This window comes from Camelus dromedarius, chromosome 3 (assembly GCF_036321535.1).
Source record: "Camelus dromedarius isolate mCamDro1 chromosome 3, mCamDro1.pat, whole genome shotgun sequence".
In the NCBI taxonomy this organism is placed as follows: domain Eukaryota; kingdom Metazoa; phylum Chordata; class Mammalia; order Artiodactyla; family Camelidae; genus Camelus; species Camelus dromedarius.
Genome location: NC_087438.1, coordinates 49,289,451 through 49,566,503, shown reverse-complemented (window position 1 = coordinate 49,566,503; position 277,053 = coordinate 49,289,451). Strand labels below are relative to the sequence as shown.

General features: G+C 38.9%; 4 protein-coding genes and 1 non-coding gene across 15 annotated transcripts; 2 read left to right on the top strand and 3 right to left on the bottom strand.

Annotated features, from left to right (window-relative positions):
* The first annotated feature begins 108,082 nt into the window (after positions 1 to 108,082).
* Positions 108,083 to 170,511, top strand: FAM169A (family with sequence similarity 169 member A). Of its 5 annotated transcripts, none has more exons than XM_031446770.2 (13): positions 108,083 to 108,240; positions 129,183 to 129,317; positions 130,388 to 130,487; positions 130,794 to 130,879; positions 132,948 to 133,119; positions 146,532 to 146,711; positions 152,735 to 152,863; positions 153,507 to 153,619; positions 156,688 to 156,727; positions 157,243 to 157,393; positions 161,954 to 162,110; positions 164,645 to 164,848; positions 166,198 to 170,511. In XM_031446770.2, the coding sequence occupies exons 2-13, from the start codon at positions 129,186 to 129,188 to the stop codon at positions 166,744 to 166,746; spliced, it is 2,013 nt and encodes a 670-aa protein (XP_031302630.1). In that variant the 5' UTR covers positions 108,083 to 108,240; positions 129,183 to 129,185; the 3' UTR covers positions 166,747 to 170,511. The 5 variants fall into 5 exon arrangements, with proteins under 5 accessions (XP_031302630.1, XP_064337613.1, XP_031302634.1 ...); XM_064481543.1 differs by lacking the exon at positions 108,083 to 108,240 and adding an exon at positions 108,693 to 108,768; XM_031446774.2 differs by lacking the exon at positions 108,083 to 108,240 and adding an exon at positions 108,995 to 109,296.
* Positions 170,512 to 171,523: 1,012 nt separating this feature from the next.
* NSA2 (NSA2 ribosome biogenesis factor) lies at positions 171,524 to 178,702 on the bottom strand. The gene is made up of 6 exons (XM_010975000.3): positions 178,564 to 178,702; positions 176,719 to 176,906; positions 176,476 to 176,626; positions 174,635 to 174,814; positions 172,640 to 172,832; positions 171,524 to 171,752 (listed from the first exon to the last, which is right to left on the bottom strand). The coding sequence occupies exons 1-6, from the start codon at positions 178,564 to 178,566 to the stop codon at positions 171,685 to 171,687; spliced, it is 783 nt and encodes a 260-aa protein (XP_010973302.1). The 5' UTR covers positions 178,567 to 178,702; the 3' UTR covers positions 171,524 to 171,684.
* Positions 178,703 to 178,790: 88 nt separating this feature from the next.
* Positions 178,791 to 230,400, top strand: GFM2 (GTP dependent ribosome recycling factor mitochondrial 2). 7 transcript variants are annotated; one of them, XR_010378667.1, is made up of 23 exons: positions 178,792 to 179,039; positions 184,155 to 184,238; positions 185,516 to 185,600; positions 187,524 to 187,581; positions 188,027 to 188,124; positions 191,444 to 191,569; positions 192,256 to 192,344; positions 195,583 to 195,671; positions 197,342 to 197,402; positions 197,658 to 197,837; positions 201,068 to 201,148; positions 202,487 to 202,635; positions 204,426 to 204,566; positions 204,650 to 204,749; positions 205,608 to 205,797; positions 207,878 to 207,954; positions 209,944 to 210,082; positions 215,932 to 216,111; positions 217,406 to 217,521; positions 220,851 to 221,033; positions 221,699 to 221,926; positions 224,543 to 224,723; positions 229,383 to 230,400. XR_010378667.1 is itself a non-coding variant. In XM_031446744.2 (22 exons), the coding sequence occupies exons 2-21, from the start codon at positions 184,179 to 184,181 to the stop codon at positions 221,825 to 221,827; spliced, it is 2,331 nt and encodes a 776-aa protein (XP_031302604.2). In that variant the 5' UTR covers positions 178,791 to 179,039; positions 184,155 to 184,178; the 3' UTR covers positions 221,828 to 221,869; positions 224,543 to 228,742. The 7 variants fall into 7 exon arrangements, 2 of the variants coding, with proteins under 2 accessions (XP_031302604.2, XP_010973299.2); XR_010378666.1 differs by lacking the exon at positions 229,383 to 230,400 and adding an exon at positions 228,006 to 228,742; XM_031446744.2 differs by lacking the exon at positions 229,383 to 230,400 and having other exon boundaries at positions 178,791 to 179,039; positions 221,699 to 221,869; positions 224,543 to 228,742.
* On the bottom strand, positions 204,951 to 205,024 carry TRNAV-GAC (transfer RNA valine (anticodon GAC)). Its single transcript has one exon. It is a non-coding gene; the product is annotated as a tRNA-Val (tRNA).
* HEXB (hexosaminidase subunit beta) lies at positions 222,060 to 252,412 on the bottom strand. Its single transcript, XM_010974999.3, has 14 exons — positions 252,090 to 252,412; positions 248,391 to 248,536; positions 244,265 to 244,330; positions 238,834 to 238,880; positions 238,462 to 238,572; positions 230,542 to 230,643; positions 228,193 to 228,322; positions 226,629 to 226,809; positions 225,995 to 226,078; positions 224,836 to 224,908; positions 223,881 to 224,055; positions 222,843 to 222,933; positions 222,611 to 222,715; positions 222,060 to 222,242 (listed from the first exon to the last, which is right to left on the bottom strand). Exons 1-14 carry the CDS (start codon positions 252,308 to 252,310, stop codon positions 222,176 to 222,178), a joined length of 1,599 nt encoding a protein of 532 aa, XP_010973301.1. The 5' UTR covers positions 252,311 to 252,412; the 3' UTR covers positions 222,060 to 222,175.
* Positions 252,413 to 277,053: the final 24,641 nt, after the last annotated feature.

Sequence of the window (277,053 nt, the reverse complement as noted above, 5' to 3'; positions counted from 1 at the left end):
ATCTGCCTAAGGGAAATGTGTTTCCATTTTTTAGAGTACTTTTAATTATTTTGTTTTAAATAGCAACATGGAACAGGGAAGTTTCTTCGTAGTTTTTTCACCCATTATTTAATGTAGTCCTAATGGTCACTGATTATCAGGGTCATTATTAATCCAGTTTTACAGGTAGTTTCGTGAACTGTTGGTGAGAAGACCACTTGTACAGGAAAAGGGAATCCAACGTGGAAAGAGTGAAAGGGATCCCCAGGGTGCTGGTGAAGGGCCATCCCAGGATGCCAGCTGGGTGCCAACAGGGCCATGGCCGGCTCAGACTGGAGTCGGTCAGGCAGGCCAGAGAGCTTTAGATATTTTTTTAAGATGATCAGTGTGTGGAATACCTCATAAATCTGAATGCATGATTTAGAGGCAAATTAGACCATTGGAGAATTAGGGACTGAATGGATGTCTATGGGAAAAAAACTGTGAACTCAAAGGAGAACAAAGAGTTGTACAGCTGTGGCTCAGCCGGAGATGCTGTTTACATAGTCATAACCATAATGTTAACCATGTTATATTTAACCAGGTAAATGTTAACTGTTGACCTAATCAGCAGGGTGCTGATAAAACTTACTGGGAACTTGGGGAGACAGAAAGGGTGGTGAGGGTGGGTGTGTGTGACAGCATCACAGTCCCCTTCCGTGATGGGACTCCACAGACGATGCCTAGAACTGAAACAGCAGGCATAGCAGCGTAAGGCCGTCATTCAAACACGGGCCAGTGAAGCCAAAAGGACCGGTTCAGAGGGTTGAAACCAGTTTCTTCTGAGCAAAGGAAATGGGGGAGGAGATGGAAACTGCTGTTTGTTTTCAGCAACCCTTGCAGCTTCATAAACTTTAAATAAAAATGGGAGAAGTGGGTGGTGGTGGGGAGACACTGGGAAGGAAGAAGACACCATCTGTGGTCAAAGAGTGATTGCAATCTAACAGTGTGTGCAAATAACCAGAAACCTTATAAGGGTAGCTATTGTTTCTGTCTGCCCAGCCCCCCCCCCCCCCCCCCCCGCTCCCCACCGAGTCTTCAGAAAGCAGCCCTCCTGGTAACAGAGGTGGTCATTATGGGCCCTCACAGCCACAGTGATTGGCCTAAGCAGGGGGCACATGACCTAAGATAGGCCAGTCAGGGTTCCTGGAACTTTCCAAATTCCTGCCCGGGCACAACAACCTCTTGTTCCTCTCTGATCACAAAACCCAAGGATATGGTCCCAGTTGCCCTGCACCTGGACAGGTTTGTACCAGCCAATGAAGTGAATGTGCCAAAAGGAACAGAGAAGAAGTCGGGAAGGACAAAGAGGGTCCTCAAGGTATTCAAGGCAGTGAATCCAATCTTTGCTGAGACCAGCCCTGCCCTCTCACCAGTTACACAGTCCAGTTAAAGCCCTCAAAGATTGAATCCACAGTAGTCATAAATACTAATATACAGTTGAAAACCACCAAACAAAACTTTAAAAAAATTTTATTATGGAAAGTTTCAAACAAACACAAAAGTAGAGGGAATGGCATCATGAATTCCCACCTTCCATCGCCCAGACTCACAACTATTAACATTTTGACAGTTTTGTTTCATCTGTTTATCCCTCCACCCTTTTTTTCCTTAGAAATATTTTCAAAGAAAATCCCAGACTTTATATTATTTTACTTAGCCCCCGCACCCTACCTGTGCTTTATGTGCTGGTCCTGGTGAGAAGTCAGGTGCCAGATAAAAGATTGTTTTGTTCATATTTAAGCCAAATGGAATGCTGTTTTTATAGGTCAAAAGTGGCCAAATATTGGCAATATTAGATGGCTAATGCTTCAATATGAATCTACTCTAATAGCTAAGGATTCTTTTTTTTTTTTTTGATAAAACCATCAGCCATTATCACACTCAGCACAATTAACAATTAATTCCTTCATACCTAACACTGAGTTAATTTTCACATTTTCCCAATTGTATCAAATATGTTTTTGTATCCGCCATTTGTTTCAAGCAGGATCCAAACAAGGTCTGCACATTGATTTGGTTAAAATAAGTTTTTGAAGTGTTCTCACTGTCAGTTGGCACTCTTGTAGGAGCCTAGAGAGGTGCCATGGAATGGTGAGCAATCCTCAAACAGAAAAAGTCCAAAGAATCAGGTCCCAGCTCCTTGTGTCTGTTATTAGTATACACACCCATTAAATAATGTACCATATATACACGTGCACATGCATATGTGTACATATCTCACTGTGCCAGGCATGGTGCTCTCTGCTTCACATCCTTTCTGCTTTTATCCTCATGAAGTGGTTGCCAGTATCATTCTTGTTTTGTAGGTGAGGAGGGACTCCATGGAGGTCGGCTGACTTGCCCCCATCACCAGCTAATAAGTGGCAGAGCTGTGGTTGGAATTCAGGTGTGTGGCTCCGAAGTCCAAGCTCTCAGCTGCCGCACCCGCCCTGTGCTTTATGCTCCAGCCCTGGTGACCAGTCAAGTGCTAGACGCATGGCTGCTGTTATTTTATTCCACAAAATACTGAGATCTTGTAGGGAAGAAGGGACCCAGAGCTTGTGGAGGTAAACAGTAAGCCAGGGTTGAAGGACCGCATCCATGTGACTCGGGGGGGTCGGGGATCTGGGACCATCCATTGCATCTCCCCTCTCCCTAATTGTCCTCGCCCAGGCATTCCTGTTGGAGCCCACCAGCTTCATTTTCGTGCCCCCCCCACCCCGAACTGATGACCTCCAGTCTTCTTGCCCTCACTTCCTTACCCCCAGGAGTTATTCCTTTTGGTCTCGTGTTTTATCTGCTTTTCTGCTCAAGTCTCTTTTGCCTGCTTCCAACCCCTGCCTCCAAGCTAACCCCAAATCTTCAATTATAACATATTCAATTATAGTGATTTGACTAATGGTGGACCCTGAAGCTAACGAATCCAGTATGGGTGTTTCAGATTAAAGGACCCAAGCTCCTCCCCCTGCTGGGCGATCTAAGTCTCTCCGTTCCCAGTGCATTACCCTTGGGGGATCACAGCAGGCACACCCTCTATGCTGGCCACTTTGGACTGCTCCGCTGCCATGATGTGGTCAACAGGATGCCCGGCTCACATAGCACTTCCCAGGGAGCTGTCTGCCTCACAAGGACACCAGAAGGGGGGTTTTGGGGGGAACGTCCCACCGGTGCTTCTCCGACTTTAATAAGCATACGAATCACATGTGGATCTTGTTAAAATGCAAAATCTTATGGTCTAGGGTGGGGCCAAGATGCTGCCTTTCTAACAAGCTAACAGGTGGTGCCAATGCTGCTGGTCCGTGGGCCACCCTTTGAGCAGCAAGAATCTAGAGCACTGATTCTCAACAGCTGTTGCACTTTAGAACCTTCTAAGATGCTTCTCATTAAGGGAGACCTAGGTGCAGGGAGTTATAAAAAGCTCCCCAGCAGATTCTAATGAACAATCAGAGTTGAAAACCCCCACTTTGGAGGCTGAAGCAGGAGCAGGAGTTGGGTGGCCAGTTGAATGAATCACTGGCCAAGTGGAAGAAGTAGGGGTGGGCGCAGGAAGGAGGGGCTCCTGGCTTGTAAGCGTCTTCATTCCTTGTGCTTCCTGCCTCTCCTCGCTGTCCCTTACCTTTTCTCTCTCTTTTATTTCCTCCCTACCAGTCCGTCCACTTCCTAAATCCTCATCTCAATGAGAAAAAAGCTGAACAAACAGAAAATCAACAGCTCTTCTTAGATCACTCCGAGAACTGAGGAGACAAGGCTACCATCACCCTGAAAACTAGAGAGAAGATACAGAGAACGAGAGCTTACCAAGGGGCACGCGTCCACCATTGGAGCCAGTGGGATGACTTCAGCTGTAAGTGACGAATTGCTGGAGGTTCAGGGAGGACAAGCTTGAGAATTAAAAATTCCAAGGGTGGGGGTGGGGGTGGAGGTGCTTCTAGGGAACCTCTGCTCTGTTTATTTCCTGAAGCCCCATCAGATTCTCAGGGTGCAGACTGAGGAAATGTCCCTTCACACTTCCAGAAAGGAGAGGGGAAAAGATGTGGCTTCTAGGAAATAAATCTTTCTGAAAAAGCTGCTGGAATTAGAAAATAACCTGAAAAGCGAGCAAACGGCAATAGCATACAGTGCTCGGTGCTGGGGACTGAGGATGAATAAGACTGGCTCTCTCGTTTCCAGGAGCTCATGGTCTAGTGGGAAATGCATCTGTACATACAACAGTGCTTGCCTGAGACTGAGAGTTACTGCCCATCACATTTTATCTCCTCTTCTTCCATAGTAATCGAACTCTCCTTTTTAGCTGAGCACGTGCTCCCCAGAATAAAGATTACATTTCCCAGCCTCCCTGGCAAGGCAGGTGTAGTCATATGACCAAGTACTGGCCAGTGGGATGTGGTGTCCTGACACTGAGCAGACATCCAAGCCCTCACCACCGCAACTATGAATATGACCTCATTTGGAGAAAGGGCTTTTGCAGAGGTAATTAAGTTATGAATCTGGTGGTGAGATCACCCTGGAAATGAGGGGCAGCAGCTCTCCATTTCCCCTTTTCTCTTTTCTACTGGCTGGAAAGCAGGTGTAATAGTGGGACCAAAGTAGACATCTTAAACCTAAGAAGGAAGCCTCGACCGAGGACCTGGGTTTCTGATGACTGCAGAGTCACCCTAGCAGCTGACATTTATGTAAACTGAGAGAGAAATAGATTTCTAATTTGGTTAAGACTTCGTGATTTTTGGATTTCTGTCTCTTATAAGAACCTTTTACTAACATGTGTACCAATTAACCACGATAAATCTGTTTCTTTTTCGGCCTCTCATAAATATTCAAAATCCAAAACAATGTATTAGGTAAGTTTATTTCACTTGGAATAACATATAAACTCCTTTAAACAGTCAGGAAGGCCCTGCGTGATCTGACCCCTGTCTCACTTGTCCAGTCTCACCTCAGCCCTCTTCTCCCGCGTGTCGTGGGTGTACTGCAGCCTTATGCCTGCGTTTTTTTTTCATTCCACAGATACCTTGTGAGGACCTGAGTAGGCACTGGGCACACAGGAGCAAGGAGCAGGGGCAAAACCCACCCTTACAGGGGCCCCTGCTGTTCCCTCAGTCTGGGGCGGGGTTGTCCAACAGAGCTTCCTGCAGGGATAGAAATGTCCTGTGTCTTTGCTGCCCAGTATGGTAGCCACTAGCCGCATGTCGCTATTGAGTGCTTGAAATGTGGCCAGTATGTCTGAGAAACTGAATTATTAATTTCACTTGATTTGAAATCAGTTTACATTTAAATAGCTACATGTGACTAGCCACTGCTGTCAGGATGGATGGACAAAGCTTGGCCACACTGCTCCCTGGCACACATGGCTAATTCCTTGGGGTGGTTTAAGGACAGGGTCACGGATTCTTTGGCACACCTCTGACTGAGAGATGGGGTGTACATCCCCTCTTCTTGAATCGGGTCGGCCTTGTACCTGTATGATGGAAGTGATTTTAATGTGACTTTTGAGGCTATGGAAGAAGCCTTGCGGCTTCTGCCCTGGCCTCTCAAAGGCCATGCTCCTGGGACACTTGCCACCCAGAAGCCCCATCGCAGAACCTGGCCCCACGCTGTGAGAAGCCGAGGCCACGTAAAGCAGCCATGTGCAGCTGCCTCATCCTTTGTGTCATCCCAGCCTAGGCACGGTGGTAGTTTCGTGTGGCTGCCGTGATGAATTACCACTGACTTGGTGGCTTAAAACAACAGAAATTCATTCCCTTGCAGTTCTGAAATGTGCCAGAAGTCTGAAATCACAGTGTCAGCAGGTGTTGGCTCCGTCCGGGTCTCTCTGCCATTCCTCCCTCTAGTGTCTGATGGTAGGGGCAATCCCCGACATTCCCTGGCTGGTAGACACATCACCCCAGTCTCTGCCTCCATCTTCACATCACTTTCCCCCACGTTTCTCCTCCTCTCGACTCTCCCTCTCCTTTCTTTTATAAGGACACCAGTTATTTGCTTTCGGGCCCACCCTAAATCCAGGATGATCTCATTTTAAGATCGCTGACTATGATCACATCTGCAAAAATCCTTTATTCCAAATAAGGTCATGTTCACAAGTCCTGGAGTTTAAGACTTGACGTATCTCTTTGGAGCCGCTGTTCAGCCCAGTACAGCCCCAGCCACGGGCGTGCAGAGGCCCAGAGGTGATTCCAGCCCCCAGCTGTTTCAGTTACTCCCAGACACTCACGTTTTCCTGGCTCAGACCCTAAACACTGTGGAGCAGAAATAAGCCATGATCACCGTGCCTTGTCTGAAATCCTGACCTACAGAACGTTGAGCATGATAAGATGCTACTCTGTGCCACTGAGGTTTATCATGCAGTGATAGATGCCTGGAAGTTCCTATCGATCTTTTCAGTCCCAGATTAAATAACAGCATTTCTTCAGCCTCTCCACTTCGATACCTCCTCCATGTCTAAATTACATTCCCATCTCTTCCCTTTTCCTTTCTGGCATATACCACAATTTATAATTGTATATGTAGTTAGGTGTTTTTCTTGTTTAAATGTCTGTCTGCATCACTAGACTTAAGTTCCGTGAGGGCAGGAACCATTCAGCGCTATGTCCTCTGTGTGTACCAGCCACACAGTGAACACCCAGTAAATAGTTGCCAAGTGAATGAGATTCTGAGCGTTTTGTTTCTCTGTCAACTGAACTGATGCAGCTCTAGGAAGGAAGGCATTGTTCATTTTGCCTTCGTGCTCTCAGCAGATTAAATAAGCTAGAACGCAGCAAGTGGGAAGCAAAATGTTCATTTTCCAGGATTCAAACAGGAGTTCGTACCGTTTTAGTTCTTTGCACTTGAATAATTGCTGTGGTTTTTAGTTGCGGTGAAAACAAATGAAGAAAGTGAACACAAGACAGAGCTGGTCAGACAGCCAGACTGAGAGAGACCTGCTTAATTTTTTAAAAAACATCTGTAAGTTCACAGAATGAACCTTAAGTTGTCCTGGTATGTGAGTGTGAATCTCACAAAACTCTTCCATGAAATGAAAGCTTAATGACAAATCAAAACGAACAGGCTCTCCCTGACATCTTTGACATCATCCGTCTTGTTCTAGAAAGTCCCTGGGTGCAAATTCTGAGGATATTTTTCTTGGAACAGAAACAAAAATAGGACTGGAAGGAAAATCAAAACATGCTAAATAATACCAGGCATTGTCAGATCGGACCTGCAAACCAGCTGCACAAATGAGCATGGGGATAGAAAGTGAAAGAAATCAGGAGGCCTAGGAACCTTAAAAGCTGAGTACGAGCGCTTGGCACTCACCATCCTTGCTGTCACGCTTATCACTGTGGTCAGTGGAAGGACTCCTGATGCTCCCGGATGCATCCAGCTTTCCCACTGTAGGAATTTTAACATGATCTGCAAGACCCTACGTGGGCAGGTTCCAACTATGTTTTCTCACACTCTTCGTCTGTCTGGCATCCAGCTCTCACAGTGCCAAACTAATGCCCAGAGTTGTTTCCACTGTGCTGTGATCTGGAGCCCACACTCTGAACCACCCCCTTGTCCAGCTGTCACACACCAAGCCAGTGCTTCCCCTGCCCTAAATCACCCCAGGCCAGTAACCAAACAGCTAGGGACCACCTCTAGAGCCAAAGCCCAGTGACATATTCCAAGTAGCCACATCCCCACTGTTTCTTCTGCCCTGCCTCGCCTTTCCTGGGGAAGCTCCGATCGAAGCTCTGACCTTGACTTTCCCCTCACCCCACTTCTGCTGCGTGACCAAACCTGGTTCTTCCCCTGTGGCCTTGTGTGGCCAGACACGCACTATCCTCCCAGGAACTGTAAGCAATAAATTCTTCTCTCACCACGTTGGCATTTCCACATCATCACTCAGTCCCCTTCGTAAGTTAAAATCCTGTGGGTACAACTCTGATCGGCCCTGGGGACTTTGCAGTCACTGTTCCCTCTACTAGCAGCACTCTTCCCCCTGTTTCTACGTGGCTCCTCTCTCCGTTAAAATCTCTGGTCAAACATCACCACATCCAGGCAGGCTTCCCTGAGCACCTCATCTAACTCACATACTTACCCCTCCCAACTCTGGAAGTCTCCATCACTTTATCCTGCTTTATTTTTCTTAATAGCTCTCACCACCACCTGACTCATTAGATATTTGTTTCTTTTGTGTATTCTCTTACTCAACGCTGCATGTAACTCAGGTTCCACTGGAGCAAGGCACAGATTTTTGTTTTGTTAACAGCGAAGTTCCCAGCACTTAGCACAATGCCTGGCACACAGTGGGTGTCAAATATTTCTTAAATGATTCAGTTTTATTTTTCCAGAGCACCTGGCCTGTTAATGAGTACACAAATGGTCAAAATCTCCTTCAAATTTATAACTCTCCTTGAGCCCAGAGATCCGTGAGAAGCCAGTCCTCTGGATCAATAAGACATGAATTTCTAAAAGGGAGTTAAGTGGTTCAGAAACATACCCTGGATAATCCCAGGGTAAAATCCTAGGCAAGCAGGTTTGTGGAATCAACACTGAGGGTAGGACAAGTGAGCAATTACCATTCTGGGATTATCTGGTCCTCTGCCATTTCTTGGAAAACTTGCCTGGCTTCGGGTTTTGGGCTCTGTGACTCTGAGGGGATCAGAAAAATATTTTCCTTTCTCATATAGGAACAGCATCGTGCCCTCTCTTGAGCTTGAAGCAGGGTCTAGGAAGCATTTTAGCAAGGGTTGGCCTAGACACCCTGCGTCGTGTGCCGGGTGCTTCCCTACAGACAAAGCTTAACTCACTTATCTCTGCGAAAACAGTTCGCCGGTTACACATCCAGCTCCACACCAGTGCACACTTGATACTGGCAGCCTTTTCCACCAAGGAGCACAAACATGCAAACACATTCCAGTGGAAGGCTGTGTATCACAAGGTGCTTACAATGATGCATCTCAAAAAGATCTGTATCCCATGTAGTTAAAGACAAAGAAAGTCTAGCAATGATGGCCAAAACTACAGAGGCTTAAAAAAGGGAGGGGAGGGGACGAACGAAGGGAGGGAGAAAGGAAGGAAGGAGGGAAAGAAGGAGGTATTGCTCTCTCTCAAAGACATGAGACGTGCCCTCCCTCATTGGTCTGCCCTATTGCCTCTGTAAAAAAATCGCCCAAGTAACTTTCATGCAGGCTGATTTGGAGGCTGACACACTGTTGACCTTAAGTGTTTCCCTTCACCTAACCCAGATGCTATCATGTAGAACTAAACTTAGATCAATTTTCTCCAGTCTCAGATTTAAAAGACATTATAAAAGATTATTGAAACGAGGAAAGTTAGAGAAAGGAGAACCTGAGAACAAGAATTTTTCTGTCTCTTACCCTGTCAGGGACAGAGCTCGGGTAGGCAGGGCTAACCAAGCCCTGGTCTGTGTAGATCCAGGTAAAGTTCTGCTGGAACACAGCCACACCGTGTGTTTACATCCCATCTGGGTGGCTCTGGAACCGCTGCGTTGACTGGTTGCAGCAGAGATGGCCTGCAAAGCTGAAAACACTGACTATCTGGCGCTTGACGGGAAAACTTCGCTGATCTTTGTTAGCTATTAAAGAAGCAGGGTGACTCACCAGCCTATTGTGGTTTGCCTACAGTGTTTCTGAGGACTGTATAATGCCCTTCACTTTCTCTCTTTATCAAGAAACCTTCTGAATGTAATTAGATTCCTGAAGTATGTTTTTCTACTAAAGAAAGAGAATGTTCAGACTTGCTACACAAATTTCTGTGCATCCTGGACAGTTGTATTTCTTACCGTAAATAACTAAAGTGGCCTCCTGTACAGTCTCTTATAAATTCATATGGTACGCCAGTTTTCAGGGGCTCTAACATCCCTTTATATTAGGTCCAGACCTGCAGGGTGGGAGGACCGTGCTCTGGACCTGAGCTGACCCCTTGGAGTCCGAGCCCAAAGTTCTGGCCGCACACGGCAGTCCACCCACATCCCTTGGGGGATCAGGGAAGAATTTGTGCCAGGAATGGGCTTGGTATTTGTGAACTTTGATTTCCAGGTCTCTTTCCCTTTAACTATTGTTATTTTTCTTTATTGAAGTAAAGTTTTAAAAATCAAATAGAAATACAGAGTTAAAATAAAAGTAACAGTCACTTCCCCAAAGTCCTTGTGCTCTCCAGTTCCTACTACTCACAAGCAGTTTTTCAGGTCTCCTTGTTACATTTTTTCACATTCGCCTTCATAAATTGAAATAGCTTGCTAAATCATGCTCTTTGCAGTACAGTCATGTGAAATAAATAATGAGATCCCTCCCCCCTCTTTTTTTTTTCCTTTTGCACAGTCCTTTGGAGCTGTCCTACTCCATGACTTGCAGTGACTGTTCTCCGGGCTGCTGCCCAGCTGTAACCTGGGAGCCTCCCTTCAGCATCGTTTTGGGGCTTCCGACTTTCTCCTGTTTGGGATTCCTCATTTTCTAGGCCCTGTATCTTTTCACTCTGAGTTGATGGAGCACACTCTTCTGTTGCTTCATGAAAAAGAATGAATAGAAGCTAAAGTTTTCATTGCCCCTTTGTTTTAGTCTCTGCTTTATACTGGAGGCTCCCTCAGTCTGGTAACCCATTGCTGGAAACTCAAACTTTAAGAGTGAGGTAACTAATTGTTCTTATCTTTTGATAATAAAGTAAGGTGATCCAGAAGTACCTTCCCACCATAAACAACTGGAAAACTGGGCAAAAAAAGTAGGAGAAAACTGCTTCTAGACATTGGACAACAGGCAGCACAGAACTGTGATCCCAGTGGAAAGGGGAACCAGCGGGGCAAGTCTTACCACACCTCGGCTTTTTACCTGGAAGCAAGGCCCGGACAATTGCACAAGAAGGAGAAACCTAAACAGAGGTCAGAGTTTAGAGAGGTTAGGGTGGCTAACATTTTCAGGGCAGAGTACTTAAAAGGCAGAAACCACAAAGACCTACAAAAATCTGCATAGGGTCTCTCTTGATAGTTAGGCTGAACACCAGTCTGCTTATGCATATGGTGAAATTCCACTGGACAGCAACAGCTGGGGAAAGAATAATTGAAATGGAGCCATGAGATAAATCTCAGATCTCACAGGGCTGAAATCCTTTCAAGTTCCCACCAGAGTGGAGAGATCTCATTGAATACCTACTTGAGGCATTCACTAGAGACCACAGAAGGACCATGATTTAAAAGTGGGGTGAAATTGGCTTTAGTGTAATGGATACCCTAAAACTGCCTTAAAAGAGCTAAAAAACAAGCTTTAAATTATCAAACTAATCTACAAGTAACTTAAACTGCCTGCCAGAAAAAGTTCAACACACTTTAAAGGAAAATAAAATCCAGCACTTGGTGCCATAAAATTCAAAATGTTTGGCATCCTGTCAAAAATCACTAGCTGCATGAAAAAGCATGAAAATGGGGCCCATAACTAAGAGAAAAATCAGTCATCAAAAATAGACTAACAAATGATAGAGGTGATGGAAATTGCAGCAAGGACACTAAAACAGCTGTTATAAATATGTTCCATATGCTCAAGGATGTAATAGAAAATCCAGACATGATGAGAAGAGAAATGAGAGGTAGAAAAAGATCAAATGGAGGTTTTTAGAAATGAAAAATACCTGAAATGAAAAATGTACTGGCCGAGATTAACTGATTAGATACTGCAGAAGAAAAGATCAGTGAACTTGAGGATGTAGCAATAGAAACTACTCACACTGAAACACAGAGAGACAAAAAGAAAATATTGAACAGAGCCTCAGTGAGCTGCAGGACAATATCAAGTGGTCTAACATACTTGCAATGGGGGAAGGGGTTACAAGACAAATATCTGAGGAAAGAATTTCTAAAAAAGCTTCAAATCTGGGTAAAACTATAAACACACTAATCCAAGAATCCCAATGAAATCTAAGTAGAAGAAACAAAGAAAGTCACAATCAAATTGCCAAAAATCAGTAAGGGATAATCTTCAAAGCAGCCAGGAGGAAAAAACAAACTGCACAAACAGAACAAAGATCACAATTAATGGAGACTCATCATTAGAAATTGCACAAAGCACAAGACACTGAAGTGACATCTTCAAAGCCCTGAAAGAAAAAAATGATCAACCTAGAATCTTACATCTATCAGAAATATCTTTTTAAAATAAAGGGTTTTCAAACAACCAAAAAGCTGAGAGAATTCATTGCTACCAGACCTGCAGTATAAAAGAATGTTAAAGGAAGATCTTCAAGCAGAAGTAAATTGATACCAAATGAAAATTTAGAGTTACATGAAAGAATGAAGACTGCTGGAAACTGTAAATATGTAGATAATCATAGAAGACTTTTTTACTTATTTTAAAATTTTCTTTATAATTATTTAAATTTTAAAAAATTGAAATGTGAAGTTTAAAACATCATTGAATAGAATTTGTGACAACAATAAAATGAAAAATGGGTGGTTTTCTGGAGAATGGAACTATTCTAGTGTAAATTTCTTAAAATATACTTTTATTTGAATGAAGACTGTTAAAGGTTAAAGGGATACTGCTAACCCTAGGGCAAATATTTAAAAATTAAAAACAACAAAGAGGTATAACTAATAAACCAATAGTGGAGATTAAATGAATCATAGAACATACTAACTTAATTTGAAAGGAGGTAAGGAAATAGGGAAAAGGGATCAAATAACAATGTAGAAAACAAATGACAAGATAATAGATTTAAACCTAACCATAATAATAAACCAATTACATGGAAATTAGCTAAACACTTCAATTAAATGTAGACATTTGATTATTAATTATCACACTTGATTGGGGAACAAAAAAGAAAAACCCATGTTACATAGCTTTTTTTTTTTTTTTAACACTGTCTTGACCCAATCTTGAGGCCCTGGCTAGAGGCCAGTCAGTTCCCCTACTTGAGCAGCTGATTAAATCCATACCCCAATCACTTCCCTTTTCAGGGCTTTCACACTCCTAGCTTCCAGGCACCAGCCATAACTGACCAGCAGCCGGGTACCAGACAACTTGGGACAGCCCCTACGCCCAGAGCCTTTCAAAGTATTTCAAGAACTCACAGCAAAAAAAAAAAAAAAAAAAAAGTGACAGTGAATATATGTATGTTCATGTATAACTGGAAAATCGTGCTCTACACTGGAATTTGACACAACATTGTAAACTGACTATAACTCAACAAAGTACTTCAAGAAGCCAATCCACTGGGAACCTGATAAACCTGGCTGACACCACCCCACTTACCACACATAAACTGCCTTCTACAGCTCCGGTCTGTTCTTTCCCCAGGTGCCGACCCCAGTGTGGCCCTGCCTGGCAGCCTGCTCTCCTTTGGAGCTGTAATTAGCAGAGTTATGCCTCTCAGCTCTCTGAGTGTCTTTGTGTTGTGTCTTGCCATCAAAAGAATCTTTAAACCTTATAAAACAATCCATCTATATGCTGCTTATAGGAAACCTACTTAAAATATAAGAACAAATAGGTTACAAGTAAAATAATGGAAAAAGATAATGCTGTGCAATGACTAATCAAAAGAAAGCTGGGGTGGCTATATTAGATTGTATTCAGATAAAGTAATATATTTTGAATGAAGAATATTGCCAGGAATAACAAGAGATATTTTGTAATGATAAAGGGAACAATTCATCAAGAAGGCGTAACAATCCCAAGTGTGTAGACGCACAATAACGTGGCTTCAAATACATGAAACAAAAAGTTTTGGAACTTCAAGGAGAAAGAAGTAGATAGAGCTAAAATTATTGTTGAGGATTTTAATATTTCTTTCCCAATAATGAATAGGTGAAGTAGACCAAAAATGAGTCAGCCTATGGACAAGTTTATAACACTCTCAAATGATTTGACCTAATTGCCACTGATGGAACATTCCACCTAACAACAGAATGCACATTCTTTCCAAATGAACATAGAACATTCATCAAAGTAGAACATATTCTGGGCCATAAAACAAACAAGTCTCAGTGAATTTAAAAGGATCAAAATTTCACAAAGCATATTCTCTGTGCAATAGAATTAAACGTATAATCAGTAACAGAATGATATCTGGGGGAAAAAGCCAAATACTTGAAATACTAAACAACATACTTGTAAATAAGAAGTCAGTCAAAGAAGAAATCACAAGAGAAATTAGGAAATATTTTGAACAGAATGAAAATGAAAACCCCACATACCAACATTTGTGGGACACAGCGAGAGCAGTGCTGTAAGGGACATTGATAGCATTAAGTGCTTCTCTGAGGAAAAAACAAGGGTCTAAAAGCTGTGCTCTACAATTTCTACATTAAGAAACCAGGAACTAAGATGGGCAAATTAAACCCAAAATAATAAGAAGAAAGAAAATAAGGTGGGAAATCAATGAAATAAATAGGAAATGGGCAAAGAATAGAGAAAATCAATAAAATTAAAAGTTCTTTGAAAAGACCAGGAATGAGGCATGTAGAAGAGGCTGTTGACAGGTGGGTTTCACTGGCATTCTTTAGTCTTGACCGTGCATTAAAATTACCCGGGGAACTTAAAAAAGCCCTGATGCTGGGCAGCACTTCTGACCAATTCCACTAGCTCTCTGGAGGTGGAACCTAGGCTCCGGTAGATCTTAGAGCTTCCCGGGTGATTCCACTGTGCAGCCAAGTTTAAGAGCCACTGTTGAGAGATCAGGCAGGCCCCACTCCCCACACACTTGTCCATATCCATCTTGGGCTGGTTAGAGTCTCTGGAGCAGAAGCCTCTAATCTCTGCATGCATTTTATGTGTCTGGCTGCTGGTGTTCTAAGAGTGAAGCAGGGGAAGGAGGCTGCGCTCTCCCCATTTTGTCTGCAGACCTTCACCCATTTTCAATATGGTGTCTCAGCCCTAATTGGGTTACTTAAGCCAGGTCCTCTCTGATTTGGTTTCTCCACACAGTCAGTCTCTAGTTTCCTTCCAGGTTGAGGAGAGGCAGTCATCTGTCTATGATGGAGGGAGTCTAGGAGCCTCATTGGTCTCATATATTATATTCAACCAATCTTCCAGTTCTCAGCCTTATTCTGCACCCCTGCTTTCAGATTCCTAAGGCTTCTCAGGGTTCTGAGCAAATGAACTTCTTTCTTGCTGGTTTTCCCCACTGCAGGCTTTGGTTTCGGTTTTCTTGGGTCTGGTAAGTCAGTTAACATACATTCTTTTCTTTCCAGCTCCCCCAAACTTTTTTCTTCTGATTTATCTTGTCTTAGTTATCTGTACTTTTATTCTCTTGGAACTTGTAATTTATGGTTTTAGTTTTTCCTCCTCTACTATCATTTTAGTGGGATTTCAGAAGACAGTGGAGATAAAAGCCAGTCTTTAATCTGCTAAGTTTAACCAGAAATTTTCCAGAGTCTTTTTTAAAAAGCAGGCCATAATTATGGTAATCACTTTCAATTCAGTGATCTTGGCAGGAATGTAGAATGTGGGCTTTAAGGGTACCGGTGCAGTGTATGATAATGGTCTTCCTGCTCGTCTTTCACAATGTATAATTCCTCTTAAGTCTCTGTATCACATGAAATTGGATTGTGGAACTCAAAATCCAATACGTTAGAACGGATTGCAAAAATGATCATGTTTTGCTGGTAACAGTTAAATCTTCCTCATTCGTACTCTGGTGTATTCTGTTCTCCCATAAAGCGCCTGACGGAACTATTCAAATAGGCTGTATTGACCAGAATAAAAATAGAATATTGAAGTTATTCTCTTCTCATTGGGAAGTCATAATAAGCATCAGAGACTATCAGAGAGCATGTCTATACCCCTCTACTGTCCTTTAGTTTTTAATCTTAGGTTCAGACGAGAGAAGAGGATTCTGGTCACTGCAGCCACGCCTCATGCTGCAAGTCTGCCAGCAGAGCAGTGGGCTGAGTACCCAAGCAGGACGGACACCGCGTGGGTTCCAGCCTGCTCTCTGCCACTCTCTAACCTGATGACCCTGACCTACCTCTCTGCCTCCCTGGGCTTCTGGGTTTTGTAAAATAGAGGCGTGGAGCAGATAGCTTTCTAGCTCTACAATTACTAAATCTATACCAAGGCCACTGAAGGGAAATATCCCCAGAGGGACGTAGAAATATAATCTGCTTCTATGGGGAAGTGACTGTGGAAGTCTGGGCCTGACCCCGTCCCAGCTGCCGCTCTCACTGGCTTCCTGAGGGCTGTGATCACTTTCAGAAGCAATGAAATGCCTGCAGGGTTGGTACAAACATTGGCTCCCTCTTCTCAGGTATCCCAGCCAAGGGCGGGAAAGTGGGACTTTGTGCCCTGATGCCAGCTTCCAGTCCCTGGCATTTATGGCCTGTGGGTGGTTTTATTTAGATCCTCAAACCAAACCAAACAAAGCATGATGACTGTATTTGAACTTGGGGTGATTTTGAGTTCTGGGTACTCCCTCCTCTGATAGTGAAGGCAAATTCTGGAGCTGGAGGAAGTAAAGAGCCCCGTAGGCTGATCACGGGAAGCTGCATAGTCTGCGGTCTGCTGGGTCCAGTTGCTTGTGACATACTGGGCAAGCCCTGTATGAAATGGGCCACTTGCAAGTATTTGAATTGTGTCTCCAAAAAATATGTTTAGGCCCTAAGTCCCAGTTCCTCTGAAGATGACCTTATGTGGAAATAGGGTCTTTGCAGATGCAATTAGTTAAGATGAGGTCATACTGGAATAGGGTGGGCCCTTAATGCAATATGATGGATGTCCTTATTAGAAGACAGTGAGAAAATATGAGGGGAGAACACTGTGCAAAGATGGAGGCAGAGAGTGGAGTTATGCAGCTCCAAACTACATAAGGAAACCGACACAGAGAGTCTGCCTGTAAGGAGAGGCGGCGGAGGTAAAATCGCCCTTGGCCATTACTGGCTCTCTTCTAATGAAAACAACATCAAAAAAAAAAAAAAAAGCTTTAGCCTGTTTGAATGTAATTGAATGAGCATCAATAATTTAAATGCTCAAGATAACCCATTGAGTGAAATGGAAAAGTTCATAATCTAGAGGAATCCCTGCTATCAACCCATCTGTATTTAAAATGTTAAAGTTTGTCTCTTGGGTCTCGTTGATAATCTGTCAACAAAATTATCAGTTATCTGATGTGTGCTGAGAACTGCCTAGGTGCTGGAGGCACAGAGATGAGTAGGGAACTTCTGGACCCCAGTTCTTCCATCATAAGAGTTCACACTATTCTGAGAAACACAGGCATTAAACACACTATTCATTTCAAACAAAGTAAAAGATTGCTAGCATGGAAAGGACCACAACAGAAAAGTTCAGGGAGCCATGTGAGCATGTCATGGGAGATCTGCCTGGTGAGGTGTGCTAGTAAGTGTTAACACCTGCTTTCCAAACAAACAAAAAAACTGATTCGTAACCTTTACTCAAGTACTCCTACTGTGATGAATTTCAAGCAATCCTTGCCACCACAGGCAGAGTTGGGACAGGATGCACAGCAGCAGACTATTACATTTTATTTCCATGCCTATGTAATAGTAAATGTAATAAAAAAAAAGATTAGGATGTATGAGTTCCAAGTGATTATATTTGTTTTTAATATAAATTATTTAATTGTGTTTATTTAATTCAGTTTCTAATCATGGCTGTTTTACACCCAGCTTGCATAACTTCCTCTCTCACAAGCTAGAACAAGTTTGGGGCCAGAGGTTAAGGAAGGCTTTCCTAAGGAGGTGACACTTAACCTGAAGGATGAATTGGAATTAGCGAAGTTAGCTGTACGGAGGAGCTGAAGACAGGTGCTCCAGGCAGGAGCATTGGCATGGAAGAAAGTCCTGGCATTAGAGAGAGTCTGGCATACCTGAGAAACAGAAGGCGAAGAAAGTGAGGGAAAATGTGGAAAAATGAGATTAAAAAGAAAGACAGGGACCCAATTAGGCAGAGTCTTGTAGTCCATGGAGAGGATGTTGGACTTTATCCTAAGTGCAATGGGAAATTGTTGAAGGTGTCAAGCAGGGAGTGGCAATCAGATTTAAGCAGTTAAGACATTAGTCTTCTCTGTGCTTGGGTTAGAGAACTCAAAAGTGGATGAAAGACATGAAAAGCACAAGCAACCAAAGAAAAACAGATAAATTGATCTTCATCAAAATGAACAACTACGATACATCAAAGGATGCGGCCAGGAGAGTGAAAAGACAACCTGCAGGATGGAGAAAATCGTATATTAGGAATCATACGTCTCATAAAGCCTAATATCCAGAATATACAAAGGACTCTTACAGCTCAACAACAAGAAATCTGAAAGCCAATGGAAAAATGGGCAAATGGCCTGAATAGACATTTCCCCAGAGAAGGTATACAAATGGGCAGGAAGCCTTTGAAAAGATGCTGTGTAATCAGTCACTAGAGGGGGGGAAAAAGTATATATATATAAAACAAATATAAAAATCAAAACTAAAGTTTTCACGATCTTTAGGATGGCTATAATTAAAATAGAACACAACAGAAAATAACTTGTGTGATGAGGATGTGGAGAAACGAACCCTGCAGTTTCTGGTGGGAATGTAAAATTGTACAGCCCCTACTGAAAAATTTTGGCAGTTTCTCAGTAGGCTAAAACATAGATTACCATATGACCTGGCAATTCCACACTTAGGAAGCTGTGCCCCCCCCCCAAAAAATTGAAAGCAGGTGTTAAAAACTGGTTCACAAATGTTTATAGCAGCTTTCTTCACAATAGCCACAAGGTAGAAACAACCCAAATGTCCCACAGCCAGTGAATGGATAAACACAATGTGATCTGTGCACACACTCCAATTTATTTGGCCATGAAAGGGAATAAAGAACTGATACCTGCTACAAGATCGATGGACCTTGAGAACGTGATGCTGAGTGAAAGAAGCCAGATGCAAAAAGCCACATACTATGTGATTTCATTTATGTGAAATACGCAGAACAGACAAATTCATAGGGACAAAGTGGATTAGTGGTTGCCAGGAGCCAGGTGTAGGGGAGAATAAGAATTATTGCTTAATGAGTTCAGGGTTTTTTCGGGGGCGGGGAGGGTGATGAAAACATTCTAGAATTAAATAACGGTGATGTTTGCACAACATTGTGAATGTATTGATGTTTCCAGTAGATGTAACTGGTTTCCAGGTTCTTGACCCGTCCCAGAAAGAATTCAGAGACAAGACACAGAGGTTAAGTAAAGTGAGGATTTATTAAGGGATGGATAATACATTCTCAAGGGGAGAGCATGAAGGCTCAGGTGAGAGGCTGCCCTAAGTTTCTTTGGCAAATTGGTTACATAGAGTGTAAAAATGAATGGACAGAATATTCATTAGAGAGTGAAGGGTCTGGGGTCATATTCCCAGATTTTCATCCCAACTCCATCTTTCCTAAAAGAGGAGAGATTTTTGTCATTTATTCTGGATTGGAAGTGTCATGGTGTCGGTGCATGATGAGTACTTCTAATCTGCACCACTAATTTTATTGAAATGAAGGCATACTGAGCAAAAGGTTACATTCAGACACTGGAGATTCCTGCCTTTTCCCACCTTTCTTTGTCGGCCTCCAGGCTGCTCATCACCCCAGGAACCTCTGGGCTAAATGGTCACCTATCAGCCCAGCCCAGAGGTTCCTGCTTTTCATTCTCTGCCCAGGGACCCCTGGTGCTTACCTGATGTATGGTTTCCTGCATTTGGCCCGTGTCCCTTCTTTTTGTCCAATTCTTGCCATTTGGCCTGTGTCCCCCTTTCTCTGCTCGTATCTAGCTATCTGCCTGCTCTAAAATTAATGCCACCAAATTTACACTTTAAAGTGATAAATTTTATGCTACATGTATTTTGCCACAAGGAGAAAAACAATGGACAGCAAAGACCTCCATTAGGAAATATGTGATTGGTAGAACTGAGGGAACTTGGGCGTGAGAGGAGTGGGTCAAGGATAATGTCCAAGTTTTTGACAACCATAATAGCAGGGATGGTGACACTGCTTACCAAAACGGGAAATCCTAAAGGTCGAAATGAAAGATCATGAGTTCCCTTTTGGGCATGTTGAGACTGAGATGCCAGAGAAACAGCTTAGCAGAATTTTAGGAGGTCAGTCGGCTTCCTGGTATGTCTTCTTTCTGCTTGTTACTTCTATCTCCTCCTTGCTGACCTCCAGGCTTCCTGTCCCTGGGTCAGAAAAGAAGGTGTGGCGGAGGGAGTGCAAGAGGGTGGGGGAAAAGCCTTCCCAGGAACTCTTAGCTCGTGTCTCATTGGTCAGATGAGGGTCACGTGGCTACCCTTTGCTGCAAGGGAATGTGGAAGACTAATTTTGCTGGGTGCATTGCCACACCGACACAAAATTGTGATTCAATTTAAGAGGAAGAAACTGAAATGGATATCAAGTTGGCAAATATCAGTGTCCACCATAGGGTGTAATTAATGTCATGAGCAATTCCAGCAGAATTTGGAAAGGAAGCCTGGGAAATAATACTGAGTAGAGATTATTCCATATCCTCTTAACTTGTCATTGAGGCTGGTTGATTTCAATTCCTCATAGTTCATTCATATTTCTCAAAAATTAATCATTTTAATACCTTTTCCCAAGTCACTTTGACTTTCCAACATCCCCTGTGAGCCCAGATTTGAAGGCGTTCATCTCATAAAGGAAGAATAGTAAGCGGAAAGCAGCCTCCCTCAGCTGGGAAGTTCTGTCAGGTTAGGTGCATTGGTGCTGTGCTCAAGGAAAATAAAGTGAACTGCACGGATGAAAGCTAAGTTCCTAACTTTCGTTTGACAAATAGGCTATTGATAACATATGAAGCCAGGAAGGTTCTCAGTCACCCATGATTTGGTGAAATATTCATTCTCTTAACTCTACCTCAGTTACAATTTTCATTGTTTTGGCTTTTGCTCAAAGATGGGAACATTTAAGAAAGAAAACATTCAGCTCTTCATGAATAAGCCTAATCTAAGACAAATTTAGTTTTTTAAGTTACGAAAAAAAAAAGACATGCCATTTTTAAAATGTCAGCTAACATAAAATGACTGGAGTTTTACACTCCACTTTTGACACGTGAATACCCTTGGAAATATCAGGACTGAAGTGTCTAGTGCTGTTCCAGTCACGCACACTCAGAAGGGCAGTTAACAGAGGCAGACGCTGACTCCTGGATGTAAGCCTACACTGGAGACTTGCTGTTTCGGGCAAGTGGTGTCATTTTCCTTTACTTGCCTCAAGAGACCAATGTTTAATGTTTGCTCTGTGACTCTAGGAGAAGGTATTACCTTTCTCTCCTGTACCACGAGGCTCTGCTGCCTCATTTATAAAACATACGATCGTTCCTTTAGGTAATTCCACTTGTAAGCATTAAATTTCACTCTGCATTTTTTTCTCTTTGTTGTTTTACAGAAATAAAATTTAAAAATTAAAAAAGTGGCAGACTGTAGCATAACAACCTGGAAAGAGCCCCACGCTAGGAGTCAGGATACTGTGGTTCTTGTCCTGAAACTCCTAACAGATCTGGGTGAGTCCCTCCACTTGTCTGGGTATCTGTTTCCCTCATCTGTTTAAAAAAAAAAAAAGGACGGAAAAAAAAAAAAAAGGTAGGGGGAAGGGTTGGAGGGAAGACTTCAATGGCTATTCCACAAGGCTCCTTCAAGCTTTAAATGCAAATGTGTGAAAAATTTCTTACTATGGCTTAATTATTTGGATTTTTTTTCAAAGTCAAAGATTTGGAGATGAACAGCTAGTCCACTGGTTAAATGGCTTACCAACATCAGAGACAGCATCTTTTTTTCAGCTTTCTCGAGGTATAATTGACATAGAATAAACCACATAATTATGAAATGTGCAATTTTTTTTTTAATTTTGGGGGGAGGTAATTAGGTTTATTTATTTATTTATTTATTTATTTTGATGAAGGTACTAGGGATTGAACACAGGACCTTGTGCATGCTAGGCATGCACTCTGCCACTGAGCTCTACCCTCCCCTCTATGAAATGTACAATTTGATGAATTTTTACATTTGTATATATCCATGAAACCATCAGGACATTCATAAGAGTGAACATGTCCATCACCCTCAAAAGTTTCTTCATCCCCTACTCCGTTGCTTGCTGTCTCTCCCGACACTCCTCAAACAGCCTTTAATCTGCTTTCTGTCACTATAGCTTGTATTTTCTAGAATTTTATGTAAATAGAATCAACAGTGTGTACTCTTCTAATCTGACTTCTCTCACTCAGTATTTTTGAGATTCATCCATGTTGTAGCATCATATCTATAGTCCATTTCTTTTGTTTCTGAGCAACATTCCATTGTATGGATATCTCACAGATTGTTTATCCACTTACTTATTGAAGGGCATTTGGTTTGTTTCCAGTTTTTGACTATTACAAATAAAGTTGCTGTGACTCTGTGAAAAAATCTCTGTATGGACATTTATTTCTTTTTCTCTTGGGTAAATACCTGGAAATAGATCTGCTAGATCATATGGAGATTAAATGTTTGATTTTTTTTTTTTTTGAAGGAAGCTGCCAAACTATTTCCAGCATGGTTCCACCATTTTACATTCCACCAGTAGAGTATGAGAGTTCCAATTCTTCATCCTTCATCCAACACTTGGTATGACTGTTTTTTGTTTTTTGTTTTTTTTTTAACTTTAGCCATCCTACTACACATATGGTGGTATCACATTGTGGTTTTAATTTGCATTTCCCGAACAGTGTTCTCTTTATGTGCTTATTTACATATATTTTCTTGGTGAAGTTTCTGTCCAAAACATTGCCCATTTTTTAAATTGGATTTTTGTTTTCTTATTATCAAATTTTGAAAGTCCTTTCTGTACGCAGGAAACAAGTCTTTTATCAGCTATGTGATTTGCAAATATCGTCTCCCAGTATGTGACTTTTCTATTCATTCGCTTGCCTGTGTCTTTCAAAAAGTGGAAATTTTTTATTTTGAGGAGATTCAATTTATAAATTATTTATTTTATGAATGATGCTTTTAGTTTTGGGTTAGAAATCTTTGTGTAGGGGAGGGTATAGCTCGAGTGGTAGAGCACATGCTTAGCATGCATGAGGTTCTGGGTTCAATCCCCAGTACCTCCACTGAAAAACTAAATAAATAAAACTAATTACCTCCCCTCTGCAAAAAAAAAAAAAAAAAAAAAAAAAAAAACCAAAAAACAAAAAAGACTGCATGGAAAAGAAATCTTTGTGTAACCCAGTCACAAAGATTTCCTTCATTTTCTTCTAGAAATTTTGTTTTTAATGTAGTTTCACATTTTACATTTAAGTCTAAAATCCATTTTGAGTTAATTTTGTATATAGTGTGAGGTATGGCTCAGATTTGACATTTTTCTTTTTGCGTATGGATATTCAATTGTTGCAGCATCATTTGTTGAAAAGATGATCCTTCTTTGTTGTCCAGTATATATGTGAGCTTATTTCTGGTCTCTCCATTCAATTTCATTGATCTCTTTGTCTAGCTGTGTCAAAATCACCCTGTCTTGATTACTATAGCTTTATAATGTCTTGAAATTTGGTAATTTAAGTCCTACAATTTTTTTTTCAAAGATGGTTGGCTATTTTTGGTCCTTTGCAGCACAATATGAATTTTAGAATTAATTTGTCAATTTCTACAAAAAAAGCTTCCTGGGATTTTGGTTGAGATTCATCTAATCTATATATTGGGTATATATTGGGGAGGAATGGCATAACTGAGTCTTTAGACCCATGAACAGAGTTTATCTATCCATTCATTTGTATCTTTTAAATTTTCTTTCATTAATGTTTGTAGTATACAGATGTTGAACATTTTTGTTAGATTTATGCTTAAGTATTTCATATATTTTATGCTATTGTAATTGGTAATGTTTTTAAAATTTTCAATGTTTGATTTTCTATTGCTAGTATATAGAAATACAATTGATTTTTATAGGTTGTGCATGTATCTTGCACCCTTGCCAAACTCACTAATTTATTTTAGCAGGTTTTTGTATATTACACTGAGTTTTCTACAGATTATGTTGTATATAAATAGTTTTCTTTCTTTCTTTCCAATCTGGATGCTTTTTCTTTTCTTTTTTATTCATTTATTTATTTTTGCCTGATTGCACTGCCCTCAAGGGCAATGTTGAATAGAAGTGTTGAGAGTGGTCATCTTTGTCCTGTTCCTGATCTTAGGAGGAAATATGGTGTTAGCTGTACATTTTTTTAAATGTCTTTTAGCAGGTTAAGGAAAACTTCTATTCCCTGTTTGCTAAGAGCTTATGCCAGAAATGGATGCTGAACTTTGTTAAATGTTTTCTGCTGCATTTATTGAGATGATCATAAAAAGTTGTTTGGTTTTTAGTTTGTTTATATGGTGAATTACATTGAGAGATTTTTCAGATGTTAAACCAATCTTGCATTTCTACTATCTGTTTAGAATTTTTACATCTATATTCATGGGAGATATTAGACTGTAGTTTTTTCTTTTAATGTCTTTATCTGGTTTTAGTGTCAGGGTCATGTGGCTTCATAAAATGAATTAGGAAGTATTTTTCTTATCTTCAGTTTTTGGGGAAGAGTTTCTGTAGGATTAATCTTCCTTAAATGTTTGGTAGAATTTATGAGCTAAGCCATCTGGACCATGTTAAATGGTCAATTCTATTTCTTCAGTAGATATAGGGTTATTCAGGTTATCTATTTCTTTTTGAGTGAGCTTTTCTATGTGTCTCTCAAAGAATTTTTCCATTCCGGCTAAGCTACCAAATTTATTGGCATAGACTGACAAAGATTTAATTTCTAGAATATACAAACAGCTCATACAACTTAATAACCAAAAAACAAACAACTGAATCCAAAAATGAGCAGAAGACTTAAACAAGCAATTCTCCAGTGAAGACATACAAATGGCTAATAGGCACATGAAAAAATGCTCAATATCGCTAATTATCAGAGAATGCAAATTAAAACTACAATGAGCTATCACCTCACACCAGTCAGAATAGCCATCATTAAAAAGTCCACAAACAATAAATGCTGGAAAGGGTGTGGAGGAAAAGGAACCCTCCTATACTGTTGGTGGGAATGTAGTTTGGTGCAACCATTAGGGAAAACAGTATGGTGATTTCTCAAAAAACTGAAAATAGACTTACCCTATGATCCATCAATCCCACTCCTGGGCATATACCTGGAAGGAACTCTAATTCAAAAAGATACATGCACCCCAGTGTTCATAGCAGTGCTATATACAATAGCCAAGACATGGATACAACCTAAACATCCATTGACAGATGACTGGATAAAGAAGTTGTGGTATATTTATGCAATGGACTATTATTCAGCCATAAAAATGAATAAATAATGCCATTTGTAGCAACATGGATGGACCTGGAGATTGTCATTCTAAGTGAAGTTTAAGCCAGAAAGAGTAAGAAAAATACCATACAATATCACTCATGTGGAATCTAAAAAAGAAAAAAAAGACACTAATGAACTCATCTACAAAACAGAAACAGACTCACAGACATAGTAAACAATCTTATGGTTACTGGTGGGAAGGGATAAATTGGGAGTTCAAGATTTACAAATAATAACTACTATATATAAAAATAGATAAAAAACAAATTTCTTCTGCATAGCACAGGGAACTATATTCAATATCTTATAATAACCTTTAATGAAAAAGAATATGAAAATGAATATATATATGTATATGCATGACTGGGACATTGTGCTGTACACCAGAGATTGACTCATTATAACTGACTATATGTCAATTAAAAGAAAAAAGTATATATTAAAAAAGATTTATTGGCATAAATTATTCATAATATTCTATTATTATCCTTTTAATATCTGTAGAATCTGTGGTGACATCCCTTTTATTATTCTGGACATTGGTAACTTTTGTCTTCTTTCTTTTTTTCCTGATAAGATTTATCAATTACATGTATTGATTTTCCCGTAGAACTGGCTTTTGGTTTCATTGATCTCTGTATTTTTCTGTTTTCTATTTCATTGATTCCTGCTTTGCTATTTATTATTCCCTTTTTTTCTGCTTATTTTGGGTCTCATTGGCTCTTTTTCTGGGTTTTTTTTCCTTAAGATGGGAGCTTAGACTATTTAAAAATCTTTCTTCTTTGCTGATACAGACAGTATGATTTCCCCTCTAAGTACTATTTTGGTGGCATCCCATAAAGTTTGATGCATTGTTTTTCTTTTTTCAATTCAAACTACTTTCTAATTTTTTTTTTATTTCTTTGATTATAATTATTTAGGGAAGTGTTTGGTTTCCAAATATTTGGGGATTTTTTCTGGAGATCTTTCTGTTGTTAATTTCTAATTTAATTTCATGTGGTCAGGCAACATACCACAATCCATTTGGGTTTTTTCCCCAGCCTTAGGTAATTTTCTTACATGCAAGTGCTGATCAGCACTTGGCTGAAACTCAAGGAGAACCCTCTGTAGACCTCTGGATTTCTCTCTTTGTATGCTTTCTTTTCTCTGATGCTTTGTCCTGCAAAACTATCTGCCATGCTTAGCTCAGTCTTAGCTCAGATTCTTAGCTCTGTCACCTCAATTCAGGAAGTCCCCTGGGCTCTACCTGAATTCCAATCCCCTTACCCCACCACAGCCTCGAAACTCTTGTTAAGGCAGGAATCTGGGGGCAAACATAGGGCTCACATTTTTTCCCCAGCCTCTTATGTAACACTGTTTTTCACTGCCTGATGTCCTAGTGTCTTGAAATCTGTCCTTTCATATATTTTGTCCTCTTTCATGTTCATTTCAGGTAGAAGAGTAAATTTGTTCCCTGTTCCTCCATCTTAGCCAGGAGCAGAAGTCCTTGGGGAGGGCTAGCTAGCATCTTAATTTTTCTCTTGAAACTTTCTCTTATGCTTGGAGCCTGATGATCACCAAATGACTACTATATCACTAAACATTATCTTTACATTTAAGGCAGGATCTAATGACAACCGTGCTTCTCCATTTCATTATAAATGCAAATATTTTTTCAAAAGTTCCTAGCAAACTTACCCTTATGTTTCATTGGCCATAATGAGACCATTCTTATCTGTGAGTCTGATAAAGCAGTGTTATTCCAATTGACTCAAGTTAAGTATGATTTATTACTGGACATTTTGTCACTTGGAAGAACTAGAGAAGGAAAGGGAGGGGAACATAGGATATTGGTTAGATAACTAATAGGTTTTGATACTGAGGCAACCACCAGTTTCTTCTACACAAAGTAAAATCAGCGTCATTGCCCTGCACAGAGTCCACAGAGACGTTTCTGACAGTTGGCTGCTTTCCAACCTTTCTATAGCTGATATTAAGTTCCTGTGTCCCGAGGACCAGAGATAATACTCTAATGCTCTCTGAGGACTGCTTCTTACCTTCGTGGAGGTCTTTGAAACTCTAAAATATCAAACCAAGGAGAAATCATCAATTAAATTGCTAATTGTTCAAGCCTCTCTAGTGAGATTTTCTGCTGTTTGCTTCTGAGTAAGTTAAAACAGCAAGTGGACATACCATCCGAGTGATAATTACTTCATTAACTCAGAAGGTTTCTTACGGCGCACCTAAGGAGCCGTTGTCTTGTTTATCCTGTTTGGCTCGGCTCAGAGATGATCAGGGAGAATGGAGTGCCGTTTAATTCCTAGCGTTCTTCCCAGCAGTCGTGGCGTGGGGCTGCCAAGTTCCAGACAGACTGATGGCGTGGTTCACAAGCCTGCAAGCCCGAGTCCTAGGCCAAGGAGGCATTTCATTTGGCCAGGGAGGCACCCCTCTGTGCATGTATTTGGGCTTTCAGAGTTGGGTCACTGGCGGAGCCTCTGGGTGCTTAGGTGTTAACTTTACAGAAAAAGAAAAAGCAATTATTTTTACACCAACATTTTAAGTCCTAAGATTGACTTACAAGTGTCAGGAAAAAGGGAAAGTAGTTCTTATCATCACCTCGTAAAGATAGACTTGACCTACTTTACAATTTAGTCGAGTAGAGATACCTATGAAGTGAAGAGAGTCAAATATTCTCTTCCCTGGACACTCAAACTCATTCTCCATGGGGCTTACAAATTTTTGTTTCCTGAAACAATTGGATGAGTTTTAAGCAGAATTTCCTGCTTAGGTCAATCTGACTGAGAAAGATGCGTGGGTCTTCAGTGTTAAGCACGGGTGGTTGGGTGGTTAAGCGTGAACTCTACAACTGAGCAAGGTCTGAGGATGGTTTGGTTGTGAGAGGCCTGGGGAAATAACTGGCTTGGGAGAAGACCGGAGGAGAGAGGTCTAGCTTGGAAGAGTACCTGGTTGGAGGAGGGGAAAGAGGGGATCCAAGGAGAATTAACAGACACTCCATTGAATATTACTTCTTATATTAGTAAGGATGGGCTAAGTTATGCTACAGTGACAAAAAGCCCCAAAATCTCAAAGGCTTAATACAGAAAAAGTTTATTTCTCTCTCAAACAAATTCCTTTGTAACCCAGGCAACTCTCTAGGGCAGCTGTCCTCTGCATGGTGACTGAGTTGTCCAGGCTTCAATCTTTTGGACCTTACATCTCAGCTTAAGGCCTTCTCCATGATTGCCTCAGTGGGGCAAGAAAGAACCTGGAGAATCACTCATGGGCATTTCATTGTCTCAGCCTGGAAATGATGTGTGCCATTATATTGATCATCACAACTAGTCACGTGGCTCTGTTCAACTTCAAGGACTACAAAAACTGAGAAGTGCAGTCTTCAATATGTCTAGACTAGGAAAGGAGCCATTGGAATGTCAAATATACTACTCTAATTTGTAAAACTTCTCTTAAGGAAGAATTTGATGCCAAATTGTCCCCTAGTTCAGAATTTCTTTCCAGAAGGGGTTCAGGGGCAGCCTTATGATTGGAAGAAGTGTTAAGGGACTTACTGTGAAACTGCATTTACATAGCAAGAAACAACTATATAGACTGAATATTTATTTCCGGCAACTTTGGAGGAGGATGGTGGAGGCTGTGAGTGAACAAAATCCCCCAGTTCCACGTTTTGCCCTCTCCCCTGCCTTGTCACTTACAGGGCCTGAGCTTCAAGTGTTTTAATGTGATTCAGTGAGCACGGGTGCACTTGGTACTAGCCAAAATCCAAAAAGGCGGGCCACCTATGGGCCCCCATGGGCAGGGAGGCCTGGGGAAGTGGTTCAGTCACCCATGAGACACTGGGTCCCACAACAGGGCACCTTTGTCTGTGTTGGTATCTTATTTCAACCTCTGTTTCCTACAAACTTCAGGAATTCCACACGTTGCCATCCCAATAATGCATCTTCTCAGAAAAGGCCACAGGAAAAGTGCAATCAACAGATTAGATTACTGCTGTGAGCCTTGGAGCTCATCTCCGGTTAGGAGTGGGTCTGTGCCTTTGTGTCTGAAAGAGCAGGAGAGCAGAGAGGAGCACTTACGCGGTTTTCTCAGCGGGAATGTGATGGCTAAGTACTCAACCCAATCAATGAACTGGGAGGAGGGCAGGCAGGAAGACATCCAGCCAAATGATTCCCAGCTTCTCCAGACTGGCTCTTGACAGTCTAGTGATTCAAATCAAATCACAGAGGGGCTGATGACAGTAGAGTTTTATCATCTGAAATGGCCACGTTGGCCCTCTAGGCAGCATCGTCAACCACTTTCCAACCTGCCAAATACAGTAACCAGATACTGGTGTTGTGCCAGATCTTCTCAAGGCTCAGTCGGCCTGATATCAAAACTGTGATATCTTACGGGCTTGCCTAAGGTAAATTAAGAGCAAATAAATTTGTCATTTGTGTTCCTTTTGTGCTAGTCCCCAGATAAGTGGACCATCCCTCCTCCTCTGTGCTAACTCACCCAGGACGACCCTCTCTGATTGTGATGCCCAGTCTTGAAAATTTCTGTTTAGATGTTCCTGTCTTGGTTTCATTGCCTCAGCAGAATCTCTGTTATCTGGAAAACTATTCTGTCAAGTGGCTAGTAATTAACAAGTTTTCTGCCTTATCAGTTAATAAATCATTCAAATCAATTAATTAATTTTAATTCTTCAAATATATTGATCTATCCATTTATCTATGTTCCCTTCTCTATTCAATAAAAAAAATTTTTTAGACAAAGTACTATATGTAAAGTATTCTGTTGGTACCATGGGGGACTGTGGAAAAAAGCTTGATAAAATGGAGCTAGTAAAAGGTATCTAAGGGTTTCTGGGGAGGACACCAACAATGACTGTGCTAGGTGACATTTAAGCTGCCATTGGAATGATAAGGAAAAGCTAGTCGTGCCAAATACAGAGAAAGGTGAGCTTGACGAGTCTAGGTCCTAGGCAGAAGGTCAGTGGGCCAGGACTGTAGGATGTGAAGGGTGGTTTTGGAGAGGTCAGATCATGCAGAACTTTGTCAGCTGGGAATGGCATTCAGAAGACATCGGTTGTTTTAAGCAGGGAGCACATGGTTGAATATTCTGGGTTTTTCTGACGTGAGCCCATCTCTGGCCTGCAGTTGCCTTCCATTTATAGTGTGGCACTACTTTTGCCATTTAAGATAATATAAAGTTGCCTTTTAAAATAAATGTATTTAAGGAAATAGAGGAGAGCCTTAACAAAATATCAAGTAGATAATATAGAAGTAGCAAAAACCAGAAACGTGGTCCCTGAATGATTAAAGTTAGGGAAACACTGCCCTTAGGCAGCACAGAATGGAACAATGTATTTGCATACCAACCTGCTTAGGAGACTGGATGAGGACTTTGCCAAGGATTTGAGAAGACAACAGGCTAGAAAAAGAGGCGGGCGTGGCTCTGCTCCCTGTTGTTCTAAAAGCCCTGAGTGTCCATATAAAGGTAGCACAGAATGTCCCTCATCTCCTGGATCACGTGACTGGTGTGGTGGCCAGAAAGCATCTAGGCTCCTGGCCCCTCCCACACACCATTCACATGCCAGTCATTGCCTCCTCAAGACACTGCACTTTAATTGAACTTCTAAGTCACTCTCTCTCTCTTTTTTTTTTTTTTTTTTTGCTATTTTATTTTGGAAGTGAGGGGAAGGGAGGTAATTAGGTTTATTTATTTATTTACTTTTTAGAGGAGATACTGGGGATTGAACCCAGGACCTCATGCATGCTAAGCATGCGCTTTAAGTTGCTCTTGATAATTATTTTAAACAGAGTTTCCCAGCACAAAATAGTAAGAGATAGAGGAGACTTAACTGTAATTTCTCCTAAACATTATGTGCTGTGAAGAATGCCCTCCAATTACAGAAACATAATTCTGACAATCAAATATCTGCTGGCACATAGAAATAAAACGACAAGAATTACATTACAAAGATACCAAGTTTTCTTGATTTTCAGATCTATTTAAAAATCTGGATTTCTGAAAATAGCGATATTTCTGAAACTAGACTGTAGAATCACAATTGATGTTTGAAAAAAAAATCTTAGGGTATCTAGAGCCTTGATTTTTTTTATAAGCCTTGAAATTATAATGTAAATTTAAATGTGGCAAAACTGTCCATCTCATTGTTAAGATGAGTTGTAAGCATTTATTATTTCTATTATATATGTGATAGAAAAGTGCTAATAATCCTCTTCTAATCTGACAGGGTGATCTTACAAGTATTTGTACAGTTAAGGGCACAGAGATGTTAATACAACATTAGTACCAAGGCAGCAAATAATCAAGTAAGACAACCAATTTGTAGGTTTCTTTTGGTGCTTATTTTTCATGGCACATGCAAAATTTTCTGAAGACTTTAGGAAAAGTTCTTTATTCAAATTATATCTCCAAGGATGATTGGTTATATTTACGTATTTTCATATAAGCCTCTGTGTTGCATAAAAAAAACAGAGAAATGTTCTTGTGTATTTTAATGCCACAATTTCATTAATTAACTCTCAAAACAATAATCAAGCCAAAAGGTCCATTTTAATGACCAAAAATAGAGAAAGGGATGAAAAAAACTATCTAAAGGCAATTAAATAGGAGCATAGACACAAATGACAAATGCTGGAGAGGCTGTGGAGAAAGGGGAACCCTCCTACACTGCTGGTGGGAATGCAGTTTGGTGCAGCCACTATGGAAAACAGTGTGGAGATTCCTCAAAAGACTAGGAATAGACTTACCATGTGACCCAGGAATCCCACTCCTGGGCTTGTATCCAGAAGGAAATCTACTTCAGGATGACACCTGCACCCCAGTGTTCATAGCAGCACTATTTACAATAGCCAAAACATGGAAACAGCCTAAATGTCCATCAACAGGTGACTGGATAAAGAAGAGGTGGTATATTTATACAATGGAATACTACTCAGCCATAAAAACTGACAACATAATGCCATTTGCAGCAACATGGATGCTCCTGGAGAATGTCATTCTAAGTGAAGTAAGCCAGAAAGAGAAAGAAAAATACCATATGAGATCGCTCATATGTGGAATCTAAAAAACAAAAACAAAAACAAACAAACAAATAAAAACAAAGCGTAAATAAGGGACAGAAATAGACTCACAGACAGAGAATACAGACTTGTGGTTACCAGGGGGGTGGAGGGTGGGAAGGGATAGACTGGGATTTCAAAATTGTAGAATAGACTACACTGTATAGCACAGGGAAATATACACAAAATGTTATGATAACTCACAGAGAAAAAAATGTGACAATGAGTGTGTATATGTCCATGAATAACTGAAAAATTGTGCTGAACACTGGAATTTGACACAACATTGTAAAATGATTATAAATCAATAAAAAATGTTAAAAAAAAAAATAGGAGCATAGAGTGTTAACTGTTCATGGTACTAGTGACAAATGTGCAGAAGACTCCAAAACACAAAAACCAGTTTGTTAAAGTAGGAAGTCCATGTGCTGTATAACAAAAGTAATTCACAAGAATTTTTAGACCAAGTGTGAAGAAGATTTAAACTCAAACTTTGATTATGGTACCAAAGAAAAAAGTAGTGCATATATGTATGCTGTTAATATTTACTAAGAAAAATAGGGTTTGTTCACCTTGCTTTTCTTTTATTGTAAAAACTGTTACAAACTGGTGATGCCTCTTCTATTGATGGCCTCTCAAAGTTGAGGGAATATGGCATTTTTGTCATCAAGTTCTGACGCATGAACATAACGGTCCTGGCTCTAAAAATGTGTTGCTATTTCTCAAGGTGGGCAAGGGAAAATAAATCAATCTGGCCTGAGAAATTTTTGCAGATAGAAGTATTTACCATAAACACGAAGCTAAATCACTAATTTTAATAAAATTATCTCACGGCAAGGTATAGACTTTCTGATAATTAAAAAAACAAATACTCTTCAAGTAAATTGGAGCACTGTGGAATCTTTTTGAGTCTAAAGACCTGAGGAGGGTTCTCTTCCTAATTCTGGTATCGCTTCCATAAAGCCCCTGAATGTTGTCATAAAGTCTACATAGATACTGGCTGCCTCTAAGTTTCTTAGTCAAATATGTAGAGCAAGTTTCATTTCAGTTCAGAAAAAAATAATAAGGCTCAAATTCTCTTCATCCATTCATCATAGCTATTCAAACTTGAGCATGAATCCATGAATCACAGAAACCTAAAACAACACCAGTTTAACGAAGGCAGACTCTTATTTCCATGTTATTCTCACTGTTTGGCTCCACAAAATCCTGAGAGACCCAGGTACCTTCCATTTTTTCCCTGTAACCCAAGTTGGTGGCTAGAGCTCCAGCCATCACATCTACATTCCAGGTAGTAGGAAGACAGGCAAAGAAGAAATGAGCAAAGGGCACATGGTAACTTTTGCTTAAAGAACATTCCCAGAAGCTCCCCCCAAATATTTCAATATAAATCTATTGGCCAGCATTTAGTCACATGGTTATGCTGAGCTTCAAGGGATAAAGAGAAATAGTTTTATTCTGGGGGGCTAGAAGAGCACAACTAAAAATAGAAACTCTTCATATGAAAGAAGGGAAATATAGATAATGACAGGGAAACAGCATTCTCCCCAAACCTCTTAGCCAACACTATTAAACCTGGTGGTGGTTTGGTAATTGAAAAAAGTTATTTCAAATAGGGACTCAGACAGATACTTGCACATTAACAGTATCTACCTTAAATGTTCCTTTCGACTTTTACCGTATCAAAGTATGTTCATTCATCACTTTCTTTGAGTGAGAGGCTGCTGATTACAGTCAGTCTTGCATTTGCTAAGTGGTTATCACTTTAGCTTCTTTGAAGAAAAGCCGAAGCTTCCAGGTTGGTGAGCATGTGGAGGTTCAGGGAGAGTGGTGTGCTTAGAGAGAAGCTCCATGCCCTTTCCCCACGCCTTGTCCTGTGCATCTCCTCCATCTGGCTGCTCTTGAGTTACATCCTTTTATAATAAATATGCAATCTAAATTTTTACAACTGATTCATGTAGCTGGAAAAAAACACCACAAACATCTTCAGTACCTCTGGTTGCATAAAAGCAGAAGGTACATCTCAAATATAGCTGAGGGGTTTAAGCCTCATTTCATTTGTCTGACTGCAAAACTGTGCTATAGGAATAAAGATGATCAGGACCCAGGTAAATGATCTGGCCAGAAGTCCCTTGATCCCGGACAGCTCCAGCGTCAATAACATTAACCTCTTTCTGACCCAGTGGGTGGTTCATGCCCTCAGAAACCTTTCAGAAGACAATAGCCAAAACCAAGATCTGATTGCAAAGCTGGAGGAGCAGAAACTGGCAGATGAGTCCCTACTTAAAAAAAAAAAAATGGATTTTGAAGTTGAAAAGAGGAGTGACAAGTTGAATCAAGGGGTGACTAGTATATTCTGAAATCTACCAGTGACACAGCTCACCTGAGAATGAACTCTCCATCCAAATATGTGAATTTTCGGAATCTGTTTCATGGATTGTTCATCTGTAGTATGCGAAACTGCAAGTGTTTGAAGATTCATAAATACGGATCAAGGAATATGTGAATCTTTTAGATAACAGAGTTAAATGAATATAAGCTGAAAAGTGAAAGTACAGTATTCTCTAGTTTCTTTGCTTTTAAAGTATAAGTGTCTGGTTTGCCTTCATGGATACAAAGTAGGTTGAAGTAATATATTGTGGCAGGGAATAACAGATTCTTCTCTTTGGGGGAAAAAATGAGGGAGAGAGAAGTAGGAACTTAAGGATCTTGAACGGTCTAAGGATGAAACCCCAGGGATCTCTGTAATCCTCCCGATCCATAGTTATCTTATCCACGCCTGATTTTACAGGGTCTTTTAAATGATTTGAGTTTCTGAATTTTTGTTTTTTTGGTTTTCTTATGTTGTTATTTGTTGTTTTGCCTTTCCTAACCATTTAACTTAGTGTTCACAGAAGCAACTCCCTCTTATACTTGCATTTTCCCCATTTAAGTGAGAAGTCTAAGGAGAATGTCAAAATGAAACATTTCCATTGTCTAATTTTGGCTGAGGCCCCAAAACTGAGAGCAAAGGTTATTAAGTGTCCACACATTCTTTTTTTTTTTAATTAATTAATTTTTATTGAAGTATACTTGAATTACAATGTTGTGGTAGTTTTAGGTGTACAGCAAAATGAATCAATTATACATATACACATATGTATTCTTTTTTAGTCTTTTTCATTATAGGTTATTAAAGATAGTGACTATAGTTCCCTGTGCTGTATAGTAGGTCCTTGTTGTTTATTTATTTTATATGTAGTAGTGTGTATATTTTAATCTCAAACTCCTAATTTATTCCTCCCCTTGATCCCTTTCCCCCGGCAATCATAGTTTGTTTTCTTCTTCTCTAAAGAGAAGACTCAGATCACTTTTGTAGGATTTGCTAAGCTGTGTGGCCAAACCTTCCCACCATAATTTGGCTCAACCCCAACTTCTAGGCGGCACAAGAGAAGGGGAGAGCTATTGAAGAAGGCTGATAGAAGTTCCTTGTAGTTGGGATAAGGAAGATTTTCAAGTGAACTTCTAGGACAGCATGATGTGGATCCTTGGAGCTGAGGATCACCAAGACAGGAAGCTGGACTTGTGCCCAGAAAAGTTTAAAGGCAAGAAGCTACCCCTGCTGCAGGAGGAGAAGAGAGTGGTACCGTGAGAACAACTGGACTTCCAAAATCATGTGCTTCCTCCAATGTCAGACAAGCACGTTTCCCATTGGCCAGAGTGGACAACACTGAAGGTAACTGAAACTGATCATCTTGGAAGGGCCTTGTCCAAGACATCTGTCCACGAGGGCAAAGTACTCATCCGAAGTTAAAAGCTGAGTGGAGAGTCCTAAATGGCCCACAGAGAAGTGTTGCCTGTATCACTGGGAACGGTGAGGTGGTGAGTCCATGCAGTGCTGGTGATGGTAGAATCCACAAAAGTGTCCCAGAGAGAAAGTGCAAACATCTGGGCATCTGCCACTCAGGGGCACTGGTGCCAGATTATAGTCATTGGTTGTACACATTCCTTTCCCCTTCTCTGCCTGTTTTCAACCCTTGTATCCAGATGCAGCACCATGAGTAGGGGAGGAGGCATGGAGGAGTAAGACGGAGAAATAATGAGAAGCCAGCCACATCCTTGATGGGATTTTGAGACTCAGTCAGGCCCCACTGGAGGAGGGGAAGAAGCTTTGATGTTAAACTGATGTGCATTTTTTAATAAAAAGTGAGGTTTTTTTTTTTTAATGGGATTTGCTAGGGAGACCATTCAGTGTCAGGGAGAAAAATTCAACACAGTCTATCTGAGAAAGAAAATGTTGGATTTTTTCAGTTTGCATATTCTGAATTCTTCCTCAATACATTGGGTACATATTTCATGCAGTTACATAATTTTATTACTTAGTGCAACATTCACAGGCAGTTTTGGAAACAGTCACAACTGACTGTTGGTAAGCACACAATGAAATTAGTGGGAGTGGAAGGCCTTAAGTGCTGTGGAGGGAAGCCGGGACATTCAGCTCAAATTGTTTTACAGAGTGCACCGTGAATGGGGAGTGGTTTACGTGGAGAGTGTGAACTTTACCAACCCCACTTTTTCTTTTCTTTTTTTGATTGATGTATAGTTGCTGTACAATAGTATACAAGTTACAGGTGTACAATATAGTGATTCACAGTTTTTGAAGGTTATGCTCCACTTACAGATATTATAACATATTGGCTATATTCCCCACATTGTACAATATTTCCTCATAGCTCATTTTATGCCTAATAGTTTGTACCTCTCACTACCCTAGCCCTATATTGCCCCCCTCCCCCCTCCCTTCTCCCCACTGGTAACCACTAGTTTGATTTCTGTACCTGTGACTCTGTTTCTTTTGTTATATTCACTAGATTGTTGTATTTTTTAGGTACCATATATAAGCGACATCATACAGTACTTGTCTTTCCCTGTCTGAGTTATCTCACTTAGCATAATGCCCTCCAAGTCCATCCAGTTGCTATAAATGGCAAAATTTCATTCTTTTCATGGCTGAGTAGTATTCCATTGTCTATATAAACCACATCTTCTTTATCCATTGATCTGTTGATGGACACAGGTTGCTTCCATATTTTGGCGTCAGAACCAGCAGGGGAGTTTGATGAAAATGTGGGTTTCTGGGACCCTTCCCCAGATGACTCTGTCAGAATCTCCAGGGAATCTGTATTTTCAACAGGCTCTGAAGATAATTCCAAGATTCACTTGTATTTGGGAATTACTTCACTATAGTAACATATGTATTGTTAAATGACCAGTAAGTTGATTGAAAACCCATTAATAGGTTCTCATCAATGTATTGGTTATCTCATACTACATGTATTAGTGAGAATTTGTTTAGACATCATTGCTACTTTGATTTATTGTATTCGTTGTTTGTCAAAATAAACAGCCTGCTTGTGATTGCAAATCCTGAAGACCAGAAAAGGACGCCGGTGGCTGGTGCTCCTTTGGTTGGAAGGTTGGTGACATGGCTGTGACTGCTTGGCAATATTTACTCTTCATCCAGTTATTCTTAGCAAGGGAATAAAGCAATGACTAATGTTTCATCACCACCTCTGCAGAGCTGCTGACTCCACATCTGAATCACGAGCTTTGTCACTTAGCACAACTCCCTGTAAATCTGAGCAAATGTCCCTGAGCCACAGAGGTTTTCATGTGCCAGAATCATCTTTCCCTTTCTCCAATATTTAGACCCTTCAGTGAAGGACAAGCTTATAGCACACATGCCCATCCTACACAGACATCCAGAGACCATAAATTCCACACCTAAAAAGTTTAAGGCTTCCAAAAAAGTGCAAGTGCTCAGGAAGACTGAGATCAGAACCATGTGGGCAAACTAAAGAGAATCGGTGAGCTAAAGGGGAGGCCTACACGGATGGTCTGTGCTCTCTGGTTGACAGCAAACGTCCCCAGACATGTTTGGCATGTTGTGGGCTCTCGACGCAGATGGTTGATCTCAGCCAAACTGAATGACCAGTGAGGTGCTTCAGAAAAACTCTAGGTCTCCTGGGCATGATGAAGATCCCTGCAACTTCCTTTCTCAGTGTCACATCGCTGTCCTCACACCTAGAAGACTAGGCTGTCCGTGAAATAAAAGCTGGGATCTGGAGGAAGCCAGTCTGCCAACAGATAGTTAAGTCAATCAACTCAACAGTAGACTACAAAGGGCATGAGGGCATGAAAATATTCTATATCTTGATTGATGAGATGGTTACACAGCCACATCCATTTGTCAAAATACATTGAACTGTACACTTAAAAAGACTAAATTTTATTGTGAATATAAATTGTACCTCACTAAAACTGACTTTAAAATAATACAAGAATTAACAATTAGATATAATAAGAATGATAAATAATTAAGTGCTTATAAGATTAGAAAGTACATAGGATATAAAGAAGGTTAAGATAGAAGCAAAGAGTAATAAAAAGATTGCATTTTCTTTTAAACTATATGGAGCGCCTTCAACATATTTTGAATGATTCCAGTATCAGAAGGATATAGTAATCTAGAGATTTGTCATAACTTATATTTGTTTTCTTACTTTCTTGTTTGTCTGTCTTGCTCACTAACTTTTCAGCTCCATTAGGATGAGGACCAGTGGTTTTTTCACTGAAATATCATCAATCACTTTTTTATGTTTACATACTACCTGAGGCACATTCAGACTTCAATACATATTGGATGGTACCATATGAAACTACAGCCTTCATAGATCAAAAATAGTTGAAGATTTGCAATTTCATCTGGCTCAGTCTAATATTTGTTGAAGGGATGAAACATCTCCCTATAAGATATTGATTTCTAAAAAAGTCATAGAAACACACTCTCAATATTATAAAATTGTTGCTCCCAATATTATAAAACTTGCTTTTAAACATTTCTGGCTCATTTCACCCAGAATTTTCATTGACTGTCAGAGACCTCCAAGAATTTACTTCTTGTTTATCATTTACACCAGTGTCTCATGTTACTGGAATCTTAGGAGTTTATCCCAACACAAATTCCACTGTCTCTAGTGGCAACATAAGTCTATTTTTTCTGACTCCGTCATGCCTGAAATTGCAAAGCTGGCCATGACTCTATACTTTGTACTGAATTTATCAAGGAAGTATTTGACATCTATCATAAGCCAGGACTGTGTTAAGAGTTATCAGGTACATAAAGATGAATAAGGCACAATATTTACTATACAGGGGCTCACAGTCCAGCAGGAAGTTAATATTTGACACAAATTTATCTTTCCAGGCAGAAGGAGAAAGAAGATGTTAAGTTCCATAACTGAGGCATGAAATATTGCAGGACATCCTTATAGGAGAACATAATTAGATCCCTACATCACAGACAGTATGAAATCCATACGTAATAAAGACACATGTGTGTTTAAATATGCCCATGCACACTTTGGGAGAAAACAGAATGTGTTAATAATTTGGGGTCAGAGTAGGTCTTCCCAAGGAAGACATAACAAAATCCGTAAGTGTTATATAGAAGAAAAACATAAAAACCTAACATTTCTTTACAATGAAAGACATAACAAAATTCAGAGACAAGTGACAATCCTTTGACCCCGCAATTTCGTTTCTAGGAATGTATCCTATAGTTATACTGCACAGATATATGTAAAATGTTGTTCTTTTCAGTGCTGTTTATAATTGTAAAATAACTAGAAACTACCCAAATGTCCAGCAGAAACTGGAATATCCACACAATAGAGCACCGGGCGCCTGGGAAACAGAACGAGGGAGACTCCACGGTACTGATATGCACTGATCACCAGGAGACCCGCAGTGTATAGTACATGAAATATTAAATGAAAAAAACAAGGTCTGAACATTTCTTATAGTTCGCAACAGTTTATGGAAGAAAAGGAGAAAAAAGACTCTGTAGACATTTTGCTTATGTTTACAAAGTGAAGAACAGGAAAACTGGTTTCCAGTAGGAGATGGGAAGGAATAAAATCGAGGAATAGAGGCGGAAATGAGACTTTTCTGTGTAGTTTTGACTTTTGAATCTTATAAAATATAGTATTTATTAATTTTTAAAATTAAATTAGAAAGATAAATGATGTTCTAGGGAAATGACATAAAGGATTAATAGGCATGTTATAGACTGAATGTTTGTGTCAAGAATGTTATGGATTGTATGTTTTTGTCCCCCAAGACTCATATATTGAAATTCTAGCCCTCAATGTGATGTTATTAGGAAGAAGGGCCTTTGGGAGGTAATTAGGTCACGAGGGTGGAGCCCTTATGGTGGGGTTAGTGCCCTTATAAGAAGAGACACCAGAGCTTGTGCATTCTCTCTCTCTCTCTCTCTCTCTCTCTCTCTTTCTCTTTCTCTCTCTCTACCATATGAGGACACGGTGAAAAGACAGTTGTCTGCAAACCAGGGAGCAGACTTCACCAGACACCAGATCTGCTGGCACCTTGATCTTGGACTTTCTGGCCTCCAGAGGTGTGAGAAATAAATAATTGTTGTTGAAGCCACCCTGTCTTATAGCAGCTCGAACTGACTAAGACAAGCCATAATAAGTAAAAGGCTCACACAAATCAGTAAGAAATTTCAAATGTAACAGAAAAATGAGCAAAGGAGACTCATAGAAAAACATACTTCTGATTATTTCCTCTACTCTCAGTATTCTACTCTGGCATTTCAGAACATCAGTTATGTGGTAGTTTTTTCTACACCACGAAATATACTGCAGTGCTGTTTATTACAGCAGTTTTGGAGTAATAAAAATTGGAAACAGCCCAAATATCCAGTATATTATGATACAGCCATACAGTGGAACACTAGGTGGTGGTTATAAGGATGGGATAGCTCTGTATGTACTGACTTAGACCTTTAAGATATATTAGCAAGTACACAAAACAAATTGCAGTAAATTATGGTCATATTTTTATGACCAGAAGGGCTAATGATTTTATTATATAATGTATATGTATGTATATATGTATATATTTATATGTACGCACACACATAGATGGCAAAATCTGGTATAATAGACACCAAACATTAATAATAGTTATTTCTGGGGGTATACAGACTATAATTCTATATTATTCAAAAAGTTTTACACCAAACCTATATTCCTTTCAAACCATAAAAAGATGTTTCTAAAACTCCAGTTGGAAAGGTTAGAGTTGACCTCATGGAAGAGCTGACATTTCATGTCATCAGAAACTCTGAGCTGAAGAAAACCTTAAAAGTCATCTAATTTTGTGGTTTCCAAATGCAAGTTGTGTTATAATTGCATCAGAAGCACCAGGGAAACTTTTTATAAGAACTTTTTTTTAAAATGGGGACAGATTTCTGGTCTCCGTTTTCCAGAGGTTGTGATTCAGAATTTTTGAGGTGAGGCCAAGAAACTTAAATTTTTGAAACAGTCTTCAGGTGACTCTGGTACCAAGCCAGGCCTAAGAACCATTTATTTCAACCTCCTACACGATGCAGTAACCCTCCTCTGGGAGCCTTGATGCAGATCCCTTCAGAGATTAGACATTTAATTACCCATGAGAACTTTCTAAAAAGAAGGGTCCATGTTTCATCAATCAGATGTAGGTGGAACTTCCTTGCCCCTGCAAGATCTGCATAAAATTGGTAACAATTTCATAGCATGTTGAAGTTCAAAGTTTTCACCAAGATACTTGCAAGTTTCAGAGAGGGGGCAGGTACCTTACATTATGATGGGGGTTGGGACTCCATCTCAGGCTCTGGGCTCACGTATCTTCACAAACTGCCTCAGTCTTGTACAAACTCCACGTCTGCACGCATTGTGTTTAGGGGATGAGGCAATGGGCAGCATTCACAAGACAGCTGACAATGGAAAAGCCACCAACTCCCCTACCATCACTTCCCCTCCCTCCTACCCTCTGCTCCAGTCCCCTAGACTTCACAGTCTTTCCCCCCAAAGTTTTCCCCACAGATACTCCCAAGGCTCAACCACTCACTTCATTCAGTTTCCTCCTTAAATGTCATCTTCTCAGAAAGGCCTTCCCCGACCACTCTGTTCACCCAACTTGCTTTTCTCGGCTTTGTTTTTTCTCATGGCAATTCCTGTGGCCTGACATATTGTATATTTATTTGTGTTGGTCTCTGGTCATCTCTCCGCTAGAATGAGCACCCCAACAGAGCAGGTTCCATCTGTCTGCTGCCCGGTCCCCAGTGATTGTGATAACACCTAGCACAGAGTTTGGGGCACTGAAAAATATATATTGATTGATTAATGAGGGAGGGAAGGAAGGAAGGAAAGAAAGAAGAGGGGGGGGGAGGAAGGAAGGTAGGTTGATTTCGGTTCTCCCAAATCCGTTCTGTCCTACCAGATCTGCCTCTGTGCCTTTCTCCTAGCTTCCCACTTCTTGCTGGCTTTCCTCTCCCCCTCCCCTTTTTTTTACTCACTCCTCCCTCTCAGGAACACAACAAATTCCTCTTCTTGCTTCTCCCTTTTTAAAAAATAAACTTTGTTCCTTAGAGCAGTTTTAGGTTCCCAGCAAAATTGAGCTGAAGTTGCAGAGATTCCCCGCACACCCCCTGCCCCTACATGCGTTATATCCCCCATCACCAACATCCCCCTCTGCTTGCCTCTTGATAGGATTTTCTCTCCCCTCCTCTAATCTTTTAAAATCTGACAACATTTCTGCTCCAGCAATATCTCCAACACAAATTAGTTGTATCAAGGCATTTTCCCTCATCATTGGAATTTTCTCCATGAGAGAAATTCTGTGCCAGAGATAAATGACATTTATGTTTATTCAAAATCCCTTTCTCTGTAACTGCTGCTCAATGACCTCAGTTCCCACTCCAGAGCAGAAGAGAGCATGTCTGTGATCTGTCTCGTCCATATGGCCACCCCGGCTGAAGATGCTGCTTCTGCCTCAGTTCTGTGGTTCCCCGTTCCTGGTTCTATATTATATGGTTCTTTGTGTAACTTGGTATCCATAACTTTTCTCCATTTTTCTGATGCTCTTTACCTGGAATCCTCTGGCATCCAATGCCCTTCTTAGAATGTAGCACACAAACCTGAACACACGCCAGGTATGGCTTAAGCTGATCCAAAGAACAGTGGCATTATTAATTTCAAAGATGTGGCTATGATACTCCTTTAATGCATGAGCTGGGAGCCAAAAACGTGCCTCTCCTTTTCCTGACCTGAGTTCCAGATGGTTAGGATTTTATTAACATGCATATTTTTGTCAGAGATTAAACAATGATTCAGATAAAGGTGTGGAAATCTTTCTTTCTTCTCCCTCTGATTACTGTAGCCCAGTTCTGGTATCAGTGCCCAGATACGGCCCTCTGGGAAATTCAGGCTTTATTTTCTAAGTCAAGCAGTCATCTGTCCCTCTAGTAATGGTGCTTTCAGAGGAAGGCCCAATCCCCAAAGAATCCTCCACCTGATTAAACTCCCCCAAATGAAATGTCTACTAAGAACACACAACAAATGTGCTAGCAGTTGTTACGAATAATTTAATTGGGTAAATATACTACTCTTCTCCGAAAATAACTGCTTTCTGAGTCAGGCTCCCTTTACCGTTTCTTCCTTGAGGCAATTTGGAGATGCCTAGCATATATTAACTTTGTCTAGACTCCATTGTCGTCAACTGGTATAGCTCATTTAAATGGACATCTGTGAAGACCATTAGAAGCAAAAATCTTTCTGGAAGATGGTCTTTAGAGTGGAGGTGGCTCCTGGCTCAGCACCTTCACAGCTACCCCCTCAACCTGAGCCGGTTGAGATGGTGACCCAGATTGCGCTGATCAAAGGGGATTTGACTGGAATACACTAGGCAAGTGGAATTGAGGCATCTTACGTCAGTGCCGTGGAAGAGTCCAGGAGCTCCTACTGCAGCCTCCCCTAGTCCTGCCCTCCCCTAGTTCTCCTCTTTCTGCTATTCAGAATCCTTCCTCTAAATCTGGTTTTTATCACATTGGCCAGAGTTGAACATTAATCAGGATTCAATTGGAGAGGGGTCTGTCTCTAAGGTATCGTCATAGAAATCTAGCACTAGCCTTGTGTTCCTTGTCATTTAATCAGAGCCTTAGACCAAACCTTAAGGTGCCTGAGCTCTACATTTCTTTTTCTTTTTTTAAACAACTTTATTGTGGTATAATTTCTGTACAATAAACCACATATTTCAGATGTACAATTTGATAAATTTTATAGATGTGTGCACCTATGAAACAACCACCACAATCAAGATACCTAACATTTCCATCCTTCCCCAAGAGGTGCAAATTTCAAACTCCCAATTTATCCTTTCCCACCCTCTTTACACCCTGGTAACTGTAAGTTTGTTCTCTATGTCTGTGAGTCTGTTTCTGTTTTGTAAATAAGTTCATTTGTGTCTTTTTTTTTTTTTTTTTAAGATTCCATATATAAGTGATATCATATGGCATTTTTCTTTCTCTTTCTGGCTTACTTCACTTAGAATGATAATCTCCAGGTCCAACCATGTTGCTGCAAATGGCATTATTTTATTATTTTTTATGGCTGAGTAGTATTCCATTATATGTATGTATGTATATATACACATACATACATACATACATACACACACATACACATATACACACCACAACTTTATACAGTCATCTGTTGATGGATATTTAGATTCTTTCCATGTCTTGGCTATTGTAAATAGTGCTGCTATGAACATAGGGGTGTATGTGTTTTTTTGGAATTATATATTTCTCTGGGTATATGCCCAGGAGTGGGATTGCTGGATCATATGGTAAGTATATTTTTAGTTTTTAAAGGAACCTCCATACTGTCCTTCATAGTGGCTGCACTAATTCACATTCCCACTAGCAGTGCAGGAAGGTTCCTTTTTCTCCACACCCTTTCCAGCGTTTATCATTTGTGAATTTTTAATGATAGCCATTCTGACTGGTGTGAGGTGATACCTCACTGTAATTTTGATTTGCAATTTTCTCTAACAATTAGCGACGTTGAGCATCTTTTCACGTCCTTGTTGGCCATCTGGATGACTTCTTTTGGAGAGATGTCTATTTAGGTCTTCTGCCGATTTTTAGTTTGGGTTGCTTATTTTTTTTTGATATTAAGCTGTATGAGCTGTTTGTATATTTTGGAAATTAGTCTCTTGTCAGTCACATCATTTGCAAATATTTTCTCTCATTCTTTTTGTTTTGTTGATGGCATCCTTAGCTGTGCAAAAGCTTTTACGTTTAATTAGGCCCCATTTGTTTATTTTTGCTTTTATTTCCATTACTCTAGAAGCTGGTTCAAAAAAACATTGCTGTGATTTTTCTTTTTTCTTTTTTATTGAAATATAGTTGATTTACATGTTGTGTTAGCTTCTGGTGTACAGCAAAGTGATTTAGATATATATATATATATTCTTTTTCGTATTCTTTTCTATTATGGTTTATTCCAGGATATTGAATATAGTTCCCTGAGCTATACAGTAAGACCTTATGTTTATTTTATATATAGTCATTTGTATCTGCTAATCCCAACACTCTCAAGGGATCATCCTCACAACCCATGAGGTGTGTGCTCTTATTCTTACAATTTTAGAAATGAGTCAAGTAAGGCCTGTGGGTGCCCAGGGTCATACAGCTACTGAGAGGTGGAGACCAGGTGGAACCCAAGATGTCAGACTCCAGAGCCCTGCTCTTAACCAACACACAGCAGTCTCTCCGAGTATTCAGGCCTAACCTGGAGGACGGCATGTTTCTGTTTCTCTTACTTTTTCTCCTGCCCCATCCTTTAATACTGAAATAGAGAAAATGAGGAATCTTCACAGAGAAATGTGGGACTTAGAAGGTGAGAATGGAAGTGGTTCATTGGTCAAGGCTTCCCATAACTCTAACACACTCTTTGGGGCGGGAGGTGGGGGAGGTATGAACCAACTCTCCCACTGTATTAGTCAGGCTTCTCCAGAGAAACGGAACCTAAGGATGTGTATATATAGAGAGGAAATTTATTATAAGCAGTTGGCTTCCATGATTACAGTGGCTGCAAGTCTCAAGATCTGTAGTTGGCAAGCTGGAGACTCAGCGGTGTGGTGAAGGCGGGCGGGTTTAAGACCCAAGAAGAATCAGTGTTTCAGTTTGAGTCTGAGGTCAAGAGAAAACCCCATGTCCCTGCTTGAAGGCAATCAGGCAGGAGGAATTCCCTCTTATTCTGGGGAGGGTCAGCCTTGTTCTCTTCAAGGCTTCAACAGATTGGTTTGTGCCTATCCTTAAAAGGGAGGGGAATCCGCTTGACTCAGTCTACTGATTTAAATGTTAAACTCATCCAAAGAGAAAATAATGTTTAATATCTGGACACCCATTCACCCAGCCAAATAGACATAAAATTCACCATCTCCCCCACTTTCTCCAGAGGATCTTCCTGACTGACACCCCCTGTCCCCAGGCATGGGCTGAGATAGCAGATTTTACCTGGAGCAGACCTCACTTGACACAGGCTATAGACTGGGTTCTCCCCATCCCAACTTTGTGCAAGGGCAAAACCAAGTAAGCTTTCAATCCAGAAACGCAGATCCCTCAGTCAAGGATGACTTTGGGTTTGCTTCTTTAGACTTAAAGGGATTATGTAAAAGGCCTCTAGCTGACACTTTCAGCTTTGAAGTCTAAAAATGAATGTTTCTGGGAAAAAAAGTGTCAGTCTTTTGGAAATTATTTTGATGACACCCAGCTCTGCATCGTCATAAGGAGCTTTGAGTCTGTGGAAGGGGACTGTACGTGCCCACGTCGGAACCATTCACTTGAGGCAACTTGAAAGACAGATTGAAATAAAAGTGTAAATAAACAATAAATAAACAAGTAAGTAGCACCTGCCTCTCCCCTCCTCAAAAAAAAACCCTTTCAGAAAAGTGAGCTTTCTTAAATGGCATTGGAAACGACATCTGAAAGCAAAAGGAAAATTACATCTAGGAAGGCAGAGAAGTTGTTTTATAGTATATCTTTATTGCTAACAAAGTTTAGTGAATAACGTTAAAGTAACAAGAGTAATAAATGAGTCACCATAATCATCACTCTTTTATGCTTGTGGAGTGCCAGAGGGAGCTTTTTACCAGAGAACTACATGTAGTTGCGTTTCTCAAGGAGATAATTCATGGTGTTATCTGGGAGAACAAGGCAGAGATAGAGGGTACAATCTGTGGAATTCTGTGAACTGAGTGTATTAAAATAACTCCTTATTGTGGGCAATTTGCTTGCAAAGAGGTACAGGTAGTCTTCTGTAAGTATTTTCTCTGCCTTGTGACCCTTTGTCTTCCTGGAATTGTCATTACCTACCAGGTCAAAGGACGCGAGTTTACAAGCAGGGCAAGAAGGTGCCAGGGTCCGGGTCTCCCTATTCCCAAGTTGCCCATCATCACAACTTAATTCTAGGGATGCTGATGCTGTGAAGATCTGCCTCCTTGATGCTCCGTGGGTACTATGGGAGAGAGGGGAGAGAGGGGAGAGACACAGATGCTGGCTGTAGGGGCACAGATGCTGGCTGTAGGGGCACTGCTGGCGCTGAACAACTTTTCAAGAATGGAGTCCAGACTTGAGATTCAGTGGCCTCCCACTGCCCTTATGAGCAAAACCAAGTCCTTAACAGGGCCAAGCCTCCTCCAGCCACTGGTCAATTTCCAGTTCCAGGATGTGCAACCCTCCCTTCCTGTCACAGAGCCTCCTCCCATGCTGTTCTTCCCACCGGTGTAATTTCCCCTCCCCTCTTTCTTTAGCTATCACCTCTTTTGTCGCTGAGTCACAGAAGCCTTCCCTGACCTCCCTAACCAGTGTGCTTCCTTCTTGACACAGTCTCACAGCACCTCATTTGGTTGCTGTGTAGCTCTTGTCCTGGCTGCAATTTTACATTTGTGTGTGACTGTCTGTGTTGGTGTCCCATGGAAACCGTAGGTTCCATGAAAGCAGGGCCCCATCAGGGATTGATCATCTCTGTATCCCCAGGGCCTTGTTCCAGGTGTGGCACATTGTCGGTGCTCAAGTACAAATAATCGTTGAATAAATGACTGAAAGGATAAATGGCGAGTGGGGAGAAGGTTGTGACCTCAGGGAACTAAGGAAGGATATGCTCGCCATGAGCTCCAAACTGTACAGTTTGGCTCTGTGTACATATACTGTCTCAGTCTGTTCAGGCTGCTATAACAAAACACCATGGACTGGGTGGCTTATGAACAGCAGAAACATATTGCTCACAGTTCTGGAGGCTGGAAGTCCAAGATCAGGGTGCCAGCATGGTCTGGTTCCAGTGAGGGCCTCTTCCTGGTTGCAGACTGTCCACTTCTCATTGTGTCCTCACATGGCAGAAGGGGAGCTCTTTGGGGTCTCTTTGGAATGCCAACACGTGAATCCCAATCATGAGGGCGCCACCTTCCTGACCTAATCACCTCTCAAATGCCCAACCCCCTAATACCATCACCTTGGAAATTAGGGTTTCAGTATATGAATTAGAGGGATGCAAACATTCAGACCATAACATATACAGAAAGTCTCCAATTTACAATGGTTTGACTTACAATTTTTCAACTTTATGATATTGTGAGGTGGTACACCTTCAGAAGAAACTGTACATCGAATTTTGAATTTTAATCTTTTCTTGGGCTAGTGATATGTGTTATGAAATGACCAGTAAAGTTAAACGTATCCTGTATAATACAACCATTCTGTTTTTTCCTTTAGTACAGTATTTCATAAATTATATGAGTTATTTAACTCTTAATCATAAAATAGGATTTATAATAATTGATCTTGTCCAACTGTAGGCTAATGTTAAGTGTTCTGAGAACACTATGATGTCCAGTAGTTTAGGTGTATTAAATGCATTTTTGATTTATAATATTTTCAACTTACGATGAGTTTGTTGGGATGTAACCCCATTGTAAGTCAAGGAAGATCTGTACTGACTATGGAAGTGGTGGAAAAAGAGGAGCAGTATACATACACTACAGGGGAGAAGCTCAGCCCTCAGGTCAGACAATCCTGGTTTGAAATGTAGTTTTGCCACCTGCTAACTATTCAACCTTGGGCAAGTGACTTCAACATTGCTTCCTTGGTTTTCTGATATGTAAAATGGGATTGATGCTGATACCTAATTCTATCACCGGTGAGACTACATGAGATAATACAGAAATATGTTTCCTTTTTCTTGTCTGATTGCTGTGCCTAAGACTTTCAATAGTATGTTGAATAAAAGTGATGAAAGTGGACAAACTTTTCTTGTTCCTGATCTTAGAGGAAATGATTTCAGCTTTTACCTGTTGACTATGATGTTAACTGTGGGCTTATCTTATATGGCCTTTATTATATTAAGGAATATTCTCTCTCTACCCACTTTCTGGAGAGTTTTTCTTTTTATCATAAATGGATGTTGAATTTTGTCAAAAAGTCTTTTCTGCATCTATTGAGATAATCGATTTGTTGATCTATCACATTGATTCTCAGATATTGAACCATCCTTGTATCTCTGGGATAAATCCTACTTGATCATGGTATACGATCCTTTTAAAGTATTATTTGATTCGGTTTGCTAATATTTTGTTAAGGATTTTGCATCTGTGTTCATCAGTAATATTGGCTTGTAATTTCTTTTTTTGTGATTATCTTTGTTCTTGGTATGAGGGTGATGCTGCCCTCATAGAAGTTCAGAAGCATTTCTTCCTCTGAAATTTTCTGGAATAGTTTGAGAAGGATAAGTGTACACTCTTCTCTAAATGATAGAATTCACCTGTGAAGCCATCTGTTCCTGGACTTTGGTTTGTTGAGAGTTTTTGTTTTGTTTTGTTTTTTGTTTTTTATTTACTGATTCAATTTCATTACTGGTAATTGGTCTGCTCATATTGTCTATTTCTTCCTGATTCAGTCTTGGAAGATTGTACATTTGTAGAGATTTGTCCATTTCTTCTAGGTTGTCTATTTTATTGGAAATTTGTATTTATCTCTTATGTTCGTTTGTATTTCTGTGGTGACAGTTATCGTTTCTTTTTCATTTCTGATTTTATTGATTTAGGCCCTTTCTCTTGATGAATCTGCTTAAAGGTTTATCAATTTCATTTATCTTTTTGAAGAACCAGCTCTTAGTTTCATTGATCTTTTCATTTCATTGAAATAGTATCTATTTCATTTATTTCTATTCTGATCTTTATAGTTTTTTCCTTCTACTAACTTTGAGTTCTGTTTGTTCTTCTTTTTCTTGTTCAGATTTTTCTTATTTCCTGAGGTAAGCTTGTATTACTATAAATTTTCTTCTTAGAATCACTTTTGCTGCATCCATTAGATTTGGGATCATTGTGTTTTTGTTTTCATTTGTCTCCAGGTGTTTTTTAAAATTTCTGCTTTGATTTCTTTTTTAATTACTCTTTAAAAAATTTTTTTTCTTTCTTTCTTCTTCTTCTTCTTTTTTTTTTTTTTTTTTTGCAGAGGGACGTAATTAGGTTTACTTATTTATTTATTTATTTTTTTAATGGAGGTATTGTGGATTGAACCCAGGATCTTGTGCATGCTAAGCATGCACTCTACCCCTGAGCTATACACTCCCCACTTCTGCTTTGATTTTGTCAATGAACCATTGGTTGTTTGGTAGCATATTATTTAACCAGTGTGTCTTGGCATGGTACTCTTTAGGTTGATACTTTTTGGGACTCTCTGTGCTCCCTAGACTTGGATGCTTCCTTTCCCAGGTTAGGGAATTTTTCAGCTATCATGTTTTCAAGTATGTTCTGTGCCCTTTCTCTCTTCTCCTCTGGTGGGTAAAGTTGGGTCCTGAGGCTAATAAGGTAGAGGGAGGATTCCAAACTGGTGCTTGCCAGAACCCATGTTCACATGGTAGAACAAGCTCCCAGAAATGGCTGCTGTCAGTGTCTATGTCCCCAGGATGAGCTCCAATTGCCTTCCCTTTCTTGGAGGCTCTCCAAGATCAGCAAGTGGGTCTTACCCAGGCTCCCTTCAAATTACTGCTTCTGCCCTAAGTCCTGAAGCATGTGAAATTTTGTGTGTGCCTTTTAAGAGTGGAGTCTCTATTTCCCACAGCCCCCTGGGTCTCCCAGACATAAGCCTTGCTGGCCTTCAAAGCCAAATGTCCTAGGGGCTCGTCTTCCTAGCACAGGACCCCTGAACTGAGGAGCCCAGTGTGGGTCTCAGACCCCTTGTTCCTTGGGGAGAACCTCTGCATTTGTCTGTGGGTCGCCCACCTGGAATGTGGGTCATGACTATCCTGTGACTGCGCCCCTCCTACCTGTCTCAATGTGGTTTCTTTTTTATATCTTTAGTTGTAGAAGATCTTTTACGATTAGTTCTGGTCTGTTTCATCAGTAGGTGTTCTATAAGTTGTTGTAATTTTGGTGTGTCCATGAGAGGAGGTGAGCTTGTAGTCTTTTAGCTCTGCTATCTTAGCTGCACTCCCTAGAACTTCACTTGTTTTCCATTCTAAAGTTAGTACAAGCTGTTTAAGGAAAACAAATAAATGTATTAAAAAGTTGACTACATTCCCACCACTCTTAATGTGGGAATTTAGTATATTATCTTGCATTGTTTTTCTTTGAACACCCTTGATTTTCACTCAGTTGGTAATCATTTTGTATTTCAAATTGTACTACTCCTTTTTTCACATAATTTATCATAGTATGTTTCATCTTATTACCTGGGATTCATAACCAGTGACATGCCAGCTCTTGAGAGCTGATCGTAAACACTTCTCCCCAATTCTGTACTCTTGAAATCAGTCACGATGGAAATATTTAAACCATGGGAATCAGCAAACATTACATATCAGAGCTTTTTTACCCCAGGGAGCCAGCAGTTAAACATTTACCAGCACATCACAGTTTATAATCATCATTTTTAATGGTCACCAAATAGCCTTTTGAGTAGGTACATATTAGTGAACAATTATATGATACACGATTACATGCCAGGTACTAAGTACATTACTGACTTAGCCACTTAATCCTAGCAACGGAACCTATCAGGTTGGTGCTATTATCACCTGCATTTTGCAGATGAAGAAACTAAGACAGAACGTAGTGATATAAATTGCCCAGTGTCCTACTGGTAGTAAGTGGTTGCCAGCCCGAGAGCTGGGATTTGAACTCAGGAGTCTTACTGCGGCATCTCAGCCTCTGTGTACTCTGCTGCTTTGTATCTCTGCTCCAGCCAACAACTGGGCAGCCGCCCTCTGAGGCCAGCACTTCTGCTCCATGAATCGTTCAGCAAGGAGGCAGAACTGTGGAGCAGCATCCTTCATCTCCTTTCTGCAGCCTTAGCGCGTGCCTCAGAGAGCTCGCCCCCACCAGCAGTTTCGATTACCTTTCGGAACACCACCCTGAGCTCCAACAGAGCAGCAGGCACCACTCCCTTGGGTTGCTTTCAGAACTGAGCTGGGTTTGGGGGGATGCTGGCATGCCCTAAGTTGCAAGGGCCATTATGACCTCAGAGGCCAGGTGACCTTCTGTATTTTTTCGAGGACAGTGACTCCACGGTTGACTTCTTTCTCCTGCCCCTGGGATTTGCAGTGTTTTAAGCTCCTGCCCGGCAGTCAGGAACCCTGGGCAGGATTCTATTTCTAGTGTAGCTACTGTGTCATGGAGTGATATCAGGGCAAGTCATTTGACCTCGGCAATGATCCTGTTACAGAATAGAGGCATCATTAGACCCAAGTGTTTTGAGAGCACTCAGAAACTCTTGCAGGCAAGATGCTGTGCGTGCATTTTAACTGCCTATGGGCTCTCTCAGTACCCAGTATTCATATGCGTTGAAAGCCTCTGGGCTCCTGTATTCTCATACTCATATGATACGTGAGAGGTAGGACAATGGGTGGTCCTGAAGATTACCAGCCCAGCTTTGGAGAAGAGCTTGCATGAATCCAAGAAAAGATGATTTCACCAAGAAGTCAGAGAGAAGAAATACTGTCTCAGAAGATGTGGGGATTGATTATCATATGACTGAAGTCATCACTGAAACAGAAAATGTTGTGTTCCCTTTATGCAAAGCCTTGCAATACCACAGGGATTCAATCAATACTTACTGACTAAATATCATTGTCACTCTAAGACCAAGGGAGAGGGTCTTGTAAACATCTAGGTTCTCCCTGGTTTAGGATTTTCACTGCTCTTTCAAATCCTCTAACTCATCAACTACCAAATAGGGATCCAGCCAGAGTTAGAACAGTCAGCAGCAAACCTCTGTTTTTTTTCTGACAATGCTTCTGAGGATGGAATTCAGAACGTGTAAATAGTTGAGAGAAAAGCAGTAAAGGAAAGAAAGACGATGCGTAGAGGATTTGTTTATGTGTAGGATTCCCTTGCCTCTCCATACTCAGACTCTCTTGAGTGCCTTTGATCCAAGGAAAAGAAAGAACTGGGTGCTTCTGCGGTTCCAGGTTACTCCCCAGGACTGGAGACGCCGTGGAGAACTGAAACACAGACAGAAGTTGAGGAGAAACAGAAGATTTGGGGAGTGAGAGGCAGCTCACCTAGCCTCCCGTGCAGCAATCGTCAACCAATAGAAAGCAGATGTGGGTGGAAAACAGCTGTGCAAATGAAACCCATGTTGCATGACTTGATTTGGAGACACTTGAAATCATGTACGATTTCTCAGGCCAGAAACATTCTTTATTCTTTTCTATGCCTTGAAGCCTAATAATAAACATGGACACTTGTCGAGGCTTTTTTTTTCCCTTTCTGTGCTCTCACGTGAAGAGGGGAATTTACAAAGAAAGCAATTTTATGTTTGCCATTTCTTTTTCAATGAATGACTTCAAGACCAAACTTGAGCTCCCCTACAGTACAGTGATGAATTTCACATTTGTGTCTGTGAATTCTGCCATCTTGTACATCTCACATGAGCCCTGACACCTGGTCCTTTCAACGTGTCCACCAAATGATGCTCTCAGTCATTGTGACGGTGGACACGTGGCTCGCTTTCACTAGCGGACTCCAAGCAGAGTCCTGGGTCATCAATTAGTAGTAATTGGCAGGGCTGACATTTGACTGCAGCTAATGGCCCGAGGTCTCCAGGACTCGATGACTCATACTCACCCTGCCCTCTGCCCTCTGGCAAGCCTATTTTTGTGTTTGATGGCAGTATTTCTACAACTCATCTGGACAGCACATCAATCTGTTGCTCTGGGCATTTTAATAGCACACTGGGTTATGTTCCAAACCACTGGCAGTCTTCTCCCTCCACAGGATTGTAGTTCTTGCTGTGATTTAATTTAACTGAGAATCACTGGCTCTCGGCTTGGCCTAGGGTGTTGGCTCAGCCAACTCCTTAAGCCTAAGGGGGTTTTTAGTTAAGGCGTCAAGGCATAGACAAAGCCGGCAGACAAAGAATAATCTGTCAACTGACCTGGGAGTGAAGCATCAGGAGCATTCTGAAGGAGTGCAATTCTCTTATGAGAGGGACAGTGATGAGCCTCTGAAGTATTAATGATGCATCCGGCAGGTCAACAGGTCAGTCCCTCTCCATTAAGCGGACAGTATGAGTTTGGCATTAGAGCATAAGGTTTTCATTGATGCAATGATTTTCTCCTTTCTTTTCCCTCTTTGGTCTGGAGAGTATTATCATCTGGAGGTGAAATTCTTTCTCTACTTGCTCTTAGTTCTACTCTCTGAGGACTCAGTCTGTAAGATTTCCGTCTACTACTGTGACATTCATATATTTTTTCACTTCAACTCAGAATAGAAAGTACATTATTGGGAGGAGGGTATAGCTCAGTGGTAGAGCACGTGCTTAGTATGCATGAGGTCTGGGGTTCAGTCCTCAGTACCTCCATTAAAAAATTAATTAAATAAAAAAGAAAGTGCATTATTCATAGTAACTGAGCACGTGCACACACACTAGGACACACTTGAAACAAAAGTTTCAAAACTGCATAAGGATACTTCCAATTTTATTCGATTTCTTTTTCTCCTTTTCCTTTTTTGTTTTAATGCTGGTCAAGATGCATTAATTTTGTAACTGACAAATGGCTCACCACTCACATCTTAAAAGCACTGATTAACTGCACCCTTGGACTATCTACTTTCACTCATTCTCTGGGACGTTTTCATTGTCTTCGAGTTTTTACTATTTCTTCCGCAAATTCTTACATTTGTCAATTATTTGAAAATAATTTCACTTGTCAATATTTATATATACCTTTTAAAATTCCTCAAAAGACCCTCAAAATATCTTAATATTTGATGTCATCTCTGCTACTTCATTTCTTTCCTCTGCCCCAAAGCCATTACTATGTAAAAGACAGTCTGAAAAGATAGAGCCCAAAATGTTAACAGATTCTCTCTGGATGGTGAGATTACAAGTGACTTTTTAAGGTCTGTATTTTTTAATACATACATATTATTTGTATAAAAATATTGTAAATTTTTACGGTGATCATTGCTGTATTTAATGAAAAGGTTAACGACTAACGTTCTTTTAAATGCTGGTAAATTTTTCTCATGAGCTTACTAATTTTTCACTTTCTTAAGTCATTCAAAAAGAAGATTGCAAAGAGAGCCCCGTCAGCAGCCTTTGAAGGATTTCACTGTTTCATAGTGTTTGCTTCTTTTGGCATCATTTTATTCTATTCTTATATGTCTCTTTCAATTCCCTTAAAATATTTATGCATATGTATTTTTTATCAGTTTGCTAGTACCAGTCGTCAAGAATCATTTCTTCAGCTGGCCGACAAATAGTAGTAAACTCTTGCTCTTAAGTCTTGTATTAGAAAACAGATCATTCGGTCTTCCCTGAGGAATCATAATTCAGGAAAGTTGTCAAGCCTCAAAAGTAATAAATTACATTTGTGTTTAATCTTTGTCAAGCCAGAGTAATGTGCTGAACATTGGCAGTCATACCTTTTTAACTGGGTGCAATCTATGCACTTTGTGTTCTCCTTAACTATTACTCGTTTCAATTTTTAGATAACAGTTGGTTATTGTATACGTATTTCTTTATAGTATGAGGAAGTTACATTCACTCAGGACCTCTGTCAAAAGAAAGGCATGGACTACAGCCTCTGGAGTATTATTAGATCAAGTTAAATTGCCAACCTGCAAATGCACCCACTTTATGTCATCTCTGACCCAGCCTTGGAGGCCTCCAAGAGGAGCAAAGGAAGGAAGGAATATGTAGTTCAGGGTGGGCAGAGCTGGTGTTCTGCATCTTCTAACTTTCAATCCTGTGAAACTCTCTGTATGCGAGTCCAGGTTGCGAAGGCAGCTCCCTGAGCCTGCAAAGAGCCAACCAATCAGAATTATCTAATGCTCCATCTTTGCCAACCTCAGAATTTACCAGCTGAAATATTAATTAAACTAAATAATAAACTGTATCTGATTTTTTAATTTAGTGATGGAAGCAGAATGTAAATGAAGGCCTCCCCAAGGTGAATTTTTAAGTGGGCAGAATTTGCTTTCTTATTGGAACCTCTCCCCTTTGGCGCCGTTCCTCTCTGTGGCCAGGCACTCAGCAGCGTCCTGCTGTTTCCTGGGCCTCATCTCTGTGTATTTTTCTTTCCTCTAGTTCTCAAGTTTTCAGAGCCACTTCCCTCTTTCATATATGTTTACCTGTCCCATTTCTGTTTTGTCAGTATTCAGCTTATCTGAAGAAGATCTTGGGACCTGAGTGGACCACACTTATGAGCTATTAGTGTGATGTGGCAGCAATAAAAGTTCGGTAGTATACCGTGCTTGGGCTTATACAGCTGTCCTCCCCATGCACAGATTACTAATGCCAGATGGTCCTCCTCGCAGCTCAACTATGATTTTGGAGGAGGCCTGACAACAAAGCTGGATTGTATTAGGCGAGCACATGTGCCCAGAATAAGCAGGAGAAAGATTACAGTGACTGGCAAATTCTAAAGGCGTTCTCTCTGTCCATTTCCTAAATCCTCCAAACCATCCCATATCTTGAGGCCAGCCATATGCTGAGCCTTTCCACATGTGCACTGGGTCCTCTCTCTCCTCTCACTTAAGACATCACACCATAAATTCTCCCTTTTTTCTTCTATACCATCCATTTTTCTTCACTACTGAATAATCTTCATCAACATACAAACAGGCTGTCATAATTTTCATTTCTTCATCTCAATTTTCCTCCCAACCCTGCCCTGATTTTCTCCTTCTCACAAGAGAGCTCTTTAAAAGATGAAACCCACTGTCTCCAGTTTCTCCAGATCCCACTTCAGTCAGGTTTCATCCCCACCACTTCACTGAGATGCCTTTTCTCAGTCACCAGTGAGCTCTGCATTTCTAAATCCGATGGTTGTGTCTCAGTTTTCACCTTACCTGCCGCATCACCAGCATTTAGCACAGTTGATCACTTGATATCGCTTGCCTCTTTCAGCTGTTTTTCCTCCTGTGTCTCTTCTCAATCTCTTTTGCTAACTTCTTATTTCCCTGGTCTCTAAATGTTGGAGAGTCCAGGACTCTGACGCTGGTCCTCCCGTATCATGTCCACTCACTCCCTCGGTGATCTCAACTGGTCCCATTGCTTTAAGTACCCGCTGTATGAAAGAGTGAGTGGTGAAGTTTCAATGCTCTAATGGCCAGTAGAGGACCTCTTTTAGAAAAAAGACTCCCTCAATTACTACAGCATTTGTACTACCAGGAGCTTCTATACTTCATTGCCGTAGTTAATAAAACACATATTATGTACTTAAATTTCTGCAATTAAGCATTTCCATTTATTTTTTCAAACACCTATTGTGCGTGAACTACTGATTAGCGCCTGTTTTGTTTCTTCTGTTAGATACCCTAGGTGGCAAATCTTCATTAGTCTTGTTAGAGAGGCAGTGAGATATCATGGAAAAAAGATGCTTATTGTGGGGGATGGGATAGCTCAGTGGTAGAATGCATGCTTAGTATGCAGGAGGTCCTGGGTTCAATCCCCAGAACCTTCACTTAAATAAACAAACCGAATTACCTCCGCCCCAAAAGATGCTTACTAGATATATCATCTTCCCAAATTATTTCAAATCTCTCTGTTTTTGTTTCCTATGAAATAGGCATATGAAGGGTGGCTGGATATGCCTCCCCAAAATATGGCACATTGTCATAAGGATTATTTTGAGGTACAGGCACCTGAAAAAACAGCAGCTGCAAGAAGGGCATTCTAATCTCACCTTTTATTCCTGAAAACAGGAGATAAAAAGTCCCGTGTGAAAGAAGCCCTCCCTGTACCGAAAGGAAATTAACATTCTTATCATCCAGGACAGGACGTTGAGACCAAGAGAATTCTATTCAAAGAGACCTTGTTAACATAATTCTTCCCCTGCTTTGGCCTCCACACATAGTTAGTTCTCCACAATTGCCCCTCTTCATGCAACCTGATGTAAAAGTAGATGGGTATCGCCATTTCTTTGGGTCTTCATGTCCTTAGGAGAGCTCATGTGTCACACACAACTTCTACAAATGTGTGTGCTTTTCTCCTGCGAATCTGTCTTACGTCAGCTTAATTCTCAGGTTCAGCTGAAAACCTCTAAGAGGATAGAAAGGAAACTCTGCCTCCCTTCCACATCATAGCAGTGCCTCCCTCTTCAGGATAGAACTCACCCTTTAGCTTTGAGGCGTGCAGAAAGCTGACAACCTCCAGCTCTAGTGCCTTTGGGACCTGCCACATCATTGGAGTCAAGGCCAGATTCTTCTTGCATAGAGCCCAGCCAGTGACCCAAAGCAGCGGGGTCTTACAGGGTGACCATTTCTCCCCAACATGGAAGCCCCCGAGCCCACCCCAGCTGAGTTGGCATTGAATCTATCAGCTCTGTGTCATGGCCTGGGCCTCTTCCTGCCGGTTCATTCTACTTTATACCCTTCACATGTGTTATTCCCCAACAAACCAGCATCTGCTTCTCAGGAGACCCAAATGAGCACAGTTGTTCTGTAGATTAAAAGAGACCTCTAGTAAAGGGTCAGTCTACCCCAGACTTCAGTTTTCATTGAAGTTCATCTTGCAGGCTTTCTACTGATGAAACAGACATGTAAATAATCCCAAACTGTGAACAATCTGGGAAACTCCTGAGATTTAGGTCTAGGGTCCTAACTGCACACATTAGCACTAGGTGAGCTAGCATTCTCGAAGTCTGCCAGCACATTGGAGGGGAGCTCAGGGAATATGTTGAAAGGGAGATGGATTTCTAGCCCTGTCAGTAAAAGGGGAAAGCCAAAATCTCTCTCTCTCTCTTCCTCGGGTAATTTGGTCGAATAATTTGATGTTAATTCTGAAGTTCTGACAAGCATTAGCAAATCACTAGGATGATTGTTAGGGGACAGAGTGGGCTGGTGTCACTGGCAGTAAAAGAATTTACCAAAGACAAAGAAAAGTTTTAATAGATAAACTGCTGTAGACAACAGCGAGCCACACGAACGAGTGGTGCCTGTGTGAATCCTGAGGGCTGGTTCCTGAGGTCTTTTATTAGGGAGGGTTACATCAGATACTACACAAGTTTTTGACTGTTGCAGGAAAGGGAAGAAGTTTAGGGTCCATGAAAGAGGCAGTGGGGTTTATGACTCTGGGCTGAAACAAACCAACCTGAGCTATTATGAGTTTAGGCACTACCTAGGGCTATTCATTTGTTGGGACAAACATGCCCAGTAAAGAATGTACTTTATCTGTTGAGGGATCGCAGGCAGACATCTGAGAGCCCAGGAGTGGGGGTCGTTGGACTTTGAAGGACACCAGTTGCCCCACAATGATTTCCAATGCTTGAAGCAGGAATGCCTTATTCAGGATTTAGCAGTAATGTGGCCATTGCAGAAATACCCGTTAAGGAGAGATGCAACCTTTAAAAAGGAATGGGAGCCTTCCCCCTAGTGTGCAAGGAGGAGACAGCCCAGGGCAAGTGTGCGAGAATCCAGAAGTGGCCAGACACCAGGCACAGTAGCCACAAAGGGTTTATTGGGACCCAACGCTTCTGGACCCCAGAAGCGTTGGCCAGTTGCAGCCCTCCTGGAGGGATCGTTGGTTTAACCGTCGAGCGCTGGTTTGCTCTTTCAGTTTTCCACCGAGGAGGGGAGGAGCGGGCAGAAATCAGTTGCATTTGTCTTGTGGTGAAAATTTCCGCTGAGAAATGACTGCTTTGAGTTCCCACCAGCTGCATCAGGAAAGTTATTTGAATCATTACTCCTGATGGCTGGCATTTGAACATTAGATGTCTTGAATCAGCGAGGCGGTTTCTAAAATGTTTAGCTGGAAACCGAGTTAAGACCCTTCCATGGCAGGAGGGTATAGCTCAGTGGTAGAGTGCGTACTTAGCAGGCATGAAGTCCTGGGTTCCATCCTCAGTACCTCCATTTAAAAAAAAAGAAAAAGACCCTCCAATGGGGACTCAACCCAGGGCCATTAAGGTTCCACACCAGCAGATGCAATCAGCTTCCGAGGAACTTGCGTTAGCTGCACAATTTCCTTTGGAGCCTGATCAGGAGTCATGGGCTTTGTCACATTGGTTCCTATGGCATTGAAAGAGCTCTCCTGGTAATACCGGAATCAGGAAACCCAGGGGAGTTTCCCAGTGGTGATAAGGCATGCCTTGCTTTCCAGGAGCACAAGCAATAGGTGGACATTTGACATCTGTTTGTTACACTGCTGTCGATTTTATTTGTTATACCTCAGAGTAAATAAGGGGATATGCAGGGGCCTCTGGTGGTTGTCTCCACCAAAATGGTCTTGATCTATGGAGATGTCTCATCTCATCACCATGCAACAAGATTGTGTAAAGTCGTTTTTCCAAAAGCCTTTTATGAATAGAGGCTGTAACAAAAGGGTACACCAGACATACTATGCCGCGATGTCCCATTTGGTGAGAAAAGTGTCAATGGCAGGGTCACTAGCTGACACGGAGTTTCTGATCAGGAGGCTTAATGGCCAATTGGATAAACAATTAAGCAGAGGAAAGGTGGAGAGTATTCTACTGTCTCAGTTTCCTGTTGCTGCTGTAACAAATTCCGCAAACTGAGTGCCTCAAAGCAACACAAATTTATTATTGAAACTGAGTCCTCCTGAAACTGAGTTTCTCTTGCCTGAGTTTATGATTAACTTCTCTATCCAAACCTTTATTCTCTTTGTTGTCTGCCCCTATTCCCGCCAGGATTGAGGAGTATCAAAGAAAAGAGGAGATTGAAACTGAGCAGGACCCTCGGGGGGCCCTCCTGGGTACAAAAGCCCCTTCTTGTCCCCTGTTTCTTGTTTCTAGAAAAAGACTTTAGCCTCCTAGGCCTTTCCTGAGTTCCAAAGAGCAGACTCAAGCACTTACTAATTAGGGAAGTGAGGCAGTGCAGAAGCAAAGGAAAAGCAATCCAAGAAACAGTATTCAGCAATGAAGCAGGTACCCTAGTTCTTCCTCAAGGGATACACATAACAATCTAATGCATAGCTTTGAGTTCTGCAGAAACTAAGACCCCCTCCTTTTTTTTAAAGGATCTTCCATTTTAATACCATCTTTAAAAGTGAGGAGATATTTAATCAGCATGTGGACAATTTTCATTTGCTGTCGTTGACATATTTTCTCAACTTCCCCAATCCTGACAATGACCTTCACAAATACCTGTACACTTGGTTTTTATTATTAATTTTTCCTGTTTCTTCTTACCCCATCTTTTGCCCCCTGGACTACTGTGTCCCAGCATTACAGTACATTTTTGCACAAGAAATTATATTTTAAGAATGGTGACTACTGGCTGCCCATGAGCATGCAGAACCCAGACTGGTTGGAATCAGAAGGTTGATGACTAAGATTCCCAAAACAATACTACTCAGCCATAAAAACCGACAACATAACGCCATTTGCAGCAACATGGATGTTCCTGGAGAATGTCACTCTAAGTGAAGTAAGCCAGAAAGAGAAAGAAAAATACCATATGAGATCGCTCATATGTGGAATCTAAAAAAAAGAACATAAATACAAAACAGAAACAGACTCATAGACATAGAATACAAACTTGTGGTTGCCAAGGTAGGGGGAGTGGGAAGGGATAGACTGGGAGTTCAAAATTTGTAGATACTGACAGGCATATGTAGAGTAGATAAACAAGATTATACGGTATAACACAGGGAAATATATACAAGATCTTGTGGTAGCTCACAGCAAAAAAAAAATGTGACAATGAATATATGTATGTTCATGTATAACTGAAAAATTGTGCTTTATACTGGAATTTGACACAACATTGTAAAATGGCTATAACTCAATTTTTAAAATGTTTTAAAAAATTAAAAAAAAAAAAAGATTCCCAAAACATCACCCTGTCACCTCACCACCAACCAATCAGAAAGATGAAAGATGGCCACAAGCTGATCATACACCCTGCGACCCCTTCCCTTCCCTTGCCTTTAAAAACTCTTCCCTGAAAGCCATCAGGAAGTTCAGTGAGGTGCTCGTTCTCCTGGCTTGGCATCTGTACTTTCCATCACCACAACTTGGTGTCAGTAAATTGTCTTTGCTGTGCAGTGGGTGAGCAGACCCGAGTTCAATTTGGTAACATTATCTTATAGTTCTTGAGGTCAGAAGTCTGAAATGGGTCTCACATGGATAAAATCAAAGTGTTGGCAGAACTTTGCTGTTCCTGGGGGCTCTAGGGGAGTGTCTGTCTCCTTGCTTTTAATTAGCTTCTAGAGGTTTCCTGCATTCCTTGGTTTATGGCCTCCAGCAATGATTTCCCATCACCCCAACTGCTTCTGTTTCTCCTTCTCTGACTCTTCTGCCTTCCTTCCCTTGAAAGGACTCTTGTTACGTTGGCCCCACCAGATAATCCAGGATCATCTCCTGCATCTCAGGATCCTTATTTAACCACATCTGCAAAGTCTCTTTGCCATGTAAAGTCACATATTTGCAGGTCCCAGGGAAAAGGACATGGACATCTTTGGGGAAGCGTTTTTCTGCCCACCATGCCTATTAAGGGAATTGTTGCTTTTCTCCCTCAATATTAAAGTTGTTTCAAATTCCTTTTGCCATTGAAAGACAAGATAGCAGTGTAGATATGGTCCCTCAGAGACTCAGAATCCCGTCTTTCATTATCAAAGGCAATTTCAGGAAATGGCCATTTTAGAGGACCATAAAGATAATGGCACCCCCTGGTTGAGCAGATGGCCTCTCAGCACCACTCTGAGATGGGTACCGCATCAGTTTCATGGCTAGGAAGGTGGGGGAGGGAGCGTGGGCTGAGAGTGCCAGGTAGGATAGGGGTGTTAGAAAGGTAGAGTAGCCTCTGAGTAGGATTCTCAGCCTTAATGACTCCCACTTGGAAAACCCCACTAGGAAGGGGAGAAGTCAGCCAGCCTTGAAAAAAAAACACATCCTCTTCCTTAACTGGCCCTGCCCACCTTGAAAAGCTGAGATGGCGCAAGGGCTGAGAGAAAAGCAGCCCAACTGGAGGAGCATGGGCTTGGGAGTCAGGCAGAATGGCGTTCCAGTCTCCGCTCTGTGCAACTTGGAGCACATCTCTTAATCTTTCTGTAAAATGAAAATATCTGCCTCTTAGGGTTGATGTAAAGATCAGACACAGTGTATACAAAGCTTACAGTCTCCTGGTTGGCTCATGGAAGGTGCTTAATATAGTCAGTGACAGGTGCTCAAAATAGTGCCATTATTGTTTTATTGTTACGGAAACGACAGGCCAGTCAAGAAACAAGCACCACTCGGAGGGTTCGAGTACTCAGATGTATTACGCCGGCGGGCTCAGAGGGGCTTCTGCTCCAAAGCTCTGAGCCCCTCCAAGACGTGCGCATGAGGTTTTATAGGGTAAAGTACAAGCTTGGGGTATTCGGCCAATAGGCATGGAACAGCTTTAGCAGCATTATCATCACAAAAGTGGAGGTGGGGAGGCAGCAAACCAACATTCCAAAGCCAGATATGTATCTTTGAAAACCAAGCTGGCTAGCAAAAAAACATGAACAGCAAACCAACACTAATTAACCTAGACTTACAAGTTAGTCTAGCAGAACTCAGATCAGTATTCCAATACTTAGATTTGTGAGTTATCTTGTTAGACCAGCCCAGCCTCTCCTTCACATTCCTAGACTTGTGAGTTATCTTGTTAGACCAGCCCCGTTTTTCCTCCTCCTCCCCCTCCCCCTCCTCCTCCTCCTTCTCCTCCTCCTTCTCCTTATTATTATTAACAGGAAGTGGAAATTGGAGCCAGCAATTCTTTCAGGAAAATTTCTCACATTTTTACAACCACTAGGTGTTTGACTTAACTAGGTGAGAGAATTTGAGGGCAAGGATGATAAAGAAAAATGACCCTCTTTCCCACTCTCTCTGCCCTCTCTACCCAGACACTCCTCTAGAAGAAGTCCTATAAATACCTTCTTAGGCTCTAAAGGGAAAAAAAATTAAACCAGTACTGCCCTCAGTCTTGACGGTGCTAGAATTAAGCCAGCAGGGAAGCAATTGGTTCTTCAGATTACCGGCTGAATGACTCTAGTTGTCTTCTCTTCCTGCAAATTTTGAAGTTTGAAGAGGCTCCATCTTCCCCTCCAGTGTTCAGAGCTAGTGGATGTAGGAATCCTACAGATAGAGCTCAAAATATCACTGGCAATGCTGATGGGAGATCATGAGTCTAGATCTACAGCCATGTGGGTTTACCATCAGTTCACTCCAATGAGATGGACTTACCCATTCAGGTCCTGGCATAGCTGGACAAGTCAGAGACTCCCCAGAGTGCTGGCCCTTGACCCTGGTCTGGCCAAAAACAGATTAGGATGCCTGCATCCTGGAGACATGCTTGCTCCAAAATAAAATAACCCTGAAGAAGCTGACTGACCATGCCTAGTTCCTTCCACCAAATTCACCAATCAGAAGTTCCAACAGAAACAGACTCACAGACATAGAAAACAAACTTATGGTTACCAGGTGGGAAAGGAGCAGATGAAGGATAAACTGGGAGTTTGGAATTTGCAGATACTAAGTACTATATATAAAACACATAAAAAAACAAGGATCTACTGTATAGCACAGGGAACTATATTCGATATCTTATAATAATCTATAATGAAAAAGAATATTAAAAGAAATATTTAAAAGTATGTATGACTGAAACATTATGCTGTACATGAGAAACTGACACAACATTGTAAACTGACTATACGTCAATAAAAAAATTTAAAAAAAGAAATTCCACCTCTTCTCATGGGCAAGAATGCGTGAGAGGTGAGGAAATAGACCAGGAAAACTACTCTAGCAGGAACTCCTTTCTCTGCACCAAAACCTGGCACCTGGATTACTTGCTCAGGGGAAGCCAAGGTGAGGACCTGAGTGCTTATGGGTGAGGAACTGAGGCCTCCTGCCAATGACCAGCACTGACTTATCAGGCTTATGTGTGAACCACTTTGGATGTAGATCCTAGCCCCAGTCAAGCCTTCAAATCCTGGAACCTGCTGCGAATGATAGTCGTGTAAATATAAATTTGATTTCCTCTGCATCCGATCAGAACCGGTGCATGTAAATGACTTGACAAGTTCCTCCCTTCACAAAAGAGAAGAACAAAACCCTTGCTGCTGTCGACAAAAATATCAACAATCAATCGATAAGAAGAATATTAGACAGTTTTATCTGAGCCAAACCGAGGACTAGACCAGAAACCTGCTTCCCAGATTACTCTGAGAAGCTGCCCCAGAGAAGCATGGTTCCTAGAATGATTTTTCATCTTGTCAGAACAAAGATCATTAAACAAGTCAGGGATACACTTCTCCAAAGCTTAAAAAAAACTAGAGCAGCACATACACATGCAGCACATCTGTCACCTGGGAAGGGAGTCCTGTCATCCACAGAGAGCTAGCAGTGAAAGAGTAGAAACCTAACATACCTAACAAAACGGCTTCCCTGATGCTAAGGCTGTGTGCTGAGTCATTCTGACACATCTTGTTTTTCTTTTTGTTTACTTGCTCAACTGCTTTGCTAAATCCACTCCCAACCTTCCCTATACATTCTTTACCCAGAAGCTATGTTCCAGGAAGATTACGGGTTGATAGCCTCAGAAGAGCGGACAGACTGTAAGGAGTCTTTCAAAATGCTAGACCGACTTATCAAGGTTAAGAATACAGCGCCCACACACCACCCCTGATTGTTATCACTCTCGGTTCCATCCAGTTTTCCTATAGAACCTCACGACCCCAACCCCAAGATGGATTCACAGTCTCTGAGGCGTTAGCCTGCTCTGAGCCGCCTTTGCCTGGCAAAGCAGTAAAGCTGCTGTTCTGATGCTCCCAAAACTCTATCTCTGAGTCTTAATTCATTTTTGGGGGCACAGAGGCTGTTTTTTCTGGAACACCAGGAAGAGGAGCATTTAATCTTTGTTTTTAACATGGACATTCTTTACTTCTGGTCAGTGTGCCTTCTTCTTTAATAATTAAAGCAGATGTACAATATATGTTTGAGAAGCCATAAGCAGGCTATTTTAGTTAGCATAAAATTCAAGTGAATTCATGTGTAAGCCAGAATGACTTCCCTATATCTCAAGATGTGAAAATTTCTTTCATTGCTAATTTTCCTAGTTTGAGGCTGCCCCGAGTAGCTCTGATCACAGGCGGGGCTTCATGGAAACCACTCTCAACAATGTGTGAGCCCAGCAGGCCTTCCCGAACACCAGAACCCCTCTGTTCATGATGAGTTGGGGTTGTACTTTGTTACCAGAGGAAGGAAGCTGTTGGAGGGGGAGGGGGTGCCTTCTAGGACATGAATCTCCGCGCCCCACCTGGGTGGTGTACCTGTACACCCTTCAGGACAGGTGACTGATAGGTCTCTTGACCTCACAGACCGGAACCCTCACGCAGTGCAGGTTCTGGCCTGTGGGGGTCCCTACCTTTCACCTGGCTCCCAGTCCACCTCCTCAGATGGAGAAAGAGTAAGGGAACAGTTTCCTCCTTTCCCACCCACGCTGTCTCTCCCTTTCTCTCCTCCTTATCTCACACACACACACACACACACACACACACACGTTGTGATGCTGTGATATCATAAGAAATATGGATTTGGTCTTCATCTCAGTTCCCGGCACAAAGCATCTAAAACCCTTTTAACTTCCTGAGTGGCAGGGGTGAGAGGAATGTCTTTGGTTATTCATAATAAGCCCCTACTTGAGTTTCTGCTAGTGAGGTGACTTTTGGGGGATGGGGGCTGATTTCCAGAGGAACCAACCAATTGGTTCAAGAGTTGGAACTTTTAGCCCTATGCCCTGACCTCCAGGGAGGGGACAGGGGCTGAGGGTTGAGCTAATCACCTATAGCCAACGATTTAATCAGTCACTTCTACATGGTGGAATCTTCATAAAACCCCTAAATGACTGGATACAGGGAGCATCTGGTGGGTGGTAACTAGACTTACCATGGTGATCAGTTTGAAATGTATAGGAGTATTTGTTGACTGAAGACAAAATGTGAAACATTTAAGAGCTGTGAGTTGAGTTTCATTCAGTGTCTTCCCAAGGACTATAGCCTTGGAGACAGCCTCTCAGCAGCCAGGAACTACTCCAAAGAGGGAGGGGAGGAGCCAGGATGTAGATGAATTTTAGTGTCTGGGAAATACATGTAGTCAAGCAAACATCTTGGTAAAAGATTACTGCTAATCACACACACACAAAAAAAACCCCAGATACCTCAAGTTTATTATTTTAGTGCTTACCTATGTTTGGGAAGATGCAAGAATCTAGGGTCATTAAAATTCTTCCTCAGATATGCATCTTAACTATCTAGGGGCCCTTGTAACCACAACACAGAATGCTCTGTCCTGAATCCCTTTCAGGTGCACCGTAGGTCTTTGATTACAGCAGTTAGTGACTTGATCCTTGTAGAGCAGGAATGGCAGGCAACATCTGTTTATGCGTTGAAGCACTACGTGTAGCCGGAACTAGCACTGTGTCCTAGGTCAATTATACATCAAAGACAAACAAACAGACTCATAGAAAAGGAGATCAGATTTGCAGTTAACAGAGACAGGGGTGGAGGCAGGGAATTAGATGAAGGCAGTCAAAGGTGCAGACTTCCGGTTATAAGATAAATAAGTACTAGGGATGCAATGTACAACATGATAAATATAATTAACACTGTATATTGTATGTTATGTGTAAAAGCTGCCAGGAGAGTAAATACTAAGAGTTCTCATCACAAGGATAAAAAATTTTTTTTCTATTCCTTTAATTTTGTATCTGTATGAGATGATGGATGTTCACTAAACTTACTGTGGTCATCGGTTCATGATGTGTAGAAGTGCAGTCATGATGCCGTACACCTTAAACTTACACAGCTCTGTGTGTCAATTATATCTCAATTAAACTGGAGGGAAACAAGAGAGGGTGCATCTGGTGGGGAGGGAGGTATATTCTCCATGCATTCACATACCCTGCGTTTCATAGAGTAATAACACTTACATATTCATATAGTTGGGCCGTTTTTTTTTTTCTTAGCATTTCCTTTCCCCTGCATTTCTTGCTGTTCATTTTATGATTATGTATTTCTTCAGTTGAAAGTCAAGTCCCTATATTAAATTCCAACAAAACTCTGTGTCTCTAATTAGGATACTCAAAAACAGAACTTTTCTTTACTCCCCTTTCCCTGAACATCTACAAGAAAAAAATTCTAAATTCTGCAAGAGTGGGCGTGTTTGACTATTTTGTTTAGTGTTAGAGTCTGAGTACCTCCAACAGTGCTTGGCACATAGTTGGCACTCAACATGTATTCCTTGAGCAAATGAACGCATCTGAGAGTTGTCAAGCATTTACTTGCCATGACTCCAGTTGTTGCTAGTTTAATCTGGGGTTGTACGCTCACAGCATTTTCTTTTCACCACCAAAATCCTTTTCAAGAATTGCCTTAGCATTTGTATTTGTTACAAGTTCATTTTTTGAAAAACTTTAAATTTGAAAACAAATTTTAATGCAGCTATTGACATTCAATTTTGTGAGGTGAACTTGTTTCAATGTTCCACTTCTTTTTTCTTACTCTGACTTTTCCAGTCTTGAGTTCTTGATTTTAAGTATTTCTCTGGTGGCTGGAATTTGTATTTGAGTAAGTTTTTTCAGTAAGGTTTCATGAATGTGTTGACTGAAATAAAAATACACAATGTGAGAGCAATGAATTTCGATTTTATTGGGGGGACTTAATGAGGACTACAGCCCGGGAGACAGCCTCTTTCATGGCTATGAGGAACTGCTCCACAGAGGAAGGGGGGAGGTCAGTGTATCTGTGATCTGAGCCCAAAGGTCTGTGCACTCAAGCACACATCTCAAAGAAGGTTGCTGCTAGTTACAAAGAACGGATATCTCAGTTAATGATTTTAGTACTTTCCTAAGTATGGCAGATACAAGAATCTGGGTTCATGAAAAAATTTCTCCTGAAATATTTCTGTCTAAGGACCTGTTTTGACCTATTTTCGCAGAGCACAGAGTCCCTCATTCTGATCTTTACCTTGAATTCCTTTCAGAGTATATTATAGGTCAGCAACCGTAGTGGCGAGTGACTTGCTTCTTGTAGAACTGGGTGGTGGGCAACATTCTTTATTTTACAATTAGTAGATTTAAAAAGCTTTGACATATGTAAGATTTCTTTTCCAGTGGTTTTCAAATTATTTTGCTAGCATAATCTTGAAAAGAATTTTGTAAAACTGTGTCCCTCTCACACATTTTAAAATTGACATATGAAAGTTTACACCATAAGTTTAAATAGGAACAAAAGGTGTATTTTCCAACATATGGTATGTATTGAGTTTTTAAAATGAAACTATCCCTTGACTATTTTTAAAGTGGCCAATGGAGTCTGAATATCATAGCAATTTGATATCCACCGTTATCCACTTCAAAGATACATGAGCCAGCTCTTTGACAGTCAGAAGCTTTACATAGTCCCTTTTGTCTTTGAACTGATATTTCCATTCCACACAGAATTTGATCCTAATAAATCTTGTGCTTGAAAGTCTTGTATTGGTCATTTTATTTTTCCCTGCAATAAAAAATATATATCAATTGAATTTTATTAATTGACAATTGACTAAAACAAATAAATATATCATCAATTTTAATCAAATTCTGATGAAAAGTAAAATGATATTGGAAGTACATCTCTTGAAGAAGTGGTTGCTTTTTACTTCCCCCAGTTCATGACTTTGTGGAGGAATATGACTTATTACTAGAATAAGATAGTGTTCATTTCTATTCCTGTATTTTGTTTTTATAAATATAAGCACTGAGAAACCTCATTCACACAAATATGTTTTAAATGATGAAATGAGGCTTTTTTAGAGCAGCTAAAAACTCTGTGAATTCGTGAGTTTTATGCCAAAATGTGTTTAGTACGCTATCATTGAAAGTTACTGTAAATTATATCCGTCTATGCTGTTGAAAGTAAAAAAGAGACCACCAGGCTGACAAATGGATTTTTAAATCTGGTCATTATATTCGTTCGTTTTTTCAAAACGGACACAAATATTTCAAACTGCCCTTTTGTTTTCTAGCGCAGTACCACCCATGTCCCCCAGGTGACGCACCATAGAACAACTCTTCTTCTTTCATAAAGTAGGAGAAGAGGGGTTGAAAGAGGAGGGATTGGAGATCCTAACTCTCTCATGGGCAGGTTCTCAGGCAGGTGCGTCACAGGAAAGGTCTGGTGGAAACACTTCCATCCAAACACCTGTGCCCATGTAGCACTTGGAAATCTTCTCACACTCAGTTTAGAAGCTGGTGAGCCCTCAAAGTGTTTCTCAAATATATTAGTGGTCTGTTTGACGAAATGTTTAAACATTTTAAATAGTAATTTTTTATTTTAAAATAATTTATATAAGAGATACATCAACTAAAGATTTAAGTACTGGTTCAGATGGTACATATACATGACAAACTTATTAAGATGGTATGATATTTTGATATAATAAGAAATAGATATTTCGCTCTGGCTCCTGGCCAGAGCTCCTAAAGGCTTTGTAACTTCCTAAGTGGTAAAAATGCTAGGAACATCTTTTGTTCTAGTATTTGGTCTTTGACTCTGGTCCCTGATCAGAGCCCCTAAATCCCTTGGAATTTTCTGGGTGATAGGAGTGCCTTTTGTTCTAGTAAGGTGACTCTTGGTGGGCCTCTCCATAACTTCAGGATGGGGACTTGTCACCAGTAAGACCAAGCCATGATTAGAAGCTTGGGACTTTCAGCCCTACCCTCCATCCTTTGTGGAAGGGAGAGAGGCTGGAGATAGAGTTAATAATTGATCATGCCCATGCAATGAAGCCTCCATAAAAAGTCCCTAAACTATGGGGTTTGCAGAGCTGCCAAGGTGGTGTACACACCCAAGTGCTGGAGGACAATGTGTCTCATCTCTAGGGGGACGGAAGTTCGTGTGCTTGGGACTCTACAGGACCTCATCCTATCTACCCCTTCTTCTTACTGTTCATCTATAGCCTTTCTCATATTCTTTAACAAAGTTGGCAAATATAAGTGTTTCTTTGAGTTCTGTGAGCCATTCTAGCAAATGATCAAGCCTAAAGAGGAGGTTGTGGGAACCTTGATTTATAACCCATGCATCAGAAGTACAGGTGACAACTAGGACCTGCCACTGGTGCCTAAAGTAGGGGCAGTCTTGTGACTGAGCCCGTAACTGTGGGATCTGATGCTGACTCCAGGTAGATAGTGTCAGAACTAAATTGAATTGTAGGACCTCCAGCTGGTGTCAGAAAACTGGTCAGTGTGACAAAAAACCCCAACACATCTGATGTCAGAAGTATTCTGAGTGTGAGTAAAGCAGAAATGAGAATTCTTTTCTTTACACATGGTACCCAAACTATCAAGCTTGAGAAATGTTAACCTTTAAGATCCCACTCAGCCCAAATACTGTGATTCTCTGTTCTAGCAGTAAGAAGCGACCCCTTGGTGTCCTGGAGGTTTACTCCACCTTGCACCTAGGGGACAAGAAACCCTACTTCTTGGACAGGGTGCTCTCTGTGTCAGAACTAAGTGGACGTAGTGTCCCATTCAGCACTGATTGGCAAGTAGAATAGCCCATCAGCCTGGATGGCTATCGTTCGTCTGCACAACACCCCTCCCCCCCTCCCCTCTTCTAAGAATTGTACCCTCTTCCTTTGGGGTAACTGTTCTTCCCTCCACTTTCACTGTTGTAGTCTTAGTTTGGGGCTGTGTCTTAGTTTGGATCTGCCCAAAAAAGGAGATACTAAAGCAAGGATTTGGGTGTTAGCAGAGTATTTGAGACGGGATATCAGATAGCACAGTGCAGGAGTCAGGAAGTGGGACAGGAAGAGGGAAGAACCAATCAAGAGTACATTGTCTGGGGAGAGGGAGATAGCTCGTTGGTAGAGTGCATACTTAGCATGCATGAGGTCCTGAGTTCAATGCCCAGTACCTCCATTAAAAAAAAAAAAAAAGTACATCGTCAAATGGGTTACTGCTGTGAATATCTGGGCTTCAGTCCCACTGACGATCCTCTGAGAAACTGTAGAGCATACTTCAGAATTGTCCCACCAGGAGGTGAGGAGCAGGAGTATTTCTCTCCCAATGCCCAACTGTCCTTTGTCTAAGGATGCTCCACGTACTGCACTGGGGGTCTGCAGCACACGCAGGGTGAGTGTGCACCTGTACCACAGAGATGGAGGGAGCCACAGGTGAGTTCGGCAGCAATTTGCAGTGACTTTCCAGGGCAAGTTTGAAGGGACACTAGCACCTGCTAGAAAGTGCCAATCATAACGGTAGCGTCCTACTTTCTGCCAATGAATAATTGGTCCAGGTTAAGAGTGTAATAAGATCTGTGTCAATGCTAGTCATTCCCTTAAATCTTTTTCAATTTGCACTGAGAGACATAAGGCATACCCTCTCTGATGTTGAAGATGAGAGATGAGAGTCTGGGAGCTGCAGGCGGCTAGATTTCAGTCATACGGAAGAAGCTGACTTGACAGAATGAGGCCGAGGCAAAGAGGGAAGTAGAGATGAGAAATTAGAGGGAGTCCCAGCTGCATCCAAGGCTCTGATTCTGAGGGTCCTTGAGGATCATTTTCCCTAGACCTCCAGTTTACATCTTCAAGTCGACGAATTTCTTCCAGTACTAAGCAAATTCAAATTGGATTTCCATACCACTCAGCCATAAAAAAGAATAAAATAATGCCATTTACAGCAACATGTATGGACCTGGAGATCATCATTTGAAGTGAAGTAAGCCAGAAAGAAAGAAAAATACCATATGATATCACTCGTTTGTGGAATCTAAAAAAAAAGACACAAATGAACTTATTTACAAAACAGAAACAGGCGCACAGACATAGAGAGCAAACTTAGGGTTACTATGGTTACCAGGGGTAAAGAGGGTAGGAAGGGATAAGTTGGGAGTTCGAGATTTGCAGATACTAACTACCATATATAAAATAGATAAACAACAAGCTTATACTGTACAGCACAGGGGACTATATTCAATATTTTGTAATAACCTATAATGAAAAAGAATATGAAAAGGAATATATGTATGTATATGTATGACCGAAACATTATACTGTATACCAGAAATTGACACAACATTGTAAACTGACTATACTTCAATTTAAAAAAAATGGAGGGGGAGAGTATAGCTTAGTGGTGGAGTACGTGCTTAGCATGCATGAGGCCCTGGGTTCACTCCCTAGTACCTTCACTGAATAAATAAATAAATAAGGAAGCAAGCAAATCTAATTACCTCCCTCTGTAAAAAAAACGAAACAAAAACAAAAAACAAACAAAAAAATGGCTTTCCATTTCTACAATCAGAAAAGTCTTGACTACTTTTGAACCACCTCCTTTCCAAAAATATCTGTTCCTTCAATCTGCCATATTTCCTACAAGTCATCCAAAAGACAGCCACTCAGTTGAACTTCCAGGAATCCACAGCAATGTACAAATACTCCAATACATTTAATTTCAAAAACCAAGAGGGAAAAATCAGGCAAACTAACAATTTTAGAACAGCAAAACAAAATTCAGATGGACCACGTTTGAATTGACAGATGATTCTAAGGACATGAATTAAACCTCTAACCTAAGGCTTTTTATCATATCTTTCTGTGTGAAACTTTCAGACTTCTATAGAGATGGACACTGTTAATTTAAAACATAAGCCCTGAGGATGGAAAATAAAAGTTGGACAGTATAAAACTACTGTAGAATACAAAGAAACAGTTCTATGTGGACTGATAAGATCTCCAGGATATAGTGTGCTTGATTGTGTGTAAGAAAGAGGAATATGTATATATTTGCATAAATAAACTTTTAAAGGTCATACAAAAAATAAAAGTGACTAATAAAAGTGATTATATAGGGGAAATTGTGTGGACAGGACAGATGACGGTATACACAGCCTCGTAAATGCTTTGATTTGACGTGCATGTCTTACCTGCTCGAACTGAGATTTAAAATATAAATGGGGGAGAGTAATAGTTCAGCGGTAGAGTGCATGCTTAGCATGCATGAGGTCCTGGGTTCAATCCCCAGCACCTCCATTAAAAAAAATACATATATATGTGCATATGTGTATATATATATGTGTGTGTGTGTGTATGTATATATAAATAAATAAAAGAAAGTTGACCCACTTTTCCCGAGAGCTGATGTGAACAGCACAGAATTTCACAGGTGAATCACTGACAAACTGACGCAGATCCAGAGATGACAGCTGCATCCAAAAGCCTCAATAATAATCCACCTCCATCAAAGCCAAAAGGCTTAAAATCAATGGGTTTTTGAAACTGTGTCTCATTTCGAAAGTGAAGGAAAGGAACACATGATGTCAGGCACATGGGAACCTTAAACTGAGGCATGAGCTGACATAAACCTAGGAACACGCTGTGAAGAAGGAAAAGTATTTGCTTCTCCTCCTCAACATGGAAAGAGGAAAGAAATACAGAAAGAGGGAAATAGAGGAGTAAATAAGATAGACATGTGTGAAGTCCATACAGTGCAGGACTGAGTGTCTTTCTCAGGTGGGCGTTGATCAAGAAATCGTTTCTCACATTGATTCAGGCATGTCTTGATGAGTTTGACGCAAAATTCTATGAAGAGGGGTAATGATACAATCTGAGGAGTTTAATAAATTATTCTGATTTAGTATTCAATTCCAATTCCAGAAATCAATGGATGTTAGTTAATGTATATAAAAGTTTTTTGAAAAAAAAACAACACAAACTACTATAAAAAGATTACTTTTTAAATTTAAAAAGGGACTTCTCTTTTTAGATGAAGATTTTTAAAGATTAGAATGTTTCCTGGTTTATATACGAAGCATAGTAATATTATCTCATTCTTAGGATGTATATGAGGAGAGTTCATCAAAATGAAGATTTTTATAGTAATAAGAACTATTGTTTTCCTATTGTGGCAAAAGTGTGTTGTAAAATATTGTGCATTGCGATTATGTTGTTATTATGTGTTTTGGATAAATTTAAATGAAAACTGAGAGTTGAAATATAGAAAAATGTAAGCCAAGGTGTGATAGGATACAGGGGTAGTCAGTGAAAGGGTGTAAGGAAGAGCGTTAGGGGACAGAATTAACGGAGGTGTCCCAGTTCTAAGAGGTCTCAGCTCCAGTGCCCAGCGTTGGGAAAGGCAAGTGAGCAAGCCAGCCTGTGGCAGCAGTGGCAGCCCAGCCGGACATCACCTGATCCCTCCAAGGAGGGAACAGACTGTTCAACCCCAGCTCATTATCTGGGCTCATTATTCCAGGTCCTCTTTTTTTGTTTTTCCAAGAGAAGAAGGAAATCTGGATTTTGATGTGAACTCAACTATTTTTTGTATCGTGGCCGAAACCAAATCTGTCTATAAGCTGTAACTGACTCAGGCATCCAGTTTTGTGGGGGCGTTTAAAAATGATGGTGACTTATCATGTGAAATCAGCCTTTTCCCATAAATAACAGGAATCAGCAAACTCCAGCTCAGAGGAATCCAGTGTGTCCCCTTTCTATAAATAAGGTTTTTCAGGGACACAGCCACGTCCACTTGTTTGCATATTGTCTGTGCCGCTTCTGTGCTATAATGGAGTCTCAAATATTTACCATCTGGCCCCTTACGGAAAAAGTTTGCCAACCATGATAATGTTTTGACCTTTAGTCGATCTGAATCTATTGTGTTGAATTATGTTCTAAGAAGGTTCTACTAGATTTTAATGTTATATTATTTTAAGCTAAAGTTTTTTTCCCTCCAGAATATCTGTTAGACCATTTAAAATAATCATTTTGCATTAGAAATTTCACTCAATCGAATCTGATAGGAAATGGTGTTAAGAACATTTAGTAAAATTTCTTTTCCATATTTATTGATTTCTGTGGATCATAGATGTGTGTTAAGAAATAGACTAAGCAAAGAAAAAAAAAGAAAAAGAAATAGACTAAGCAAACTGTAATAAAGAAGGTTAGAAAGGCCCTTTATAAGCTTATGCAGAAAAAGTAAACCTAAAGTTACTACAAATCATCTCCTGTAACTAAACCTTGAAAAAGAGAAATTGCTTTTAGCTTGCACCATCTAGAGGCGAAAAATACAATTTCACACATAACCTTACCAGAGTAGAAAGGCAGTGAGTGCCCTGCCTCTGTCATTTGAGTTTGTGTCGTTTCTGTTAGGAAGCGATGAGGGGAGATTGGTGCTCACTGACCGCAGAACACTGGCTAGCACAGGGTTTTCTAGCAGTGGTCCTCATGGTGCTTAGATTTTTACCGCTTCTGTTATTATTAGTCACTTACTTTCTTATGTGATGTTCAGTAAAAATAAACTTTTTTTGAATTACTTTTTAAAAATTAATTAATTAATTAACTTTTTATTGAAGTACAGTCAACTACAATGTGTCAATCTCTGATGTACAGCACAATGTCCCAGCCATGCATATACATACGTATATTTGTTTTCATATTTTTTTCCATTAAGACTTGAATACCTCCTTTTGGCTCATCCTGAAAGAACTGAAGGGTGTATGTTTTGGACATCCTTGTGAATGTGTGTTTGAACATCTTTGTTTAATCTTAACAAGCACCTTCATTGTAGGTAAAGACTTGTTTGTAGAATTTTTATAATAACCCATTTGTGCATTCTCCAAGGTATTTTGTACTTGGATCCAACTATTAAAATATACCTATATCTGCACAAATAGGATGATCATTTGTATCATGAAACAGATCACCCATTTGTATAGGCTCGCTACAATCCCTCTGTGAGTTTTCGTTGGCTACCAAAAGAGAATTTTGAAAACTCTAACATCATTTTATTGTTTTAGGCTGGCTTCCCTATGTTGTACAACTGAAAAGCAAAGTTTTTAATATTGCTGTTGATCCCAAAATAGATGCGGTAAGAGTTGTCTTAATCTCCTTTGCCCAGCCCACAATGACCCAATTCTAGCCAACACTTAACTCTTCAGCTACCCTCTCTCCCACCTACACCTCTTCCCCTACTAAACCATAATCTTTCAACCCCTCTTCTCCAGGGGTGTATTTCCCTTTTTAAAACTCAACTCCGACAACCCCTGGGGAAGTCTAGGAAAATATGTGAACCCATTTATTCATTTATTTATGGTGGGAGGAGGTAATTAGGTTTACTTATTTATTTATTCTCAGAGGAAGTACTGAGGATTGAACCCAGGACCTCATGCATGCTAAGCGTGCACTCCACCACTTGAGCTATACCCTCTGATGTACAACATAACTGCTTCCTTTGTGTTAAAAATGCATATTCTCTACATCCTGGGCATTGAGCTTATATGAACTTGTTTGATTGTGTTCTTCAGATCCTCTGTACATTCATTGATTTTTTTTTCTACTTGATTTAAGAGTTATTGAGAGGTATATTAAAATCCTCCACTGTAAAAAAAAAAAGAAGTAAATTCAGTTTTATATTAATTATCCCAGTGCATCATAGAATTCTATTTAGGTGTTATGACTTTAGAAATTCATTACAGACACGATGGAACTACAAATGCAAAATGAATTTCAATATTATTCTTTAAAAAAAATCCTCCACTGTGATATGAGTTTTTCAATTAATCCTTATATTACTGTCAATTTCAGCTTTATACATATTTGGAGTCATATTTATAGGTGTAAATGAATCCAGAATCATTATGTCAGGTTCACCAACACACATGCCCACAGCAGCAGTTCTGTCCCTCGTCTCTGCTTTCTTGGAGCGCGGCCAACAACGAGCACACTTTCAGCTACATCAAGCCTGGTGGCATCTAGTGCAGCTGGGCAGGAGAGACCTTCAGGAGTTCTGAGCAGAAGAGATTCTGCCTTATGGCGGTGAATTTTCTTAAAGTATCTAAGGAACATTCGAAACAGCTTTACATTGACTGTAAAGACAGACTATCTGAAAGTCATGTACTCAGGACCAGTTGTGACGATTGGAAAAGACTGAATATGGCAAAGACAGGGTGGAGACTTTAGCATTTAAGTTGGCAGGAACATTATTTATGGCAATGGTTCTTTAAAAACGGTTATGAAACATTTTCATGGGGACTTTCCTTCCCTACAAATGGGAGTTTTCTCACTGTTCTTTTTGTGGGCCAGCTGTTGTCCTAGTTCACCCTTTCACTAAGAATGCTGCCTCTTATTCCCTGCTTCATATTCACTACTTTTATACAAATAGAATACTTCTAGAATAATACAGCATGCTAACAGTTACTCTGGGGAGAGAGCACAGAGGACTGGGGTCTGAGGTAAGAGGACATTTTCATATTGTTTGAATACTTTGCATGTGTGTTTAATTTTTAAAATCTACCTAATTTTTTTTGAGAGGGGCTCCTTCTTCTCATTTTCACTAAAAATGCATTAAATAATATATCTTTTGTTGCAGGTTGCAACCATACTGCTTTAGGTTCCTACAACCTTCTCCTTTAAGGAACTCATTTAATTGCCAACTCTAACCTTCCAGCTTCGGAAAGGAGCCTAGACAAGGCGCTGAGGGCTCATCCAAGTCACCGCAGAGATGGGCAGAAGCATCCTGCTCTCTAGTTCTTTATCTGCTCACCAGACAGTGCAGCTCTTCCTAAGATTTCATCTTAGAGTCTCATTAGAGAGGAAACAGCTGACCTCATCAAAGCTCTCACATCCTCTTTGGTGGAACTAGATATTTCCCCGGGAAGGATGTATCTGAAACTGAACTGATAGCAACAAATACGTTTTCAGCTTTAAATAATATCTTTTTCTGTAAATAAAAATGAATATTCATTGAAAGAATATGAACTATTAGTACTAACAGAGAAATATCTCCAAAACACGTAATGAAAAAAATAATTTTAGAACACTATACATAGTACTGCTATAAGTTTAAAAAAGTAAAGGCCAAACTAGTGTTTTATAATAAGAATATATCTGTATGACATATAACTCTTTGATATTATGTTCATTGTCTAGGTTATGGTAGATACAGAAAAGTTTAGGAAGGCAAATTGAAAATGAATCATAACACTTCCCAACAGAAATAATTCCTAGAACCAAACTGGTAGATTTCCTTCCAACTTACCTGTCTCTCTACCTCATTGTTTCTCCTTCTTTCTATTTTTCATCTGTCATATGTGCACTGGGATATAGATATATAAATATCACAGTTGTAATTCTAGTGGGGAGGGTATAGCTCAGTGGTAGAGTGCGTGCTTAGCATCCATGAGGTCCTAGGTTTAATCCCCAGTACCTCCATTAAAATAAATAAATAAACCTAATTACCTCCTCCCGCCCCAAATAAAATAAAATAATTGCTTAGTAAACTTTAAAAAAAATTACAGTTGTAATTCTGCTTTACTCTCTTTGCGTTATATTATAAGCATGCTTCCATGTCAACAAATATTACTTGAAAATACTGTGGAAATATCATTTACTTGGCCATATTCCTATTTTTGCACATTTCCTTTTTTTCTGCTGTATGACTAACTTCATTGAAATCCTAATATGACAAACTTATCTCTATCTTCAGTCATTTCCACTGGAAAATTTTCTAGGAGTAGAATTACTGGGTCAGGAAATGTGAACATTTGAAAGCAATTTTAAAGCCTAATTTACTAATTTTTGTGTCAGTACACACTCACATCAAGCCTACAGGAATGCCTAATGCCTATTTTCCTTATCCCAGCAGTGGGTATAACTTTCTTTAAAATTCAGTACTAAACACACACACACACACTCTTTAAATTTCTTTAATTACTAGAGATATTGAAAAAATTTTAATGTTTACTGACCATCTGTATTTCTGCATTTTTAGCATTCGATTTTGTACTTATTCTCCATATAATAACAATCATTTCGCTTCTGAGTATGTGTATGTGCGCGCGCATGTATGTTCTAGGTGCTGAGAGATGAAGTGTGCAGAGTTACCACAAGAGGCCCCTAGCACACCAGTTATATCACAACTGGAAGCCTATTGGGTTCAAGTTCCAGCAAGTCAGCCTCTTTAGGAGTGGGGACAGGTTCATTAATTCTAGTCTTAGAGCCTCCAAACAGTAAGAACAGACCTTCTGACACTGACAAAAGTTATTTAAAGAAACCAGGGACAGTAACTCAGGAATTCAGAAAGCTGGGTGTCAAACAGCTGAACTGTGCCCTCCTGCCTCCCTCCTTCACTTCCTGTCAAAATCTCCTATGACTTGATTCTTCTTATTAGATATAGTCATTCTCAGATTTCCAGAGAAATATAATCACTCTGAGTCTGAGATGCCCTTGGGTCATTCATTTGATTGTCCAGCAAATATTTCCTATTCTTTTCATACTTAACCAGAAGAATGATGGGCTTTTTCTTTTGACTCAACAAATATTCACTACCATGTGCCACTGTCCTAGGTACTGGGCGTATAATGATGAGCAAAGTGAGACCCTGACCCCAGCCTTGCAGAGCTCACACATGTGCCATCCATCCTAGGACCTCCACACAGACTTTCAGGAAATTCACCCCCACAGATGCTTTTGCCTTGATAGGAGACATTGTGTGCAGCCCACACGGGGAGTGTCTGCTGCTCCACAGTCCTGAACATTGTCTCTAAGACCTATGATTACATCCTGGTCTCTTCTGCATATCACACCATCTAGCTGTGACTTTTAAACAACTTTATAGAATGTAATATACCTACCCCATAAAGAGTTCAAATTATACTCAAATATAAGTAACAAAAATGAAAATGACTCATAGTCACAATCTTCACAGACAGCTATCTTTTAACTCTTTTATAGACAGATCATTACATACACACACATTTGACAAATACTTATCGACTGTTCACTAAGAAGAAGGTATGTTCCAAGAGCTGTGTCTTAGTCTGCTCGGGCTCTCATAACAAAACATCATAGACTGGGTGGCTAAAAGAGCAGAAATTAATTTTCTCACAGTTCCGGAGGCTACAAGGCCAGTCAACTGGTGTCTGGTGAGCGCTCTCTTCTTGGCTTGCAAAAGGCTACCCTCCCGCTCTGTTCTCACATGGCCTTCCTTGGCGCAAGTGTAGAGTGGAGTGGGGAGCTCCCTCGTGTCTCTTCTTAGGAGAACACTAGTTCTGTTCGTTCAGGGCCCACACTTACAACCTCTTTTAACCTTAATTGCTTCCTCACTCCAAATACAGTCATGCTCGGGGGGTTAAGGTTCAACATATGAACTGGGGAGAGGGGACATGAACATTCAGCCCATAACAGGCTGTGAAGTCCCCGCACGTGAATAAAGTACAATGTTTGCCCCCTTCCCACTAATGTAGGAACTCATGATGCAAACTCTCTTTCTGTCTCTTTGTGCTTGGTTTACATTATTATCTTTTGGCATTTCCAGCAAGGGTGGATATGCAAGGTAAAAAAAGGAAGCGAGATTCAAGAAAGTCTTGGAAAACTGTCTCTGGGAGAGGACGTTGGTTGAAGCTCTTGACTACTCCAGAGATCCACACTGAAGCATCTCTCATTTTCTGGCTTCTCCCCTAGGAAAGGAGGCTGTTAGATGTACGAGACATGACCCGCCCTTTACATCCACCTGCTCTACAGAGGAGCAACGATTCCAAATGGGGCTGGATTCATTCCTTCAGAACATGACTGCTGATGCATCACTAGACAGGGATGAGTGGAACAAGGTCTCTGTCCTTGAGCTTACGGCTCAGTGAACCAGTGCCGAGCAGATCATGTGAGAAGTGCCGTCTGAGATGGAGGTAAACTCGGGGAACTCTAGGAGAGAAAAGGAGACCCAGAAAGACTTCTGGGAAGAAATGACACCCCCCACCGAAGTCTGAAGAAGACTAGGATTGAGCTGGGGAGGAAAGGGGAAAGGCAATCCAGCTCAGGCTATTATAACGTGCAGCCCACCTGTGCAGAAATGAGCTGCGTTGGGACAGAATTCTGAAAAAAGCAGGTTGAATGTGCTCATGCAGGGCAACTGTCTAGACTGTCCCTGGATAGGATGATCCCTCAAAAGGTTATCTTGAGATTTATCAAGGTGACAAAAACCTTATTGTTAATTTTAAAATGTATGTTATATAATAGGATGGCAAATTCCATCCACAGAGGAGCCTGTGGGAATCCTCAGAGCCAGAGGAAAATGTACCTCTTCCAAATCTACCAGACCAGAAACAATAAACATTTGATTCTAAAAACTCCAACAAGAAAAGATAGAACAAACCTAACAGGAAAAAAAGGAACCCAATGAAAGTGAATAAGGACAGAAGGAAACAAAACCGATCAATAAATAGTATCTTTGGAAAAACAAGAGAAGATTTTGCATCCATAAAACAAGGATAGGGTAGCATGGAAAGATAAAGAACATTTGGAAATTCAAAAAATATAAAAACTGAAATAAAACATTGTGATAAAGAGTTGGAAAGTCAAGTCTATCATCCAGCAAGTGGAATAAAAAGACAAAAACATAGAGAATAGAACAGAAAGGGGCTGATGACATGAACAGAGCATCAATCCAGGAGATCAGACATCATTAAAAAAAAAAAAAAAAAGGAAGACAGAATGTTTCCCAAGGAAAAATACAAGAAAATGTCCCACATCTGAAGGACACAGAACCTCCAGACTGAAAGGGCCCTCATGAGAAGCAAAATATCCACAAGGAGGCGCATCCCTGACACTTCAGAGCGTCAGACATAAGGAGGCAATCTTAAAAGCTTCCAGAGAGACACAACAGGTTATACACAAAATAATGAGAATCTGAGTGTCATAAGACTTCTCAACCCCGCTGGATAATTGAAGATAATGGAGTAATGCCTTTAAAATCATCCAGCCAAACCATGAGTCACGTGTAGGGGTTGATTAAGGGACACTCTCCTTTCTTAGAGCCTGCTGGAAGCTGCCCTTCAGCTAACACAGAGAGCAAACCAAGGGAAAGATAATCGTTGAATCTAGGAAAAGAAAACCCAACAGAAGAGAAAGAGTTTGAGAGGGCAGGGAATTCTCAGCATGACCGCGGTGCGGTGGGGCTGGAGAGCAACTCGCCCAGACTGCATGGGTGGGTGGCGTGCTGTGGGAGAGAGGCCTCCATGAAAACCGTGGAAATGGATTATCAGTAGGCTTGAGCACTGTGGGAGAAAGAAAAACCTACTGAGAGTGCTTGACAGAGCAGATGAACCACTTTGGAAAACAGAAAACAGAATTTGAAAAATTGTTCATTCCAGGAAAGGTAAAACTTTATGCAAGATATAATATACAATGAATTGGATCATCACTAAACTACATTTACATAGCCATAATAATACATTGGCTACTGGTTTATCTAGACTTTTTTATCCTGGAGAAGAAAGGAAGTAGGAGGTGGCAATACAACAGACTAAATTATCATCTACCTAATAGGAAGTTAAGAGTTTTAAACTGATAAATCAAGAAATAGCAGTATAAATATATTACTTAGAAATATGAAGATAAATGCCAAGTTTAGGGGGGGAAAACTAAATTAGTTCAAAATAGTTGCCTCCAGGGACTAGAGGACAGATATTTTCATTAAGAACTTTCAGTATTATTTTGAGCACCTACTACATGCCAGACATACACCTCCTTCTCCTCGAGACCAGAGTCATCAGTCAGTCCACTCCCAAAGAGCCATATGGTGATCCCTTTCATTGCCTCCCCCAGGACCCTGCTCCAACCATATCTGCTTTTTTCATTTCCATCATCAGTCAGTCCTCTCCACTGGCTTGTCTCCCTGTGCTTATTGCTGTGTCCAAGAACTTCCAGCTTGGCAAACTGACTGGCCAATTTTGGCTTCATGCCCTGGATTCTGATCTCATTTCTTGGCACAGTGGATATCACTGGAATGATATCCACTACTAATGAGCCCCCATTGGGCCCAGCTCCCACGTGTGGGTGCTTGTCTGGCACAGAACGCCAGCCCTACCTGCCTCAACGGGCACTTAGAAGTACAGGAACTGTGGAAAAACAAGAAAGGAAGGATAAAGAAGAGTAAAGGGTGACATCAAAACATGACAGGGCCACTGTTGACATTTGGGACTCAAGAGCAGGACATTTGATGAGGGAGGTAAGGAATATGGTAAGTTTCGCTTAACTAAATTGAATTCGAAGCTTATAGAATTGGGTAGTAATCAGGGTAAAGTGGACAGTTAATCATGATCCAGAAACAGTGAAATAGAATGGGAAAGGTTTTGGAGTTAATATGTATCCGATTTATATTCTGGCTCTACCAGTTACTAACTGAATTGGCAAGTTAACTTCCCTGAGGTTCAATTTTCTTATCTACAAAATAGGGATTGTATCTTGATTAGGAAAGAGGCATGACAAATTTGAGATATCACCAGGGAAACAGAAAGTGATTCTTAGCGGCTGTGGTGTGAAGATAGATTGGAGCTGTCAGGACGGCAGGTGGGTATTCTGATTGCAGTGTGCAGAAGATCAAGGATGGTGGACTCAAGGGGTACTTGAGGGAGGGGGCAGCCAAGAGTAGAGAGAAACGGAACAATTGAGGAAATACCTGGGAGGCAGAACTAGTAGGATGTGGTGATCTCTTGGTTTGAAGCAGGGAGTTGGCAGATGATGTCAATGCTCCCCCTGTGTGCGCTTGGATCCCTTTACCAAGTTCATGCTGTGTTTTCACTTCCAATAGCCAACACCTGCAAGGAGAGCCAGACTATCTGGGATTCACATCGCCACGCGGAGAGACAGAGCAAATGGCTTCTGGCGCAGAAGTATAACTCCTCCAGCTTCCTTGACCCTGGTCCAGACTGCTCTCAGGTATGACTGTCTCCAGACTCTTTCATGGAGTTGAGCCTAAATCCCCCTCCAACGGACTTTGTTTGATATCAAATACTTGCTTCACTTCCTTCTCTCCCATGTTTCCCTTCCTCCCTCCCTTACTGTTTTTTCCTAGTGGCATTTCCTGAGTCAGTTTCACATGAATCCTCATCTCAGGTCTGCTTCTGAGGACTGCATCCTAAGACAGTGTGGTAGTCAGTAACACTGCTTACTAATGTTTCTGTTCTCTGCCTTCCGGGTGCGTGGTAGGGTTGTGCTTCTTGGCCTTCCATGGCTGGGTGATAGGGCCAAGTTATCACCTCTAGCAGGGGTGATGTGTGTAGCTTCGGGGCTGAGCATCAAATCGCCGGGATGGAACCCTTCAGAGCTCTTTTCCTTCTGTTATGCTGACCAAGAATGTCCCAGATAGTGGCTGCTCTCTCAGCCTGGGACCTGGGGGCTGTGAGAAAGTGGGGCAGAGCCCTCACTTGGACTCCATAGTCAGAAGGAGAAATAAACTTCCACTGTGTTAAGCCACTGAGAGTTGGGGGTTGTTTGCTTAACAGCAGTATAACCTAGCATGTCCTGACAACAACAGACGGTGAGAAAAGAGAGGAACCAAACATAACTAAGATTGCTTCTGCCTTAGGCTGCTGGATGGACGGGGCTGAGAAAAGCAAGCAGAAAGAGCTGGGTTTTGTTTGTTTTTTTTAGGTGGGGAATTCAATGCAGCTTTAGACATTTTTGAGTTTGAGATGCTTGTGGAAATCGAAACTGAGATGTTGAGAAGACAGTTGGTTCTGGATCTCTGGAAAGTGATCTAAGCTGGAGACAGATATTTAGAACATATGTAGTAATTTAGGAAAATAGGAATAGAAAATCAGGACCAAGGGAAAAATAAAATGCATAGGTACTAATAATAAACATTAACAAAGATGCTACGATTGCAGTTTAAATTGGGCATTAAACTTCCTGGCCAGGGAAACAAAGGACACGTATTCTAATATATGACTCTCGCTGTTGGAAAGAAATAAGTCTATCGGTTCCTTCTCTTGAACTAAATTTCTGAACGTCCCCCTCCCACTTCAACCAGAGTAACTTCTGAATAATACTGTCTTAGAAAAAGAATTTCATAACCCCCACCCCCACCACCAAAATGGAAAATTACAGCCGATCTTCCCTGAGTATCACTTTGGGCTAGATTTGTGATATAAACTGAACGGCAGAAAATTCAATATCTATTCTCTGAGGAGCTCCAAATGGTAGAGTCCCAGGGGTAGCTAGGCAAAGCTGACATTTCTCCAGAAAGCAGCTTTGGAACTTTCCCAGCATTTATTTTCACTATCAGGTTGTCCTGTGAAGTTCAATTTTGTGGCTGGTAGCTCATCTTGATCACGAGTTTGGACAGTGCTGCTCTGTATCCGCCAGCATCTCCACTGAATAGCGACTGCTACTGCTTTTGTAGGCACGGAACTTTCCCAACGAGTATTGTAATGTCTTCAATAGAGCAGAAGGGAATAGTCAACCACAAAGGGGCCTGGAAGTGATTTTAATCATGGAGAATGACATTGCAAGATGACTACAATACTTAGCTAATGTGATGTGTAGGATTTCCTTTCACAGAACCACAGATCAACTCAGTTCACTGAACAGACGTGGTCATTGGTAAAGCAATTCATGTATTTGTTGGCATCTGGTAAGTTTTGTGAGAATGAAAGACTAATTCTATCATATCTGTAAAATATCAGCATTTGAACAAAAAGCAACTGTAGGAAAGAAAACAAAAAAATCACAAAAAATAAAAAATTTAAATTTAAATACCATATAAGAACTACCAATATATGTTCAATAAGAAGCCATGGTAAAAGTCTTGTTTTATAGGGTTAATTAAGTCAACTAAAGCACACTTTTGGTATTCACAGTAAAGTCTAGAAGGAAAACCCACCGTTCTTTAAAACACAAAGGCAATGATTTAAGTGTTCTCTTTAAGCTTCCTCTTCTAATGGGTTCCATAGGGTTTTATGGGAAACCTTAACTGTAAAAACACTCATAGAATGGGCAAAACATAGAACAATTATAAAAAGCCAGTTGTAGGCACAAAAAGCACAAACCATGAAAGAAAAGATTAATACATTGAGACATTAAAACCACAATTTTCTATTCATCAAAAGATACTATAAAAATAATTAAAATTTCTTGCCATCAAAAGACACTGATGATAGTAATGTATGTTTATATAGTGCTTCCTAGATGCTAGGCACTGTTTTAAATACATTACATATTTGCTTAATAATACTCAGTACTTACTGGATGACACTTAATAATACGTACTTGCTTAGTAATGTTACTTCATTTTACAGATGAGAAAATTGAGGCACAGATGATTTTTTAAAAGTGAAACACAAGTCATGGACCAGAAGAATATATCCAAAACATACACGCACACACACACACACACACACACACACACAGAATTCCTGTGAAACAATAAATAGAATAAAAATTAGCCTATAGAAGAATGGGGGAAAGGGTATAAATAGAAGAGGAGACCCAGTGGTCTGTAAGTGTGAAAGATGTGCACAGTCTCAGTAGTAATAAGAGAAATGCATAGCAGAACAATGATGAGACCACATTCTCAGTGCAGCCCACCAGCAAACAAGACTAACAATAGTGAGTGTTGGTAAGAATACAGACCAGCTGAAACATTATTCCACTGGTGGCTGCAGCAGAAATGGGCACAACCACTTTGAAGAACAATTCGACCTTATCTAGTAAAGTTGAACAGACTCAGCACTTACGATCCAGTAATTCCACTCCTGAAAAGACACTGGAAAATTCAAGCTCATGAGTATAAAGAAACATGGGCAGAAATGCCCACTAAACTGTATTTATAACGGCTAGTTATCGGAACCATATTAATTTCTACCAATAGGAGACAAATTGTAGTTGATTCACGTGCTAGATTAATACACAGCAGTGAACATTAATGACGTGCACCTGCCAGCCTGTGTCTCTGTGAACGTCTCACTGTTCTCTCCGCTCTGCTTCCTGGGTTTACCAGATCTTTCTCTTCACATGATCTTACTGTGAACAAGGCAAATACAATCCATTGCCTTTCTGTTTATTAAATTACAGGGTTTTGCGGGGATTTTTCCCCTTTCTCTCTTTTTTGAAATCCAAGCATCTCTAAATTCTTCAGTCACATATTTATACACAATTGCTTGTCTTTGTCCTCCAGAGGGCTGATCACATACACGGTGTATGTGGTTTGCTTGATTTATTCTGTGGTAGTCTTATTTCTAAATCACTGGGTAAGAGACATCTCACTGTGGCCTCCAGAAAGAAAAAACACCCTTGTGTGTGCCAAGTTTTGAAAGATAATTAGAGTTTGCCTAGCAGCCTATGGCAAGTAAGGGCATTCCAGCTGGAGGAATGAAATTATGTAAAAGCACAGAGACGGGATACAGCTGGGCTTGTTCAAGGACCTATGAGCAGTTTATAAAGCTCTCATCGTGAGTGCAGCAGTGTCAAGGTCAGGCCCGAACACAGGGGTGTCAGATGGGAGAGGGAGGGCTTCATGTCTTGGGAGGGGCAAGGGAGCCCATAAGACAGGCATTTGACTTCTCTGCATGTTTATTAGTCTTGCTCTCACACTGCTTCCCCTTAGCTTTTGTTCACCATGGCCTTAACAAGTCATGTCAGCATATTGATCCTGAAAAATAATCACTGAAAGGACCCCAGTTTTGAAGAACGTGCTCAGGAGGAGCAGTGTTCCTTTTGCTCCCTACTGTAGATTCCTTGGAAAGGTGGCTGGAGGTGGAGATAGGCTGTGGCCTGATCGCGTGGGGCTTGGGACAGTGGGCTAAGAGCTGGGACTTAACCCAGCATGTGATGTGCCCAGCAAAAGGTTTTAGGCAAAGGAATAGTCCTCCAAAATCCACAGATGTGAGAGTAAACACACATTCCTACACACACGTGAACATTTATGTGCATGTATGGATAAATAGACACACTGTATTTAAAGGCATTAGATTCTCTATAAATGTATCAAATATGTATGTAAATATATATACAATTGCTTAGTTCACTGTACTTACACACATATGGTATGTTATATATATACACATACATGTATGTGTATACATATATAGTCTGGTAAGTATCTATATGTAAATAATATGATATGTATGTATGTACGTAATGTGTGTGTATATATATATCTAGATCTCTATACTGTATATAGGGAGAAAAAAGCAGTTGGAGAGAGTCAGAGAGATGGAGAAACTGGATGGATACCTACCCACACTATTAACAGTGGTTATACTTCAATAAAAAAAAACCTGGAAAAAATTTAGGGAACATTATGCAGATATAGGCTAATAGTGAACACACAATAAATGCCCAACATTCTATGGAAATAAGAGAGCAGTGGCAGTGGTGTGAGGCAGGGATGGGGGCCTGCAGAGGCTAGAGGAGGAACAGACTGGAGATCAGTCAGGAAGTCCTTGCAGCAGATCCAGGAGAAGATGAGGTGTGCAGTATATGCACTCTGTCACTGTGGAGGCTCTGTTCCTGCTCCTTGCCAAACTGGGAATCTGCCTCCAAGCCCAACTTCTCCACATACGGAGATTCTGCTCATCCTTCAAGGCTGAGTTCAAATCCTGGTTTCTTCATAAAGCCTCCCCAGTCCCAGTCTTCTTGCTGGAATCACCTCCTCAGTGTTCCCATGGATTTTTCTTTAATCTTGTTCCATCATTAGTTATTTATACCTCTCAACCAGACTATAACAGCTTTGAAGGTAACAGCCATTTCTCTCTCTAGCCATTAAAAAATAATCTCTTGATTCTAGCACAGGGCTTTGCATGTCATAGATTCTCAATAAATGCTCCTTGAATGAAAATCATTCAAAAGAACCGTATCTTGAGATAGAAACCATTTTAAAGCAACAATTTCCTTTCTTTTCCTGATGTCACTTATGATAAATAAACAAAACTTTTCCCTAATTTCATTACACTTCAATTTAAAAAACTGATTGTAATAACCATATATGCCCAAAAAGTTTATTTTCCTAAACAGTGAAATTTGAAGTTCTGTGTATCGGTGTCTGCTTTGTGGAATGTCAACCTTGTCTTCCCATAAGAATCACCTGGGGAAATATTATGCTCCCCATGTATTTTATTTTGAAAGTTGCTTGGACCTTAAAAGTAGATCTTAAAAGTTATCATCACAAGAAAAAAAAATTGTAGCTATATATAGTGATGGATGTTACCTAAACTTCTTGTGGTGATCATTTCTCAGTATGTACAAATACTGAATCAGTGTTGTACACCTGAAACTAATATAATGTTATATGTCAATTATACCGCAATTAGGAAAATACAGTTTCCAGAGTTACTTACAGAGATTTTGGTTCAATTGTTCGGGGGTGGAGCCGAGGCCTTTATTCTAAAAGCGCCTCAGGTGATCTTGGCGTGCAGCCAGGGCTGAGCGTTCCTGCTCTAGTTCCACCCCGGAGGAGTTGGACAGTAATTCAGTTCCTTTGAACTCCTTCACCAGAGGGAGCTCAAAGACATCACCTGGATTCACTTGAGATCAGTCTCACTTGGCCATCTGGCTGGCTCTCCAGGTCCTGCTCAATTCCACCAAAATTCTAACAATGTTGAAGCCCCGCCACCCTGTCCCCTCACCCCCTCAGCACACACACAGAGGTCACGAGCTTTATTCTTACTTCACTTTTTAAAAAAAATCATAAACACAGAGCACCTTATATTTCTTTGAAGGACACTGAAACGTCTCAAGGCACCATCAGTATGTTCTCCTTTGGTTACTGTGACAACCTGATGTGACAGAAAGGGACTTAATAATATTGCTGTGATTTCATGCTTGTATCTTCTTCTCCACCGACACCTGCTTTTGAGATATTCAGGCTGTGTCTAACACAGATGTTATGTTCAGAATCCCAGGCCTGGAGCGTGACCCGTCTGCCTCCCCTTCCAGCCGGTGTGTGTTATGAATGCTAAGTTAAGGCATTTGAAGGAGAGGATACATTTCCAACTAGACTCTCCCTGCTGTCACCTTCATGTGTCCCGTAGTTTTTTTTTTTTTTAATTTTGCTTTTCATTGAAGTGTGTTGACTTACAATCTTATTTCACTTTTTTAAAAACTCTACTCATGAGTTTGACAGATTATACTGAACTTTGCCATTTTCCATTTACAGTTCACTATAAATGTCTTTGAAATAATTCTTCCAACTTTATGGCTTCATATTTTTTAAAAATACACTATTCATATAAAAAGATACAGGTGTATGTGTGTTGCATATATGTAAGCACACGTACATATGTATGTCCCTGTATCTATTGTTCTGCACCTTGCTTTTTTTTTTTTCAACTTTTTCTGGGATCTTTCAAGCATACAGAAGAATATATATAAGAAGTAAATAGTCAATAAATGGAGGCATAAATCCAAATGACCAGTAGGCATATGAAAATATTCTCAATCTCATTGTAACTAGGAAAATGCACAAACTACAGTAAGAATATATTTTACATCTATCATCTTGTCAAAAGTTTAAAAGTCTGACAAGGGGAAGATGTGGAGCAATGGAATGCTAAGATACTGCTGATCTGAGTAGAAGTTATACAACTGCTTTGGAGAACAAGTTGGCAGTATTTCATGTATTAGTCAGCCATGCCACGATCATTCTGTGTTAAAACAACAATAAGAACAACAACTCCAAGTGAGCAAAGATTTCTTAAACAGGACACAAGAGAAAAATGAAAAGAAATGAAAACGTTGATAAGTGAACTTTATAATTTATTCATTAACACTATTAAAAGGGTGAAAAGAGAATCTAAAAACTAGGAAAGACATTTGGAATAATACATCCTACAAAGGACTTATATCCAGGACATATAATCCTACAGATCAATAAGAAAAAGAAAAAAAGGTAAAATGAAAAATAGGCAAAGTCTTGAAGAGACACGAAAGCTGATATTCAAGTGGCCAATGTGCACATAAAAAGATGCTGTTCATCAAAGAAATAAAAGGATGGAAAAATATACCATAGAAACAGCAAAAGAGAACTGGAGTGGCTATGCAAATGTCAAAGCAGACCTCAACACAAAAAAAGTTACCAGAGATAAAAAGTGACATTTTATCATGACAAAAGGATCAGGAAGATATAACAATTACACACATAATACTTACCTAAAATTGAGCCTGAAAATACATGAAGCAAACTTGACAGAATTGAGTGGAGAATTAGACAGTTCAATAATAATAGTTAGATTTGAACATCCAACTTTCAATAATGAATAGACTTAAAAGAAAACCAGCAAGGAAATAGAAGGCTTCAACTACACTTAACAGACATACACAGAATGGTTCACCCAACAACAGCAGAATACTCTTTTTTCTTTTTAAGTACACATGGGAAATTCTCCAAGATAAACTATACTTTAGCCCAGGAAACAAATATCAATAAATTTTATCTGTCTATCTATCTATCTACCTATCTACCTACCTATCTAGTGGAGGTTCTGGGGATTGAAGCCAGGACCTCATGTGTGCTAAGCAAACGCTCTAGCCTTCTCCCACTAAATTTTAAAAGATTGATATTGTACAAAGTGTATGTTTTCTGATCACAATGGAATGAAATTAGAAATTAATAATGTAAAAAATTTGGAAAATTCATGTATATGTGAAAATTAAACAGCATACTCCTATATAACCAATGGGTCAAAGAAGCAATCCCAATAGAAATTTTGTTTTTTTGGTTTGGTTTTGCAGGGGGAGATCATCCCAATAGAAATTTAAAAATACTTTGAGGTAAATAAAACAAAAATAGTGCTAAGTGGGAAATTTATACTTGTAAAAAAATAAAAAAGAAGAAAGATCTATCATCCAAAAAAACCACAAATAACAAGTGTTGGTGAGGAAGTGGAGAAAAGGGAACCCTTGTACACTGTTGGGGGGAACGTAAATTGGTGCAGCCACTCTGGAAAACAATATGGTGATTTCTCAAAAAACTAAAAATAGAACTACCAAATGACCCAGCTCCTGGTTATATATCTGGAAAAAACAAAACCACTAATTTGAAAAGATACATGCATCTCAATGTTCATAGCAGCATTATTTACAATTGCCAAGACATGGGAACAACCTAAGTATCCATCAACAGATGAATGGATAAAGAAGATGTGGTGTATGTATATAGAGTGGAATTTTACTCAGTCATAAAAAAAGAAAAAAATTGCCATTTGCAGCAACATGGATGGACTTGGAGAGTGTTATGTTAAGTGAAATAAGTAAAAAAGACAAATACAGTATTATATCACTTATACATAGAATCTAAAAAATACAGCAAACTAGTGAATATAACAAAAAAGAAGCAGACTCCTCACACTGCCAAAATATAGAAGAGAGAATACTTCATAACTCATTCTATCAGAGTTCAGTATTACTATGATAACAAAGCCAAAGATATCACAAGAAAACTGCAGACCAGTATCACCCATGATCATAGGTGCAAAAATCCTCTGCAAATATTGGAAAGCCAGATCCAGCATCACATAAAAAGTATTATACACCGTGACCGACTGGGATTTATCCCAAGAATGCAATGTAATACATGATATTCATAAACAAAAGGAAAACCACAGGATCATGTCAACAGTCAGAGAAAAAACATTTGACAAAATCTAACACCCTTTCATGATAAAAAAAAAAAAAAACATTCAATAAAATAGAGGGGAACTTCCTCTGCCTGATAAAGAGCATCCATGAAAAACCCACAGCTAACATCATCCTTAATGGTAAATGACTGAAAAGTTTTCCCCTAAGATCAGGAACAAGACAGAGAAGTCTGCTCTCATTACTTCTCAACATTGTGCTAGAGGTTCTAGCCAGGGAAATTAGGCAAGAAAGAGGAGGAAAAAAGGGGAATCAAAACTGGAAGGGAGGAAGTAAAACTATTTCTATTTGCAGATGACATGATCTTGCACATAGAAAAATCCTAAAAAAAAGTCAGGAAAAAAATGATTTGAGCTGATAAACAAGTTAATCAAAATTGCAGGTACAAGAGCAATATACAAAAATCAGTTTTATTTCTATATACTAGCAATGAACAGTCTGAGAACTGAATTAAGAAAACAGTTTTAGTACAATAGCATTTGGAAGAATAAAATAAAATAAATTTAACTAAGAAAGTACAGGACTTGCACATTGAAAACTATAGCAATGTTAAAATAAAAGACATTCTAAAGAAATGAAAAGATATCTGGTGTTCATATATTGGAAGACATAATATTGTTAAGATGACAGTAGTCCTTAAATTGATTTACAGATTCAGTGCAATCTGTATCAAGAGTTCAACCACCTTTTTTGCAGAAATGGACAAACTGCTTCTAAAATTTATATGTGTTTTGTTTGAGGGTGGTGGTAGCAAACTATATTCAGAGACTGAGATTATCTTTGCCAATATTTATTTATTTATTTTGACACAGGTTTACTGCAGGAATTATAATTTCACAAACCAATAGCATATAGGGTAATGTCTCTTAGTAAGTCAATAAAAAACATAGCTCAAACAAATGATTGATTCATGACACTATTGTTCCAGGCAAGGGGAGATAAAAGGAATAAAGTCCAAATTTAGTTCAAGGTATACCTTTACGCAAGTTGGTTTTGGGGAGAGGCAGCTTAATTAACCATCAGCTGACATCCAGCTGCCAGAAGAATAAAAATGAAAAGTCCCCTGTTGCTAGAACACGTTGCTAGGGAACCATGGCACTGGTGTTGGCGGGCAGATGATCTTCTTGGGGACGCTGCTGCATGGCTTTCAGCACTGCTGATCAAAGAGTTGCCTTTACCATGTCAGGTGCTAATGCCTTAAGGTCTTCAGAGAGCTATTTAGATCAGCAAAGGGTGGCCTTACCCAAACCGAACACTCTCAGGCTGTCCTCACAAACTCTCGGTATTTATAGTCTAAATGTCCCTTCGCCAGAATTTCTTCTTCATATGTTCTACAGCTGAGCTACTGAATGCTTAGCAGCAGCCACAGATGTGGATAATAACATCCTGACATATGATTTCAGTTTTATATCAAAACAATATCTTCATTCTTAAAAACAACTTCATTTTTATCATAAACAAGGAGATTTAAAATCCTATCAAATGACTCTGCAACAATTACGGAAATGCCAAACAATCTTGAAATGACTGAGTCCCTCAACCAGAGAAGGGGCAAATCCATCATGGCATTTTTATAAATGGAATATTACACAGAAATCAAGGAGAAACAGCTACTTCTACACTCAGCAACGTGGTGAGTCTCATGCACATAATGTTGAGCAAAAAAGTCAGACAAAGAAGTTCATACTGTATGATTCCATTTATATGACGTTCAGAAACATAATGTTGTCAGGTGTCAGAATTATGGTTATCTCTGGGGAGAGGTACTGACTGGGAGGGGGTTTGGGGGGACCCTGCTGACATGTTGAGAAATGTTCTCTATCTTGATTTGGGTGGTAGTTACTAGGCGTCTACACATTAAATATTCATTGAACTGTACAATTAATATTAGAGACCTTATGCACTTTCCTGCAAATGTGATGCCTTAGTTAAATTTCAGAAGTTTACATCCCTGCACTTTGTCTCATCTCAGTTTCTCTATTGTGTGAGTAATCTCACCATCTATACAGTTTTAATAAAGGGAGTACCTATGATGCTTACTCAAAATGCAGATTCTTTGGTCCCATTCTAGATGTCCTGGGTTGGAATCTTTGGAGGGAAGAGACTCAGGATTCAGTGTTCTTAACACTGAAGCTGGTGGGGAGCGCAGGGAGCCTGCACACTGAAGGCCAAGTTCCAGCCCAGCCCCCACCCCCGGCGGCGCTAATCAATTCCACTGTAGCGTTTGCAAACCAAGGCCAAACTGAAAATTGAGAGACATTGTGTATTGTTTCAGCCTTGTTGTGGGAGACACAGAAGACTGGCCCTCTTCTGCGCCTTGGCAGGACATGCCTTTCATAGCCGGATGTGCCTTTGTTTGGATTGAAAGTTCTTCTCTTTTTGCTCCTTTCCAATATAAAAGAAACTAAATGTTTTGCCTGATCTTTTTTTTTTCCTAGTCAACCTAGTGAAGCTGGAGGATTCAGAATTTCACAGGTTTTTGTTTGTTACTTTGATTGATTTTTTTAGTTTTGAAGCTGGGGAAACAGAGTCTTTGCTTTATGTTTTCTTGATTATAACATTGTTTCCACCTGCAAATTTTTCCTTTGAAAGCATTTTTAGTTCCAGTATTATCTGCAGGCCAGAATTATATAGTTGTTAATCACCCCTCCTTCCCATAACTAAGCTGACATGAAAAAAGCCAATTAGTAATGTCACCTTCTGCTTCGCAGTATTTTCAAAAATCAGTAAATGAACTTGGCAGTGGTGTTATCAAACCAAAACTTGGGCCTGCTCACCTGTGTGCAGTAAAGCCCATCCACTGACATGAAGTTGTGGTGAAGGGAAGTGCAGTGTTTACTGTGAGGTGCTGTACAAGGAGTCTGGACAGCGAGTGCTCAAGAGGTCTGAACTCCCCGAAGGGGTTCATCAAAGCGTTTTTAAAAGCAAGGTGAGGGAGGGGGAGTTGCTGGGTTTGTGAGCAGCTTGTGTACAATTCTCTGATTCACTGATGGTGAGGTAAACTAAAATGGCAATCGGTGGGGGTTTTAACATCTATAAAGTAACTCAGGAAATGTACGTCAGATATTATCTGGGTACTTCAGAGAGGAGCTAAAGCAGAGAATATGGGGAGGGGTCTGTCCTGGGAAGGCCCCATAGGGTCCTGCTTGCTTACAGTGGGGCTGGGCAGTGTTGGAGGTGTGGGTAGGAGGGTGAATGGCAGGTGTGGTATTGCAATTCCTCTTTATCTTTAGTAAGCACAAGTGTAAGTACTGTGTACATTTGGTTAGTCGAGTGTTTGCATAACAATGTGCTCAGAGTGTGGACTGTGCCACCAAAAAACAATATGCCAAAATTCATTTCCATTTAAAACGAGTTATGTCTTCTTATAAAGTCCCATAAAGGTTGATCCCAAATTATCTTGGATCTGCTTTCCAGCATCAAAGATCCTTCACTCAATATAGTTAGGATCACCTTAGTGTAGAAGAATACTTCGTTCTGTTTAAAAAAAAAAAAAAAAGGTTATTTTTTCCCAGGATAGACAGATTAGAAAAAGGTGCCCTGTCCTCTGGCTGATGGAGTTAGGGCGCTGGGCGTGGCCCACAAAGCACAGGTAGGTTGCAGCCTTTCCTTGTGCCTCCTCTGGTGTATGGCCTTGTGCACGGCCCAGCATGTGTGAAGACCATGGAACCAGGACATTCTGGTGTGTGTTCCCAGGCTCCCACTTCTTCCAGGGATTGCCTTTGCAGGTGAGTGGGCAAGGATTAAAGAGCAGGGGCTCATTTATTATGAGATTGGTGAGGCAATGGCCATTACCCAGTTGTGCGGGAAAAGAACCTATGCAGCCTCTCCTGGATCTGTCCCCTCTTCTTGATCTGGGACACGTGGGCCCCGAAAACTGCAAAAACTCTGGGTACAAATGACTCCATACAAACCCCAGCACTAGGAGACGTGGCCAGACTCTAGCCCGGCTTCCAGCAGCCTGAGGTGCTGGGGTAACCCAGCCTCCCTTAAGTTCCGGTCCGGAAAAGCTCTCAGTTGACAAAAGAATGACTATTTGTTCCAGCCAACACCTGATGACAGACCCTGGAATGCCCATTCTCAGAGCATTTATTGAAAAAAGTTACAGTTGTGAATCCTTCCTCTGTTCCTTTGGGATGTATGTGAACCTCCTACAACCCAAGAAGGTCTTTCTCAAGAGACCTGAGCTATAGCTTTGAAGTGCAATTATCAGGATGATAAGGTCTCTGTCTCCCAGGCTCTGTGGGATGTCGAAGCCTAACTTGGCTGAATTCCAGTTAGCAGACACACATGATCGAATCACACTGACATTAACCAACCCTCTTACCTGCTTTTGGTAACTTTTCCCTTTTCTAATTCTGCTCAATGGCCACCGCCCCCCTTGCTACCCCCTAATTCTCCTTTTGAAATGCCCAGTCATTTGGAAGTGGACAAATTGGAATTGAGCTCACCTCTGTTCCCTGCTGTGGGAGTTGCTGAATAAGATCTGTCTTTAACCCCTTTAACTAGTGTGTGGTTTTGTTTATCCTTGATAGTTCTTATCGAGCTTCTTTCTGTAAAAGTAACATAACTTGCCATAACAACATTCTAGCACATGTATTTTTCCATGTTGATGTCTAGTTTCCATAAATATAATATTTAATCATGGTGTATGATGGGTTATGTGCCATAAATTTCTTAATCAAAAACCCATTAAATCTGTTCTTATTATAAAAGGACTATACGTTCATCATGGAAAATGAGAAATATAGTATAAACAAAATACAAATTATCTATCCCGTAATCCCACTACCTAGTTTTGCCTCTTTTGAATCCATTTTCCAACTTCCAGTCTTAACAGTTCAATATATATCCTTATGGTTTATACGTTCTTTAAATATATCTGTATGATTCAGCATACTTTTAAAAGCAAAAGTGAGATCATATTTTTTAGACAGGTTCTTTTCTACTTAACAATTTCCCGTGTCAGTAAATATTCACAATGGCGATTTAAATGTTCAGAAAGGCGATTTAAATACTATCCCATGTTCCATTGTACGGATGTACCAACATTTCATTATCTTCACAACTATCGTGGTGGGCTTCCCCACCACCAGTATTTCCCCCTTATTAACAATATTGAAATCATCTTGCTGGCAAATCTTTGTGCTCACCCTTAAATATTTCATCGGATAAACTCTGAGAGGAGCGTTTAACTCCACTGATGACTCAACTGCCTCTTTCGTTGGGCTTCAGTGACGCCACATTCATTCCCCCTTTCCTCTCTGGCTGTGCTTCCCATGCAGCATCTTCTTCTGTCCCCATCAGATTCTGCCTGGGCCTGTGCTTTCCCCTCCCAGTCTCCTGCACGCTGTGAGCTCACTCATCCGATGGCTCCAACTTCCATCCCTACGCTGATGACTCCCCGTCTGTAGCTTCAGTCTAGATATCTCCCTTGTGGGGACACAGGGCAGGCGGCCTCAGAATAAGCCTCAATGGCATGTTGATGATTTCTTTTGTTTGTTTGTTTGTTTTTTAGGGGATGGTTGTTGTGGGGCAAGGCAGGCTGGTACCATAGGGGTGGTAAAAGAATTTATCAGAAACAAAAGTGAAAAGAAAAGTTTATTAAATACGCTGCTACAGGCAACAGGTGAGAGGTGTCTGTGTGCCCTGAAGCAGATTCTTAGAGTCTTTTATAAGGAAGGGCCTGACCATATACCTGCTTTAAGGAAGGTGGTTGTGTTGAAGGTTTCCAGACGTTAGTTGATCATTATCTAAGGGCTTAAGTTCATTATGTTTGGGGAAGTTACGGTTTATCTTTAGGAGGGGATTTGTTAGGTCATAATTCAGGGTTGTTAGTTGGGCTAAAACAATTACATGTTGGGAGAGGAATGTTCTTTGTGTTTTCTGGTTTCTCTCTTCATGACATGAGTGATTAGGGTGCAGGGAGACATCTTGTGATTGGAGCCCCCTTTGGCTCTCTATGGGGCCTCTTACTGGTCCTCGAACCCCACAGTAGGTAACTAGATGTATGCATGTACGTACATATGTATGTATGTATATATATATTTATAATGGCAGTACTGAGGACTGAACCCAGGACCTCGTGCATGCTAAGTATGAGCTCTACCACTGAGCTATACCTCCCCAATATACTGATGATTTTGAATGAAAGTTACTTAAGAAACAGCTGATGCAATATAGATACATTGACCCTCCTCTTGTTGCTAAACTAAAGTTCGTGTGCCCAATGCACATAGAGGCCAAACAACCCAAAACATTGGGGTTTGGAGCAGAAAAAGGTTTATTGTAGGGCCAAGCAAGGAGAACAGGTGGCCCATGCTTGAAAATCCCAAACTCCCAGATGGTTTTAAGGGAGGTTTTTTTTTTTTTTTTTAAAGGAAAAATCTGGGGTGGGGGCTGCCGGGTGTGTGACTTTCTTCTGATTGGCTGGTGCTGAGGTAAAAGAGCAGTGCTCCAGGAATCTTGTGCTCAGCCTGAAGTTACCATCCTCCACCTGGGTGGGGGCCTTGGTTCCTGCAGAAGAACTCACTGATATTTTGTTATGTGTATCCCTTGAGGAGGAACCAGGACCCTGCCCCAAGGCTGCACTGTTGTCTCTTGACAGTTCCTCCCTTGTCTCTGCATTCCCTCCCTTCCCTGATTAGTAACTGTTTGAATCTGCCCTTTGGAACTCAGGAAAGGTCAAAGAGGCTGAGTGAAGCCTATTTCCTACAAACAAGAAAGCGGTGACACGGAGAGGACCCCACAGGGTCTTGCTGTTTTACTCGCTGTCTCTCTGAAAGCAAGAAATAAATCTCCCACATGAAAGGTGCCCTCCCTGTACCGGGAGGTAGAAAGACATCCTTATCACCAGAGACAGGGAATTCAGGGCAAGAAGCTTGTGTAAATAAACCTTCTTACTAATTTACCACCCAAACCCAAACTTTGCTTAAATTCCTTATTAATTAAGCACCCAAATATAAGGTTCTTTGTCCTGTCAAATCCTCACAAATTTATTGTTTCTTTGTGTGGAAAGATATAAAAGCTGCCCACTTTTGATCACTCTTTGAGCATCATTTTATGATCTCCTATGTGCATGAAATTAAACTGGTTTTTCTCCTGTTAATTTATCTTGTATATTAGTCCAATCGCTGTTGCTGAACCAAACTTGGGTCCACTCACTTGTGTGCAATAAAGCCTATCTACTGACAGCGGTTTGAGGTGAAGGGAAGTGTAGCGTTTACAGCAGGGCACCAAGCAAGGAGTCCAGGGCAGCTGGGGCTCAGAACACCCAAACTCCCCGATGGGTTTCAAGGAAGCATTTTTAAAGGCAAGGTGTGGGAGAGGAGTCACAGGGGATGTGACCAGCTTGTGCACAATTCTCTGATTGATTGATGGTGAGGTAACAGGGTGATGGCACAGGGGTTAACATTATCAGTCCTCAGGTTTTAGCAGGTCTGGAGGCTGCATGCTCATGGTCACCTAGTAGTTAACTTCTTCCATTTGCTGGGGGTTTTAGCATCTGTAAAACAACTCAGGAAATGTGCATCAGATACTGTTATCTAGGTACTTCCAAGAGGAGCTAAAGCTGAGGACATGGGGGAAGGGATCTGTCCCAGAGAGGCCCCACAGGGTCCTGCTCAGTTATAAGACAAGCAGTCAAGAATCCAAGAGGAGTAGAGGGGGAAATCCACCACCACCCGACTCCCCATCCCCGACTGCCCGAGCTGAGCTCCAGTTCCTGAAGATCTCACTATTTCACAGGTCCCCACCTGGATGTCTCACAGCACATAAAACTCAACACAGCCAAAATGGAATTCATGATTTTCCTCCCAAATCCTCAACCTCCAGTGACGCCTATTGCAGTAAGCAGCACCGACATCCACCCTGTGGTTCAAGCCAGACACCTGGTGGTCTTGCTGTCTTCTCTATTATGTTGCATATTTTGCCAAGTCCTATTTGATCCCATTTCTCACCTTTGAGCTTCAGAATTCATTTACTTCTCTTCATCCTCACTGTGACCCCTAGACCAGACCGCCATCTCTCACCCAGATTACTCATTCTGTTCCATCGCTGGCTCCCTGCCTCCAGTTTTATTTTCCTCAATTCATTTTTCCCATTGCAACTGGAAAAAATTTGCTAACATGCACATGTGGTCGTGTCACTCTGAAACTTCAACTTTTCAAATGGCTCTCCCTTGCCTTTGGAGGGAATCCACACTTACCATGGCTGACCAGGGCTTTTCAAAGGAATAACTGGTCCTGCCTGTTTCTCTGGCCCCATTTCTTGACATTCTGCTCTCTACTAAAAGAGACCATGGTTGTCTTCCCAGTCTGCTAGTAAGCCATCGTTCCTCAGGTGCATCCACATTTCTCGTTGGCTCTGCCAGTCCCATATGTCACTTTATCACATCACACAGTCTACCCAACCCAGAGCCTGGCATGACAGACTTTTCAAAAGACACATGTCGAGTCAATAGATGTGTAACATTGGCTGAGAGGAGGTTGTTGTTATTATTTTTTGATGCTTGGATATATACTAATTAAGAAGCAGTGCAGTTAAGTCTATAGTCTAGTGTCTAAAGTCTAGAGTAATTCAGGACAGTGGGCAAAATCCTACTCTGCCACCTTGGATCAATTTCTTCACCTCCCTAAACCTCAGTTTCCTCATCTACCTCAAATAGATGGTATGAGGATTAAACAAGACGGCTTAAGTAAAATATTTAGTATAATGTCTGGCACATTAAGTGTTTAATAAATGTAACCCAGCAACAATGACAATGGTGATCATGATACTTTGCCTCCAGATGGGTGGTCCATTTTGCATGCCAACCTATTATAGAGTGAGTTGCTGTTTCAGTAAGCCTTGCGGTAGTTATTAGCAATTAAAAATAATACATTTTGTGGGGAGGGTATAGTTCAAGTGGTGGAGTGCATGCTTAGCATACACAGGTCCTGGGTTCAATCCCCAGTACCCTCTCTAAAAAAGTAAACAAGTAAGTAAACCCAATTACCTCCTCCCCCAGAAAAGTAAATTTAAAAAAATTTTTTTAAAAGAGTTAAAAAAAAAAATACCTTTTATTTCCGGCAATAAAATAGGCAAACTTTTTTGTATTTCTTTGATTGATAGCAATATACTGATTTAGACATTCATGGTATTATTTATACATTTTGGCTTTCTTGAAAAAAATGCTTCAGTGACATCTTCATGCACTTAGCTTTTTTTCCCCCCCAGTTTTGAAAATTTTACTTATTTTCTTGTCATTTAACTATTCAATAGCCACTTTTGGAAATACACTCAATAAAAAACATTAGACTGTAGTTAATTTTTCTTCTTCCTAAGAAATTCCTTCACATAAATTTCTAAGATTAGTATTAAGGGGAACACGTTCACTTTCATCAGTTTTGCCGAGTTGCTTTCTATAAAGTACAGACTACTCATTCTAATTTTAGGATCCCTCTCTGTGTCTTGATTCTTCTACTTGTGTGTGTGTGTGTGCTTTTTTAATTGAAGTATAGTCAGTTTACAGTGTGTCAATTTCTGGTGTACAGCACAATGCTTCAGTCGTACGTGAATATACATATATTCATTTTCATATTGTTTTTAATTAAGCATGAAAAGTGTAACTTACTTTTCTGTGTAGTCTTTCTGTACTTGGCACGGTGATTACTTTGGCCAGTAACTTGTTTCTAGACCACTATCTATGGTCACTTGTCCTTTCTCACAGTGATATTTGAGACTTAACTGAGGTCTGGTGTGAAATGTGTAAAATCAAATGCACTATATGATTAAGTATAAGATATTCTTTTTAATAGTCAGGAAGTAGTGTGTGTTCTTCACCAAATACTAGGTAGGTAAGTCACAGAGAGCACTGATTTCTGCAAAATGCAGTTACTTAAGACAGTAGCAAAATCCAAGAACAGCATCTACATAGTATAGAATATATGTTATAGGAGAGTGTTCTTTTTTCTATCTGTATCAAGGAGACAGTGGCTAACTTAGAATTTTAGTGAGGACTGCATTTGTTGGCAAGTAACAGAAAAGATTGGAGGTAGGCACTCTGGCATTGGTATGGGAGCTTCATAATGTTACCATTGTCCCATGTTCCCATCTCTTGGCTCTGGCATAGTAAAGTCACAGATTTCATCCTCATGGTCAGCTCTGGGTACAAGGTGGCTGCTCTGATCCCCAAGGTAAGTCCTTCTTCCAGACAAGAAGAAGAAAAAAGTACAAATGGCAAAGGGCAAAGGGATAGCTCAGGGTGTTTTTATCAGAAAACAAACGTTTCTTGGAAGCCACACCAAATAATCTTCTGCTTACATTTCATTGGTTGAATGATCATATAAGCTGCAAGAGGAGCCTGGGAAGGAAGATAGCTTTAGTTGGGCACATTGCCACCCTGAACAGAATTGGGTCCAGCAGAGAAAAGGGGAAAATGGATGTTGACTGGGCAACTTGCAGTATCTGCCATGGATGCCAATATGTTTGTAATTTTTCTTTGGTAATACGAAAAATATCACATCATCTTTCTCTTAAACAGAAACTAAACTTACCAAATACACTGTGCTTAAGCTTTTATCTCATTTTAGACCCAACCAGTCTAGAAGAACACATGTAACTCGTCTTCTCAAACCTGTTATTTCTCTTGTTCTTTAGTTTTGGGTTTTTTTTTCCTTCTCAGTTCAAAGTGTCACTCAGGAATTTGAAATCTGCAGATAGTTACAGTGTTTTGACAAAGAAAACCCAATTGAAATACTGCTTTTAATCCTGAAAGCATTTCTGTGACACACTTTATATACGTGAGGAAGGATTAAAGCCTTCTGTGATGTGCAGTCCTTTTTCTCCTGGTGGAGTAGGAAAGATTACCTTCTCACTTCCCCTTTGCTGTGGCTGACACTATTAGCTAACTAGTAAACTAACTGGCTAATCTTTTAGATCTAAAAGCCCCTGGACTACCTCAGTCATTAAAACCTTCACACTGTAATTTTATGAACATAAAACATATGTATTGTATGTGTTGGATCCTAATTCTACCCACTGAAGTTGAATGGGGTGTCAAAGATGGTGAGGAATCTTTTCCGAGGAACTGTGTTTCTTCCATTCAGTAAATAAATATATAAACAAAACTTATAACTCTGCTCTGGGACCTGAAAAAAAAAAAAAAGAACTTGGAGAACAATTACCCTTAAAAGATGTGAAAAAATTTTTTTTTGCTTTTCAAAAACTAACAGATCATACAATTTTGCTTAATATATATGTGAGGAAGTCTTCCAAGTTATCTTGCTAACTAAAGGTTTAATTCTCTCTTCACGTCTAGGAAGATACTACTAGATCGAAGAAATTATTTAAACATGAAGGTATTGGGTATTTGGTATGTTTTAGGGTTTCAAAAGCAAAATTCAATCATATGGTGTAGGATTTTTGTGCCCATGAAAGGCGGTATAGAACACCTGTTAAGGGAGTGTGCTCTTCAGCCAAACTGCCAGAATTATTAGCTGTGTGACCCTGGGCAAATTACTTAGCTTCTCTGTGCCTCAATTTCCTCTTAGGTAAACTAGGGATAACATTAATACGTATCTCGAAGGATGGTTATGAGAATTAAATGAGTTAATTTCTACAAAGAAGTTAGTAGAGTGCCTGGCAATTTGTTAACAATCAAAAATATTAGTCATTATTTTAGCCGTTAGGAATTCCTCTTTTCCAGTACAAATTAAGGGCTCTTTGCTGGGTCATTTGTATCAGCAACATCCGAAATCCAGTGTTGTGGCAAGATTCTCTTAACATGGTTCCACTCCCCTTTTGACATATACTAAAAATGCAATGAGAACTCTTAATATATTTCTTTCTGCTTATAACTTAACAAAGTAATAAAAGGAAGCATATACAACAATGAAACCAAAGCCATCATCCTCTTACTCTCTACAAAACTCTTTAGACAAAAGCCTCAAAGCATATTTCAAAATATTTTGATAGTGATTTACAGCATGTATTAATCTGATAAAAACTCATTTTTTTAGTTCTTTGTCCACTAAAAGCCTGTGAATGCAAAATATTGCCTGCCGTATCAGTAAACAAAGGACACTGCAGCCATCAAGTCATCAGCCACTACTGCAGCCTGCCCACGATGGAGGGTGGGAGGGAGCTCAGAATGGAGACAGACTGGCAGCCCGTCTTCTGACACCACCCTCAAAGTTACACCTTGAGTGAACTCAAGATGGGAAAGAATAGGATACTGGTCCTAGACAGCTGAGTGCATGCACATCAAGGGAATGATTTCACTGAGCCCAGACTTTTGCATCTTCCCATGTATAGAAATGTGCTAAATTCTTTAACTTGAGATAACTGGTTTTCTTTAATTAACAGTAATCTTTTGATGTCCAACTACCTGGTCTTTGTTGCAAAAACTCCTATGTATCCTGACTCCTCCCCTGCCTCTTTGGAGCAGTCTCTTAGAGTGATCGGAGAGGCAGCATCCTGGGCTTAAATCCTCAGAAATGTCCTAGGAATAGAATGTAACTCTCAGCTTTTAGGTTCTGCATTTTTTTCAGTCAACAAGTGCATGGATCCTCAGAGTGTGGGTAAAGATACAAGCAAGATTTTATGCATCTCAGCCAAAGAGAGAAGCAATTTTTTCCCCCTTGAAACATTCAAAGCCTTATCATGTTGCAAGTAAAGAGGATGAAGTCAGAGCCTCCTCACAGGACACTCGTCACAAGGTAGGAGACAGGACTTTTGTAGGTCTCAGCAGGAAAGACCTTGCCATAGGAAGAAAGCTGGGCTTAGCTGATTGAATGGGGGCCACTGGACCCTCTCTTTTATGGGACTGGGAGGGTGTAGTTCTTATTTCTAGCAAAGTGGCCAGACATTTGAGAGGCCTCCCAGGCACAAGTACTCATGCACTGAAATAATACCTAAAAGCCAATCACACTCATGCATTTCAAACATTACGAACAAGTTGTACTGGCTAGCTTTGCACTAGGGCCCAAGGCTTCAACACCTGCAGTCTGGTAGCCAAAAGAACATCTTCCCAAAGTGGCAGGAATTGTTTGGAATTGCCCCAGGGACTCCTACTTACATACAGCTCAGGAAATACAAATTCAAACGTTATATAACTTCATTCATTCACTCAAGATTTGCTGTGGATTAAAACAATTCAACAATTCAAAATTCCCACTCAATTAAATCTAGTTCAGTGTTGGGGTCCACTAAAAATGGTAACTATTTTTTGTATAACATTTAAGATTGCTGCTAATTAAATATTACAAATTAAATATAACAGTGAGGTTGATTCTTACGAGCAACTGGAAGCAGAAGTCTTTGATTAAAAAAACCCTGAATCAAGTATATCTCTAGCAACAAGTATTCTTTGAAATATTTATTGATTTTGTTGATCATCAGTAAATTCGTGAAAGGTTGGTACTGTGATTGCTAAATATTTCCGAGGAATTAAAGATGCAATTTCAAATGTTCTGGATGAGCTGAAAACAATGCCACTGCTCTTAGATGATGAGTTTATTTTTCAGAGCTTATTGATACAAGGAAGTCTTAAAATTACCCAAATACAAATACTATTCCTCAATACAATTATTAAACCTATTGAAACCATGGCATGCCTTACCTTAAAGAAATCTACCATGCTCTAAATACTTGAGAGCTTATCTTTCTTTCTTGGGAGTGTTATTAGCAACAGGGCCCTGGGCTCAGAGGCAGATGAAGTCAGTAGGGAGGGGAAGGGGAGGAAAGGTGGGTGGAGCTGCCGTCCTTCTGGGTCAGGGAGTGTTTGCTTGTGCTAGATTCTGAAAGCGAAGAGGTCAACGCAGGAATGTGGTGGTTCCTTATTATCTCAAGATGGAAGTCTGGGCGCTTGGGCTTGTCCAGATTGTGAAGGGGACTCTTGGCTTCCTTTTCCCTTGCATCCTCCTGGGAGGCAGTGAGGAGGGAGGTGGCGGGAGGGGTCCCTTCGTCTTCGCGGCGCCCTCCGCATCCCTGCCCCGAGGCCTCGCTGGCCTCGCCCACCGGGGGTAGATTCCCGGAGGTCCCGCCCCTCGATGGAGGAAAACTCCGTGGGGCGTGCAAACGGGATTCTGCGAATGTTGACATTAAAGGAATACGCAAATTGAGCGTCGTGGTCCCCGCAGCTTACCCGCACCTATTTTTATACCTAAGCCAAGGTCACTCTTTAATACCGGGCCCTTGCATGAGCTGGGGCGTCGCGCTCTGCCTAGCGACGGCGGCCGGGGCGGGGAGAGGGGGCGCGGGCAGCGGGGCGGGGGCCGCGTGGCGCCCCCCGGCCGGTCAAGCCAGTACCTGCCCGGCGCCCGCCTGAAGAGCGGGCCTGGCGGGAGGCAGGGCGGCGTCCCCGGCGCCGAGGAGGGGCCGCGCGGCGCGGGCGGGTGGACGGACGGGCGGGGGGATTCGCGGTGGGCGCGGGCGCCGCGCGGCTGCAAAGACTGGAGGCGCTGCAGCGCGAGTGCGTCACGCCGGCGGAGGGCACGGTGGGCTGCGGCCGACCCGCCGACCAGGAGCCGGGCGTCCCGGGCGAGGGGCAGGCGGCCGCACCCGCCCCGGCAGCCGCCAGCGGCGCGGCCCGGGCCCGGCCGGGGGTCGCCCGCGAGCAGCCGCCGGCTCCATTCATTCCCGCGGCTCCGCCTCCTTTCCCGGGCTTCGGCGGCTCCGGCGGCTCCGGCGGCGCGTCCGAGGTGAGTGCGCGGCCCGTCCCAGGTCGGGGCCGCCGGCCGAGGCCGAGACTGCCTGGTTCGGCCTCGCGCCCCGCAGGTCCCGGCCCCGCATTCTGCGTGCGGCGACGCGGGCCACACGCTGCGGGCCGCCCCGGGGACTCGGCCGCCGCGCAGGCCCACGCCGGCCGCTCAGGCCCGGGGCGCGCGTCCAGGTGCGGGCGGCCGGCCGGCTCCCCCGCGGGGCGTGTGGTGCGCCCCCAGGTGTGCCGGCCTCGGCGCCAGCGCCACCATTTTGTGTGAGGGAATGCCTCCTTCTCCTTCCTCCGCCCGCCGCGGCCGGCGTCCTGCTCCCCGGCTGCTGCCTGCCGAGCCCCCTCCCCTCCCGGCTCTCCCGCCTGGAGCCTGTCCTCTCGAGTCCATCGCCTTGGCGTGGGGAAAGCGGACCTGGTGGCGGGTGGAGCGGAAGCGTTGAGGTTCGGGTTCAGCCACTCAGGTGGCCTCCAAAGATGCTCTAACCACCTCCCTTACCTTTCACTACTTTTGGAATAGGTATTGTTTAAATTCTCTTACAGAATGCAGGTTACTGCAATTTTGTTTTAATTCTTAGGGCCCATTATGCAATTTCCCGAGGCCTGTGCCCCAGGAGATCGATGGGTGAAGCTCTGGATTGTTATGGCTCAGGGACCTGGATTACATTTACTCCCATTATAGCCCTTTGGGAGAGATGATGAAGTATCTCACTGGCTTTTCAGCATTTGGAAATTGGTATGGGTATTTTACCTGGAGTAGATTCTAAAATAACCACGACCCCGTTCCCCTTTGGGATAGCCTTTCAGACCCTCAGTTGAAATGCTCTCGAGTGAGGTTTTTTTGCGGGGAAAGAGACAGGTTGCTAAAAGACTCCCCAAAGGAAAACTTGTAACTGTGATTCAGAACTGTTACGTATTTTATCATTTTTTCAAGGTTTCTGACAATATGGTAATTCTTGTTCTGTCCCCTCGCAAATGTGCCTAGGTACCTAGGAGATTATACTCTGGCCATTTGTATTTTATCACTGCATCACAGACGGGGATTAAAGTCTGGAATGGTGGTTGTTGCATAATACACACATTTGGGCCCTGGAGGGAATTCACCAAACGGATCTGGGTTTGTGCAGTGTATCATCTGTTTGCAGGAATGTACGTAGGTACAAAAGATGTACAGGTTATCTTTGCAAACTGTATCTTATTTTCCTCCTACAAGAGGAGCGGTTTTTAGTGACTAATAGAAACAAGACTAAGTTTGTTTTGTTGTTGTTGTTGTTTTTAATCTTTTTGTTTGTTTGTTTTGGAGGGGGAGAGCGGAAGCGAGCACAGGTAATGTAGTGGTGAAAGGAACCTGGTAAAAGTCTATTTGTGGTAAGACTTCCGGTACAAAAGCAAAATATCACAGTCTTTCATGGAAAGCCTGTAGCTGTCATAGTGGTCTCTCTTTGAGTTTATGATGAGGATTGGTTTAGGGAACTTAGAAAAAGCTTACATCAGTAGCCACATTGGCCTGCTGCTTGAGTAATTATGACCTAAGATGCTTTACCTGTGGATTTAGGTTCTAACAAGTTTCAAATTAGTCTGACCTTTGAAATAGTTTTCAATTAATTACAAATGATATCCTTTCTCTAATAAAGATACAATATATATCAAACAAAAGGCTTAACTTTGATTTGGAGAAAAAATATATGATTAGATGCTTTTGACAGTCATTCTCTTTATTAAATTACTCTAAACTTTTTTTTTCTGATTGGTTGAAGAGCCACTTACTCTCTGTGCAAACAAATGATTCCATATCGTGTACCATCCCTCGCAGAAATGTCATGCCTCTTCTTAATGACACGTTCTGTGGAATTATGAAGGTGAAAGGGACCTTGGACATTGAAAGATCAGATGAGTCTTGTTTTAGAGAACTTATGTAGGTAGAGATTGCTAAGGACTGCATGTACCCTGACTGGACCTATCCTAGGTCCTTGGGGATTGAGTTCCGCAGGGTGTCAGACACAGTCCCTACACCTTTATATTGATTCTGTCGATACACGTGTCAAAGAGGTTCACTGAATTGGTAGTGTTGTATTTAATTAATGCGAGTCTGCAAGTGATCTTGATGTGCTTTTTATCTTGAACATAGCATGGGATTTTGAGCATTATTTTACCAGTGGTTGAAAACTTGAAAAGAACCTCTAACATTTTTCTCCTTAGCTCCTACCTAACTAACCCTTTTAAGCCGCCTCTGTGTATTCTGCGCAGCCATCTGACTAACAAGGCAAAAAGACTTACTTTTTAGAGGTAATTAGAATTTAAAAGGATTGAGTATTCAGATAGATGTTCAAAAATATTTATCAAGGATTCTGTAGCAAGGATTGTTGGTTGGTAGGACTTTAAAACCTTCATGTTTCTTCCCATTTCTAAGATTTCCTGATTCTAAATTGAAAAAAAGAATGGCATGACTATTGTGTTTACAGTGATTTTTCTCTTCACACACCACTAAGTTTTTGATCCTTTGTGTATTTAACCCTGAAATTAAAGTTCTAAATTTGGTATGCTTCATTGATAGTAGGGCTATTTCATGATTCTTTCCAACAACCACAACAAAATTACCCAAGGTTAAGTTTATTAAGGAAAGGTACGATGATTTAAAAATAATCAGGGAAGAGTGATACTTTATTGAAGACGTTATAAAATAATTATTAAGACTCATTGAATTTTAGAGCTGGTATATGAGACCTTAAGGTTTATCTGCTCTGTAGGAGGGATCTACTCACCTAACCCAACCTATTTTTTGGGCCAGAAAGTTTGTGACTTAACACATACTTTTAAAAAAAAGTGTTATTTTAGTTACAGCTCCTCCAATGAGATGTTTTAGGTTAACACCAAAAGTGGCTTTCATTTATTGAACAAACACTGAGTGTCTTTTTGTTACTGGGCAGAAAAACAAATAGATCCCACCTTCATGGTGTTAGTGAATTGTTGTGAATTGAAATGTTAAAAGTTCCGTAAAATCTGAATGCACAAAGATTTTTGCAAATATGAATTGGGAACAAATCAGTTTAGTAAGTTGTATCTTTTAAAAAAGTGGCAGATTGCATGTTGCAGGGACCCTTGGAGTCATGGGTTGTGCAAAGGAGCGGGTTCAGTTGCTGAAAGAAGCTGAGGAGGGAAAGAAACCAAGAAGTAGCATTGAGGGAGAGTGTCGTCCAAGGAAAGAGTGAGACTTTTAAGTAGCAGAAAGTAGTCAGTTGGGTCTCGTCTGTCATAAGGACAAGAGGGGTGAGAGTACAAATAATCCCTTGAATTTGGGAGTTGAGAGGCTACTGGAGGCCTGAGGAGGCGTATTGTCGGTACAACTGTAAGGGGAGAAGCCGATTTAGGAATGAGGAGACATGGAGGAAAGTCAATGACCTTGACTTTTTGTTGTATAATGATTGGTAAAGTAGTAAGTTGTACTGATAAGGAATTTTATCGTCGTCTAAAAGTCTTTTATGCATACATACCGGTGCTTTCAAGTTTGGATCAGCCCACCCTTAATATATCAGATGAACTCATTCTTAAGTTAACAGTAGTTATTATTCACAGGCAGTGTAAGGCCACATTTTAAGCCAAAGAGACATAGGTTTGAACCCTGGCTTCATAAAAGAGTAGTTACAACAGAGTTCATTCAAAACGTTGTTGGCAGAATTAAATGTGATAATATTCCTAAAGGTGAGCTAGTACTGATATCAATGAAATTAGGATATATTTATATTTGAGTATCTAGTTCAGTGTTCTTCATCTTTTTCTCCTTTTTAATATGGTTGTTGCCCCACAGCCACCCCTTGTACAGCACTTTTTTTGAGGTACATTTCAAAGCAGTGATTTACTTTTTTTTTACATTGTGATTTCTCTACCACTTGTCAATCAGAGCTTTTGCTCTTCATGAGATAAAATATACCAAATGAGTTGAGCTGGTAGAATTTTAGTTAAAATTATGGAAATCTTTGGGTTTTGTTAGTTCATGTATTAATGTAGGGGAAATACATGTTTTTTTTAAAACTTGAAAATAATTCCTGTAATCCCCTTTATAGCTTTTGTGGATCCCAAGCAAAGAATCTGTCTTCTAATTTTAGATTTGGTCCTGTTTTCTATTAATTATTTGTGTATATGAGTGGAAAATATAGATAAATTTAGCAAAAAGCGACCACATGTTAGAAGTCTTGGTATTTAGTTTTGTAATACAATGCAAATCTAAAAGTACTGGAAATTAATTTCAAGGCTGAGGAGATTTATTGATACTATTTTCTAAACCATGAAAAAAGAAATTGAAGTGATTCTGAATAACTTTTGTTTGGAGAATACTTTTATCTGAGTAGCTTCACAGAATGGCAACCACAAAAAAAAAAGACGTAATTTTCTTTTATAAAATGATTCATATGATTTTACAATTTCATATACAATAACCACTCAACTGAAGTCTGTGGACTTTTGGCTCTCCTTGCTAGAACTGGCTTGGATGGAGATGGAAGTTCTTGTGGCTTTATTTACAACGGAGCATAGAGATGTTACTCCAACCAGAGTTGGACTGGATCACCTGTAACTCTCCACACTCTTTGACCAGCTAATTCACTGGTCTGGGTTTTCATGCAGTGTGATACATTTGGGTCGAATTTATTGTTGGAAAGGCCTATTTCTTTTTTTTTTTTTTAATTAATTAATTATTTTTTTTGGTTGGGGAAGGAGGTAATTTGGTTTTTATTTATTTTTAGTGGAGGTACTGGGGATGGAACCCAGGACCTTGTGCTTGCTAGGCACACACTCTACCACTGAGCTACCCCTCCTCCCACCAATGCGTATTTCCTTTACTCTTTAGGGATATGTAGAATAAATCTTAAGTTTTCATCTACATATTGACACTTCAAATATTTGAAAGGTAACTTTCTTTCCTCTTTTCCAAGACTTGACCTCACTGATTTCTCCCAATTCCTGTTCCTCGTCTCCTGTACCATGGTTGCTAGATCCTTTACCATCCTGGTTTTTTCCCACTGGTGGCATTCCAGTTTTTTGGTGTGCTTTTTCTTAAAATGTGATCATCAGAATGGAATAAAAAACGATGGATGCTGTCTGACTCATGAAGAGGGCAGACATCTTTTTCTATCTCTGCATCTGGATAGTCAGAATCCTAATAATGAAGCCCTATTCTGGGGTCATTTTTGCCTTAACTGAAAATAAACAAACAAACCTTGCTCACTAGTTTGTGTTGAGTCTAGTATCATCTAAATCTCAAGGTCTTATTTATCTCTGTTCTTCAGTAATGGGTAATTAAGAAAAGACTATAATGCAACTTAGTGAATTTCATTTTTTCCCCTTATCTCTATTTTATAGTAGTTTGTTAAGGAAATATTTGATAGACATTTTACTTTGTCAGCTTTTGTTTCCCTTTCATTTTTTAAACTTTAAAACAGTTGGCTTTGGATTTATTGTGTAGTAAACATTTAAGCATTCTGAAGAAGATGGATCATAGTGATTAGAACAAGCATCTAAAGTCTGAAGAGAAGATATTGCAAGATTTAAAAAATCAAATGCCTAAGGAGTGATTGACCAGTATGCTTGATATGTTCTGTGATAGTTGTGTAATCCGTCAGTTACATCATGGGTTATATTGACCTTTTGTCTTGACCTGGCAGCCTGGCCACCAGGTGAAATCCCCCTGGAGACAGGCTGCCTAGGTTTGGAAACTGACTCTGACACTTACTTACTAGCTGTGTGAACTGGGCAGCTTACCTGACCTTCCACACCTGAGCCTCCTCTCTGGGAGAATGTGTGTACGAATACCTGCCTCATAGGGTCATTTTGAGGAATAAGTGGGATAGTATGTGTAGGGTGTTGAGCATAACGCCTTGTGCAAGGTAAGCAAGCAATAAACTATAGTTCTATTGTCATCCTCAGAAAGCATTCCGAGTTATAAAAAGAGATTATAAACGAATTTGACAATACCACCCCTCTGTAAATTTAAGACCTTTTTTCCTATCTTCTTCCTCCAAGTAATCACGTGTGGGCACCTAAGTTATTAGAAGGGACATCAGAGATCATTTGACCCATCCCTACTTTCTATATGTTTGGAAAAATAGATTATGCTTCTCTGGAGATCTGAGCCTGGTAGGTTAGATGAAGAAAGGTAAATCTCACTATCATGTGATAGATAAAGTATGTTAAAAGAAGTATGCTGAGTTACTTAAGAGGAACTCATAAGCGTTTCTCAACTTGTCTTCCTTAAATTCTACCTATTAATGCATCCCACACACAGCTGCTGGATAAGTTGTCTTACAGTATAGTATAGCCTTGGGTGTCTCTTTTCTGCTCAGGATCTTGAATTGCCTCCTACTGTGTGCCAAATAAAAGTCCAAACTCTAGTCTGGTGTGTTCCACCCTCATTTTATTTACCGATAATGTCTTTGTATGTACCTTAACTGTCTTAGTGAACCCAGCTATTTGCCATTCTCAGCATGCTTTCTGGCTTCCTCTTAGAGGGCCTTTCCTTCTCTCTCTGCCTGCTGAGGGACCATCTCTTCATCCAGCAGCAGAACTGTATATGTGTCTCATCTGGGGCAGCTCTTCCTCCTCGCACCAGCACATACTTTATTTATACACACTTTTGTTTAGTCATTTATTTACTCGTTTACTTAGTAAATCTGTATTGAAGCCAGATAGGAAGGTTACTACTGTCTTTTTTCCCCTAGGCCTGCTGCCAGTGAAAGGTAAGAAAACAGTTTCACTTGATCTGGGTAAGCAAACCCACCTGAGTTTGCAAGAGGATTGCCGGGCAGGTGTATGGTGCCGCGGCTTCGAGTGCAGAGTTGGGGAAACCTGGAAGGGAGAGAGGAATGGTTAGCCTGTGGTTCAGAGGCTGCTGTTTTTCCAAGTTGATGTGATGCTCTGCAGATAGTGGAAACCCTTGGTTACATTTTTAGTTGCGTAGTGAAAATATTAGGGGATGGTGGTGGGTGGTGATGGTGATTGTGACTCAGCAGAAGATTTCATCTGTTGAATGTCAAAATTAAGCACCAAGTTTTGTTTTTGCTTTTGTTTTGAGCTAGGCGTTTTTTTTTTTTTTTAATGAAAATTCAGTCTTCGTGATTCTAAATGAGACAAACCTCTGTGATATTTTATATTAAAGACATCCACAACAATATGCATATTATTTAGACTATTTTTTAAAATTGCCTGCTTCCTTGAGGTTTATGCCAAACCCCTGTTAACCTTACTAAAGCATAAGGAAGTCAGATCTTTCATATGGTAAAGAAGCCAGGTAAAAACAATAAAGAAATTGAGATTGTCTAATGTTGAAATGAAGGACAAGACTTTATGATACACTCATTTAAATAGTTCTTATTTTGTTTTCTTGACTTTTGTAAACTGCTTCTGTGAGATTGTTAACAGTGTTCAGGAATCTGGGTCCTGAGGGGCTGAGTGGCTGAGTGGCTGATGTGTTCTAGCGGCAAATGTCTTTTCTGCAGAACCGTATGTAGTCGGCCAAGTGGATGCTTCAGTTATAAGCACATTTTTATTTCTTCCTTTCAGATATCACCTGTTAATTTATTGCTAAGCTTTTGCATATGTATCTGAGGAGTGTCAGTAGCTCTCTCTGTATCTTGCTCCAAGTGCGTAGATAGTAAAGCAAAGATTTCACATCCATTCCTGGCTGTGGTCATTAGTGTTTATGTTCTGACTTGACTTTGCTTATGAGTCTCATTTTAGCCCTATGAGCCCTAATTTGCCTCCCCGCCTCCTCCCAAATCACATTCTGTCTCCCTTGGAGGTCAGATGCAGGCATGTAACCTAAATTTTGCCACTCAGATGCATCCAATAGAGACTTACTACAAAGTGAGTAGATTGAGGAAGGAGGCTCCATATGGAATCTCCTTTCTTCCCCACCTGTCCCCTCCCTTGAGTCCCTCCTTCTTCCTCCTTCACCAGGTTATTACTTCTGTTAACAATATAATGTAACCCCATCCAGATAATTTCCTCTACAATCATATAAGTGTATACTAATATTTTTTGTAAATTAATTTGTTTTAAAAATATTTGTGATTGGCTTTTTAAAAAAATAGGAGTTGAGCATTTTTTTTTGATATTTTTTAACTGAGGTATAGTCAGCTTACAATGTTATCAATTTCTGGTGTACAGCATAATGCTTCGGTCATACATGAACATACATATATTTGTTTTCATATTCTTTTTCACCATAAGTTACTACAAGATATTGAATGTAGTTCTGTGTGCTATATGTTTATTTTATATATAATAGTATCTGCAAATCTCATACTCCCAATTTATCCCTTCCCTCCCACTTTCCCCCTCTGGTAACCATAAGTTTGTTTACTATGTCTGTGAGTCTGTTTCTGTTTTGTAAATAACTTTGTCTTTTTTTTTTAGATTCCACATATAAGTGATATTGTATGGTATTTTTTCCTTTTTCCTTCTGGCTTACTTCATTTAGAATGACAATCTTCAGGCCCATCCATGTTGCTGCAAATGGCATTATTTTATTCTTTTTTTATAGCTGAGTAGTATTCCATTGTATAAATATACCACAGCTTCTTTATCCAGTCATCTGTTGATGGACATTTAGGTTGTTTCCATGACTTGGCTATTGTAGATAGGGTTGCTGTGAATGTTGGGGTGCATGTTTCTTTTTGAATTAAGCCTCCCTCTGGATATATGCTTAGGAGTGGGATTGCTGGATCATATGGTAGGTCTATTTTTAGTCTTTTGAGGAATCTCCATATTGTTCTCCATAATGGCTGCACCAGACTACATTCCCACCAGCAGTGTAGGAGGGTTCCCTTTTCTCCACAGCCTCTCCAGCATTAGGAGTTGAACATTTTTGATGTTTGTTTTTCCTTTTTTATGAATTATCTGTTTATGCCACTTGCTTATTTATTTGCATCTTAGTTTAAAAACCATTGTATTTGGAATGGAGGGTATAGCTCAGTGTAGAATTTGAGCTTAGCAGGCACAAGGTCCTGGGTTTAATCCTCAATACCTCCATTAAAAATAAATAAGTAAACCTAATTACCTCCTCCCCACCCCCAAAGTTGTATTTGTTTTAAGGATACTAGCTCGTATGTGTCATATTGGTGATAGTTTGTCTCTGAGTTTTTTGTTTTTTAGATGTAAAAATTTTAATATATGTTGAAAGTTACTGGTTTTTACCCTTGCAGTGTATTCCTTCCTCGGAGATCCTTTTCCTGTATCTGTTCAAGTAATTTGCCCATGGTCACGTGGAGATAGTCCTGGCAGTTTGGCTCAAGAGCACACTCCCTTAACTAGTATTCTACATATTCCCCTGTTAGGGGCCCCAAATTCTATGCCATATGATTAGATTTTGCTTTTGAAGCCCTAAGATATTCCAAATACCCAGTACCTTTGTGTTTAATGATTTCTTAGATCTAGGACCATTTCTTAGACATGAGGAGGGAGTTAAACCCTTAGAAAGAAAACTGGTAAGATTTCTCTTCATATGTGTAAGCAATCATATCATCTTAGTTAGGGTTCTAAGATGCTATGTTTTCAGACACAGCATGGTGACTGAAAGAATAGTCCTTAGAGCTAGACTGTCTGGGTTCAAGTCCTAGCTTTGCCGCGCACTATAGTGTGCCCTGGGGCAAGTTACTCTGCTGCTCTGTCTTGGTTTCCTCATCCCAAAATGAGATAATTAAATTACCCACTTCATGGGTTTGGGATAAAAGCTCTATCAGGGAATGCATGTGAAATGTGTTGGCTAGAAGTAGCCACATAGTCCCCTGTTGGCTCAGTGATTATTACTTCAAAAGATGATTTTGCTTTCTACGTGAAATAAAAAGAGGCACTAGGTATGAACCCCATTTAACTTCTGCCTCGTTACCTATAAACTTATAGGCAGTTCTCACCTGTACGTAATCAAATGTTTTTCCTTTCCCAGAGGACAGAAAAGGATGTCTGAGCAGTGTTGAGCCCACCTGAGATTGGATAGTTGGAGCAGCCTATTCAGTGGTTTCATTTTTGTCATACTCAAAAACTCAGCTCTAAGAGTGGAGAAGGATTAATCTAGGCTTTAGGGCTTTGTGTAGGGCGGGAGAGGTAGAAGAATAAAAGTGAGTACCGTAGACCAGTTGAGCTGATGTAGCACAGAGACTAGGTTAGTTAGGGAAGGACATGACGTTAGGGAGAAAACAGACAAGGGAAGAATCAAGGGAAGAATCATGAGAAGAATCATAATAAGGTCCAGAAACAGGCTTTTTGTGTAACAGGTTGCTGCTATGAACATTGGGGTGCAGATTATGCGGATTATGTTGCTTGGATACCTAACCTATTTTCGGTGTTGGGGAAACAGTCGGGAGTGGTAGGATCATGACTTGGTTGAGATTGTTACTCTTTCTTTAAGAACTCTTTCAGCTCTAAAATTTCCATTTTTTTTGGATCTTCTCCTTCAAAAGCCCCCAAATAATAGCAATAATCTATAAGAATCTTGAAATAATTTAGGAACTAAATTTAAAAAGTATATTTCCCCCTTTTAAGAGTATACTTGATATCTAGTGATTAACCTTAAATAGGGGAAAAATCACAATAATAGGAATTTGATTTTTAACTCTTTCTCATATTTTTTTTCTTGTTAAGAGCATTCAGTCTTTCAGATAGTTATATAATTTTTCAGGAAAAAGGGATGAATTACTAATAGATGGGTGTAAAATAGCTGGTGGGCATCTTGGAGTTCTTATGTAAGAGATGTGAGTTATTAAGTTTTTATACAGGTTAGCCAGGATTAATGAGCAAGCCATTTGCTTAATTTATAAATTAATTTGGACACTTTTTACACTTCGTTGTTCATTCTGCGTAAATTTTTTGATGAGTTACTTTGCTTAAGGCGATATTAAGCTTTCTCATTCATGTAGAATCTAGTTAGGCCTTTTGGTTTCTCCCATGGGCAGAGCATAAACTACTTGACACGATTTGATCTGACAGCTTTTCAGTTACATAACAGAACAGACGCTTAAAAACAACAAAAAAGAGGGAGAAGTGAGTGATGTATCACAGCAATCTCTATTTCCCTCTTCTTGACTCCCTAAACTAGCGGGACCAGCATAAGGCTAGTAAGTTGCACAGTGTTAAGTTAACCGCTATTTTTTTAAATAAACATTTATAAACTTTTAGAGGTGAAAAAGGTCTTTGGATTTATCCTGTCCTATCGCATCGCATTACAGATGAGAATACAGACGCCTAAAGAGGGTAAGTATCTTGCCTAGGGTTACAGAGCTAGTTAGTAGCAGAGGTGACCCAGGAGACAAGGCCACAGGCTTCTAATTCTAGTGCTTTCTGGTGTAATATGTGAATAGAATATTTAATAACAAAGTAACTGTTGCAGAATTTTACAAAAGGAAATTTCATATAGCCATGACAAATACCGTGATATTTGATTTTGCATATTGAGTGAAATAATTATATTGGAAGGTATATTTGATTGTCTGAATTCATATTCTTCTAGCTCCATAGTGGTATGACATTGATCAGGTCTTTTAATCTCTAAAGCTCCATTTCTTCATCTATAAAATGGGGCTGATAGAAGTACCTTATTGTATATTAAATGTAACAGTCTCTTTAAAATCTGGTATGTGGTCACTCCTCAGTAAGTGTTGCCTGCTGCTATTACTGATTTAATAATAATTTCTCGTTCTTTCATCTTCTTTAAATACTAATAAATAGGTGATTATTTAGCCAATAAAATTGAGCAGTGAGAGTGACTAGTAATAAAAGTAATGGATTTAAGAACAGCTACGAAAACACAAAAAAGATTTTAGAAGGGGTATGTGTGTGTGGGGCTGTGGAATTAGGGAAATATTTTCTATTTTTTCATATTAAAAACTATGATGCTATAGTTTTTAAACTGTATTCAGAATTCACAACTTTTTAAAAAAATTTATTTTATTGAGTTACAGTCAGTTTACAATGTTATGCCCATTTCCAGTGTAGAGCACAATTTTTCAGTTACACATGAACATATATATATTCATTGGTGCATACTTTTTCACCATGAGCTACCACAAGATCTTGTATATATTTCCCTGTGCTATATGGTATAATCTTGTTTGTCTATTCTATGTATACCTGTCAGTATCTACAAATTTTGAACTCCCAGTCTGTCCCTTCCCACCCCCTTCCTCTCTGGCAACCACAAATTTGTATTCTATGTCTATGAGTCTGTTTCTGTTTTGTATTTATGTTCATTTGTCTTTTTCTTTTTCTTTTTTTTTTAAGATTCCACATATGAGTGATCTCATATGGTATTTTTCTTTCTCTTTCTGGCTTATTTCACTTAGAATGACATTCTCCAGGGACATCGATGTTGCTGCAAATGGCATTATGTTGTCATTTTTTATGGCTGAATAGTATTCCATTGTATAAATATGCCACATCTTCCTTATCCAGGCATCTGTCGATGGACATTTAGGCTGTTTCCATGTCTTTGCTATTAAATAGTGCTGCTATGAACATTGGGGTGCAGGTGTCTTTTTGAGGTAGGATTCTTTCTGGATATATGACCAGGAGTGGGATTACTGGGTCATATGGTAAGTCTATTCCTAGTCTTTTGAGGAATCTCCATACTGTTTTCCACAGTGGCTGCACCAAACTGCATTCCTATCAGCAGTGTAGGAGGGTTCCCTTTTCTCTACAGCCTCTCCAGCATTTGTCATTTGTGGACTTTTGAATGATGGCCATTCTGACTGGTGCAGAATTCACAACTTTTAACTTCGTTGGGAGATGCCTTGGAGGTGAGATGAGAGAGAACACTGAAATAATTCCTTCTGTAGTGAAGAAGAAATACATTCATTTTTAAGCCAGTTTTGGATTTAAGGACTTACTCAGTTAATGCTTCCAAATCTCAAGAAAAGGTTAAAAGAATGCTTGAGATCAACAATATTAAAATCAAGTCAGATGTATCTGGAAATTGCCAGATTTCTGGAGGTCCAAGGCTAAAGTTTTTCACTGTAAGACATGCTCTTAAGGGTCCTCAAATGTGACACAGTACCCAGTGTTCTATGAGGAAGGGCTTGGGTGTCAGATCCATGTCTAGGTCTGGGGTTTGCCACTCATTCTCTGTGTGACTTTAGGGAAATGATGAACCTCTCCAAGGTGGTTTGCTTTCCTGTAAAATAAGAATAGTAATTGGGCCACCACATATCTTTGCTGTAAAGCTTGAATGAGAGTGAATGGTGTGCTTTTAGCACAGTTCTGACATATTCTGGCACTTAATAGAAGATAGCTGTTAAAAAAGAAATCCCAACTTACCAAGTGAGGTTTTTTTTTTTTTCCCTCCAATAATGTTCTTTATGCAAATTTCAGAGTATTTAAATGATTGGATTTCAGGAAAACAGGACTGTTTCATTTTGTGTGTGTAAAAACATAAATAAAGGAATAATCTTTGACTAATAATAGAAATAAGCCCAGAAGTGATTATTTTTCTATTTAAAAACCATAATCTAAAAAGGTTTAAGAATGAAGGATAATGAATTTCTCTTTTTATGCTTTAATTAGTTTAATAATTCTTGCCTTTGCTCTGCAGCAGTTTTCTGGTAAGCAGCCCCATACATACACAGTGCAGTGTTTTCTGGAGTATGCTGACGTATTGTCAGTGATTTAGGAGATGTTTTTAACTGGTATTCAGGTGAACATTTAAGTTACAATAAAACTTTGTATGATCTAATATATCAAGTTGGTGGTTTCATAGGTTTTATAGTGTAAGGTGAATAAAATGTTTCTAAAAAAGTAAGTTGAGATTCTGATGCATGCTACAACATGGGTGAACCTTTCATTATGCTAAATGAAGTAAGCCAGACGCAAAAGGATGATTACCGTATGATTCCACTTATTAGGCTCCTAGATAGACTAATTTATCGAGACAGAAAGTAGGATAGTGGTTACCAGAGGCTGGAGGGAAAAGGACTGGGGAATTATTATTTAATCAGTACATAGTTTCTCTGGGTTGATGAAAAACTTCTGGACCTGGAGAGTGGTGATGATTTTTAACAGTGTGAATGTACTTAACTGCCACTGAATTGTGAACTTAGAAATGGTTAAAATTGTACATTTTATATGTTTATTTTACCAAATTAAGAAAGGGGAGGAGAAGAAAAAATGAATTGAGAAAAACAGTAGTTAAGTAGTGTTAGAGGCACTTGATACACTGGAAAAAATGGTGGTGGTGGTATGCAAGTTATTGAAGTTTAATTAATGCCTGGAAAGGAAAAATCCGTGACTTAGGGAGGGGAACCTGGTCTGTGTTCAGTCTCATCCTGCTATGAACTTAGAGTGGACCCGTACACCACTCTGTAAAAAGCATTGGATGAGAATGCAAGACTTCTAAGACTACTTACTACCCTGAAGTTCTCTGATTCTGGGCTGTGCCTTTGGGTTCTTTATTCAGGTGACCTAGTTTGCCTATTTAATAGAATTTCCTTCTTTTCATTAATAAAACAACAAAAAAAAGAAGAAAATATTTTTTTTCCTTTTTTCAGTTTTATTGTGTAGAATTAATACAGTTTGCACATACACTTTATATTGCATGCAAATACATATATACAGTATATTGCACTTTTTTTTAGTTTACATATATGTACCAATTATTGTTTCTAAGAACAGATTAGATCTTTAGCTTTTTAAACTTACTTAGTTATCAAAGGAATAAAGCCAACTACAAAATAAGAATCAACAGAATATGGTAATCCAGTCATAAAGGACAGTCAAATGTGCTTACACATATTCAAGAAATCAAAATAATAATTAGTTCATTTGTGTCATTATTATTATTGTTATTAGTTTTTAGATTCTTCATGTAAGTGATGTCATGTTATTTTTCTTTCTCTTTCTGGCTCACTTCACTTAGAAGGACAATCTTCAGGTCCATCCATATTGCTGCAAATAGCATTATTTTATTCTTTTTTATGGCTGAGTAGTGTTCCATTGTATATATGTACCACATCTTCTTTATCCAGTCATCTGTTAATGAACATTTGGGTTGTTTCCATGTCTTGGCTATTGTAAATAGTGCTGCTATGAGCATTGGGGTGCATGTGTCTTTTTGAATTTTTTCTCTGGATATATGCCCAGGAGTGGGATGGCTGGATCACGTGGTAAGTCTGTTCTCAGTTTTTTAAGGAACCTCTATACTGTCCTCCATAGTGGCTGCACCAATCTACACTCCCACCAACAGTATAGGAGGGTTCTCTTATCTCCACGTCCTCTCTAGCATTTATCATTTGTTGACTTTTCAGTGATGGGCATTCTGGCTGGTATGAGGTGATATCTCATTGTAGTTTTGATCTGCATTTCTCTTAACAATTAGCAATGCTGAGCATTTTTTCATGTGCCTATTGGCCATTTGTGTGTCTTCATTGAAGAATTGCTTGTTTAGGTCTTCTGCCCGTTTTTGGATTGGATTGCTTGTTTCTTTGATATTAAGGTATATGAGCTGTTTGTGTATTTTGAAAATTAGTCCCTTGTCAGTCACATCATTTGCAAATATTTTCTCCCATTCTGTAGGTTGCCTTTTCATTTTATTGTTGGTATCCTTAGCTATACAAAAGAAGAAAATACATTTTGAACATAACATTAGCATTTAAAATCTTTTAAGAAAGTTAATTTAGTAATAGTAGATGAAAAAGAAAGAAAATCACCCGTAAACTTGCTGTTCTATCAGTCTCTTTTTCCTTATATGTCCATTTTGTATTTGTTGTCTAAAATATGATATTTTTATGTGATTGTAATCAACTGTGCTTTTGTGGACCAAGTTTTTGGCAGCAGTCTTCACATATTAATTTACATTTCATCCTTTTTAATCATGATTACTGTTTGCAAATGAAAAATTTAAATTTTTCATTCATACCTTGTTTTGGTAGCTAGAGTCTTTTGAGTTGGTTTAAGGGGAATACTGTGATAGTAACCCTTCCTGGGCTTCATCTAGTCAATGATATGGTACATTAAATGTCTTCAAATGTTTTACTTGGATGCACAACTGAGATCTTACGTAAGAGAGGAAAAACAGCTATTAAGAAGCTGTTTGTGCTTCTTTCATCCACTATTGACTATTTGTTTTGTGTTTTTAATCTTTGTTGCAATTGTTAGATTTGACCACAAAACGTAATGTTATTTTTACTTAGTTTTCTGTTGCATATTGACTTTGATAGAGATATAAAGATTTGCCACACTAACAAATAAGCTTCCTTTACTGTAGAGCTGCTGTTTTATTTTATGGTCCCTTTCTAACTATAACATCTTATTTAGATAAGCTAAATCCTGGTTAATCTCTCTTGAAATCCAGCTTTTCTCCTCCTTTTTGTAAGTTGGCTGGAAATCTTGTGATACTGCTTTCATAAATAGTTTCAAAATTTTTTCTTGCTCTCTCCTTTTATTTAAACATTTATATTTACTAACAGATGTACTGAATTTATGTGTTCTATTTCTAGGTTTTGATTTTTTAAAATAAAAAAATCAATTTGACTAAAAAAAAATACGTGTGTGTGTGTGTGTGTGTGTGTGTGTGTGTGTGTGTAAATTTACATACACAAATTAGGTTCCCAAACATGTATGTCAAGTTTTAAAGTCCTTGGGACCAAAATTTCAGATTATGGTAAAAAAAATAAGTTCCTCTCATGACCATATCTTCAAAATTTAGAAAAATATACACTTTTTAGAAAGAGTCATGTACGAGTCTTGTCTTTTATGTGTTTATCTCATATTTCCCTTAGATTTTCAGTTCCTTGTCTACTAATACTTTTGTTGTGATAAAATAGCTTTGAATATCACTTTAGAGAAAGTAACTTTTATATTCTCAGTTTATTTTCTTCTGCCTTTCCCTTTATAAATTTTTTTAAAAATTAGAATTGAAGTTATTGACAGGTATAGATAGCAGTGGGGCTCTGCACTTTTTATGTTGGATAATACAAGATAATATATACTAACTTTATTTATACCTCTTTTAAGAACCGATAGATCAGTATTTGACATAGATCATAAGTTTATTTTTTACTTATCTTTTTATGATGGGTATTTTCAAGAGTACAGAAATCAGGGTCATCTTCACAATGCATCTGATTGATGTCTCTTAAGTTTCTTTTAATTTACATTGGTTTCCACTCTTCAAACTCTGTGCCATATATTAATTGAAGAAACTGAGTTATTCTAAATTTGGCTGGCTGCATACTTTAAACGTCATTTCACATATTTGTCTAATGACTTCATTAGATTTGGCTCCAATTTTCTTGTTGCATTACATCTAGATACATACAGTATTTGGTTGTCTTGCTTTTAGTAAGACTGGTAAGTGTGAGTATGCAGACCCATCACAGATAAGTGTGTTTACCCACTGAAATATTTGTGCAGCAATGCTCCTGGCAGTCCAGATGCCCACCAGCAGTAGAATGGTAACGTGTGTATGTGTATGATGGAATACTCCTAGCAATAAAAGGGGACAAATTAAATGATAGATGCAGCACCACTTAGGTTTCTCACAGAAATGATGCTGAGTGAAAGGAATTGACCTATAGAGGGCATACTGTCTGATTTCATATATAAAAAGTTCAAAAATGGGCAAAATTAATTTCTCATTTAAACATTTTGTAAGACAGACCAGTGAAACAATAGTACCTATTAAAAAGTCCTCTTTCTCCCACTATTTGAGATAGCTCCTTAATCATGTATCAGTTTCCATAGGCATTAGGGTATACTTCTGTATCTGGTTCCATCGGTCTATTTGTATGTCTGGATCACGGAGAAGCTTTATAATGCCTGTATCGTAGAAGCTTTATAACATGTTCTCATACCTTAGAGGGCTAGAACCTTTCTCCAGTCATTGCTGTGCCTTTTTAGGATTTTTCTAGTTATTTTTCCAAATTAACTTTATAATCAGCTTGCGCTTCGGGAAAAATAACCCTAAAGATATTTTCATTAGGATTACATTAAATTAATAGGTTGTTTTAGGGGGAAATGCTACCTTTATGATGCCGAATCTTTCTTTTCAAGAACGTGGTTTTTCTTCCCTGTTGTTCACTTTGCTTCTTTCAGGCATGCTATTTTATAGTTTTCCTTATATAGGTTTACGTTTATTGTTGTTAAAATTTAAGTCTGTGTTTTTACCGTTGTAAACAGGGTCATCTTTTCTATTTATTATTTCTTCTTACTGGTTATTATTAGGTATGTGAGGGCTTGATTTGTGTATGTAGTCTTACAATCTGCCATTTTACAACATTTTCTTATTGTTTGGAATAGTGTTTCCATTGATTCTTTTGGGTTTTTCAATTAAATATATTGTTTGCAAATTGAAGTAGAGATAGTCTTCCCCTCCCACCAGCCCTTGCACCTATCCCCAGTTGTTATGCCTTGAGTGGTTTTCTCTTATCTAATTGCACTGGAAAGTATCTGTGTAATGTTACATATTAGTGAAGTCCTTATTTTTCTTGACTTTAGTGAAACAGTCTTTAGTGTTTCACTTCTAAGGTGCTGGCTTTTTTTAAGCAGCTGTACACATGAGAGGTAGAGCTTACATACTGTAATTTTTACCCATTCCAACTGTACAGTTCAGTGATTTTTTTTAGTAAATTTATAGGGTAATGCAACCATCACCACAATCTAGTTGTAGAACATTTCTGTTCTTCTAAAAAGTTCCCTTGTGTTGTTTTACAGTGACTTTTATGTTGACAGGTATATGAGGATATGTTTGTATGTGTGTTTATATGTGTATGTATATATCCTATACCTGTATAAATATTTATCAATTACGGAATTACCTGTTTTTTAAAATTGAAGTATAGTGGATTTATAGTATTAGTTTCAGGTGTACAACATAGTGATTCAATATTTTTATAGATTATACTCCATTTAAAGTTATAAAATAATGATTGTATTTCTCTGTGCTGCACAATATATCCTTGCAGCTTATTTTATACGTAGTAGTTTGTACTTCTTAGTCCCCTACCCCTATCTTGCCCCGTCCCCTTTTCTTCCCCCAGTGGTAACCACCAGTTTGTTCTCTGTATTGGTAAGTCCCTTTCTGGTTTGTTACATTCATTTGTTTTATTTTTTAAATGTCACATACAAGTAATAACATGCAATATTTGTCTTTCTCTAACTTACTTCACTAAGCATCATACCATCTAGGTCCATCCAAGTTGTTCTTTTTCTTTTATTCTTTAAAAGAAAAAAATTATTTTTTATAGCTGAGTAGTATTCCCCTGTATACCATGTCTTCTTCTTCCTTTCATCTGTTGATGGACACTTGGATTGCTTCCGTATCTTAGCTATTGTAAATAATGTTGCTATGAACATTGGAGTGGATGTATCTTTTTAAATTAGTGGTTTTGTTTTTCTTCAGATATATACCCAGCAGTGGAATTGCTGGGTCATATGGTAGTTCTATTTTCAGTTTTTTGAGGAACATCCATACTATTTTCCATAGTGGCTGCACAAATTTACATTCCCTCCAACAGTGTACTAGGGTTCCCTTTTCACCACATCCTCTCTAACATTTGTTATTTGTGGTCTTTTTTAATCATAGTCATTCTGACAGGTGTTGGGGCGATATCTCGTGATTTTGACTTGCATTTCTCTGATGATTAGCTGTGTTGAGCATCTTTTTATGTGTCTTTTGGGCATCTGTATGTCTTCTTTGGAAAAATGTCTATTTGGGTCTTCTGCCCATATTTTAATTTTTTTTTTTTTTTTACTAAGTTGTGTGAGCTGTTTATATAGTTTGCATATTAACCCTTTATTGGTCATATCGTTTGCAAATATTTTCCTCCTAGTAGGTTGTCCTTTCATTTTGTTGATGGTTTCCTTTGCTGGGCAAAAGCCTTTCAATTTAATTAGGTCCCACTTGTTTACTTTTGCTTTTGTTTCCTTTGTCTTAGGAGACAGATCCAAAAAATACTGCTGCGATTTATGTCAAAGAGTCTTCTGCCTATGTTTTCTTCCAGGAGTTTTATGGTTTTAGTTCTTACATTTAGGTCTTTAATCCATCTGGAGTTTATTTTTGTAAGTGGCATGAGAAAATGTTCTAATTTCATTCTTCTACATGTAGCTGCCTAGTTTTCCCAGCACCACTTATTGAAGAGACTGTCTTTTCTCCATTGTATATTCTTGCCTCCTTTGTCATATTAATTGACCATATGTGTGTGGGCATTAATTCTTATTTCATTGCTGGTTTTTAATACATATGAGTGCTTTAAAGTTTTCTTTTTGACATACATTTAAATCAGCAGGCTCAAGTTGGAGTCTACCTTGGCATAGTAAAAAAGAAGTCTCCTTACAATAAAATGCTGCACTAGTACAATAAAAAGTTTTTTCTGTGAGTTAAAGAAGATAGCATTTCATATTCTGAAACATTTTGTCCCCTGTTGTTTGTTAAAGAGGATGGCATTCCCTGTGGATATGCTGGATAATTGCAGTCACGAGGAATTGGAAAATTCTGCTGAAGATTACATGTCAGATCTAAGGTGTGGAGACCCTGAAAATCCTGAGTGTTTTTCTCTTCTCAATATTACGGTAAGGCGTTCTGCAGTGATTTTTATCAATCTTTTCAATTGAGTTTATACATGAAATCAATATAATTTTATTATCATTTTAAAGTGTTAGCTAATCACTTCTGAAATTTTTATCAGAAGACTTCAGTAGAGTGGATAATATTGATTAGTTGGTAAAAAAGCATGATCAAGTTTTAAAAAGACAAACTATAGGCTATTACTTATTATTTGTGTTGTGCCTTTAAAATTACATCTAAGTAGTTTACTGGTTTTGCTAAGACTGGTTACCATATTTAAGCTAACTCATTTACTTTAGATTTGGAATTTGTAGTTTTAGAAATTTTTTAATTAAAAAATTAAGCAAAACAGTAAATTACACATTTTTTTAATCACAAATCTTCCTTTTCCCAAAGTATTAAAATAAGCTGTAGTTAGTAAGCTGAAATGTATTTGATAGAAAGATCATTAGACTTGAAATTATTAGAATTCTAGTGTGAATTTGATGATAGACAAATTCTCTAACCTCTCTAAGCCTTTTCTTCTGGAGTTTTCTTCTGGAAAGTGATGTTTATTTTAAAGGATTCTTCAAAGTTTCTTCCAGCATCAATATTTTACAATTCCCTGAATTGTAATATTGTGTGTAAATAGGGAATTAGTGTCAGATTAATGAAGGCAGAAAAATTTTAAACTATTGCATATATCTCACTGGAAAAATGAATTTGTCCTGGTATCTTTTACTAGAAAATGGAGTTTTTCCTCCTCAAGTAGTCTAAATAACAGATAATAAAGTTGTTTGACAATGTTAGTGATCATATCATGCTTTTGTTGCTATTCAGATGCATAGCTAGAGCACAGGAGTATTTATTGAAATAGACTTTCTTTTTTTTTTTTTTTTTTGGCAAGATAATAAAATTCCTGCAGAAATGAAGTCTATCTAAATTACTCTTTTTTTTTTTGAGACTGCAAATATCGCCTATGAAATGAAATTATTTAGAGTTAATGTATGTTAAAAATTTTGGTAGAAGTGTGGTGTTTTTGTCTGATATTTTCTTTACTGACTCTTCACTAATCTTTAATCAATTGTCATTGCAGATTCCTATTAGCCTGTCAAATGTAGGCTTTGTACCTCTTTATGGTGGAGATCAAACCCAGAAAATTCTTGCTCTTTTTGCACCTGAGGACTCACTCACAGGTCTCTATTTTGCTTAATCTTTATACACTGACGAATTTTTCTTCAAACAATTAGAAATTTGTTACAAATAGGTACATGAAGGAATTAAAAAAAAAACCTTCTTCAAACTGTAAATTTAGGAAAATATAATGCTCATTTGCTTATAATTAAATGTTTAGTGAGTAAAATAAAATAAAAATGGTATAAATGGGGCCACATTGTATTGTAAAGTATAGGTATATTTCAGCGTATCTGTATAAACCTTACCAAATAGTAATATTGTTTACTTTAAGACTTAACTGTTAATAATCATGTATTCTCTTTTAGCTGTGGCCCTTTACCTTGCTGATCAGTGGTGGGCTATTGATGATATTGTGAAAACATCTGTCCCTTCTAGAGAGGGGCTTAAGCAGGTAACAAGATCGTGTAATTTTAGAAGTGTCTCTTATGAGGCTATTTCATGGTATGTTTCCCATAAACAGTGATAGTTTTTGAAGTTATTGAGCTCTTCTCCACTTCAGTGTTAGCAGGTGGTATTAGCCCTTAGAGTTTCATTGTTGTTGTGAAATCGGCACTCAGCTTGGGCTTCCTCAGTTTTATGTGGTTCTAAAAGTGTCTGAGAATGGGGGTGCGAGGTGGCGCGGAGAATGAGTACCTGTGGTTTAGCTGAGAGGTAGTTACTCACATCAGCGTCAGTTGCTGAGTTTCCTTTTGGGTGGGAGAAAGCTCATTCTCTCGGTGTGGTTGCTTCGGTTCTCCATCTCTAGGAGAGACCAGGAAACTTGCTTATAAGTAGGGCCATTTTGGATAGTCTATTCAGTTGTTTCAAACAGTGGAATGGGAGAGAGGTCCTCAACAGCATGCTGTGAAACAGTCTTTTGTCCTGTCCCAGTCACCATTTTATCAGTTACTTAGAGGAAGACATAGGTGGCGTGCTTATCAATTCTGCGTGCCACAGTGCTGAATGGGAGAACTAATCTGCAAAGGCAGATTTAGGAAGCAAAGAGAAAGAACTAACATGATGAAAATAAGTGACTAGGTGAAGTCAGATCCTTGGGTTCAAAAAACTAGCTGTATGTGTACAGCATGAGGACCAAACTAAAACAGCAGCACACATGAAAAAGGCTGGGCTTAGTTAATTAGAAATAAAATCAAGGTAAGCAAGAAAGCTAATAAAAACCTTAACATTTACGCAGAAAAGCCCCATTAGCTTTCAGTCTCTTCAGTGCTTATATTTGTAATATCTGTGTGCCCAGCCTGAAGAGAGATGTTACAGCTATGGGGTAATTTCAGGGGAGAGGACTGGAAAGGCAGGAGCACCCCAGATCGTTTTGGATTAGTCTTTTCCTGTGTTTAGCTTTGATATGAAATTTAGAGGAATATCATGTCTGTCTTCAAATATCTGTAGACTGTGGCTCCAGAATATCAAAGTATAGTCTTTGGGAATGAGATTTCAGCTCAATATGAGTTGTTTTATCCTGGTCAGAGCCATTCAAGGAAGGCATGGGCTGCCTTGTAAGCTAGCGAGCTTTGTCATTTCATGTGGTGTTTGGTATTACAGATCCCCTCTCAGGGAGGTTTTTGAGGAGTTGTGTATGCTTTTTCTCTCCCTTTACCTACTTAAAGAAGACTCTTGTTTTTCTGTTAGGAGACTTGGGAGAAAAATAGATTTCACGGATAGACTCTTATTTTCAGCAGTGAAAGGTGTCTGTGCAGAAAACCCCACTGTTCAATGTCAGATAGTTGGTGACGGGGTCCCCTGTAGGACTGCATGTAGGAAGTGAGGCTCTGTTTCCATTCTGTGATTGCCTCAAGTCACCAGACATCCTGATGTCACTGTCATTGCTCATCTGGTCTGGCAGAGGGCTATGTGTGTATGTGTGTTGCGGGTAGACGGGTATTCCTTATAGTTAGACAGCAGAGACATAATTGATAAATAAACATTTTACCTGGAAAAGATGAGACCGATTCCTTTCCCAAGAGCATAATTATGGCTTTGCTCATCAAATGAGATAATTGTTATTAAAGTCTTTAGGGGATAACACAAAGGGTCCCCCCTTCCTTCCTTTCTTTCTTTTTTTTAATGTTTAGGCTGGAATGGGGTGAAAAAGAGTTGAAGCACTAGAGATGGTGGGGTCAGCAGTTAGAGACTATGATCTGGGCAGCTGGAAGCAGAAAGAAAACACCGAGTGTTAAAGAGGAGATGCTGGGGCTTGGTATATTGGAAGCCTGTTTTGCCTGTTTTAGAATTTGCTGAGAGGCATTATTCCATGCATAATTTGTGTCTATAGAAATGAATTGTTATTGGTATGAATGACTCGTCTCATTTTGTGATCATAAAATGGTTTACAAATCATTTTGAATGTATTCAAAGTGCTGTGAACGTCAGTATGAGGTATGGAAGCAGGGAGCAAGGTAGACTGCATCTCTGAATTGCTGCGTATTGTAACTGTTGTGCCTGGTGTCTGACTCTCTTTGTAGGTGAGAACTCTCGGGGAGAGAGTGGTTCTCTATGTTCTGAATCGAATTATTTATAGAAAGCAGGAAATGGAGAGGAATGAGATCCCATTCCTGTGTCATAGCAGTACTGATTATGCTAAGATTCTGTGGAAGAAAGGAGAGGCCATTGGGTTTTATTCAGTTAAGCCTACAGGTGAGTCTTTAAAAGTTATTTAAAATATGTATTACGGAAACTCACTTTTTGGACCCCAACTGTGTCACTGCCCCTTTTAAATGAATCTCTAGAGTACAAATTGAGATGATTGTACTTAGTATTTCTTGGGAGTACTGTGATTCTATATAAGTGAGGATTGTTAGGAAAGTCTTTTGAAAAGAAAATTAAAATAAACCTTTCACAGAGGGGAAGATTTTTCCACATACATGGAAAGAGAATTGTATGTTGAGCCTCAGATTTGTCTGTCTTCTTTCCTTCTGACGTCTTTCCCTTTATTTAGAAGTCCTTGTTTTACTTTGATTCCTGCCGCTATCTGTTAGTGGCTTCTTTTAAATCCCCTGTCTACCTGTGGACCAAATGCCTAGCCTTTTTCTTTCAGTGCAGCTGACTCAGCCTGACATATTAAAGGCAGCTTTGCTAATTACCATGAAAAACAAAGTACTTTAATATGTTTAGAGAATCTAAACAGCTTTTTTGAAATAGTTAATCCTGTAAAGTTTGAATTTCTGATCCTGAAACTCAACTGTACCCTGTTCCTAAAAGACTAGTGCAGCTGCATCTCCCTTTACCAATTTTCCTGTCCATTCAGCTCCCTAGAGCTACTGGAGCCAGAAAGAGGAAACCTGCTTACTCCGTGCACACGCATACCCCCCCGCCTTACAACCACCATGTAACAAAGTCAGCCTTGGTCTGTACCTTGACCAAAAGACCTTTCACATTATTTTTCAGTCTTTTTTTACATTTCAAACCTTTCAAATGAAGCTCTTCTGGTCAGAACCAGTCTAAGATCATACCAGATTCACTGCTATATTGAAGGACATTTGTAACTAATACCTTAATTACATAATTAGTACACATTTATGATGAGAATTAGTACATAGAGTCAATAAAAGGAAGGTCATTTTTTCTCAAGAGTAAAAAAAACCTGTGATCTATAGTTTTAAATGGTTTTACTGTTTAGTAAGTACTTTAATTCTGTAATACGCTGTTTTATTCCTGTGTAAATTTGAAATAGAACCAATAATTTATGTAACTCCAGAAAGATATCACCATACAGAGGCAGAATAATAATGTTTGTTAAATGGAAGCATAGTGCTGCATTGCATAAAAGGCATCACTTTATTGGTTTTAAAATGTTTTAATAACTATAACTCAATTAAAAAATGTTAAAAAAATTAAATAAAATGTTTTAATAAGTTTGAGGCCAGTCTATGGGTTAAATATCCGATGCTTTATTTTATACAAGATAACGCCTATGGGAATTGGAGGCTTTTTGCTGCTCACACTGGCTCCAGGTGGATTTTCTACCTGAAACTAGCACATCAACGTTCGGAGCCCATATGAGTTTATACTTTTTTATTTAGAGCTTCTGTAGATGAAAGACATACAGTGAGTAAAGGGCATAGCAACGTTCCCCTTTCAGTATTACTGGTTAGTGTTTGATTCCAGGAGAGGGCTCCTCTTTGTTTTATGTGTACTTGGGGCTCCTCCTCTCCTCTGGGACCTGGCTTCTATTTTTGCTTGTTCTGGTGGTTAACTCAGTCTTGTATGCCCGAGCTTCCAAATGCTACTTGTCTCCCACTGTCAACACCTCCCATGTTTTACTAATTGCCTTACATCCTTACTATTTATTTCAGTTCTTTCTCGCTCTCAGCTCTGGCTCTCATCTACCAGAGAACAATGGAATTAGACGTGCTTATGCTAGCCTTTGAGTCATAGCCATCTAATTCAGTCCGAAAGTACTTTTTATACAAAGAAAAACTAAGCATAAAATATTTTTGAAAAGCCGTCCAAAAAAATACTGAAACACTTTGTGATAGAAATATTCCTAATGTACATATCAGGAAAAAACTGTACCAGCAGCAAAAAGATAAAATCCTTATTAAATACATTTATAGTTGAATAAAAACCTTAATGATATCACTTATTTATGATTTTTAAATTACCTAGTAAATCAGTAACAGGTTGTTTTTAGTTGGAACATAGAAATAGCCTTGATGTATAAAAATATTGAGTAACATCACTGTAACAAGATTTTCTGGTCCCTTTTACTGTTAATAAAGACTTACCCATTAAAAATAAAAAATAAGAACAAGATTAATGCTGAACCTTGTCTGATTCTGGTAGTAAGCAGGATTAATTCATAGACTCATAAACTGGAAAAAAAAAACAAACCAAGGTAAGCTCCATCAATTTCATTAAGAGATGTATTTTCAGTATAAGTTTTCCAAATGTGTAATATACTTGTGTTTTGATCCATCATGTACTGATATTAAGTATAATGATAACTCAAAAATTGCTTTTGGATTGGTACTTAGAATCTTATGATTATAAGAAATTTTAAAAATTTATATACAAATTGTTTTGCAGAGAATGATTAGATAATTAGCATATATAATTCAAGTATAAAAATATTACATCAGGATAACAGTCTGTAGTTTAAATATAATAGAAGTTCAGGGGTAAAAAGGAACAATGTAAACTTTCTGAGTGTTAAGGAATGGTTAGTTCAGTAGTAAAGGAATAATTTGTTCAGTTGATGACAGATACCAAATCAAACTGGTAATAGTTTTTAGGGTCCATCTGATACATTTAAAAGAAGAGCGATGTAATAGTTTTTGTTTTTCATTTGTTAACTGGAAAGGGAAAAATGGTAAATGTACATAAAGAACCCTGGCAGACACCATGTTAACTAATAGATCATGTTTAACATCACCAGGAATAGGACATATCAACATCAGAGACCTTGATTTTTGGTGTCCTGAGAAGGGCGTAACATCATTTCTGTGGTGTTTTTGCCCAAAATGCATCACCTCAATTTTACCATGAGAAAACATTAGACAAAGTCAAATTGAAGGTTACTTTACAAAATAACTCATCAGTAATCTCCAAAAGTGTCAAGATCATGAAAGGCAAGGAAAGAGGATGAGTTATCAAAGACCAGAGTTTAAGGAGACATTAAACTAAATGCAGTATGGAATCTTGGACTGGATTCTGAAACAGAAAAAGGATGTTAGTAGAAAAACTGATGAAATTTGAATAACGTCTATAGTTTAGTCAATAATATTTTATCAATGTTTATTTCCTGGCTTTGATAATACTATTTTGGCTATGTAAGATGTTAACATTAGGGGTATCTGGGTGAAGGATATGTGGAAACTTTATATATTTTTGCAACTTTTCTGTAAGTCTAAAATTATTTAAAAAATAAATAGTTGTTTAAAAATTAATATTGATAAAATGCTAGAAATTACATCCTTTGTAATCATTGAAACTTAAGTTGGAAATTTTAGATGTTACCAAAGATGTATGAATACATGGTATGTATTTCAAAATTATTTAATGGTTACATGAGTAAAACACTTCGAGGAATTTGACTTGGGCAAGAGAAAAAAATATTCTAAAAATACCAATATAAATAGTTCCCCTGGAAAAGGTCTCAGCTCATTGTCAGCAATCCCCACCTTGCACACTGATCAACTTTTTAATGTCTCATTCTTAACTATGAACAAACAGCTTAGGGAAACCTGATGTGAAAGATAAGAAATCAAAACAAAAAAAGGAATAAAAGCAATTTGGAAGGGACCAACAATGCAAAAACAAACAAAACAACTCTTAATATGTTTAGAAGGTAAGAGTAGTTATTACATTCTTGACAGTGATATATTTAAAGAATGTCCTTAGAGCTCTTGGAAATTAAAAACTCAATATAAGGAAGATAAAGTTGATGTTGGTTAGAAAGGAGAGCCATGCTAATTCAGCTGCTAATGAAAAAAAATCTTATGCAGTTACGAAAACCAAAACATGACACTCACTTGTTAATTTAGTGAAAGTTTTGTAACTGTCCTATGTCAAGAAATACAAAAGATATAAACGTGTATAAATCAGGTATAGTTCAGTGTAGACAAGCTGAGAAGAAAACAAAATTGAGAACACTATCATTAGGTGCTATTTGGGAAATGTCTTGTTATTTGGCTTCAACTGTGAATCACTTTGATCCAGTCTGAAGACTCAATGTTTGGGAAAGCACAGTAAAAGAACCACATGGGGGAAGCACTGCCTAATCAACAAGTACTTTAGAATCAGTTTGTTGACTCACTACTAAAAGGATTTATGATCAATACCAGGAGACATATTTTTGGTTTTTGTAATCTCCACTTGCGGTAATTTATAGCGGAAGTGTTATATCTCTTCATTTGCTGGTTAGCTTTCCTTCTGACTTTCTGACTTGACTGAGAGCTATATCTGTCATCTTCCTTCCTTTTTTGAGCAGATTACTCACTTTCTGTTCACTGAAATTCAGATTTCTGACCCTTCTGGTTTAAGAATATTTTAAGGAATAACAAAACTAGATCATAAAATGGTAAAGACTGATAGTACATATAGCTAAAGGCAAAACATAGCACAGGTTTGTGTGGAAAAGGGTTGAAGTTGTGTTTTAGGGCTCTGAGCCTGTCTGGGTAAAATCCTTTTTTTAAGGAAGTGAGCAAAGGCCTGGGGGAGTCCCACACTCCTCTGTGGTTACCTGAAATCTGTCATGGGGAAATGAGATAGGTACTTAATTTTCTGGGAAAGTTCTACCCTTCTAAAAGGCATACGCTTTCCAGTAAGATTCTATTTATTGGGAGGTAAGGCTGACTTCATCCTCCGAGGAGACACAAAGATGACTTTGTGGGGTCAGAACCTAAAAGCACCAAAGATCTAGTGGGTAAAACAGAGGACTGTAGCCAGCTAATCACAGTTCAGTTTGATAAGTAGTATATTCGAGGTATTAACAGTAGTGATCATTGAAGAATGGAGCAGTTAATTTTGCCTAAGGGGAGGTGTCACTGAGAAAGTGATATTTAAAAGTGACTTTCACAACATTGTAAATCAAATATACTTCAAATAAAAAAAAAGTGACTTTTAAGGGTAGGTGAGCTGTAAGTAGGCAGAGAGAGGAAAGAAAAGGAAAATCCTTAGCAAACATATGAATGGAATATGAATATATGAAAGAAGGCAGAGTCATGGAAGTTCAAGGTGTGTTTGGGACAGCACCCTGAACAAGCTGGTGGGACTAAAGTGAGTGTAGAGTGGGGAGAGGTGAGGGTGGAGCTCCCCTTCTGAAGGGTCTTAAATGCCACACTAAAGCTTGATAGCTTCCTTGCCAATAAGATAAAAGTCCAAAAATTTTATGTAGGGGCAACATCATTAAATATTTTAGGGAGATAATTTTTGTAGCACTTACTGATGGATAGGAAAATTGTATTCTGAGGTCAGGGAAGTCAGTAAAGGGATATTTTAGTAGTTCGGCTGAAAGAAGGACCAGTACTGGGGAAATGGCACTAGGGATAGGGAAGGGAACAGAGTCGAGGGAGATTTCTGAATGGACAGGGTGGGGTGACTCCATCTTCTGTGTGTTGAAAGGGGGTGAGGAACCAGTGATGGATTTTGAGGGTTTTGGTGTGGGTGCCTATGTGGGAAGCTGGTAACTAAGACCAGGAATATAGAAGGAAGAGTGGACGTGGTAATACTTGAGTTCAGGTTTGACATGTGAAGTTCAGCGTTCCTATAGGACATGTAAGTAGAGCTACATGGTTAGGAATGTAAGTTGGACCACCTGAGGAGGTGTGCTTATTTATGTGGGCCACAGAATTCAGTATAATTTTAAAAATTGAATGAGATCAGTCAGAACTATTCTATAACATGAGTATATATTTGTGAATATTGATGTGAGGCCATAAATTACTGACAACAGCCTTAGATAACCAAATGTAACTTTCAGAATGTTAATCTACTGGGAAATAAGAGAAAGCAGAAAGTTAGCTGAGGCTGTTAGCTGTTCACCAAATATTTGTGTTTCGTCTTCTATAGTCTTCTCATTGGCCAACAGCTGTCCAGTCAGGGATTAGGTTTTTTCAGTCACTTACACCATGAGGTGTGTCTGTGTGATTGGTTCTCCCACAATAATGAGAAAAATGTTGTAGGATATCAGATCAGAGTGGTCAAGATGCATTCCTTTTCCTCATCTGTGTTTGGAGGGATACTATTTTAAATAAAATGGTCAAGGGAAGCATCTCTTAAAGAAGTGAGGGAATAATGAGATAGGTGAAGTTTCAAGAGGAGAGGTTTTCTGGCAAAGTACCGACAGGCAAAAGCCATGGGGCAGGAGCAAGTTCAGAGTGTTTTAGAAACAGCAGGGAGACCAGTGTGGCCGGAGTGGAGGGAGTGAGTGACGAAGGGATTCAGAGAGGCAGGGCCACATCCTGACAGGCCTAGTACGCCCAGGGAAGAGTCTTAGTCTCGTTCTGTGGGTGACAGGAATCAGTTGAAGGGTCTTGAGCCTGGGTGTGAGTAACACTCTCATTGGCCTTTTAAAGAGGTAGCCCTGTTGTGTGGAAAACCAGAAGGAGAGATGGCAGGGTTAAGAGCTAATTTAGCTAAGAGGCTGTTGCAGAAAAGCCCTGGTGAGAGGTGATGGTGGCTTGAACAAGGAAATGGGGATAGAAGTCTTCATATTTGAGATAAATATGAAGTTATTGCTGTAACGTTCCTGATGGATTGTACACGGGCTATGAAGGAAGAATCAGGGATGAGTTCTGGGTGTTTTGCTCTGAGCAATAGGTAGAATGGTGGTGAGATTTACTGAAAAATCAGTCAGCTGGAGGAGGAGCAGGTTTGGGGAGTGTCTATGAAAAACCTGATTATAAATGGTTTACTTGAGTCACATGTATAAACTTTTTTCTACTGCTTTTTTGTTGTTGTTTTAATTGAAGTATAGTCAGTTACAATGTCTCTGGTGTACAGCACAGTGTCCCAGTCATGCATATCCATACATATATTTGTTTTCATATTCATTTTCATTAAAGGTTATTATAAGATACTGAACATAGTTCCCTGTGCTATACAGAAGAAACTTTAAAAAAATCTATTTTCATATATAGTGACTAACATTTGTAGATCTCAAACTCCCAAATTTATCCCTTCCCACCCCACATGTATAAATTCTTATGTTGTTTTATTTACATTTTTTACAGCTTTATTGAGGTTTGTTCACATACCATACAATTCACCCATGTAAAGTATACAATTCAGTTCTTTTTTAGTATATTCACAGAATTACACAACTATCACCACAACCAATTTTAGATTACTTCCATCACCCCAAGAAGAAACCCCGTACTCATTAGCAGTCACTCTCCGTTCCCTCCTCTCCTATTCTCTCTGTACCTGGCCCTGGATGACCACTAAGCTGTCTATAGATTTCTGTCTCTATAGATTTGTCTGTTCTGGACGTTTCATATAAATGAAATCATACAGTTATACCATCAGTAGTTTTTTGTGTATGGCTTCTTTGGCTTAGCATACTGTTTTCAAGTTTCATCCATGTTGCAGCATGAATGAGCACTTCATTCCTTTTTATGGCCAAATAATATTCCCTTGTATGGCTTTTCCAATATTGTCTTTCATTCATCAGTTGATGGACTTTTGAGTTGTTTTTACTCTTTTGCTATTATGAATAATGCTGCTATGAAGGCTTTTTTTTTTTTTCATGTTTCTGTTTCTCTTGGTTATGTTCCTAAAAGTGGAATTCCAGGTTGATATGGTAACTCTAAATTTTGCCTTTTGAGAAACTGTCAGACTGTTTTCCAAAGTGACTATACCATTTTATATTCCCACCAGCAATGTACCAGGTTGCAATTTCTCCACATCCTTGCCAACACTTTTTTTTAAAAGATGTTTTCAGAGACTATGTTATGACAATGGAAAATATACTATTTAGGAAAAAGCAAACAGGAGATAAAATGCTTCTTTTTGTTCAAAAGAGGTATATAGATACACAGAAAATATAAATAATATAAATATTTTGTTTAAGTGTTGCATTATCAGCCAACAGTTGTTTTTATCTATCTTTTTGATTATAGGCAACCTAGTGATGTAAAGTGGCATGGAATTGTCATTTTGATTTGCATTTCTTTAATGGTTAAGGATGTTGAGCATCTTTTCATGTGTACATTGGTCACTTGTATATCCTCTTTGGAAAAATGTCTATTCAAATCTTTTGTCCATATTTAAATTGGGTTGTCTTTTTTTTTTTTAATCCTCCCCCCAAAACTTTATTGTGATATAACTGACATACAAAAAATTGCCGATATTTACAGCTTATAACATATTGTGTGTGTGTGTGTGTGTCTTTTTTTTTTTTTTTTTTGGCTGGGGGAGGCAATTGGTTTTATTTATTTTTGGAGGAGGTACTGAGGATTGAACCCAGGGCCTCATGTGTGCTAAGCATGCACTCTACCGCTTGAGCCATACTCTCCCCCCAATTTATTGTGTTTTGACTTAGGTATACACCTGTGATTTCATCACAACCAAGATAATGAAATAGCTGTTATCTCTAAAAGTTTCTTTGCACCCTTTTAATCATTCCTCCTGCCCCAGTTTGTTCCCAAGCAAACACTTATTTGCTGTCTATTATTATATATTAGTTTGCCTTTTCTGGAATTTAGCAAAATGGAATCATAAAGTATGTGATTTTGTTTTTTAGTCTGGGTTCTTTCAGCATAGTTATTTTGAGATCCATCCTATTTTAATTCCCGTATCATAAAACTCAGTCTTTTAAGGTCATTTTTAGTATATTCACACAGTCGTGCAACCACCACTACTGTCTAGTTGCAGAACATTTTCATCACCTCAAAAAGAATTCCTGTACCAATCAGCAGTCACTGCTCACTTGCCTTACCCTACAGTCCCTGGAAACCGCTAATCTACTTTCTGTCTAGATTATTTACTTTATAGGTTTTTTAAATGTTTATTTTATTATGGTAAGAAAACTTAATGTAAGATGTACTCTCAATAGATTTTTAACTGTAGTTTGCAATATTGTTCACTAGGAATGTCATACAGCACATCTCTAGAACTCACTCATCTTGCATTACTGAGGCTTTAAACTTGTTGATTAGCAACTTCCCATCTCCCCCTCCCCTTGTCTTTGGCAACCATTGTTCTGCACTTTGCTTCTATGAGTTTCAGTATTACAGATACCTCATATAATTGGAATGATGCACTATTTGTCCTGCGACAGACTTACTTCATTTAGCATGTCTTCAAGGTTCATCTGTGTTGTTGCATAATGCAGGGTTTACTTTTCTTAATCACTGAATATTCTTCTGTTGTGTATATATATGTATATATAACCACACTTTCTTTGACCATCCATCCATCAGTGAACATTTAGGTTGTTATCACATTTTGACTATTGTGAATAGTGCTACATTGAACACTAGATTGCTAATATCTCTTTGAGATACTGATTTCAGTTATTTTGGACAAGTGCCCAGAAGTAGGGATGCTGGATTCGTATGGTAGTTCTATTTTTAATGGTTTGAGGAACCTCTACTTTTTTTTTAAGTTTTGAAGAACCTCAAAAAAAAACCTCCTGTTTTTTATAGTGCATGTACCATTTACATTCTCATTAACAGTATACAAAGGTTCCAGTTTTCTGTATTTTTGCCAAGATTTATTGTCTGTTTTTTTTTTGATTTGCCATTTCCCTGATGATTAGTGACATTAAATATTTTTTATATACCTGTTGACCATTTGTATGCCTTTGGAGAAATGTCTGTTTAAATCTTTAGCCCATCTCTTAACATTGGGTTTTATTTGTCTTTTAATTATTGATTTGTAAGCATTTTTTCATGTAGTCCAGATACAAGTCCCTTATCAGATATGTATATACTTTGATAATATTTTCTCTCATTTTATGGGTTGCCTTTTCACTTTCTTCTTCTTCTTCTTCTTCTTTTTTTTTTTTTTTTTTTTTTTACTTTCTTGATGATGTCCTTTGAAGCACAGAAGTTTTTAATTTTGATGAAATCCAATTTATCTTTTTGTGTGTCACTTTTGCTTTTGGTGTTGTAGCTAAAGAAGCTTTTCCTAACCCAAGGTGATAAAGATTTACTGCTATGTTTTCTCCTCAGACTAGTTTTAACTCTTACTTTTATGTTTATGATCCATTTGCAGTTAATTTTTGTATATGGTGTGAGGAAAGGGGGTCCAACGTCATTCTTTTACATACGTGGCTATCCACTTGGCTCAGCACCATTCATTTTAAAACGTTATTCTGTTCCATAGAGTTACCTTGGGGCACTTGTCAAAAGTCAGTTCACCATGAGTATGAGGTTTTATTTCTGGAACCTCTGTTCCATTGATCTCTATTTTCTTGCCAATACCACACAGTCTTGATTACTGTACATTTGTAAGTTTTAAAATGGCAAGTGTGAGTCCTCCAACTTTGTTGTTCTTTGTTAAGATTGTTTTGGCTGTTTGCTTTTTTTTTTTTTTTCCATTTCTCTGTGAATTTTAGGATTACCTTCTCAATTGCTGCAAGAAATACAGCTGGGATTTTGAGCCTGTAGGTCTGTTTGGGGAGTATTGACATCTTAACAATGTTAAGTCTTCTGTACTGTGAACATGGAATGTCTTTCCATTTATTTAGGTGTTCTTTAATTTCTTTTAGATACTTGTATACAAATTTCAGTACACAAGTCTTGTACTTTTGTTAAATTTATTCGTAAGAACTTTATTATTTGTTGATGCTATTGTAAGTAGAATTGTTTTCTTAATTTCATTTTCAGACTGTTCATTGCTGTTGTATAGAAATACAATTGATTTTTGTATGTTGATCCTGTGTCCTGCAACCTTGCTGAAATCTTTTTTGTTTGAAATCAGTGTCAATTATTTTTTTTCCAGGATTCCTTAAGATTTTCTATATACAAAATCATTTCATCTATGAACATAGTTATATTTCTTTCCAGTCTTGGTGCCTTTCATTTCATTTTCTTGCCTAATTTCCCTGGCTAGACCCTCCTGTAAACGTTGAATAGAAGTGGTGAGAATGAACATTTTTGTTTTGTTCCTGATCTTAGGGGAGACATCCAGCCTTTCACTGTTAAGTGTGATGTTAGCTATGGGTTTTTCGTAGATTTCTTTATCAGGTTGAGGATGCTGAGTATTAATCATGCATGTGCTGGATTTTGTCAAATGCGTTTTCTCTCTCTATGGAGATGATCATGTATTTTTTGTTATATTTACATTTATATGGGCTCTTCCATTGTTAATCTTGGAGTAAGTCTCATGCATTACAGGGATTAAAGATGAGTGGTCATGAGCATTTGGATAAATGGTAGAAGCCTTGAGAGTAGGTGAGGTTACCCAGAGAGAGCACATAGAAAAAAGATGGCCAGAGGTGGAACTCTGAGGAATATCAATATTCAAGCTGCTATGTGCAAGGCTAAGTTTCACTTCATTTCAATTAGTAGATTTAATTTAATGAAAACTTCATTTAAGTAATTATGTATTAAGTAGTTATGCTATTATCTTTAGCTGTTGACGTGTCTGAATAATCTCTAGCAACATGGGAAGTTTTTCTGCCCTTTATTTGATTGTTTCTGTAGAAAGTTAGAACCCTGCTCCAAATACAAAAATAAATATTCAGGATATAGGCAAAATAAGGGAATTAGCATGCTCTTGTGAGATGAAAATGGACGTGGTGAGTAAATAGAACTTTAGACTTTGTGAGCACTACTGGTTTTATAAGTTGACCATTTTAACACAGATGCTGGACTTTACCTTTTTTCTACTAAAAGGAATATTTGTGTGGAAACAGAAAAAAAAACCAATTTGTGGAACGTTTACTTCATACAATTGGTATTCTTTTGTAAGGACCGAAGCATGCACAGTAGTAAATAGCAGCAGATCCTCAGACTTTGTACTGAGAACCAGAACTAGACAGTGCTTCCTCTTCTCATTTTCGCTTTGTCCTCTGAATTACTGCTGCTCACGAAGTAATGTCTCTTTTGATGTCATTATCACTTCTGGCAGTGACTGTGAGGAAACCCTGATTTTAAGACATTAAGAGCTGATAATGGTCACAGTAGCTTGTTGGTGAGACTACGTGTTAGATTCATACAAAAATTATTTATTTATGTCAGTTTTGTTGAGCATAATTGATACTTTAAAGTTATATATATTTAACGCGTACAACTTGATGACTTGATACACATTGCGAAATATTCACCAAAATCAAGGTAATTAACATGTCTTTTCTCACATGGCTACTATTTTCTTCTTTTTTTTTTGATGTGACAACACTTAAGATGTACCTTTCTAACAAATTTTCAAATATATAATACAATATTGTTAACCAAAATCACCATTTAAGACATTTTGACTCTTATCAGTATCCTAACTGAATGTCAGCAGTTAAGATTCAAGCATATAGCAATGTATATTACGTATTCTAAACTTAAATTAGTTGATAGTCTCTGATAGTCTTGGAGACTATTACAAAAGGTTATTGAAGTTCTCCAATTTAATCATAGATCATTCATTATTCGGTTGAACTATAAGAAGTCTTATTATATTGACCAACTCATCAAGTGATATGATTGGTAAAAGTTAATTTGTGAGATGTTTGTTTCCTGAAATTTTGTTTCTTTCTTGAACTATATTATTAGAATTATCCAGAATCATATGAATAACTGAGAATAATAGATTATTTAATTTGAGGCGCAGAGTTGAATATTGATTAATAGCTAACTGTGAATTAATACTACAATTAATAGAAAGTGGGATGCCCCACCATGATGCCCTCAACTTGTAAACTGTCTTAAAGCAGGAGCTGTCACATCTCTTTGGAGGGTCAGAACCCAAATCAGGGTTCTTAGAAGACAAATCAATACAACTGTGTAATGAAGAGTCATATTTATGTACTACAGTGAACATTTCTTCTGTTAAACCTTAAACATACATATTTTAAGTAGTATATTCACAGCAAAATGATTGCTGACCTAGCCATTTCTAAAACATATATTTCCATTAAGTCCTAATCTATAGTCCTTAAACATTTGGAGAACTAGTTCATTTCTTTGCCAGCATTAAATAGATAAAAATGAGACTGTACTCAATAGGGAAAAAGTAAAGAAAAGATGACAGGTATGAAGGTTGGAATTAGATACTTCATGTATTATAAACTGTATACAACCATCAAATACTCTTTAAATTTGAAAATTTAATAGTTGATGAGTTTTAAGGTTGTGCGAGTCTACGAACAGTGATACGTATTCAGATATATAGTTCATGAAATAGAACTAGTTATTTATCTTGTTAGATACTGTTGGCAAACATAAAATACATAGCTCTTCTCATCTCATGTATACATTATGATGTGTAATAGCTGGAAAACATTTTGTCGTGTAAAATAAAATATAAAATACATTTCTTTAACATTCTTCTTGATGTAAGAAAAACTAACCAATTTTAGAAAGGCTTAACCCATGTTCTCTAAATGTATATACATATATGGCCTTTCAAATGTGAAAAATTGTTGGACTTTTGTTTTATGACTGCAGGCAGCATATGTACCTCATTTCTTACCCAAAGCTACCAACTGCCAGTTCTCGATACAATGTTTGTAAGAAAGAAATACCGAGGCAAAGATTTTGGGCTTCACATGCTGGAGGACTTTGTTGATTCCTTTACAGAAGACGCACTTGGCTTGCGGTATCCACTGACCTCTCTGATGTACACAGGTATTAAGTTTTGAAAAGTTATACTTGTCTCAGTGTCACTTCTGACCTGTTTTTGCAGAATATTGTAAATATGCACATATCAGTATTAAGTAAATTGTATGCTTTGGCTGTCTAGGGCTTAATTTTGCAAATGTGCCCTTATCTCACACAAATGGTATTTTGGGGGTGTGGTAGCTTTTTTAAAAATTGAAATATAATTCACAGTGTACAATCCAGTGGTTTTGACTACATTTACAGCTATGTAACCATAACCACTATCTAATTGCAGATTCACCCCAAAAAGAAACCCTGAACCAGCTAGCAGTCATTCTGTATTCCCCCATTCCTCGTTCCTCTAGCAACCACTAACCTCTTTTCTGTCTCTTTGGATTTACCTATTTTAGACATTTCATATAAATGGAATTTTGTGATACAGTTACACTGTAAGCTCTTTGTGTCTAGCTTCTTTCATTTTGTGTACATGTTATCAGGGTTCATCCATGTTGTAGCATGAATCAGCGCTTCATATTTTTTTTACGGCTGAAGAATATTCTGTAGTGTGGATATGCCACATTTTGTTTATCTATCATCAGTTGATGGACTTTTGGATTGTTTTTCCACTTTTTAGGTATTATGAATAATGCTGTGTTAAACATCTGTGCAGTTTTTGTCTGGACGTAACTCTCCTGTATATACTTAGGTGTGAATGGAATTGCTTGGTTATATGATGACTCTGTGTTCAGCCTTTTGAGAAACTGCCAAATTGTGTCCCAAAGCACCTGCACCATTTTACATTCCCATGAACAGTGTAAGAGGTTTGCAGTTTCTCCATATCCTCACCATTTGTTATCTGTCTTTTTGATTATAGCCATCTCAGTGGTTATGGAGTGACATCTCATTATAATTTTGATTTGTGTTTGGTGTTGAGCATCTTTTCATGTGCATTTTGGTCTTTTATGTATCTTCTTTGGAGAAGTGTCTGTTGAAATCCTTTGACCATTCTTTGGGTTATTTGTGGTAGATTTTTAAATTAAAAAGAGAAATTCCATATATATACAAAAATTACATAAAGAAAAAGGTAACAGATAATCGTGTACCATCCAGCATGTACCATCGTGAGAAGTGGATCATTGTCAATACAGTTGTACTCCTGTCATATCCAGTTAGTTCACTCCCTTGGCCGAAATGAGCACCATCCTCAATTTGGCATTTATTTTCCCCATATACGTACTTATCCTCCAACAATGCAATGTTGTTTTACATATTTTAAAACTTTTTATAAATAATATGTACTGTATGAATTCTTTTGCAGTTTGCTTTTTCTACTAATCTTTATGATTATGAGATTCACTCTTGTGGATTCACATAGCTCTGTCTTCTCTTTTTCAATGCTGTTTATTTTTCCATTGTGTGGATATATTGTGTTGTGATGTTTTAAAAACTATTGGTGGATTTATATTTGCATTGGCATAAAGCCCATACCACTACTTTTTTCTTAATGAATAAGATTTAATCCTGAAAAGTAAGTTATTGAAAACTTTTATAAATATACTTTACCATTGATTTTAATCTAACATCAGATATTTATTTTCACTGAAAAAACATTTTTGTTTTTTGTTTCCTCCTCCTTTTTAATATGAAAAATCCCCAAAACAAGAACCAAGGGTTGCATGCCCATCTTGAATCATGGTTTCTCTCTAAATCCATACATGAGAATGGAATGAACCCTGTATAACCTTGGATAATCTGCAAATGGATTTTGCTCTTAAAGTCTAATTAGTGCTTCACTGAATCTGGGGAGGAATGCAACCACATCTGCTGCAGGCGGAACCTCTTATTACTTGCACTTTTCTAGGATTCTAATGATAAATAAGTTGAATACCAAATGATAACAGGTGCTTATGTATTATGTAAGGTATTCTATTTTAGTTATTTTAATTCAGGCAAAGGACTCAGTGTGGCTTGTCATCCCCCCCCCCCCCCCAGCTTTTCCCTTCCTGTTAGGTATGAAAACTACAACCAGAAAACATAAGAAATATTGTCAAACATATGGGAAAAAAGTGAGAGAATGGTATCCTAGTGTCCACGTATCCATTGTCCAGATTAACAGCTGTTAAGATTTTGCCATGTTTGTTTTCATTTATTTTTAGGTAAACCTAAACAGAACGTTGAAGATACAGTTGATGTTCTCTCTGGATCCCTCCCCAGCCCCATTTCTCTTTCTCCTTTCCTCCCAGAGATAATTGTGTTCCTGAAGTCGGTGGATATCCTTCCTGCCCATGGTTTCATACTTATGTTTTTGTCCATAAACACTGTAGAGCATTATTTAGTATGCTTTTTTAATTTTAAAATTTAAAGTTTTTGGTGATAAAATTCATATAACATAGTATTTACCACTTTATTTATAGGGGTAAATAGTTCGATGGCATGAATCACTTTCCCATTGCTGTGTACTCATCAGCACTATCTGAACCCAAAACTTTTTCATCATCCCCAATCTAAACTCTGTACCCTTCAAACAATAATTCCCCTCCCTCTTTCCCCCACATTCGTTAACTTTTTTTCTGCTCTCTGTCATGAGTTTGCCTGGTCTCGGTACCTCACAAATAGGAATTCATACACTATTTGCCCTTTCCGTGTCTTATTTCCATAGCATAATGTTTATGGTCCATCCATGTTGTAGCATATATCAAAATTTCATTCCTTTTTATGTCTGAGTAGATTTTATTGTGTGACTGTATCACATTTCATTTATCTATTTATCCATTGGTGGACGCCTCGGTTGTTTCTCCCTTTCTATGTTTCTGTGAATAAACATTGGTGTGCAGATATCTGTTTGAGTCCCTCCTCTCATTCTTTTGGATATAAACCAAAGAGTGGAATTGTTGGCTTAGAATTCTGTGTTTTAACTTTTTGAGGAATTGCTAAACTGTTTTCTCCGGAGGCTGTATCATTGTGTTTAATGTGTTTTTAAACTTATAAAATGATACCATTTTGCTCTTTTATTGACTTTTTTTTTTAGATTTATCAGTGTTGATTATACGTAGCTATAGTTTATTTGTTGAAGTTGCTGTATAGTATTTTACTGTATACATATATGGTTTATTCATATATCCCCTAATGATGATGAGCACTTAGGTTGTACGCTGACCCCAGTTTGAAAACTGTTCTGTAATGAACATTTTATTCATTATACGATGTCTTCCGCATATGTGTAAATCATTAGGGTATCCCTAGAAGTAGAATTGGATCATAAAATATTTGTCTTCAACTTTACTAACCACTTTACAGTTGTTCTCACACTAGCTGTGTGGGAGTTTCCATTTCCCGTATTCTTCTGATGCTTGTTACTATCTGATGGGTGTGAAATGGTATCTTGCTGTTTCATCTTACGTTTCCTTGGCAGCTAGTGAGGTTTATCATCTAGTGACCATTCAGGTTTCATTATGGGTAAATTTCCTGTTCATAACTCTGCCAATTTTTCTTTGGGGTTATTTTGTCTTTCTAATTCAATTTTAGTAATTTTTCATATGCCCAGAATACTAATCTTTTGTTTTATTCTATTTATATCCTAGTCTGTGTCTTTATTTTTTTAATCTCTAGTAACTTTATTTAAATAAATGACTAATTTGTCGCTCAGTAGATCACATATGGCTTCTCTGCCCTGATCCTGCTTTCTGTTTTCAAACTTGTCATCTGCAAATGTTACAAGTTAAAAAGACAGATCATCTAAAATGAATTAAATAAAACTAGTTACATTTACAAATGGACTCAACTTATAAGATGTCTGTATTCAAATGAACAGGACAGCATTTTTAAAGTGCAACATATACTCTTCTGGCTCACCATAAAAAATCATGTAACTGGAAACTCAGTCATTTCTCTGAGAGCAAATTTAGTGAAAAGCTGTTTTGAAAGTTAACCACTTGACACAACATTGTAAAATGACTAACTCAATAAAAAAAGTTAAAAAAAAGTTAGCTATGAAATTATAAATTATGAGAAACCCTGAAAAGTCATTGAAAATTAGTAGATAAAATGCAGTTAAATAAAGTCAAATAAATACTATACAATAACATAAAAAGTTTTGCTTATAAAAAATTGAAAATTGCATTTTAAAATATCAATTTTCCCTTCTTTTGAGGGTTTTACAATTAAAATTTAGAACTGGAGTCTCTGTAAAGATTTTCCAAATGTTATTAATTACTGGCATTGTTTTTTGCCCAAACCTCTCTGATCTGTCGGTTGAGTTCACTCATCATTCGATCCTCGTGATTACACACACCCATCCTTTTCCAGAGAAGAAGCATCCTTTCTTCTAGGAGGCGAGTCAAATAATCATGCAAACCTTCTTCCCGCGTCCTGCCACGTGGGCCGTCCATTTTTCTAGCTGCGGTCTCTCTGGAATCCTGCTACTGTTTTTGTTCTTGTTGCCTTAGCCTGTTCAGTTCATTTCTTATATCCAATAATTTTTGTCTTTCAGTTTTTACTGTGTCTTTTTCCTCAGCAGCCAGGTAATGCAGCCTCATCTGTTCCAATTCTTCTTGCTGTTTTTTAAGACGAGCCATTTGACTTTCCTGCCCTCTGCTGCTTAAGTCTGGCAAGTTCTTCCAAAGCTTGTCCCCACTGCTGCTTGTAATGTAGTTTAGACTTAGTTGCAGGTTCCAACTTTGTTTCAAGTTCAACCTTTTCCACTGTGAGAAGATTTATTTCAGACTGTAATTGAATTTCTGGTTTGTTGCTTTGCTGATCCTTGAACTGATGGAACTCTCTTTCTAAAATCTTATACTTGTTTTTGGCATCATTAAGCTGCTGCTGAAGTCGATGTTTATCCCCTTCTAGCTGCTTGATCTTTAACCTTTCTAGTTCAACTTGGGGGACACAATCTTCTTTGGCCCTGCGGATAGAGTCCTGGGTATGGTGCCTTTTAAATATAAACCATGTAGTCCAAATAAAGCAGCTACTGATACAAATTAAGTTTAGGTTAATTAAAATTAAATCAGATTGTAAGTTCAAGTCATTAGCAGCCCCATGCGGCTCTGGTAGCTACTGGATTGGACAGTGCTGCTGTAGGTCATGTCCATCTTCACAGAAAGTCCTATATAGAAAGTTTTAAACTTTAATAATCATGTTTCTCATACTATTTTATCACAGATTGTGATTTTTTTATCTTTTATAAGAAATCCTTTAGTACCCAGATATCCTAGAGGTATTCTCTTATGTTTTCTTTAAACATTTTGCTTTTTATAATGGGTATTAGAATTCATCTAGAACTTATTTTTATGAATGATATTGATGTGAGGTCAAGATCTGACTTCTTTTATTCTAACATCATTATTTAATAGTTTTATTCATTCTCCTCTGAAATGTGATTCCTCCTCTGTCATTTGCCAAATTTCAAGTGTATATGTGGTTCTTTCTTGGTGTTTTTTTTCCCCCCTTGGTATTTAATTTTCTTCCTCCTCTTCCTCCTCTTCCACATTATGTCAATACCAGGTTGTTTTTAATTATTGTGCCTTTAAGATGATTCTTGTTAATCTGCTAGAATAAGTCCTCCTTGGTTTTTTTCCCTCAAATTGGCCTGAATATTATTTCATAGCCCTTCGTTCTTTCATTTTGAATTTGGGATCAGGTTTTGTCCAGTTCCATTAAAGAAAATCTCTGTTGGGATTTTGTTTAGAATTGCATGGAATTTACAGAATAATTTGGTGAGCATTGGTGTTTTCACACTATTGAGTCTAACAGTCCTTTTTTTCAGTTCTTCTTTTATGTCCTTCAGTAACATTTAGTAATTTTCTCTTTAAAGGGGAAGTACATCTTTTATGAGGACTTTAATTCCTTGGTTACTTAAAACTTTAATATGGAATTTTATTTAGGATTTTGATTCATAAATGAGACTGCTTTATTATTTTTGGTTGCTTGGTGATTTTGCTATCGGGGTTATGCTAGCCCCATTAAGTGAGTTGGGCAGTTTACTTTCCATCTCTGTTTTCCCAAACAATTGATTTTTGGGATTTCTAGAAAATTCTCAATGTGTTTTTCAGCTTGCAAGCAGTATTTTGAAAAGTATCCTGGGGACCATGAGCTCCTTTGGGAGGTTGAAGGTGTTGGACATTGGTACCAGCGAATACCAGTCACCAGAGCGTTACAAAGAGAAGCGCTTAAAATTACGGGTAAGAATGTTTCCGTTTTGAACACAAGTCCAGCTTAAAAAGCAGTACCTAATGAAGAATGTGACAATGAATATATGTATGTTCATGTATAACTGAAAAATTGTGCTCTACACTGGGAGTTGACACAACATTGTAAACTGACTATACCTCAATTTAAAAAAAAAAAAAGCAGTGCCTAATGGTTGCACCTTACAGTCCAAAGTATTGGTATATTGTTATGTGATCTCTTTAGTAACAGAGCTTCTTTTCTAAAGTTTGAAGTTTTGTTCTATGTAACCATTTGAGTCACTAGTATAAGAGGATCTAGAATAGCCCAGTGGAATGTAACAGTCCAGTAGGAACTGATGGGTGATAAATTAACACAGATGACTCAAACAGGGAGGACAGGCATCAGAAGGGCAAGGCTGGTACCGGGGTCTCGTCCATCTCTCCTCGAAGCCACTAAGTACAGATAACTATTAAAGACTCTACATCTGCAAAGTCTCACTGTAAGATATTGGTGAAGGGGATATCCCACACCAGATTTTCAACACCCTTTCGTTCAGGCTGCTTTTCAGTGCTTTTGTGAAAATCGGTACAAACGATGTTACAATTAAAACCAAACATTAATTGGGTTACAATTTTTTAAATTTTCTACATACAGCAGTTTCTCACAATGAAGCTAAAAGACCTATGTCTGGAGAATACGGTCTTGCATCTGTTCCAGAATTTGAAGCCGGAACTGAAGATAATCAGTCTAGTGAGATGCAGCTAACTGTAGGTACACTGTGTGTTTATGTAGGAAATAATAAGTTTGCTGTTTTTTAAAAATAGGGTCAGCTAATATTTAGCTTTTAATGTTACTGTTCATTCAACAATCTTATTTAATTTCTACTGTGTTAGTTACTTTGTTATTTTCTGTTAGCTGGTTATTAAGGATTTAATTTGGAAAACACAAAATAATATAGAAGAAAATAAAAATCTATAATCCCATTATCCTAGATATAGCAACTAAAATTTTTATATATGTACTAAATATATAATAAAACATGTATCTGCATATGTTTTATTTTTGTTCTTATTTTATGCTACTTCTAACTGCTTTTCTCCATTAACATACTATTGTAAGCATTTTCTATGGCATTACTGTTTCAAAACATTGTTAAATAGCAGCACACTGTTCTAGTCTGTGTAGATAACTATCATTTATCTCCTTAACACATTACACTTAAGTTTTTTATATTTATAAATGGCCCAGCCATGAACACATTTATACATGCACCTTTGTGTAAAGTAATTATTTCCTTACACAGATAAATTTCTAGAAGTACAATTAGTAGTAGGTCAAAGGGTATGAAGTTATTTGGGAAGTTTGAGGCTACATATGCTAGGTCTCTGTAGAATGTCATGCACTTTGCAAATAGTAGGTAACCCAGAAGTAGAAGGACAGGTCCCATTACTGAATTCCAGAGGACTCACCAGGTACATTTCTAGAATCTACTTAATTGTTATTACTTAAAATACAAGTCCATTGATAGGATTCTGGAAGTCTGTTTTTATGCAGTGTTTTGTTGTGATGGCATTTATTACAGTCATATTTGTTTTGTACACAAGTACCGTAGTATATCTTTAGTGAGTGTTGAATATGTCTATGTAAATGTGTATGTGATTCAGAGACACGTGTTTTGGGGAGTCATTTGTGCCTCTTTTTTCCTGTCTTAATTAGCATGAGTGTTGACTCTTTGAAACTATGTAAAACATTTTTAAGGATAATGTAAATAATACAATAGCTATATGTAAGGAGTTCAAGTTTTTGTTTTTATTTTTTTCTACCTTTGGAATTTCAGACTTCAGAATAAGCCTGTGTTCTATTATGTTGCAGTCCAAGTTCTTCAGATTTACTCAGAGTCATTTAATATTGGTCAGATATCATAAAACTAAGGAACGTTTAAAAATCTGCTCTTTTCATACATGTAGTGAGAACAATGATCTATTTTATATTAAGCCAAATAATTTTAAATGTGTCATTTTAATGAAAGTATATTCAAATGGTATCATATTATGAGGTTGGCAACATAAATTCGATTTTTGTTTTTAAAATATATAGTCTTCATATTACTTTAGTATTTTAATTCAAGGAAAATAATTTTCTATTAAACTATTTATCTCTTTTCATCAGTAACCACAGGGGAATTGGTTTTGTTTGTTCATTTTAACTACTTTTTTTTTTTTTAGCTTTATTGAGGTATAATTCACAAAAATTGTACATATTTAAGGTGTACACCTTGATATTTTGATATATGTAATAAATGTTATAACATTTGATATATGTTACAAGACTACCTGATTTAGTCTTTAGGTGATGTTGATATTTCTATCTGATTTTTTTTTCTGTTTTTGGGCATAAATATTACATGTATTTCTCTTAGGATACTTTTGGTACCTTTTATTTATTCATCTCTATCTATGTGTTAGCCTTGTCTAGTTGAACTGTAGGCTTCTTGAAGGCAGAATTTTTATCTTATCTGTCACAGTTATTTCCTTGTTTGTCAGTGTCCTGTAAATAGATCTTCTTGAAGTCTTTGTGTCTGCCATATCGTAGGGTTTCAATAAATGTGTAATGAATGAACGGACAGCAATTTATATAATAAAATAGGTACTGTGGCAAGCACTGGACATACAGAAATATTGTTCTTAGAAGCATGGGGGAAGTAGATGGTCCATTACTGGAAGCAAATAAGTAAACAAATATACTACAGGGTAGTTATTGCCATAATAGAATATATAGCAAATAATTGAAGGTACATAGCAGAGTATGATTAACTCTGCCCAAGGACTGGAATAAGTGTAGTAACTGAGCTGGACTTTTAAAGAGTGGACAGGAGTTCTATGATAAAGGTTGATAGGGCATTCCAACAGATAGCATGTAAAAAGCACAGGTGTGAAAGAAAATGGCATGTTGGTTTGTAAGAGGTTGAGAGTTTGTATTCTAGGTGGTGATCAACCATTACAAATCTTGATGTTATTTGTATGTTTTTTAAAGCAAAGAAGTGGTACCGTTTGTGACTTGGAAGCATCAGCTGTAATAGTGGAGGAGATTACAGGGCACGTGATTAGAGTGAGGGGTACCATTGAGGAGTGCATGTTAAAGATGAGACATGCCTGATTTAAAATCATTAGTAATAAAGATGATTGGTCATACCAAAGAGGGGGCAGTCTTGAGGCATTCTTCAGAGTCAAAATTGACAGGCTTTGTGGCTGATTGAATGAGGGATAGGAAGAAGTCATTACTGCCTCACAGGTTTTTGGCTAGAATGGCATAACAAATTGTTACTGCCATTAACCTAGATAGAAGATAATATTGGGAAAAATAAGAGTTCAGTTTGGGACAGGTTGTATGTGAAATTGGGTGAAGTATCCACTGGAGAGATATTTCATTGGAAATAGAGCTTTGGAAATCAGGGGGAAAGTTGGGGAGGTTAAACTGTGTATTTGGATTCATCAGCAAATAGATCTGGAAGTAAATGTGGCAGATAAAATTACACAGGAAGAGGATATGGACTGAGAAGAGAAGGTAGGTGAGGACAGGACTCGGGAAACTGCAGTGTATATCACTGTAACAGATGGCTTGATAAGTTGTTAGGCTTATAATAAACAGGCTATGATATAGCCTTTTTATTTCTTAACTAAATTTTCCTTATTGATGAATAGTGAGCATGAAAAGTGCTATTTGAAGAAATTTTTAAAAGATTTTCTTTGACACTGAATGAAGTAGCTCCATAGGGAGAAAAAAGGATCTAAAACTTTTGGTTTTTATCTATATCTATATTTGGTTTTTATTTTAGATTGATTCTCTAAAAGATGCCTTTGCAAGCACTTCTGAAGGTAAGAAATTCACCTGGTCTATCAGTAAGTGTATGAGACACTTAGAATTAAGTATGTGTTCATGTGTGTGTGTCCTTTAGAGTAAGTGAAGACTTACCCAGCATTAAAATCTAGATCTGGGTTCTAATGCCACCACTACCACTGATTTTGCCGTATGAACAGATGGGTAAGCTGTCGTACCTCTCTTCCTCATTTCCTTACCTGTAAAATAAGGACAGTAATGTCTACCTCGTTTATTTTCCAAGATTATTGGCCGAGGATATAAGTGAAAACACAGAAGCACTTTGCAGAGCTCAGGGTAGCACAGAAGTGTGAGGAATGAATAGTGACAACATTATTTTGTAATTTAGAAAGAGACACTGACATGGTTTCTTAGCCTGATGTAAGTGAGAGAAAGGAAGTGTGTGATGGCGGGGATATAGGTGAACCAGCTTAGTTCCTGCATTTCTGTGTATTTAAGGGGTAATCCTTTGTATACATAATCAATTAATTGTAGTGTTGCTGGTTTTTCTCAGGTCATGATAAGACACCTGTTTCCACTCGTGCTCGAAGTAGTCATCTAAAGCGGCCAAAGATTGGAAAGCGGTTTCAGGACTCTGAATTTAGTAGTTCGCAAGCAGAAGATGAAAGGACTCACCAGACTTCACCTACAGCTTCAGTAAACAAGTAAAGTGTTGTTTATTTTACACTCATTATTTTCTTTCTTTTTCTTATCATATTATTAGTATTTGGTTTTTAAGGTGAAGGTTATATTGTTTGTATAGCAAATGACCTTGGTGTAGAAGTCTGTATTTGAATTCTTCCACAAGAGTGTTGATGACACTTGGTAAGTGTCCCTTTGACAGTGTTGTAGGGAGAGGTTGCTAGTAAGAGAATGGAATAAACTCACGATTTCATCTATTATGTAAAAATCCAGGAGAATATTCTAGTGATTGTATTATCCCAAATGAGTCATTTTCGCCAACTTTGAATTTGGCAGTAGCTGTGGTTTTTAGTAATGCTGAGCTCTAGTCAATTTAAAAAACCCTCAGTTTTACTTTATAACTGATACATCTTCCTGGGTTTTAAAACTTAACATAAATTAGCAATAGCCATAAATGGTATCATCAGCTCCTCCAGGAACTTACCAACCAGCCGAATCAACAAAACGCTTGGATCAAAACCTTATTTTCTATCTTCCTTTGACTCTTAACGCATTGACTGCCCGCTGTGGATCAAGTGCTCCTGAGGGAACACAGCTGTTACCCAGATTTGAGTGACATGGTGATCAACATGTTAAAGCAAGATTTAGAATATTACAGTACAATTAGACTTTTGCCTTGGAAGTCCTGCTAACTGTTCCTGAGTCACTATTCATAGCTCTGCCATTTTAGTTGTGAAATTATTCTACTCAGGTAGAGAGTTCTATAGCTATGCTAATTTTATTATGTATAGATTTGGGTAATTAAGTATGTAAATGTTATATTTTGATGAAAAATTCATCATGTTACAGTCAAATTTAAGTAAATATTTAAATCTAGTAATTTGTGAAAAGAGTAAGAGCTTAGATAATTATGAGTTTATTCACTGAGCCACATTTTGATGCAATACCCTTTTTAGAAGGGACTATAACTGCATTTAAAATTGAACACCGCAGAATTATTGTGAAATTTTCTTTTTATAAAATAGTAACAGTGAGGCTAAATGCTTGAATGCTTACTCAGATACTTCATCTTTGCCCTTGAAGAATCGACTGCCCGGTGGTTTCTAACACACGTGTCTGTGCCTGTGACACAGATTAAGAGCACTGCAAGCACATGCAGTAATAGAAGTGCAAAATCCTGTGCATGTAAAGGAGAGCATATTGATTCTAATTGAGGGGATGGAGAACTTTCACATTTGGGCCAGGGCTTCAAAGATAAGTAGAAAGCAGAGTTGAGAAAGAAGACTTTCTAGTCCAAGGGTACATGAACTATGGTCTGTAGGCCAAAGCTGGCCCACCACCTACTGTAAATAGGATTTCATTGTAACACATCCATGCTGAGTAGTTTACATGTTTCTTATGATGGCGTTGCTTTACAGTGGTGGAGTTGAGCAGCTGTTCAGTGACCACATGGACCACAAGACCTAAAGGAAGAGTTTGCTGACCCCTGGTGTACACCAGGGCTGTCCAAAGAACTTTCTGTATGATGGACATGTTCTGTATCTGCCCTGCCCAATATGGCAGCCACTGCTCAGTGTGCTTATCAATGAGCACTCGAAGTGTGGTTAGTGCAACTGAGGAACTGAGCTTTTAATTTCATTTAGTTTTAGTTACTGTGAATAGTGATGAGTGTCTTGTGACTACTGTATTGCACTGCGTAGTCCTAGACTACAGGAATAACATGAGCAAAGGCACAAAGCTAGGAGGGGGGTTGATAAGGATAACTGATATATAGGGTAAATTGTAACATCTAGTAGGAGATAAAAATACAAGGGTCTGGTCATGTTAGGCTTTGAAGGGAGGCACACTTTATTCTCCAAGCATAGAGAACCATCAGAATTTTCTGAGCTGGACTGTCACAGGTACAGATATTTGTGTTTGAAACATAGCTCTGAAAACCTTACTGAAGAATGTATGCACTGCAAGACTGAAGATGGATTAGGAAGACGTTACAATGGTCCAGAGAGAATTGGGCCTGAAGTAGGAAGATGAAAATGGGAATAGAGAGTTAAGGATATATTTGAAAGGTATTTCAGAGGTAGAACTAAGCCATATTATTTATTGTCCAAACTGATATTTTTGAGAATGAAAGGGGCATTATTAATACAGGTATACTCAGAGAGATTGTGGGTAGGTTCCAGAGTGAATATCGCAATAAAGTGAGTCACATGTATTTTTTTGTTTCCCGGTGCATATAAAAGTAAGTTATGTGTACGCTATACTATAGTCTGTTAAGTGTGTGATAGCATTATGTCTAACAAAACCCCAAACATACCTTAATTAAAAGATAGTTTATTGGTAAAAAAAAAAATGCTAACCATCATCTGAGCCATCAGCGATCTTTTTGCTGTTGGAGGTCTTGCTTCAATGTAGATGGCTGTTGATTGATCAGGGTAGTGGTTGCTGAAGATTGGGATGGCTGTGGCCATTTCTTAAATAAGATAGCCATGAAGTTTGCCACATAAATTGACTGACTCTTCCACTGAAAGTTTCTCTGTAGCATGCAATACTGTTTGATAGCATTTTACGTACAGTAGAAATTCTTTCAGAATTGGAGTCAGTCCTTTCAAACTGTCCTGCTGTTTTATCATCTAAGTTTATATGATATTCCAAATCCTTCGTCATTTCAGTAGTCTTCACAGTATCTAACCAGGCTTCTCAAGAAGCCACTTTTTTTCCTTACCCATAATAAGCAACTCCTCATCTATTCAAGTTTTATCATGCGATCGCAGCAATTCAGTCACATCTCTGGCACTATCTATGAAAGCTATAGCCTTATGAAATGTATTTCTTAGATAATAATACTTAAAAGTTGAAATGACTCCTTGATCCATGGGTGGCAGAATGGATGTTTTATTAGCAGGCATGAAAACAACATGAATTTTGTTGTGTGTCTTAGTCAGAGCTCTTGGGTGACCTGGTACATTGTCAGTGAGCAGTCATATTTTGAAAGGACATTTCCCCCCTCCCCCGAACAGCAGGTCTCAACAATGGGCTTAAAATATTCAGTGAACCATGTAAATAGATGTGCCATCATCCAGGCTTTGTTGTTCCATTTAGAGAGCACAGACAGAGTAGATTTAGTATCATTCTTAAGGACCCTAGTATTTTTGCAGAGGAATATGAGCATTGGCTTCACCTTGAAGTTACTACCAGCGGTGTTAGCCCCTAACAAAGAGAGTCAGCCCATCCTTTGAAGCCAGGCATTGACTTCTCTTCTCTAGCTGTGAAAGTTCTGGATGGCATCTTCTTCCAGTAGAAGGCTGTTTTGTCTCCATTGAAAATCTGTTGTTTGCTTTCATTAATGATCTTAGCTAGATCTCCTGGATAACTTCCTGCAGCTTCTGCATCAGTGATGGCTGCTTCATCTGGCACTGTTACGGAGATGGCTTCTTTCCTTAAACCTCATGAACCAAACTCTGCTAGCTTCAGACTCTTCTTCCGTAGCTTCCTCACCTCTCTCAGCCTTCATAGAAATGAAGAGAGTTTTAGGGCCTTCCTATGGATTAGTCTTTGGCTTATGGGCATTGTAGCTGATTTGATCTTCTATCCAGACCACTAAAACGTCCCTGTATCAGTAATAAGGCTATTTTCCTTTCTTATCATTCATGTGTTTGCTAGAGTAGCACTTTAAATTTTTTTCAACAACTTTTGCTTTGTATTCCCATCTTGGCTAACTGTTTGGTACAAGGGACCTAGCTGTTGGCCTGTCTCAGCTTTCAACGCACTTTTCTCACTGAGTTTAATTGTGTCTGACTTTTGACTTAAAGTGAGAGACATGCGATTCTTCTTTTCACTTGAACACTTAGATCCGTCACAGGGTTATTAACTGACCTAATTTCAATATTGTTGTTTCTTAGAGAATAGGGAGGCCGAGGAGAGAGAGACGGGGGAACAGCTGGTTGGTTGGAGTAATCAGAGCACACGTTTATCCGTCAGGTTTGCCATCTTATGTAAGTGTAGTTTATGGTGCCCCCAAACAATTAGAATAGTAACATCAGCTAGTCCCAGATCACCATAACAAATGTAGTCATAACAAAATAGTTGGAAGTATTTTGAGAATTACCAAAATGTGACACAGAGACATGCAGTGAGCACGTGCTTTGAGAAAAATGGTGCCAGTAGACTTGCTCAACGTGGGATTGCCACGAACCTCCCATTAGTAAAACATAGTGTCTTTGAAGCACAATAAAGTGAGGTGCAATAAGATAAGGTGTGCCCCCAGTTAAGCTGCTGCCGGGACCAAGCTGGAAACTCTGGCTGTCCCAGGTGAACTGCTCCCAGGTATGTGCATTCTAGGAGAACAAGGTCCAGTCAGTACACATAGAGTAAAAGAGAGGTCTAGTTTACATGATTGAAAAGATGGTGATCAAACTGGAAAATGAGACAGTAAAGAGAACAGATTTGTAAGAAGGTCAAGAAATTGGTTTTAGACCAAACAACAGTTAGTTGGTTCTCTAAGGTGTTACTTTGTTAACAGATTCCTAAAATTTTGTATTCATCCTTAATAAAACAAGTTAGGATGGTTTACTTTGGTTTTCTAGATTGGAGTCTACTGCACATACATCAGAGAGCTCAGAAGAATTCTTGGAAGAGGGACCTGAACAGAATGTGATGGAATTTGCAGATGGAAGTAGTGATAAAGACGTTCGGCCAGCACCAGAAACCCAGCCACGCCTGGAAAAGCAAGATGGTGAAAAGGTATGAGATTCGCTTATTAAATAAAATGAATGGAAGTAACTAAATTTTAACTTTCTTAATCATATATGGTTAGAAAAGTGCAATGATATATTTTAGACTGTTAGTGGGAATTGGATTTAATGCTTAAAAGCATGTATGTCTATATTAAGCAAGATCAGGAAGTGGAGGATAAAGTTACAGTTACTTTATATTTCAAACTGAGTTTATAAAGGTTGACTTATTGAGAATATAAAATAGAGGATGTTTAGATAGTCATGTCCCTCAGTGTATTTAAGATACAAATTAATTTGTGGAATTAAACATACTTAAGAAGTGACACAAATGATGTGACTATACAAGGTCTGCCTTATAAAACAAGTTAGAACACTTGAAGGTTCAACAGGCCCCCCATTGCACTCCTATTTTGGTTAGAAGGGCAGAATTAGTTGTCCAGAAAAAAAATATGTATTTGACTACAATTGATTTATAAATTCCTGGAAAGATAACTGAATGCATTTCATTTTTAACACTAGAAGACAAGTAGGAAAATCCTTTGTGACTGAGTAAACTCTTTATCTGGCTTGATTTCTGCAGCTCCCCAATTATTTGTCCCTTTCTTTCTTCTTCTCTATTTCCTGTCCTGTTTTTCTTCAATATCTTCAGTCTTTTCCTGTCTATAGATTTCTTATTTCTTCTTTCAGATGTGCTTAAGTTTCTTTAAAAATCTTTTGCCTGTTTGCCAGTCCAGCGAGGAGCTAGTTAAGCAAGTCAAACTGCATTACCAATTTCATTTCCTTAACTTGGTCCAGTTTAGCTCTTCTTTCCTCTACTTCATGAAACTGTATTTTTAAATGGCATTTCTTCTTTTCTTGTAGAAAATGGGGAGAAAAGCACATATTTTAAAAAGGGATTTATATGTTTCTAGATGTTTATGGGAATATGTATTTGTGGGACTTTTTCTCTTTTAAAAACTTCAGATTATACTGTATGTACATCATGTAACCTGTTTCTTTTGTCCAATGAACTATTGAGCAAATACTCTTACAGGTGACCAGTGACACTTTCATTCAATTCCAGTGGCTTTCCTTACCTCGACTGACTACTCTCTCTTCCTCAACATTCTCTGGTCTGACTTTTATAACATGATTGTATTTTTTTAGTTTTTTCGTTTTCTTGTCTCTGAAGTTTTGGTTTGGTTTTATTTGTCTGCGTTTTGACTGTTCTGTTTCTTGTTTTTTTCCTTATATTTGTGGACATTCTCAAAGACTCAGTTCTTGACTTTCTGCTCTTTGCTTCATGCATCTAGTCTAATGGCTCAATTGTCATCTCTGTGGGGATGACCAGTAACTAGACTTCCAGCATTGATCCAGACTGTAGTCCTATAATGTTACTTGCCTTCTAAATATTTCTATTTAGACAGATGTCTTTTATCTTAAATTCAGTGTCTCTATTCTTTCCTGTCACTTCAGTATTGAGCCTTTTTTTCCTATTTATCTTTCATTCTGTTTCCAAACATAAAACTTGAAGGACTGAGTTTTTCTCTCCTGTTGCTTCTTGCTTTTAGTTACTCACCAAAATTTTATTGTTTTACAAAAGCTTTTGCTGTATTTTTCTCATTTTCTTTCTTTTAACATTCTCCTACCCTAATTGGTCCTTCTATGAGCTTTATTATAATTACCTTCTGTGTGCAATTTATTCTTTATACTATCTGGCCAGATTGATTTTTCTAAGTCTCTGATCTCACTATTCCTAGGGAAAATGTTCCTTATATGATTTCAGGGGTCCTATATAATCCATTCAAATCTATTTCTTAAAATGAGCACATTGCTTTTCTAATTTTTAAAATGATAATAAAATAAAATGCCCTCTAATTATTAAAATGTCATTAGGATAAATTAGAAATATTAGACATTAAATGGAAGTCTTGTTAATCAATAAACATCGGAGGAAGAATTTCAGAAATTGGAAGGTTTGTGTTATCAGATTGCTTTTCCATATTTTAATGGGATTTAAGGAGCAGGATTGTTCAAAAATGACCCTGGGTTGACTGGACAATGAGCTGACCAAGGCGGGCCTCTCTTCTCCTAGGAGGAAGCTGAAGCCAACTCGGCTTCCCTCAGGACTCGTAGTACTTCCTGCCCCCTGGCAGCGTGAAGTGCAGCTTCCCACAGGCTCCAAGATTCCAGCTGCTGAACAGTGGGTGTTCTGTTCAGAGCCGGCACCAAATTTAGACTTTCTCTGGTGCCTTTTTACTGAAGTTCTTCCTGTGATTGCCGCATTAGAAGGACGAGCAAGAAGGAGGCAGGGTCACTTCACTGAATCTCAGATGCACCCTGGGTCTGCAGGGCATCCCGGTCCTGTCCTCTCTCCACGAGGACAGCGGGGATTTCGGGTGCTTATGGACTCTTTTACTGACTCTGCTGTTCCTTAACCTGTGCCCTGTGATGTGGTAGAATGTATCTTGAGTTCTGAGGGGAGCTGAGAATGGACCCATCTTACATGACAAGTAAGTTAATCTGTAATGTGTCCTGCCTTTTTTTCCCTCTGTGGTGTAGGAATCTGAATTAGAGCCCGTGAATGGTGAGATAATGGATGATACTCTTAAAACTTCACTTATGCCAGAAGAGGAGGACTCCACTAGTGAAGTTTTAGATGAAGAATTAAAATTGCAGTCTTTTAATTCCAGTGAAGATTCTACAAATCTTGTTCCACTGGTGGTAGAATCTTCAAACCCCCCTGAGGCTGCTACTCAGGATAAGGTAATGGGGAAATAACCAAATTTTTTTTATAGTTAAAGTGTTCCAGTGTTGGTGGCTTGGCTGGGGCACTGTAGGATATATATTTGCCTCAACTTTAACATGCACAGTCCTTCTGGAAAATTAAATTATACTAGATTTGGTATTTTAAGTTGCAGTCAATAATATTCCATATATTTGCATCTTTTGTAACCTTATTCATTCATATCTGGATAAAGCATTATTTACCAAATATTTGAATACCTATTGCTTACATAGTCTCTGACCAACATAGTCATTTAAATTTGTTTTAATTAGGGAGACAGATCAGATTAGTGAGGAAAACTTGAATGGAGTATTTTAAAATAAAATTTTTTTTTGAAATAAAGTTGATGTATAACATTATGCAAGTTTCATGTGTGCTGCATAGTGATTTGATTTTGCATACATTGTGAACTGATCACGGTAAGTCTAGTAACCATCTGTCCACCATACAAAGTTGTTACAATATTATTGACGATACTCCTTATGCTGTGTATTACATCCCCATGGCTTGTTTATTTTTATATCTGGAGGTTTGAACCTCTTAATCTCCTTTACCTGTTTCAGTCCCCTTACTTTCTCCCTTCTGGCAACCATATTGTTCTCTTTATCTGAGCCTGTTTTCACTTTGTTTTGTTTCTTTGTTTTGTTTTTTAGATTTCACATGTAAGTGAGACCCTATGGTGTTTGTCTTTCTCTGACTTACTTCACCTAGCATAATACCCTCTAGGTCCATCCATGTTGTTGCAAATGGCAAGATTTCATTCTTGTCTTTATGACTGAGTACTATTTGATTTGTGTGTGTGTGTGTGTGTGTATGTATCTAAAAAGAATTTAATTTTTACTTCTGAATATTCCAATTTAAGGCTAAAAAACTATCATAAAGTGTTATTTTTATTAGCGTTTCACACAATTAAATGAATGCCATTTCCACTGCCCTCACCTATCATCTCACAGTCGAAACTCAGTGGGGTGGCATGGTATCAGGTTCCCAGGACTCTTGGTTCTGGCTCCAGGAACACCAAGAGACTAAAAACTGAGTTGGTTCTTGGTTTTGAAGAATCTTGATATAAAGTTTAAATGTCTTAAGTACTTTTTGAGGTAAAATTACCTTTACTATATATTTAAAGCAAGAATTTAATGTATCCAAATTATCATGCAAGACAGTTTTGAAGAAATTGAGCTGTATTCAGAATTATGTGCCCATGCTTAACAAAAGTAATGAGTACTGAATCCTCTAAAACACAGTTCAGGGTTATTGTGTAGTAGTGTCTGAGAATAATTGATGTAAGAACTATATTGCAAAAGTTCACCAGGTTTTCTGTTTTTAGACTTCACGTATAACTGACTCAGAAACCTTGCTAGACGAAGGCCCACCTGATGAAAAAGGGCACACTGAGGAGAAGCTGCCTCTAGTTTCAAGAAAGAAAGCTCACTTTGGCAGTTCAGACAACGCTGCTACTATCCCAAATGAAGAACGGTCCAATAGTGGTTTTCCAAACTCTGTGGTCACTGAATTTTCTGAAGAATCGATCTCTGAAAATGTGTCACCCAACACTACTTCCTCATTGGAAGACCAGGTTGAGGAGGGGGTCCCTGAGCCCCAGGAAACGTCTCCGGCTCTCCCGCAGAGTTCTTTGATAGAGGTTGAACTTGAGGATGTGCCATTTTCACAGAACGCCGGACAGAAGAACCAGTCAGAGGAGCAGTCCGAAGCATCTTCTGAGCAACTGGATCAGTTTACACCATCAGCAGAGAAAACTGTGGATAGCAGCTCAGAGGAAATAGAAGTGGAGGTGCCTGTCGTGGACCGGCGGAATTTAAGAAGAAAGGCCAAAGGGCACAAAGGACCTGCAAAGAAGAAAGCCAAGCTGACCTGAATGAAGAAGAAATGCAGATGAAAAAGCCTCTTCTTTGTTACGTAATTGTCGTTTTTAAAATATGGCAACTAATAAATAGCATGGGACACAGGATAAAAATTCCAAATTTTCAATTCGAACTTATTTATGATGCTGTTTTTCCCTCCCCCATAGGACCTAGAATTCACCGTTCTTTTTAATTTTTCAGGCTATTTTGTGTAAATACAACTTTTTAATTTTTATTAACCATGTTTCGATTTGGGGAAACCAGATCATACTATATTTTCATTAGCAGTTGGGGGCTATCTGACCATTAATATTTCAGAAAATATAAAGTGAAAAACTGAAAGTAGTAGAGTTCCCATCAGTTGTAAGGATCGCAGAAATCTTTTATACTAAAGGTTTTAATAGTAAACTTGGTGAAGGTTCTAGAAGTTTTATCCTAAATTTCAAAACTAATCACCATTTTTTAAAAACGTAGGCATGCTTAAACAAAAATGTCAGTAAATTAGGATAAACGTAACTTCAACTAAATGAGAGCACAAATTCAGAAATGTGTGGTCAAAGGTTTGTGAAGGTGGGTATTTTGGCCTTTAAATTCTTAGTTGAAGGTGCAAGTTTCTTCCTTTGACTTCAGTGTCTGTGGGAAGGTACAAACAAAACCTGTTTCCAGCTCACTCTTTATAACGTCTGGTATTAACAGTACTGCTAGGGATTTAACTCTGGCATGTCGACAGTATTACTATTTAAAATATCATTTGAAGCCGGGACTATACTTTTGTCCTCACCCAATTAACGTGTGTACTTTAGAAGTGTGAGAACCTTTCCAAAGGCTTCTCCTTAATCTGCCACTGCCTTTATTCTAGAATCTTCTTTATATTCCCCTCAGCTTTCATCCACTTCCCTAACTCATGGAGTGATTCCTGTCTGAAGATCTGCTTGCCTGCCTGCCTGCCTGCCTGCCTGCCTGCCAGCTTATGTCCTTGGCTTTCATTTTTGGTAGGTTTGGAACTGCGCCCCACAATCTTAGACCGAGACGGCAGGGATAAGCTACTCTAGGAACCGCAGTTACAAGAACTTAAGTCAGATCAGAGCTTCGTTTGTCCCTTCGGGCTTACTCCCTCTTGATTTGTTCTGTGAGGGCAGGTTACAAGCAAGCTAGCCTCTGTGTGTACATTGAGTTGCCAGAACAAAGGGCTTTGCCTGGGAAAACTGAAAGCAAAAAATAAACCCAAAACCCCCAATTGTTTTTTTTTTTTCTTTCTTTTTTTTTTTTTGTTGTTTAAGTAATTTATTTAAAAATGAACAAAATGGTTATTCTTATGATCCAAAGAGAATCTTGAAACAATCCTACTTTTTAGACCTATTGTGTGTACTCAGATTTTCACTTAAGTTTGAGAATGCTTTGAGATCATTTAGGTTGTTTTTAAAACTGCTTGGTCCTTAAATGAAAAAAATGTGTTGTGACTTTGTGTCATTATTTGAGGTGCTAAGGATTGACGTTGAAAGTTTATTCAGTCTACTGTCAGGTGATGTTGTTAAATTTAATTTTGGGATGTTGGCATTTCAGAAAGATTTAAAGTTGAGATGAAATCTTTAGCAGGCAAAATAGCAAACCCTCCTTATTCATGTAAAATTTTTGAATACATGTGTCCCCTACATTTTCTTTAGTTTATTGGTCAGAGGTAAGCTAGACCATTTCATTCTAAGTGAAAGTTAAGCTCTTTGACCATTTGTTTTCTTAACAGATGCTAATCAAGTGAAAGAATAAGTATGACTTAATACTAGTGTATCTATCAAACATTTATGCTGTTTTATACATTTTGTGAGAAATTTTTGTTAATACCACAACTAGGGAAATAAAGATTTAGTAAATTCTTAACCTTTTCATTTTTAATTTCTTAGAATAGATTTAAAAGCCTAACACTTAGGTATTTACTTTTTTACTTGGATTCTTCATTGTTCTCTTTAAAATACTTTCTTTAAAAGTATTTTAGTGTATAATTTAAGACTGAGCTCACTGACAACTCTTAACATGTGAATAGTCGCTGAGTTTACAAAAAAGGTTAATTATTCATATATGATCCCTAAGGACTAACAGTATAAACTTATAAAACTTGTTTGGTTTATTCTTAAACAGTAAGTGCATTTTAAGAAGTTTCAGAACTTTTTGTTTAAGTAAGAAAATTTTTGTCACGTGTCTCTGACAGAATGTTATTTTGGGGTTTATAGATGGTAGAGGAAAAAAAAGTTAGGTCACATGGAAAAACCGAATTTTCGTGTTCCGTAACGACGAGTTCTATACTCAGTAGGTGAGGACAGACTTTGTAACAGCATTTATCCTCATTAAGGAATCTAAAGAAAACTTAATCAGATCACTTATACTTTTTGCAAAAGGCATTAAAAAACCTCTGGGAATTCCAGAGGATTGCGGTCATACTTCAGCCAGATAAGCTAGTTGTTGAGTGTCCAGTCACATTTCTGTAGTCCTTTGTGAACTGCTTTTTTCTGTTTAGAAGTCTCGTTTGTGGAGAAGGGAAGTTCACTTCAGTTTGTATAAATACGTATATATTTCCTTGTGTAATATAAAGCAGACAGTTATTAGCAAAATTTTAGTTCTACTTTCAAGTTTAAATTATTCAATTGCTAGACATCACAGAAATATATTGAAGAATTTATTATAAAGTTCCTCTACAACTTTTAAAGGTGAGAGGGTCTATTATGATTTTTTATAAAATCAAATAGCATGACAGAATGTCTATCTTCTACTACTTAAAATGTGTCTATATTCATGGTGTTTCCATTCAGTGCAGAGAATTATCATGGCAAGGATAAAAATTGCTAGTGATTAATGGTTCACTTTTAGCTGACCACCGAACACCACCTAAAAAGGTTTCAGTGATTGTAGAAAAATATCTTGAAGGTTTATGATTGCATCAAATTGAGCCTTTACCTAGTATCTAAATACCTGCTCTTACATTCTGCTTTACCCTTAGGGATTACCTTCTAAGGTTTGGTCACACCAGCAAACTGAAACAGATCTTAATGTAAATAAAAAATTTATACTAACATTACTCATCTGTGTAACAGTATTTTAGAAGTTTCTGCCTTGTATGTCCACTAGTAGCAATATGATGTTTGAAGTGTTATCCAGTCTTTCATGGGTGTGATTAGTTAAAATGTTTATGCTTCTGTTTGCATACTTAGTATCAAGCTTTATTTGTACAAGCTAGTTAACTTGCTTATTTTTGGTTGTGAAAAATAAGCAAACCTCAGTTCTGTATCTAGTGTTTAGCTAATTTCTTTTATTTCATCCTCCAAAACTTGTTATTCACACCTTTCCCATTTCTCTTAGTGGCAAAATCATTTGTTAAAATTTAAGTGTAAGGAAGGTTAGCTTCTGTTATCTTGAAGTAATTGTGTCATACTGGATAGCCACTCCGGAGGAACTAGCCTTTCTTTTCCTAAGTGTCTCTGTGTTCTAAAACTTTACTGTGTTTATAGAACTTAGAAAAGATGTTATATTATTCAGAATAGCAAGATTTACTCAAGTACTTATGTTTGTTTTCTTGGTAGTTTTTTTTTTTTAAACAGTAGTAATTAAACCTATATTTTGTGATTGTTTCCTGGTCTGTGTTTTGAAATTCCTTCCCTTTCCCCTAATTTCATTGGTGAAGATGTGTTTAGATACCGAGTTTGTTTAGACATTGATTTTTGTTAATGGCACAATTTAATCACATTGGTTGTACTTTCAAGACTTTAAAAAATAAACAGAATTTAAAACAATTAATGTGATTATAAATTAATGTAATATATAGGCACCCTAAGGCTCAGTCACAAATGTTAACTCAGATCATAGACGTGTTTTTGACAACTCTATAGCATGACCCTTTTAATATTATCTAAGTAACTAAATTTCTCTCTAAGGGTATCAGTGTAGTCTTTTTTTAAAGTATTTTACCTGGACTTATTTAAACAAATTTTTACCGTTCTAAAAATATACAACCCTAGGTTTAAAGTATAGAAAATGCTTAAAGTACAACCATTTTGGTGGGTCTTTTTTTTTTTTTTCTTTTTCTTTCTGAGTAAAGGTAGATTTGTTCAGAAAGATACATACTCCATAGACAGAGTGCAGGTTGTTTCAGAAGGCAAGAGAGAGAAAGGTCACGAGATGTGGGGGTTGGGTGCTTATTTTAAAGTAAAAGTAGATACACACTCCATAGACAGAGTGTGGTCCAGCTCATTCAGAAGGGAGAGTGGCCCATTTTGGTTTATTTTTCTCATATGTCTTGAATAGAAAATATAGTTCCAAGTACATGGTATTATATATGATGAATGAGAGGGGAAAAATGTTTAAAATATTAATTCCCTCCATGACTTACTGTAGGAAAAAGTTAAGGATTAATTAGGGGTAAAAAGTTTTATCTAAGTTCTTCTGAACTTTATAGTGTAGTGTGCCTTCTCTCATATACTTTTAGTTTATAAAGTATTTTCATTTAAACGTTGTGTTAATGCTGTATTTCTTAGGATTCTTAGGATCAGTAATCTACAATGAGGTGGAAGAGACCTCGGGTAGACATGACAAAGTTTCTTGGCCTAGACCTCACATTTAAGTACACACTAACCTTTATGATAAAAGGTGTTTTCAACTACAGTGGCTTTTCTAATAATGACAGACCTGCACTGCTTAGTACCACTTATTAATGCAGATACTGAGGAAGCAGGATATTTCTATAATTGATTTTTTAATCATTCAATTTTATGGACATCTAAACACTGAACAGACACAAAAGACCAATTTGTAAAAGTAGGCCATTTTAATGTTTGTTTATTTTGTAACAATAAAGTAGTTTTCTTGATGACTACAAACATGCAGTATTCAGAAACATCACAGTAATAGTTTCCTGATTGAGGTGTAATTTTCAGTAACTATAAGGAGTTATTTGTGTGTAACCGCTATCAAACCAGTAAGACCGCATTTATGCAGCCATCATTTTCAGGATTGTTGGTAACCTGAGCATATTTTCCTAAGGGAAACAAAACAGAAAAAGGAGAGACATTAGGTAATAATTAACTTTAAAGAATACATATAACCTTTGCCCAAAATATTTATAGTTTTAGAAAAGAAAAAATAAACAGTAGTAGGATAGGTGAAATTTTATAAAATTAAATCACTCAGGACCAAGCTTGAGTTCCGAATATAATTTTTATATAAATACTGTTTTTACAAATGGCCAGCTCCATACTGTTAGCATGTTGTATTAATAATAAGCCTTTGTGCATTGACCTGAGCATTACTACTGTCCCACACCATTCTCACTGGAAAAAGCACCAAGTATTAAGTTTCAACCTATTAACAACCTATTTTAAAATTGAGGTCAGCCAACATGAAGTACATGCCAATGACTCATTTGAAGTTTCAAACTATAGAGTGCGTTCTTCTCTTTTAAAGAATATTAAAGTTTAGAAATATCAGGGTACTAAAAGCAGAAAACTAAGAAAATGAGGAAAAAAATTTAAATCACTGCATGACGTATTTCAGGTTTAAATTATTACTGAAATAGTGTGGCTATGTTTGATGTTTGCCTCCCTTTCCCCATTCATGGTTATTTTATTGTATTTTCTAACAGTATTTTTCAGTTATAATCATACTTCCCATCTGCTTTCCTCATAATGCCTTTTTAAATAAACAGCATCAAAAAATATCTAGCAATGTAGTATACCTTATATAACTGAAGCCATAACTTAAGAACTGCATTCGTAGCTACTTTTTCTATAAAAAATATTCTTAAAGATTGAAATCTGATTCACATCACGTTTAACTGCACTAAAATTTGCTTTGTCCTTTGTCAACTTCAGGATTTCTATTTTAGAATTTTAACACCAGTAGCCCCATATTCAAAAATTAACTTACCCCAGATGACCTTGCCTCCCTGTGTCACAAGGCCCAACTCGCTCACATTCACTTCAATGACGGTACCTTTGGTGATAACACCCAAGCTCGTGTATAGTGGGGATGAGGGATTCTTCTTCACACCAAGTATCGGCAGGCAAAAGGTAGCTTTCAGCTCAGGATGTGTTACATGGGCCTTCTTGAAACGTAAGCCCTAGTAAGTCAAACACAAGAATGTTTTGAATCAAAAATGTTAAGTATGATGAATAATGATCCTTTTTGCTTATCTTTTCCAATCATTTCCCCATCCCGCCAAAAAAGGACTGAATAATGTCCAATCTTAAGGCATCACAGCAAATACTTAGAATTAATCCTACAGACTAAAAACCTGACAGTTACAGGAAAGTATATGGGGAAAACACCCAAACATGTACTGAAAAGTTTTCACTGTGGAACAGCTACCCAGCATCATACTCAGATTTTCCTCTATTCAGTTATCTACACTCACTGAAGACTTGCTACATACCAGGCGCTATGCTGGAGCTCACAAACAGCTCATTTAAACATGATAACCTTAAAACTCCTCCTATTTTTTTTTAAACTATAAAACAAGGATCAGCAGATTAAATGACTTCTTCCCATACTAAACAGTGTGAGGATGGAATCAAACTTAAGTATCCTGATTCCAAGTCTTTGTATACATCAGCCACCTTTCATGATGAAAAAGTCTGTCAGCTTTCTTTGTGCTGATGATAATACTGGTCAAAGACGAGAGAGAGCCCAGAGAGGTCTCTATTATAGACCAGATTCACCCAATCACCTAGACATAGTCTTTCAGGGTAGAGCACTTTAGAAGCCACAATGCTTTGTAGTCTCTTAAATTTGATTTTTGTCTGTATGTGAGTAGTGGGCAAATGACAGTAAATCAAATTCTTAGTAATACACTCATTAATCAAGCTTATATACCACTCAGAATGTTATCTGATTAATTCACAGCAAGAAACATCTGCTAAGCTACAGTAAGTCTACAACAGCTTGACTAGTATATTTCTCTCCCTGCAGAACTTGATAAGGTTACCAAAATGTATTTAGAAGATTGTGAATATGAAATGAAAACAAGGGGAGTACATGATGAGTTTCAGGAATGAGTGAACACTTTCTGTAAATGACCAGATAGCGAACATTTTATTTTAGGCTTTGCAGGCCATATGGTCTGTTAGATACTCAAACTCTGCAAGAAAAAAATAGCCACTGACAATATGTAAATGAATAACCATGGCTGTGTTCTAGCAGAACTTTATTTATACAAGCAGGCTGTTTGACAACATTTTAATCCATTGAAAATTATTCAGGTTGAGAGATAGAGTAACACTGCCAACTTTCCTGATTCTTTGTTTTTCTAAGCAGGCTGATATCCAGTTGGGAGATTAGTTCATTCTGTTTAAAGGGATTTTGCAAAATATATGTTCAGTTATACTTGGGGAGGCAAGGAGGAAATTAGTTTTGACCATCACTGCTGTCAACAGAAATTCAAGTCCCATTTTAGTATTATATTCTCTTTTTTTCAATGATTGCATACTAAGTATTTTCAAAAGCATTAAGATACTTTTGTTACTAAACTGGAATTAACTCTTTAAAAAAATCCCATTCAAGTTTTCTAACTGTTCACAAAGACAAGTGTCAGGCATATAGTAATCACTTGTTGAATGAGTAAAATGACTTTGTATATGGAAAAGTGAAGATTCTAAGGTCATGTTTAAAAGTTAGGATTCACTGACAGTCTCTGTAATGAAATTTTTTTTCACCTCTTGTTAACCTGAAAATAAGATTCTTGATAGTAGTGGAAGAGTTCTAAGCAATTCCTGTGATAACCTAAAATAACAAAAATAGCCTAAAAACATCTTTCAACCTTTTTTTTATGTATCAATTCTAAGAATATTGGGAAACTGTACATCACTTTATCCAGTTTAACACAGGAAATGATATTTAAGCCACTGGGCTCTAGTAGGGACTTACCATTGGCCTAATGAATCTTTCATATTTAGGTGGTTTTCGAGTAAAACCATCTCCAACAAAGCAGACTTTAGTAACCATCCTCTTCCAGGCTTTCTTCTTCCTCTTTCCTGTTCGGATAACTTTTAATACTTCTGTTTCTCCCTGGGCACGAACTTTGGGCAGTGGGACTTCCCATTTTCCCTAAAATAGACCACAGTTAAAATTTATAGTTAGTAAAAGGCAATGAGAATAAAAAATCAAATATGAAAATGCTATATATTGCTTATATGTAGAATCTAAAAAAAAAAGGCACAAATGAACCTACCTACAAAACAGAAACAGACTCACAGACATAGAAAACAATCTTATGGTTACCAGAGGGTAAAGGGGTGGGAAGGGATAAATTGGGAATTAGAAAATTGCACGTCTTGGGGAGTGATGGAAATGTTAGCTATCTTGTTTGCGGTGGTGGTTACTTAGTGTATACATCTATCAAAATTCATCAAATTGTACATCTGAAATATGTATAATTTACTGTACAGGAATCATACCACAATAAAGGTATTAAAAGAAAGTCAAATATATTTTAGTTGTACAAAGTAGTAGATTCACTTTTTTTGCTTAACCAACAAGATTTTGGCTCTATTGTTTTCTAGAGGTCTGCACTGTCTCCTCAGAAACTCCTAATTAATCAGAACTACTTAAGTTTACATATCGTGGGTACATTAAAAAAAAAAAAGACTTGCTTAAGCCAAAAAACCTTTAATGCCTTGTTATGGACAAAAAATACTGTAATATGGCAGTAATTTCTCTAAGCAGTATGTGTGCTTGCTATTAAATAGTTAATAGTGTAAAACTGGAAGACTGTCTCCACCTTTTAACACATCTCTGTACTTCTACCTCGAGTGGATTTTAAGATTACCTTACTAGTAAGACAAAATCATCACCTGATATTTTGTACGACCCTAGAATGCAAATCCTATGAGAAAACGGAAGCAGTTTAAGGCAGTAGGAAGAATTTTGGACTTATTACTAAGTCACAGGTTCCAGAAGCAACTACCATTTCATAGGTAAGTGCCCGTAAGAGTAATTTACAATCTCATGGACTACAGTCTCTTCATCTGTGAAATGAGGAGGAGTTAAGTAGATAACCTCTAAAGTTTGTTTTGGTCCTAAGTTCTACCATTCTAATTTTGAAAACTGCATGCCAAAAATTAGCGGTAAGATTTTTAAAATCAAATTTGAAACCATAAGTTCTTTAACTATAGGTACTGCATATTCTGCTACCTACATTTCTGTCAACTTATCCACAGGTATTTAAAATAGTTTCTATGTCTTTTCCTCTGCTTTTAGCAGAATTTAACCTAATCTGACACAAAACGCAACCCTATTTTTTTTTAAAAAACTTGAATTTTTAAGTCAAATCACTTAGGATATTTTCCACCATTCTACCTTTTAACCAGTTTTGGCACACTGCAGGATAGAAAAACCAAGAAGCAAATATATCTTTCTACACAAAAACATGTTAGTTGTCAAGTATAGGAAGCCACTAGAACACTGAATTTGAGATTCACTGCTTACTTACAACCTTTTTGTTTTTAAATAAAGATGTATGGCATTCTAAAAATATTTAAAAAAACCCACTGAATCCTAAAATGTTCTGGTGATGAAAAGCAGTTTTTATTACCTAAACATTTTACACAAAATGAAATTTACAAAGACTTCAATATCTAAATAATGAGAATAGTTGGAAATCATTTTTCCAATTAAACTGAAGAAAGAAACCAAGAATCTCAAATTTGAATTTTCCTGAATTCTCCTGAACAACATCAAAAATAAAGACTCCAATTTTTATTGCTTACCGCTTTCTCTTTTCGTTTTTGTTTAATCATATTGGAAAGTACTTTAGCTCGGGACTGTCCCTCTCTGTCCAGTAGATATGCAGGTACTGCTCCTTGTGGAGTCTTTTCATCATTCTTCTGTTTGGTGTTTCTCTTTTCGTGCATCTTGATACTACGAAGAAGGAAAAAGATTCAAGATGATCAATTTTAATAACTGTTACTCAAAAGATGTTACCTTGATACAACAAATAAATGATCACTTACGTCTTTTTCATTTGTATTTTCTCAGCATGGCGCTGTTTATGGTACAGCTTAGCTTTCAGACCAATCATCTTTTTTGCCTTCTTTGAACGTTCATGAGCCTCTCGTCCTTCCTTCTTTCTCTTTTTCTCATGGTAATCCAAACGGTATCCATAGCGCTTACGGTGTAACTCAATATATTCATTTTGTGGCTGTAGCAATGCAAGAGGCGTTACTTTAATTTTAAAAAACTGCTGACAAAATTATTCTTTAATACTTTCTTTTGAGCAGCATATAAAGTACAGAAGATCCAATGTCATCCACCGTACACTTGATTAAATAACTCTTGCACTATTAAGCCTATTCACATGACATAAGTTTTTTTTTTTAATTGAAGTTTAATAGTCAGTTTACACTATGTCAATTTCTGGTGTACAGCATAATGTTTCAGTATAGATGTACATACATTTTGATCCTGAAAGATATGAGGCATTAAGATTTACATCTGTAGTAATCTCAGTGAAAGTTACTGTTCATTGAAGGGAACTGTCCAAAATCCACCGGACCACAAAAGGGATAAACTGATTCCAGGATCTCTTTTCTTAATATCAATAATCTTGTTTTTCAGTATCATCATTGTTCATACTTATTTAAAAATTTAAAAATTGTATTCCGTTTTATTGAAGTATAATTTACATACATAGAATGGAATGTGCCCTTTTCAGGTGTACGTATAGTTATAAGTTTTGACAAGTTCTACAGTTCTGTAATCACAATCAAGACTGAGAATATTTCCAACACCCCAGAAAGTTCCCTTGTGTCACTTTGAAGTCAATCCTCTTTTTCCACCTTCAATTTGGTATCTATTGTTCTAGTTTTGCCTTTCCCAGAAGGAAATGTAAACGGAACCTACAGTAATGAGGCTTTTTCATCTAACTTTTTGACTTAGCGTAAGACTTTGAGATCCCCTCATGTTACATGTATCCATACTTCAATTTTTAATTAACAAGCAGTATCCCACTGTATGGATACACCAGTTTGTTTATTTATTTACCAAGTGATGGATGTTTGGGTTGTTTCCAGTTTTTAGTGAATAAATACTTGCACCTAAGTCTTTGTGCGGACATATGCCAAACTGTTTTCAAAGTGGCTGTACTAATTTGCGTTTTACCAACAATGTGTGGGATCTCCTTTTGCTTTTTAAGTGCCTGTTTTATTTTATACAGTGATGTTTTATTTTAAACATGCGGCTCCACTCCATTTGTACTTTAAGACTAAAACAATGCAAAGCCAACTCCCGTACGGAGAGTAAAGTAAAGCAACAACAAGGTAGTTGGGATCAGGTGTGGAGTTTTCAACTGCTATCACATAAACTTTGCAGCAACCGTGAGAAAGGTCTGAAGAATGCCATTTTGCAGAGAAATAGAGATTAAAGATGTAGTAAAACAGACAAAGAATCTGGCAGCCAGATTTGGGCTGTATGCTCGGTTCTGCAATTCATTAGTGGCTTGGCTGGTGATAAGGCGTACCTTCAGTGTGCTCCGCAGAGATGAGAATCAATGCGCGATTAAATCCTACGGTAGAGTTATCAGTAGGCTCTGACACTGATGGCCAGACAACTTTCGGCGAAGCCAGGAATTGAATAAAATGAAACCCGTCTGGCTCCAAAGCCTGTGCTCTGGCAAATACCCGACTCTACGGCCCCAAAGTGAACGTCTTCACTTTACAGAGCGCACCGCACGGTGTCCACCCTCATTCCCTCAACAGTACCTCACTTCTGCCTACCACCCCTCACTGCCAGCCCCAGCGCCCTCAAGCCCAGCCAACTCTGATGCCGTCGGTCGCGAGCGCCCGAGGAGACCCTCTCACCATGGTGACGGCCGCCGAGCCGCCGGGTGCAGCAGCCGGGGAGCGAAGAAGCTCTCAATTTTCGGGTCTCAGAGACCCACGAGCCGACTACACACCACCAGCGACAGGAAAGGGACGCTTCTAAAAAGGCCGACTCCAGAGAGAACGCAACGCAGCCGTTCCGACCCTCGGTTCTCCACGTTCAGCTAGAAGTGCGGAAGTTGCTGGCCGGCGGCCTTTGAGTGGGGCACCACCGGAAGTGGTGAAGCGCGGCGCCGGCGGAAGTGGTAAAACGCAGCGCCGGCGGAGACAGAGGGCAAGTCCGGCGCCGGTGCTGGGAGAGCGAAAGAAATTAGCTTCCCTCCGCCCGTCCCGGGGCGTTCGCTGAGGTAGGGCGTCGCGACAGAAGGCCTTTGCAAGCTTGGGGGCGGTCCGCACCTCCGCTCTTACCAGCCTGGCGGGAAAAAGCCGGCCTTCGGTATGCGACCGAGTGACAGGTGAGTACCGAGTCGCGCGTGCGACTCCCGCGTGTTTAGAGCCCTGCCCCACGCTTGCCAGCGGCTACCCTCCAGGATGCCACAGCTAGGCCTGGACGAGGACGGCAGGGCTGCCCACATCTCGCCTCTCGACGTCCGCCCAGGTGTGGGCCTTTCTCTTTCTCCTTCAGCGAGAGCGGCTCTTCTTTGTTCCTGTCATCTTGTGTAATGTGTGCAAGGTTGAGAAGGATACAGAGGAATGAAAACTTACTGTAGGAGAAAGCAAAATTGGTAAAAGCTGTCAGAAAAGAAAGACAACGCCCTGTTTTTCTAGACTGATACCTGAAATTCCTGAGGCCTTTTGGTGTACGGGACGGTGCTGAGCGTATTTGCATTTAGTGGTCCTCTAGTGCTACCAGATGTACTGTCACTGTAAGACAGTACATCTAACTCAGAAAGCGGCCAGTCTTACCTTTTTACTGCACAGTCACAGAAGTTCCCTTAATTACTCCACCGTCTGGAACGTCCTTCAGTTACGTTGTGAGCAGAAATAACCTTACCGAAAGTCACAGTAATCACCTCTCTAGGTCTTAGTGTGGATTTCAGGCAGGTTTTTAAGGCTCCATCTTCTAATGTGATTGTCATTTTATTTAAAACTCGAACAAATTCTAACTAGCGTTTGTATGTTTTCAAGTACAGTAAGGTATGTAAGTATCCTCTTGGAATGCACTTCCTTCTGGTGTTGCCTTTCTCACCTACGTCAGGTCTTTTCTTAAATGTTACTATTTTATTGAGGCCTTACCTGACCTCCTTACTTAAAATTAACTGCTGCCCCGGTTCCCCTTTCCTACTTAATTCTTCTGTATAGCACCTATCACAATAAAAAGTGCTATGTTTTTAAATTTATTTCTTTTGTTTATTGTCTGTTCCCACTAACTAGGATACATTATTTCTGTTTTGTTCTTGTCTTTTGTTCACTACTTTTAACCCCATTACCTAGAGGGCAACAGTAGACACTCAAATTCTTGTGAAATTTAATTCTCACGTGGATCCTGTGATGTGATGGATCACAGGCTCAGAGATTCGAAGTGAAGATCAAAGAAGACTTGAGACTCTAGCAAGTCCTCTGTAAAGCCTACTCCGGCCTCTTCACCACAAGTGAAGGGCCCAGTTGACATTTCTCTTACAATTTAAAGTTTGTGGAGAGTTTTTAAAAGACTTTTTATTGACATGCAGTAATTATGACACAAAGAAAAATGCATCCTGGAGATGTATGTTTTAGTAGGTTTTCAAAACCTGAATACACGCATAATAAGCAGCACCCAAAGCAAGGAATTGTGTTAACCTGTGCCCGAGAAGCCCACTCCCAGGGTTGAACCCTATCCGGACTTCTAATTGAATGGATTAGTTTTGCCTGTTTTTAATTGGAATCACACAGTGTGAACTCTTTTGTGGTGGTTTCTTTTGCTTAACATTGTGAGATTTATCCTTATTTCCTGTTGTAGCTCTTTCTGTTTATAGAAATTTTTAATAGGTTTGTTTAAATTGTGAACTCATCAGTAGTTTTTTCTTAAGTCTCAGAGCCATAATGTCCTTTTTCCTTCTGAATCAGGAATAGAAAATAAACGGTTTCAAATGTTAAGCAGTGGTCACATTTTGATTTGTGTAAAATAGAGGCAAAGTGGTCAGCTATCTTGTTTTTCTTCATACTGTGTTCTTACTTTCATCTGTGACTATGGGATAAAAATGGCCTAAACAGATCAATGTCAGCAAAAAGCTCTCTGAAAAAAATTTCTTTCTGTGTACTTGGTAGTAGCCGAGTTGGGTATCATCACTACTTTGTTACATTTGCCAAAAATATTTACTAAATACTCACTCTTTGCATTTTGGCTATCAGAAGTGTAATAATGTGTTCCTCTGATCTGTATGAGACTATAGGCAGTATTGGTGTAGATAGGATTAGAAGGATAAGCCGGGAGAATGTGAGAACTGCTTTATAAATAGACTGTTAAAAATATCAAGCTTGTTTGTGTTAAATAAGGAACAGATACAGTATTAAGAGTCATGCAAAAAGCATTATGAATGAAATGTTTGTTGTGATATGCAGGAGACAGTGTAGGGTTTTTAAAGTTAACTTTTTTCTTGAAGTTGGGGATCATGTGTTACTCATTTTTATGTTTCCAATAACCAACTCCTCGTGTTGCTCCAATAAATGTTAGATGATCAGGGATTTGGAAAGTGCTTTTTCAGGCCAGGTGACCTAAATTTAAGAGTATCTTTACTGAGCTTTTTTTTTTTTTAGCAAGTAAAAGTTGATTTGTCAGATTTTTTCCTACAATAAAGTTAAAGGCTAGAACTAATTTTTAAAATTTAGGTGAATAGCTTGTTCTAGAACTTGTGACTTAAATTTTGTTGTGAAAATGAGTTTAAGTTAATAGCTTGAGTTTATCTATTCAGCATAAAAAGAAAAAAAGGCAAAGATGATATTAGGGATTGATGTTAATTAATAATGAACATATTGGCCTAATTCACATTTGATACTTTTAAAAAACATTGGATAAGACACAAATCTGAATTAAAGTTTCTAATTTAGGGAAAATTACCAAGTACAGTAACAAATACCATGTGCAAACACAGATTATTTTAACCCAATCCTTTAGGTCTCTTTTCCTGCATTGCTTGATCCTCAGCAGCAGCATCTCAGTTCTGCTTGCATACTGATGTGTTTTGTGATTGCCCTTTATGTCCCATGATTCCTGTTTGTGTATATTTAGCCTTACAGGCATTTTTTAAAAATGGTTCTTGGATTCTTTTATTTACTGGTAGTGTAATTTGTTGCTAATAATGTAGAATGGGTATTTACCCATTTTCTCTCATTACCAGTCCTTTTTAGACCGTCAGGTGTTACAATGTTTAGCGAGTATGTATTGCCCAAGGCCTAAGGAATTCTGGGCTTTGTGAAATAACTCGCTTGATAGCACCAGTAGGAAATAATTTTTGTTAAATCACTGAGCCATGTGGAGGAAGAATGTCAATGGCAGGGCATAAATGACTTTATAGGTCAAGAAATGAGGCACAGGCTGCTAGTAGAAGATGCCTCCTTTTGGGGAGCTCACAGTAGTGAGGATAACTTGGAAGTATGTTTGTTATGAGTAAGTTAAATTGCAAGTGTTTTCACAGAAAAGGTAGTATTAAAAACTGTAGGAAATTAGGAAAGGCTTTCAAGCCAGGGCTTGAAGATTGAATAGAAATTTGCCAGGTATGTGGCTTTGGGGATAAGAGGACTGCTTTCAGAAAAGTGGCACCATTACGTAAAGAGGTGTGAAGATGTTAAGAGTGTGATGTTTCTGGGGAGTTTTGGCTAGAGCTCCTGTATAGAGTGGGGAGTAGGGGAGAGTACGGAGCTGTGAAGGTAGTTGAGGACAGATTTTTCATATTAAGAACTTCTACAGGTTTTTAAGTAGGGAATTGATGACTTGAGATTGTTTATTTGAAGGATATATGTCAAGAATGGATTAAAGCAGTTTTTCCCACTGAGTACTACCTTTTAAGACTGACATCACTTGTGCTATTAATTACTTAATAATTTTCCTTAAATTAATTCACATTTTAACATAAATAACTTCATCATAGGCAACACTGTCTGCAAAATAACAGATTTTGTTGGCTATTTTTTCTAACATGTATTTAGTAAACAATTTTTTTTTTTGGTCTCTAATCTAACATAATCATGGGCATTCACTTTGGGAAACACAATATTGGAATAAGTTTAAAAATTTTTTGGTCAATAGGAACCCTTCACACTTCTAAAAATGATTCAGAACTCCAAACAGTTTTGTTTATATAGGCTATAATTAATATTGAAATACTAGAAATTAAAACAAAACTTAGGTTTTAATAATTCATTAAAAGTAACAAATCTATTAAATATTAGTATAAGTAATACAGTTTTATGAAAAATATCTATATTTTCAAAAACAAATTATTTATTTTGAAGAGTGTTACAATTTTGCAAGTCTTAAATGTCTGGCTTAATAGAAAACAACTTATGTCTGCTTTTGTATTTCATATGTTACTCTATTTTTAGTTGAAGTGTATGAAGAAGATCTTGCAGCGTAGATATGTGTGGGAAAGGGAGGAGTATTTTAATAGTCTTTTCAGAAAATTGTGGACCATCTTAGATGATATACCAGACTTTGACAAGTGAGTTTTTTTTAAAGATTAGTTGCACTGTGGAATCAAACCATATTAGTGAGCTTTTTGTATTCTGTTATGTTAGAATCCATTGTTCTGTTTTAGAATGGATCTAACATACATGATTTTTGCAAACACTCAGAACTATGGCATTGGAAATGAAGAGGAATGGATTCAAGATAGATTTAGGAATAAATCAAAAGGACTTGGTGACTTCCTAAATAAGGATAGTGACTGTATCTGTCTTAAGATATGGAAAGGAGCAGATTTAGGAGGAATAAGGGATAATAATGAGTTTTGACATAGCTTTTTTTTTTTTTTTTTGACATGTTGCACAACGGTATAACCTTACCTGTTTACTTGATACCCATTCCCCTCAGTTTCATATGCTTCTATGCATTTCTCATAGCTTTTGAGAGTGTACTTGATACATAGAGAATATTTAGTAAATGTATTTAAACTAAAGATCCTTCATTTCTGTGATCATAGAGAGGATTTGCTTCTGTGTATTTTTTTACATTATTTTATTTTTACATATTTATGGTAGAAAAATCAGAATACACAGATAAACCAAAAAGTTATATTACCAATGAGAAATTACCAAGATGCTTTCTATAGTTAATTATTTTTCTTACTTTTACGTAAAAATGCATTTTGGTTGATCTGACATTTTGTAGTTTTAGTATATCTTTTTCTTTAGTATCTTCATATCTTTCTGGAAGAATTAAAGGATGTTGAAAAATAAGGGATGTTTTAAGCTTGAGAACCATACTTCTTATGTTAGAATTATTTTCTGAATATGCATTGACTTCGATAGCTAAAAATATTGTTTCTGATTTTTAAAAGTAATACATTTTTACAATGTATATTACACATGACTGACTTACATATGTCTTACATGTAATGCATAAACTTAGTTTTATAATTTTGTTTCTTTTTCAGAGAATAACAATTTAGAGGGCCAAGATGTCCAGCCTGAGGATATTTGTAGTGAACCATAAGAATATATGCAGCTTGCACATTAATGTAAGCTTTTCTTGTAAAATTAAATGTACTTCAATGACTTCAGTTACTTTACTTCCAAAAGGCCTAGTATATCTTATGTATTAGTATATCAGCAGCTTCTTAACAGGGAATATGGGAGAACTTGTAACCAGGAAGAAGTGTGCCTTATCATTAGTCTGTAAATTTATTTTGCTACTTTAAAATTACCTGTACAGCATTTTGAGACTATCTATAGTCCATTTTGAGGTCATTAGTGGCCCAAGGAATTACATAGTTTTTCTTTAGTGTTTTCATTTCTGATGCTTTCAGACTATACACCCAGTGACAGGTGATCTTGTTTTACCCTGGTCATTATGAAGTGAAAATTTAAGTAGTTTGAGTCTCTTCTCTACTCTTTCTTAGGATAATAGTGTTTTATTGCCAGAAACCTGGTAACTCAAGTAGGAATAATATGGAAGGCACAGGTATGCATTCCGTGACATCATGAAAAGCAGTTTGTGGCAGCCCAAAATCATTACATACTTTGCAAACAATTCCAGATATGTTGGCAGCCATTAAGTGTGTATCTAGTGGTCTAAGCATGGATTGATGGAGAACATTTGATCTCTGTGTGGGAACATTAGGAGAAGATACCTTGGGAACTTTAAAAGGTGCCAGTTCCTAGTTCACCCAACTTCTCCCACTTCCCCATCCTCCAGATGTTTTTGAAAAGCTTTCCAGGTGATTCTGCTTTGTAGCCACTGTTATAAAGGTAGGTGAAAACACCTAATGGCTTCAGAGTTTATGACCCCCCACCAGCTCTTAACAGCCTTAAAGGAGAACTGAAGTATCCAGGGTGAGCGACCTTATTTAACCTTTCTGACTTTCTGGAACCTTCAGTCGTGATCCTCAAACTGTAGCTATCAGAATCACCTGGAGGGCTTGTTAAAACAGATTTTTTTCAATCCCATCCCTGGAGTTTCTGATGTTTCTGATTCTCTTATCTGCAGCAGGTCCTGAGAATTTGTCTTTCAAATAAGATTCCTGTGATGCTGATGCTGCAGGTCTATGAAAGCCATCATCTCAGGTCGGCTCAAAAGAGCAAATCAGTATTAATTTTATCCTTATTTTTTTTCTGTAGTGTAATTTTGTGTTGTCACTTTGTAAAAGAATTAGAGTTCAGTTAAGAAATTTTAGGACTACTTTATGGAGATTCACAGTATTTTGTCCTCTGACAAAGTAGAGTCATGATCTTAAAACTACTGTAATAAGTAATGCTAAAATAAAATTAATGTCAAGTTTCTTTTTCTTCTTACTAGAATACTTGTTGCTACAAAATAAGAGCAAGTCTAAAAAGATTAAAGCCACATGTGCCTCTTGGAAGAAATTACAGTTCCCTCCCAGGTACAAATGTTAGATTCTTTTCATTTTACTTAAACTGCTTGCTTGCTTTCTCCCTTCTTTCTGTCTCTGTCTCTCTCCCTCTCTCATTTTCAAGCATCTCCCTTATTTGGGGTCTCAGGCTCCCTTTTACTTCTTGGCTATTTCCTTGAGATTATGAGGAGTGTTCTGGTAGATGCCAGGAAGTGATACCAGTAGATTTATGCTCCTCAGCTGCTGGCTGTCTAATGAGCTGAACAAAGGGAAGGGTTGGTGGCTTGAGTAGCTGGCTCAAAGGTTTAGCAGGTGAGTCTACTTGTAGAGTGCGCTTGCTGTAAAATACTGATTGTCCTAGTTCCTTTCTGGTTTTCATACCAGAAGTATTTTCTGTCAATAGAGGTTTAACAGAATAATTTATTTTGACGGTTCTTAAGAGTAGTTTGGTTTACTATTTATCTAAGCTAGGTTAGGTTAGGTAATATGGCTATTAAAAGCCTGAAGGCTGAGAAAGTGACTACAGTTGCCCCTTGAACAGGTTTGAACTTCGAGGGTCCACTTATGTGCAGAATTTGTTCACTAAACATGTACTACACTACTACATGATCCATGGCTGGTTGAATCTGCCCGTGAGGAGCCTAGGATACAGAGGAGCCAGGTATGGGAGGGTGAGGTGTAAATTATACTCGGATTTTTGACTGCACGGGAGTGGGCACCCCTAACCCTTAAGTTGTTCGATGGTCAATTGTACCCTGATTGTCCTTCATGTGTTTGAAGTAAGCAAGCATATGGGAGATCCACTGAAACTACAGTTGACCCTTGAATAATGAGGGGGTTACGTGCGCTGACCCCTCGAAAGTTGAAAGTCATGTGTAACTTTACAGTCAGCCGACAACAGCTGCAGTTGCACATGCACAGACTTAACCAGCTGCAGTAATACTGTGTAGTACTGTGACATGCACGTATTGACAAAATCTTTGGGTTTAAGTGGGCCCATGCAGTTCAAACCTGTGTTGTTCAAGGGTCACCTGTAGCTTCATTCTGTAGCTGTTCTTGTTACCATCTTTGTCATGGGAGAGTAATGAAGTAAAAATACTCATTTGCTGTGTGCCTTGTCCTTACAAGTGAATTTAGTGACCTGCATTATTGGTGTGTTCCTGGGTTTCTGTATTTTGCCCATGCAGATTTATCTGTAGCAGTACAGGTTATCTTTCAGTCTTCAAACTGCCATGCAGTTTTTAAAATATAATAGAAGCCTTCTTAATTTATTACAGAAATTTGGGTGAGCTGGTTTAAATAGCAGGAAGGTTAGATTAAATTTATAAGTGTAACTGCATTGTTGCATTAGTATTAATAAAGTATGGTAAGCATGAAGTAAGTCATTATGGACTTTATTCCAGAAATACTATTTGGCCTTTTAGAAATATTAGGTTATTATAGCTTCTGTTCAGTGATATCTCACAGGCTGTCTTTAAAAACATTGTGTCCAAGTATTACAAAAATTCATTATTAGCTGACATTTAGATCACTCTTAGCCCATCAGGCCTCAACAGTGTAGGTTTACAGGACTGTGCATTTTATATTTTTCTATGGTTCATTATCTTCTAGTGCCTTAAAGTTATTATTAAGAACATTAATTCTACTTCTGCAATTCTATTTATTATAGAATTGTAGAAGGTGGCAGAGATTGGGATAAATCTATATTTTTCTAAGGATATAATCTAGAAATTGATATTTAAAAACTTTACCTTGTTTTATTGTCATCCATAGCCTTTTCTTTAAAGATTGCAAGAAAATAAATTTTAGGTAAATGAGAGTTTTACTTAGCTTGAATGTTACTTTAATTGGAATTACAGTATTTGCTTAAAATTATTTTAACTTGCTGCATTTGTAAATTAAAGGAAAATTTCTTTAAATTTAACAATTCAATTTTAACACTCTTTCTATTAGGTTTAATAGGAAATGATATCAAATCCCTTCATTCCATCATCAATCCTCCCGTTGCTAAGTAAGTACTGTCATTGTTACTGTCTTTTCCATAGGCTGCTGTGAAAAGTTACAAGTTTCTCTCTTAGGCTTAATTCAGCATTTAGTGAATGCTCTAATTTGTATAACTTTCTGCCCTAGCTAATTATAAGTAGATATCGGTGTGTATCTTAAAAGCTTTTCTCTTGTCTGAATTCAGTGCTAAAAATTTTTAGTATAGCAACATCACATTTTTCATAGAAATAAATATAAGATATTCACAAGATTGTAGTTAGCTCTTTTGTTACTTAGATATTTTATCAGAGTAATGTGATAGTGATGTTTTCCATTTTTCTAGTTTTTATACCATTATATAAATTATAAAAATACTAACCAGCTTTGAAATTTGCATGGCATAGATATTTGGTTTTACAGTTTTAGTGATGTTCACCTTATAATACGTGTCTTTTTTTCCCCCTTTTAAACAGAATCCGTAATATTGGAATCATGGCTCATATAGATGCAGGCAAAACTACCACCACAGAAAGAATACTGTATTATTCTGGATACACAAGATCACTGGGAGGTTAGAATGGATTCCTCCTCTCCCCAACCCCCGTTAAAAAAAAAATCATCAGAGAGTATTTTGATTAAGAAGTCCGCGTAGAGATCTTGAGTATGGTATGGAAGTACTGATGTCTAAACTACAAAATAAGGTTAAGGTAGTTGCAGTACTCACCAAAGGGTCTTTTTAGGTTCAACTGAACATTCAGATTCGTAAGACTATCTTGGGCTATAGTTGGCACTGGTCTATTCAGAAGGCTGAGACAGAAACCATAGCTTACCAGCAGACCAACAATAGGTCTTATTCAGAAGTTCTTACAGCAGTCTACATAGCTATGTGGGGAATATCTTCTTTGGCCACTCAAAAGTGATAGCTTAGTTGCAAGCTAACAAGATTCATAGGAGCCACCCTCACTTAGAAGACTTAATGTCCCATAGGGACGAATATTTCTTACTACAGCTTCATGGGCCATCTTCCAGGTTTCCCACAAGGGACCCTGTGCCATACCCGACTCAGGGAAGCCTGAAACTATGACTTTTCACCAGGTGGTATTTTTTTTGGGTGGGGGGCGTAATTTGGTTTATTTATTATTTATTTATTTTTTTAACAAAGGTACTGGGGATTGAACCTGGGACCTTGTACACCCTAAAGATACGCTCTACCACTGAGCTATACCCTCCCACTTCACCAGGTGTTTATAATTCATTTATAGTTCTTCCCAGGTCAGATGTAGTTTACCAAACAGAAATTATTTTTTCCATAAGGTATGTTGCCTAGCAATGTAATTTACATACTTGTTTTCTGGACTCTAGAAGAAAAGAGCCAGAAAGTTAACCAGAGGTCAAATTGAGTATATTCACACTGGTTGCAACCATTCTCCCCAATTTTTTTCATCTTGCAAAACCCAAACTGTATACTCATTAAAATGTTATTGAGCCTTAACTCATGGTAATAGCAGTATTTACCTAAGTTTTGAATTTATTTTTTAATTATAGTATGCCAAAATTTATGACTCTTGACCAGGCATGCACATTTAATACCCATGTAGCTTTAAAAAATTTTTTTTATAAATAATAATGCCCTAGCTCCATTCTGAAAATTAAGATTCAGCTTGTTTGGGTATGGCCTGGACATCTGTATTTTTGTTATGTAGTTTGAAACTCTCTATTTGACTTATACACATTTATGATGGTTATATTTCTCTGATCAATCTTTTTGTCATTGTAGAGTGCCTTTCTTTAGCTGTGATAAAACAGTTTGTTTTGAATTTGAGATGGAGGTCATCAGGTCCATAATACCAGAAGTGGGAATATCTTTTAAAAGCTCAACAGTGATTTTGAAATGCACTCTATTAAGAACTATTTCTCTACACCCTTGGAATTGGCGGAGACAATGTTTATAGAGGAGAAAACCACTCAGGATTAGAATCTTCATGAGGATGGGAACATAATTTCTCATAGAATTATTGCTGTGTAAATGGAAAACAGCAAAACTTTGAACTTTGTTAGGCGTCCTCTTTTGTGTCATGAATCTGATTAGAATCCTTCCTTCACATCCCCAGTTTGTATCCTTGAAGCAAGGATTCAGATTAGGTGGACCTAGGTAATTATCAAGTTTTTTTTAAATTGTTGTTAAAAAAACATGCACGTGAAATCTACCATCTTAACCATTTCTAAGTGTACAGTTCAGTAGTGTCGAGTATATCCACACTGTTTGCAACCATTCTCCAGAACTTTTTTGTCTTGCAAAATCCAAACTTTTTCGTCTTGCAAAATCCAAACTATATACCCCATTTCCCCCTCTGCCCAGCCCCTGGAAACCACCCTTCTACTTTCTTTTTCTGTGACTCTGACCTCTCTACATACCTCATATAAGTGAAATCATACAGTATTTGTCTTTTTGTGACTGGCTTCTTTAACACTTAGCATAATGTGCTCAAGGTTCATCCATATTGTGGCATGTGTCAGAATTTCCTCCTTTCTTAAAGCTGAATAATAATTCCATTGTATATATGTGTATGTGTGTATGTATATGTATATATGCAAAACATATAAAATATGTTTTGAGGTTCTTTTCTGGTTCAGGTCAGAGGCCTAGAAAATACCCAGATTGTGACAGAACTTGTTGATCCAAGGTTGAGTTTATGAGTGATATGTGTAAATTATAAAGAAGTAATAGGAAATAAAGATCTTTCTCTTTGTAAAAATTTTTATGAGTGTCTTAAAAACTTAGTGCCTTATTTAGAATTTTTGGTTAGTTATTTGGTCTTTGTCTTAATGATGTTTGTTTTCTTGGTTAGTTAAGCTGAATAACTGGCAATACTAACACAGGTCTTTAACACTGATATTTGACGGATACATTTTTCTCACTATTTTCCCCTGTGTGTAATAGCAATAGCAAGAAATACATACATACACACACAAACTTGATAATGGGTAAACTAGTTAGCATTTTAGAGGTTTAATGCTGACGTAGTAGTGGTAGTATAAAGCAATCATAACCTGGGTTCTTTAATTTTGATAGGTAAGAATCAGCTGTCATTTCTTTTACTGTGTAAATTTCATCAGAGTAAAATACATAAATCAGGATTTTACTGCAGAGTAATTTTGAGTGACCTTTTTGGTAGTCAGAATAAACTTTATCCATAACTTTATGCTGTAGAAATTATACGAAGACTTAATTTGCATTTGTATAAGTAAATCCCTTTTGGTGGGAAAATTTAGTAATGAGAAAGGTTTGTAAAAGATAATTTAACTTGGAAGGAATTTTTTCTTTACCTTGTTCCATGTAGCTACCGTTTACTTATTTAGTGAGCTAGGTACTTGACACATGTAGTCTCATTTCAATGTTATAACAGCCCAGCAAGGTTGGTTTTCTTAGCCTTATTTTACAAACAAGTTTAAATAACTTGATAAAGATCACAGAGAAGTAGGTGATATAAAGTTTGGATTTAAATTTGGTTTGTCTGTCCTCTTTATTGCACTACTCTGCCTCCTGTCTAGGGATCAGCTATAAGAAATGTCAAATAAAGAAGGGGTAATGAAAGTTAGACTGGGAAAAAATGGAAGAGGTATATGGTTCAGTGAAATTGAAATGTTTAAACAGAGTTTAATCTTAGTTGTTACAGAAAAAAAATCTTTATGCAAAAATTACTAATCTGCTGAAAAAGCTTTTACTAGAATGAAGATTTATTTAAAGAAGGATTAAGGGCTTCAAATATTAAACCAAATATTTTATGAACAGTTTCTATTAAAGCAAATTAAACTATGTTGGATAGATATCAATACTAATAAATACACTTGCTATCAAGCCTAACTATGTCATCTTTTTTCCTGGTTAGATGTTGATGATGGAGACACAGTGACAGATTTCATGGCTCAAGAGCGAGAACGAGGCATAACTATTCAATCAGCTGCTGTTACATTTGATTGGAAGGGCTATAGAATCAATCTAATTGATACACCAGGTATAGTGCTGTTCTCGTAATGCAGAGGTGGTGTATCATTTGAGGTTTTTGTTTGTATGTGTGGGTTTTTTTTATTGTGGTAAGAAAAGTGTATCATAAAATTTACTATCTTAACCATTTTTAAGTGTACAGTTCAGTAGTGTTAAGTATGTTTATACTCTTGTGAAACAGATCTCCAGAACCTTTTCATTTTGCAGAACTGAAACTATCTGCGTTAAAAAACAACTCTTCTCTTCCCTTCCCCTGACCCCTGGTAACCACCATTCTGCTTTCTAGATCTGAGATTGACTACTTTAGATACCTCTTACAAGTAGAATCATACATTTTGTGTACTTTTGTGACTGTCTTATTTCACTTAGTAAAGTTTTTCAAGGTTCATCCATGTTGTTGCATGTGAAAGGATTTCCTTCCTTTTAAAGGCTGCATAGTATTCCACGCACATATATAACACATTTTGTGTATATACCATTTATCCATTGGTGGATATTTGGGTTGTTTCTACCTCTTGGCCATTGTTAATAGTGCTGTTATGAAAATGGGAGTATAAATATCTCTTTGAGATCATCCTTTCAATTCTTTTGGATATATACCTCAGAATGGGATTGCTGGATCATGTGGTGGTGGTAGTGGTGGTGGTGGTGGTTGTTTACAGATTTTAAGTGTTAGAGTTCTCATCTTTGTTTTAGGTCACGTGGACTTTACTTTGGAGGTTGAGCGCTGCCTAAGAGTGTTGGATGGTGCCGTGGCTGTGTTTGATGCCTCTGCTGGTGTAGAGGTAAAAAATATTGTCAGAATAAAGTGAAGATAGAACAGCATGATTTCACAAAAAGTAGAATGTATCAGATTGATTTAACTATAACCTTTTATTTGGTAAGTTCATATAAATTGAACTAGGCTTAAAGGAAGTTGGAATTTAATATTGAGATATTACCTATATATGATCTCATATATTTCACAGTAAAAGGAAAGTTTACTTTTCTGTAGGAAGTATGAACATTAGTTTTGATAACTCTGAAGAGCCCGAGATTATACCTTACTTTCAAGCTAACAAATTAGTCTGTCATAGTTTTATGTATTCTGGCAGAAGACACGAGATTCCTGAGTCAGGGACAAAGGACTTTATTTGTTAGTCCCTGAAATAGCAATATCCAGAGCACCAGCATTTCCTTGTGTTGGTTCCTCAAGCCCTAAGTCCCATAGGGTGACAAAGGGAAGTCAGGTGACAGCTGCGCATGCAGTGGAACCTTGTGCTTAGAGAATGGAAATATTTTATAATGGGTAGTAAGCATGCTTGCTCTTTGCTCTGAAAGGAGACATTGTCTTCCAAGGTTGCAAGCCAACCTACCATTTGCTCTGGAGGGAGACACTGTCTCTGTCTTTCTAAGCTGTTCATTGTACAGACACCTTTCAAAAAATAGTGCAGAATAAAGGCAGTCAGTGCCTCTCTAAACAAAACATGGAGAAATGCGAGTGAATCATGAAGAATTTTCTCCCAAAACTTAATGTAAAGCTCCTTGGATAAATCCTGAAAATAGGTTCATAATAAATTTTTGCCACTGGGGTCAGCTCTGCTCTCTTTAGCTGGTACCCCATTTGCCTTATAATCTCAAGATTGGCTTTAATATCCTCCCTCCCACCACCACCCCCAAAACTTAGTTTGGAGTAGATCATAGTGTTAAGCTATATCTGTATATTTTCTAAAGGAAAAATAAAGTATCTTCATAACCTTGGATGATAGGTAACAGTTTCTTAGAGAAGACACAAGAAACATAAAGCAAAGTTGATTCATTGGACCTTATCAAAATTACATATTTGAAACTGAAAAACAAAAAGGCAAGCCTTAGACTGTGAGAAAATTTGTAGCATTAGATAAAATATATGAATATTAAATTTCCAGAGTGCAGTAACACTTGATTATGTAGAGAATATCACTGTCTTAGGAAGTATGTGCTAACATTTTCACAGAACATGTTTGTGATCAATCCAGTATATATGAAGAACTACGTATCAACAATAAAAACACACCCCAATAAAAAAGTACACAAAGGACTTGAATGAATAGATACTTCACCAAAGAAGACATGTGAGTGTCCAGTAAGCACGTGAAAAGATGCTCAGTCTCATTGGTCATTAGGGAAATGTAAATTAAAATTACAAAGAGAGGCTGTTTTATACCCATAAGAATGGCTAAAATTAAAAAATGATGGCAAATCTTGGTTGAGGATGTAGAGTAAGTGAAACTCTTAGATACTGTTGGTGGACTGTAAAATACTATAGCCACTTTGGAAGACTATTGGGCAGTTTCTTATAAATATACACTTGTTCTATAACTCAGCAGTTCTACTCTTCTGTTTTTATCCAAGTAAATGAAAACATTTACCTACCAGAGATTTGTTTGGAATGTTTATAGCAGCTAAATTCATAATTGCCTCAAACTAGAAACAACCCAAGTGCACATTCAGAGGTGGATAGAAAAACTGGTACATTTGTGTAAAGGAACTTAACAATAAAAATGAATGAACCAGTATACCCAGCAACATGAGTGAATGTCAGAAACATCATGTTGAGTGAAAGAAGCCATACCATTTACATGAAGTTCAAAAATAGGCAGAATCTATGGTGACAAAAGGTTGCCATGGTTGGGTGGGATATAAGAAAAATCTATCATGTTGTGTATGTTCTGTCTCTTGATTGGGGTAATAGTTATCACCAGTATGTAGATTTATAAAAATTTATTGAGCTGTACGCTTAAAATCTGTACAATTGACCCTTGAACAAGATGGGTTTGAACTTTGTGGGTCCACTTATACATGGATTTTTTTCACTAAGTACAGACTACTGAACTACACAATCCATCATTGGTTGAATCCACGGATGCAGAACTGTAGATGGGAAGGGCCGCTTGTAAAGTTTTAAGAGGATTTTTGAGTTTGCAGGAATTGGTACCCCTAACCCTTGTGCTGTATTTTATCATATATGTATATTTTACCCACTAAAACAAATTATGGGGGGAGGATGTAGCTCAGTGGTAGAGCACGTGCATGCATGAGGTCCTAGGCTCAATCCCCAGTGCCTCCATTGAAAAATAAATAAATAAACCTAATTACCTCCCCCCTGCAAACCTCTCCCCCGAAAATGACAAACTGGCTTCTATTTTAACTAATGTCAACACATGAGGCTTTTGATGCTCTACTTCTGGACTCTTGGACTCCACTAGTCACACTATTTATATTTAACATGTATAGAAAGTGGAATTAAAAGAGGCCAAATAGAAAAGCATATGAGAATTGCAACTTAGCAATACAGATATTGGCTTCTTTTTTCCCCTTAAATCCTCTTCAGTTTACATGAACATCCAAATATTCACAATACAAATACCTGATTTTTATCACAATAGTATCTTTATAATACCCTCTTTTCTGTTCCTGTCTGAATTAAGGCAAAAGTCCGTATTTCACAGAGCAGAAAACTGATTAGTTCAGTATTGAGACGTGTACTAGGTGAGGTGAAGCCAAACAAAAAGTAGGTCTTCTAATAAATCCCCCAAAATATTAACAGTGGTCATATCCTGGTGTGGAATTACAGGTGATTTTAATCTCTTGCTTGTGCAGTTCTCTATTGTACAAATGTTCTATAGTGTACATCAATTACTTGTTCTGTCAATTCACTTTTGAAAAATTTAAAGAAAAAGTAGGTCTTCTAGTTCTTCGTTAAGTCCCCTTTCTGTGTCTCCTAGTATATCACAGTTGTTAATTCCCTTTGTGTTGCGTCCGAGTTCACCTAAAGTATTATTCTCAGTTTGAAGCACAATCTTCAGTCATACTTGATGACATTCTTAGCTGTTTTAACCTGACAGTGTAAGAGTGGGTCTAGAGGTATATGTGCAGTGACACTAACTCTGTGCTAGAACAGGGCCCAATTCCATGTTGCAGGGCCTTAGATTTGCTTGTTTGATGTGTAGTAACCTAGTTATTTTTGTTTAATGTGTGGTTTTTTCCTTATCTTTGCTTCAGGCACAAACTCTCACAGTGTGGAGGCAAGCTGATAAACACAAGATACCTCGAATCTGTTTTTTAAACAAGATGGACAAAATTGGAGCAAGGTATTTAAAGTCTGTTTCTTTGGCTCATCAAAGTAAGAATGCAGTTTGAGCTTTTTTTTTTTTTTTAACATTTTTTTAATCGAGTTATAGTCATTTTACAATGTATCAAATTCCAATGTAGAGCACAATTTTTCAGTTATACGTGAACATACATATATTCATTGTCACATTTTTTTTCGCTGTGCAGTTTGAGCTTTTAATGGACTATAACTTAAATTTAGAAATAGTATTCTCTATAGAGTATAAATATTCCATGGACTCCCAATTCAATCCTTTTTTAGAAACATTTCAGAGCCGCTAACTCATAGCTTAAGTACCAACCTGTGGGATTAAAGAGAGCTGATAGATGATGAATCATTCTGATTCTGATGTAGAGAGGCTATGTCCTAGTTTCTAGGGTCCTGACAGTGATGTCTTGCTGATTCCACTGGTTTTATTTAGAGCGGTATGGTATAGCCCTTATATTGATGAACATTACAGTGCTCCCTGTCATTGCTAAAGGTAGAGGGTTGCCTCGGAGAACAGTGTTCTTCCTTGTCCCCTGATTTTCTTTAGCTACTAGGTAAAATGCTCTCAACAAAAGGAAACTAGGAGAGGAGAAGATGTTTTGAAACCTACGTGTAGGACAAAAGTTAATGCTGAGACGTAGTCATAATACTCCAGACTTACAGAGTGATATTCCAAAATGGATATGCTATCTGAGAGCAGAATTCAGAAAATCAATAGTGTATGAAGGATTTGGAGAAAATGTGAAAGGGCGAAAATTAAGAATACAAAGGATTGTGGGGAAATGTGATAGGGAGAGATCCTAGTCTGTGATATGAGAGTGGCCATGGGAAAACATAAACTATGCCTCTCCTAATACCACACTGTGTGCTTTGTGTTTCTGTAACTCTCTGCTGTAATTCTAAGGCTACTGGCTTAAAGGACTTTTGTTTTGATTAGTAGAAGCATAGCACCCTTACAATGTGCTAGGCTAATAAGTTTCTGACACTTTTTTGTTTGGAGTTCCTTGAGGTAGATGGAAGTACTACCTGTACTGACTGACGGCACCTATGTTGTTGGGGAGGGAGGTTCTCAAAGGCTGGTTTGAGAACTAGGCTGGTTCTCAAAGACAATGGAACCAGAATGGTCTGCATATGTATATGAATCAGCCCATGTGCCAAGATGGCATGGGGGTCCATAGGTAGCCAACTCTAGTATTAGCACAGAAATGAACAATGTAGCATATGAGATTACAAATGTCTAAGATAAAAGTGTAGAAAAATTAGTCAGACTGGCCTTTGGAAGAAAGTGGGTAGCTATGTGTGATAACAAATGTAGTTTTTAGAGGAAAGAATCTTTGGGAATCACACATCTTGCGTTTGAATCCTAACTCCAGTTTATCATCTGTGACCTTGATCAATTCATTTAACATTAACCTCAAACTTTAGTTAAATGAAGTTCACAATAATAATAGTACCTTAAATATCTGTGGGGGCAGAATTATGGTAGATACTCAATCACTGATATCTGAAATCAACATTAGAAGTTTTGATGATACTGTCCTGTGGAAAACTGTAAATGGTGAACATTAAGGATAATAAAAAGGGTTATAATTTTGGAGAACATTCTTAAATCCTGTTTTAAGAATTTTAACATTTTTAAACTAATTATTTTTCTTTCTACAGTTTTAACTATGCAGTTGAAAGCATCAGAGAGAAGTTGAAGGCAAAGCCTTTGCTTTTACAGGTTGGTTGATTAATAGCAACAACTGCTCAGTGTCCTCATCAATTTGTTTTATTGTGACATACTAAACATTTTTGAAGCTATGTCAAATTCTTTTTGGAAAAAATTAGGATATAAATAAAAATAGGTATAGATTATGGTAATAATAAGAGACATTTTGGGGGAGGGATTGGGGAAAGACAAATTTTATCACCATTGCAGTTCTAATTGAGTTCTAATGATCATTTAATAAAATGTTAATCTCATTCTGGCTTATAGTTACCAATTGGTGAAGCCAAAACTTTCAAAGGAGTGGTGGATGTAGTATGTAAAGAGAAACTTATTTGGAGTCCCAAATCAGATGATGGAAAAGACTTTGAGAGAAAACCCCTCTTGGAAATGAGTGATCCTAAATTGCTGAAGGAGACAACGGAAGCAAGGAATGCCTTAATTGAACAAGTAAAATAAATACTTTGAGTTTAAAATCGTATAAATATTTATAAACGTTAAATCATACTTACTGTGAAGTTTCATGTAAAATTACATATGGAATATGCAAAGTATAATGAACAACACAGTGAACACCAGTGTAATCACCACCTAGCTTAAGAAATAGAATATTAGCAATACTCTTGCATTTCTATGTGCTACTTACTGTTCTCTTTCCCTTCCACTAATCATCTACACTCCCATGTTGATTGCAGTGTTTAGCTTTCATTTGCTTTCTTTTATAGTTTACTGCAAATGTATACCTAGAGAACTTAGCTTTCCATGGTCTGAATTTTACTTAAATGGAATGATACTGTTTATATCTCATTACATTGCTCAACATCATATTTGAGATTCGTTCATGTGTTATTTCATTCATTTTCAGTCTTCTGTAGTGTTCCAGTGTATGATTATCCCACAATTTATTGTCTGTTCTCTTGTGGATGGACTTTGAGATAGTTTTCTCTTTGCTGTTAGAAACAATGTTGCTGTGAACATCTTGGTGTGTATCTCTGCACACATGTGCAGGAATTTGTTAAATGTAGGAGTGGAATTGCTAGGTCAAAGGGTATGTCCGCTTTTTACATTAGCAGATGTCACATTATTTAGAAAATTTTAAAATAATCAACTTTATACTTAATATATAACTCTGGACCTCATCTACCTTCTAAATTTTAATACAAAGCAGTAAGATTGTTAATATTTATAATATTTATATGATATTGTCAGTGGATAGAGCAATAAGTAAAACATAACCTGTACAAACTCCCAGATTCTTGTAGTCGAGAAAAGCATGAGTCTGAATCCTTTGATTTTTTCACTTCTAAATTAATCTGAGCAAAATAGATCCACTCATTATTAATTTTTCCATTCCTCTTTATATGAAGTTATTTTTAAAGTGATTATTTTCCATTATAATATATAGTAGTCATCAACTTTATCATCAACATAATAATGATTGTTGCTATTTGTATTATTGAATAATAGTTGTTGAGGACCTCCTAGGATCTAGCATAAGTGCTCTACATGTATTACTTGGTCATCCTGGCAACTTGTAGTATCCCCATTTTGTAGGTGAGGAAACAGAGGCTTAACAGTGTTTCAATAAGTTGTCATATAGGTAATAAGCAGCAGAGCTGGAATCTGTCTCAGTTTGGCGCTTAGAGCTCTTATCTGTTCTGCTGTTACTGCTTCTCTAATTTGGAGGGGCTTAAAAGAATATAAGTGGAATTGACATTCATTAATCAATAATTGGTTACATAATTGGTTCCCCTTTGAGGGTTTTGTTTTGTTTTTTCTTATACAGAATAGTGACCCTAAATTGCTGCCTAAACCTCAGAATAAACCTAAGAAGGATTTTTGTACTCTGGTTGAGGAGCCAACATATACTTGCATATATATCCCCTGTTGTTCCAGGACAAGGTAGTATATAATAAAAATAAAGAAAATTTGAGACTATCAGATAATAATAAGCTGATGATTACAAGGAATACATATGTATGTATAGAACTAGAGAATAAGACCACATCACACCTCTTAGGGTACCTACTGTCAAAAAAACAGAAGATGAATTTTGGCAAGGATGTGGAGAAATTGCAATCCTTATGCACTGTTGGTAGGGATGAAAATGGTGCAACTACTGTGGAAAACAGTATCATGGCTCCTCAGAAAATGTAAAATAGAATTACCATATGATCTAGCAATTCTACTTTTGGGCATAAATCCAAAATAATTGAAAGCAAGGTCTCAGAAAGCTATTTGTACATCCTTGTGCACAGCAGCAGTATTCACAATAGCCAAAAGGTGGAAACAACCCAAGTGTTCATCAGCAGATGAGTGGATAAACAAAATGTGCTATGTTTTATTCAGCCTTAATAAGGAAATTTTAATATGCCACAATGTGGATGAACTTTGAGGACATTATGCTAATTGAAATAAGCTAATTATGAAAAGATACTGTATGACTTCCCTTACATAAGGTATCTAGAATCCTCAACTTTATAGAGACAAAAAGTAGAGCTGGAGTTGGGGACAATGAAGAAGAGTTGTTTCATGGGTATAGAGTTTTAGTTTTGTGATATGAGAAAATTCTGGAGATTCGTTTTACAACAGTGTGAATGTACTTAACACTACTTAACTGTTCACTTAGAAATGGCTAAGATGGTAAATTTTATGTTTGTTATATTTTACCACAATTAAAAAATTTTTTTAAATTAGAGAATAAGATTAGTGTGGACCAGAAGCAACTTTGTGTTCTAAAAGTGAATAGTGATGAAAACCATACTTACTGTATACTTAACCAATGTTCTGGAAGCATAGTTTGAATTAGTTAACTTCACAGCAGCCCCAAGGGTAAGTACTAGTATTATCTCCATGAGTAACCAAGGCAAAGAGAGGTGAGTAACTTGACGAAAGTTTTTTTGAACAAGTTTGTAAGTAGCAGAGCCATTTTCAGACAGTTTGACTCCAGAAGCTGTGCTTAACCTTGCTGCTTTTTGGAAGGATGGTTGGGTACATTTCTGCTATAGTTAGCTGTTAAAAATGTGTTTTTCTCACCAAGTTTGAATGTTTTGCTCCTTTGTACTCTTATAAACTTTTGAAACTCATTAATTTTATTGTCAACTGAATTCTCCTGTCATATATAGGCAGATGATTATGAAAAGAACATGAATTAGAGCATTTTTATTGTTGAAATGGTACCATAATCCCCTCAACTTAAATTTATTCCCTCAGTGAAGGATTACAAACAACATCAGTTCTTTTACTTTGTCTTAGGAGATCTGGTGAATGTTCAAAATATTAGACAACTACCAATTATAACTTTTTTTTAATGAACTAAGATTTCCCCCAATTTATCTAGAAACAGCAGTCCATTGTATATATTATTGGCTCTAAATTGTGGGTTTTCTTTTATTTCTTTTGAGCACTCAGAGTAGGTAGCACTTTATTGAGCTGCTTTATCTGACTATAGATTCCCATGAGTTTAGGAAACTAATGAGAATGTATCTTCAGTTTTCAGTTTCTTTTTCTTTGAAAGAAAAACTCTTTATCTCTTTAGAAAATGTGAAGAGTTCCTTGGCCTGGATAAGTTACGTTGTGTGGCTTGAAATCTTTGGACAATGTGTATTTATGGTATATAGACTTAAGTTAATAGTTGTGACAATGCATGCAAATTATAGAACTAAAGCCTTTCTTTATAGGTTGCAGATTTGGATGATGAATTTGCTGACTTGGTTCTAGGCAAATTTAGTGAAAATTTTGATTTGCTACCAGCTGAAAAGGTATATTTTATTCATTTACTTTGACCAAGTTTTACTGATTGGATGTGGTTTGATTTCTCTGTTGTAGGGTGTGTGTGTGTGTGTGTGTGTGTTTGTTTTCAACTTTGCATAACATTAGAAAATGTAGGCTTAAAAATTAGGAGAACACTGTTAAAAATTAGAGAACATTGTCCATTCGCTGCAGCCTTTTCTCTTCATTGTGATTCTTTAGTTTTAGGAAAGTCACAGAAAAAAAATTTTTTTTTTAATTTACTGTCTTTCAGACTATTACCATGATCATTTTTCTCAGAACATTTTTCCTGAATCTGTTTTAATTGTTAGTGGAAACTTATTGCAAGTCTTTCCTTTTTTTTTGTTTTCTTTTGAAGTACATTAAACCAGAGAATAACCGAGTAATATACTGATAGTATTTCAATTATGACAGATTTCTTCAAGGCATTTCTGGTTTTTTCTGTCAAGGACTTTCCCCTGTGAAAAGTGTTTTTAAGTAGTAATATGTGTTATGTTTTTAAATGGGCTCTAGGATGAACTCAGCAAATTCACTTGGTTATTTTTCATGAAAAGAATGAAAGAAAAACACAAAATCTGTAGATCAATTTCGAGCCATTTGAAGTTAGAGGTGAAAAAAATGATTTTTTTTCTTTTGAATGAAATGCCATAATTTTGAATTTTTTTCTTGTTTAGTAATTGAGTGCTTAAATGTGGTGTTTATTATGCCCTATAGTCATATAACATGATACCTGCTTTCAAAGAGGTTACAGTCTGAAATGAAATTGACCTACCATCTCTCTTATCAATAGCTTGCAAGCACAAGTTAGCTTTTCTTGGTTTTGAGGTCTTATAAAAATGGTTTTTACTTTGATACCTCATTTTCCTTTGGATTTTATTTGATGTGGATTTAATTCATTTGAAGAAATTGCTAACTCATATTTATATTTCTAACTTTCAGCCAGTTACTCTATTGGATTATCAAGGTTAAATCACAAGTATATTAATTCATTTATTTAAGAAATATTTTTATGCACCTACTTTATTTTAGGCACTTTTCTAGTTTCAGGTGGTTTAGCAGTGTTTTTATGAGACTTAACTACAGTGTTTGTATGGATTTTGCATTCTAGTAGATAGACAGTGAACTAATAAATACATATCTAATGTACCAGGTAGTGATTAATATTACTTACAATGAAAAATAAAGAAGAATAAGACCATAAAGAATGATGAAAGTGTTCTGAGGAGTGCTGTTTCATGTGGTTGGTTAGGGAAGGCATCTAATTTTGAGGTATTTTGGCTGAGACCGGTATACTGCACATAAAACACTTACATATCTCTGCTTCGTAGCTACAAACTGCTATACGCAGAGTAACACTGGCTCAGACAGCAGTGCCTGTACTTTGTGGAAGTGCCCTGAAAAACAAAGGCGTCCAGCCCTTGTTAGATGCTATTACCATGTACTTGCCTTCACCTGAAGAGCGCAACTATGAATTTCTGTAAGTATGCAAGTGCATAGATTAAAATCTTACAGCCTTGAAAAGACAGGTAGGCACACAGGTCGTGCTTCACAAAGAGAAGTTGAATCACCATTCTTGAATAGCATTGGTAAAGAGTATTATTGTAAATAACATAATGTACAGCCATAGTGATTTTTACTTGAAAGGGACATTTGTCATCATCTCTTGTAACCTGCTGTGTTTACAGATGGAGCTAAGAATGTGTGGCTCTTTTGCTGTGTAAAAGTTAAGTGTTGAGCCTGCCATCTTAGTTTAAAAATAAAAGGCAGTATATTGGGGATGTTTGATGAATATTCTATAGATATGTTTACATTTATTCTAGATTTCAAGATTTTTTTCATAAGCTCAAAATATTTTTGACTATAAGGACGGTCCATTGCTTTACTATTGTCTCTATCAGCTTTGTCCTTGATAATAAGTGGTCTAAAATCTGAGTGAGTTCTGTGCAAAATGGCAGACAGAAGTAGACTGTAATCTTATTAACTAGCACATTGATCACTTTTCATCTCTCCCAGTTGGAGAGGCATTATGATGAAGTTATGAGCATGCACTATGTACTACCTGATTTAAATCTCAGGTCTTCCAGGTTGCTTAGCCTCTCATCTATAAAATGCAGAGAGTAAGACTTATCTCATAGGACTGTTATAAGAGACAAATGAGCTAATATTTATAAAACACATAGAACAGCGCCTAGTATATTGTAAACTCTCTGTATAAGGATTTGTTAAAGTTAAACCTCGGAGAGAATAGGAAAAAGATTTGAGAAGTTCTGTAATCTTAAGTGAAGTAAGCCAGAAAGAGAAAGAAAAATAACCATGTGATACCACTCATATGTGGAATCTAAAGGAAAAAAAAGACAAATGAACTTACATACAAAACAGAAACAGACTCCCAGACATAGAATACAGACTTGTGGTTGCCAGGAGGGAGGGGGGTGGGATGGGATAAACTGGGAGTTTGAGATTTGCAGATACTGACTGGTATATGTAAAACAGATAAACAAGTTTATATTGTATAGCACAGGGAACTATATTCAGTATCTTGTAGTATCGTATGGTGAAAAAGAATACGAAAATGAATATATGTATATTCATGTATGACTGAAGAATTGTGCTGTACACCAGAAATAGACACAACATTGTAAATTGACTGTACTTCAATTTAAAAAATAAGTGTCTAACCTACTTTGAGTCATGGACTCCTTTTAAAGTAGTGAAAATATGGAGCTTTTCCTCAGAAAGATGTACTTATACACAAAATTTGGTAATTTCAGAGGGATTCAAACACCAGTTTAGGATGTCATTCTGTAGGTGTTGACTGTGTATAAACAAGTTCAAGTTTATAGTGTGGATTTAAATGACTGTGCAGCTGAAGGGAAAGTGGGAGGAGAAAGTGAAGGCAATAGTTGGAAAGTACCTATTTGTTTACTTACTCTGTACAGTTTTTAAAGTGGTGTGATGTTCCTAGGTATGTTTTTTGAGGAAGGAGTTCTTTGCAAGAATTATTTGCTGATAGAGATAATGTTTGGAAGAGAATCCATTGTTTTTAGTTTTGAGAAATTAACGGTAAGATCTCCATTAAATAATTTTGTCTAGTGGAAGAAGAGAGTTACATAATATATTATTTAATTGGCCTGGGTAGCTAAACTAGAAGATATGAGAAATCTTTGGAGGACATCAGGGTTAAGTTAGTGCACTGATTCTGATCTGTATAGATGCATAGGAAGTGTATTTTAAAGGCTTTTCTGGAATTTCTCCTTAATTTTCTAGGCAGTGGTACAAGGGTGACTTATGTGCACTGGCATTTAAAGTTCTCCATGACAGGCAGCGAGGACCACTGGTTTTTATGCGCATTTACTCAGGCATGATAAAACCCCAGTTGGCTGTCCATAATATTAATGGAAACTGCACGTAAGTAGAAGCCTAGGTTATTTTCTAAAACTTCACTCATTTCTTTAAAAGTACTTTTACTAATTTAAACCATGGTTTTACAGGGAGAGAATAAGTCGTCTGCTTTTGCCATTTGCTGACCAACATATAGAAATCCCTTCACTGACTGCTGGTAACATTGCTTTGACTGTTGGGCTTAAACATGTAAGTGACCAAATGGTTTCTCTTAAAAATAACAGCTTGATTGTTTATTAAAAGTAGGTATTTTGTATTAGCAAAAACCTGTAAACAATCCAAAAGCTATCAATAGTGGAATAATGAATACTGTAGCATATTTATCAACATGGTTGAGTCTCAAACATTTATTGGGGGGGAGGAAGGTATAGGTTTTTTTTTTTTTTCTTATGGAGGCACTGGGGATTGAACCCAGGACCTTGTGCATGTCAAGCATGCACTCTACCACTGAGCTATACCCTTCCCCTTCAAACGTTTAATAAGAAAGAAAAAAATATAAATTATAGAAGACACTAAGCAGTATTAATTGTATTCATGTAAAGTTCAAATCTAAGTAAAATAATACATTATTTATGGATACATACATATGTTTTAAGTTTATATAAAATAATACTATTTCCATCGGGTTTTTTTTTTTTTCTCTATCTTGATTGTTGCAGACAATTTAGTCTAACTTTATAATTGATCAGGTAGAAAGCAAAGATATTTTGCCAATGAAGTCCCCATAAAGGCAAGGATTTTTGTCTCTTGTTCTTTTATCTCTTTTGTTCAAAGATACATTTGTTTTGCGAGATGAATTTTGAATGTATTTTGTGTGTGTGTGTTATTAGAATTTATTACAGCAGTGTTTTGGATAGAGTTCTTGTAGACGTTAAGTTAGCTTTACCTATGCAAAGTTGTAATGAGCTTTATAGATGTCTCTCCCTTTTAAGTTCTGATGAAAAGAAAGTACCACATTAAAATTTTTCTTTGGTTTTTGTGGTTCTTATTGGAAGCTGAGTGTTCGCCAGTAGTCTGTTTTGTCCCAAGGCATCTTGTTTGTTGCAGACTTCCACTGGAGACACCATTGTCTCATCCAAGTCCAGCGCGTTAGCTGCAGCTCGTCGAGCCGAAAGGGAGGGAGGAAAGAAGCATAGCCAGAACAGTGAAGCAGAGAGGCTTTTACTGGCTGGGGTGGAGATTCCAGAACCTGTTTTCTTCTGTACCATAGAACCACCTTCAGTGGCTAAACAGCCAGGTACAAATAGTCATGGTGTATCAATTAATTAGTGCTCTGATCATTTTGATAAAACAGTTACATTTTAATGCCAAAAGATTTCTTATGTCATTGAGTTCAGTTTTATTAGCATTCATTGGTAAGTATTTCTTGTGATTTGTCTAGTTTTTATTTAAGATGCTTTGATTTTTACAAACTCTTTTCATTTTTTCTTTTATCTTGGCCCTTTTTCTCTTAAATTTGTCCCTACTCTTGTTCTTGTGGTGTTATCTATGGGATTTTAAATTACTGACCTTAGGCCTGCCCTTCCAGTGTATTAGATGAGACAGTAACCAATTCATTACTGATTCAATTTCCCATCACCATTTATAAAAATCAACTTTTCCCTGTTTTCTAGCTCAACCTTTAGAACTCAGTCAAGATATTTATATACTGTGGTTAATGTCATTTGACCTTTTTGAATGTTAAATACTTTGTTCTTTAGCATATTTGCCTAAAATTCTTCAGTGGCTTCTCTGCTTATAGGACAAACCCAAACTCCTTGGTATGGTGTATAGTAAAGCTCACAATTCCAGCTGTATCATTTCCAGCTAGATTTGGTTACACAGAGCAGCAAACCCCCAAATAGCAAGTGTTTTAATGACAAAAGTTTCTTTCCTTCTCTTGTAAAATATCCCTTGAGTTGGTAGTAGCCCAGGGGTTGGAGGGTGGCTCCTCAACATCATTAGGCAACCAAGCTCCAGTCTTTCCACCCTGCTTCTTAGAATTTTCCTCTAGCCGCATTAAAAAGAGTTAAGGTAATATAATTAATTTTAGTAATATATTTTACTTAACTCAGTATATCAAAAATACTATCATTTGAACATAAATATCAATATTAAAATTACTGAATTATTTTACTTTTTTTCATGTTAAATCTTTGAACCTGTTATGAATTTTACACTTATAGCACATGTTAATTCAGACTAGTGATATGTTGTACAGATGGCTTGTGGCTAACCTTTGGACCATGCAGGTCTAGAAGACGTGGTTTATATACCTAAGAACACTTAAATGTGTGACTGCTAAGGTTACTTCATTGTTTCATTGCTCAGCTCCTTTCTTCAGCTTTATGTCTGTGGAATTTCTAATGTCTTTTATAAAGAGGAAATATATATGTATCAATTTGATTGTATTAAAGTATCATTTTACTTTAGATGGCATATTTAATGTAAGTAATATACAGTTGACCTTTAAACAACAGGGGGTATAGGGGCACCTACCCTCCATGTAGTTGAAAATCCAGGTATAACTTATAGTCAGAGTCTCTGTACCTGTGGTTCTGCATCCAGAGTCAACCAACCACAGATCGTGTATACTGTACACTGCAGTAGTTACTATTAGAACATTCCGAATAAAAGGGGACCTGCATGGTTCAAACTCCTGTTGTTCAAGGTTCAATTATATTCTTATGTCTTCTTTGTTTGTGATAATTCATCATAGGGTGAGCATGTTAGCATCTCTTTATTTGTGATGTAATTTAGCTTATTTCTGCCAGTTTCTCATTACTGTTTGTGTTTCTGAAGGCTTTTCAATTTTTTGTCAGCTCCTAGATTGACCGTTTCAGAATATAATCAGATGATGTTATTGTCCCACTTAAAATCCTTCAGTGACTTCCTAGTGCAAATCCAAACTCTTCACCATCTCCTTCAAGACCTTACATGATGTCATCCTAGCCATACATCTCCCTTCTCTTCTGATGCTACTCTTCCTTTTGTCCACCAGTATCTTGCTACTCTGGCTTTCTTGTTTCTCTAAAAGAAATCATTCCTTACACAGCCATTTCCTCCATCTGGAATTCTTTTTCTTCAGGATTTTACTTACGAGGGCATTCTTTTTGGTTTGTGTCTTTATCTAAATCATCCTGGAAAGTCTTCCTAGGTCACCCAAGTACTTTCCCATCACTATCTTGTCACCTTGTTTTATTCTCTACAAAACATTTATGGCTGTTTGAAAAAAAAATTTTTTAAATTTGCTTGTTCATCTGTTTTCCCCACTAGAATGTATGGTACATTTTTTTTTAAATGAAACGTAAAGGTAACAGTTATTATTTATCATCTAGATTTGGATCATGCATTGAAATGCCTTCAGCGTGAAGATCCCAGTTTGAAAGCGAAGCTAGATCCTGACTCTGGACAAGTACGCATATTATTACTTAATCCCAGAAATCTTTCAGTAACTTATAGAAGCAGCTTATTAAAGGGAGGATGCAAAGGCACTTTTAAAGATGATAACACACATAAAATGGATGAGAAGTGATTACAGCCTAACAATGTGGGAGGAAATAGAGTCTCAAAGGAGATAGAGAACTGTGCTGTATATTATAGCACAGTAGAACAACACATGTTCATTCTGCATCTTCTCTTCAGGAAGCCAGGGGAGAGTTTATACAAGATTCTAGAAAAAGTTCCTTAAAGAGATTATAAATTTGTCTTTAAAAAGGATAAACTGATTTCCTTTGAAATCAAAGGAATCTGAGGAATATGGAGTACTTTATTTTCCCAAATACCAGCCAAATCAAGTAGCAGTTTAGTTTAATTGATCCTGAAGGTGCAACAACAGAAACTTTTTATTAAAAAAAAACCTTTGATTTAAAAAATGTCAATATATATATTTTTTAAATAGAAATAGCATGCAAGTGTACGAAGTAAAGAGTTAAAGTCTCCCTTTCTGTTTCTCTATCCCATTCTATACATGTAATTGCTGAAATCTTGGTGAATTGCCTTTTATTCTTTTCCAAACATCAGTTTTTCGGCTGTGCTGTGTTATAAAGCAGAGCATATACTTCTTCAAATATGTACAGATGTATATTATAACAAGTCATTCTATTGTATTATTCTACAACTTGCTTTTTTCCAAAATAATTCTCTTCTTTAACTTCAAATTATAGCCGTCATATACCAAGTAGTTTTTTGTTATTCCTTACAATTAGAGTTTTATTTCAGTGAAAGGATACAAATTAGAACCACCGAAAGGAAGAGACACATAGGGCAGAATTTGGGAGAGTTCCAAATGCAAAGCTTTCTTCATCCTCAGGGACTTGTTACCCCCCTGGCAAAGCCAACCAGGGAAGCTCATCTAAGCCTTTGGTGTCCAGAGTTTTTAATTGGGGCATGATCACATACTGCCTGTGTGGTTGACCTTTAATCTTTAGTGCCTCTGTGGCTTTGGGCCACTGTCTTTATTCTTGAGGTTGTAAATGGATATGGCTATTCCAAAGCCTGCATCGTCAATCAGTTGTTAGACTTTCTGGTGGACAAAGGCCCTAGACAAGCAATGACTGTTCTATCAGGCAGCACCTTGGCCTAGATATAACTTCCCAGTAGCTGAAGGCAAGGGCCAGATCTCTCTTTGGGGTAAAGTTAATTCTTCACTACACAGATGGTATATGAATAAGATGGGGGCAAGTGTTGATTCCTTGCTCTGTACTCTCTCATACACAGAGACCTTCAGGAATAACCATTGTTGCTTTAAAAGAAAAAAAAAAGCATGGTTTAATTGGTTTTGATGCAAATTTGGCTTTTCTAACAAGGACCCAAAATAACATTGGTTCAAAGAAGATAAAGGTCAACTTCTCTGCCAAATAAAGATCTAGCTAGTCTGGAAGTTTTGACTGCCCACAATACTGTCAGGTGCCCGGGATGGCTGAGAAACAGCCATGTGGTTGGGAGTGCTTGGGGGAGGGTTATTCTCGCCATTCACAGAATGTTGCCCTCGTTCACATTTCAAGACAGTTGCCTACATCTTCATTAAGAAGGTGGCTTTATTTAACGCCCTTTCCTTAAAGACATTACCCAGAAGTTGCCACCTTCACCTATACGTTATGTTCCATTGGCCAGAACTCAGCTGTGTGGTTGGGAAGTGTAGCCCTAGTTAGGTGCCACTTGCCCAGCTATAATTCAGCTATCAAGGAATGAAAGAATGACATTGTAATTCATTTTTAATTGATTTATTATTCTAGTCAGAAAAGCTAAAAACAGTATTTTGATGTAAGAGCCAAAAAGAATTACAGAAAAAACTGTAAGTAATGAAAAATAAAATGTATTGATATAATACCTTTATTAGTATTTTGTGATAAGCATAACTTTTTCCTTGATTTTTGTTTTGTTTTCTTCTTCTTTTAACCAGACTGTCCTTTGTGGTATGGGAGAGTTACATATTGAGATTATTCACGACCGAATCAAGAGGGAATATGGACTGGAAACCTACCTAGGGCCTCTCCAGGTGGCATACCGAGAGACCATCCTAAATTCAGTTCGTGCCACAGGTAAAAAAACAAAAAACACTTAGAATTTGCTGGTTTTGTTTCTCTCTAGGATCTGCTTTCTGATTTTCTGAATCTCTTAGTTTAGCTGCGTAAAGCAGAGTTCATAGTCTCTAGTGTCTTCCATCAATGAGGACACGTTTTATGTCTGCGTTTTCTTGTTTTTTAGGATGTGTTTTGTTTTAAACGCAGCCTCATTTCATTACTGTTCATTACATCTATTGACTGAGCCACTCATCAGGCCAGTTTGCAGCAGGATGAGCCCTTGAAGTAGATGGCTCATCCCAGTCCTCACTACCGGGAAAGTATAAGAATTTGAAGTTGGTGTGTTATTTTTATTCTATAAAGTGATTGGAAAATGGGAGGTGGCGGGGGTGGGTGGTGAAGGCAGTCAAAAAGCACAGACTTCCAGACAGGTAAATAAGCACTAGGGATGAAACATAAAACATGATAAAGATAATACAGCGATATGTTATAAATGAAACTTAACAGAGTAAATCTTAAGAGCTCTCATCACAAGGGAAACAAACTTTTTTTCTATTTCTTTAATGTTGTATATGTATGAGATGACAGATGTTCACTAAACCTGTTGTGGTAATCATTTCATTGTCTATGTAAGTTAAATCATTATGTTGTTCACTTTAAACTTACACAGTGCTATGTCACATATCTCAAAATTAGAGATGTAATTTTTAAAGTTTAAAAAGAAAAAACAGTGAGTGGAAAATAATTTCCACTATTTAATAAATATGGTAATCCTATGCTGATGACATTTTTGAGAAAGTGTAGTTTTTATATTTTCTGTCCCAAAATGTAAGAATTCGTGATTTTTCAAAATATGATAATTTGAATTTGGTTCCCTTAAGCCAAAGAACATGACAGTTAATGCTGTCCTCCCCAAGGAGAAAACATGGACAAGTTTATGAAGAAATACAGAAAAAAGATGTTTCAGACAACTAGGCGCTTTTAAGCAACTCAGTGATTTGTAGAAAGGCCAGGTGGTTACTTTTCACTGAACTTTGAAAAATTAAACAAGCAGAATATAGGAACAAATAACATGATGATTTTTCTTTCTGGACTCTACATCTGGAAAAACTGAAAATGCTGGGAAAATATAAATAATGTCTTTTAAATTAGTAGCTGAGCTGGTTAGGATGTGATGGAAATTTTGAGAGGTCAAAAGGAAGCTGGAGCAGGAATCTTGGAGAATAAGTCAGCACCAAAGCCTAGAGGAATTCGCAGTCATCTCTGCTGTTTCCATGGAGACTTGGCTGAGGGCAAGGGGCAGAATTGCTGAGAATTTGTAACCATCAGCTTCTGATAACATTTTTGGCCTAAATTCATAGAAGCAATATGACCTGAAAAACTCTTAAGAATTTAGTATAAAGTGCTGATGGATTGGTAATATACCAAGGTATTTGGAGAGAACAATATAGGGCCTCCTTAGATAACTGTATCTTCAGCCTAGGCCTCAAAGAAAATCCCACAGATAAAAGAATATGAAGTCCTCATAATTAAAAAAAAAGGGTTTAAAATCATAAAACCTTGAGAAAAGGCACAACGAGCAAGAAAAGCAGTATACGCTATAAATATCACAGTCAGACCAGCAGAGACCTCTGATACTGGAATTATATGCATAACATGAAATAAGAATTGAAGGAACAAGAAAGGGGATAGAAAGTATTAGTAAGAAATAGGAGACTATCAAAAATAAGCAGGCAATGGAACATCGTGTTGTCTGAGAAAGAAAGGAAATGCTCAAAAAAATAATGGGGGCATGCCATAAGGGCACAAGAACCAGCTTGAAGAGGCTCCCCTGGCTGAATCTGGATTAATTTGAACTCCAGAATAATTACAAACAATAATTACAGACCATTGAGAAAAAGTTGGAACTCATGAGTCCTTACTGATAACAGAACAACAAGGAGAAGAGAGTGTTCTTCCTTACACTGGAATGCGGAGTGCTGAGTGTTAGGTGATGAAGAGGAGGACTGGAGTGGGAAATCGTCATTTTGCAGCTATGGTGAATGCTTAATGCTGGGAACTAGACATTAAAGAAGACCAATGTTAAATGGAAAACTGTACTATTTATGGCTAAGAGTATCATGAAGATACCAATTCTACCCAAAAAAGTGTTTTAGACATTAATACTTATAAAACCACAGTCATTATGATACTAATCAAGCTAGGAACAGACAAGTATACCAGTGGAATAAACCAGAAAGCCTAGGAACAGACTCATGTATGTGGAAATGTGGTTACTAGTAACCTATAATGAAAAAGAAAATGAAAACGAATATATATGTATGACTGAAACATTATGCTGTATACTAGAAATTGACAAACAACATTGTAAACTGACTATACTTCAATTTAAAAAAATGTGATTACTGTCAGAGTGATATTGCAGTAGGAAAGGGTGGACTGATGTTCAATAAATGGGCCTGGGATAATTATCCATATGGAAAAAGACATAGATTCCTACCTCATGCCATATAGAAAAGTCAATTCCAGGTGAATTTAAAACCTAACTGTGAAAGGAGTTTCCCTTAGAGCACAAAAGAACAAAGAGGATAAACGCTAATATATGCAAGATAGAGGAAGAAGAAGAGAGGAAGGTTGGAAACACTAAAACTTTGAATTTGTTAGAATACACTAAAGAAAGCAAAAAGGCATGCCAAAAACTGAGATAAGATAACTTGCAATATTTAAAAGCTGACAGATCAGTATCCAGAATATATAGAGCACTTCAAAAATTCAGTAAAAACATGACAACAAACCAAGCAGAAAAGTGAGCAAAGAAGATTGAACAGATACTTCACAAAAGATGATACCCAGAGGCCCAGGAACATATTAAAAGATTCTCAATCTCAGTAATGATTAGGATTGTGCAAGTCAAAAGGACAAGATAATCATTTTACACTAACAAAACCGTCAGGAATTAAAATCTGACAATGCCAAGTGTTGGTGAGATGTTGAGCAATGGAAACAAAAAACTTCTGGTGGGTGTATAAATTATATAACCACTATGAAAACAATTTGGCAACTTTCTGATGAAGTTGACCATGTATAGAACTTACTACTTAGCAATTCCCCTTGTAGGTATATGCCCTAGAGAAACTCTTATATGTGTGCGTTCAGAGATACAAGAACCTTCATTAATAGTATTGTAATAAAACTTTAGGTAGAGAAAGCACCCCAGATACTTGTGGGCAGAAGAATGGATAAATAAATTGTACTTTTGCTCATGCAGAAGAGTGAACTACATCACCACGTATCAGCCCAGATGACCCAAAAATGTGAAGCAAAAAAACCAAATTGCCAAATAATTGCAGTATAACATATTCAAAATGAAGCAGAAGTAAACTTTGTTGTTAAGGATACATGCATCTGTGGTACAGCTCTAAAGGAAATCATGAATGATTAAATACAGCATCATGATAGTAATTGCTTCAGAAGGCTTCTAGGTTACTAGTAACATTCTGTTTCTTTAGTAATAGTAGGTTTCATGGATGTTTTTTGTTTTCAGCTTATGCATATATTTTTAAGTATGAAGTATGTCATAAAATTTAGCTTTAAAAGGAATTATGGAGAGAAATTGGGCTATAATTCTTAGTTTTGAATTTGGGCTAGTAGTCACTGCATTACATGGTCACTCACATAAATACAGCATAGTTTTGTTTTAGTAAAATATTGGAAATTGGTGACAGCTATTGGTTGTTAGCAAATGAGAGATCCTATTTTCAGTCAGAAAAAGATCACTAGTGTTTTGGGAAAAAAATCACAAACATGAAATGCATAAAATATTGCTGGAGAAATACATGAAATTTAAGTTTGTGGGTTGGCAGGGTTAAAAGCCTTTTAATTTTCATTAGATAACTTTTGTACTCTGTTTTAAATAAAAATTTTGTAATTGAAAGACTTTCAGTCATATAAGATGTTTAAAAGTATAATCTGAATACCAAAATTTGTGTGATCATCTGCCTGAACACATTCTAAACACTGAAGCAATCTTAATAGGGGATTCAGAGCAGGTTTTTAACAGTAAACACAGAAGCAGATGCTTTTCTTTTTCTAAACAACTTTATTGTGGTATAATTTCTGTACAGTAAACTACAAATATTTCAGGTGTACAGTTCGATGAATTTTGAGAAACTAGTGAAACCACTGCCACAATCAAGATAGCTAACATTTCAGAGACTCACAGACATAGAAAACAAACTTCTGGTTACCAGGGGGAAGGGGGTGAGAAGGGATAAATTAGGAGTTCAAGATTTGCAGATACTGACTGGTATATATAAAATAGATAAACAAGTTTATACTGTATAGCACAGGGAACTATATTTGATATCTTGTAGTAGCTTATGGGAAAAAGAATGAAAATGAATATATGTATATTCATGTATAAATGAAGCAATGTGCTGTACACCAGAAATTGACACAACACTGTAAACTGACTATACTTCAATTTAAAAACAACAACAGATAGCTAACATTTTCATCGCTCCCCAAGAGGTACAAAATATCAAACTCCCAGTTTATCCCTTCCCTCCCCCTTTACCCCCTGGTAGCCATAAGTCTGTTCTCTGTCTGTGAGTCTGTTTCTGTTTTGTAAGTTCATTTGTGTCTTTTTTTTTAGATTCTACATATAAGTGATATAATAGAGTTTTTTTCTTTCTCTTTCTGTCTTACTTAGAATAACGATCTGCAGGTTTGTTCATGTTGCTGCAAAAGGCATTATTTTAACTTTTTTATGGCTGAGTAGTATTCCATTGTGTGTGTGTGTGTGTGTGTGTGTGTGTGTGTGTGTGTGTGTGTGTGTGTGTGTGTGTATGTGTATACATATACACATACACACACACACATATACATGCATATACATATACACACCACATCTTCTTTATCCAGTCATCTGTTGATGGACATTTAGGTTGTTTCCAGTTCTTGGCTATTTTAAATAGTGCTGCTGTAAACATAGGGGTGTATGTGTCTCTTCAAATTATATTCTTCTCTGGACATATGCCCAGGCATGGGATTGCTGGATCATATGGTAAGTTTTAGTTTTTTAATGAACCTCCATACTGTCCTCCATAGTGATTGTACCAGTTTACATTCCCACTAACAGTGTAGGAGGGTTCCTTTTTCTTCACTCCCTCTCCAGCATTAATGGTTTGTGACGTGAGGTAACAACCTCACTGTAGTTTTGATTTGCATTTTTCTAACAATTAGTGATATTGAACATCTTTTCATGTGCTTGTTGGCCATCTGGATGTCTTCTTTGGAGAGATGTCTGTTTAGGTTTCTGCCCATTTTTTGATTGGGTTGCTTGTGTTTTTGATAAGTAAGCGGTATGAGCTGTTTGTATATTTTGGAAATTAGTTCCATGTCGGTTGCATTATTTGCAAATATTTTCTCCCATTCTGTAGGTTGTCTTTTTTTGTTGATGGTATCCTTAGCTGTGCAAAAGCTCTTAAGTTTAATTAGGTCTCATTTGTTTATTTTTGCTTTTATTTCCATTGCTCCAGGAGGTTTGAAAATAAATACTGCTTTGATTTATGTCAAAGAGTGTTCTGCCTGTGTTTTCCTCTAAGAGTTTTATAGTATCTGGCCTTACGTTTATTCTTTAATCCATTTATTTTTGTATATGGTGTTAGAGGATGTTTTAATTTCAGTCTTTTACAGGTAGTTGTCCAGTTTTCCTGGCACCCTTATTGAAGAGACTGTCTTTTTTCCATTGTATATTCTCACCTCCTTTGTCATAGATTGACCATAAGTGCATGGGTTTATTTCTGGACTTTCTTGACACTTTTCCAGAACAAATCTCTGAGGTACTATATTCAATTTGTTTACAGATACCTTAGATAGAACTTTAGGAGACAGACGGCATCTTGTGACTGTAGACCTGGAAGCAAAGCCAGCCGAGACTTCATCTCTTCTGCCAGTTATCAAGTTTGCAGAAAGTGTTGGTGAAGACCTTTCACAGGCCTCACGAGAGGCTGTTGAAAATGGAATTCACAGTGCATGCGTCCAAGGTAAAGTACTCAGATAACAGCAAGCATCAGCATCACACTCGGTGATTTAATCACTTCTAATATTACAAATTGTTTCATTCTTCTTTTCTAACTTTCATGGTGTTTTCTCCCTATCTCTTTGCATCATGCATATGTCACACCTCTATAGTTGTCCCACAGACCTTGGGTATTCTGTTCTGTTTTTTTCAGGTTTTTGTTTACTTTACTTTTCAGTTTTGAAAGTTTCTGCTGATATATCCTCTGACTCAGAGACTCTTTACTCAGACACGTCCAGTCTACTTAGAAGCCCATTGTCAATGGCATTCTTCATTCCTGTTGACAGTGGTTTTGATCTGAAGCATTTCTTCTTGGTTCTTGGTTAGGATCTCTCTCTTTGCCGTCATTGCCCGTCTGTTCCTGCATGTCTGCTTTATCTGTCAGAGCCCTCAGCCTATATTAATCATAGTCATTTTATATTCCCAGTCTGATCATTCAACATCCCTGCCATGTCTGGTCTGGTGCTTGCTCTGTGTATTCAAAGTGTGCTTTTTGCCATTTAATATGCCTTAAAATTTTTTTTGATAGCCAGATATGATGGATGGGTAAAAGGAACTGCTATAAACAGGCCTCTGTTTCTGGTGGTGAGGTGTCGGGGAGCACTCTGTAGTCCTAGGATTAGATCTCAGTCTTTTAGTGAGACCGTGCCTTTGGACTCTGAACTATGCAACTGTTTCTCAGTTTTTTTCACACCCCCCCCACCCCCCATAAGTGGGACAGAATGGCTAGAGTAGGCTGGAATTGGGTACTTCCCTCAAGTCAGTCAGGCTCCGTTTCCCCTGTGGGCAGGCCTCGTTAACAACAGAGTGCCTTGGAGTATTTCTGAATGGAGTTCCCCCTCCCTTGAGTTTCTGCTATTTACGGTGAAAACCTGCTTGAACTCTTAGAGGTAAACTTCACAAAATTGTGCCCCTCCCATCCCCAAGACTGGGTCTCCCTGGAAATTTTAACTCTTACTTGTCCACACTGAGCCTCCAATAATTCTTCAGTTACAGTCCAGGTGTGACTCCGCACTCACCTGTCTGTTTCTCTTGTCTTGGGGGCAGTGGTTTGCTCTTTGTCCTCTCCTGTCTTATGGATCCAGTAAGATTTGTTTCAGTCTGTTCTGCTTTTTACTTATCGTTAGGACAGAATGATGACATCTAAGCTACTTACATGCAGAACTGGAAACTGGAAGTTCTTTATCTCTTTACACTTCCCAGTTACTCCTTACTATATATTGAGTCCTGACACTGTACAACTTTTTCTCCTTGCCTAGGACCATTGCTTGGATCCCCAGTTCAAGACGTGGCAATTACTTTACATTCACTGGTAATTCATCCCGGTACCTCTGCAGCTATGATTTCTGCCTGTGTCTCCAGATGCATACAGAAGGTACAGAATTGTCCTAATCTTTGTTGCTTAAGGGTGACAGTATTGTCTGATCCTGATCCACTGATCCACCGACAGCTGTGCTCTCGCAGTGCCTGACCTTGTGTCTTTGAATCTGAGCCTTATAGTCAATGAGAGTTTTTACGGTAGAGAATCTTTGATTTCTTAATCACTAAGGTTTTATTCAAAAGAGGATCTAAGAAATTACTATTTAACACAGCTAGCTATTAAATATCCTCTGATTCTGGCAAAGAGGCAAGTTTTCTTAAGTGGCAACTCTGCTTTCCCCATCCCAGATACACAGCCGTTAGAGGCAAGCTTGGTCGGTTTGAGTAAAAGACATTTCTGGCATCAGTTTGGCCCCAAATGTACTATAACCTAAAGGACATTGAAGATCTAATATTGGTTACAGTGTTGGAGTTCATGTTTATTCAAAGATTACTTTAATCAAGGATCATTGAAATCAGAGAAGTCCTGCTGAGTAACAGATCAGATAAGCATCTTCCCTTCTCAAAGCCTCAAGCAATCTGGTCTTGGTGTGATTATTTGGGGGGTGTGTCCTTGAGTGTGTTGCCCTAGTCATCTACCAGAGCTGGATTAACCCCCAGGACCTTAGTGTGCTGAACGCTGATTCCATGCATTCTCCTCAGTGTGGGAATACTCTAGTTTTGTGGGTGACTGATTTTGCACTAAAATACTCGGTTTTATAACCATTTTCTAGTATTTCTGAACCATGTTTGAGACTTGATTTTCTGTAGTCTTATTTGAATCCGTAATTATAAAGTAATTATAAAGTTGATTTAAATACCCTCAGTCCCTAATTTAATGTCTCTTTCATCTGAGTTCAAATTCATACTTCTTAAAATTTTTGATTTAAAAAAATACTTTCAAAAATAGTTACTTATTGTTTGCCTAAGCATATAGTTAGAAATACCACCTGTACAGTAGTCATAATAAAATTGTTAACATTTACCTTCCAGTAATTCTTACAGTTTCTCCTGAAATTGGTTTTGGTATTGAAATACAATAACCAGAAAGATGATGTAATGTTTCTGAATTAACCCAAAGCCTCAGTCCTTCAAAAATCTAACATGCCTTCGTTAGCCTTTTTATTAAGATCATAGTAGAGAACAACGATTAACTTTACGGGGCTGTCATTACTTTAAGTAAAATCCTACTAATGGAGGTACTCTAGCCCTTGTTAAACATCATCTGGTGGGGAAGCCCCTCTGCTTAAGAGAAGTTAATGATGCTTCATATATTTATTGAGTCATCTGTGTTGTGCTTACCGTGCACTGGGCACTGAAAGGGACACAAATAAGATGCATACATTTTTCTTGACCTAAAGGAGTTTATGATTTAGAAGGGAATTAAATATAGCCAAATAGCCAAAATATTAGAGTAGACTGAGATCTATAAAAGCTGAAAAGTGGGGAATCTGGGCAGGGTTCTTGGAATATTTAAGCTGTGATGATTTGAAGGATTAGGCACAGTGGAGGGGGGGGCATTCCAGACAGGGGGAAAAGAGTCTCTTTAGCTGTAGTACCAGATGAAGGCAGGAGAGTAGTGAAAAAGAGGGTTGGAAAAGTAAAATAGAGTCAGACTCTAGAGAAACCTTTAAAAACCACATTTAGGAGTTTGAGGTTTGTTTTGAGAACAGTGGCAACTAATTTAAAGTTTTTGAAAAGAGTAGTATAATCATTAAAATACAGGATGGACTGGAGTAGGGAAGGGATAGTCTAGGATAGGGAATGGACTGGGTCTGTACTAGGATACCTGCAACAGGAATGGAAATCTTTCAGCTTACTTGAGAAAAAGGGAAGTCAACAGTGCAGGTCCTGGTGAACTGAAGGCTTGTGATGCCATCAACAGAAAGAGGAAAGAGCAGACAGGGTGTTTGGAAAAGAAAGCAGGAGTTCAGTTTGGGGCAGATGGGGTTGCTGTAGGATATTCAGACACTATCCCAGGACAGGCCAGTGGATTACAAAGCTGGAGCACTCAGAAACTCTGGCCTGGGTAAAGTTGAAAGTGTTTGAGGAAGCTGGGTAGAAACTTTCTGAGGCCCTGTAACTGAGCGGTGTTGCCAAGGAAAAGACTGACGAGGAGGGAGGACTAAGGACAGGTCCATGAGCACGGCACATCCTGCTCAGTTACACAGAACTCAATCCTTTCCTTAGTTGTAACGTTTTTTTCTCTTAATTTTTAACCTTTTCCCACTCTATTATTTTGTTCTAAAAGACATTATGTGAAGTGGCACAAAGCTTTTTAGTAAGAACTGCAGGAATACAGAGGATATATTTAGTTGTTTGCTGTTCACATTATTTTTTAGTAATATTTTCATTCAGTTTTAGTATATTAGGTTTTCTGTAGTCGAGTCATTTTGGTTGATAATGATTTTAAAGGCTTAATTCAGCTATGAAGAACTGAGAGGTTATGTTTTTACTACTATGTGTTCTGTTTTTTTGAAATTTCTATGATAGAGAATATCCTATTGGTGTTACTGATCTGGCCATTTTTCATGCTTTATGAAGATAGGAGGTAGAGGAGGAGGACGTGAGGTATCTGGACAGAAGGGTTGGCGGCCCGGGCCACTGCTTGACAACGCAGTGGAAATACCCACACCTAAGGCCTCAGTAGTAATGAGGCGAGAGCGGTGGCCGGGGGTTCAGAGATGACCAGCCAAACCCAGAGGTGAGGCCACATCCCAGAGCTCTAGCTCTTTCATCTGGTTTCCTTTGCTGAATCTAAGTTTACATCCCACCTGACCACCAGCCAGAGGCTTAACATTTACAGGACATTGTTTTGTTACTTTTGACCTCTGTGGGCTGGAGAGGTAGGATAGCTTTCTCCCAGTAGCCACAGCACTTGCAAACACTATCCAAAACGCATTTACCAATCTGTTCCTTTTAAAGAGAGGCTGTGTTTCCATTAACTTACTGTGTGTATGTTTAGCTCTCCCTTTTATTTCCCTCCTGACTTGTAGCATGCCTATTACTATAGGCATCAAAACCAAAAAATAAGTCTTTGGAGGGGGAAAACCATTTTATCTTTCTATCTCTGGGCACATGTTCACAGGTGCTCTACGTGTTCAGACTTTACTAAGCATCCCCTTGAAACATACCATTTATGAGAGCTCAGATGCACTATTGTCATGAATGTACAAGCAAGTATTGCCTTCTTCTTAGAGTGTTAAAGCTGGCTTATGTCTTTTTGGTAGAGGCTCTAGGCCTAAGAGTATGGATAGTATATAAGTGTTTTTGACTCTTCCCTTTTTAACAGAAATTTGATCTGCAATTTGAGGAAGTAGGATAAACATGCTTTAATTTCTTTAGGCTCTGAAGAAAGCTGATAAGCAAATTTTGGAGCCACTGATGAATCTCGAGGTTACAGTGACTAGAGATTACCTCAGCCCTGTCCTAGCAGATCTGGCACAAAGAAGAGGGAACATTCAGGAAATCCAGACTCGTCAGGACAACAAAGTTGTTATTGGATTTGTTCCCCTAGCAGAAATTATGGTAGGTACTTTGTGACTAAAAGTACATACTCTTCTTAATACAAAGGATATATATATATGCTTAGCAAACATAGATGACTGGTAAACATAGATAACTGGTAAACATAGATAACACCTAAAAGCAGCATCAAGGCTTTGCTTTAGAGACATGTCGTTTCATCCATAGGGAACTATTGGGAATTTGGACATAAATTGCTGGGGGAATCCAGGGGATTTCAGCAGCACAGGGTGGACGGGGTGGGGTGGGAGGTCTTTTTCAGTCCTCCTCAAAGGTTGAGGTCTGCTGTACCAAAATGTGTCACCACCCTAAGTGACCATTTATTTTTCCCATTCCAAGTGCTTCTCTTACTTCTAGCATTGCCAGCTTTCAAGTGTTCTCCTCCCCACCAGCCTCTCCTGCTCTAGGACAGGTACCTGAGTCAGGCCAGCAGAGTCATCTCACCAAATGCTGGGTCCAGGGAACACTTTCGAAGCATACCCACACTACTGGTTTTCTGTCCTCCACAATACTTATCAAATTTCTCCTGAAAAGAATGTTAAATGAGCCATTTAGAAGAAATGATATGGTTAATCCTGACCTTTCCTGATCATGGTCAGAAGATAAGCAGGAAGAGAGACTTGAGGCTTGACTTCGCTGCCATAACTGACTGACATTATTTTGATTAGGGTTATTCAACTGTGCTTCGAACGCTAACATCAGGCTCAGCTACTTTTGCCTTAGAACTGTCTAATTACCAAGCCATGAATCCTCAAGACCAAAGTACGCTGCTCGGCCGGAGAAGGGGCTTGTCCTAAGTGCGTAAGGTCCTTGGACAGAAACCACCTACTTCATTTTCAGTAAGAACAATTTAAAAGGATACTTTATGGAATTAGCAGCATGCTTTGATGGTGAAGGTTAGTGAATGCACTGTGTATCTATGAAGTTACTACTATCAGTTGCTTGGAATATATTCAAGGTTTTTTGCTGGTTGATTTTAAGCTGCTCTCACAAAGATGACAGTCTTCTAAATGTATAGTAAGATAGAGATTCAATCAATAAAAAGATCTTTTATTTAAAAACACGATTTTAAAACATGATTTTAAACTCAAGTTGATTGTAGTACAGGTAAGTGCGAGCTTTTTTCTATTTTTCTTCATTTCAGCTCATTGTGACATTCCATCCTCGTAGTTACAATATCCAGTAAAAAGAGGTTGTGCACTTATTCCTCGTCTGTAGAACAGATAAATTACAAAGAAAAGATGTTTTAGATTGATACACCTCAGCTCCATCTCAAGGAACCTAGTAGCTCAAATGAGAATCACTAAACCATACCAGTAATTAGTGAAAAAAAGATGGAGTTCTTTTAATATATCTATAAAACAGCTTCAAGTCCAAAACCAAACATTTTCTCCTTACAGGTAGTGTTGTCTCACCTCCAAGAAAGTTCCCAGTTTCTTCTAAATCACTACATCTTAGGTGGTATACTTTTCTGTTTATAGCCAAAAAACCCCAATAAGCTAGCTAACACTAAATATGGTTAAAAAAAATCACCCTGTACTTAATAGTATCCAAGCTTGAAAAATAAGCATTTGTCTCACCTGATCATTCTGCAGCGGTGAACTGTTAGTCTGCTGTAGGCGTCCGCTAGATCTCTGACACCCTGGTGACTCCAGAGCCTCTCACCAACAGCACTTGCCCGGGGCCTAAAATTTAAACCACATGCCTCCAGTACAGTTTAAATTCATGTTTTCTTAAATAATGCTTTCCTGCTTGGATGGAGAAGGAAAGCTCAGTCACCTTTCTTTAAATATTACCACTTAAATTCCATACCACAGTCTCGGAGTGAGGTTAGTAGAATCCACATACTCTCCCCATAGACAAGCTTCTCCGCCAATGACAAGTGTTTTCTGTTTCTCAGAACCTACATTAAAATCATTGAATTGATGTGAGTTAGGGAGTTGCAGCTCAAGGTTTACATACAGAGACTACTGATTTTTTCTGTCATCATCCTAGGGTGACATTTCTCTCCTGTAGTCAGCAGGGCCTTGGGCGATGTTCATGGTTGTGGCACAAAAAGAGGTAGTGATTCCCTCCTCCCCTCCCCCTGAATGCCCTACGGTCAGAGATAGACGAAAACAGTAAGCTAGGAGAATCCAGCAGGGACTCAGACTTGACTCACACAGTATTCATAAGCATATATCGACTACTGTGGCGACATTAAACATACCACTGTTCTCTGGTTTTATGCAAACTTACTTGTACACCAGAAAGATTTTGCCCCTGATTCCCTGTGAACAGTGTGCCATAGACTACAAGGTGGCCTACTAGTGACCACTCCTGCCTTCAGTAGCTATCTCTCTCTTGGTATTAAAAAAAAAAAAAGACTATCAAACACTATGTTTTATAGTAGTTATGACTTTTTGATTCTCCAAAAATGCTTTTTAGACATAATGATAGGGTTTTGAGAGCCTGGAGCTCCACCACTCAGACATGCCCACCCCCAAGTGTGCCACCACCTCAGAACCTAGGAGGCACTGATGGGCTGCGGTTCCCGCTTAGGTGTCTTACACTGGAGAGGCAGCTCAGAAGAGATACAAGGTTGATGGAGTCAGGCATCTTTAAAATGCATCTTATAAGTGAAAATGGAGATATAATCTAAGGGAGTCTACTTTTGGAATTTTTATTTAGGGAAGAATATGGTTTCTTTCACAAAGTTTAAAACGATACTGAGGTCAGTCTAAGTATACACAAGCAAAATCCAGGGTCATATATAAAAGGGAGGCTGGCTAGTTAGGTGGTGTTCTAGGTAAGGGCTCTCTGGTGAGAGGGTAGGGGGAAAAACTAAGTAATGATGATTGCTTCACTTACCAGGAAAATCCAGAGGTTCTACTTCATAGTATCCTCTCCAGTCTTGTCCGTAACGAATCACATCTAAGTACCAAGGAGCAGAAAGGATCATAGGGAATCCAGCTTCTGTAACTTTACTTTGTTCACGAGGAAACTTGTCCGATTTCCACACTTGAACTACTGTGCCTGGTGAAAGCTATTAAAGTTACAAATTGCAATATATATATTATTAGGTCTAGTAACTACAGTAGATGAAATTAAAAGTCCAAAGCACTGTAGCTAAGAAAATAAGATCTTTCAAAAAAAATTTTTTCTTCTTCTTTCCCTTCAGAGTTAATGCCAAATGCTATTTCTTGTAGGGACTTAAAATTAGAAGTTTCATCAACCTGAAGGTTGGATATTTAACTTTTGCCTGTATATGATACCAAATACATGTAATGAATTAAGGCATTAGTCCCATTTCTACCACACTGTTTTACTTTAGAGTAATGAGGATGCCACCAGCCTTCTAGAAAGGTAACAATAGTAGCTGGACTTGCAAATTCTCAGTTGACCCAAAGGAAAATTTAAAACTGTCTATTTTAAATGGCATTTCTGACAGTCAGAATTTTTACTTAAAACTGTCTTAATGGCAGTAAAGACTTATTTGTTCTAATCTGTTTGTTCTGCCCTTCTGAAAAAAGGAACATACTTCAGAGTACTTCAGTTTGTGATTAACAAACAATGAGACGGCAGGGGAGGAGGGGAGACAGGAGAGATGAGGAGGAGGCGCTAGAGAATGAAGCAGATGGAAGAAATGAAACAAATACCATCATCCCTGGTCTCCTTGTACAGCTTGTGCCTAACAGAAGTTTAAATGGAAAGGTAAGCTAATTTTCCCTTAATGTTGGGGAAAGCTTCATTAGGGTTCCTTCCATCCAAAATGTTAGAGTATTAAGTCTCTCCTATCTGAATCAAATGCAGTCTTCATACTTACCTTATCTTTATTATCAAAAACCTCTTGCCAGACTATGGATCTCTTGCCCATGGTTGAAACCATATCCAAAAGCCTACCATTGAGAAAATTACACAGTTATTTCAGATCACAAGCTTACCAATAAGTGTAGAGTGCACGTTTTATACCAAGGACTACAACATTGAGAGGTGCTTTTCAATACAGCACAGCTTTACAGCAGAACTAGCAAAAGTTGGGTGGTGGCCCACACGGTTCCCTCTTCTAGCATGTGGCTCAGAGCCTGACACAGCAGAGGGGTTTAACAGGCATTTGCCGCATGAATGAGCTAAGCGTGCCCCAAAGACAGGAAGACGTGGACGCTCACAGGGAGGTATACAAACATCAATCTTTGGTAATTTCATGGGTATCTCAGAATAAAGGAAACTATAAACTAGTCTCTGATGTCACCTAAGTAACTTCCAACAGTGTTGACAAATATTTCCTCAGACGATACCAGGTGCTCTACAGGATAAAAAAAAATTAGACTATATCACACGAAAAGCTTAACAAGAAGAGGCTAGACTCTGGGCTTGCTCAGTGCAGGGATTGGCAAACTATTGCCTGAAGCCTGTTTTTGTCTGGCTTAGGAGCTGAGAATGGTTTTTACATTTGTAAAGTGTTGTTTAAAAAATAAGAACATGCAACCATATGTGCCCCACGAAGTCTACAGTGTTTACTGTCTGGCCCTTTACAGAAAAAGTTTACTGCTCCCTACACAGAGCAGCACTGTCCAGTAGAGCTTTCTGCAGTGATGGAAAAGTTGTGTAGCCACATGTGGCTATGGTACCACAGCAGACGGCACAGGTATAAAGTAAAAGAAACGCTCCTGGAGTTGACCAAAGGGGATGACTTCCGGGGGCTGGATGGTGACTTCGCAGGGTAGCCAGGGCTTTGCGCTGAGCTTTTACAACACCTATCCTTGTGTTTCATCAATTACTGCAAAAAGGTCAGTCACCGTGTTATGGATGACTCTCCTTTACGATTTTTCATCTGTATACTTTATGTAACAATATACAGCACCTGCACTTTGGCAAAGGCGTGGAAAGAAAATGAGAAAATACAGTAGTACTAAATAATAGCTCACACTTTCACAAAAGGCACTAATGAAATAAAAACAGAAGTAGACTTTCAAGTAACTTACTTTTCCATATAGAAAGACTCTAGTCGCTCGAAATTGGCAAAACCTTTAGATTTCATGAAATTCTGGATGTCTGGATTGGACTTCCTTAAAAAAACAATGATTAGAATTTCATTAAGTTTTAACATGCTCAATCTTTTTAAAGCAACATTTTCCCTAACATTGTACAGATTTAAAACTGTTAAAGTCTGTATAGTAAAATAAGCCTAAAAACTTAATTATGAGTTATCTTAGCATTCCACTGTGAATAATTTTTTCCAAAAGCTGATTTCCTATAAAAATGGCTTTCCCTAACCTCTCACCTCTCTCCTCCATCTAAGGCTATTTGCAAAGAGGAATTTTATTTGAAAAATCTCCCCCATTTAATGATTACCCTCTTTCATGGAAGCTGTTCTTGTGCACTAGCTGGCCTTTTCTAAAATCTCCATTTTAAGTTCTCCTTCCTAGAAGCTTTTACTTTGCCGTATCACCCATAGGTACATTCTATAGAAAGCCACCATCTCAGGAATGGGGTTGCCAGCCTTACAGAGGTGTTACCCCAAATCTTCCCTTTTCACATGGAGACCTCTACACCTACTTCAAACGCAACAATTTAAAAGAAGCAGGGGGAGGGGGTAGTTTTAATGAACTGTCATACCAGCAATCAAATTGTACTTCATCTCCTCCCAAATGAATGAATTTATCTGGAAATACAGTACTAATTTCTTTGAAGAGGTCATGCAGGAAGCTGTAAGTTGTATTTAGGATAGGGTTTATCGGTCCAAAAGTCCCAGACGACTGTTTTCCTTGATAACATGGAGTTAGGAGGTCTTTCTGACCTGGAAGAAAACATGAAGAATCTTTGCTAAAGAAGTACTTCAGTCACAAAGACACGGCTTTTGCACATGATTATACGACTATGTTTTGTTGAAGTGTTAAGAGATTTTATACAGAATAAGAGAAGCATGTTTATTTACTCAGTTACTATGGTAACGTCTTCCAAATAAGAAAAGGGAGCATTGTTTCCTGAGTTCTATCCCTGTACCGGTTTCCCTTTCTATCAGCCTCTTCCTGAAATTTTATCCGTTTCAAGTATTATCTCGAATATTAATGACTCCCAGATCTTCAGCTTACCCCAGTCCCTTTCCTCACACTTCAATCTGTATTTCAAATTCCCTGCTGAACAGAGTAGGATATCCTAGCTTCACTTCAAGTATGACCTAACAAAAACCAAACTCTCTTCCGCAAACTCCTTTGATAGTTTCTCCTGAGTTTTGTGTTCTGGTAAAGCCTGCCAACATCTTGTCTGTAACTCATCCCTCTCCTCCTGGAGTCAGTCAGTTGCCAGGTTCTGTGGATTCTATTTCCAGAATGTCTCTCAGTTCTGAATATTATTCTCCATTTTCTTTTTCACCATTCCGGTCTAGCACCTTCGGTCTCTCTCCCCTTCCAATCTGTCTCCTGCACGTAGGTTTTCCTGTGGTGTGGCTCCCATCATGTCACTCTTCTTGGCTGTAACTTTCACTGGTTTCCCTGTATCGTGATGAAGCCCACATTCCTCACCAAGACCTTCTCTACACTGAACTTTTTTCAGACTGACTGACCACTATTCTCCATGTATACTCTAAAAATGCTAGGTGCGGTGCTACGTGCTTTACATTCAATCTTCAAAAAAGGTTAATGATAGCTACTGCTAATATTCCCATTTTTAGAGATGGGAAACTGAGGATGAGGTGTTCTATAACTTGCCCAAGGTCACTCAGTTTATAAATCGCAGAAGCAGGATTCAAACCCAGGCAGTCAAGCCCCCGAGCTAGTTCTTAATGACCCTGTAGTACCTCCTACTCTCTGCTGCACTGTACTCCAACTAGATGCCTTTCCTGTTCTTCTGTCTGAAACAGGAACATACTTTTTGATTCCTCAAAAATGATCCCTTTTAAGTGTCACCTTATTCACGAAACTGTTTAATTCATTTATCACTGTTCTACTTCAACTCATTTTTTGTTTTCCTTTATCCCTTGTGTTTATACTTTAGGCAATGCCTGGATACAGTGACTTGCTCACAACAGACACAAAATAGTTACTGAATTACAACTATCAGTAGTGCTGCCTCTGTGCAAAACCACAAGTAAGAACAAAATGAGCAAATACCAAGTCATAAAGTTAAGAGATGCAGGACCTCAAATGTTCACTTTTTATAACTCATCAAACATACTCCTTACCTTTTCCCCAAGACTGCGTATGTCCAGGGCTATCAAATTCTGGCACGATCCGAATCCCTCGTAATCGAGCATATCCAATCACCCTACGGATATCGTTTGGTGTATAAACACCAGACAAAGAAAAGCTTCCCTATAAAAGCCACATTTATTAAAATTAGAAGGTACAGAGTAGATTTGATCGTGGAAATTGTTTACAGTTCTGTTTGTACTTTGTGATACTTGAAAAACCTGCCAGCAGATATCAAAGTATCAAATAGTACCATATGATATTAGATGTCTCATTTAAATTATTTGTTTACTGTATCTTATCAGTAAGGGGTCAGCACACTTTGGGTTAACTTCAGATGTGCGGATAGAACTATCTCTACGAACACCTTTTGTTTCAGGAATGTCTACCATCACTTTTTTTTTTTTTTTAACATTTTTTACTGATTTATAATCATTTTACAATGTTGTGTCAAATCCCAGTGTAGAGCATAATTTTTCAATTATACATTGTTTCAACCTCATGTAACCATACAACAAAACAAATAAAATGACTCCACCATGAGACTCTGCATACACTGCCCTTGTCAGTTTCTGAATCAAAATTCGTGCATTATTACAAAACATAGCAGCTGCCTTTCAAAGTCACTTTAATTACTATCAGCTTAAAAAATTACTCCAGAAATGCTCTGGTAAGTGGATTGATTTTTTTTTTTAAAGATTACCCTTGGTCCCTTAAAAAATTAGAACTCAATATTGATTGTAACTAAAGGTAAAGGTCCATTAATGGTGTTACTGTGGCACATTTCTCAAGGTATAAATATAACATATAAATATATCTGGTATGTAAATAAACACTCAACTCCTAAAAAGTAGTCTTACCCTACCCCATCCCCAAAGTCAAATCTGTAATGAATCAAGACTAAATCTAACCACCAGTTTATAGCAAACACAGGGACATGGAATAGCAAAACCCAGACTGTGGGAGTCTATAGGACAAATGACTTAACTTCTTCAACAAAAATAACAAATTTTAAGAAAAAAGAGAATTAATAGACATTAACTGACCACAGTGTATGGAACTTACTTGCATCCAGTACAAATAAATTTTTTAAAAAGGAAAAGGCACTTGGGGAAACATGAATAATGATTGGCTGTCTGGATTATTGCTAATTTTTTAGCTGTGATAATTTTTTTTTAAACAGGCCTTCTTACAAATAAGATGTGATGTCTGGGAATTACCTTCAAAATAATGGTGGAGGGAGTATAGGTAATACAAGATCGGCCATTTATTGATTACTGAAGCTGAGTGATGAGGAAACAGGAATTCATCAAATTCTTCTTCTGAATACATTTGCAATTTTCCATATTAAAAATAAAACAAAAGCAAACAACAACAGGAGTGCTGCTAGGATTTCAACTCTACATCAATTCATACTACATCAAAATATTTGGAATTGTAGCCAGAGTTCTGGCGCTGCCCCTTCCCAACTACAACTTTGGGTGAGATATATATGGCTTCTCTGGGTGTGGGAGACTGTCTCTGTGCTGCGGGGGGTTAACCTGGATGCTACCGAGGCTCGCTCTCAGCGCCACTGTTCTGGAATGCAGTCAATTTCAAAACAACTTTCTAAGACTACCATTATTTTCTAAGATGAGGCATTTATGTCTAAAATTCCCTACTTTGTGTAGTTTTTCAGAGAGAAAAGTAGTAGTCGTTTACAGAATTCAAAAGAATTCAATTTAACTCTCAGACTTAGTAAACAATCTTATGGTTACTGGGTAAAGGGGGTGGGAGGAAATAAATTTGGGAGTTTGAGATTTACAGATGTTAGCCACTACATAATAAAAATCGATTTTAAAAAGCTGCTTTTGTATAGCACTGTGCTCAATATCTTGTAATAACCTTTAATGGAAAAAATATGAGAACATACATGTGTATGTATATGCAAGACTGGGACATTCTGCTGTACACCAGAAATTTGACACATTGTAATTGACTATACTTCAATTAAAAAAAAAAAACTGTTTAAAACAAACACTTGGACAACTTGGTAAATATAGTTACTTAAACTTACATGTAGCACGAATGTCTCAGGTCTCCTACATTTGTTAAGTCTGTACATTTTTATCTGTGTGGCCCCTAGGGACTGTTTACATTTACAATAACAATAGTTATAAAAACGGAACCGTTTTATGGATCTAAAATGCTCAGCCACAGCCTATTAAAAAAATGTAAAACCACAAATATCTAACTTTTACACTTTAATTCTGTCCATAAGGAGAAACATTTAAGCTATAAACTTCTAATGAAACTATACCAAAAATATTTGTATACAGACAAAAATAACATGAATTACTCACTTTATTGCTTAACTCAGGAAAAGTGATGCTCTGATAAGGGAAAGACTCGTCATCAACCATGTGCCAGTGGAGAACATTAAACTTATTAAAAGCCATGGCATCCTGCAAACAAACATGTTAAAAAATTATACACCTTAAAATAACAATGAGCTATCACCTCACACCTGTCAGAATGGCTGGCTATCATCAAAAAGGGCACAAATAAATGATGGCGAGGATGTGAAGAAAAGGGAACTCTTCTACACTGTTGGTGGGAATGTAAATTGATGCAGTCACTGTGGAAAACAGTATGGAGGAATTCCACTCCTGGGTATATATTCAAGAAAACAACACCACTAACTGGAAAAGATACATGCACCCCAATGTTCATGGCAGCATTATTTACAATTGCCCAGATATGGAAACAACCTAAGCGTCCATAAACAGATGAATGGATAAAGAAGATACTGGATGTATATACAATGGAACACTACTCAGCCATAAGAAAGAACGAAATTTTGCCATTTGCCACAAGCTGGATGGATTAGGAAGGTTAAGTAAAATATGATACCACTTACATATGGAATCTAAAAAATAAACTAGTGAATATAACAAAAAAGAAACAGACTCACAGATACAGAGAACAGACTAGTGGCTACCAGTGGGGAGAGGGAAGGAAAAAAGAATCATATAACAGATATATTATACAATCCAATTTTTCTACATCCAGGATTGTTTCCAGCATGTCTGCTTCCTTTTAAAATTTCTTTTTCAGCAAGGGAAGAATGTGAAGAAGTATAAATTCTTCATCTTATATACTTCACATGGCATGTCACTTTTCAAGAAGCCTATAAAGAAATATTTATTCTAAACAGTAAGTTATAACTTTGCCCAGTGGGAAGGGAGCAAGCTTATAAATTCCCAGTAAGTATGTAGGAGTTTTCCAAGAATGGGAAATAGTTCTTGGCTGCCGCTACTACTGTGTTGGGGAATGGAGCAGAGGAAAAAATGGAACTTAGAATTCCCACAATTCTGAGATTTGAGTGCCAACTCTTCCTTACAAATGAAACAAGCTCAGTACAAGGGTTGAAGGGATTTACTGATGCATCTGGGAAATAGCTTACATACAAGGGAACTGTGCACAGAAGCAAATGAGGATCATGGCAGTATTTCATTATCAGGGAAGGGAGTTCCTCACGGTTTTTAATAAAAACCAGGTATTAGTAAACTTACATAAAGGGCCAGCTAGTAAGTATTTTGGTTTTGTGAGTCAGATGGTTTCTGTCACAAGTGACCCAGCAGTTGTGGAGTGAGATAGTATGCAGACCAATGGATGGGGCTGTATTCCAGTAAAACCTCATTTGCCAAAATAGGTGATGAACTGGATTTGGTCCTTTGGCTGTAGTTTGCCAACCCCTCATATGGATAGATACTGAAATAAGTAAAGAAGTTATTATATGTATTTACTGATACACAGCATTAGAAATGTTCCTATAACCACATGATACAAAATAAATCCATTTAACTTTATGTTCAAAAAAAGAAATATGGGTATGTGTACATATGTATGTACATACATATGTTTTCTGGCTCTGCTGAGAGGGCTTAGATACAAAGAGTACACTTTTAGCTTATATTCTGGTTTCAAAGTATCATTCACTACCAAAAGGGTTCCTTGGAGAAAAGTCTGATTCCAAGACTGGGAAAGAGCCTCGAATATCATGTGCTTAAAAAGCAAGAAAGTACTCCAAGACTGAAGAGGACATGCCAAAAGGTTGCAAGAGCCCTCTGGAAGGAGTGTGGCTGGCCAACGCTGGGACAATTTAACTACTGAATAGGGACAGTAACAGATTATAACCCACTCAGTAAAACAGTAATCCCTGAGTGCATACAAATAAAAATAATGAATTAAATGCCAAACAATAAATATAGAAGGAATAATGGAATTAGAAAAATCAGCACTTGGCAGCCATCTTAGTAATAACCGATTTAGGCAAGAACCATCTGTGGATGCAAAAACTACTGGATGAACACTGGCTGAACAACAGGAATTTATAAGTCTCAAAATAATGCCCCACAAGATACTTAATTACTTATTAACAAGTACAAAATACCTGGCAGATGACATCTTAGCCAACTTACGAGTTACCATTGCAAGTAATGGAATAAATAAGGCATCATGCCACCTGATACGCACAACAGAACACAGCATCACTTGTCTTATTCCTGCCAGAAAGGCATAACTTGAATCTAATCCTGTGGAAAAAACAAGCTAAAGGGTATTCTACAGAGTAACTGGACTGTATTGTTCAAAAAATCTCATGGTGTTGAAATACAAGGAAAAATTAATGGCTCCAAACTGAAGGTGGCTAAAGAGGCATGACAAGTAAATGCAGCGCCGGATCCCACGCTGGACGCTGGACCTATAAAGCACGTTACTGGAACAACTGGCAAAATCTGAATGAGGTCTGTGCTTTAGATGGTAGTAGCATGTCAGTTTCCGGATTTGTGATGGTTGTACTGTAGTTACTGAGATGTGGAAATCCAAATGGAAACATTAAAGGGTCTTTGGAAATCATATATGCACCTTGCATATAGCTTAGGAAAAAAATGTTTCAATAGAATAAGGCAAGTAGGATACAATTTTATAATTGGGATGTCTGAATAAACAGTATATATAGGAGTTCTTTTTATACTCTTCTTACAACTTCTCTGTAAGTTTGAAGTTACTTCAAAAGAAAAAAAATATCTATAAAGTTTAGAAATTAAAGCCATCTGTACTGGTCCAAGAAGATAAACTGGTAAATAGGACAGACTGAGAGTTCAGAAGCTGACTCGTGTATTTATGATTTAGTATTTGCTTTTCATGAGATTAAAAGCAGGGGGGAGATTATAGGAATACCTTGGAGATACTGCAGGTTCAGTTCCAGATCGCCACAATAAAGCGAGTATTGCAATAAAGTCAGTCATATGAGTTTTTGGTTTCCCAGCACATATAAAAGTTATGTTTACACTACACTGTAGTCTTTTAAGTATGTCTAAAAAAACAATTTAAATACCTTAATCAAAAAATACTTGATTGCTAAAAAAAAAAAAAAAAACCATCATCAGACAACGCAGGGTTGTCACAAACCTTCAATTTGTAAAATCATAATTACCCGCAAATCTTAACAAAGTGAAGCACAAAAAAATTAGGCATGCCTTTATAGACTGCTCAAAAATGATGTCGGGACCAGAGACCAACTAACCATCTGGGGAACAAAGTTAAAATATCAATCATCTACAACACATTAAGATAAATTCTAGCCAAGTCAAGAATTTAACAGGAAAAAATGTAATATTAAAAGAAAATTTGAGAGGTTGTTTTTATATTTTTACCCTTGTTTTGGAGGCCTTTCTTAGCATACTTCCCAAGGCCAAAAAAGTAAAGGATAAGATGGAAGGATACTACTTTATAAAACATTTAAACTTCTACAGGCAGAAAACTGTAAACATGGTTTAAAAAACAATTTAGAAAACTTTACAATATATGGTAGGTAAGTATATAATATAAATACAAGAAAATATAAAAGTATCACTGACATATCTATCAACAAATACAACATTAAAGAGTTCTTAAGCCATGGAAGGAATGAACATCCTAGGGGGAAAAATGGATGTCAAAAATAAACTTGCAGTTTACAATATAAAAAATACAAATAGCTAGTAAGTAAAAGAGGCCTACATTCACTAAATACCAAAGTGCAAATTATAACAGTTATACTTTATCAAGAGATTAGCAAAGTATATGGCAAAGGTGTGCCCCACTATTGGCCAGGCGTATATTGGTGTGACCTCTAGAAGGCAGTCTGATGGTAAGAACCAAAAGACAAAATGTATCAAAAGATAAAATACATCTGTAAGCCCAGGAATTCACTTGTAAGAATTTATCCTCAGGAAGCAACCCTGGCGAGTGTGCAAATAGAATGCTTACTCTGCAGTGTTGCTGGTGATAATAAATCAACCTAGATGTCCATCAGTCTGACACTGGTTAAAAACATATCACAGGATATAAAACTGAATATTCAACTGTTTAACATGATGATACAGGCCTTACATATTCTTTCATAGAAAGATGCCCATAACATAGGTTTTTTTTTAAAGGTAGCAGAAGTACAAAAGTAAGTTTTTTAAGAAGTCACATTATGATGTGGCCAAGATTGCACAGTAGGAAGATTCCCGAGTTTGCCTCCTGCCACTGACACACCAAAATTACAACCATTTACCTAGAAATTATTGATGAAAATGACCTGAAGGCTACTAGCAGAGAAGATTTTCCACAACTAAAGATACACAGAGGGAACCACAAGGAGACAGGTAGGTGGGTCAAGACCCACACCCTCTGGGCAGGCGACCCACAAATGGGATCAGATCATAACTGCAGAGGTTCTCCACCAGTGGGAGGGATCTGAGCCCCACACCAGGCTCCCCAACCTGGGGGTCCTGCACCAGGAAGATGAGCCCCCCTGAACATCCAGCTTTGAAGGCCAGCAGAGCTTGCATACGGGAGAGCTGGAGGGCCACAGGAAACAGATTCTGCTCTTAAGAAGCACACGAAAAATCTCATGGGCTCCACGTCCCAGTGCAGAGACAATTTGAAAGGAGCCTGGGTCAGACCCACTTGATGATTCTACAGAGCCTCCCAGCGAGGCAGGAGACTCCTGGGACTCCCCCGGGGACAAACACACTGGCAGGAGCCATTCTGGGGAGCTAGTTCTACCACAAGGACACTGGTGCTGGCCAGTGCCATTCTGGAGTCCTCCCTCTAGACTGTCAGCACCAGGGGCTTACCCATCCACCAGCAGGCCAGCACCAGTCCCAGGAACGCCAGCCCCCACAGCCAGCTGCCTCAGGACCCAGATCTGTCCACCCGTGGGGTGGCAGCCACCACGTCCAGGGGCCAGCCCCACCTACCAGTGCACTCACAGTAGTCCACCCCATAACAGAAGGGCCCATGGAGCCCACATACGGGGCACCCCTTAGGTGGCTCAGGTGACCAGACAGGAGTGTGCTACTGGGCCCCATGGGTCCTCTCCTACAAAAGGTCACTTCTCCAATATGAGGAAATGTAACTGACCTACCTAACACATAGAAATAAACACAGAGAATTAGGCAACACACAGAGACAGGAATATGTTCCAAATAAGGGGACAACAAAGTTTCAGAAAAAGAGCTAACCAAAGTGGAGATGAGCGATCTACCCAAAAAAGAGTTCAAGGTGATGATCATCAAGATGCGTAATGAACTTGGGGAAAGAATAGATGAGCAATTTTAACAGAGTTGGAAAATATAAAGATGAACCAAACAGCTGAAGAATACAGTAGCTGAAATTTAAAATACACTGGAAGGAATCAATAGTAGATTAGATGATACAGAGGAATGGATCAGCAAACTAGAAGACAATACTGGAAATCACAGAGGCTAAACAGAAAAAATTTTAAAATGAGGATAGTTTAAGAGATCTCTGGGGCAACAGGAAGCACAGTAACATTTGCATTATAGGGGTCCCAGAAGGAAAAGAGAGAGGAAAAGGGGCAGAGAATGTATCTGAGGAAGTAATAGCTGAAAATTTCCTTAATCTAGGAAAAGAAACAGACATCCAGGTTTAGGAAGCACAGAGTGTCCCAAACAGGATCACCCAAAGAGGATCACAACAAGACACACTGTGATTAAGATGGCAAAAATTAAAGATATAGAATCTTAAAAGCATCAAGAGAAAAGCAACTAGTTGCTTCCAAGGGAACTCCCCATAAGACAACCAGCTGACTTTTCAGCAGAAGCTCTGCAGGCCAGATATATTAAAAGTGACACGATATATTCAAAGTGATGAAAGATAAAAACCTACAACCAAGAGTACTCTACCCAGCAAGACTATCGTTCAGATCTGAAGGAGAGACAGAGTTCTACAGAGAAGCAAAAGCTAAGAGTTCAGCACCACGAAACCAGTTTTATAAGAAATGTTAAAGGGACTCCTCCAAGCAGAAAGGACCACAACTATAAATATGGAAATTACAGAAAGGAAAACCATTGGTAAAGGCAAACATACAGTAAAGGTAGTAGAGGATCAATCACCTAAAAAGTTGGAAGGAAGGTTAAAAACACAAAAGTAATAAAATCGTAAGTAGTTAAGGGATACACAAAACAAAAAGATGCAAAATATGAAGTCAAAAACAGTAAACATGAGAGGGGGAGTAAAAATGTAAGGCTGTTAGAATGCATTCCAACTTAAGAGATCACCAACTTAAAATGATCGTGTGTGTGTGTGTGTGTGTGTGTGTGTGTGTGTACAGGTTGGTGTATATGAACCTCATGGTAACTACAGACCCAAAACCTGTAATAATAAATACACACACAAAAAAAGAGAAAAGAACTAAACATAATACTAAAGATAGTCATCACATCACAAGGGAAAAGAGCACAAGATGAAAGGAGCAAGAAAGAGCTACAAAACAACCAGAAAACAATTAACAAAATGGCAGTAAGCACATACCTATCAATAATTACTGTAAATGTAAACAGACTAAGTTCTCCAATCAAAAGACATAGTGGACTCAGCCATTAAAAAAATCTTGTTGCAGTTGTGACAACATGGATAAATCCACAACATCCTCTAATATTGTGTTAAATGGAATGTCAGACAGAGAAACAAAAACACCATATGATCTCACTTATATGTGGAATCTAAAAAGCAAAACAAAATGAAACAAAAACAGACACATAAATTCAGACTCATAAATACAAACAGGTGGGTGTCAAGAGGGAGGACAGTGTGGGCGGCAGGTAAAATAGATGAAAGGGATTAAGAGGAACAAACCTCCACCAATATAATACATTTGTCATGGGAATGTAATACACATCATAAGGAACATCATGAATAATATTGTAATAACTCTGTATGGGGACAGATAATTTTCTGTCATGGTGATATCATGGTGACCATTTCACAATGTATACAAATGTCAAATCATTTTTTAGTACTCCTGAAACTAACATAATATTGCATGTTAACTATATTCCAGTAAAAAAGAAGTCATATTATATGCTGATATTCATTTTTTGAGCCTAAAATGAGATAAATGGGATAAAAATTGACATCAATCTTTGATAAATGAAATTACAGGATCACTACTTATTTTATGCGTATCTGTGCTCTAACTTTTAACACTAAGCATTTATTTCTTTCATAAAAATTGCAATAATATCTTTTCAAGAAAAAAATTCAGGGTATGAATGTGAATGTAAAAATAAATTTTTTGTAACATGATGTTTTCATAAGTGATCAAATGAAAGGGCAGAAAAACATGGGAGGAAAACCTCCTCACCTCTGAAAACTGGCAGTGATGGTGGGGATGAACCAACAAAATGTCCATAAGAGAAAGTAGTTATTGTCAGCCTCGGGCCCCCAACTCCCACCACCGAGGCTCCATACGCCTTTGGAACATTTCCCTAGTTATAAAGTTTTTCCCAGATTCTTTTCTAGGCCACTTAAAAAAAGCAAGTGGAGATCACAAAATTAAAGGACACTAACTAGAGGTACAGTCACCATATATTCCTAACCAAAAGTCTAGACCCATGATTTGACAAATAGGATTATACATACAAGGCCAATAAGCAGTATTAAAACTGAGTCTTTCTCTTAACGACGCTGACGACTTGTTGAGCCCCTCCCCCACCCCAATGAAAAGCAGAGGGTGATTCCCTAGGGGAGCCTCCACTTCTCAGCAGAGGAAATGCACTTCCCGAGGGAGGGAGGGAAGGAAGGACGAAAGCCCAGTGCTTATACTCAGTACACGAAAAATGAATTCCCCTGTTCCAACCTGCACCAGAGCGTATGTAAGCAACATAGAGTAACATAAAAGGGCACATTTTCGGAACAGACAATGGATTAAAATAATCACCTACCAGAGTCTTAAGAATAGTCTTGACTGGCAGAAAGTGTCTGGATGTATCGATTAAAATTCCTCTATGAGGAAATCTTGGAGAATCGATAATTTTGGATTCATTGACGGTGAACTATAAAACAAAATAAAATTTTGATTTTTACTATTTTCTCTTGATGTGAGCTCAATAAAGATTATATCTATCTATGCAAGTATTTGATAAATATTAATACAGACCCCCCCCACCCCGAAAAAAAGGGGCAAAATTTACATTTACCAGCTAAGATAAATACTTAGGGAGAAGAAACATTCAAGAAACATAGCCAAAAAGTTTACATTTTTCTGTAGCATTATGTCTACCCAACAACGTTAGTAACATAATAATCATACTTACAGCCCCATAAGAATCTTGATAAATTAACTGGCTAAAGGTCTCTAAACCTAGGAAAAGTAAAATTTATAATTTATGGCATCAATTTATAAAATAGAGATAATAAAAATTGTACTGTCCAAACACAGAACCGTAACCAGGAAAGACAAATAAAATTAAATATAATGTTATACATATACCCTCTAACATATTTTCTAAAGTTACAGCTCAATTAAAAAAAAAAAATCCCTGCTGCCATCTAATAAAAATGCTTTACTTCATACCCTGGGTTTTCTTTGAATGATAAACACAAAAAATAATAGTGACTCCATAAAACAAAATACTAGTTCCTTAATAAATTTCTAGCATTACCAGAATTTTTATGATAAAATATAGAAGACACCTAAACTTACCAGAGCGCAAAGAGGCTCAGAAAACACCATGAAACTATAAATAAAGGCCCAACTTACAACTTACAGTGTTTGAGTCATACCTGCAAAGACCATCTCCAGAACTTCTGCTACTCAAGTGGATTGTTCCCTGTATTACAGGCCAATTCCTCTATCTGGCCTTGACTTTATGAAAATTCATCTTTCTAGCTGACAAGTAGATTGCCAGGAGAAATTTACCTAGGAATGCAGGCAGACCTGATTTCGTGCGCTTCACTTTACTGCACCTCACAGATACTGCATTTTTCACAAATGGAAGGTTTGTGGCAACCCTGCATTGTCAGATGATGATCAACATTTTTTAGCAATAAATTATTTTTAAACTAAGGTATGCGTATTTTTTAAAGATATAATGCTACTGCACACTTAACAGACTACAGCATAGTGTAAACACAACTTTAATACGCAGTGGGAAACTGGAAATTGTGTGTGACTCATTTTACTGCAATAGTCACTTTATTGCAGTGGTCTGGAACTGAACCCACAATATCTCCAAGGTCTGACAGTAGTTCAAAGTCAAATAAAAGAGAAGATGTGACAACATACCACAGAAATATGAAAGGTCATAAGAGACTACTATGACCAATTATATGCCAACAAATTTGACAACTTAGAAGAAATGGTAAATTCCTAGAGAGAGAAAACCTATCAAGTCTGAATCATGAAGAAACAGAAGATCTGAGCAGACTGCTTACTAATAATGAGATTGTATCAGTAATCAAAAACCTTGCAACAAACAAATGTCCAGGACCAGAAGGCTTCACTGGTCAACTATACAAAACATTTAAAAAAGAATTCTACGAAATAGTCTCAAACTCTTCCACAAAATAGAAGAGGGAACACTTCCAAACTCACTTTATGAGGTCAGCATTGCTATGATACCAAAACCAGACAAAGAAACCACAAGAAAAGAAAATTATAGGCCAATATCCTATATTGTAGAAATCCTCAATGAAATATTAGTAAACTAAATTCAACAATACATTAAAATGATCATAAAACATAATCAAGTGGGATTTATTCAGGGATGCAAGGATGATTCAATATCCGCAAATGATATACCATATTAACAAAATGAGGGATAAAATCATATAATCATAGATGCAGAAAAAGTGTGTGACAAAATTCAATATCCATTTATGATGAAAACTCTGAACAAAGTAGGTAGAGAGGGAACGTACATCAACATGATAAAAGCCATATACGACAAGCCCATGGTTAATATACTCAATGGTGAAAAGCTGAAAGCTTTTCCTCTAAGACCGGGAACAAGAAAACAATGCCCACTCTTGCGATTTTTATTAAACATAGTACCAGAAGTCCTGGTCAGAGCAATTAGGCAAGAAAAAGAAACAAAAGGCATCCAAATCAGAAAGGACATAAAACTGTCACTGTTTGCAGATGACATGATACTATGTAAAAAAACCCTAAGGACCTTCACCAAAAACCTGTTAGAACTAATCAACAAATTCAGTAAAGTTGCAGGATGCAAAATCAGTATCAAAAGTCTGTTGCATGTCTATACAATAACAAACTAGCAGAAAGAGAAATTAAGAAAACAATCCTATTTACAGTTATATCAAAAAGAATAAAATGCCTAGAATAAATTTGAGAATTTGAAAGACCTCTACACTAAACACTTTAAGACACTAATGAACAATACTTAAAAAGATATAAATAAATGGAAAGATATTCTGTGCTCATGAATTGGAAAAATTAATATTGTTAACGTATCCATACTACCCAAAGCCATCTACAGATTCAGTGCAATTACTATCAAAATTCCAAAGGCATTTTTCACAGAAATAAAAAATTCTAAAATCTGTATAGAACCACAAAAGACCCTAAACAGTCAAAGCAATCTTAAGAAGAACAAAGATGGAGGTATCATGCTCCATAATTTGAAGTTATATTACAAAGCTATAACATCAAAGCAGTATGGTATTAACATAACAACAAGCACAAAGATCAATGGGACAGAATAAAGGGCCCAGAAATACACTCATGCATATATAGTCAATTAATTTACAACACAGGAGCCAAGGATATACAATGGGGAAAGGACAGTCTCTCTAATAAATAGTGCTGGGGAAATGGACAGCCACATGCAAAACAATGAAACTAGACTGCTGTCTAACACCATACACAAAAAATTACTGGAAATGGCTTATAGACTTGAACCTAAAACATGGATTATAGACAACAAGCTTCTGGGAGAAAACATAGGTTGTAAACTCTGACAGTCTTGACAAAATTTTTTGGATGTGACACCAAAAGTAAAGGCAACAAAAGCAAAAATAAACAAGTGGGACAACACCAAACTAAAATGCTTCCGTACAGCAAAGGAAATCATCAACAAAATGAAAAGGCAACATACCAAATGGGAGAAAATATTTGCAAATCATGTATTTGTTAAGAGGTTAATATATAAAGAACTCTAACTCAATAGCAAAAAACCCCTCAAACAATCCAATTTAAAAATGGGCAGAGGATCTGAACAGACATTTTTTTTTTCCAAAGAAGACATAGAGTGGCCAATAGGTAAATGAAAAAGGTACTCATCACCAGGAAAATGCACATCAAAACCACAATGAACTATCACCTCACATATGTTAGAATGGCCATTCTCAAAAAGACAAGAAACATCAAGTGTTCGCGAGGATGTGGAGTAAAAGAAACCCTCATGCACTGTTGGTAGGAATGTAAATTGATTCAGTCACTATGGAAAACAGGATAGAGGTTCCTCAAAAAATTAAAAGTAGAACTAGCAGAAATCCAGCAACTGCACTTGTGGGTATTTATCTAAAGGAAACAAAAACACTAATCCCCAAAACATATGCACCCCCATGTTTACTGCAGCATTATTTACAGTAGCCAAGACATGGAAACAAACTGTCCATCAATGGATGAATGAATAAAGATGTATATATATATGTATATACAATGGGATGCTACTCAGCCATAAAAAATAAGGAACTCTTGCCATTTGCGACAACATGGATGAAACTTGAGGGCATTATGCTGAATGAAGTAAGTCAGACAGAGAAAGACAAAGACCGTATGATCTTACTTAGATGTGGAATCTTAAACACCAAGCTCATAAATATAAACCGATGGTGGTTACTAGAGGTGGGCGGTTGGCAAAATGGGTGAAGGGGGTCAAAAAGTACAATCTTCTACTTATAGAACAAGTAGTCCTAGGGATGTAAGGTACAGCCTGATGACTATAGTTAATAATACTGTTGCCTATTTGTAAGTTGCTAACAGTAAACCTTAAACGTTCTCATATGAAAAAAAATTTTTTTAACTGTGTGTGGTGACAGATGTTAACTAAGCTTACTGTGGTGATCATTTCACAACATAAACAACTATCAAATCATTATGTTGTATACCCGAAACCAATATAATGTTATGTCGAGTTTGCCTTTAAAAAAAAAAGACAGGAAATAGGAAAGCAAAAAAGTTCATTTCTACTATGCCTCTCTTCCACCCCCAAATACAGGCCCTTGCCAGGAAGAATTAACTTGGGAATTTTCTGTTAAGCAGCACTACACTCAATTATCATCTAGAGCGTGTTACTTTCTAAGTCTGACGGTAAGCAGAAAATAAAGACTTCTTGGACTAGCTGCACACAATGCCCTCTCAAAAGTTCTGTTATTTTGATGCGGATCAAGGCAAACACCAAAAAAGCTCTGTTTTCCCTAACAGACCCCAGACAAGACAGGCAGATGAGGCTGATAAAAGCTTAAAGCCACATAACATTATATATAAATGACCTAGATGAAAATGATTGCAGTTACATTTGCGGTAAATATCTACAGATATTTTCATGTTATATTTTGAAATGAGATCATAATTATATCTAATTAATAATTAGATCATTATTATGACTATAAAACATACAGCATTAACAATGATTATTTTAGTCTAGATAATACTCAACCTGAGTCAAATCCAGAGCCATCCTTATTTTTATTACTATAACTTTGACTGGCTAACTCACATTAAAGAAAATTATTCCTCTCCTTTTTTAAAAGCTGTACTAATCTGGAAGTCAGTACAATAGTATCTTATCCACTTAAAAGAGGTAAAAGCAGGTTTGAACACAAAAGTAAATGTCCCAATGCCCAAACTGTGAAGTTCAGACTGAAATTCACAGGAAAATCTTTTAAGGTCCTTTCTCCCCACTGCCTTCAACCACTCTAAAAAGTATGTTTTTATCTTTCCAAACTGTTTCTGTAAACTTCTTATATTTCTAAATCCATATGAATTTTAAATGGGGGAAAGGTTCTCTTCTTTTCTTTGCCATCAGGGTGTGTGGTTGACTCTGTTCCTCACCTTGTCATCTCACAAGACCCCCAGGAACAAGTGATTCCTGGCCAAGAAACAGAAGTAGAACTGTCCCATTTCCCCATGGATTCAGATGAAAATGGGATAAAATCAGGTCCAACTCCACGCTGAGATGAGGACTCTCACATCAGATGGCACGCGTAATTATGCTGTTTCAAGGTCACTAGCATCTTAGCACACCCAGGGGACAACATCACCACAATACAGACAGCTGGACATGTTTTATTGGGAAAATGATTTTTCTCTTTTTTTCATGTGGCGGCACTAATAGGCTGGTTCAGAAATAAATATGTGAGAACTTTTGTTTTAATAAACAAAGTGTGGGAAGGGAGATGTTTGCTACTGAAGGCAGCAAGAAGTGATAATGAAACAAAATTCCCTAATCAGAGTAGGCTGGGGCCATTTATAACTCTACAAACAGTACATTATACAGCAGTATGAATGTAATAACCTTTAGGTACTTTTAGAAGGTCAAATGCTCTTTCTCCCATGCTCTAAGTGGTACATACCTAATGGAAATTGTTTTGCAAATACCCAGCAAATCATCCTACAAAGGGTCCCAGGAAGCACAGTTTTGCTGTGCTTGATTTCCCAAAGCAGCAACTGAAAGTATTTCTTTACTAGAAAATAACAATGAAACCACATATAGAACTTACCTCGTAATACTCCCCAAACTTTGTTGGCCTCCAGCAAAGCCACTGGTCCTTTCACCTGTAAAGTATCTGTATTAAAAACAACAAAAAAAGTTTCTTGTATGGTGACAGATGATGACTAGACCGATCATGGTGATCATTTTGAAACGTACAAATATATCAAATCACTATGTTGTGTAAGAGGAACTAAAATGGTGTTGTAGGTCAATTATACTTCAAAAACAAACAAACGAACTCATAGAAAAAGAGATCAGATTTGTGGTTACCGTACAGGAGGTCAGAGGAAGGGGAACTGGATGAAGGCAGTCAAAATGTACAAACTTCCAGTTATAAGATAATTAAGTACTAGGGATGTAATGAACATGATAAATATAACTAACACTGCTGTACATTACATATGAAAGTTGTTAAGAGTTAATCCTGAGTTCTCAACACATCTCTATATGAGATGGTAGATATTCACTAAAGTTACTGTGCTCATCATTTCATGATGAAAGTAAGCCAAAGCATTGTGCTGTACACCTTAAACTCCTAGAGTGCTGTATGTCAATTATATCTCATAAAACTGAAAGAAAAAAAAGGTTTGTTAATCCCTCAGGGACACACATTTCCTCAACATATAATTGGTATTTCCGGATCAATCTTTTCTCCTGAGCTCAAGACCTGTTTCTCCATCTGCCTCCCATACATCCTGGGTTCCTTTAACTCCACATGCCCCAGACAGAACTCTCCCCGTCTCGTACTCCACCCACTTCACCAGGCAGACTCCGGGCTCCCCACCTCCGCACCACACTCCAGCAGGTTGAGTTGCTCAAGTCAGGAACGTGGGTGTCATCACCACGATTCCTCATTTTCCCCTGCAGGAGAGTTATTCTCCCCAGCTACCCCTCAACAGAGTAGGGTCCTACTTCGGCGAAGAATTTAAGTCAAAAGTGCAGACTTCTCAGTGCCTGTAATTTCTTGGTGACGCCTCTGGTCCCACTCAATCTTCCACTCCCTCTATGGCCAGAGAGTACTTTCTCCTCTACCCCTTCTCTTCCTGGGCTCCCCTTCTTGCCCTGTACCTACCTTCCCCCAATATCATCCTAAATCTGCCTTCAGACACACTTCCTAAGTCACTTGAGCTTAATCTGGCTTTGTCCCCCTCAATAATAAGTTCATGCCCATCTGGAATGAGGATCCAGTTGGCTGCTTCTGGGCAAAGGGGAGCTAGTCTTTCAATCCTTGAAATCATACTCTGCCCAAGGTTGCTCCAGGAGTCATTTTTAGTTTTCAGAGGGGTTTGGAGTGAAGTCAGTCACAGACAAAGTACCAGGAAGAACAGAGACTGAAAGCTAAAGGGTGCGACAGATGCAGACTTTGCCACGGGGAAGACACCCGAGGGCTGCAGGTTAATGATTTAATGTATCTGGGGCTGCATCACCACCCCCACCACCACTACCCAGGCGGTCACATGACAGTTGGCCACAAGTGGGGAAAACAGTTCTATCAACAGCCAATAACCCGGTGACAGTCTTCTGACAAGGCAGCCTTTCCATCAGAAGGACATAGTCATGAGTTAGCCGAAGGCCAGGCTAAAAGTGGTATTCCTTTTATGACTGCAACCTAATCATGATTCCTCTCCATCTATACCAAATTCTTAGTTAGCTACCTGGATAGAGCTCACGTTCCATTGGTCACTGACAGAAAAACTTTTTTTTTTTGCCACATTATAGTTTTGAGATCTCCCAGAAACGGTTAACACAAAGAGTTATCTAAAAGTATTAACATATGTATTGTACATCTATCAAAATCCATCAAATTGCACATTTGAAGTATGTGTAGTTTACTGTACAGGAACCACACCACAATAAAGGTGTTAAAAAAAATAAATAGAACGTAAAATAGTCACTAAAAAAAAAATAAAATTTAAAAATAAAAACATTACTATGTGGCAGGTACCGGATGCCAGTTACTGTCCAATTGCTGAGGCTGGCTGGTATCGCAAAGGGTTCTGATTCAGCTCAACGCCAAATCCGGAGATAAAGCACGCAGGAGGAGGCTGTTTTCTAAACGTATGGACACGTAAGCTCTAGAATGTCAATTTTTATTTCAAAGCCAAATTCTTAGTGTCAACGATGGTCACCTCCCTGATGTGGGATAGGAGGCATCTTTTTTTCAGTTACTCTTTCTGTACTGTTTTTAAGGGCAAACACACAAATAACATTAATATATTCCTCTTTTTAAAATAGTACAAAATTATAGATAAAGCGAAGATCCCCTTTGAGATATCCACTTAACTCCCCCTCCTTTCCTCTGAGGAAGCATCAGGCCTTTTCCCAGGTACCTGTATGCACACGTGTAAGAAGGATGTATTGCTTCACACGCGCCCTCTTGTGTATATGCTGGTGTGTAAGCGGTATCCTTGTGTACACAGTATTATACAACTCCCTTTGTCCCAGTCAGCAATTTATCTTGTCAAACTCCCCATGTCATTTCTTTGTAAGTCCACTTCTTTATTCTTATCTGTTGTACAGTCTTCTTTAGTGTGGACTGAAAAGATATATTTAGCCATTCTTCCAGTGATGGACATTCAGTTTAGCTTACAATTCTTCACCGTTGCAGGCAAACTGCATGGAGCATCCTTGCTATATGTAATTATTTCTCTACAGTAGAAATCAGTCTACTTCTGGCTCTGCAGATACATGTACTTTTATTTTTAATTGCTGATGCTAAAACACTTGTCACTTCCTCCAGGATTTCCTCATAACGTGAGACCACAGTTGATATCTTGTTCTTTCCGTGTGTGTGTGTTATTTTTGTTATCATCAATACTAGTTTAAAACTTAAAACTAGTTTATCCTTCAGCCAGAGAATTTCACCATCATCTTGTCTCAAGAAGCTTCCCTTTCAGAATAAAGAGTTTGCAAAGCTGAAGGGAAGATAGGCTGTAACCTCTCCAGCCTCAACACATTTCAATTTTTTTTTCATTTACAATATGTCGTCTTGCCAGTCGGCAGAGATTCCTTAGTAGTCAAATGACCATTTCTATCTCACTTCAGATTGCAAAACCTAACTCATACAGTATCTGAGTGCTGACGTCAAATGAAATCACATGACTAATGTTGGCAAATTATCCTGTTTCTAACAGCTACAGAGTTGAAGAAAAATGAAGTTACTTTTCAAAGAGATGTATTAAGAAATCTCATGTATATCAAGAGGATGAAGAGATGTACTTCACTCTGTGAGGCAGTCTGAGTCACTCTTTTCTGTAAGATACTCAGTTTCCTTTCCATTTTTACACCCAACTCACCCGTCTACTCTCTGTACTCATCTTACATCACCCATGTCCCCATACTGCTCTGATTCCGTGGTACAATCCCACACTACTCCCAGTCAGCACACCCTGAAAAGGCCTGCTTATTTGTTTATTCCTTCTAAAACGACTTGGGAAAAAGCCTTAGAGAATAATGTTTTAGGTAACAAAAAAAAAAAAAAAATCATGTAGCTAAATGTTGATTATACTGTCAAATCAATATAAATAAAAATGAAATAAAAACATAATACAACAGAAATGTAAATGAAAATGTAAAGCTTCACCCCTCCCAGTTCTGTATTGTGTCAAATTAATTCTAAATAGAGATCATGGCTATAAACACAGACATCAAAATAAATAACCTAGATACCCAAAATAAAGGATTAGTCATGTAAGTCATGACACATCTGAATAGTTGGTAGAACATTATTCAGCCATTAAAAATGTCATAGAAAAACATTTAGTGCAGTACATGTTTATAATGCACTGTTATGTAAAAAAGAATATCAAAACCACAGGTACATGATTACCCCATTTTCATGCCACTGTTCATCATATGTTTCATTCAAAATATTTAAATGTATCACTCTGCCAAAATAATCTGAAATAAAAATGGTGAACTCTGAGTGTGGGGGTTACGAGTCATTCATTTCCTCCTCTTTACCAACTGTACTTAAAGATTTCCTACAATGATTATGTATTTAATTACAAATTTTTCAAACAAGAATTATAAAGTCAAGAGCTCACAATGGTTCACGGCATGGAGCTGGCTTCTGACACTCAAGTCTGAACAGGCAGTTATGACTACAACATAGTTAGGACGCAGGTACTCACAGGACTCATCCGAAGAGATATTGGGGAAATTATCACACTCTGGGTCCTGGGTAACTGAGACAAGAAGTTTCTGCAAATCCATTTCACTATGGGGTTTAGCAGGGCCATGACGCCACTTGTTGAAACCAAAAATATAGTCATAATACCTGTGTGAGAGATAAATTCAAACCAATTTTTAAAGCATTGTAGCCAAGTTTTAAATACACATGTGGTGGTGGACATTGCTGTTGACTCCTCAAATCCAGGCTACCCCATTTTAGTCCCACCAGAGGCTCTCACCCCAGCTGCACATTAGAATCACCTGGGGAGCTTTTTGCAACTACATCCTGACTCCAGACCTTCAGAACCAGAATCCTGAGCGTGTGAACCAGGCACAAGCATTTTAAAAGTCTCCTGGCCACACTCCCCCAGTGACCCCGACGATGTTCCCGTTAAGAACCAGTACAAACCAATCATCCCACGTGTGCAAGCCAATTTTGACCAGTGATGGGGCAGGAGTGAAAGGAGGATGGTAGAAAATCTCCTAAGTGATCCACAAGAAGAAAACTTTCTCTGTATGTGATACCTGGGCCAGCCGCAGCCACATCAAAGAAGGCAGAGGAGAGACGGAAGGAATACAGATTCCCTAATCATACTGTTGAGCCACTTAGCCAGCTAGCCCTGAAATCCTCCCTGCTCGTGGGCTTCCTAATATGTGAGATAAGAGGTTTTCTTAGTGCTCAAGCCAGATTGAGTCAGGGTGCCTGTTACCCTCCAACAAAACTATTCTAGCTAATACATAAACTCCCCTAAGGTCAGCACACCGCAGTTCTCCCTAGGGCCTTAACATTTTACCATCTACCGGTACCCAAATATCAAAGAAGATATTAAATAAACATTTGAAGGTGTTAAAAGATAAAAGATCAGATAGTCTTCTAAGCAACTGTTTAAATGATATTCAATAGATTCTGATAAGCCAGAAGGTTGGTATGGTACTTCTCTTTAAGAGTGTCTTGTATTTTTCCAGGGAAGAAGTTGGGAAATTCTGATGAATCTGAAAGTGTATGGAAGTTAACCAGCAAGACAATGGAATGGGTGAAGGTGGCGAGGGCCTTTCTCATAGGAAAACCTCAACAGACTCAAAAGGAAATTAAGATCACTGAACTTAAGTTCACTGATACTTAAAACGGTTAACATGGTAATCTTATATATATTTTACCACAATTAAAAAAAATTTTCAGGAGGAGGGAAATAGCTCAGGGGCAGAGAGCAAAGCTTAGCATGCATGAGGTCCTGGGTTCAATCCCCAGTGACTCCATTAAAAAATTTTTTTTAAAATTTTTTTCTTTATGGAAATTAAAGCTGCCAGCAGCTTTGAGACTTGAGTTAGGTGCTGGCTTGTCTCAAATAAGGAAAATCCTGGCCCTGGATATTAAAACTCTCTATTAGAAAACTCAGAGGGTCCTGAGGCAGTGGGGTCCAAGGTATCTGGGTTCATTCAGCTTTTCAGGAACCAAGGGAACAAAGCTATTCATTCATTTAAAAAAACGAGTAACTAGCATATGACAGATCTTGTCCTAGAAGCTCACGAAGCAGCCATGTACCAAACAGACAGATCTCTCTGCCTGCAAAATGCATACTGTTTCAAAGCACGGTTTGAGACAGAAGTTGGGCTCTTCAGAGATAGGAGCCATGAGATTCGAAACAAACTGAGGCCCAAGGTATGCATGTTCCCCAAGGTCTAGAGCTTTTGGAATATCTCCATCATTCCTCAATATTTCCAACCCTATCATGCTTTGACTCTGAAATAGATGCTGCCCCTCCTGAGTTCCTAGAATGCTCACCTGAATGCTTTGAAGTCTTAGCCACAACGGCTGTTTCATCATCTGCTTCCTAACAATGCAGGGTGTAATTAGCAGCTGCTTCACATGCAGGGCACAGGTTAGTTAAGCAATGTCTTTAGATAATGACCTGCACCTCCTTGAAACGCCAAGCCTTGTTTTTCAACCATGGCACAGCTGATTCAAGTTCTAGTTATCTAACCCTTGCTAACTCATGTCATCTATGCTTTCCGGCCATATTCCTATCACTGCAGCTTACTGAGAGTCCTTGTTTTATTAGCAGCATGGCACAGAAGGAAAATCCAGTTTTACAAACAGAGTTCTGAAGCAAATACAGTGTGTCTTTTTAAAAAAGATTTCCTAGTCGTGATCATACATGAGAGAGCCTTCAGGTACTTTTTTTCCCCTCTCAATATCCCAAGACAACCAACCACCTTGGCTTTAATTCTTCACCTAGACTCTAGCCATTCTGACCTGTTAGCAGACTTGACACCAAAGGCTCATCAGTGTGTGCACCTAAAAGGAGGGTAAACAATGCCCGTTTAGTTGTACAAAAACTGAAGGAGAAGAAACCATCTCTGCCATCAACATCTTGAGTCTCTTCAGCTCCAGGCCTATCTAGGACCAGCAGATGTTACTAAACTAGTTTTGCATTTTTCGACCAGCTCTCTGGCGTCCTGCAAGCACAATTAAGCTATAATGCCTAGTACTAGGAACAGAGAGAAAAATTTGAGGGAGGAAAGGGGCAATAAGGTCAGCACCAAATTACAACCCTTCAGGGCACTACATACCCTCAGGACAGTGTCACTTACACAGGCCTCAGAGTGAGGGAACAGTGTGTGGCATGCTAAAACATCTCCCCAAGGGCAAGTTGCTTTGCATACGGTGGAGCTAGCAAAGCTAGGCCATGGCACAACACTGTACATCAACTAAACTTCAATTAAAAAGAGGTGGGGGGAGGGTATAGCTCAGTGGTAGAGTGTGCATTTAGCATGCAGGAGGTCCTAGGTTCAATCCCCAGTACCCCCATTAAAAGTAAATAAACCCAGTTACCCCCTGCTCCCCCCAAAAAGCTAGCGCTGTGGACTGCCTCCCCAACCACACAATTCATCCTGTGGCCAAAGGGGTGACAAACACGAGGGCTATGGAAATGTGAGATGCTACAGAAGGAAACAGGAAGCTGGGAGAGCAAGCACAGGACTGGTGCTGGGAAACACAAAAAGCAGCGGATACTGCAGCAGAGAGGCCGTATCAAAGTAGCTAGGTGAAAATATCCAACATTTTGCACAGATTTTTGGAAGGGAAGGAGAGTTTCCGGCAGTGCTCCAACCTAGAGACTTTCTGCCATCTGAATTGTTACCAGATTGGGGGAGGGGCTGAGATGCCTTATAAAGGAGAAGCAACTTTGAGGAACCCCTGCTCCCCAAGCTTTAAGCACTCATCTTCCTCCTAGAACTCTCTTCCAATAAACTACCCTTTCCCTCCTTCCCCTCCATCCAGCCCATTCTACCCGCGAACGCGGCCAGACTCTGAGCAACCTACTCCTACTCAGTACCCCGCACGCAAACCAGGGTTCCAGAGCACCCAGGAAATGCCTTAGGAGGCAGGGGTAAGGGGATTCAGTCCGTAATGGTTCGAGCCGGCTCTGCCATCTTCTAGACATGTGACTTTTGTCGGGTCACTGGCCGGCTCGGAGGCTGTTTCCTCATCTGTCAAATGGGGATAGGAGGGTGGCAGGATGGCTGTGTGGGTGGTTAGAGTCGCAAAGGCGTTCCTCTCCTCGACCCCCGCGCCAGCACAGCGACCCAGGGTGGTCCGCTCCTTCCCGCCCCGGGGAGCCCCTCCCCGCCGCCCGGCCGCCCGGCCGCCGCCCGCTCACCGCTGAAACGCTGACTGCAGAAGCGCGCAGGAGGGGCCGGCCTTGGAAGCCGGGCTGTGGTCGATGAAGAAGCGGTCAGGAGAGACGTGCAGCAGGCGTGGGGTCATCTGCACGGAGCCAGGCATGGGCCAGAGGCCCAGGTTCCGCGCGGCGAAGGCGCGTGAGGCCAGCACCGCCAGAAGCCCGAGCAGCCTCGGCCACCCCAGCCGGCGTTGCTCCATGGCTGTTTGGCTTCTCTCGGCCTGGTCAGCTGTGTACGCCCGAGCCGCCGCCCGAGCACCTGACCTCTGCTTATCCGCGGCGGAGCCGTACGCAACCCGGAGTCACTGAGTCAGCTGATGGTGCTTTCCGCCCCGGCCCCGCCTCCAGGAGGGCGGGACCGCCCCGGGCACCGCCCCGCCTCAGCTCCGCCCCCAGGCCGGCGGCACCTAGCCCGGGACCACTGCCAACTCCAGGCGGCGATCCTCAGCCTGCCCAACCCGGACTCTTCCAGGAGCAGAGCGGCACGCTGACCAAGCTCCTGCTTGCAGCTCGGGTGCTCCTTCGAGCCCTTGGCCTCAGTGAAACTGGAGGACTCAAGCCACGGAACACCCAACTTCCCCTTTCCCACCAGCCTAACACCGGAAAACTGGGGTGATTATTCGCCCCGAAGTCTGGACTTTTCTGTAACAAGGCAATTCAGCTTTAATTATTAGAGACTCCCATCAGAACTCGCTAGGACAGAGTTTTGAACAGGTGGGAGGTTATAAATGAAGCAGAAGATATTCTATGAGAGAATGGGCGATACTGAATCTTCTTACTTAGAAATAATCTCTTAATTTATACAGTTGTTTTATGCTTGTCACCGAAGTCTCCTGTCTACTTTACTTAGTCTTTCTTATTAGGCATGTTCCTAGACCTTTTAGTCTTTTGTTGCTGGTGTTAATAGAATCCCTCCTGACCCTCAGTTTCCCCCCAGAAATTATAAAAGAATGAAGTGGACCTTTAGGTACTGGCCTGGAAAGATCTTTCCACCTGCTGCTGATACCACTGGCCTCGCCCCTACCTCAACCAACGCAGAAACACAGCTGCCAAAGTTTTCCTTGTAAAGTATCAATTAGGTCATGTCCCTTCCTTACTCAGTACATGTCAATGGCTTGTTTCCCACTGTCCCTCCCTAGAATAAAATACAAGTTCCTTAACGAACCGCACGGTATGGCAGAATCTGGCATCTGCGGAGCTCTCTGACTACATCCACCCTTGATTACCCTATTCCAACACCCTGACCTTCAGGTACGGGAATCCACTGAGCTTTCTCCTCCCTCGCAGCCTGACCTAGGTGTTAGTTCAGTGGGAAAGGGAAAGAGAGCTAGTGCAGCCTGGTGTTGCTCTAGGCTGAGAGCACCGTTTCTTCTATCAACTAGCAAAGAGCTTCTCCGTGACCAAACTTGAGTCTGGCTCCCTTAAGCCCTCTTCTTGACCAGCACAGCCCAGTAATAGCTAGAATCCTGAAAAGTCAGTGCATTAGGAATCCCCCCACCCTTGGTATCTGATACCCTGGCCTCCTTCAGCAAGAATCCCATTGGTGGTGGTTTAGCAAGAATCTCCCCGACTCTTGATGTCTCCTCTTCATAATTTTTTACACCCTGACACCCCACCCTCACCCTACTCCCACCCCACCCCCACCCCCAGTCATTGGCTGTAAATCCCAGCTGTCTTTCTTGTACGCAGAGTTGAGCTGACTTCTTTCCTCTGTTGTGACAGTCTTGTCACCTATGATAGACCTGAATAAAGTCTTACTGTTTTAACAAGTGTCAGAATAATTTTTTTCTTTAAAACTTCTTATTCACACGTATTTGTGGACCAATTAGCCATGGGGAGTGAGAGGAAAAGGGACACTTAGGAAATTTATCATATTTCTAGCTCAGGCTTGGGGATAGGTCCTTTATCAGTCATTCAGGGCTTAGTTGCAGGGAAGCGAATCCACTTCACCTTGTTTTAGCAGAAAGGAATTAACTTCAGGATATCAAGTGGCTCACAGAATCTTGTGAGAAGGGGAGAAATTGATCCTTGGCTGAAATTCCCTGAGCAGCTGGTCCCATCGTGACTAGAAAGCTGACTGCTTACTGGAGAAGCCTCTACTATGGCTGTTAACTCTAGAATTGGGGGATCCACAGACATCTGGCAGATTCTTGCTCCAAGGCCTCTCAAGCGTCCAGTTGCCGATCTTTAAAGATAAAGAACATTCCTTTCTAATCTGCCTACCTTAGCTCAACTAACTACTCTATACAATGATCAACCTTACAATGACCAGAAATCTGGCCACCAGGAGCGGTTACAACACCCTACCAAAATTCCTAGCCGTACCCTTTCATGACCCCCTCCCTTCCCTGTTACCTCAACATCAACCAGTCAGAGAATTGTGCAGGAGATCACACTCTACCACCACTTTGGGCCCAACATCAACTAAGCACAAAGAGTTAAAGGTTACTCTCCCTTATAAAAGACCTCAGCAAACGACCCTTGGGGGCATAAATACCTCTGTCTGTGGCCCGATGTTGCCTAAAGCAATGTATCTAATAAGCTCCTTTACTATCTTCCTCCTTTCTTTCTGGTAAATTCTTTTACTGCCCGGGCCTGCCAAATCCGATTGGCTCCAGTCTGCACCACTAAAAGGGATACCTCGTGCACTGTCTCTGTCCCCGCTTAACTCACTTCTGAATTAGATTCTCAGGTAACCACATGCAATAACAGAAACTAAATATGGAATCCCAGCAGCAAGGAAGTGTGCGAAATGTAGTTTCCAGCCTCTGTAATACAGGAAGACATATTGGAAGACATGCTAGAAGGAAATTGAAATGGATGGACGCTGAGCGAGCAAATTCAGCATCCTCATTGAACATGATACTGAGCAAATTCAGCGTCCTCACAGAACATGATACGAATAATTGAGGTGGGTGGACAGCCTAGGACCTGGGCAGATGGGTAGGCAAAGCAGCCCACCTGAGGAAGAGCTTGTTCTTGGGGGGAGCTCCTGATCTTTGATGTGGATCTTGCCTCTGACTACATCGCTCTGCGGTCACAGCATATCCATAAACAATCCTGAAATATTTGTAAAATCTGTCATTGCCATCATGAAAACTGAGATGAAGCTCCATTGAGCACAGTAGTACCAAACTGGGCTCTCCCAGAAGAGCAAGGGGGTTTGGAGTTAAATCTGGTCGGGCGCCTAGAAAGCATTTCTCCCAGTTTTGCAAAAATTAGCCATGGAAACAACTCTCCCACTCCCTTATCTATTCAACAGTGCCACCTGGTGGGAATCCTCGCACTCTCTCCTTCAACAAGCCACCTCCACCTTCCTCTATCCATGAATAATGTTTATATAATTTGGCTAGTCATTTAATCTGTTAATGCAGACTGAGCACAGAGATGCTTTGTTAAAAAAAAAAAATCTCAAATCCATCAGGAAACATCTTGGTGACCAAAAGCTGCTGTTATGCCACAAAATGCAAAGATCCACAAGAAGCTGAACTTCTAAGACTTCTGAAACAAAAATCTCCGGATTGAGGGCAAATGTCATGGCCCGGTGTGAGAAGAGAGGCAGAAATAACCAGCAGCCAGGGAGTGGCTACTTCCTGGTTTTACCAAGGTGCCAGACTCCATATGGGCAAGAGAATACTTTCCTAGGATCCGCCAAGGAATTCTCTCATTCCATAGAGACAGAATCTGAGAACCAGAAAGCAGCTCAGATAGCCAGGGCTTCTCACCTTGGGAGCTTGGGGAAAACACTGATGCTTGAGTTCCATCCCTGATCTATGGAGTCAGAACCACCTGTTGTAAGATGAGAGTGATTTTTGTTTTTACAACTTTCTTGAGTATAACTGACATACAACAACCTGCGTATATTTAAAGTGCAAAATCTCATAAGCTTTATGTATGTAACTGTGGAGCCATCTCCACAATCAAGATAATGGACATACCCATCACCTCCCAATGTTTCTTCCCACCCCTCTAATCCCTGCCACCTGCCCCTGCCATCCCTACCCTCACCCCACTCCCACCTCACCTCCCATCCAGACAACTGCTGACCTGCTTCTGTCCCCAAAGATTAGTTTGCATTTTCTGAAATTTAAAGAAATGGAGTCATACAGTACATTCTCTTCTTTGGTCCTGCTTTTTAACTCAGCATAATTATTTTGAGACTCATGCATGTTGTTGTGTGTATCAATCATTCACTCCTGTGTTTTGCCCCACTTCATGGTATGGATATACCATGATCTGTTTACTCACTTACCAGCTGATGGACGTTTGGATGGTCAGCAGAGGTGGAGTCACTCTGGGAAGGATGAATCAGGAGACACTTAAGATTTCTACTGGCCCTGCAGCACTTTGTTGGCGATGCTCTTGTGACGTTGTCATCCCTTCTCACGGTGGGTATTTTTTCGTCAGTGTTTCTGTGTACTGCCCTCGCCTCTGAGGACGGCAATAATATGTCTTCCACAGTTGTACATCTTTTATGTTACTGCACATAGTGTTAAAAAAACAAAATTCAACTGAGTAAATTGGAAGATCTAATTGGCTTTAGTCAATAATTCATGAATCAGGCAACACCCCATCTAGTAAAAATTCAGGTGCTCAGAGGAGTTGAACAAAATGGAAGAAGTTTATAGGCAGAAGAAGGGTGGGGCAAGGGGATATTAGCAGAAGAAAAGAAAGGATTGTTTGAGATCTGGTCACCTTCTTTGGGGGGAGGGCCTATTACGCAGTTCACCTCTTTAAGAGGGGAGCAGGCGGAGAGGGGGCCCGGGTAACAGGTTACCTCGATGCTGAACAGAAAACTTCAGGCTGGCCAATTAAGCCTGTATTTGTGGGGAAGACGAAAACTGCGGTTAGGGCAGGTATTAAATCTAGGTTTGGTGTCGTGGGCTTTAGCGCAAGTGACGCCATTTTGGGCCTGTAGTTTTTCTCCTTAACAACAGTAATTTCTTGTTAACCTGGGGCTCTGGCCCCTCACACTCACCCTTACGGATTCCTCCCCAGTTTTCAGCCAAACTGGGATATCTACTTTCACCCTCTTCCAAGGCCTGAACTTCCCTTTTGCCCTGTTTATGCTCAGATGGCACTGTCTGCCCTGGAGGTCCTTCCCGCTCTTCTCTGCCAGCCTCCTTGGCACCCTGTGTCCCCCAGTTCTCCTCATCAGCATTCTAGAGTCAGCGTGGTGCTCCTCTAGGAAGAGGCAAACAGATCAATGACATAGAACTGACAGCCTGATCCAGACCCTGCTAGACGTAAGAATGTAGTATTACAGAGGACGGCACCACAGGTTAGGGAGAAAGAGGATTGTCAATTAATGGCACAGGAACAACGGATGAACTCTTTGGGGAAAAAATCAATTGAGATAATTACCTTAGCCCTCCCAAAATTGATTCCAGATTTGTTGATGAGGCAAGTTTTTAAAAATCTAGAAGACATTGCAAATGAGAATTTATTAAACAGTTGGAGGGGGTGACTCTCCCTCTTGGCTTAGATGTGGGTGATTCTCATCATGAAAAAAAAAATCAATAGTTAAAAAAAATCTGTTAAAATTTTGCATGTGAGTTAAGTAACCCCAATTAAAATAAATTTCTTTGAACTTTAAACATTATTCTGGCAAATACAGCTAGTAATGGCATGGTATATTTATTATAGAAAGTGCTCACATGGACCAATAAACACTCTACAGAAAAACTGCCAGAGGACAAGAGTCCACATAGGGAAATGTGGTTGGTTCATGACCACATGGACAAATGTTCACTCTTACTTGCTATACTCAGATATGTGGATAATTTTAAAAAAGAATGAGCTGAGCTACCATCCTTGGTAGACTAAATTGCTCAAGTTCAAGACAATTAGAGCACTTAATGAATGACACTTCTGCTATCTGTACCTGATCATGCCACATATGTGTTTGTTTCTCTGGATGCTTTGCTCACAGCAAGAGGCTCCTGGGGGCCCAGAGAAGCCATCATTTTAAAAGCTCTGCTCTTACCCGTTGCTTTAGACACAGTATCTCAAACCCTTATGACAACCTTGCAAAGTGCATACGATTAGTCTTATTTTACAGGTGAGGACAGTGAGGCTCAGAAAAGCACTGTTAGGAAGGTTGAGAGCCTGGATCTGAATTCCACTCAGCCTGACTGCACGTTCTATTCTTCCCACGGGCCGGGCTGCCTTTCTGAAGTTCTCTTAGCTGGTAAAGGAGTCAGCTCCTGCTGCGGACGCCTGAATCTGGAAAACCTACCTCCCCCCTCCTCCCCTCAACCCCCCATCTAGCAGAAAGATGAACAAGAATTTATAAGGAAACGGAATTTTTCTCTGAGAAGGAAAACACAGAATTCAGAATCAAAGGACAAAATGTGCAGAGAAAAACACAAGACAAAACAAGCTGCTGGAACAGACACACTACTGCAGGCAGCTCTTAGGATGTTACCCCCATGCCCTACGCAAACTCTCCCCTGCCTCTACCAGGTGACCCCGCCTGGGCTGGATCCAGCCTCTGAGCAGATCACAATCCAGGCATTTTATGGCTGGATATCAAAGAGCCAGGCTCCATCCCTTTATGGAACAACAGGACAGGTCGTCTCTCCCCTGAGAGCCTTTTTCCCTTCCCAATCCACCTCTTACGGATAGTGGATGTCACGTCACCTGAGATAATTTACTTTAATATTATCCAGTGTAAGCAGTGTGTGTGATGTGTGCTGCAGGGCCAGTTAGAGTTTGAGGACCCCTAACCAGGAATCCACATTTCAGGGATGGTGGGTGAGCCTCTGAAGTACCCTAATCAAGAGGATACACTCCAAAATTATGAATTCCAATACCGTTTCTGAAATCTACAGAAAACCACAGAGGCTTGCTTAACCAGCATAAGTAATGCCAGGAATGAGCCCTCACTGAAATGCAGAGTTGAAATGTGTCTGACTAGGAAGACTGTCCCAGGCCCTACCGCCCTCACCCAAGCAAATACAAGGACCTGGCCAGCCCAGCCCAAAGCCTTTGGGACAGCACTGACCCTCAGACGTTCTCTTGACCCTGTGCTGTTCCTCACCCCTGTGGGCTCTGTTCCTGACCCAACCAGTGAATTGGCTGATCCTGCTGCAGAAAACATTGTTCCTCCTTGGAGTGAACCTCTCAAACAAAGACTAGCTGGAATGCCTGAAGAGAGAGGGGCCTTTCCCCTACTCCCAAGAAAGCACTGTTTGAACAATTTTATCCCTGTGTTGATGGAAAATTAATCAGTCAATCTAAGGAAGAAATGGAAGTTCTTGTTGGAGCCAAATTTGAGGATTTTAACCGAGGAAGAGCATCTCAGAAAGCGATGAGAACAGTTCCACCAGGTAGGAATCAAGGCACAGTTATATACGTTTTCAGAGACAGAGGGCTGTACATCAAATGACGTATTATTGACAGTTTACACAATCCAGATCTAAGCTGCATCCTGGTGGGTCATGTGACCCCTTAGAAGATCAAGGAGGCATGTTATCTTTTAAGGAGTTGTCTTGTTTATGCTAGGACAATGTTGCTCTCTATGAGCTTTGTTTTACGACAATGTTGAGCAGGTATTCCTGCCGATGGGGGAGGTGTGGCTGATGCATAATGCAGATACACGGTGCACAGAGGGTGGAGAGAGGAGGCCAAAGCGCAGAGGATCTTTTATGTTTAAATTTTCCTTGTCTTGCCAGAAGATATGGATCTTCTCTCCCACCTGCTTGTTTGTAAACACTGGGACATTTAGCAGAATTTGGTCTCTGATTCCCTTTCTTGGCAATAAACAACCTGGGAGCAAATTGTCAGGGAGAGGAGTACAGGACCACTGTCTCTAGTGCCAGAGGCTACAGGAATTTGCAAGAATAACAAAAACAACAACAAATAAATTGACCAACACTCACTCCCTTGTGAATACAGTTTGCAACATGGCCCTTTTAGCCTGGAAACACATTTCCTCGATGCCCTGAGATCTCCTATGTATGTGTGTGAAGCAAAGACACAGATACTAACTTCAGAGCTGTGAAGCTAAAAAAGATTTCCCTCCAACACGCAAATCCCTACTTTGATTGACAGGTGGAGAGAACTGACCACAGTGAGGTGCCTTCTAATTAGCTGACTGTGGCCGCCTGGGCCAATTTGGCTAGTGTCCCAAGGCCGGTGCTCTGCAGGTTCTGACTACGGGGGGCGGGGAGGGGGGAGGTAGGCGGGGAAGCGGGGAGGAAGGGGATGGGGTGGAGGGGGACACCTGGTTGGGGAAGGGGTGAGGAAGCGACACCTGCTCCCGTAGAATCTGATCCTGCGGTCTTTATGAGGACAAGACTTCCAACTGGTCCAAGCGAGAATTTAGTTGCCTGTAGACAATAAGACGCAGGCCTCCCATCACAGTCAACCTGGGCCATTTTCATGTCACTGCCAACTTGACCTACTATTACGGAAATTGCTCCAATTATGTGCATAACATTTGCATGTGAAATGACAACTAAATGCTTGCCTGAGAGGCAATTTTTGCAAATGAAGCTGGGTGTTAACAAAATAGGGTAGTGTGTCCTTTGTTGGGATTACTTGTGACCCAATGAGATGACAGCCCTCTTCAAGCATTGCCTTATGGCCTGTCATAAATTACTTGTCCCTCAAATGCCTCCTAGGGCTTGTAGAAGAGCCCCTTGAAATAAATGGGCTTCAATCATCAGTTTCAACAATTGTCCTGTCTCCAAGTAATAAAACATCTGGAAAATTGGGCTAAATGGATAAAACAGTTCTCTGTAATAAGTATCTGGCATCCTTACAACTCTGTATAGTGCACTTTTTTTAATGACCAGATGTGGTACTTCTGTGTTATGAAGAACAGAGGCATGTTTAGTCCTGCCTTTTATTCCATTTAAATGCAAGGTATATTTTCATAGCTCCCTGGAGAAACGCTATCCCATTGATTGGGAATTGCTGATGTGTTGGTTTACAAACTTGAAAAGTAAGCGAACCGCTCAGAAAATTGCAGATATAATTTAAACAGTCATTAAACTGGACACTCGCAGGGAACTGGCTTAAGAAAAAGAATTCAGTCTATAAATTTTACCTTCTCTCCTAGTGGATTTGTTCTGTAGCCTTTGATCTGGCGGTTGTTTATGGTCTTATCTGTCTTCTGTAATATTTACAGCTTTATGAAAAAAAAAAAGGATTTCATCAAACTTGCTGTTCACTTCTTCCCAATTTCTCATTAAGAAAGCTTAGCTGGTAACCCACCTGTGTAGTCTCCATTTTATAGTCCTCTGTGGGGTTCCAACAAGATGTTTTTAACATGTGTGTGTATGGGGGGAGGGGAACAGAGGTACTTAGAACCCTGTCCACTGGGCTACCGCTCCAAAACCTCCCCAAGCCCCACACCACCAAAAAGATGGTCTGTTACCAGTTATTACTCTAGTTTATATAGGAAGTGTTTTTTATTTTATAAAATTATAATGATGCTCTATGTGCTCTTTGGTCATTTTAAATCCCACAAACATTTTTCCTTCTGTTAAGCGTTCTTTTAAAATAAGAGTCTTGATGGAAAGGCTGTTTTTATTGAACTAGTTTATTTGGGGACATTAAGAATTTTTAGAAGTGTTTACTACTCTCAACAGTCTATGATAAATATCTTTATGTAAAAATCTTATCATCAATCTCTTATTCTTTCCTAGAAGCAGAACTGCTGGATCAAGGGGTATGAGCTTTTATTTTTAAGGCTTTAATACATGCTGTCCCAAGTGTTCTTCAGAAAGTGTGTAATGATGTATGCCGTACACGCCCACCGCGAGAGCACGAGCGCTCCCGGTTCCATGCACGCTAGGTCTTCCTATTAGTAACAGTTACCACAGTAAAGATGAGTCCTCTGTCTGCTGTGTAAGTTGCCATTGTTTCCCTAGGTTGATATTTGCCTTTTAACTTGGATGATGAGCTGGAAATTCTCACTTGTTTTGCCAAGTCTTTTTCTGTCCCTCCCTCCTTTTTTAGAAGTTTGAAACGTCTTTCCTCTCAGTCTTTTCCTTTATGGAGTCTTCCTTGGCTTTTAAGCTTTCCCACCTTGAAATCAGAATCTAGATTTAGGCTTTTCCCACATTTGTGTTTTTCTAGTTCTTTAATAGTTTCCTTTTTATATTTAACAGCCATCTACCCAGGACTAATGTTGGCATATTGCATGAAGTAGGGGAGCTGAGAATTCTCTTCCAAAGGGTTAACACATTATATCAGCACCGTTAATTCAATATTCTGTTTTAAAATAATTCATTAAAAAAATTAAAAGCAGAGGTTGTGTTATTTTTCTGTCTTGGTCTTTCTTAAATGTATTTACTCTCACAGATAATTCACGGTTATTTAAGTTTTCCCTTAGTCAATATCTCTGCCTGAAAATGGGATTTATCTATTTTTGCTGATTGCAAACCACAGCTCTCCCTGACTTTGAAACCCACGATTCCTAACAATTCCGGTTAGAAATGAATTCTTCTCAGTTTTGATCCCAGCTTGACTATTATATTCCAACATAATATATATCTCTGATGCATAAGTATTTACAGCCTTAAACCTAAGAGAAGTCACAGAGCCCAGTATTACAAACAGGTTGTCATTCTAACAAGACAGTCAACTCTAGGTCTGCAAGAGATGCCCATGTGATGCTGTGGACTTCAGTTTACTCAACTGTAAACCCACAGAGAAGCTATGACCTTGAAATGCGTACTTTAAAATGTACTTATTTTATGAAATATTGCAAACAGGGTTGAGGAATTTTTAAAACACGGCAGTGGCGGGAGGGGAAAATACTTAAGTGTGCCTCAGAATGCCCACACTGTACTCTTCACTTACCCATGTTAATGGTTGTGTAGCCTTGGGGAAATGGTTTAATTTCTGCTAGAATTTCCACCCCTGCCGGCAGTAAGATGAGATTTGTTTCTGATCCAGGACCAAATCCTTCACGAAAGATAAAATGTAGCTAGTTAATAGATTTCTGGAAAGATGTACCAACTTTAATGTTAATCGAAGACATGAAAATTAGAGAAAAATGAGATATGATTTTCTACTGATAAGGAAATAGTTTTTAAGAGACCTGCTCAGTGCTGTGAGGATATGGTTCAATGGATACTTTGGGACTATTGATGCTACAGTCCTTTTGGGAAGCAACTTTGCAATCAAACACTTTAAAACCTTCATTCCTTTTGGATCAGGAGTTCCACCTCTAGTTCTAAAAGAAATTCACCCAAGATAGAGGAAAAGATTTCTACATAAAGATTCAACTGAAGAGTGACATACCAGGAAAATCTTCAGTTGTAGGGAGAGTGATTAGCTTGGTAGATTTTACAATGGCTAATTCATTTAGAGTTTTGCTTAAATGATACTGACAGGGTAATTCAAAACAAAATAAGTATTTTAGTAAAGTATTTCTTTATCAGAAGTAAGTGAATTCTAGTGTGCAATCATTAAAAAATGACATTTAATAAGAGATATTTAGTAACAATATCCTGAGAAAATGCTCACGTTATAATGTTAAAGAAAAAAAGCAGAAAATAAAATTGTCTAGTCAATATTATCACGCCTATGTAAAAATACCGTGCACAGTGCAAAGACTAAAAGAAAAACTTAACGGGACATAAAGTGCAGCATGGTGACAATGGTTAACAATACTGTATCATATATTTGAGACTTGCTAAGAGAGTAGATCTTAAAAGTTTTCATCACAAGAAAAAATATTCTAACTATGGATGGTGACAGATGTTAACTAGATTTAGTGTGATGATCATTTTGCAATATATACAAGCATTGAATTGTTACGTTGTATACCTGAAAGTAACATAATGCTAATTATATTTCAATAGAATAATTTAAAAAAAAAACCAAAAGCATAAAATCATGGTGGTTTTCTTTGGGGTAGGGAGAATTTTTCCCCTTCTTTCCTCTTTTCTATATTTTCCATTTTTTTTGCAATGAACACCTAAATTTTATACTCAGCTAAAAGTAAACTTATTTTTTAAATGCACATTTGTTCTTTGGAACAAACAACATACGATTATGAAAGGAACAGATTTTCCTTTAGGAAAATCCTTAGTGTTGTCATAAGTGTTAAATGGAACTGTCAGGAGGACATGTTCGGACACGTGTACAGCGCGAAGCTGTATGACTGTACAGGGACGTGCTGCTGAATTCAAATCTTGGAGCAAAGGTGTATGAAGGTGCGTTTTATGAAGAACCTCTGTAGTATGTAAAATGAACTCTCCATCTGCAATGTGAATGATCTTTCGATTTGTTCTATAGATTTGGATTTTGATGTGTTGAATTTCCTATCAGTAGAACTCAGTTTCAAAATATATCAATTTCAAAATACAGTCAATATTAAAAGAGAAAAGCCTTCTTAAGCTAGAGGAAGACATGGCCCTCGGCTGGGTTGTCTAGCATCTGTTCCTTTCCTGGCTTTCATTTCTACCTCCCTGCACCTCTGTTGATTTTGCCTTATTTTTATTCTCATTCTCATTCAGAGGCTAACTCTTAGGGTCATGGACTGAAAACTTCAATTTAGGTTTGACTTCTGGAACACTCTGGGAATCTAATGAGTGTACCAGTGCTGCTGGCCTCTGCTCAAGCTCTGGGCCTGTCACGCAGGGAGCCCGAGACGGGCCGATTGCTCGGCGACTTTCCCCATCAACACCAAGAGACACGGCTCCCCCAGGCTCAGTCCGCTGCTGTCTGGCATGAAGGCTGGAGGCCCAGATGAAGTGGATTTCTTACTATCATTTTCCCTCGGCCAGAGGGATGCTGGGTGGGCCCATGTTCATGCTTTCCTGAACTGTCCCCTCTCCTCCAGTCAACACCTCATCTTTCTTACCCTCGCTGTCATGGCACCACGCTTGGTTCAGTTCTCAAACTGGAGGGTGTGAAGCCCTGAGGATCAGAGGCCTGTTTGATGGATTTCATGAGCTCTAAGACAAAACTTCAAAAAAATATTGTAAGGCTTCTCCCCATGTAATGTAAACTGTGGTTTTACCGATTAAAAGGCAAGACTTCAACATGGAAAGGCATTTCCTTGGAATAAGACGTTTGTATTGAGACTGCATTTAGTGTTGCTGGGAAGAGAGGGCACCACCAGGGGTAGCTTAAACAAACAAGCTCTAGTTTTTCTCACCTCCCAGGAAGTCCAGAGGTGGGCAGCTACTGGCCCAATTCAGTGGCTTAATGAGGTCAAGGCTGGTGTCTCTGTGACTCTCCTTCCCTGTCCCGCAGAGCTGCACATTGGCTGCTGCAGCCCCAGGTACCACAGTGTTCGGTGGAGGCAGGAAAAAGAGGACAAGAGGACAAGACATCCGCCACACTGGTCTCTTTTCACAGAAAAGCAAAATATTTCCAGAAGCCTCCTAGCAGCCCTTCTCATATATTTCATTGGCACCAACTGAGTCACACAGCTCCCCTAGCTAGAGAGAGGCTGGGAAAACCAGCTACTTGGTAAGAGGAACAGGGTTGCTACAACTGGCTAAGACCAATCGCCATTCATAACTTAGAGCCGGACACACTCTTTGGAATAGGATGGCTGCTGGGTACGATGTGTGGGACCAGCCAAGCCGAGCATCTGCACCACGCGTGCCTGTCCTCTGGTTTCCTTCCCACAGGACCCTGGTTTCCTGACAAAGCACAGAGCCTCTCCTCTCCTTGTGCTTCGTGCTCAGGTAATACGGCGACCGCCTCTCTGCCTTCGGGCTCCTCACCTCCTCCTCCACTCCATCGGTTACAGACAGGGTGTTATTCCCCTCGCCATTCACTGCCTAGGGTGGCAAAGAACATTATTTCTAAGGTCGAGCCTTCTTTACCTTTAGAGGTATGATACTAAATTCCAAGTATTTATCAAGCTTTTAAAGTTTGAATTTCACTTATTCTCATCTGAACGCAATTTCCTGGGTTGAGAAAGGGCATGCCTGCTCAGTTGACAATAAGGCAATGCTAGTTTTTGCTAAAAGCCCCCAGTGTTCAGTGTTGGCCGATTGAAAAGATAAAGGGAGAAAGAATTGAGCGCAATCCTTGGTTCTTCCCAGAACAGGGACGAGCTGGGCTTACTCCCCTGTTCTTGGTGCTTACACCTCAGCCCGAGGCCGCCCACCCCACTTTCTCTTTGCGTTCGTGCCTACTACGTGCCTCTGTCTTCCTTCACTGCTGTGGGCACAACGAGGCGGCCCAAATGGGGACATGGTGGCATGCAGGTTGGTAAAAGAATTTACCAGAGGTAGAGTCTGGGAATAGAAAGGAGTTTACTGGGGCGCGCTGGCACAGACAACAGTGGGCCACACAGACGAGCGGTGCCTGTGTGAGCCCTAGGGGCTAGTTGTTGGGGTGTTTTATAAGGAAGGGTCACAAGGTGTCTGACTGGCTTGTGCACAAGGCTCTGACTGGTTGTAGGTGAGGTAAGAGGTTTAGGGTCCATGAAGGGCAGTGGGTTTATGACCCTGATAAGACAGGCTGGAACAAGCCAGCCTGAGCTATTGAGATTAGTACCTAGGGCTATTCATTTATTAGGGCAAACATGTCCAGCAAAGAATGTACTTTATCTGTTGAGGGATCACAGGCAGACATCTGAGAGCCTAGAAATGGGGGTTGTTGGACTTTGAAGGAGTCAGTAGGCCCAACATTCACGCCTTCTTTCTGCTTTCTTATCACCTGCTGCTGGGGACCTCGCATATGACTTGGTGATCTCTCTGAGTTCAGAAATGCCTGCAGCCTCCCCTTCAGCCTTTCTGTGTTTTTCCTGAGGCAAAGTTCCTTCCCATCTTTCTGGCTCAGCCTCTTCACCTGCCCGGCACTGGGGGCCACGTGCCTGCCAGGGTGTTCTAAGGTTAATGTGTCCTTGGTCTTAACCATGGTCTGCTGGGCAGAGGGAAATTAGGCATTTCACTTTTTGTTCTCAGTTTTGCTACGGGTGCTAAGAGGTCTTAGGCCGGTGACTGAATTATGCTGGAAAATTAGAGTATCTTGGGACTTACTGATGCAAATATTACATAAGTATCAGATATGTCTTTCTTCTATTTCAAAAGACCCTTTCCTCTGTGAAAGCTTTTAACTATGACACAAAGAAATATAAAAGTTATGGGAACTGGGGGGATGGTATATAGTTCAGTGTGGAGTGCGTGCCTAGCATGCATGAGGTCCTGGGTTCAGGCCCCAGTACCACCACTTAAAAAAATTAAATAAATAAACCTGATTACACCCCCCACCAAAAAAGGAAAAAATTAATATAAAATTACAGCTAAATGGAAAAAGGAGGATGCATGTTGTATTGAACTAAAGCACCTTGGAGCAGAAGCATCAATCCCCATATGGGACCGGGACGGACCCAGAGTTAGCCAAACTGCGAGGTTTGGAGGCAGAGTCCCCAAGACTGTCCTCATTTCTGACACCAGCTGTGAGTTTGTGGGAGGAAGTTCCCCCAAACCATCCTCAGTTCTGATGGTTCACTAGAAGGAAGGATTTACAGAACCCGCTGAAAGCTGTTACCCTCACAGCTAAGGAATATCACAGGAAAAGGATACGAATTAAAATTAGCCAAAGGAAGAAACATGTAAAACAGAGTCTGAGGGCAAAGAGGGTACGGAGAGCAAAGCTTCTGCCTTTGGGACACGTTCCCACCCTGGCATCCGTGTGTGACAAAACACACAGAATATTACCAACCAGGGAAGCTTACCTGCGCCTCACCATTTGGAGGTTTTATTGAGGCTCCATAACGCAGGCATGGTTGACTGACCAACTGCCCGTGAGCTGATCTCGGCCTCCAGATCTACAACACGGTGTGACACAAAGCTCCCACCCTAAGCCACGAGGTTGGTCTTTCTGGCCTGGCTAGCTCCCACCCTAAAACCATGGGGTGTGGCTAGTCCCCTCCGAAGACCTGCTGTATCCAGGCTCTGCCCTAAACGAAGACACTTCTATCAGGAATGACGTGGATCACCTCCCGGAAGCCGAGGTCAACCAGACTTCTCTTTGGGCAAAGCCAAATTCTATACTAGTGGGATGCTTTCCTTCTTACTCGTCACTGGCCTCATGGTGGTACCTCCAGGAAAGTGCACAGCGAGAGGGGCTTCGGGGAGCCTCCTGCAGGCAGCAGTTTTATGGTGGCGCTGGCATTCACACACAGTTGCTTTGGGCCCATTGTCTTCCTCACCAGAAATGCCTTCACGATGCCGGAGGCCCTGTGTCCCAGATACCTAGGTGCTACCGCTACCACCTTCCACAGCTCACGGACGTCAGAGGTGCTCTGGAGTCTGTGTTTCAAGACACCGATGCCCTGGGGACTCACAGATGGTTGATATTTCTGGCAGCTAACCACCTGCTCTAACTAGGTCAGAGTATGTGAGCACCTGAACGGGCGATTTAGGGGCACAAAGGCTTAGGGGATTCAAAGAGACCGAGCAGCTTGAGTTGGAAACTGGCAGGAAAACCTGGATTTTATATACAGCAGATGGGCGAGGCAGGCTGGGGGGTGGAGGGCAGCACACCACACGTGAGGCACAGAGCAACTACAGAAGCCAAAGGAGCATGTGGGACCCGGAGACGCCTTAGAAAACACGTGACTGCACACACAGTCAGTGTCAAGTTTCCAAAAGAAAATACAGTCTTCATTAAGTAAAGGATTTCCTAGCCTTTTAATAAGATTCTGATGAATAACCGCTATCTAGTCACTCACCAAGCATTCACTGAGCATTGACCATTACCGCGCACTGTTCCAGGTGCTAAGGATTCAGCAGAGGGCAAAACAAAGACCCTCGCCTCACGGAGCTTGCCTTTGCTTCCTAACAAGAGATATAAATAATAAATAGATATAGATCTCACGGTGGTGATAAGTGTGCTGAAGAAAAATAAAGCAGGTGAAGGAATGGAGAGAGAGTGGCTTGTTCTCTAGATCGGGAGCTCAGGGAGGGCCTCGCTAACCAGGGAAGGAGAGATGTGAGCAGAGATCTGAGTGAAAGGAGGGACCTGGTCATATGGGTATCTGTGGAAAAGTGCTCTCGGCAGAAGGACAGTAAGTGCAAAGGTCTCGAGGCTGGAGAGTGGTTGGCGATGAACTAGGTGGCCAGTGTGGCTGAAGCGGAGATGAGGCGAGATGAATAAAGCCCTGTGGTTGCGGAATGGAGACAGGAGCCACTGGAGGCTGTAAACTGTTCGTTTCTGTGACGGGGACAACAAAGGTTCACATAACACACACCCACATACACACCCCCCTCCCCCTCCTCATCCTCAGCCTGCGTTCTGGGTTGCCTCCTGGCCCCATTGTTGCCTTGACCAGAGATAACTGTGGAAGAGCCTTAGAGGAGCTGAGAGGTTAAACTGATTGATCTTAGAAAGGATATGGCGTGACCGTAGGAAGAAATGGATTCTGGAAGGCTGGGGTGGGGGTGGCGGGCAAAGGGGCAGCAAGAGGACAGAGGTGGAAGGAAGTCTTTTGGGGAAGAGGAATGTTAGGGGGAGCAAGTACTGAGATGAGGGAGACTTTGGAAAAAAGACTTTAGAAGGTTCCCCCGTGTGTCCTGCCGCTCCTCTTACAGACGCCTTACATTATTTGATGTTGCAAGGCTTATTCCCAGCTGGATTTGTGTTTCTTTTGGACACAGCACTCTGCCAAGATTAGCCCCAAAGTGGCCCAATTTCATTCAGGTTTCATTTCTGTTTACAGCATCCGTGCAGTGATGGATGAACTAGCTATTTAATAGCCTTTTCTAGTAAACTTGAAATATTTTCTTATTCCTTGAACAATTGGAAAAAAAACCCCTTGGTGTCATGAGAATATTTATGCAGCTGTCATCACGCAACAGGTAACCTCGGCTGAGTGTCACATTTGCCAGGGAGGCCATGCTATTTCAGGGAAGTCAACTGATCCCTCTAAGCGCCAGTAGTCTTATCAGTAAATGGAAAATCATTTTTAAAAGTTTCTGAACAAAATCTCAAGAATTAAATGACACTGTATATATAAAAAATAACACAAATGGCAGTTGTCATTTTAACTGGTCACTTTTCTTTTAATTACCAATTTGGAAACTCATGCACTCACTATATGTGAAATAAATTTAAGAAATAATTAAAATGAATGATTCTGTATGTTGTCAACTTAATTGTGCATAAATACCAGTGGTAGATTGATTTGGTCAGAAGAGAGAAAATGTGCCTCTGAGTACAGTAATTTTATCAAATTACTGGAACCTCTTCTTTATCCCACATAGGTCAAGAAAGATAAAGAAAATGTTGCTTCTGTCATTTTTTAGAGGCTGCAATCCTGAGAATAAATCTTCCTTATTAATAATCAAAATAAATTCTTCCAAACTATAACTGATATATCTCAAGTTACACAATGATTATTGAAATTATAACTTAAAAATAAACACCAGTAAGATACGCAAATCCATATGGAAAAAACCTATTATGTACAAGTTCTGGAAAATAACACATAAAACTGCAAGAATAATCAATGATACAAAACCAGTTTTGCTGTGAAAAGGAGAGTTGGCTCCCTTAAAAATAATAAATTCTGATTGTTTTTATCACTTCAAGTCATTTGTACTTAATAATAGTGCAAAATACCATATGATATCACTCATATGTGGAATCTAAAAAAAGAAAAAAAGAAGACACTAATGAACTCATCTGCAAAACAGAAACAGACTCACAGAGTAAATAGTCTTATGGTTACCTGGGGGGAAGGGCGTGGGAAGAGAGAGATTGGGAATTCGAGATTTGCAAATATTAACTACTATTTATAAAAATAGATAAAAAACAAATTTCTCTTCTATAGCACAAGGAACCACATTCAGTATCTTGTAGTAACTTATAATGAAAAAGAATACGAAAAGGAATGTATGTATGTATGTATATGTATGACTGAAGCAATGTGCTGTACACGAGAAATTGACACAACATTGTAAACTGACTACACTTCAGTAAAAAAAGAAAGCAAAAAAAAAAAAAAAAGCCCTCAACACACAGATCAATGGAACAGGATAGAAAGTCCAGAAATAAACCCAAGCACTGATGGTCAATTTATCTACAACAAAGGAGGCAAGAATATACAGTGGAGAAAAGACAGTCTCTTCAATAAGTATTGCTGAGAAAACTGGACAGCTACCTATAAAAGACTGAAGTTAGAACATTCTCTAACACCGTATACAAAATAAACTCAAAATGGATTAAAGACCTAAATATGAGACCAGATACTATAAAACTCCTAGATGAAAACATAGGCAGAACACTCTTGGACCTAAATCACAGCAATATTTTTTTCGAACCAGCTCCTAGAGTAATGGAAACAAAAGCAATAATAAACAAATGGGACCTAAGTAAACTTAAGAGCTTTTGCACAGCTAAGGACACCATCAACAAAACAAAAAGACAACCTACAGAATGGGAGAAAATATTTGCAAATAATGCAACTGACATGGGACTAATTTCCAAAATATACAAACAGCTCATACCGCTTAGTTATCAAAAACACAAGCAACCGAATCAAAAAATGGGCAGAAGACCTAAACAGACATCTTTCCAAAGAAGACATCCAGATGGCCAACAAGCAGATGAAAAGATGCTCAACATCACTAATTGTTCGAGAAATGCAAGTCAAAACTACAACGAGGTATCACCTCACACCCGTCAGAATGGCCATCATTAAAAAGGTCCACAAATGATAAATGCTGGAGAGGCTGTGAGAAAAAGGAATCTTCCTGCACTGTTGGTGGGAATATAAATTGGTGCAGCCACTATGGAGGACAGTATGGAGATTCCTCAAAAAACTAAAAATAGACTTACATGATCCAGCAATCCCACTCCTGAGCATATATCCGGAGGAAAACATAATTTGAAAAGACACATGCACCCCAATGTTCACAGCAGCACTATTTACAATAGCCAAGACACGGCAACAACCTAAATGTCCATTGACAGATGACTACATAAAGAAGATGTGGTATATACATACAATGGAATATTACTCAGCCATAAAAAGGATAAAATAATGCCATCTGCAGCAACATGGATGGACCTGGAGATTGTCATTCTAAGTGAAGTAAGTCAAAAAGAGAAAGAAAAAATACTATATGATATGGCTTATATGTGGACTCTAAAAAGGACACAAATGAATGTACCTTCAAAACAGAAACAGACTCACAGAGATAGAGAACTTATGGTTACCAGGGTTTAAAGAGGTTGGGAAGGGATAAATTGGGAATTTGAAATTTGCACCTCTTGGGGAGTGATGGAAATGTTAGCTATCTTGATTGTGGTGGTGGTTTCATGGTACACACATCTTTCAAAAGTCATCAAATTGTACACCTGGTTTGTGTAGTTTACCGTACAGGAATCATGCCATAATAAAATGTTTTTTTAAAAAATCCCTCAAAAAGATAGTGGAAAAATTGTGTGAATTAGCATAAAGACTGATGGACGGCTGGTTCTGGCTGGCTTTGCCACAGTAACGAACGCAGATTCTTAGAGATTCTGAGAGATCAACAGTCAATGGTCTAAAATTATCCAAAGTTTTTAAAAAAAAGTTCAGCACTTTAAGGATTTGTATCTCCATGCTTATCTGGATATCGGTTAGAACATTCTTAAAAGAACATTGACGTTTTTATCACAGCCCTTATTAGCTCCCGGCGTAAACAACCTTGTCATTTTATATCCTTATCTTAATAGATACTTGGTACTGTTGAAATGGGAAAGCGCGCCCAGAGCCAAAGAACCACTTCGTGTGGCTTTCGCAGTGTCTCACCATCCCTGCACCCTCCCTGGGAGGAGCAGCACCACGCTCTGCCACCACTCACATGCATGCGGCTCTAGATCCAGCATCCTAGAGAGACACCAGCTTCAGATAGTTGGTGTCCATCTCCGGGACATTCAACTGCACCCCGCCCCCCAATCCTGCCCCGGGTTTCAGCCACTGCGCAGCAGCGCCCCCTACTTCCCAGTCCCCCAACTGTCGCGGTAAAAGGCGCAAGGCCTAAAATCCACAGGGTGTGAATTTTAGCTTCCCGCTTCCCTGCTCTCTAGGCTGAGCCCAGAGCTTGGCTGTCTCTTGCATTAGACAGTTATCTCCCCTGGCGCTGGCCTTCCTCCCCTCTAGCTGACTCCCTGCGCAGCAGGAGCGCTCTCTCTAAAACACATGTCGATGATGCGTCTCCAGTTTAACCTTTCAGTGTGGCTGTGTGTGCCTTGCAGGGACTCACCCCTCTGTGCCTGTCCCTTCTCTCTAGACACCGAACTCCCATCTTTACACACCCAGCTCAGAGTCCCCGGAAGCCTCCCCTTACCTCCCCAGAGCGTCGGTCATTCCCCTTACATTCTGTGCAACGTATTTATTTATGGGTCGGATCCGCTTAACTAAGGAACGAAAACTAACCTCATCTCCAAGGAGCCGTCGACCCAGGGGATTGAAGAGCTGCTCACGTAACTCGCGGGAACGTCTTTGTGCGGTCCTGTGGTTGCAGACGGCTTCCGTAGCGACGTAGCTTGCAAGGCGTCGTTGCTCAGGTGTGGCCCACACCCCAGCTTCATGGGCATCGCCTGGGAGCTTGTTAGAAAACCCTGTTAGAGCTTGTTAGGAATCTCTGTTCCTGCCCCAGACCTTCTGAGTCAGAACCTGCAGTTGAACAAGATCCCCAGGTGATTTGTATGCACATCCATTTGAGAAGTGTTGCTGTGAGGGTTAAATACAAAGTCTACAACACCTGCTAATTTCTGGGGACAGATGTTTGAAATGGGCCAGATTCCAGAGTCGTGTTGGCTCCTCACGCTGGGCGCTAGGGTCAGCTGGCTACACCTGGGTCCACAGGCACGCGCCTGCGTGGGGCAAAGGGAGCGAAGGCCGCCTCACCAGTGGAGAGCTGGGCGGGCTCACCGTCTACATCCGGAGCCCCCTGGCCGGTGTCCACAGGATATGTGACATCTTTATCTTGTTGCATAGGAAATCGCCATGTTTGGCGTGAGGTGGCCTTGTGGCTGACTTAGAGCCCTTAGACTAGAACCCCCACTACTAGTCTTTGAGCTCCCTGAAGGTGTATCCTCGGATCCCCCCCCAACCAGACACATAGTGGGGGCTCCAGAAATGCTGATGGTCAGATGTTGGCTTCAGTGATGCACATGGTGCCTTCTCATGCCTCTCAGGCCATCACAGTGCACAGTCCTGCCAATTTTATCAGAAACGGTTCAATCACAATTGAATTCCAGGGGCTTTCTCAGGGCTTTTAGCCAAAATTATCTACAACACCAACATCACTACACCTCCTGTGGAAGCCTTACGCAGTCAGCTGTAAATATGTCTGTTCATTCAAGCAAGGGAGGGGAGATACTTAATGGAGATCCTGCGGGAAGAAGTGTGACCCAATGGTTGGACCTTGGCCTGTAAGGTTGGCCTCCATTGCCTGATGACCCAATGTCTTGAGGACCCTTGTTTCCTATACTTTGTCTGGTTTAGTTGTTTCAGGTGGGAAGGTAAATCCGGTCCCATTCTGGCCAGAAGTGGAAGTTACCCACTTTACTTATAAACACACAGTACTTTTGTGGTGTTTTAATTTGTACTGAATTATCCAGGAGGGAGAATACTGTGAAAACTGAAACAGCTCTTTGTTTCGTTAGAGACTTTAGCAAGAGCTGACCATCATTTTGTTAAGTCACGTTGCTAATGTGAGTCATGGTACCTGAATGGGCAATATAGTGCCCAGTTTCAGGCTCCATGTGGAGACCTATATTCACAACGATTCTGCGAGTGTGTGTGGCCGTCTGACTCTTTGTAGCATCCTTTAGAACATCAGTGCTAGGGCATTCACATGTTTAAGTGCATGTGATTTTATTATAATTTTCCATTTGTTTCTCCTCTGTATCACAGTTCAGGAATTTTATTGAGTTTTTTTTTGAGTTCTATTTGGTAGGTTATATTCTCTAAAAATTCCATTTCATGAAGGCAAAGGGGGCACTAAAAATGACTGACATGAAAAGAGACAGCATGTCACTGGTGTAGATGTGGGTATTTCCCTGAGAAGGAGGCTTTTCCCCGTTGCTCCTTCTGGACTGGGCCTGGGACGGTGGCGTGACATCAGAGGGAGCAGGCTGTGACGTGTGTTTGCACTGAAAGGGCCTTAGACCCCCTAGCAGGGTTTCCAGCATGAACAGGGCAGCGACACAACACAGGGTAACTGGGAGGGGCAGGGAAGCTGGGGTGATTTAGTGACTAATGAAGCTCAGAAGGGGTGATGGTCGTCCTGGTGTTGGTGCCGTGAACAGATGGTGGAGAGGACCTCTATTCTTGACCTTTTGGCTCCTCGACAGCACAACCCTGGGGGAAAAGTGGGGGGCAGAGGGTGGTGAGGGAGGAAATCCCTAAATCACTCATATTTCCTTTGCACCAAACCAGCAGATGAGGGGCTTAGAGTAAAAATCAAGTTTTATTCTAGAAAAATAAAATTATCTTTCTTAAATTTCTAAGCTTGTGTACTAAGATGCATAATTACTACCCAAGTATGAGAACCCCTTTCAAAGTAAAAAAATTTTGCAGGTCGTCCCCAACCTTGAGATCTGCTGTGATTTTTTGTGTCCAAAAAGCCACTCTGTATTTGGGAAGCTGCTTGTCTGTTGCACAAGGGGACTCACTGATCAGTAGGCACACAAACCAGGAAGAACCCATGTTCTGCGTAAGAAAGTCTGGGGTCTGCTGTTTGCCATTTACTAACTGTAGGCTCTTGGGCAAGTTAAAATACATTGTTACTCCTGTTTTCTCATTAACAAAACAGGGGTAGAAATAGTATCTACCTCACAAGATGACTAAGAGCATTCAACACACTCTGTTAGTGGTGTGCCTATAAATGGACGTGAATTATTATTTACAGATGATCCGTGTATATTGTATTACCTATGGACTTAAAAATGAGCATTAATTTGATGTCTGTGTCGGCTCCTCGATCCAGACTTAAGTACTAGACTGAGCAAAATAATTTAGGGTTAGACTTTTAAGGGAATTCCGAGTTTATCTGACATAAAGGTAGTATTACATAGAGCTGGTGAACAGATGTACCTGCCAGACCATAGGTTGGGAGGCTTTGTGCTGGCATGTCAGAATTAACAACCCACTGCTTACTGGGAAGCTTTCCCACTGGGAGATAGGCTCTGGTTTTCCATTACCTAAGTCTTATTTCTTGCACCAAGGAGTACGGACCAATTAATCACCAGGGAGCAGAAATAAATTCCCTCCTCTTTGGGTGACTTGCTCTTTGCGTGACTTAACACTTACCTCGAGAGGAAGAGCACAGAGATGCTAGTTAGGTTGCAGTTGGAATGGGTCACGCTTCCAAGGAAAACCCAAGTTATCTGCGAAAGTTCATTCGGCACAGGCTGATGATGGCCCTTCTTTGGAGATCGGGGAGGGGGGGACTTTCTTCTAATTCAGGGCTCTGAATGTGGTCCTATTTCTTGAGGCATCCAGTGATTCACTGACTAAGTGAAATATTCTGGAAATGGAGTTTTCCGGGTAATGTAAGGCAAATCATCTGGGTCGAACATCTCTTTTAAATGTTTTGGTAGACTTTATTGACTTGGCAAGTATGGAGCAATGAGCATACTTGGATATTTCTTTTTGAGCCAGCTGGAAGAGTCATTCATTCACTTGTTAAACCACTCCTTTAGTCATTCTACAAATAGTTATTGTTTTACTACTGCATAATGGGCTAGGGGCTAGACACATGGTGGAACAAAAAAAGGTCATTTAATAGTGTAGCGGAGGCCAAAAGAAACCAGTGTGCAGGCTGCAACACCATCACTTAGCAACTGTCTGATCCCAGGCAAGGTATTTCTTCTCTCAGACTCAGTTTCTCATCAGGAAAATGGGCCCCAGGAACTATAATATCTAGCTTGTCAAGGGCATTTGAGGATCAGAAAGCATGAAACTCTCTAAAAACTGCTGTTCTCTGTGAATGGTCATGTTATTTGATGCCTGGGG

What these genes read in the sequence shown, in the direction of transcription:
- FAM169A (XM_031446770.2), top strand. Translation starts at nt 129,186, where the DNA reads ATGGCATTCCCTGTGGATATGCTGGATAATTGCAGTCACGAGGAATTG. An exon ending in ACCTGAGGACTCACTCACAG is followed by an intron (nt 130,488 to 130,793) that starts GTCTCTATTTTG and finishes ATTCTCTTTTAG; the next exon opens with CTGTGGCCCTTTACCTTGCT. An exon ending in CCTACAGCTTCAGTAAACAA is followed by an intron (nt 157,394 to 161,953) that starts GTAAAGTGTTGT and finishes TTGGTTTTCTAG; the next exon opens with ATTGGAGTCTACTGCACATA.
- NSA2 (XM_010975000.3), bottom strand. An exon ending in AAAGATTCATTAGGCCAATG is followed by an intron (nt 172,833 to 174,634) that starts GTAAGTCCCTAC and finishes TTGACTTACTAG; the next exon opens with GGCTTACGTTTCAAGAAGGC. An exon ending in GGGAGGCAAGGTCATCTGGG is followed by an intron (nt 171,753 to 172,639) that starts GTAAGTTAATTT and finishes TGTTTCCCTTAG; the next exon opens with GAAAATATGCTCAGGTTACC.
- GFM2 (XM_031446744.2), top strand. Translation starts at nt 184,179, where the DNA reads ATGTCCAGCCTGAGGATATTTGTAGTGAACCATAAGAATATATGCAGC. An exon ending in ATGGACAAAATTGGAGCAAG is followed by an intron (nt 195,672 to 197,341) that starts GTATTTAAAGTC and finishes TTCTTTCTACAG; the next exon opens with TTTTAACTATGCAGTTGAAA. An exon ending in CAAAGCCTTTGCTTTTACAG is followed by an intron (nt 197,403 to 197,657) that starts GTTGGTTGATTA and finishes TCTGGCTTATAG; the next exon opens with TTACCAATTGGTGAAGCCAA.
- HEXB (XM_010974999.3), bottom strand. Translation starts at nt 252,310, where the DNA reads ATGGAGCAACGCCGGCTGGGGTGGCCGAGGCTGCTCGGGCTTCTGGCG. An exon ending in GAGTCTTTCTATATGGAAAA is followed by an intron (nt 224,909 to 225,994) that starts GTAAGTTACTTG and finishes TCTCAATGGTAG; the next exon opens with GCTTTTGGATATGGTTTCAA. An exon ending in AACCTCACTCCGAGACTGTG is followed by an intron (nt 222,716 to 222,842) that starts GTATGGAATTTA and finishes TTTAAATTTTAG; the next exon opens with GCCCCGGGCAAGTGCTGTTG.